General features: G+C 33.2%; 7 protein-coding genes and 5 long non-coding RNA genes across 25 annotated transcripts; 5 read left to right on the top strand and 7 right to left on the bottom strand.

Annotated features, from left to right (window-relative positions):
* Positions 1-1,270: 1,270 nt before the first annotated feature.
* Positions 1,271-47,679, bottom strand: LOC126738663 (ankycorbin). Of its 2 annotated transcripts, XM_050444096.1 has the most exons (13): positions 47,594-47,679; positions 41,034-41,256; positions 35,432-35,699; positions 31,482-31,594; positions 31,243-31,421; positions 31,048-31,187; positions 27,477-27,639; positions 27,262-27,418; positions 13,344-14,262; positions 7,516-8,479; positions 7,143-7,463; positions 6,738-7,087; positions 1,271-3,053 (listed from the first exon to the last, which is right to left on the bottom strand). In XM_050444096.1, the coding sequence occupies exons 1-13, from the start codon at positions 47,638-47,640 to the stop codon at positions 2,773-2,775; spliced, it is 4,125 nt and encodes a 1,374-aa protein (XP_050300053.1). In that variant the 5' UTR covers positions 47,641-47,679; the 3' UTR covers positions 1,271-2,772. The 2 variants fall into 2 exon arrangements, with proteins under 2 accessions (XP_050300053.1, XP_050300061.1); XM_050444104.1 differs by lacking the exons at positions 41,034-41,256; positions 47,594-47,679 and adding an exon at positions 35,923-36,011.
* On the top strand, positions 47,163-65,332 carry LOC126738677 (peripherin-2-like). Of its 2 annotated transcripts, XM_050444124.1 has the most exons (5): positions 47,163-47,303; positions 60,362-60,816; positions 60,875-61,092; positions 61,149-61,371; positions 65,023-65,332. In XM_050444124.1, the coding sequence occupies exons 2-5, from the start codon at positions 60,364-60,366 to the stop codon at positions 65,251-65,253; spliced, it is 1,125 nt and encodes a 374-aa protein (XP_050300081.1). In that variant the 5' UTR covers positions 47,163-47,303; positions 60,362-60,363; the 3' UTR covers positions 65,254-65,332. The 2 variants fall into 2 exon arrangements, with proteins under 2 accessions (XP_050300081.1, XP_050300072.1); XM_050444115.1 differs by lacking the exon at positions 47,163-47,303 and having other exon boundaries at positions 60,211-60,816.
* A 533-nt stretch (positions 65,333-65,865) lies between these two features.
* Positions 65,866-76,405, bottom strand: LOC126737024 (Bardet-Biedl syndrome 4 protein homolog). Its single transcript, XM_050441710.1, has 10 exons — positions 76,320-76,405; positions 76,095-76,267; positions 75,819-75,931; positions 75,663-75,757; positions 75,442-75,604; positions 72,046-72,199; positions 66,560-66,682; positions 66,336-66,507; positions 66,084-66,280; positions 65,866-66,031 (listed from the first exon to the last, which is right to left on the bottom strand). Exons 1-10 carry the CDS (start codon positions 76,360-76,362, stop codon positions 65,903-65,905), a joined length of 1,362 nt encoding a protein of 453 aa, XP_050297667.1. The 5' UTR covers positions 76,363-76,405; the 3' UTR covers positions 65,866-65,902.
* A 5,910-nt stretch (positions 76,406-82,315) lies between these two features.
* On the bottom strand, positions 82,316-157,593 carry LOC126737707 (otoferlin-like). The gene is made up of 35 exons (XM_050442709.1): positions 157,461-157,593; positions 152,415-152,476; positions 152,166-152,354; positions 138,292-138,567; positions 120,969-121,168; positions 120,703-120,898; positions 104,203-104,265; positions 103,877-103,961; positions 103,604-103,760; positions 103,359-103,545; positions 101,683-101,869; positions 101,506-101,610; positions 101,162-101,455; positions 100,915-101,105; positions 98,347-98,544; positions 98,175-98,291; positions 97,968-98,120; positions 97,661-97,861; positions 97,427-97,610; positions 97,077-97,372; positions 96,687-96,886; positions 96,510-96,623; positions 96,248-96,459; positions 90,974-91,148; positions 90,714-90,909; positions 90,522-90,656; positions 90,197-90,468; positions 89,976-90,146; positions 86,990-87,193; positions 86,845-86,939; positions 86,607-86,793; positions 86,311-86,549; positions 82,954-83,082; positions 82,746-82,896; positions 82,316-82,687 (listed from the first exon to the last, which is right to left on the bottom strand). The coding sequence occupies exons 1-35, from the start codon at positions 157,537-157,539 to the stop codon at positions 82,507-82,509; spliced, it is 6,081 nt and encodes a 2,026-aa protein (XP_050298666.1). The 5' UTR covers positions 157,540-157,593; the 3' UTR covers positions 82,316-82,506.
* An 8,421-nt stretch (positions 157,594-166,014) lies between these two features.
* On the bottom strand, positions 166,015-166,634 carry LOC126741302 (uncharacterized). The gene is made up of 2 exons (XR_007662161.1): positions 166,445-166,634; positions 166,015-166,163 (listed from the first exon to the last, which is right to left on the bottom strand). It is a non-coding gene; the product is annotated as an uncharacterized LOC126741302 (long non-coding RNA).
* A 633-nt stretch (positions 166,635-167,267) lies between these two features.
* On the top strand, positions 167,268-168,129 carry LOC126741317 (uncharacterized). Its single transcript, XR_007662163.1, has 2 exons — positions 167,268-167,925; positions 167,990-168,129. It is a non-coding gene; the product is annotated as an uncharacterized LOC126741317 (long non-coding RNA).
* Positions 168,130-168,547: 418 nt separating this feature from the next.
* Positions 168,548-171,575, top strand: LOC126741052 (uncharacterized). Its single transcript, XR_007662095.1, has 3 exons — positions 168,548-168,779; positions 171,235-171,342; positions 171,408-171,575. It is a non-coding gene; the product is annotated as an uncharacterized LOC126741052 (long non-coding RNA).
* On the bottom strand, positions 171,526-172,158 carry LOC126741057 (uncharacterized). The gene is made up of 2 exons (XR_007662096.1): positions 171,698-172,158; positions 171,526-171,642 (listed from the first exon to the last, which is right to left on the bottom strand). It is a non-coding gene; the product is annotated as an uncharacterized LOC126741057 (long non-coding RNA).
* Positions 172,159-172,508: 350 nt separating this feature from the next.
* On the top strand, positions 172,509-173,212 carry LOC126741059 (uncharacterized). Its single transcript, XR_007662097.1, has 2 exons — positions 172,509-172,975; positions 173,053-173,212. It is a non-coding gene; the product is annotated as an uncharacterized LOC126741059 (long non-coding RNA).
* A 6,400-nt stretch (positions 173,213-179,612) lies between these two features.
* On the bottom strand, positions 179,613-262,152 carry LOC126740942 (kinase D-interacting substrate of 220 kDa B). 8 transcript variants are annotated; one of them, XM_050447144.1, is made up of 29 exons: positions 261,966-262,152; positions 238,841-239,105; positions 238,256-238,387; positions 227,706-227,903; positions 227,503-227,649; positions 227,319-227,442; positions 223,777-223,994; positions 219,286-219,527; positions 218,990-219,228; positions 215,798-215,962; positions 215,512-215,740; positions 208,658-208,795; positions 208,455-208,603; positions 204,394-204,544; positions 204,131-204,338; positions 203,879-204,079; positions 203,604-203,825; positions 203,406-203,550; positions 202,777-202,878; positions 196,877-197,042; positions 196,642-196,820; positions 196,360-196,544; positions 191,535-191,699; positions 191,302-191,475; positions 191,111-191,249; positions 190,962-191,056; positions 190,591-190,750; positions 188,626-188,823; positions 179,613-180,506 (listed from the first exon to the last, which is right to left on the bottom strand). In XM_050447144.1, the coding sequence occupies exons 2-29, from the start codon at positions 239,084-239,086 to the stop codon at positions 179,731-179,733; spliced, it is 5,493 nt and encodes a 1,830-aa protein (XP_050303101.1). In that variant the 5' UTR covers positions 239,087-239,105; positions 261,966-262,152; the 3' UTR covers positions 179,613-179,730. The 8 variants fall into 8 exon arrangements, with proteins under 8 accessions (XP_050303101.1, XP_050303133.1, XP_050303156.1 ...); XM_050447176.1 differs by lacking the exon at positions 188,626-188,823; XM_050447199.1 differs by lacking the exon at positions 238,841-239,105 and having other exon boundaries at positions 261,966-262,151.
* LOC126741029 (cdc42 homolog) lies at positions 248,435-276,673 on the top strand. 4 transcript variants are annotated; one of them, XM_050447306.1, is made up of 5 exons: positions 248,435-248,582; positions 267,956-268,040; positions 268,097-268,209; positions 270,356-270,465; positions 275,657-276,673. In XM_050447306.1, exons 2-5 carry the CDS (start codon positions 267,976-267,978, stop codon positions 275,942-275,944), a joined length of 576 nt encoding a protein of 191 aa, XP_050303263.1. In that variant the 5' UTR covers positions 248,435-248,582; positions 267,956-267,975; the 3' UTR covers positions 275,945-276,673. The 4 variants fall into 4 exon arrangements, with proteins under 4 accessions (XP_050303263.1, XP_050303255.1, XP_050303271.1 ...); XM_050447298.1 differs by lacking the exon at positions 248,435-248,582 and adding an exon at positions 267,436-267,594; XM_050447314.1 differs by lacking the exon at positions 248,435-248,582 and adding an exon at positions 267,623-267,696.
* On the bottom strand, positions 276,580-286,466 carry LOC126741018 (syntaxin-18-like). 2 transcript variants are annotated; one of them, XM_050447286.1, is made up of 3 exons: positions 285,690-286,466; positions 276,934-277,116; positions 276,580-276,881 (listed from the first exon to the last, which is right to left on the bottom strand). In XM_050447286.1, the coding sequence occupies exons 1-3, from the start codon at positions 286,362-286,364 to the stop codon at positions 276,861-276,863; spliced, it is 879 nt and encodes a 292-aa protein (XP_050303243.1). In that variant the 5' UTR covers positions 286,365-286,466; the 3' UTR covers positions 276,580-276,860. The 2 variants fall into 2 exon arrangements, with proteins under 2 accessions (XP_050303243.1, XP_050303234.1); XM_050447277.1 differs by having other exon boundaries at positions 276,580-277,116; positions 285,690-286,465.
* Between the last annotated feature and the right edge of the window lie 1,892 nt (positions 286,467-288,358).

The raw sequence follows: 288,358 nt of genomic DNA, 5'->3' as shown, positions 1-288,358 counted from the left end.
CAAATGCAATAATAAAATCAATTAAAACGCGGGACAAACTTTGCAAACAACACCCCAATGATGAAAATCTTAAACAGCGGTACAGGAGATATAGGAACATAATTCACATATTATTACAAAAATCGAAACATAAATACTACAAAGAACAGCTATTGGAAAATAAAAATAACCCTTGTACATTTTGGAAAACGATAAGAAATGCACTAAATATAGAAAAGAATGAAAATCAAATAGGAGAAATAAAAAATTGCAGTGGGAATACTCTAATAAATAATCAAGACAAATCTGAATATTTTAATGAATTTTTTGCCAATGTAGGAAAATCTTTAGCCGAAAAAATAAAAATTCCAGAACAAAAAACATACTTAAAAAATTTTAATGCAAAATATACAGAAATACAAAAGAAATAAATATAGAAGAAAAAAATACAGAATACAAAATTCTGCTTTTCTAAAACCCATACATAAAACTGAGTTAAAAAGCAATATACTTAGCTTAAATACTAATAAAGCCCCAGGATTTGACAACATAACCCCTTTATTAATAAAAAAACATTGCTGACTATTCTGTCCGTTATTACATATTTTTAACCTCTGTTTTACAACCGGTATATGCCCAACTTATTTTAAGGTTTGTAATGTTAAACCAAAGTAGTTGAACAAACTTGAACAATTTCCTTAATTTCAGCATTTTCAAAAATTTTCGAAAAACTTCTTAAGTCAAGAATGGTAGACTTTATAAATAAAAACAAAATTCTACTTGAAAATCAATTCGGATTTCGGCAAAACCTAGGAACTGAAGAGGCACTCACGCATGTCACAACAACAATTTACTGAAATTTAAACGCACCAAGACATTTTTCTCGATCTGCGAAAATTATTTGATACCGTAGATCTGAATTTATTACTCTTTAAAATGGAAGTGTACGGTTTTCGAGGAGTAGTATTACAGCTGCTAGAGTTACCTTACAGGTCGTATCCAAAGAGTTACTATTGGTACTAGTGAAAGCTCACAAAGAATTGTGGAATGTGGAGTCCCCCAAGGAACTGTTTTAGGTCCGGTGCTGTGCATTCTGTACTTAAATAATTTTCTGGATCATCAGAAGGAATTTGAAATTCTCTCTTTTGCAGACGATAGTGTGTGTCTCATAAATGGTAACACTTGGGAAGAAAAATTTAAAATGGGTTAAAAATTGGCTAGACCTAAATGTCTTACCTGGGAAAAGACAAAAGTGCTACCATTCCACATAGATTCTCGATCAAAACCCCAGTTGGGAAACTTAATAATAGTACACGAAGATGATTGTATAAAAACGCTACCATGCAAATGCGTTAATAATGTTGAAATGCATTTCAAATATCACGCAGCAAAGTACCAAACTACAAAAAATCATATTTATTTTACGGAAATTAAGGTTTTATATGAATTAAAGTAATTTAAAGACTATATACTATGGATTATTTGAGTCTATTCTTCAATATGGCATAATAGTATGGGGAAGCAGTTATGAAACTGCATTAAGTAGCGTGGAAAAAGCACAGAAATGGTGTATAAAAACCATGTTATATAAAAACCGCATGTACCCAACATATTTGTTATTTCAAGAGTTTAGTGTTCTTAGGGTAAAGCAACTTTTTGCGACCAGAGTCTTATGCTAAGTACCCTCGAAAAATAAAATTGTTTGACAAGGAGATTTACGAAAATAGACAAATAAAACAGATAGTACCTGAAATATTAAAATAAAAACTAATAGGGTCTCTCAGAAGTGCATTTCTTATATGGCACCTAAAATATTTAATCTGCTTTCTACCGATGTAAAGAACATAATGCACTTCAGAGCAAAGTTTAAAAAAGCCGTAAAAGCCTTTATTTTGAACTTTGATTATAGAAAATTTAAATCGAGCTTTGCATAAAAAACTCTTTTGCCTGTATTCATACCAAATACTTACTTTAGTCGCGTTATGTATTTATGTCATATTATCTTACTCGTTTTATGTTCATTGAAGATTTTACGTTGCTCTTTAATAAGTACTATTTTAATTGTGTACATATGTTCTTCTTGTAGTTATTTTATTTATACTTGTTATAGTTTAGTTTTTGTCGATTTTATAATTTTATATTTTTAAAATTGATTAGTATAGGTTAATTAATGGAATTACTTAAGATAAAACTTACATAGCCCTAATTATTAGAGCAAAACTAAAGGACGAAGAAACGCTACGCGCTGACGCACTAGTTGCCTTAGTAGATGTCTTCTTTTCCATAGTTAAGCAATTTCGCAAGACTGTAAATGTGCTCTAACTGTTTATTTATTTAATAAATTTTTTACTTCGTTGTATTTTCAGCAATTATTGAATAAACTATTTTTGAATTTGAATTTTGAATAAAGATCATCAGCTACTGCCACTGCATTTTGATGCGTTTCTCCGTGAACCAAAACCATGTCGAGAAGTTCTACGTTTGTAAAAATGTGCGCCATACTTTTGAGGCTTTTATTTTGTTCGTGTGAAAAGAACGATCGAAAACGATCAGTTACTGCTAAAGATTCCAAACAACAAATTTCAAACATCATGTTTACTGTCAGTTATTAATAAACAAAATAAGTCCGTATGATACGCGTTTTATTAACATTGTTTGACTTTATTTCGAAAAACAAAAATATTTTACTAAATTTTTCCTCAGTATTACTCATCATTGATCTTCAGCTATCATTTCCCAAGTTTATGCGCATAGGTCGAAAATCACCCTCTATATTTCTACCTCGTATAGAACCTAATCACTTTTAGCATGTACGTGTCCATTTTCAACAGCATTTTTCTCCCCAGAACCTTCCTCTTGACCCTTAACCGTGAACGTGACGTAATAACGTTTATTTTGGTCCAGTTTGTCCGTTGGCAGTGATATGATTTGCTTGTCGGTCCCGTGACTCAGCTCCAAGGTCACGGCTCCTCGCTTCGACCCGATGCTGGGCAGAAAACCACCCGTACCTGGCTTACAAGCTGTCGACGAGTTAAATCCGATTTTTGGTATTGAATGGTGGTCCATCTTTGGCACTGAAAATTAAGAAGAATATGATGAAAAAGTGCAAGGAAATCATGAAGATGAAGCAGATAAAGAAGATATGGTAGGCGAAGAAGATGATGCAGTTACTCTTTCTAGAATTTCATCCTCTCTTTGCTTCTAGTTCGTTTTTCATTTTTTTTTCAAATTTATAAGCACTTCACGTTTTCATTTTTTTAATTTCTTATCAACTCTTCCCTAATTGACTCGATCAGATCTTCTTTTGATACTCTTTCTTTTCTTCTACTGGTTCTTCTCCTTATTCTTCATCTTTTCATTTTAATGCAGATGGGTATTTAGTAGATGAAGAATATCAAGAAAATGATGATGAAGAAGTTTTTCAGTGACTTGGTCCAGAATGTCATCCTCTGTTTGCTTCTAGCCCCTTTACCATTGCTTTTATGCTCCTTTTTCCCTTTCTTTCATCCTCCTGATCTTTTTACTTATTTTTCTTCTTTTATTTTTGAAGTAGGCGAAGAAAATGCTAAACAAGATGAAGAACATCTTTTTGTTCCTTTTCCATTTCTTTGTTAGTCCTTTTCCAGTTTTTTATGTACATTAATATATACTTACATACTATTAACTCCGCTTTCATTGCCTTGATTATCGTCTTAATGGCCTTCTTCTTTTTCTATTCTTCCTCTTGATTCTTATTCTTATTCATATTCTTCTTCTTTTAGTTTGAAAGTAGGTACGAAGTAGATAAAGATGATGAGGAAAATAAAGAAGTTCTTAAGTTACTTTTTCTAATATATCATCCTTTCTTTGCTTCTTGCTCCTTTTTCAGTTTTTTTTAAATTTATGAATACTTCAAGTTTTCATTTCTTGCTTTATTATTACCTCTTCTTTACTTATCTTGATTGGATCTTCTTGTGCTACTCTGCTTCTTTGTTGTCTTCTCCCGGCTCTTCTACTTATTTTTCTGCTTTTAAGTGAAGAGAATAATAAAGATAATGAAGAAGGTGTTCAGTTACTCTTTCCATAATGTCATTCTGTCTTTGCTTCTTATTTTTTTTCTTTCTTTCTCTTCTTTTACTTTTTTTTTGAATTTGCAAAAACCTTACCTTTTCTTTTCCTCTGTTAAGTATTCTTCTTTTTATTTTAAAGTATATATAAATTAGATGAAGAAGGTGAAGAAAATGAAGAACATAAATATGATGAAAAAGTTATTCAGTTACTTTTTTCAGAATAACATCCTATCTTTGCGTCTGCTCCTTTTTACTTTGCTCTCTTACTTCTTTTTCAGTTTTTTCTTAAATTTATAAAAACTTTATTATTAACTCACCTTGAATTACCTCTCAATTAGATTTTATTTTGCTACTTTTCTTTTGTCTTTTCTTCTCCTGGTTCTGCTGCATATTCTTCTTATAATTTGAAAGTAGATATGTAGTACATAAAGAAGAAGGAAAAGTGAAAGAAGTTACAGAAGGTGAAGAAGTTTTCTTACAAAGTTCCTCTTTCCAAAATGTCATCCTCACTTTGCTTCTTGCTCTTCTTTCTTTTTTAAATTTATAAACCCGTTTTCTTTTCTTGGTTTCTTAATAACTTTCATTTAATTGCATTGATTATCGTCTTATCCTTCTTCTTTTGCTTGTCTTCCTCTTTCTTTGTTTTCCTGATTCTTTTGCATATTCCTTTTCTTTTAATTTGAAAGTAGGTATGTAGTAGAATATGAAGATGATGATGTAGATTAAGAAGAACATAAAGAGGTCTTTCAGTTACTATTTCCAGAATTTCATCCTATCTTTGCTTCTAGCTCTTTTTCTATTGCTTTCTTGCTCCTTTTCTAGTTTTTTTTTTTAAATTTATAAATAATTTATCTTTTCTTTTCTCTTCTCCTAGTTCTTCTGCGTTCTTTTAATTTGACAGTAGGTATGAAGTAAGGTACTTTAATCTAAGAAGGGAGCAATAAAACAAGTCAAAACTTGACCTATGAATGAATCCCAGCACCTTCATTGTTCTATTAAGGTAGCTCTCACATGATAGCTTTGAGATCCCTTCTCCAAACTATTGTATATATTAACAGATATACATAAATAAATTGACATCAGCAGATCTGCACTCTATAACTCCAGATTGTTCCAGACTAAAAATACTTCTAAAACTTCAGCTTGTTTTCCTACTAAAAAGATAATCCAGCAATTTTGGAGGTGAAGAATCTGATGAAGATAAAGAAACTCAGTTAAGTTTTCGAGAATGTCATCATCTTTGTGTTCTTACTCTTTCCAGTATTTTTTTTAATTTATGAATACTTCAAGTCTTCATTTCTTGCTTTATTTATTAACTCTCTTTTACTTGACTTGATTACATCTTCTTTTGCTACTCTTCCTTTTTCTTTTCTTCTCTTAATTCTTCTCCTTATTCTTCTTCTTTTACTTATCTTAAATTAGATGTGAAGTAGTGAAGAAGATTAAGAAATGGAAAAAGGTGAAAAAGATGATATATAGAAACATCTCATCCAGTCTTTCTCTAAGAAGTCATACAAAAAACTGTCTTACACTCACGTTGTAATGGGATCTGTGTAGGTGTATGTCTAGGCCTGATGATGCTCCGATAGGAGCGAGAAACACGTGTAGCTTTTTAAGAATTATATATCAGTTTAATGAGACCCTGACTTGGAGTTTTTTACTATTGTTTTCAATAATAAGCTAATGATAAAGTTGTTCAGTAACTCTTTTCATAATGTCATTCTCTCTTTGCCTCTTGCTCTTTGTCCAGGTTTTTTTTTTAAATTTATAAACATTTCACGTTTTTCTTCATGGTTTCTTACTAACTCTCCTTTATTTGGCTTAATTATATTTTCTTTTGCTACTTTCTCTTTCTTATTTTGCTTCTGGTTCTTCTGTATAATCTTCATATAATTTGAATGTAGAAAAAAAAGATGATGAACAAGTTCTTCAGTTACGCTTTACAGAATGTCATCCTCAATTTAGTTCTTGCTTCTTTTTTTTTAAATTTATAAATACTTCATATTTTCTTTTCTTGCTTTCTTATTAACTCTTCTTTAATTGCCTTGATCATCGTCTTAATCATCTTCTTTTGCAATCCTTCCTCTTTCTTTTCTTATCCAGGTTCTTCTGCATATTCTTCTTCTTTTAATTTTAAAGTAGGTATGAACTAGATGAAGAAAGTGAGGTGGTTGAAAAAGAGAAAAAGATCTTCTTACTGTTTCTCAATGGCAGACTCTCTTTACTTCGTGCGCCTTTTCTATTGCTTTCTTATTCCTTCCTCATTTTTTTCTCTTATTTTACTGATTCTCCTTTAATTTTTCTTGTTTAGATCTTCTTTTGATACTTTTCATCGTTCTTTTCTTCTCCTGTCCTTCCTATTCTTTTTCTTATAATTTTAAAGTAGATATGACGAAAAATAAGAAGATGACTAAGAAGTTCTCTGTAAAAAAAATAAATTGTACTCTGTTATCTTGGTCTTCTCCTGATTTTTCCTCTTCTTTTAATTTTTCTCCAGTTTCTTAATCTTTAAATCGTCATTCTATTGAAAATTCTTGGATTTTGCTAAAACGTTCTCAGCTTTGTATTTGACTTAGACTCTTTAGAGGTAAATATCTTGTAAACATATTTCATTTTGATCGGCTAGTGCTTTTTCTTCAACCTCTTCTCTTTCTTCTTCTTATCAAAGAATAAAAATATCTTAGATTCACAAACCCGGAAGCTACTTACAGTAAGCCGCGCATGGCACTCCAGTATACGCATGCGTAGCGTGCATGCATCTGTGCGTACTCTTGGTGCAAAGTAAAGGATTCACGTGCTCCTGGACCTCCGGAAGCCCCCTTAAGTAAGCCACATCGATCTTCTGCAATTTCCTCAGCGACTCGTAAAGGAACCTCTCGAAACTCTTAAACGTGAAGTCTTCGGTGACGTAACGACCTGCGCCCACCGTAGATGCGCATGATTGATTGTACTGGTCTATAGCACGTTTCACCAGTACCGCTTCGTTGTGTTGACCTGCGCGAATTTGGCTGCGCTTAAGATCCAGTAGGTGCTGGAATATCTTTCTTTCCAGGTGGTACCTGTAGATCAAGTGAGTCAAATTACACTATTAACCGAGTCAGAAATATCAGTTACCTTCTTATGTTGCTTTGGATGCTTCTGGTGACGGAGGTCATGTTGACGCCGCGCTCGGACATGTTCTTCCACTTGGGGATCCTACTGCTCCTTGGACTCGGCTCGAATCCGGAATCAATTAAATTGCTGCTCTCGTAATCGCTGCCGGCACTTCTGGACTCTCTTCGCCTCGTCTTCTTTGGTTTCTTTTTCACTTTTTTCCTCCTGGTGAGTCCCGAATGCTCTACGTCGGATCCGCTAAGACCTTCGTGGTCGCTACGTACCGACGGTAAGATTGGTACTGAGAGGTTTGAGTCTGGACGGATCTCCTCTTTGAAAAATCTGAAAATTTAGTGAGGTTTAATAAAAAATACCCTCTAGTATGGCTGCTTACCTCTCTCTGCTACTTGTTTCATGAATGTTTGGCAAGGATGGAACTCTAGCATCTGCAGTAGTCTTTTCATGATCCAGTAGCTTATCTAGTTGCCTCTCGCTTTTGGATAATGGGGTGTGAAAAATTGGAGTGGGTATTTTACTTCCCTTTGATGCTTTCAGCTCTTGTTTACCGCGATTTGTGAACTTTGAATCGTCTGATTTTGATCTCGGTTGCTTTTGGAGTTCTCTTGCTTCTTTCTCGCTTAGCACCTTAAAGCTTTTATGGGTTTGTTTTGCAGAAAAACTTTGGTCATCAGAAGTGTACTCTTCATCGGATTTAGTCACATTGCTGTCATCGCCTGCCTCTGCATTTGATCTGAAAACTTTTACGATTGCCGATTGCTCTTTCTCTTTATCACGCTTTCTCGGAAGTTTTGTTGCTTCCTTTTGAGTTTCTTCTGCAACATGTTTTTTACTTCTAGGTTTTCCTACCACCTTAGATACTGGCGACTTTTTGTCTTTAACAGTTACTTCCTGGGGAGACTCTTCGGATTCTGCAGAAGCTGCTTTAGTCTCTTCTTTATCTTTTGCTGTACGCTTTTGGACTTCGTCTTTCATTACTACTGCAGCGGTAGTTAGAGAAGAAATCGTTTCTTTTACACTTTCATGTAAATCCTCTTCTACTGGAAGTGCTTTTAGATCTTCAGGACTTTTAAGTGATACTGAATCTACTGGCTTACTATCACTCGTAACAGTTTGCCTCGTCTTACCATCTTCGCAAATTTCCAACTTTCGCTCCTCTTGAAATACCGTGGTGTCCCCTTGTTCTACTTTTAGCTGTTGGGTGATTGTTGCGCTGGGCTTACGCTCAGTTTCCTCGTCTACACCTTCAGTTGGTTCTTTATCACTATCCACTTTACTAATGATTTCTTCTTCTGAAGGTTCTCTTGCAGCTGGAGAGCTCTCGGTTGTCTTTAAAATACCTTTAAAAAACAAATAATTTAGTATACTAAAGAAATATTTTAAGAGCTACTCAGGCAATCTCTTGCACCTTACTTGATAAGAAAACTGAGAAGAATGCTGAAGCACTAGAGAATAAGATTGTTACGGATTTTTCAAATTAAAAATATTATTACGTTTTGTGCCAATGTTACGTAATCCTAAATTCAGGTATCCTAATTCAATCTAAAGTCATTCAATCAGCCACCGCTTGTATATCTGATGCAATTTTTAGTTTCTCATTGCTGAACAAAATAAGGCAATTAAAGTTCACAATTTAAAATATTTAGCTAAAGAAATTGAGTTGAGGGTTGTGATTTACAAAGTGAATCTTAAGAACCGGAGGGTCGTTCTTTTGCATAACTAAATTAGATATACTAACCACTCAATATTCAACTCTACTCATGAGTGAGTTTGTTACGTCCAAAATATTACCAGTTAAAGAATCAGGTTGTGTGCATGTCGTTAGATGGTTGAAGCAATGTCCACAAAAAGCCCATTATATGCTGCAGTATTGTCGCGGCAAATGGAGAATCGATTTTAATCAATACTGTAGATCTTAGATCTTGCAGAAAAATATTTTCAAGTAAAAGTTAAAAGTTTTGTGATGGACAATGTTGCAAATGTAGAGTAAGGGCGACAAATATGAAATACTTTTTTTAAAACTGCAAAATTATAAGAACTTTTTTATTTTTTTAACACAAAAATATTAAAAGTAGTTAAAAAACATGTTATATTAAGCTATTATAACTTGTATTTGTAAAAAATAAAAACGTCTCAAAAATCGTAATAAAAAAACTAAAATATTAATATTTCCCTTTTTTAAAAATAGGGTCACAAATATGGAATACTAAGTAAACTAAACTAAATACTAAATCTATTGGTAGAAATCGCAAATATAAATGCCAGATACATATGAGGTACATTGCAAATGACACCATGAGTTGCAGGATTTGCACTGTATCCACTGTTTCTCGGATTTTTTGCTTTCCAAAAACTTTCCACCACAAAACAAGCACTCTGGATTATCAGAAACATCCGGAACTTTTTTACCATTTTCGGCAGTACATAATGAATCATTTGAGTCATCATCTGCCACAAAGTCTTCTTCAGAAGAGCTACTTGATTTTTCTGAACTGTATCCCAAATTTTTTGTCTTACGCTTAGCTTGACTTCTTGATGAGATGGCTATTGACGTGCTGGGAGTATCGGAATCAGTCAAGTTTGTTTTACTCTACCCAATTTGTTTTTTAACTTGAAGTTTTGATGTAGTTGAAACAATGTAGATGCTTTTGCGGATGATTCCAATTCTGTTTTGTCAGGTAACGCAGTTATTAGGGCAGCTTTCCCTGCTTTTCGTCCTTGGTTGCTGGTTTTTTTACAAATGATTGGGACAGGCGAGACTATCTCAGGAGTTACAATATTTGTTAGTGGCGTCGGATTTTCAGTATCTTGAGGTACTGGAAGAGGGACAACAGCATCAACTTCATATTTTTCGATAGTTTCGGAGGCAAGAAAGTCAGATTCACGAAAAACATTTGGATTAAGAGGAAAAATTTCGGTGGCTTTAAAACCATTAACAGCAATCTCACCACGCTGAACTCTTAAATAAGCCTTGCCGAAAATTTCCATCACATCAAATGCAGTTACGGGTCTGGCATTTTGTCGTACCCACGTTCTTATCTCCTCACTGTAATGAGCTTTGAATGGTTCCATAAAAGATTTATCATGGGGCTGTGTGTTGAATGTGGCGGTAAGCACACAATCGTAACATTATATTCTCTGGCCATATTAATGACATCAATATTGCGAGTATGCGAGTTATGACCGTCTAATACGAGCATAACTGGAGATTCAGGTGTAGGCTTTACTGTCGCTACAAAGTGTTCAAACCATTTTGTAAAAATGTTATTTTGTATCCACCCTGATGGATGACATTCCAACTTTGTCCCAGTTGGAGCCCCCTGTATAAGCTGCGGGCTTAAGTTTTTTCTGGGGAATATAACTAAGGGTGGAACAAAATTGCCCCCTGCACTCATACAAAATACTACTGTAATTAGTGTACCTCGTTCTGCGGAAGTCATGCTACCAATTTGTCGTTTACCTTTACGTGCAATTACTTCTGGTATCTTTGAAGGCACTCTAGAGAGACCACTCTCGTCAACGTTGAAAACGCGGTCTGCTGAATAGTTATGTTTTTCATATTCATTCGTTAAGATAGTAAAAAATTACTGAACGTTTTCTTTGGAAAAGCCCTTGGCTCTAGCAAAAGATGTACCTATAGGTCTTCTAAATGACAATGTATCTGAGTGCCGTCTCATAAACAGCCTAAGCCAGCCTTTTCCAGCTGTTTCTTTGCCAAAAGGATTTGGCAGATTATTTTTAACAGCAAGCTGATATGCCATATTCCTTATGTCGTTTCTGGTTAGACCAAAATACTTACTTTCCATATGAAGTAAGTACCTTATAAGTTCATCTTCTAGTTTTTTGTAAGCACTGTTGGTCGACCTAGTTTTGTTTCAGCAGAGATATCTGGATCTTCGTTTTTCTGACAGTGTCTAAAAAGGGTTGTTCTGGGAACATTGTTCCCAGAACAAGTTTTGGCTGCCTGCAGGTAACCCATTTTCTATTCCTTAACAGCACAAATTGCTTGTATCATATCATTTTTTTCGTAACATTTTCTTTTTCGACTATTTTTTGACGCCATACTGAAATAAAAAAAATCACATAGTTCTATTTCATCATATAAAAATTGAGGTTTCTAACGCAGAGTACAAGCATAAGATTTAATAGGTTTACAATGGCCTCTCTTCTGTTTATTGCTTTTTTTTGCTTTTTTAGTTACAATAATTGTTATTGATATATTATTTAGTATAAAAGCAAATTTAGAAATGCTTTTATAGCAACAAAATATCACTATTTTAGTATTCTTAATGGGCTCAAAAAATTCCATATTAGTGACCCTCATAACCTAATCTTATAATATTCTAAAAAAATATTTCTATGTTAAAAAACAAACTTGCCTAAAAACTATTGTAAACTATGATGTTTGAACTGTCACAAATGCACAACAGTTTGAATAAAAAATAAGTATTTTATCGCTAACACACGGAAACAGCTAGATCTGCAAAACTTTTATGATGCCGCAAAAAAAATGACTGTCCATGGTGAGCCAACAAAACAAACTAGAGACCGATCGAAAAAAAACCTTAGACGAATGCACTTCGACACTTTCAGCGTGCAATCAATAGAGGGCGCTTGCTACTTTTTCTGGTTTACAACTATTCCATATTTGTCGCCCTTACTCTACTCAAAAATGCGCAGTAGTCTTATGAGTGAAAGCAATATTCTTCAATATGGCGCATTTTCTTAATTTATTGGCAAAAGATCTTGCTCTTCCAGCAGTTACCCAGTCTATCATAAGGGTAATATAATGCTTCAGAAAAAAAGATATCTGGAGATATATCCAGCTGCTCTTTACAAAGAAGCCAGAGGAAAAAAATTGTGATACCCCAAGAAGCAAAAAAGAACATGATACTACCTAGATAGCAGAGGTATTCTCATCCAACTTTACTAAGATAACAAAGATACTATTGATAGTGAAATAATAAAAATCATTAATGATACTCATGTCATAATGAATGCTGTTGAATTGTTACAATGAAGCTCGTATGGCACCAATTGCTATAGCACTGCATCACATGCAATGTACAATTTCCATTGCTGTAGAAATATAGAATTCTTTGGAAATGGCATTAAAGGACCAGCCCACAGGACCATAGTTTCTTGGGAAGAGATTAAATGATATGCAACAAAAACAAGCTTGCCAGTTGATCAATGAGATACACCGAGAATTTTTACCTTTTGTTATGGCACTGATAACTCCAAATGCAGTCCAAACTGCGAAATAGGTTGAAATCCCCAAAAACAGCTAAACTTGTTTTCCTATTTAAATATTTCAATCAAAAGTCGGGTATCCAACAACATAATTTAGATTGGATTTGGGATCAGGCTCCTACATTAGAGACTAGCACACTGATTAATTCATACGGTTCTGATGATGAATCAATTAATTAATTTTCAAAAATAAATATGTTGTTTTTCTTATTAATGAGGCAATGTTTTAGAATGTTTCTTCTTTCATTTATTTTTATATGTTGTTAAAATTATTTCTAAGGATACATATTGTTTTGAGTAATAAAAATATAATTATAAACAATATCTTTGAATTATTTATTAAAGAGTGGAAAGTATAATAACAAAAATTCAATATAAATATCAAGATTTGGATATAATATCTGATATTTTGATATTTATATAAATATCATGATATTTTCGAACCCTGAGTAATACCATAGGATCCTAGGGGAATAATACGGCAAAATGGGGTAAGAATTTATTTTTTTTGAATGATTACTGGTAAATTGTTCTTCATACAACAAAGTTTTTAATTAAATTAAGTTTTAACTTAAATGTTTTAACAGGTATTCACAGCTGTAAATTTTTATTGTATAACTTGTGAATTTTTTGCTATAATCTCTTCTCGTAATATACAGTAATACATTTTGTGAATATTTCTTGTTTAATTTCTGAAACCCAGAGGTATGTATCTAGTAGGAAACGTATAGGTATTTCAGAAATTACAATACGCAAATAGAAAAAGTGACAAATCGAGGAATTTATTTAATATGGGTACAAAAAAGTCCCAATTTAACATTTTTTAAATCTGCCTAAAAAAGTGTAAAATTGGAACTTTTAGTAAAAAATTAAATAAGAATAAAAAAATTTAATTAATTTTAGTAAAAAATTAAGTAAGCTTATAGGTAAAAAACTATTTCAAATGATTACCTTTAAGTTGAACTTCCTCCTTTTCCTTCTCTCCTTCACATATGGTAACTCTTTTGGGTTCTGGATGTACACTGGCCTCAACGACGATCTCTTTAGGTTCATCCACTTCTTCACTGGTATTTGAAATATCTGGTAAGTCTTGCGTTTTCTCCTCGTTTTGCTTGAATGTGTCTATTACAGTATCCATGGTGTCATCGGAAGTTCCTGTACTTTGTCCTAAAAAAGACGTGGATTTTTCTGGAGTATCGAGTTTTTGTGTGGATGATGAGGTTTCGTGAGGAGTATCCTTCTCGCTCGACTTGTCTTTGGTGAGAGTGTTAAATTTGGCGCTTCTGGGTCTTTTTTCTTTTACTAAGGCGGCTCTGGTGTTCCCTAGAACTTGATCAGAAGCTGTCTCTTCAATGGTAACCTCGTTGCTGTGATGGATATTAATTTCAGTTTTCCCATTAACGATGATTTCGCTACTATAATCCAATCGACTAGAACCAACTTTCCTCGGGGATTCTTCTAATGCAGAAGTATTGGTGGCAGTGGTGGCGGTATCAACTTTCCTATCTTTCTTCACTACGTCACTTTCGCTCTCGGACATAGTCACTTTTTTCCTTCTGGTCTTGAAGCTGGATTTCCTCTTGTGGACCTTGCGGGCACTCCGGCCTTCTGGAGGTTTTTCTCGGTCGCTCTCGGAGGTGCTGTCGCCCCAAAAAGTGACGTCATCGCGGATTTGAACACTGAGCGAGCTGGTGACTTGGGCGTCTTGGGTTGGGGCGGTAAGGCGGCTCGCCGGGACGCCCCCGTGGAGTTGGAGGTACTTCGCGGTAGAGCGGAAACCTCTTTGTAGGGCGCAGTCGAGTGGGGTCATGAAGATGTTCTTGGAGGTGCGTAGGATTGGGTTTATGGATGCACCGGAGTCTAGGAGTATCTGAAAAACGGTTTAAAATCACTGTCGAGATAAGTATTTTATCGTCGTTTATACTAGTAAGTGGTAGATCTAGGTGGAAATAAAATACATTTTCATTTTCAAGGTCTTAAGGGAAACCTGATTATCGAAGGTTTAAAATCACTGCCGAGATAAATATTTTATTATTTCTTAACTGATTTTATGATCAAATTACTTTCTAAAAAAAATACACAGATCTTCAAAAGTCTTGACTTGCCTTCTTATCTTGGTGTAGAAATAAACAACAATATGTGTGTACAAATTGTCGACGATATATAGGCATTTATAAAATAAAGCATTCGATCGATTAAATTTTTGGTAAATCAGGCACTGAAAGGCAGAATCATCTGAACACTTCGTGAAACCAGAGGAGATCGCAACTGTCTACATTACTGAATATAAGCTGGTGTCCTACTGTGCCAGATGGGAAAGGAACCATGGTGGAGTAGCAATTTATATCAAGGATGACCTGAAAGCCGTTAGCCGTCCTGATTTGGTAGAAAAAACCTGTGAAATGGTATATGAAGTAGCTGCTGCTGAACTGAAGTCTTTGGACCTCATTATTTTGACTGTGTACCGTCCTCTAAGTGGTGTTTTTAATGTATTTTGTGAGAATCATAGAGTCAGCGCGTCCTTAGAAATTTCAAATGCAATTTTAGTAATAATACAAGTAGTAAATCAATATAGAAATATTGAAAAGAAACATCAACAAATATTTCAGCAGAGTTTTAATATAGCTGACGACATTCTATTAAACATAAACAAACCTCCTGTAACTCCTTCGCACTATCTCTAACTCTTAAATATTCAAATTCCTCGTCATGGTTTTTTACTTGGGGAAGTTAGATTTATCGAAATCAGAAATGCTATTGATAGTCTAAAATATAAATATTTTAGAGACATTTATAGCTTTTTAGTTATCTTAAAAAAAAATAAAAAACACCTTAATAAAACCACTTACCTATTTAATAAATTCCTGTATAAAAGAAGGGGTTTACCCATGTGTCTTAAAGATTTCTAAAGTCATACCAATCTCCAAGAAGGGAACTACGGAGGAATTGAGCAACTATACCCATTACATTAGTGCCTGCCATATCAAAAATCTTTAAGCTTTTGCTTGAAAACCAAATCTACTCGTATTTTGAGAACAACAAACTTTTTACCAACAAACAATTTGGGTTTAGGCAACAAAGGCCTATAGTTACAGCACTTCTCTCTATGATGGAGTATATAGTCGGGGGCTTAGAAGATGGTGACTGGCAATCCTAAAAATTTACTTTCAAACTTGAAGCACTACGGATTTGATGGGCTAAGCTTGAAATTGTTGAATATTTTCCTGAACCAAAATTGCTTTCTCTAAAGACAACAAATCTAGCCCCTTAACAGTCAAACATGGGGTCTATTCTAGGCCCTCTTATTATTTTAATATATATAAACGATATCGAAACATCTGTTGCCAATGAGTTAGTTCTCTTTGCTGAGGATATAACTGACCTGGCAAGAAGTCAAAATTTGAAATTTCTCGTTAATGAAATGAAAAATGGTCTCAATCAAATTCCATTGAGAAAATGAGGAAATGGTTTTTAATCTCAGGGAAGTTGATAAGGAATATGGGGCAGGTGATCTCGGTGCACAGTCTGCAGGGCTTTAGGGTGTGTATTTTGATAGTACATTAGTATTGGTTTACACGTTGACCAAATATCCCGCAAATAAAATTCATATCATAATCATTCATATCCAATTATATATTTCTTAAGAAGTATCAGAATGCATGTCGATCACAGCATCTTGTTGACTGTATATCATTCCCTGTTCAAATCGCATTGTGACTATGCAATATTTGCCTGTTGTATAATACTCAATAACATACTCAAAGTGAATGTCGTTACCATAACAGTCGACTTAAAACTGATCAGGCTAAGCTGTTTAAGACTAAACAGGCCATTTAAGCAATTTTTTTTAATAAATTACCTGGTAAAGTAAGAGAAATTTTTATCGTATACTACTGTTATTATTACTAACTGATTTTATAACATTTTATGCTAAAATTTATACAGGGTCGATTAAAATTAGTGGTCAGCAAAGATAAAAATGTCATAACTTTTTTTCTGGTTTCCTTTTAATTATTTGGATAGTAAAATTAAAAAGAACCAACATTTTTACATAAAAAAGGTACTCTTGACTTATTCCGTTAGAAGCCTCTGGTTTCAAGAAATTTTTTGTTTTTTTGTTATGTTTGGTATTTTCAGATTTTTTTTCTTAGCTAATAAGTTAATTGTTTTAATTTTTCTCAATTATTTACAATTTCGAAATAAAATATTAAACACAGAAAACAGTTCTTGATCATAAAATTAAGTATTTGTAATAGTCTTATTTCATATTTATACCTGGTGATTTGTGACATACCTTTTGATGTTATTAAACGTGATCAAAAATACTTTGAGTGTAGGTTGCAAAACATGTATGTCTTATTATTTCAAAAACGGGCGCTCCTATCGAAATAAGACAAGAGCACCTTTTTCATGTAAAAATGTTGGTTCTTTTTAATTTTACTATCCAAATAATTAAAAAGTAACCAAAAAAAAGGTTATGACATTTTTATCTTTGCTGACCACTAATTTTAATCGACCCTGTATAAATTTTAGCATAAAATGTTATAAAATCAGTTAGTAACAATAACAGTAGTATACGATAAAAATTTCGAAAAATAACGACCAGGCGTTTCGAAAATATTAACAAAAAACCATCTTCAATAGGAATTATAAAACACCCTGTAACATGAAAACGATTCACTTTTCGAGATTCCTGTATATGAAGTTTTTGTCTTATTTTTAGACAAAGATGCAGCTGGTAAAATATTGCGATGTAATTTCCGGACACCCTGTATAAGAAGCCTCATTGCCGACAGTAGTCAGTTGTTGTCAGTTCAGTGAAGTAAAGCTTGAATTATTGGCGCGATATTTAAATATTTATAAATACAGTAAAAATAAATATCTCTAATTGTCGTGACTTATTGTGTTTTCGAAGAAAAGTATGTAAATAAATTAGTTGATTTTAAGGTATATGGCTTTGCCCGCTCTGAAAATTACTAATTTGAACATATCTGGTTTTGACAATGGAAATATATTAGTATAGAAGCAACAGATGCATATACTGCTTTGCCACCTTAAAAACTCGGTTAAAATACTTACTTTCATGTCATTAGCACGAAAAGGCCAAAATCGAACATATATGGTTTTGCCATCTGTATACAGGAATATAGCACAGAAATAGATGTGGGACAAAAAGTGTAGGGAAATTAACACTTATATAGGCATAAAAAGGGGTCAGGATCTTGGAAATTCATGAAAAAGATAAGGGAAATGTCCAAACTATACCAACAAAGTAATGGACCGATCAATATCAAAACTGTTGACTGAAAATAGAGAGGAATATTTGTTAAACGGTCTGGCTGCAGGTCCAAAAGGAATTCCCGCTGAATTGATCTAATGTAAAAATATCAGAACAATTATTGTAACAACTGGATTACTGTTCATGCAGAATGAAAAGTGGCATATCCAGTAACCGCCTAAAGTTCCGCATAATTCGATAAAAATTAGAGACATGATTTTTTGAGAAAACGCTCGGACCCGTCGATTTTTATTTTAAGTTGCGCATTATTTCACATAAATTTTTGTATACAGAGCGGAACAAAAAAAAGATATGACGTCATCGGTCATTTTTTTAAATGAAATGCTATATTTTTTATTGCATTTATGAAATATAGGCAAAATTCCAAGCAAGTTTCGTATAACACACTTTATCTTAAAACTCAACTGTTTCCGAAATATTTACATTTAAATAACCAGAAAACAAATAAGTACGTATATTTACAAATTAAGGTAAAATTGAGGATAAAAAAATGTTATAAACACTGCCAATTGTTTCTATTTCCATGGATGCACTTGTAAAGAATCTCCATTTTCGAATGTCACTGTCAGTTCGAAAATTAATAGTTTTTATCAGAATAAATTATGGCTAATTTAACGGAAACCCAACGAATTGAAATTTTGATGATGCTAGGGTACGGGGATCGAGTGCGCACGCAAAAAGAAGTAAGTGAACTGTTTAATGCCAAATAGCCAAATCATCCTATTTCTCAGTCAACAGTTAGTAGAATAGAGCACAAAAAGTCAAAAAAACTTCAGGTCATGTTAGGGATTTGCCAAGATCAGGTCGTCCAAAAATTTCTGAAGAAACAAAATTAAACGTTCTGCTCTCCGTCGAAGAAAATCCAAATAATGCAACTTCACAAATTTCAGTTAATAATAATAATGCGGGAACGTCTGTAAGACGCATCTTAAAAGCAAATGAATACCACCCTTATAAAATTAGACTAATACACGAATTAAATGAGGATGATCCTAATCGAAGAAACCAATTTTGCGAGCAAATGATGAACATTTGCAATAATAACGAGTTTTGTTTTCGGATGAAACAACTTATTGTTTAAACGGTGTCGTAAATCGGCAAAATTGTCGGTACTGGTCAGTGTCAAATCCACACTGAGCAACTGAGGCTCATACACAGTACCGTAAAACTATTAATGTTTGGGCTGGTATCGTGGAAAATAAAGTAATAGGGCCATACTTTTTCGAAGAAAACTTAACAGGACAACGCTATTTGAATTTTCTTCAAGAAGATCTTATCCCTGCTTTGGGGCTACCCTATAGACGAACAAGACCCTGCTGTCCCGACAGATAATTTATGAATTCAGCAAGACGGCGCACCGCCACATTTCTTTCGAGATGTCCGTAATTACTTGGGTTCAGTGTTCCCAGGAAGATGGATAGTACGAAGAGGGCCAATAGAGTGGCCGGCCAGGTCACCAGACCTAAATCCCTGCGACTATTTTCTATGGGGGTACCTGAAAAGTAAAGATTATATTGAGAAGCCATACAACGTAGAAGATTTGAAAAATAGAATTAGATATGAAATTAGACGTATATCATCCGAAATAATTGATAGTGTTTTACATGAGTTTGTAAACCGTATTGCTTTCTTGAAGTAAATGGGGATCAGTTTGAACACTTGATACATTAATAAGAGTTTTCACAGTTTATAACATTTTATCCTGCATTTTATCTTAATTTGTAAATAGACGTACTTACTTGCTTTCTTGTTGGTTAAATGTAAATATTTCTGAAACAGTTGAGTTTTGAGATAAGGTGTGGTATACGAAACTCGCTTGGAATTTATTTGCCTATATTTCATAAATCCAATAAAAAACATAGCATTCCATTAAAAAAAATGACCGATGACGTCATATCTTTTTTTTGTTCCACCCTGTATACAAAAATTTATGTGAAATAATGCGCAAGTTAAAATAAAAATTGACGGGTCCGAGCGTTTTTTCAAAAAATCAAGTCTCTAATTTTTATGGAATTTATGCGGAACTTTAGGCTCTCTGTTTAGGCTCTCTGTAACAATGGCAGAGAAAGTGTAATATCACGGACATTGGCGACACTTGCTTTTATACTTCACGATAACGAAGACAATATATGGCGCGAAAATTGCAAGAATAGAATAATAACTGGAAACTGAAAATCAATACACAGAAAACGAAATATCTCCCACTAGGAGCAGAACCATCTAACATCCAATTAGATATAGACGAAGTAATTACTTGCAACATTAACATTTATCTTGGTGTGGAGTTTGACTCTTCTGTAAAAGACGATAGAAAAAATAAAGAAAAGAATTATACAAGCGAGAAGAATTATAAATTTAAAAAAAAATACAGTAAAATAAATATTTTACACTAAGACTTACGTCATAACTTTCACTACAAGTAAACCCACTTTTTCGCTTCTTCGAGCCCATCCTTCCCACCCAAACGACGAGTTTCCACTAGAAAACCAAGAAAATTACTATCGCCCTCCTAGGAACTGTTACAAACAACCCCTTATCCCTTTAAGTTTGCGTGCGCGTTAAATGTAGGTTAATATACGTTAACCCGGTTGGTATTTTTTCAGAAATCTATAGGACCTACTGACCATTTATCGTATAACCTTATTTAACCAAGATTTAATGATACTCTCTAAAATTTGGATTTGGGAATTAATCACGTAAGACCTTGACTAATTTAAATGGACATGATAGCCATCTTACTTATTATTACAAAACGATAAGGGTAGCCTAAAGGTCAAGGGAAATTATGTTCAAGCCGGACTATGAATAAGTTAACAAGGTTACGTGAATTATTACGGTAAACTTGCAAAGGTTAAATTTAGAAAAATGATAAATGGTGATTCGAGAGATTAGAATAAATTTTTTAAGTAACTTTTCTATTTTTATACAATAAAGAGTGAAAAGCTGCCGCCCTCTAAAGTAATCACGACTTTTCCCTTACCAATTCAAATGTTTATCACAGTAAAGATTTTTCAGCTGAAAGATTTATCTTTACAGTGTCCTATCTCCTTAGAAATGATAAAATATGTATATTTATTTGCGGAAATAAATCACAGAAATGATTCTCTTATAGACGTGGGCATGAAATTAAAAAAAAATAATCAGGGCTGTGATTTTAATACTGCGATCCCTGCTTATTAGTTAAGAAAAATTGTTTTTCTACTTATAGGCGAAAAAAAAACAGTTAAGTTATTTCAAAATTTCGATGCTTGGCTGAAAAAAAGATTTTTTTTTTAAATGTATGGAAATAATTTAAAAAAAAGCAGCAGAATGTTGGAAGAAGGTGAATTTTATCTAAATACTGTCAAAAAAACTTATTTAATCGGATTAACAGTTTAGGAATTTAAACACTCATTTTGAGCTTTGGGTGGCGCCATTGGTGCCTCAGAATGTTCATCTCAAACTTTTTGGCGACTAACTTTAGATCTATTGAACTTAGAATCACAGAACAACTTTCTCTTGAAAGATAATTATATTTTTAATAAATCTTGTAGATACCTTAAATTCTCTAAATGCATTAAAAGGGCAGTTATCAAGCCTCAAATGCCTCCAAGTACTGGCAAAGGGAGTATGATAACAAAAATTGGTCATAACTCACTTAATATTGTTTTCACGGCTCCTCCTTGAATCGTAACTAGTAAATAAATGTTTTTCATCTAAATTATATAAATGTGAAACTTATGTTCAATAACGTGTTATAATTTAAAATCAGAATTTCATTGAACTTATTTTTTTGTAACATTAGAACTTAAAAAAAATCACAGCTGTGATTTCATCTAAGGTGGTGAAATAATAGAATATTTATTTGGTTTTCGAATGTTCGAAAACTCAACGGCGTATAAACCAATTTAAAAAATATTACACAACAGTGATTTAAAAAATTAATTCCCTCAAACTCAATTAGGAAAAATTGTCTCAGCACTGCTTTGAAAGATTGATGAATACATCTTGTTTACGAAAAAAAAATTCTATATCCTCAAACTTATAAAAAATTTATTTTAGCAGTGATTTAAAAGGTTCACAGATTTAAAAGTAAAACAATGTTTTCTTTTATTTTTATGCAATTCATGAAATAAAGTTTCTCCAAGGACTTGAAAACTAGGGCGATTTACGGAACACTAAAAAGTTTATACTCCTCGACATTTAGATGGCGCTAAGAATGCAAAACTACTTAAATTAATTATTATTAAATTATATCATATAAAATACGACAACTTTTCATAGTTCTTTAGGTTACACAGAATTTCATTTTTACTTCTGCCAAAAAAATAACTTTCATTAATCAAATTTTGCGAAAACAAAATTGATCTGTACTCATATTTCGCACAAAAATTTTCCAGTTGTTTAGTTCAGTGTGTTGTGTGTCAGCTGTGATTAGTTTTTATTCGAGTGTATTGACACTGCGATATAGCAAAAAAATCTAAAAAAGCAGTGAATTATATTGTTGTAAAAGAATTGAGATATAAGCAGTAAAAACTTTGAATCGAATATAGACATTGGCGACATTGCATTTGAATAAATAGTTATTGCAATAAACTTTTTTGGTGAAAATGACAAGTGCAAATGTAAAAAAAAGCGAGAATTGAATTCTAAGAAGAAGCTGTTGTGTTAAATGTGTATAGCAAAAGTTCGAATGGTCTTCGTAACAAGTGACCCCATCAGAAGTGAAAGCTTAAGCATAATTTAATGATAAACTGCTTGGGTTAAACTAAGTTAATTAATAATTTAGCTTTATCATAGTATAAAAATATTAGTAATAAATATATAGGTATACAGATCGTGTCTTCGTTCGATACTTATATGAAATCGCATAGAGGCGAAATTTTGCGCGACGTTGCGCGTGTACGAGTGCCTGCGACAGAGCACCGCCCCGGCCGGCTCAAGGACGGGATTAGTAAACATCTGACTTTCGTAAGAGCTGCGTCGTTTGGCGAAAAAAATGTCCCAAAATATAACGCGAAAATCCAGTAATTTTTAAAATATTTATTCTAATACGGGTTTTACAGACATGACAATGTGTAAAACCCTCATAGAATTGTAATCTTAAAATGTTAAATATGCTGTGTTTTGCATAATGAAAATTAAAGCGTTATTCTAATAAAAAATAAAATATCTATAACTCTGATAAAGATATAATAAAAAATCAGAAATAAAACTCTAATAAACAAACTTAACAACATATCATTTTTTTAAATAAAAGGCTTAAATAAACCGCCTTCTTTCGCTAAACAAAAACTTAACCTATCGTAAAAGATATTTCGCACCTCCAAAAGAGTTTCAGGTAAAATGGAATTGGCACCTTCGAAAATTTTATTTCGCAACTCCTCTAAATTTGTTAGGAAAAGTATTCGTTAACAATTCTTTTACCTTAGCCGCGTTATGAGCAGGACAGCCATCTTGCTGAAAATAAACTTCCAGGTCTACATCAGATGGGATTTGAATGGCAGGAAGAACTTGCTTTTGCAGCAACTCAAGGTACTTTTGGCCGTGTAAAGTGTCATCAATAAAAAATGGCCCTATAACATTGTCGCCCAAAATACCTGCCCAAACATTCAATTTCTGAGGATACTGGGTACGAAACTGAAAACTTCTGTGCTCGTTTTCCTGAGACCAATAACGAACAATGGAAGGATTGTGTTTGCCATGTAATGGAAAAGAAGATTCATCAGAAAGCAAAATATTTTTTAAAAAATATTCGTTTTCATTTGCCTTTTCCATCATGGTTTCACAAAATTCCATTCTTCGCCACTGGTCTTCAGGAAATATTTCCTGAGTTTTTGAATACTTGAAACATTTGTACCCATATTTTTTCCAGATACGAGCAACAGCTTTTTTGCTCATTCCCAGTTCCTCTCCAACACTTCTAGTGGACCGTGTCGAATCAAGTTCTAGGGTACTGCAAACCATTTCTTCCCGCTGTTCTATATCCTGGACCACTTCAACAGGTGGTTCTTGACGTTTTGTGTGGCATTTTTTACAATCTTGAAGACAAAAAGATGTCTCAAAATTTGTAACCACATTTAAAACCGTTTTTGCACAAGGAATCGGTCTATTCTCAAATGTCATGGAAAACAAATCTCTACATTGTACTGCCCACTTGCCTCCATAAAACCATTTAATTGGACTTTTTCGGAAGGGGTATAAACAGCCATAGTGAAAAAACATGAAAATAACGCTCAAAAATTATTAATGCAATGTGCAGTAACACAGCAAAGTGAGGTCTGCTGACTCCCGGTTCAAAAAATAAAAACGAAAAATTCCGCCGCCTGCAAGCCGCAACCAAGCGGTGTTGAAATTATTTTTGGTAATACGTAGCTCACGATAACACGATCTGTATAACTTAGTAATGTATCTCTTAGACTGACACCACTATTGTATGGCCAAATCATATTTTGTATTATATTTTTGAAATCAATAAATTCTCTTTGTATTTCTTTCCATATGAGTCCAAGATGTATAGGACATTCATATAAAGAACTGATTATTTTTGATCGCATAGAGCAGCAGCCGCCAACACAATATGCTGATGGACTGAAAGTTAAAAACTACGCCCAGGTCTTTACTAATACCATAAGATTTAATTTTTTTAATGATTTTGAACATTAATACTTCAAAATATGCTCTCTATGTCTAGACATTGGATTCCAAAATAAATTACCCAGCAGTAAAGCTCAATACGGAGCAGAATTCATCTTGTTTCTGTATAGACTTTTTGACAGCCTCAATGTCAAAACTTACTCCAAATGCGACGACAAACATGAGAGAAGAGCAATTTCAGCAGATTCAAAGCATGAGTAATTTTACAAATCTTCGAGCTTGAAATTTTCAAAGGCAAATGGTAACCACTGTAAAGTTTACTTTTAACATATTTACTTATTACCTCTTTCATTACTAATTTGTTTGTAGTTATTTAATTAATAATATTTACTAAGGAACACTAGTGAATTGAGTAGGAAGTAATTTTATAAAAGTTTTATTGCCTTTATACATTGACTATAACCTTATGGCAAAAGTAAGTTTATACATTATGGAATGTGGAAGAATTTTTATATTATCTAATATTTTAACAAGCATGTATAACTGTTAATTTTAATTGTATATATTTTTTTAAATACAGTTAGTAATATATTTGTTAATTTTTTATTTTTTGTTTCTGCAGCTATACTGTTTACTTGTTGCCTCTTTCATTGCTGATTTGTTGATAGTTATATAATGTATAATATTTACTAGGGAACATTACTGGTGAGTTGAGTATGCAGCAATTTCTTGGTGATTTTATTGAATCCTTATTCACATTTAAACATTTACTATAACTTTTTGTAACACCCTGAATAAATCCTAACTTACAAAATTTGTTCTTCATATAAAAGAGCTTCAAATTAATTTAAGTTATAAGTTAATACATTATGGAAGAATTTTTATATTTTATTTAATGTTTTAACAAGTGAGTACAACCTGTTAATTTTTATTGTATAATTTGTGCATTTTTTGCTATAATCTCTTCTTATAATATAGTAATACATTTTTTGAATATTTCTTGCTTAATTTCTAAAACCCAAACCTATGTATCTAATAGGAAATGTATGGGTATTTCAGAAATTGTAGTACGCAAATAGAAAAAGTGACAAATCGAGGAGTTTATTTAATATGGGGACAAAAAAGTCCCGATTTAACACTTTTTCAATCTGGCTACTATAATTTCGAAAGAAACACTAGTTTCTCACTAGTTTAAAGTGCACGGTATAGTAGAGCAAAATTCAAATTTGGCGCCATAACCAAATTTTACATTAGCCGCTATTATGCGTCACACGCCCATTTTCACTTCCGGTTAAGAGTATTCCTCGACATTCAGAGGGCGCAACAGCCAAACGGCGTTCCAGTGTTCTACTGGCTCTTATGGGAGTTTCCTATTTAAAAAGTATTAATCTATGAATTCATTATGAATAGACTCACGCCGGAGCAACGTTTGCAAATTGTTCAAATTTATTATAAAAGACATGGTTCAATCCGAGAAACACATCGGGCATTACTTGAGTTTTATATCGCTCATAATCGTCCTTTAGAGCGATTAATTCGAGAAACTGTTGATCGTTTTCGCAATACTTTTACTCTAATCGACAATACGCGTCCCGTAAGACGACGTACAGCGTAGTGTTGATAATAATTGAAATGTGTCAATTCATCGTCGTTCTCAATAAGTGAACTTGTTTCCATCCACTTTATCGAAAATTTTGTGCAAAGATCTCAGGTTGCCAACATATAAAATTCGACTTGTCCAGGAGTTAAAACCCCAGGATCATCTTTTGCGCCGTACATTAGCTGAATGGGTGGAAGAAATTGAAGAACTGCTGTTCATTTGATATGAAAATTTTGTTCAGTGATGAGGCTAAATGGCTATGTGGCGATGAGAATCCACGAGCTATTGTCGGAACCTCTTTATATCCAGAAAAACTCACCGTCTGATACCGTTTATGGGCTGGTGAAATTATTGGTCTTTATGTCTGCAGAAATGCTGAATCAGCTGGTCAGAATATTACAGTAAACGGTGAGCGATACAGAGACATGATTACCAACTTTTTTGTGGCTCAATTGGAAGGCGTTGCAGAAATGTAGTTTCAGCAGGACGATGCCACATGCCATACAGCGCACCAAACAATTATTTTAAGGCAAGAAAAATTCGAACAACGAATAATTTCAAGAAATTGACCTCTAAACTGGTCACTTCGTTCGTGCGACTTGACGCCATTAGATTATTTTCTTTGGGGCTATGTTAAGTCACATGAGTTTGCTAATGAACCCGTTACACTTGAGCTCTTGGAAACCAACATTCGAAGCGTGATTGCAGAAATAGAGCCTGCAGTACTGGACAGAGTGTGTGAAAATTGGACCTCTAGATTATGCCATATACCATCATGTGCCGTGCGCCAGTCATGGGGGTCACATGCCCGAAATCATATTTAAATGTTAATGCCAAAAATGATCTTTAATAAAAAAGCAAATGCATTAATATCAATAAAATATTTTTTTGTTTAATTTCAATTTAAAATTTTCCGCCTCTAAAGAAAACATCCTTTATCTCTCCAGTCATTTTAAAAACGTATAAAGAATCATTTTTCTTTTATGTTCTGGAAACTAGTAAAATATTTTATCGCGTCAGTGATAATTGAAATATTATATAATTACTTAAAAAATTAAAAAAAATCATTTTTTTTTAATATAATAAATTCAAAAGTGATATCTTTGGGCAGAAAAACAATTATACTTCTTTTTGTATCTTTGCAGTGATATAAAAGTCTTTTTGGTTAATAAAACAAAAAAAAAATTATATCAAATGTGATTTAACAAATTCATAAAGCTGGGACTAGTAAAACAAATGTGTTTTTCCCTTACCCCTTCCGAATTGACAAATATCTTACCTCCTTAATGATTTTTTATAGCCTATAGAAATAATCACTGTAAAAGTAACATGAAAAACTCTATTATTAAAGGCTGCATTAAATCTAATGGAACAGGACTTAAGTATCGCTTTACCTTACACATATCAACATTATCATTGAGCGCCGCCATATGAAGCGGAGTTCTTCCATCATTGTTCCTCGAGTTCACTTGGCTGGGCCTCATATTCAACAACCACGCCACTAATTCTCTTCTACCAGACCCAGCTGCCTCATGAAGTGGAAAATCCCCACTAAAATCATATTGAAACAACAATTTGCCTGCGGTAATAAGTTGTAAAAGAGCATTACCGAGCATTTCTCAACCATAAGTTAGCACCTCTGGCCCCAATCAACTTGACGGTTTCAAATTGGCCCTTTGCGCATCCGCAGTGCGCAGGACTGCGCCCTTTACGGTCTTGCCTGTTCGGGTCCGCGCCGTGGGCCAAGAGTAGAGCAGTCGCGTCGGCATGACCTAAGAATATTCATAAATTAGCAATTTTTGAGGAAAATCTAGACTATTAAGTCGACATTTGGGAACTTTATGTTGAATATAATAAATATGTAAATGGTTTTATTTATTTATCAAGAAAATAGTACAATGCTTAAGAAGACAAATAGGGTGGCGGTGTCCAATCACCCTAAAACATTAGACATAAAAAAGTTGCTTAATGTAATGGTGTTAATATAAACAGATTAACCTGCCCTCATAAATTTTACCCTCGTAAGTTGTACAATGTCAAAGTTGTCATGTGTCTTTGTCTTTTCAATGATGTCAGCTGTCAGTGCAGCAGTAGTTTTTTTACTCTCTCTATATCACAAAGCAACTACTAATAGAGAGGTTTCCTAAAAGTTAAGCTTGGAAGAATGTTTAGCGCCGCTAATGGTTGGGCCGGTAACTACAACAATCGGCGGGAAATTTGAGTTGCTCATTTGCTTGCGTTTTAGCTATGGTCACGTTTTTAAACTCACCAATTCATTTCATCATTGTATCTTTTGACATAAAAATCTCTGTTTATGTCAAAAGACACATCAAAGATCACAGCGCAGTATCTCTCATGAGCCCTCATTTTCTGTATTGACTCCCTCAAAGGATCAAAAATTCGTTTATTAATTCCTGTTTTAAATGGAATTCTTTAAGTGAACCCTTGCTTGGTAAAGCAAACATTTTAGAAAGTAACTTGTAACCGCGTCTGCCATATTTTGGGATTGAAAGTGCAAGAACCTTCTCATCTGCTGTGAATCTTCTGGCTTGTGGCTTCTTAAGCTAATTCTTTACTTAACACATCATAAAAGCATAGGATGTAGGGTTTATATCTTTGCTTGAGTTAATAAAGGTTGCAGCAGAAGCAAGAGCTTTAACTTAAGTTAACTTTGACTTGTAAGTAATAATTGTTTTTGCATGTTGAGAAGTAGGGGAGAGATAGGTACAGTGAGACGACAGGAACATTGAGACAAACTCGGTAGAGCTTCGTACGTTCGGTTTTTTCCGATCAAACTAAAAGAACACACCTACTGTCACCTTAAATCAAAGCAAACAAGAAAAGGTTAAGATTCAACAAGAACATTTTCAGTTATCGCTGATCAGTCGAAGAAAGCGCGTCGGAGTAATTTCACCGTATCCACGAATATATAATCAACTGTTCCAAAATGTTTTATGGTCTGTCAAGAGACGATACCCGAAGATTGTCATATGAAGCTGCAGTTTATAATAATATAGTCGTTCCAGCAAACTGGTATGCATCAAAAAGTGCTTCACTTGCCTGGATAAAAGGATTTCAGAAGCGTTATTCCGACCTGTCTCTTCGAACCCCAGAAGGTTGTAGTCTTTCAAGGGCAACCAGTTTCAATAGATTTAACGTTGACATTTTTTTCATAAAACTTGAAACTGTTTTAAAGCGTTTACCGGCGTTTGGAGATGGTAGTCGTCTCTATAATTTAGATGAGACAGGAACCGTTACCGTTCAAAAGTCCCAAAAAGTGTTTGCACAAAGAGGTATACGACAGGTTAGTAGGACCATAAGTGCCGAACGTGGAACGCTCGTTACAACCTGTTGCATTGTTGGAGCATCGGGAGCAGCTATTCCTCCTGCTATGGTATTTCCGAGAGTGCACTTTAAAGACTTTATGATAAATGGGCCGCCCAACGGAACTTTAGGTCTGGCTTCGAATACAGGTTGGATGAATACGGAGTGCTTTGTGCAGGTTGTTAAACATTTCATTAAACACACTGGTAGCACCAAGGAAAACCCTTCTTTGTTACTAATGGATAATCACCAAAGTCATTTGTCAATTGAAGCAATCGATTTATGTAAAAATAATGGTGTCACGATCCTAACTATACCGCCGCACTGCACTAATAAGTTACAGCCATTGGACGTAGGCTTACTAAAACCATTTCAAACTTTCTATAATGCGGCAGTAGATGCATGGATGATGGATGAACCATCCCGGTCAGACATTTACAATTTATAACGTAGCTGCGTGTGTGGGCATAGCATATCCACGAGCAATGACGCCCATTAACATCACAAGTGTTTTTCGGAAAACCGGAATATTTCCATTCGATCGGCATATTTTTACGGAAGAAGATTTTTTGTCGAGTTCTGTGACGGATAAGCCGCTTATTGCAGATGAAGCTACTCCTGAAAATACAGATGAACCTCCAGTTGTAGAAAATGCAGGTCCCAGTAACAGTGATACCGCCACGAAAACTTTTGTTAGCCCAAGTGTTTTCAAAGGTTATCCTAAAGCTCCGCCAAGAAAATCAGGTGAGAGTAACAAAAAACGCAAAGGAAAGACGATGATTGCTACCGATACCCCGGAGAAAATGGAACTTATTAAATCTAGAGAAAAACCACCAAAAGAAAAAAAAATAAAAAAACGCGTATTAGATAGTGATTCTGATGAACAAGATGAAAATGAAAAGGAATTACAGGATTCTAGCGGAGGAGAAGATTATATTGGTGAAGATCCCGAGCCCCCAATTAGTTTCGAATATCTTGATCGCTGTCCTAATATCGGCGAATATGTGCTTGTTGAATTTAACTCTAAGCAAAAACATACTATGTGGGCAAAGTCCTATCTCAAATAAAAGAAAATGATTTTGAAATATCGTTTTTAAGGAAAAGCATTAAATGTCGAAACAGGTTCTTATTTCCAATGGTCCCAGATATCTCACATGTATTAAAAAAAGATATTAAAATTATTTTGCCGGCTCTTTTAACGCAAAGCTAACCAAGCGCCAAAAGTCGCTTTTGAAATTTGAGATAAACTTTGACAGTCTTAACCTAAAATAATAATAAGTGTTGAGTCTCAGTATTTCAACATGGATAAGTACAGTGAGACATCTGGTATTTTTTAGTTTTAATTTTTTTGAGATGTTACCTTTAGTTATCGTCAAAAAACAATGTCGTTTTTCAGTTCCTATTTATATGCCAAATTTAGAGATAAAATATGAGCTTAAAAAAGGATTTAATAAAAAAGTTATAAATATTAAAAGTTTTGCGTCTCAGTGTTCCTACCTCTCCCCTACTTCATTACATTTTTGCAAGGAGATTGAAGAAGAAGTTGGTAGTTCAGTTCCGAATATTAGCGGAATAATTAAATCAGACATAAATAGGATGTAAATAAATATTCCTAGTAGTCGTAAGTGATTTTGTTTAGTAGTGTAATTGTGTAAATCAATTAATGGACTATTTTTGGGCATCGAGTATTTTAATTCACACCTAACGAGTATGTCACCTTACGTGCCCTTATTTTCCACTTTATTAACGTCTTATTAAACATTTGTTAGCTTTATCAACTGTTATGTTTAATTTTTTTATTGTTTTTTTTGCTATAGATTATTTTTTTCAAGGCAGGATAAACTGACTGTTTTTACCTAAAGTGACGGCGTAATGCAAGGCTGTACAGCCGTTACTATCGATAATATCGGGCGAAGCTCCACAGAGGGTAAGGAGGGTGTCGATGCAATCTGTATGGCCACGTGAGGCTGCGCAGTGCAAAGCTGTAAGGCCATCTCTAAAATATTTTTTTAAATTTTTTCCATTTTTTTTTCTTAAATTTATTTAGGTACCTGTCAGATGACTCTACTATAGCGCCAGCCCGTACCAAAGCTAAAATAGCTTTGGCAGATCCAGCGCTAGCAGCCCATAGCAATGGCTGCCTCCTATCGCCATCCTCTACTGACACATTTATGTCTTTATGACCCAGTAAAGCGTGGAGGACTTGGAGGCCCAGCTCTGAGTCTTTATCCTGAAAAAAAAAATGTTTTTACGGATAACTAATTTTTTTTTTTTGTTTTAATAAACTTACGCCTCCGCACATTTGAGCGGCATAATGTAAAGGGTAGCCCCCATGTACGTCGGGGGTTGACACTGGGGCCCCGGCTGCTAAAACTGCCCTAAGAGCTGCCGTTTCTCCACAAACTAGAATTAATTAATTAAAAAGTTAATTTAATAAAGCAAATGTTTCGTGTGTTATTGACTGATGATATGTGAGTAATTAATAAGACATTTATTCCATGAATCATTGATTTCTGTGGTACATGTATGAGTATTTGGGTTAATGGTTATGAAAAAGGATATACGATGAATTTTTAATGAAAATCGACGATATCATGTCTGTTATATTATTTAAAAATAATAATTTTTTAATTAAAAACAAATATTCATTGATCAAAGCATTAAAGGGAGCAATCCTAACTATTTGATCCTGATAAAGTATTTGAGAAAAATTGTCATAATAGACGAATTATTGAGTCATTTAACGAGTTAATGTTTAATGCCACTTTTGATTAATTACATATTTTTAGGGAACTTCAAAATTTGTAGTTATTTACTGATTTGATAGAGATGCTAATTAAAATAAACCCAAACGTAGTAATCTTTGTCAGTTTCCAGTCCGACTCGAAGGACCAAAGATTTTTCTCAAATACGTAGTGAACTATGGGAGATACCTCAAGCAAACCTGCCTTATATAAAGACATCACAACAAGAATCAACAGCAATCATTACGGTTCTGGCAAGGGTCTATTCAGATACGTCACTCGAGTGATTTCCTAAAAGAATCATTCTGGACAAAATCGTAGCTGGCAAAGATCAGGCTACAAAACCTGCTTTTCTGGGCTGTACTTATAAGGCAGGCTACCTATTCCTGCATTGTAAGGATAGCGCATCAGTTGAATGCGTAAAAGTAAACATCACCGACCTGACATCATTGGTATCTCGCTGAATGCCATAGAGGAACTTAAGATTCCTTAATCTCGCGTTGCGGTAGGATACTTCCCAAACTCGACTGCGTTGGAGAAAAGCAAGATATTGGATGTGCTACAGGGGCAAAACCAAGCCTCTTCGTTGAAACGTGGCGATTGCTATAAAGAACTAAAAAGTTACATTAGTCCTTACGGTGGACCAAAAATCAGCAGCCAATGTGACGAAGTCAAACAGAAACCTACAATTATCCTCAGGCTCAAGGCTTAAGCGGAAAACCGCTGGTTCAGCAAATGGACGCGGTGGAGTTGAAGAAGAGGACAAAAATCCTCCTTCCAACTCAACAATCTAAATCGACTCTAAATAAGCAAAAGGCATAGACCACCTTTGAATATTAAGGGACTAATGGAATATTATAGAAGCCATGAAAAGATTCTGACTGTAATGCGAATGCCCACAATACATTATAGGAAAGCACGGACATAAACAAAAAAGTTGAGTCACTTCTAGTATATCTAATACTCACAAATAAGGAATTGCAACTAGGGGGGTAACAATCCAATATTTTACAACGTCCTAAGAGAACAGATTCTTTATCTAACTCTCATAACTAACAAATCCCTTAATATGAGAATCTCTCTATGTCGGATCATATTTGAAGTAAAGGGATCGATAAAGAGTCAACCGCTCTACCGAAAACCCAAAGGCAACAGATTGATTGAAATACTCGCAATTACTGCAGTCTAGAGTTACTAGAAACAAATTTTCCATTACATCACCTAAGGAATTGGATTCATTAGTAGACACTAACTGATACGATAATATCCTCTTTTTAAGACAACTGCTTGGTCAAGGTAAAATTCTCCACGAACAGAATTTAAGGAAGTGCAAAAGGAAATCATGGAATCTCTTCTGTGAGGATCTTAAGGACGTCTCAGCTACAGCCATGCTGCACAGTCTTTTCAAAAGTTGACACGAATCCGATAGACATACTGAAGGAGCCGAATAGCAGATACTTTCAATGGGATATTAGAGCTTTTTCTTAGAACTCACTTTCCTGACTACAGGTTTTGAGCTTCGAATACTCAAGTAAACACATGTGGTATGCGAAGACGTTCAGCGAAGGACAACGAACCAAGTGATTAGGAGGTGTGACCTTTGAGATAGTGGAATGGCTGTGAGTTTTTTAAGCATCATGTCACCAGATAGCATTTTTTCGGCACTGTTCTCATAAGGAAATGCTATCTTTTATGGGGAGATGGTCAACAGCAAGTCTATTATTGGAATGTTCCAAGTATTTGGGGGCGGTATGGTTGGCTCATATTCATACCGAAGGGTGAGAAATAACCCCCGGAATATCCTAAGTCCTACAGGCCAATTAGTCTATCCTCTTTTATGTTGAAGAAATTGGGCCAACTATCAGTACCGTAGGATGAAGGCACTGTCCATGAGACCGTTACATGGACTCCAATTCGCCAATTAGAAGGGTAAATCAACTATTGCGGCATTGCCCAAAATAGTTTAGGGTATCGAAAAGAGCTTGGAATCCAAGAAAATAGCCCGGTGTGCATTTATGGACATTGAGGGCGCCTTTCACTTTCTCGTACTGGAACAGCACCCTTCAATAGAGGAGCTGACCCGGTCATAGTAAGATTGCGTGTTGAACCAAAGGTCCCTAATCGACCTTTGGTTCGGTTTGGTTTAGGAACCCCGCGCAGATGGCCATTGTACCATTTACCGGGAAAAGGGTGATGAACGTCCCTAGTCTTTGGATGAGCGCCATGGAGATCGATCCCAGGGAGAGGGTGACATATCTGGGTTTCGTTTTGGATAGAAAACTCATTTGGGAATCGTACCTCGGAAAAGGACACGAGGAAAAGACAACGAGGAACAATTGGACGGCAAGATAACTACTTGGTAGATCCAGGGGTCTGAGCCCAGGACAGACATATTTGACGACTTAGGTACAAAAATCCGGCTCGAAGAACCAAATGTTTTTCTCAAATATCTCGAGGAACATAACTTCGTAAAAAAATCCATATACTGTGTTTCATGTCAACATAATCAGAGAAAAAATAGCTATTGGTCTAGTCAGTAATATCTTGGGGTCATTGATTTATTGGAATTTCACGCTGATTTACATTAAATCAAAGACTTTATAGTTATCTTCATCAGTTCTCAATATATGAGAACTTAAAAAATCCGGCTCAAAGGAACAAAAAATGTAATAAGGAAAAATATATATTGATCAGTTTACGTGAAAATAATCTTACTTATTGATTGAATAGAAAATTTCATGCTGAATAAAATTATTCCAACACCCTATCTTTATCACTTTCCAAGATATTAAAACTCAACCATAAAATCCGTTTCGAATGACCAAATGTTTTTCTCAATTATCTTGAATACTGTAGAAGATATCTATAGGGTATTTGGTATCAATGAAATAGGGAGAAAATTCCAGGCAATTAAAAAATAATCTTGGGTGCTATTCATTTATTGCATACTGAATAAAATGAACCCAAGAACCATATAGTTATCATGAGTAAGCATGATCAGTTTCTAAGATATTAAGACTTATAAAAGTTCGGCTCGAAGGACCAAATGTTTTGTTTTCGTTCATCTCGTAACCCATGGAAGATACATATAGAATCGCAAAAAAATCTCTAATCATCTGTCTAAGACAATGAATTTTTGTTAGTTTTAAAATTTTTTATTAAGCAAATTGCGTCAAGTTCGACCGACAAATCAGGTGAGTTTTTAGTGATAGTGATAGTATTAAGTAAAGTCAAAATTTAATTAAATAAAAAAGAAGTAAGCCAAGGGTAACAAAAAACTCCTTTACGCAGAGATCGTATCTTACTGGGTCACCCCCACCTGTTAGGGCTGATTGCTTTACTTTCGTGTTAAACTGGACATTGCAGGGAAAATTTTCGGAAATTTAGGTCAACGTACTACAAACACAGACCTACATTAGTAAATATTCACTTTAACGCTACACAGTAGAAACAGTTACAAACAAAATAATGATATTTTTTTAAGATACACGCTTACCGGTAGCCCAATGCACCACGGTATGTTTCTCATTATCCACCGCAGCGACATCAGCATTGTTAGCCAATAAAAATGTTACTAGCTGAGTATTTCCTGCGATCACTGCAAGATGAAGGGGCGTAAACCCGTCTTCATCCCTCGATTCCACCAAATCGGGGGCGGCCATGGTAAGTAAGTCAGCAGCTTGGGCAGCTTTGTTACTGTCGCTGGTGCAGCAATAGTGTAAGGCTGTTTTTCCAGTACGGTCCTGATCAAATAGATTGTAGGGCTGAAAAGAATGAGAAGAAAACACTTTTTTACTTTATTTGTACCAGGCAACAACGCTACCAAAATAGCCCGAATGAAAATAATATAATAAATAATATACTGCACATGCTATATGTCGATCAAAACTGTAAAATCTACCGAATAAAGCTTACTTAGATTTAGTTAAATATTATTCCTTGTTTTGCAGAGTGGTATATCCCATTTAATTTTTTACTGCTACTTACATTAATTCATAGAAGTTTCTCCTAGTTTTTCCCAAAAAGACACAACCTTCTAGCAACTCATTGAATAAAACTAACTCCGTTTGAGAAAGGTATAAAGCGACAAGACAGTTCGGAAGTAAAAGTGAAATTTATTTTATAAGTTGCTATGACAATCGAAAGTAAATGAATTGGGGAAACAACCCCGACGAACATTAACCCTGCTTGCGGTCGGACGATGCACTCCAGACATTCCATTAAAGCAATAAGGAAAATACTTTTTCACAGAAGAAAAGTTACTGGAACTTTTCAGAAAATGGTGATCTGTTGACAGCGTCGTGTTAAGGTTGCCAAGTTCTAACTAGATATCTCTCCTGCTCTCGCAGGTTTAATGCCAACAATGTATATCTTTTTTTATAATTTGCTTAAGACACGATATCACGGTTACAGTTAAATCCCAGAAAACTAAAAATAAAACTCATTAATTTTAAATGATAAGGAAAAGTTTGAACTTTAGTTGATTGTTGTGATTCACGAATTTTAAAATAACTTTAATTTTCTCAAGTACGAGTTTTAGTTGGTTTGCTTCAAGGTCATCAGAGACACCTTGATTATCAGGTGGATTTAAAAACTTGCGATGGTGTCAGTGATGATGAGTTCATATATCGGATAGCCGTTACGTTTCTTCCCTTTAACCCCTTGAGAAACCACATTATAAAATAGCGTAAATATCGACAAATGACAAGTTTATAATTCTTTTCGAGGCATGGCCTTATCACCTGTCTCATGCAGTACGCGCTGAAAGAAGTATATTTGTGTGTTGTTAAAGAAATGCCCAGAGTTGTTGCTGCTGTGGACATCAACTGGGAAGCGATTCTGAAAGAATTAGAAAAGCTAGTCGTCAGGCAGTGGTCTAGGGCCAGACCAGCAATTGGTCCACAAATATCGAACCGTTTTTAATACTGAGATGAAAGGGAGGACCAACATAGTCTAGCACAAATTCAATACAGGAAATGCCTGTTCCATCCGGCAAACAACTCAAAGACTACCAATGTTCAAGAGAAAGAAGTCTGATAAGATTATTGATTATGGCCAAGGAAGGCGACATAAAGAGGCTTTGACAAACGCACCTATCGTGAGCGATTCTCTACCTGAAGGTAAATTTGTACTAGATACCAATACTAGCAATGTAGGCGTAGGAGCTGTGCCATTGGCTATTTTAGTAAGAAGCTGTCCAAGTCAGAGCGCAACTATTGCGTCACTTCTACAAGTACCTCAGCGAGGAGCACTTCTACAAGTATAGGAATTGATCATGCTCTAAAGAAGCTCCTTCAGTTTAAATATCCGGAGGCTCAAGTGGCAAGATGGATAGAGATGCTACAGGAGTGTGACCTTGACACTGAACATCGAGCAGAATCCATGAAAATGCAAATACTCTATCAAGAAGCTTCTGTCCAACGACTTGCAAACATTGTCAGCGAGTAGAAGAGAAAGATGTGCAGTTGTTAAGAACTACCATTGTCGATAATACTTGACAAAATGGCAATCTGATAAAAGACCAATACGAAGATCCCGATATACAGATAGTCTTAACCTGGATGAAGAAAGAAGGGAAGAAGCAACTTGGGAAGAAGTTGCCAAGTGTTCTTCCAATGTCAAGTCATATTGGGAACAAAGAAACTCTCTAATTTTGGAAGATCGACTCTTTCAAAATTATTATTACTTATTATGGAGGCAAAGTAGAAAGAAAGCAAATTGTTATACCTAAAGGTCGGATTTCGGGGTTGCTAGTGGAAATGCATGCCGGAGTGTTATAAGGATTTCTTGGAGTAACAACGATCCTAGAAAAAGTAAGGGAAAAATTTTACTGGGTCAATAGCCAGATTAGCCAGGGTCCTATACCAAGAAGACAAGAAAACCAAGAAGTTCGTGGATTAATTGCCTGAAATTAAAAAATATGACTCTGAGCTCTATGAAATATTTACGACGATGTATAGGAATTAAAGAGCCAGGCATAAAATTAATTAAAAAATTAATCATAGTAAAAAACAGTATTATCAGCATAAAATAACAACTAAACTTTGAAAATGCAAGACATAGCTAATAGCAAAACAGTGTGGTCTATCGTGTCTGAGCTAAATAACAATAAAAAAAAAGTTTTTTTGAATTTAATATAGAGAATAATGGTTTATTAATTAGAAATTCTATAAAAATTCTTTTGCATGTTCTTTACATAGTATGAGCATTGACCCTTTCAGTGAGGGTGATGTCCTAAATATTCTAAAAAATAAAATTAAAAATAAAAAGTCCGTAGGACCTGATAAAATTCCGTTATCTGTATTTAAAAATATCGAGGAGGCATACGAGTACATCAGACCATTAATACAGGTCATTAATGCGTCATTTTAAAATGGAGTATTTCCAAATTCATAAAAAAATTGTAAAAAGGGGGATTCCAATTACGTTGAGAATTACGGACTAATAGCTTTAACTTTCTGTTTCTCCAAAATACTGGATTATGCAATGCTTGACAGGCTTTTAGCTTATGTAATAAAAAACAAAATATTTTAGCAAATCGGACATTCGGTTTTGAGACACTTGGGAGTATCTCAAGGTTCGCTGCTCGGACCTGTATTATTTCTTTTATATGTAAATTACTGCTGGAAAAGCATTGCATGAGTTAAACAACTGTTTTAGAATCAGATCAGACAGAGTCAAGTAGATCTTGAACATAATATATGCATGTAAGCAATAGTGATAGTTCCTTGCAATGTCAAAAATAAAGTTTCTTGGCTTCGTACTAGATGACACTCTTTCATGGGACGAAGATTGAAATGATTTGCCATTAAAATTAGCTTTTGTTACACCCTAAGAAATATTAGGTCCTTAATGAATACAAGTCCACTGGGTGCCATAAGGAAATCTAAAATTCCGTATGGGATCCAGGTATGGCGTTTTTCGGCGTATGCCATGCGTGTTGTCTATTTATTGGTCGAAAACAAGTTATTAGATGTATGGCAGGAGTACCACTCAAAACTTCTTGCAGATCGCTTTTTAGTCAGTTTGAGGTTTTATAGTTCCATCTATGTATAGGGTGGCCACTAAGAATGCAAGGTACTGTATCTCAAAACATACTCATCGCAGAGACTTGCGTTAAAAAATATTATTACCAAAACGGTCAAGAGATAAACCTGAAAAATATTTTTAAGTTTCTAACGTGACCGCTAGGGAGCGTAACTACGATCTTGAATCTAAAAAAGTTAAGTTTTTGTGAATTTCGATATATTAACCTAACAAAAAAATACTTGATCTTTAAAGTAGAGGACAATCTGAAACTTTTTTCTTCGACAGTTTTTGCTGTATTTCTAAAAATAATGTGGTGGGGGTCAGGTTGTATTCGAAACACCATGTATCTTAGAAATGGCTTAGACGACTTTAACACAATTGCGTTCATTAAAAAGAGTCATTCTTAGGCTTTAACTGTTTTAGTATTCGAAGTTTTGTTGATTTTACATGTCGCAACCAGAGGGTTTTTTTTGAACATTTCGACATTTTCATTCGAATTTTTACCGCAAGCCTCTGCAATGAGTACGTTCTGAGATATAGTACCTCGCATTGTTGGCCAATTTATTTGTGCCAAATGGTTTTTTTTCATAATTATCCAACTAGACCAAGAAATGTTTTACCTTTGCTGCGAACTAGATTAACTCTTTCAAAAAATTTTATCCTGAAAATATATCCAAAATGATTTAATAAATTACTAAATGACATAAAAAATTGCAATGGTTTGTCAACATTTAAAAAGAAATTGAAAGCTCGTTTGATTTTAAAGTGTTATTATGATATTGAGACTTTCCTTTCAGAATGATAAGTAGTTGTAACATATATATTTATTTTTGTTACTGTATTCATGTTTATTAATATTAAACTGGGTTTAATAATAGTGTATAATTAGGTGTATAGTATTTGAATTTGAATTGCATTTACGGGCCTAAGGCACAAAAGAAAATCATAAAAATGTTCCAAAGCTTAAAAGATTTCATGGATAAATGATCTAAAGTGTCTCTCAATTAATAACCTTGGATAATAACAATCATTAATCTGCCTGAAATTAAAAAAAAATCTGAACTGCCTGAAATCACAGCACTAGAAATCCCTTTAAGTGCCTAAAAATTGAAGAAATAAAATTAAATACCTAAAATTAAAATAGTCCAGGAATAATGAAAAATCGTTATGCTCAAATTAAGAAAAAAAGACGATTCTAAATTACCTGGAATCATACTATTAGAAACATATTCAAGTTCTGGAAACTCGAATAAAATCATAAATTAACTGAATAAAATTAACATAATTCATGGTTTAATTAAATGTCTGGAATCATGGTAAAATGTGAAGATTTCATGGCATTGCGTAAAATTGTGAGTCAACTGCCTGGAATAACAAAAAAAAAACAGCCCTTTTAAAAAACTCCACAAAAGTCATAGAAACAAACAACAAACTTCTAAGAATCACTCACTCACCTAAAAAAATTGATTTCCCTTGTTTGTTGCAAAGAATATATTTCCACGTTTCCCCTATATGCACCTTTCACATAATATCTAACGTTTTCTCTCACTCGTAGGAGACCAAATTTTCTTAATCAAAATCCCATTCAAAAAATGTGGTTTAATTTCAATAATATTTCCTTAATGTGTGATATCAACTCCCAATCATTATGAGGTATCTACATGAAGCTTTGGATTATCCTTAACCTAGTCTATTTCATGCTAATAAATATAGGTTTGTCGTTTACTCATTTTTAAGTTTTCATATATTTTTACCTTTAAAAACTTAGTTAAATTTTAAATTGTATTTATGTTAGTGTCAAAAAAATAAAATAGAATATTTCGTAGATGGGCAGATGCGTGTAAGAGATGTAGGATGGCCAAATAAATAATTAAAAAATATAAAAATCAAAGACAATTTTTTGAACAATATTTTTTTGATTGAAGAAACGCAAAATAAATAAAAAAATATATATTTATATTTAAATTGAAAGAAAAATTTTTAGTCTATATTTATTTTGAAAAAAAACTCACTAAAACCTTAGAAATCCACTAAAACGCGCTAAAAATGCACATAAAAACTGGACTGACCTGATGTTTAACGATGTGCCGCACGCGGTCAATTTCACCCTGTTGGGCCGCGTACATAAGCGAAGTGACGCCGTGCGACAACCGACGGCGACGCGGGCGACGCTCCGAACTCCTTCGCCGCCCTTTAAGGGCGACGCTGGCCGCCGTCGATGACGTGCTGCACATCACGGCGCCGCCCTCTGTCGGTGAAAACTTAAAGCTCTGAACGATCTCATTGTGGTATCTGAAAAGTAATGGAAATTCTTCATGTCGATGATGTTCGCCATAGGACCTATTAGAGCAAGGAGAAAACTAATAGCGAATTCTATTGGAAAAAAAATGTGGCATTAGGGCGGCACCGACACTGGTTCAGTATAGAGATGGGTTGTTATTTAATCATCTGTTATTTTTTAACTGTTATTCCTCAACAACATTACGCAACTGTTGTCGCTCGTCTAAAATAATAGGTATAAAATGACTATAGAAGTTGAGATATGCAATGCAACCGTTTTTAACCTTGTAAACATGGTTGTAGCATAGCAAAAACTGAATGGGAGTACATGCAGTTCGTAATGAAATTACGTTCTGCGCATGCAGCCGACCCGGGTTCAATCCCTAAACTTTTTAATAATTTTCTCGATAATTTTTAAATCCGATGGTGAACTTAAAGTTATTAAAATTGAAATAAAAAGCATAGTTGTAAAAAATTGTAACCAAATTTAATAACCTGTAAAATAAGGAGCAATTGGTTACACAAAATAAAAAACATAAACTCAAAAAACATTTTACATATAAGAAAAAAATAATATCTAACTATATAAATATAGAAACTTGAACTCAAAATATAAAAATAATCGGTATAAATTCGTATTAATCAGTCAGGATTACACTTAATCGTCATTTTGATTAATGAACATAATGTTTTTTACCTTTGTACTTGATATTCTATTTCGGCGATCGCTTATAATTTGCCCCGTTTTAAAAAACATTCTTTCACAAGGTACAGATGTGGCTACTGTACCAAATTTTAATTTTATTAATTCACTTAGAAAGGGGTAGTTATAACTATTGTTTTTCCACCACTTTAACGGATTTTCGGTACGTTCTAATAATGGCTCCTCCAAATATCTTTGAATTTCAATAATGGCACGTGCTTGTGACGAATGACTCGGATTTATATTTGCAGCTTTCTTGTCAAATGGATTCCAAATTGAAAACGGTTGTTGTGTTTCCGAAACCTGTTGCCTTTTTTCTTCCAAAGTGATGTTTTTTTCTAGATTTTTTTGTTCTATTATTGCAGTTATTGCATTTGTTGCGATCTTTTTTGCTTGGTCTCCAATTGACTCGCTACTGAATCCAATATTTTTATATCTCGGATCCAAAAACGTACTTAACAGAAGAGTGGAACTATTTTGCAGAGTCCTGAATCGAGTATCGATGCCTTGTACAAAACACCTTTTGTCATATCAGAAAACTGCCGTTTTCTAAGATCTTTGTACAAATCATATAATCTATTAGAAACCATGATAACGGATGAAAGCATTACTTGTTTTTCTGTGCTCATAAACACGGTCGTTGATTCAAAGGGTGAAAGTATTTGAATGAGTCCATCAATATACTCGAACTCCTGATTTGTGAGCATTGGCCAGTTTTCTTTTCCTAAAGCAGCTAATGTAGTTCTCACTTCTTCTTTAAGTTCCAGGAATCGTTGAAGCATATAAAATACAGAATTCCAACGAGTCACTACAGATTGGATTAACTTTTTCGGAGTTTTGCCATTTTGTTTTTGATAGGCATCCAACTTACACTTCTTTTAAAGTGTGAAACAATATTAGAAACTTTAGCAACAAGCGGATCGATAAGTTTTAATGCATCCTGAACAATTAAGTTTATTGTATGTGCTAAATAACCTAAATGTTTCCATTTCAATTCATCACTTATTGCCTTTTTAATATTAGCCGCGTTATCCGATATGACTAGTAAAATTTTACTTTCGATTTCCCATTCATTAGCGATCCGTTTGAGGTCCGTCGTGAGATTTTTGCTTGTATGGCTCTCACTACAAGGCCCAACCTCTAATAATACTGACTTTACTTCAAAATTTGCATCAATAAAATGTGATGTTACGGCTGTAAAGCCATCATTATTAGAGGACGTCCAACAATCGGTGGTAATTGTTACTGCCTGAGCTGTTTTAAGTTTTTCTTGTGTCTTAATTAACACTTCTTCGAACTTCGCTGGAAGTAATGTATTCGATAGAGTTTTTCTACTGGGAACACAATACGATGGGTTTAGGGCATTACAAAACTCTTTAAAACCTGCATCTTGAACTATCGAAAAAGGTTGAAAGTCCTTGATTATTAATGTTAGGAGTATATCATCAATGCTTTTTTTTTGCGAAAAACCTATCTTTTTTGGGACGCAAAGCACAGCTTGTCTAAACTTTTTTGTATGCTTTTCATTTATATTAGTGTTGACTGATGATGCAACAGATGAAATAGATGAGGCAGGTGAATCAGGGCGTGTTGAAGTAGTTGATGCGGTGGGTGAATGAACGGGTGCTGATGACGTAGATGGAATAGAAGCAAAAGCGGTAGATACCGTTGATTGTAAATTACTACTAGATGAATATGAAGGCGAATTATTTGAAGTTGTTGTAGACCCAATTTCCACTAACTTTATTGACGGATGTTTTCTTTGAAGATGTTGCCTTAAATTACTTATAGATGATTTGTAAGATAACACTTGACGAGAATAGTTACATCGGGCAACAATTTCATCCTTTGGTGTAAAAAAATTCCAGATGATTGATTTTTTTCCCCTTTAAAAGGTTTTTTGCCTCACTTGACCTGAAAGACAAAAAACCTAATTTTGAATTTTGTCTACAAAAATAAATAAACTAGTTTCTATAATTCTTGCAATCATTGCAAATCATTTTCCTGCAGCCCACAGAATCGTTAATAAATAGCGGAAAAAAAATTGCTCTTCTATGTTCTATATTCCATGGTCGAATTCAAGAGCAGTGAAATTAAAAAGCCTTTTAAAAATTTGTTTTTAATTTCTCTGGTACAGGCGTTAATTATTAGAAAACATAAATTTTCTTATACTATCTCTTACCTTACCATTTATTACAGGTGAGATATCTAATTGTTCTTAAATTGGACAAGTTTCTAATAATTGGTTCAAACAAATCATTTACTACACTCACACTAACACTCAAAACATTTACTATTACGAAATTTAACTAGCTTTTAGCTTTAGATCTCACAGCCCATATACATAATTCGTGTTTTGTTTTGAGTAGCTTGACGTTTGCCGGGGAATTACCGCGGTGGGACCCATTGATGAGGTTATGTGCGAAAACAATGATTTTAGATTTTATTGCTAAATAACGCTATTAAAATGGCGGTTTTTATTGAAAACCAGAACTTTTAAACTTTGTAAGTTCTAAATGTAATTTTATTAACTAAAAGAGGTATTAAAACAAAATTATGGGGCATTATATTCAAAAAGTATAGTATACATAACAAGTAAATATCAAAATAACAATATTAACAGAAACCTGTTATTTTAAACTGTTGTGAAAAAATAACAATAACAGTTACAACTGTTAAAAAAAAAATAACAGTTTTTGCCCATCTCTAGTTCAGTACAGGTAAAAAACCGCGCTGGTGCATTGCCAATGGTTTTTGGATTCAGCCTTGAGGGAAAAATTCAAAAATTAGCTGTTGTTAGTTGAGGTCTATATTTGTGTTCTGTGGTTGAGGTTATGTTTTACGTTACCTTCCCTCAAAATTTAGTTTTCCTTATAAGCAAATATTTATCAATTTCCCGAAATAATAATGTTTTCGTAACATGTAGGTAATGGAATGTGATGTTAATGTTTTCTACTTACGGGATAGGAACTAGAGCCACACGATCTGGGCTTGGTGTCGTAATGGATTACACAAACCTGCACTAAATACATCAGGAATTTGTACATTTTGCCCTGGTTCTGCCATAGAGAAATGAATATTAAACATATTATACATACTTTTAATTACTCTATGGGTTCTGCAGTCGTGCTACATTTTTTCCCCAATAGATATCGCTATAAATTCAAAGTCAAATTACCAAGTTATATAGGTATTATAAATATTTTTTAAAAGTTGACTTTAACTTTAACCATCAAGTTAACCTTAACAATAAAATGTCAGTTTTATAAACGTCCCATTTCTTCTTCTTCATCTTTGAGACGTTATTAGAGCCATGTGTACTACTGTCTGAAAAGATTTTTCGTGTTTTTGTTTTGGCTTGGCTTGGCCGTAGATATACTTCTGGAAAGAAAGCCTCTACATGCTAAAGAACTATGTGTCAAATGTAAAATGTCAGCATATAGATGTCAGACATGTCAGAAGCTTGATAATCCGATAGTCTCGAGAAGATAATTTCGTTTTTTTACCGCCATTTATATGTCGAGGAATAGAAGCTTTTTCAGCGTTACGTTATATTCAAAATTATTGACAGAATATATGTCAAATAGGGATGGACAAAAATAACCGGTTTTTGGAATAACCAATTTTTTCATTTCGAATAACCGATTATTAACCGGTTATTCTGGTCCTTAGGTTAAACCTGATAACCGACTAATTGAAGCAATAACCGGAAATCGGAAACCCAAGATTCAAAAAATTTAATTTGAGTTCTCCACTTAATGCTGCAAATGCCATTAGTCACATTAAATTACAGGTTGACAAAAATATTAAACTACAAGGTGTAAAATCATCAAATTAAAAAAATTAAAATTTAGGTGCAAAAGAGCAAGGAATAACAAAAAGTATTTGGCAAGTGCATGATGCTAAAATAGTAAGGTTTTCTATGGATGAGGATTATACAAGTGGAGTTTGCTAACAGAGTTTAAACTATACTTGACTCAGCCATTAATATCAAGAAATAGTGATCCAATCCGCTATTGGATAGAAAACAAAGGGGCGTTTTCTGAAACCAGCAGGATTGCACTGAGATTTCTGACTGTTTTAGGGGCATTAGTCCCATCTGAAAGGGTGGTTTCATTATTAAATAATATTTGCACAGACCATAGAAGCGATTGACACCCGAATACTCCAATCAATTAGTATTTTTAGGTTCTCTAGAATATAGTTTTTGGACAATTTAAGTATTAATAAAAATGATCCCAAAATTTAAAATTTTTTTTTTTATTGACATCGAGATTTTATGTGAGGTGTTATTTATGTGTTTTATTATGTGTAACCAAATATCAGATTGTTTTGTGCTTACCAATTTCAATACCCTCGAATTTGGTTACATAAATACAAAATTAATGTCCTGAACGTACGGTTAACCGTTCAAGGTTTAACCTAAGTCTCAAATTAACCGGTTAACTGATAACCGGTTATTTCTTAATAACCGCCCATCCCTAATGTCAAACACCAGAATTTTTTTATAAAGTTCACCCCATCCACCCGATAAAGTTAACTTCTACATTTTGAAGTTAACTGTGACATTATTCCACAAGTTAACTTTAAGTTATCTGTCAAAATAGTTATATAATACCGGCTCTAATGCGAATTAGACAGGGTCTTGAGAGCTTGGGTGATTTACGGAACACTAAAAAGCTTCTACTCCTCGAAATTTAGATGGCGCTAAAAATGCAAAACTAATTAGGCGCGATTCTCACTATATGTACCGTTGACGACACGGTTTACGTCCTCCTATTCGCACTAGAACGACCCAATAACGTACTATGAACGAAATCGCAGTTTGTTTAATTAAAAGCAGTAAGTTTTGTTTTGCTGTCTTGAGTATAGTTATATTGAGTTCAGAATGTATTTATTTTAGTTTAGAATGGCTATTAGCTGCTCACTGAAACCCATGTGTAAATAAAAATAAACAAATTACAAAACTAACTACAGCACTAACCTCAAATTCAGAACCAGAGAAAAACAAACCAGGACGGCTATTCTGTAAACGCGTGAAACAACATTCACACGAGAAGTGGGCGGAGCTCACTCGAAAATTACTAAAAGTTTATTCTGCAAACAGGGGAGCGCTCACATCGTGCGAAAAATGCGTGATCACACTTCTACTGCTAAATTGTGAGGGACAAGGGTATCCTAACCTAACTTCCCAGACAGGTGACAGAAAGACGCGTGGGCGATGAAAATCCAAAAAAAATAGCGTTGTTTTGTTTGGTTTGTTGGTTCTAATTATAAAATAATCCCTCCGATTATTATTATTGTGTATAATAATAACCATAATATGGATTTTGCTGAGCTGCTAATCGCTAATGAGGTAGGTATTAATAATAGGTAACATTATTGTTTATTATCTTGCAGAAAATCACTATTCTGACTATTCTTATGGAACTTTTCTGTAACTAAATTTAAGGTATTGGGGAACCTCCGTGATGCTGAAGAAGATTTGGAAGGAGAAAGGCAAGTTTTCCAAAGGATTGATCCCTTTGCATCATTAACTGACCAAGCTTTTATAAACAGATTCAGGGTAAACAAAGAACTTGCCCGTGATATAATTGAAGTGGTAACTCCATATATGCAAGCTTTTTACCCTAATGTTTCACCTACTTTTCGCTATTGCTTCCAAGTTTTACAGGATGCCCCAGGGAATGCATTTAGCATTACAGTGATGTTTTCCCACAAGTTTTGGGGATCTTTCTTTGAAAACTATTTGAAAATAGTCCACTTTGTAGCTGGGGGTGTTTTTCCATCCACTCAGAATTTTTTTTTGTCCATTGGTCATGGGGGTCGATCGATTACACTCTGCTATTTTAATACCACAGACTACTTCTATCTAATTTATAATTTATTAAAGTGGTAATACTAACACAGACAATTATTAATGTCTTTTAATCCGTTGTACAAAAAAATAAATAATAAATACCCGGCATCCGGTACGTCAAATGTCAAAATCCTTGTCAGGTCAGCGGCGCGTCGAACGTATGAGCGCACGTATTCTATTGGTCGAGAATCTGGCAACGCTGTAAGAACTACATGATCGTGATGATCGTTCACCACACGGTCACTGCTATTACAGAATACTGATTTTTATACCTAGGGAGAGGAACGTGATGTGAGATCCCTTCTCTCAGGAGGAGGTGTCCCTTCCTCCAAAATTACAGAATAGCCGCCCTGGGCGGCTATTCTGTAATTTTGGTATTTTAATAGGTATTTTAATAGTAGTACTGTAATTTCTGTATTCAGGTGGTTTGTTTTTCTCTGTCAGAACGGTCGCGGCTTCCGTTATCGGAACCGGCAGTCACCGACATGCACCGACACGTAAAAATAGTCAGTTTTCGAAACCATTAAGAAATATTACCGGTAACCACTAATTGATATGTATAACATTTGAAGTGTCATTTATCGTATATCCCTATCGGCACCCTCCGCTATCTTACGGACTATAATAGGCATAGCCAAAAAAATAGCGAGACGCATGCGCATTAATGTTGTTTAGATTATTGTCAAATAATAATAAGTAATTCAAATTTATTTAGTCTCCTTTTGTCTGAAACAGTAAAAAGATATTAATTTGTTTTTTATTTTGCATAACAATGACCACGAGTTACCCAAATCTAAATTCCAGTGTCTTGACAAAATTCAAGAGAATTAGGGTCAGATTTAATGATGAAGATGACCAAATACGTTTAATGGCCATCCTAGTAAATAATTCCTATGTTGATCCAGCAAAATAGTACATCATACACAATAATTTTTGTCTGATTCTAGAGCTGCAAATTCCTCAATCATACTGTAACTTTAGGTACTTTCCAATTTTTAAATACGGCTACCTAATTAAATAATTAGATATAATATTGTAGACCAAATATTAATAAAAATGAGGTTAGAAAATTTAAGGAATAATAATCACAAAAAAAACAATGAAAACGGCTTTCTTGGAAATAAAGCTTTCTGCTATCTAAGTAAGCGGTAAACGTATTACCTATTTCGAAAACACTTTTTGGAGAGCTGTCAAACAGCGGTTAAGGATAACATTTACGTCTATGTTAAGCGTCGAAACATATGCATCTTCGAAAACTGTCTAATATTCTTGGCGAGAAACCTTGACGGTGCGGAGGGTGTCGTGAAGATAATCACTGCGATTCTAAAATTACGATTCGACACGATTACTCGATATGACTGATTCTAAATAATTTTTTCAATCGTGAATGTCTTGCTGATTGCCTAGTTTTTAACGATTTGTCGACGATAGGCTTGGGTATATCGTATGCACCAGACGATATCGGATATAGCTTCTTCATTATTTAATACATGCATAATGTGCCACCATCCTTTTTTGAACATATTTGTTTCATTGATTGTTTAAGAATAGTCATACCAGGTATTCATTAATATATCAAGAAGCTTTCTTAAACACAGCAACTAATAGATCTAATTCGACCCTATTTTCCACAAACTTGAGTTAATAATAGAGGCAGAGGAAAGTAGAGTTATCATTTAATGGGCAGTTTTAGTATGTCAAGATTTTATGCTACATATCGTTACCAAAGAAGCATTGGACAAGATTTTAAACTGCAAGTCGTTGGATCCATAAAATTACTGAAATCATTGACTGATTCATTAATTTTCTAAATATAAGAGATAAGACACAAATTAATAAATTAATATTTATGGACAGATCCAATTTCCGTGGTGTTATAGGACCTATTTATTGCACTCATATTGCCATAATAAAATCAAAAGTAGATGAACACAACAAGTTTTTGTGCTTTTCCATAAATTCTTATTATTTCTATTTATTTCTTATTATACTTTATGGGTAGTGGTGGTTGTAAATGAATTTTTTAAAATTTTAAATGAATTATATAGGCAGATATTTAAATAAAAAAACACGGAGGCGAAAAAAATAAATGAAAATTCTTAGTGTTTATAAATAGAAAAGACAATTGACGTTTCCATCTGTCAAATATTAAGGAAAATAACAAATATATACTAAGAAACAATAAAATTCGAATAAAACGACGATTGAAATTTAGAATCACCCTTCTCGTCACGACTGAGTCGCGATCGAATTCGAAGTCGTGATCGTATCGAGATCAAGTCGTGATTTTAGAATCCCAGCCATGGTCTGAATAGGTCCATTACTTTCAACGTAACAATATTTTACGTGTCGTTGACGTGAAGGTGACGGTACATATAGTGAAAATCGCGCCTTAAAATGCCATAACCATATCCATACTCTAAGGTCAAGCATCAAATTATGTCATATAAAATGCGGCCACTTTTCATAGTTCTTTAGGCTTGCACAGACTTTCTTTTCACTTCTGCCGGGAAACTAAGTTTCATTAATCAAATTTTACGAAAAATCTTAACAAAAATGATCTGTTCTCATATTTCGCACAAAATTTTTTCAGTTTTTTAGTTCAGTGTGTTGTGTGTCAGCTGTGATTAATTTTCATTTGGGTATGCAGACACATGAGATACAGGAAAATTTCAAAAAAAAGCAGTGAATTACATTAGCTACGTTTACAACGCGCGGATCTATTAGGTCCATGGATCAAATGAAACTATTTTTATGCTTTTGAGAGGTAATTATTAGTGCAGGATTATTTCTAGGATCAAAATGTCAGTTGAAGGGAGTTTGTTGATTGAATCAGTTGAATCAGTTTAGACGAAGAATTATAGGACAGAATCTTTAAAAGTGTTATTGTTGTTTAAAAATAAACTAATATATTTTTTAAGGCTACGCTTGTCCTTCTCTTTCTCTTGTTCTTTATTTTTGTAGACCTCCTAAGCTAACATCAATAAAATGTCAAACTTGTCATTTTGGTACTTCAAAATAGATCTTAAGATGTTAACACCGAAGAAAAAAATTAGGCCCTAGTGCGTATAAAAGTGAAATTTAAAAAATTAAAAGAAAAGTGAAGGAGAAAAAGAAAGTGAAATTTAAAAAAGAAAAAGAAAAGTGTATTTTATTAACCTCGGGGAGGGTTAATAAAAAGAGGGTGCTTAAAGAAACTACTTTAAGCACGGTAGTAGAAAATTTGTATGTAACAAGTGTGTAAAAGTGTGTAAAATAATCATTTTTTTTATGAATGGGAAACTTGTCAATTCCCTAAATACCAAAAGAGGACTAAAATTAAATGTTATTAAATTAAATATTGAACATATATTTTCTGCCAAAACATTGTTTTTTATCTAAACAATCCTTAATAACAACACTAACGGGGGGTAATCGCGAACAGCGGATAATGGCGAACACTAATTTATGGCTTATGCTGCCATCTATTTATTCACAAGAATAACGGAGTATGTTAGGAAACTATATTTGAAGTTAAAAGATTAACCGAACATCAATCAGGGAGACCATTTGTAAAAGTTATGGCGACTGTTAGGTTTTCATGTGTTATGTGCTGTGTTATTGTTTTTCGTGCTTTAAGATTAAGGTAAATATATTACTAAAATTAATTATTTTAAAGATTTTTGCAACCAATATGATTGTTTAAGAATTATTTGCGTATTTACGTAGCAATTTTACAAATATTGTGTTTTTTATTAAAACTACAATATCCAAGATGCATTTCGGGTAACGGCGAACAGGTGTTCGGCGTTACCCCACCTGAAAAATAAGTGTTTAACATTACCCCACCTGTATTTTCTGGCTGTATAAAAGCCTTCTAATGTAGATAAATATTTAATACATTTATCTAATCATTACATAAATAGGTATATTGTTTTTGATGCCGAGAAAATATAAAAGAACAACTGAAATATGCTTTTGGACCGAAGAGAATATGCTGTCCGCAATAAGGGCTGTTTAAAATGGGAATGGGCTTAGAGTTTCTGCACGATGTTTTCAGGTACCTGTGAGAACGCTTCATGAAAGAGTGAAGAAGGGGGTATATTACAAAGAAAGATTGGGAGTTCGTACAATATTCTCCGAAGAACAAGAACAGGACATTTCTAATCACTTGTTACGATTGTCGCAGATGTTTTATGGTCTTACACCAATTCAGTTCAGAAGCGCTGTTTTTTCGTATGCTGAAAGTTTATCTATCCCTCGAAAATTTAATAGGGATAAAGAAGAGGCAGGAAAAGATTGGATGTATGGATTTATGAGAAGACATCCTGAACTCAGCTTTAAAAAGCCAGAAGCGACAAGGATAAACAGAATCCAAGCCTTCAACGAGAAAGAAATCAACAGATTTTTTAGGAATTTGCAGGACTGGAATGGAACAATTTAAATTTTCTCCAACTGACATCTTTAATGTTGACTAAATGGGAATAAGTACAGTTAACAGACTGCCTCGAATAATAGCCAAAAAAGGGCAAAAACAAATCGGTGCTATAACTAGTGGAGAAAGAGGAAAAAATATCACGGTGTGTGTGTTCATTTACATCCCCTTTATTTATTTATCCTGGGATTAGGATGGCACCCGCATTGGAACGAAATGGTCCACCAGGTTTTATTTATACATGTACTAAGAACGGTTGGATGACAGACAGTTGGAAGATGTGTTTCTGATTTGGTTGAAACATTTTTTCCAAAACAAATAACGTTACAACTGACGATCCCGTTCTTTTGATCCTTGACAATCATACAAATTCAAGTCACATATCTTTACTAATCTATGCATTTTGTAGGAGCAAATGAATTCATATGTTGTCAATTCCTTCACATACATCCCATCGTATTCAGCCATTGGATCTGACTTTTTTTGTTCGCTTAAAAAAGCCTAGGATAACGAGTGTGACGAAAATTAAGACCATATGAACGTATTTTGATGACCGATATCAACGGTATATTCACCAAAGCCTATATTGCAGTCGCTAATGCCGAAAAAGCCATAAAAGGTTTTGAAAAAGCGGGAATCTTTTCCATAAATCCAGATGTTTTCAATAAGGAGGAATTTTACGTTTCAAATTCAGCTACCCTAATAATCCAAGAAGCGGTAGTGGGTACAACTGTAATAAGTGACAATATGCTATCCAAAATATTTTCAGGCTCCTTTGAACCAAGGCCAGGTTGTTCACAAAATCCTGATGTCGGTGTGGGACCCATTGATGGTATTTCTAAAGACAATAAATAAGAAAGCGACGAAAATCATAAGAGCTCATTTGTTGACATACCTTTGCCAAAGAAGGCGGCCCCCAAAAATGCAAAACAATCAAAACGGTGCCGAAAACAAAAGTCAGAGATTCTCATATCCACCCCCTTGAAACCAGTATTAGAAGAAAAAGTGAGAGAAAAATATATAAAAGAAGAAAAAAAAATCTGCCACAAAAAAATCGGTCATCAGAAAGGTGTTTGACTCGTACAGTGAAGACGAAGATACTGTTAGGGCAAAAAACCTATGCGACGATGACGAAATGGATGATATACATATGGAAATTGAGCAAAATTAAGTTGAAGAGTGTCTTATATGCGGAGATGTTGGAAAATCGGAAGTTTGGTATCACTGTATTGATTGTGGATTGTGTCGCAAATAACTATATTTGCGACTTTTGTTCAAATTAAATTATTTTTTGATAATTTTTGTTTCTGTTTAGTATTACCCCATAGTACATGTACAGCATTACCCCCAATGGGTAATTTGCAATATATTTTTGATAAGATATTTTGACTTATTTTTTTTTAACCTTTAATGCCTTTGTTTCTATAGTATCCCTTCATATATATCCTTTCTAATACGTTTCTTGGCTATTCACATCAAATAGCATGCCTCTAACATGAATACTTTTGAAGTAACATTATTTTTTTTTGTGTTCAAATGTTCGCAGTTACTTCTCGCTCCTCTAAGATTAGGGTTAATAAAAAACGTTATTTTTTGCAGAAAATAATCGCCTGAGAAAAAATGCTTAAGTGATATAAGTGATAAAAAATCTATAGTTTTCGTCTCTATACTTATCTCATATAACCTTAAGGTTTTCGAGTAAAAAGTGAAAAATTATATTTTATTTCTGGAAAGCAAGGCGTCTCGCTAAAAAAATTGCAGTAGTTGTACCATTTCTTATCGCAAATAAGTAAAAAAAAAAATTGAAATAAGTCAATAAGATTTGAAAAAAAATTTGTTTTTGGTTCTAGACTACTTTTAATTATTTAGGTTCAAAAATACAGTTTTTAAAACTATTGCTTTATTTATCAACCGTATATAGTCAAAGTATATTTATTATACTGTAGAATATACGTATATCATATACGATTCTCTTTACAAAATGGAGAAAATTTCGGCATTTTAAAAATTGACAAGGGATTTACATAATATGTAGTAACTCGATCACTACACTTCAAATATGTGATAAAATGACCCCGATATCATATAAGTATATGGCATATCATATACTGTAGCATACGATATACTTTTCATACACGTATATATCTTATAGTGTAATAATGGAATATCATGCACAAAGAAATCTAGAAAAAAAATAGGAAATGCATTAAGGTGTATGAAACAATAATTATACCAACTAAGATATACAAATAAGAAAAACTCGAGAATACAAATTTCCTCAAAACTAAACAAGGGCTTAAAAAACAAAATTTATTTTAGAAAAATGTAGTGGTATACTGTTTTTTATTAAATAATATTTACGATAAACCATTTATGGGCACCATTGGTAAAAACAATTTTCTTTCTTTGTACGTCGAAAAATGCCCCCTGATGCATAAAACACATCTGCAAATTTAAAAAAATATCTTCATTGGTAGTAAAGTTGAAAGCATTTTATAAACGTCTTTATGTTTATTTAACTAATAAACTAATGTTTATTTAACTATTGTGTGTTGCTTGGGAGAGAAACTGTCTGGAATGAACAGTATTTAACTTTTTATTTTTTCTTTGATCCAAATAGTCTCTGTACTGCTATAGTAAAACCCCTTGTATGTGTTTTGTTATGTGAATAGGGTATACCTTTTTTTCCAGGAACAACTTCTAAGAAATACCACTTTTTTTATGATTCTGTAATATGTTTGTCGTGTACCTATAGGGGATAGTCCAAAGATGGACAAAGAAAACAACTATTTTCTACCATGTTCCAAATTAGACTATAATTTATTATATATTAAACGGTTACAGCAATTGTTATTACTCATATGTTTCCCTTATGTCATCAACCCACTTAAACTAATTACATTAATACATATAGTTGCTTAATACTCTTAAGAGTTTACAATACTTACACATTAACCCCACGTGCCTTATAAAATATTTAACCTACTTATACTATATGTTACAAATCGGATGCTCTCCGGTTTCCTTAAAGCATAATTGCCATATGAAGCAAAAACTACTGAAGCCCTTGAAATTTCAACTCATTTCTTAACTGAATAATTTATTCATAGAAAAAGCCGCCCCCTTTTCCAACTGACCTGACCTTTCACCTTCAAATCAAACATTAACACGAAAAGCTCGTCGTGCCATATAAACGACTTGTCAACTGACACTTGAAACTTTAAATTACCGTGAAATTCTTGTCGTTTTTTTCTTCCCTTTTTAGAGTGTCTCTCGTGACAAGGAGCATAAAGGCGAATAAACAGCTTAGTCTGACATGCCACCGTATTAAACAGGCGTCGATTCCAAAAAGGAGCGAGACAGCTCACGCGAAATGTAATTTTCCCCAATTTTATCCTTGCACCGGCTACATGTTAAAACGGATTAAGGGATTTTTTTTGAATATTTAACAATCTTTTACGTGCCTACACGGTTCTCGCTCCATTACATACAATCTCAAAATACCCTTTTTTTCCATACCTGGATAGGGCCAGGTTAAATGCTGTTTCTATATCACATTGGGTTTCATTCTCATGGTTTTCCTTTTCCAGCTGCTCAGATTGTGTTTCATCTTGCGAAACATCCGATTCTTGTTGAATGCTATCTTGGGTATTACTTATTGTGCTGGAATAAAAAAAATGTAATTGTTTCCCACTATCAAAGCAGAGGGATTTTAAGGATTTTAGAGTTTTGAGTAAATACCTTCTTTCATCCAATGATGTAGAATCCAAAAAGCGCAGGTGTTTAAATTTCTTCAGGAATGAGTTCTCAGTGTCATCTGTTCTTTGAGATCCTGTATCCGTGCCTTTGGTGTAGTCCTTTCTCTTTCTTTGGTAGTAATCTCTTATAGACTTCCATCTATTTTTACTGGATAGGGCCAGGTATGGAACCCGCCTATCATAATACGTAATGATACCTGATACGCCTACCATTACGTAAGCGTCACCAATAGCAGTTGAAGAAGGAGAGTGCTACACATGCATACCAGAAAAACTGTCTTGAAGAGGAAGTAGTCATTGTTATAACCACCTCACTCATAATCTCGCTTCTCTTTAGTAGGGTTATCTATATCTATATACTGTGTTTAAGATTTACTGAAGGCTGCCATATTAAAGGACCAATTAAATTTGAAAAACTGGAAAAAGGAGAGAACAAGCTAGAATTTATGCAACTTGATTGGTTTGGTAACAACTTGGTGCAACTACTTTGATTGGGAAACCAAAGTAGTCATATGAATCACATGCAAACCTTGTCTCATATATAATTTCATTCGTTTCTCTATAACAAGGTTTTCCATACCGGTATACAGTAAAAGCTCTTTATTCGCGAGGTATACAAACCAGTACATACATATATAAAAAATGAATTTAATTGAAGTTTTTGACCATATTGATTAATTATTACCTTCAGGCTTAGGCAATGGCTTAAAGAATTTTGTAATTTTTTCTTTTTGGCATTTTTTAAAAGCTCCTTCAATTTATACTGATATTCAGCAGTGGCATTAGCAATTTGCCTCTTAAAAATAAGACTTCGTTCTATAGATGTTCAATAAATGGATGGATTTTCATACGGATCAATTTTCATAAAAAAATCACAAGTATGTCTCAAGTTTATTTGATATTCTTAAACCTTCGCTAAGATTTTTTGAATTTTATGTCACGTTTCCAGTGCTTGTTGAAGCCTCTTCTTCAATAGGCTGTGAATTTAACATTTCCTCCAAATCCGTTTTAGTCAAATCTTTATCTTGCGATTCAAGCAACGTCTGAATGTCACTTTATTCTATCTGTTCGAACCCATCTCGCCCTATTTCATTCGCAATTTCGGCTATGTTTGTAGTCAAAGTTTGAATTTGCACAGATTCTTCGTAATTTTTTGCAGTCGGAGCAGGCCACAATTTTGTCCAGTATGATTTCAATTTGTATAGCTTCAGTTCTTCCAATGATTCTTTTATGTTTACAATGCCTTTTGCTATGTCAAATTTCTTCCAGCATTAATATCAGGATCACATTCCATATTATCCAATATGATTTTGAAGGTTCGTCTAATGTAATGGAGCTTAAAGGCATGGATTATTCCTTGATCAAAGTTGAAGCAAAGCAAAGGTAAAAATGTCACTTTTATATATGGATGCATGGTTTCAAGTTCGCGAGGATGACCTGGTGCATTGTCCAAAACTAGAACTGCTTAAAAGTCTAAATTCTTTTTTTTTTAAACAAGTTTCAACTTCAGAAACAAAACAATTCCGAAACCAGTCCCAAAAAATAGTGCTTGTAACCCATACTTTCTTATTAGCACGCCATAATACTGACAGGTCGTCCTTGTTTTGATTTTTTAAAGCACGAGGATTTAACGATCTGTACAGTATCAGTGGTTTAATGATACAATCACCAGATGCATTAGAACATAGCAGTGTAACACTATCCTTTGCTGCCTTAAATCCAGGGGCAGACTTTTCGCTTTTAGAAATAAATATTTTGTTTGGCATTCTCTTCCAAAACAGTGCAGTTTCGTCTGTATTAAATACTTGTATAGGTTTGTATCCTCCATCAGCTACTAGGTTTGCAAATTCTTCTGGATATCCTTCTACTGCAGCAGTGTCTGCAGATACAGCTTCTCCAATGATTTTAATGCTATGTAATGATTGTCTCACCCTTAAATTTATTGAACAAACCTTCCGATGCTTGAAATCCTCCATCTATACATTCACCACCACTACTACCGCCAGGTTCTTTAAAATGGGCGTTAAGATGCTTTGCATTCTCCCGGATTATTGGACCACTCAGAGGCACCCTTTTTTTGGTTGCGGTCTTCAATCCATAATCACAACACCACTTCTATTTTTTCTATTGCTGGATCACGAACAACTTTCGCTGACAGTGAAGTTGAAGCTACAGACGACCTTAATTTATCTTCGGATTTTTTTCATCGATCGTACAGTTAATTCATTGACATTGAATGAGCGTGATATCGATGCAAACGACTCTCCAAGGCGTAAACGATGAAGCATTTCTATTTTCACTTTAAGCGGTAGCACAGATTTTTTTCGCGTTAAAACTCGTTTTTCAAGTTTTTTTGTCGACATTATAAATTAGGAAGACAGTGTAGACACGTGTTACTCGGTCACAATTTTTGTAACGAATGGAATAACTATAATGGAAAAATGAATCATTAAAACAAGCAAAGCGACTCTTATAGCGATACCGCCCTAAAAAATATGTTTACATTGTATTTACATTCTCAGAAACGCTGGGTATAGTTGTAATAAGATCAATTTTACTTTTTTATTAGTCCAGTTGACGATGCGTTTACAAAGGATATTCCGTTAAATACCTATTTGAATTGAATCCTTTTTATTAATATATATGTACCAACGTACTGAATCGTTCCGCGAATTAAGAAATTTTTAGCCGTAAATATAGGAATTCGTTCGCATTTTTTTAGTCCGCGAATAGTGAAAACGCGAATAAAGACTTTTACTGTACTCTTTCGAAGACCCACTTTTGTGTACGTGATAATAGCGGAGCCCTATCGAAATCTTTAAAATCACTGCTAAGATTTAAATTTGTCTTGACGGTGATTTTAAAGGATATTACTTTAAATCAGTGAGAAGATGTGTAGGAAGGAAGACAATTTGCCATATAATTTCCAGGTTATTTAAGACATGTTAAGTTTAAGTTAGTTTTTTTACGGTATTTTATAAAGCTGATTTTAAATTTTGATTTAAAGCTAAATTTGAGATCCCGAATGAAAATTATCATAATTAGAACACTTTTTAGAAAATGTTCCCACTAGGCGTTCTGGTTTTTTAAGAATAACTTGAAAACTTGTTGAGGTACTTACATCAGGTTTTTACTTAAAGAAAATAATATTTTCATATATAAAGCATTTTTATCAGTAGAGTGCTTCTTGAGCTAGAATCAGTTTTGTCAGCGAAGACCCAACCCTCCTTTTTAAATTATTCTTCGACGTTGCTACATAACTTTCAAACTATTTAATTTATCTTTCTAGTTCTTTCATAATATGGTAGAGGAGCGCAAGTCTCCTTGTTTTAATATCTTTAATGCCCCTGACCAGTAAATGTGACCCAGATTTTGACCAAAACACGCAAGGTCTGGCACATAATGGCTGCTCCTTTTACCCTTATTTCCACATTTACTACTTTTAATACATCCACAAGGTTATTAGGTTTTAATGCTAAACATCTAAAAATAACATTCGCACTTCAGGTGACAACTTTCAAGAAGTGGAAACTATTTTTAGCAGTTACTGTTGGAAATATATTCCTGGAGGTTTTATGTTAAAGTGATTCATTATTTTTTAGAAATTGATTTTTTATTCAAATACTATTTTCATGGAGCCAATAAGTCTCTCGTTGAAGTTCAATGAAAACACGAAGATGTTGAAGATCGTACTCAAGCAACCCACGATAGTTAAATAAATGTTTATTTTTGGTTTACATCGGGTATACATTTTTGGATGAACTTCAATGAAAATCAAGATAAATATCGGATAATATGTCCGCGTGATATACGTTGAGGAATTTAATATTATTCACGTTTAACAAGAGGTTATTACACGTTAATACAGAAGTTTATTACACGTTAATAATATGCAATTATTATTTCATAAAAGTTTTTTTTTAATTTCAGGTACTGACGCCTCTCGAAAGATGAAATACGGATTCCTGATTGACCAAGACGCAGCGTGGTATAATTATTGTGTTTCATACACTTTAATGCATTTTCTATATTTCCCTGTGTATGATATGCCATTATTACGCCATAAGATATATACGCGTATGAAAAATATAATGTTAAAAAATGTTTAAAAACTAGATCCGAAAATTAAATCCCGTGTCAATTTTTTTAAATGTCAAAATTTTTCCCTTTGTTAAACAACATAGTATATGATATACATGTATTCTACAGATTAACAAATAAGAAAAACTTGACCATAAACGGTTGGTAAATAAATCAAAATTAAAAACTTACTCAAAATCGTTAAATAAACATATATTTAACGATAATAATATGTGAGGTGTTGCTTGGGTATTATCTAATTTCCGAACAAAATTAATTTTTACACCTGCTAAATATTGCAGAAATGTCACCAGTAAAATCAAACGGAGTGAAAGATGGCAAGTCGTCTGCAAAAAATAAAACTCCCAAGAAGGAACTCAAATCAAGAAATAATACTCCAAATGCAAAACCCAAGCTTAAATCTGAAAAGGGAGATAAACCAGTCAGCACTCAAGTCACTTACAAACGAATTAAATTATTCTCAATGATCTTCACCATCGTTGCTGCTATATTGATAATCTTATCCCTACACCTTCTATGGACCTCAATCAACATCCGTTCTAGATTTGGGTCATATTTGAACATGATCTCAAGTGGTGAGGGTGAGATTCTTCCTACTCTACTCGCCATACCTGTCGTCATATCACTCATATTAGACATCACCATAATCGTATTCGTTTATAAACTGTTTGCAGACAAGCGGGAACCATTGGCCAATAAAATAATATTTTATTTGGTTTTGGGCACCTTGGCAGTCGTAAGTCTTAGTTGTACTCAATTTACACCACAACAGACATCATTTTCCATAATTTAAGATGGTGCTGACTTTAGTTACGATCTTTGCTACTCTGGGTCACGTATTTGGTTCCTCCAAACACGTGGAAGATGGGATTCGAGTCGCAATGAGCAAATATGCCGTCAGTTCGTATCATAAGAAACAAATCGATCGATTGCAGATCGAATTCCAGTGTTGCGGTAGCACTAAATATGACGATTGGTATAATATAAGTTGGTCGGATCAAGCGATGTCTTCGTAAGTATGGTTTGACGGATCATAAGTTTCTTATGAGACACCCTCATACTTTTTAGGACGGATTCTATGCCCAGTAAAACGCCATTTAGCTGTTGTAAAATCAAAAGCAAATTTCCATGTATTCATTATGCGATCGATTGCATTGGCACCAGTTACCTCTACGTACCGGAATTTAATCTCAGTGTTTCAGCAACAGGTTGTCATGCGAAAATCATCAAAAAGAAACGGAAAATCGGCATGACCATTGTGGGATATTTGATTTTGTTTATATGTTTAGAGGTGAGTGTTTAGAGTAATTGTTTGTTATTCTTCTTCTTTGTCAAATGTTTCTCTTGTTCTGGTTGTGTTAATTTGATGGATTTTTTGCAAGGAAATTACTAGCACGATTTGGAGATTCAGGAAAACCGTCGGGCTAGTACCTTTCATACATGTATACTTTCACAATTTTGAAATGCACAGTGATACTTCTCCTACGTCGCATCCGTCATTATTCGTACGTTAAGCTACCACCGGCAAGGGGTAGGAAAAAAGGCATCCGAAAATTAGGAAAGGACAAAGAAGAGAGTGAAGAAGAGTGAAGGATGACGTGGAAGGGATTCTCTTATTCTGCTTCTAGATTCTCTTCTTATTGTTGTTGTTGTTTTTTGAGGTTATGTTGGTTTTCAGGTTAAGTTCGGAAAAAATTTAAAAAAAGTGCAAGCGTTGTAAAAAGATAGTGGTAGATTCATGAGATTGTGTTATCTATGTCACTCAAGCTTTTAGAGAAGTTGTATTTTTCAAGCAGGATTTGCAGATAATTGTGAAATTGTGACTTGTTGTAAAAGTGAGGTTAGCCAAAGTTAGTTAATTTATTATCGGGAAAGCCAAATGAACTAATAACAACACGTATTCAGCGTAAGAAACAACACTTATTCAACGTTTTTGTTACGCTGAGTACATGTTGTTATTATTCCATTTGACTTTCCCGTTAATAGTTGGCAACCATATTATTGTATACCGGCCCCTTATTGTTCACACGTACCCTCAACACTGCTGACGGTGCTAGTGTTCAACTCTTCTGGCCGTCGCGAGTAATAGACTATGACATATATTCCAAGTCCTAGAAGCACATCGTAAATACGATTCCCGGCGACAAATAAGTACGACAACCTGCGGCAAGCGCTAATCAAGAGATTCGGCATAAAAAATCGAGAAAAAAGTTCCAAAAACTGATCTCACACACTGCCAACCTTTAGTTGTCCTGAACGAGATGTTGCTGTTTATCCAGGGTAAGCTAGACGACGTCCGGAGATTACGGATGGGACGCTTGGAAATCATGGACTCAAGCCGCTGACAAAGCTTAAAAAAATTAATTTTTCTCATAATATCATCATAGACGTCGGGGATCCACCTATTTCTCAGAAAGACAAAACGGACTTAACGGACCAACAAGCGACTCGAAGCAGCAAGCCAAGGATCACCGCGAATAACAACAAACCGTCAAAAGATACGTGCTAACGACGGTATTAAAGACGGTAGATCAGCTTTGTTCTAGCAGACGTATTCTATGGTATGATAAGAGCGGACCTGTTGCATCAATATAAACTCGTCACGGACTTCAAATGAAGCACTGACCAAGATTCTAATCAGAAACAATCCGACACATCTGTTCTAATCTGGTCACCGGTCTCGCAATCATCGACAGAAGCACTCACGCAGAACTATTCTAAGAGAGTTTCTTAAAATTACAACCGAATTATAACCAAACCGAATTATAACCAAAATTATAAACACGCTGAAGTCTTGCACAACATCCTCCGCCCGTCCACGAACTAGCACGACGTCTGTCACCAGAACTACTGAAGCAAACAAAAGAAAATTTTTAAGATACGTTGGTTTAAGGCCACTGTCGTCTATCAAACAGTCCCCGGGCCAGTCCAATTTACATGGCCCAAAAGAAATCGGCCGATTGGAAATCGATGTTGTAAGAGCGTATTATCAAATACCGGTACACGAGGAGGACGTCGTCAAGACTGGTAACTTTGTTCGGCCTATTCAAACTCCTCGTGATGCCGTTCGGCCTATGCAACATCGCACAGATGTTCCAGCAATTTATCAACGTGGCTTGGACTTTGTATTCACCTACTTAGATGACATTCTTATTGCTTCCAGCAACTCGAAGAAGCATACCGAATCTCAAAGCGCTCTCATAGCCTTACGATCAAAGTCGACAGATTCGTATTCGCCTCTACTGTCAAATACCTTTATCTCCTGAGAGTACTTGTCCGTTCGGGGCACGTGTCAGACCAATCAGGATGTTCAGGAAGCCAAGGAACATCATGCAAATCCGTCAGTTCCTGGGAATGGTAAATTTCTACCGGCAATTCCTGCGCAGCACGACCACAAATAGCACAATGAGCCGAACTTTTTGCTGTGTCTAATAATTGACCTGTCAGACGCAGCAATGGACTCAGTCCTGGAGCAACGGACAATAAAGGGTCAATGGAAGTCAACTTTACTCGAGAAATTTGATCACGACCGCGAGCTTGGAGCGGTGTGCCACGCGCTGAATTTTTTTAAGAAATGGATTAAAGATTACGAGTTGACCATCCGCACGGATCAGAAACCGCTCACACATGCCTTCCAGGAGTTCTCCAATAAGGCATCACCTAGGCAGCGACGGTAGTTAAGCTTTATGAGCGAATACTCTACTGAGCTCATCACAGCCAAGGGAATAATTCAAGGGAACCGATAACGTGGTAGCAGATACGTTGTCACGTGCAGACGCGAGCACAAGCTGACGCAACATCTACGATTCCCAACTATTATCGGTCTCGAGGTGCTGGCAGCACAAATTAACGAGGACCCGCAGTCCTAATTGAGGAGCACTACTCTAAAACTGCAATGCCTCACCTTGATGAAGCATGTTCCTCGAACCCGACCAACGGTTTGAGCAAGTACACGTCGGAATTGTTGGCCAATATCAGCATCGAAAGGCTATCGTTACTGCCTCACCATGGTTGATCAATTCTTAAGATGGCCAGAGCCAGTCCACATCAAAGAGATTACTACTTTTTGCCACGCATCGCTATTTTTTGCCACGTCACAATTGAGCGACAGCAAAAAACTCCCGCTTTCACTCAGCAGTCAACGGGTTAGAGCACTTTCACACTGGCTGAAATGACAGCGATGCGATAATGATGCCGGTGGACACATATTATAATTTAATTAAACGAGAACGCTTTCACACTCGCCGATATATCGATATTGTGTCGTTACATGCACCGACATGTCGGCGAGGAGCAATATACGGTCTTTAGGTAAAAGATTCCAAATTAAACCGGATATTTGATATTGTGTTTTTTGTATGTACAAAAATAATTTAATTTCCGCGCTACTAAAATCACGGCTTAGCAATATTGGGATGGCGCATAACGCAAAGTGTGCAGCTACAAGCGATCGAGACCGGTACCTATGAAAAACGGGAACCGTTAACGTGTGCGATCTGATAGAATCGAAGCAAGCTTATCTTCGTTATCATTGAAATTGACGATCATCAGATCAACCAAATCATCTATCTATAATTCGAGTAGGTACTAGATTAGAAAAAATGAGGCAAAAAGAGCAGGATTACAAGAATGGTAAAAAACACCAGAAAGAAGAACAAGTAAACCGAGAAAGAAGAAGATTCTAAAAGAAGTAGTGATGCAAAATATTAATAAAATTTGCCATCTAGGCAGTTTTGATCGAATAATTGAGGGAGTCGGAGAAAGAAGGAACGCGAACAAGTAAGGGCAAAAGAACATCAGAAAGAAAATAAGAAGGCAAGAGTAGTTTAGTCAGGATATGGTCAGGATCTTCCGTTTTTATTGTATTAGGATTCATATGAACTGATGATTAATATTTATAATTCAAATATTATTATTTATAAAAATTCTTTATGGATTTTAGGTATTGATGCTGGTTCCAGTAAGATTCTTACAAACAGCTCATTCAACAGATTACAAATTTGATGATGCTGCTAAAACTTATACAGTATGGCTAATTGGTTCCAACCCCAATGGTCCTGCTTCAACGCCTCTGTTAAAAAAAGATGAAAAGGGTGGTAAGACGTCTCACTCCAAGGAGAGTGGCAAGGCGCCACCTCCGGTACCTCCTGTTCCTCCAGAATTAAGGGAGTAGATTTTAGATTTTTTTACCATATTAGAACTATATTTAGTAATAGTACTGACCTTCCGTAATATAGAATTGGTTTTAAACATTGCATATTTTACTGATTGTTATAGATATTCAAAAAGGCTGGTTGTACTCACCATTCGCCTTCAATCGATAACACCTGGTCAACACTAAAAAGATCTCGTTTTCTGGAAAATCCCTCCATAATAAACGCAAGAAAAAAAAGTCTGCAGGAAAAATATGGAAATACACACGCACGCGATATGGAAAAGAGCCGCAGGTCTACTAACGACTCACCTTATCCTCTCTCCCCCCAACACAAGAATTGAAAGTGCCGCCTTTGTTTTGGATTCGCTTTTATTCCGATCGTCATGGTAACGCGCTCAACAATCCAGTTAATAATTTCTGGAATTTCAGGAAGTGTTACGCGAATTCGTTGGGAGACAATTGATTGTGAACGTATTATTGCCATTCAAGGAAAAAGGGAGGCTTTTTGTTACCCTCTACTGACCTATTTTTGTATGTATGGGATGTTATTCTATAGTCGGCTTTTATCCTTTATTTTATAAGTTTATGGAATTCTTAATACATTTTTTGATAGGAAAAAATAATAATTGATTTACTCAATATCATATATATTTTAATTAAAAACAAGCTAGACTTCGTCATCATGAGCATATTCTCTTTTGCCTTCACCAGTTTCTGTCTCCTCGGAGTTAGTAGCTTCCACTTGAGCATTTTTGGCCTCTTGAATCTGAATCAGAGCTTCAACAAGCTTTTCAGCCTAAAATATTAACTTTCTGATCACATTATTAACATTTTAAGAAGCAATTTACCTCATCGTCTCTACTACGATTCTCTTCCCTTAACTTCTTAAATTCATCAATAAACTGCTGAGAATCTTGCACTGCTCCGGTCATTTCAGCTAATAAAGCTGCATTAGCCACCACAGTCATATCAGTTGGTGCCAAGCTGTAAGCTTGTCGAAGAGCTTTAAAAGCATTTTCTGTATCTTTCAGTTCATATAAAGTACCTGAAAAATCATGATGAATTGATCAAAAAATCTTTAAATATGGTTGATCACTCACATCCAAGTAATCCAAAACATTCCCCAACATTGGGTCTTAAGTTCACTGCAGCGCAGGCAAAGTTAAACCCAGATGCTGCCTGGTTTGTGGATAAATGCACCAGGGCAAGATTGTAGAGGAGTTTCCAGTTCAATGGTGATATCCATAATCCCCTTTTCAAACAACTGATGGCCTGCAGGAATTTCTGATTAATTAAGGGAAGATGTTTGTCTATTGTGACGTACCGCAATGTATTTCTGTTTAGAATAGAAACATAATCCGATATTGTTCCATAAAGCTACTGATTCCGGCTGGTAAAGGACAGCAATCTTATATTTACTGAGGGCAACATCAAACTCTTCGTGTTTCTGCAAAAAAGAAATTAGGAACTTAAGTGAAAAAGTTATGTAATTAATTAAGCGTGTTGGACTAGGTCCAGGTTGATCAGAGCAGAAACTTTGGACTCTAAAGATCTAGGTTGAGAAGTAAATATAGCAGATGGTGGTTCATTCTTTACAGGCTGATACTACATGATATATGTAGAAAGAAAGAACTAGAGTAAAAGAAAATGATATAAAGAATATTGAATCATTTACTATTACTTATTTTTGTATTTTTAGCTTATTCTTTCCACAGAGTCGCAGCCTGTATGTTACATGTGTTGCTCCAAAGTGTCATTACTTTCTGTTCCTTCAGCTCTTTATTCCTTTATCAGCAGTTGCACTTTATTTAATTGGATATTATAAGCTTATTTATTGTTTTATGGGTTATTGCCATTTTGTTAGAATTAATATGTCAAAAAAGACCAATCACTTATATGTAATTATTGCATATTGATAGGTTATTTTTCACATGGGTTTTTGTAGAAAAAAAGTGGATTTGAGATAAAGATCAGGGTCGAATAGTAATGGGACTTCTTTCATGCGATCTGAAGTATGATCAAGGACGCATATGATGTCAATGTCAAAGACCAAAGGTACAATAACGGTGACTTGGTTTGGCTTTATGACCCTAAGAGACGCAAGGGTCTATCACCGAAACTTCGATTCGTAACATGTTAGAAGTGGTCCGGTCTACAGGCGTGCAAATCTGGTTTAGTGTTATACTCCCTAACGTGGTTCTCTTGAGAAAAATCACTGATTGTTATTTCTACAAAAGGTCCCGTTGCCAGAGGGAAACCTTTGGCCGATATCGATATCGACATTCTTTGGAATCATTTCCGTAATACGAAATGAGTTTAGGGATGGGGCAGTTTAACGATATTTTAACACCGAGAAACCAGCTTATATACGCACACATTCCGGAATGATAGAAGTGTTACACCGCACGAAGTCTCTAAGGTTAGTGGGAATTTTCTGGAACATCGTTCTGCCGAGTATATAAGAAACCGCATCGCCGATAGTTGTCAGTTCAGTGCAGTAAAGTTCGGAATATTGGCGCGAGATTTAAAAAGTTGTAAATAAATGCAGTAAAAATAAATGTCTCTAGTAGTCGTGAGTGTTCGTGTTTTCGTAATGAAGTTTGTAAATAAACTGTTTGACTATTTTTTACAGTTTTAATTCACACTTAACGAACGGAAAATGCTACACTATTTTCTACCATCAATAAACAAAATTAAAAGTTGTCGAATTAGTCACATTTAATTGTTGTTTACCTATCAATACAAACAAAATGATTCATTGGCTTCCAAGGCCACGTAATTAACCGCACCTCGATAGTACGGTAAAGTAAAAAATATAAGTTAAATGATAAAGATAATAAGATTAATAAATGATTTGATATGGATGGCACTTCACACAGAAATCGTATATCATAGGCAAACCTTGGGCTAATATATTGATTTACGCACGTAAGACCTGCGTTGGCCAGACGTGTATAGTTCTCAGGACTCTTGCTATCAAAGGATTTATTCAGCGGTCGGGGTTTTAACTTCATCTATATGTCCAGTCACAATGGCTATCTCTTTACAAGTAGAAATTTTAAAGACAAGTTTTGCATATTCTCTTTTGCAGAACATTTAACGTGCTATATCATACTGATTAATATTAATTATTTTTATTAGACCTTATCTAGATTAATGTTCAGATATTTGTCAAAATTGAAGTCAGCTTTAGTTGTTGTTAGTTATGCCATCAACACAACTAACCGATCAAATATTTCTTGTATACCGGGTGGTGCGTCGCCGAACGGAACATAGGAAAACCCATGTAAATTTTAAGGGGGTCAATTATTGGCTTCCCTGTACATTTTATAGAAAAAATGTAAGATAACTTTTTGAAGAGACCAATCTGGCAAACCCTTGTGCAAAGTTTCAAAAAATTTTAATAAGCGAATCTTGAATTATTCAATTAAATGTAATTGCAAAATTACCAAATTTTCGGTTCAGGTAAAACCAAACGGGCACCAGTAAAATGAATATTGTCACTGACGTGAGGAAAAGTGTCAATAAATCAGTGACATTCAATATTTGAAAACACGTATGAATTATTGAATCGACGAAAAAATAGATATAAATATTTAATATAACTTCATCGTTATATTAAATTATAACTTCATCGTTATATTAAATAAAAGTTTAGATAAAAAAGTATGTTAATTAGTAATGTTAGTAATGTTAACGTGTCTTAATTTGAATGTATGATTGTGAGATTGATAAAACGAAAAAAAACATTTCTTGTATTTGGCTGTACGTCAGATTTGACAAAGCCTTGTTGGTTTTACCTGAACCGAAAATTTGGTAATTTTGCAATTACATTTAATTGAGTAATTCAAGATTCGCTTATTAAAATTTTTTGAAACTTTGCACGAGGGTTTGCCAGATTGGTCTCTTCAAAAGGTTATCTTACATTTTTTCTGTAAAATGTACAGGGAAGCCAATAATTGACCCCCTTAAAATTTACATGGGATTTCCTATGTTCCGCTCGGCGACGCACCACCCGGTATAATATATGTTGATATGTATCTCAATTAAACTCACCACAAGGGAGCAAGAGAAATCTCTTAGGAAGTGCTGTCTTTTTCTTTTATCCGAATACATCATATTTTTCATTCAGTCTTTGACACCCGGAATAACTTATATTTCTTTCAGGAAGTTAAGGTTTATTTTCCAAATTTTTGCAAGTAGATTAAGTAGTTTTTTATGTTTTTTAAGTTCTTGGCATAATTTTTCACTTCTTTCAGGCAGTTTTTCATATTATTCCAGGCAGTTGAAGGTCAATTTCCATTTTTTTCCAGGTTGCCTAGGTACTTTGCCGTAGCTTAATAGCATCTTACTTATCGTAGGTATTGTCTATTTATTTTCAGGGGTTTAATTTTTATTTTTTCTGCTATTAGAGGACATAGTTAAACTATATTTGGACAAAAATGTTGTTCATTTAACCAAATATATTGTTATGTTGATTGTTAATTGTTGAGGGTAAATAAACACTTGAAATCTTCACAGCCTTCAGCAAAGCCTTTGATCAATTGAACTTAAGTATATAGTGAGTACAGAATCTTGACATTACTTTGATGGATTACCTCATAGACACAATTTGAGCCCTGACTAAAATGTATCACAATCATTTTTCTCTCTCTCTTAATAGCACTGATTCGAAAAAGATGAAAGGATTTATGGGAGGAAACTTGAGGGAGACAACCAGGCATATGAAAATCTTATCTATCACTTTACATGTCACAAATAATTTGACGTCTGAGGTGAATTAATTGAATTAAAAATCTTTTTATGATTATTGCAGCTGTCCTAAGATTTTTATTGATCCTGCAGCTAATATGATGCATAGCATTTCATATTAATACCCCTTTATAATTTAGTTTCTTTTACTAATCCTATTTGCAAAAAAAATTAAAATTGTGAAATGTAATGATAATGATTAATTAAAGTGAACACACTAATCGGGACTTACTTCCGACCCACTTAACACTTACTATAATTATTTTTTGGTAATGAATTTAAACTTAATTAAAGCTCAGTGGGTAATTTACGTTCTGTTGAGTATATAAGTTTTCCAAAAAAAAAAAAAAGCCATTTGTGTAATGATGGTCTTCGGTTTTTCTGTATTTTCTTTTCAGTAAAGTCGTCCTTTAACGAGTATATAATTTGTAATTTCGTTCCATTTTGTAATTTTTACATTTGTCGAACCCCGTGTATTGCCGTAAAGATATAATCTGTAATTCTAAAGATTTTAAGCTGTTCACGTCTTTTCTAGGGTCGTAACTTGATGATGGCTTACGGCCGAAAGCGCTCGGCTATATCAACATATTTCTTAATCTAAATACATATTTTTAGTCCATATTCCATGACTTTCATGATATAAGTGAAACCCTTATTTCTTTAAGTGTCCTATCTCCTTTAAACTATAGGATAAATGAGACTGCACCAATCCAATAGTAAACCATTTATAAGTGTTATAATTTAATGTAAACTTTCAAAAACATTTTTCTCGAAAACTGCTAGATCTAGCCAGGTATACAAAGGTGCCGTATTTACTTAAAAAATTGTAGATTTTTTGAAATTACGAAATTTAAAAAAATCTACATTTTTTTAAAATGTAGCTCAAATTACGAAAAATCTACAAACAACGAATTTGGAAAAAACTTTTCCACGCTCCTCCTGTATTACCCATTTCTGAAGAAAATCCAATACTAAATTTTAGTTCGTTAAATAGAGCATATATTCGTTCGTTAGTATTTGAGAGTTCGTTAATTAAGTTTTGAAACTGTACGAAATTATGTTTAAAAATCTTTACGGTTTTCGCAAATATTTTTAAGAAACCGCTTTCATGACCTAAAAAATCACCTATTCATTTTTAATACTCCGTATCTTAAAAACTAAAACGTTTTGAACCCTTTTTTTTATAAAAGTTTAACGTTATTTTTGAGTCATAGTGCTTAAAATAGAGACGTCTAATTTCGAGACACCCTTTATATAATTATTGCATATTGATGAGTTTTGCATCATTTTATAGGAAATCTATCATTATTTATACTGTAACGATAACGGAAACCTCGAGAATATCAGCTGTTTTCCGTCTTTCCGGAATGACAAAAGTTAGACACCACACGACGTCCCTGGAGACGCATGGAAGGTCAGCGAATCTTCCGGAATCATGGTCAGCCGAGTATAGAAGGAGCCGCGTGGCCGTCGGGAGTTACTTAATAGTTCAGTCTAGTGAAGTTCGGAATATTGGCACTGATATTTAAATCGGACATATATTGTAGTAAATAAATTCGGTGAAAATAAGTATTTCTAGTATAAGTGATCGTGTGGTTTCATCCATTGATTGTTTTAATTTATACCTTGACGAACGCTAAACACGCTGTAATACGAAAGTTTCTTTGTGAAAGTTAATTGAAATAACGGGAAGTATATCTAGAAAAATAAATTTTGGTTTTAGTTTTTATATATTGGAAGAAGATCTCTCGAATTTAATAATTCGAAAAACGGAATTTTCTTAAAATGAATAATTTTTCATTTTTTATTAAATAGGTAGTTTTTTACAGGGATAAATCAAAAGTATTTTAATTATTTTCTCAAAATATGAACAAAAAAGTAATTATTGGAATTTTTTGGTTATTGGCTAAACTGTTAATATTCCCATAAGAACCCATGCAATAAAATTTATTTGACATTGAATTTTTCAACTGTATTTTTTTCAAAAACTAAACGACTATCCTAGATATTCATTCAAAAGTAAGAATTCAAGTAACGTATATAAGTTGGTGTTCTTACATGAGTTATACAGCCAATGCCCAACAATGCCTTCCAGGATGTCGGATTCAATGCCAACGCTTGGCTAAACCTTTCAAATGAGTGCTGAGTCTGTCCAGCTTTTAAATATAGAATTCCAGAATCTATTAACAGCTGTGCACTGTCCGGACAGGATCTAAAAATGATATTTTTAATAACTGGGAGGCACTTACAGTTATGGGTTATTCTTAAAAAATGACCGGATAATACTAGTACAATTGAAATTAAATAAATTCGTTTTAAAATGTGATTTTGATGAATAAATCCAATAAAAGTAAATTAGTTTATAGAATGACCATAGTGGTCGAGCTGAATAAAATATATTTTGGTCAAATTTTCAAAAAAATTATTGACCACGGACATGATCTATTTTCTTGCTAGTACAAAAATTTTAGTTTTAAATTATAAAATTAATGCATTTTAATAGATTTAGATAAAAAACATGATTCAAAATGAAACTTTATTCTTTTAGTGATTTTTATAACTGACAGTAAAAAAGTAAGTAATCTCATATAATTTATAAAAATGTTATAAACAACACTTATTAGCTAAAACAAGTTTGGGATGGAACTTAAATTTTTAAAAAGGTATTCGTCTTTCTTCTCAAGATACTCAGGAGGATCTAATACCATTTGAATTTCCTGTTCTTCAATGACAGCTATTTCTGGTACTTCTGGATATTCAAACATTTTAGTTTTTTTGAAAAAATTAACAGTATATTCTTTGTTCGAATCTACGGATAATATACACGCCACATAATGTCGACTCATTTTTTTTCCCAACAATTTCACAACAACAAACATATTTTTTTTAAACTGGTGAATCTGGTCTTTTTGAATTTTTGAAAGTGGTATATCATCACTTGTATCACTGTCAGATCCATAAATGTCATTGTATTGTAGGCGTTCGTGAACTGGTGACCAGAAATTATCGTCGTCACCATCATCCTTTCCATCTTCCAAAATATTATGAGATTTATACACCAATTTGTCCAAGTTGTAGTGACTGCAAGTTGTATGACAATTTTGGCAGCTCAGCCTTCTAACATAGATGGTGTTCGGTTCAGTGCGATGCCATACTAACTGGTGGGCTCGCAATGTTCCTTTAAAACTTGGAATGTCATTTGGAACCAGTTTGTCCATTTCGATAAAGTTTTGGTCATCAATCGGTATAATGTGGATCCCTTTGCAAGCTTGCTTAAGTTCTTGAATCAGTATTTCCAAAGTGGATATATCTTTTCCTCTTCCTACTAAGCTATCTGCAGTGCGCTTCAAGCACCCACCGACACCATCTGGCGCACCTTTTCCATGCCCAGCTTCACTAAAATGCCACACGATATTTTCAACGTTAAGTACTTTTGTTAGATGTGAAGACGCTAGGTTAAACATTGATTTATTGCGATATTGGGTCGACGGCCCATCGCTGCAAAAATGAATGGTTTTTAAATTTGGAACATTTTTTTTACTTCCTGTAATAGCGGGTCTAAATGTGCACAAATCGCAGCAGGGTCATTCATGTCTTAAAGAGTTAGAAAGGGTGCAATAAGACTCAGGTTTCATATCGCCACCATAATAGATAACACAGGTGTGCAAACTAATTTGCTGCTTTGACGCCCCAAAGTGAGAAGCCTGAACTTCAGAAGCATATTTTAGGACATAATTTTCTGAAAAGTCCATGTGGATTAGTACTGTTGTATCTAACAGTGACTTTTTAACTAAATCAATTACAGCGTACTGGTGATTTATGTTACAAATATGTTGCATAAATCCGTTTAACGTGGCTTTAAAAATATTCACTAGTTCTTCTTTGGTGCAAATTTTCGTTAACTTGACGGTCTTCGAATATATTTTTTGCTGACCCTTAATATCAACTTCATGTCTCTGAATAGCCCACGTTTGATAGGATATTTGTTCGTTTTTTTCATAATGATTAAAATTAACGTTTGTATCTTTGCACCGCTCACATGCCCGTTCCAAACATAATTCTTTGGGAAATTGATCACAGCAAATACGTTTTATTACCTCATTCATACTTGATTCGTTAATAATGGAATGTTTCTTAAGACTTTCCAATATAAGGCCCATATTTGCATGCTGTTTGCACAAACACGTCTCTCTATTCTTATAATTGGGAGAGAAAATCCAAAATGGATGAAACTTGCAAAATGCCGAATAACTCAACTTTTTAAAATTAGGGTATAAAGCTGTAAACTTTTTGTGAAGATTCAGAAGCGTATCATTTAACAGCCGCTTCTGTTTCTTAACTTTGTGTTTTGTAATTGTTTCCTTTTTTCCGGCTGTTATTCTGCTATTTTCATCTTTTTCTAAAAAATGTCTGACTTTCATTTTTGTCATTAAGATTCTTGCTTCTATATCTTCCTTGTGTATGTGCTTCTTTCTACCAGCTGATGTGAGCTTCACCAAATGTGTAAGAAATTTGTATTTTTTTACCACTTCACCATTAAGCATCGACAGAAAATAGACCTTATTTTTATTTTTGGCTTCCCGGGAATAGTTTTCTTTTACCTGCTCTTCAATCACTTCAGCAAATAAAAGTTTTTTTTTACAGCTGAGGGTACATATTTTTTTAACAAGTTGCTGACGTTTGATTTAGGACTTTGCATTTTAGAAAGGTGACGATGATTTGCTCTGCTTGCTTGGGTTTTATATTTGGGTTATACAAAACTTCTGTGCAACAATGTTTATTTGTGTTTTTCTTTATGATAATACGTATTTAACATTAATAAGATTATTATCTTTACTTTTTTGGCTGCTCACAGACGTGATCACAGTGCTTGAAACAACAGGTATCACTAAAAAGGGCACTAAATTTGCACAAAACGGTTTCACTTGCGACATCAACAAAACACTGAGGGCAAAGAAGTATAAAATTACTAGAGTGTCAACTGGGAGGCATACTTTTAAAAACATATCGCACGCAGATATTTTGATTTTTTGACTTTGTCCACGGACGTGGCGATTATTTGGTGACAGCAATAAAAAATAGTAACACTCTTAAAAGTTAAAACTAAATTTTTTTGAGTATACTTATACTTATTTTTAACCCAAACGTGGTTTTGAAAATGTACAAAAATTAAGTAAAATTTTTGTTCGTTTAGTTTAATGACACATGAAACTAAAATAAGTTTTTTGGTGACAGTCCACGGACGTGACATATCACGTTCTGTGGTTACAAAAAATAAGGAAATATATATTTTTTATTTTAATTTTGTTTTATAATTCTTTTTATTATAAAGTAATATAAATATTTATTACATAAAAAGAAGAAAATTTTTTTTGTATAAATAGTTTTTCTAAGGTTACGTAATTTCCGGCAGTTTCAGGAGAATGACCCTCTTATCAAAGAGTTGATACTTACTCTACAGCAGCATTGGCAACAGCCATAGCTGACGTAAAATCTCTTTCTGCCATCAGGATTTTCATGAGCAGAGTGTAAGACTCTTCTTGTTTTCCTACCTTGACGCTTTTATGAGCGTATTCTTTGGCTCGCTCCAGGTTGCCCAATTTCAAGTAGGTTTCAGCTTAAAGGACATTTATTGTGTAATTAAAGATACTTAATTAAAATGTATAATTAATTACCGATTAAGTGGCAGAGTTGCCAGTCGACATTTTTGGCTAATTGTTCCGCCTCCAGATATACGTTTAATGCCAGACGATAGCGTTGCATATCATATCTGGAAAAATATGAACAATGTAAAATTATTGTGATAAATTTTTTATCTTGAATTTACTTACAAGCAGCCAGCAATTTCTTTAATAATTGTGGTATTCTTTTCATTTAACTTCAAACATTTTTGGAAGGTTTCCAAAGCTTCTTGTATATTACCTTCTTCTTTTTGTATAATGCCCTAGAAATTATGCTTTTAAGTAATAAAATTTGCATTACGGAAAACACGAGAAACTGTACAAGTGAGACATAAACGAAAAAACGTTCCAGAATTAGTACATTTAGAGGAAGAGATAACGAAAAAGAAATATGTAGGAACTTGAACACATGAAGTAGACACTTACTTTTTTAAACAGTACATACTCATTCTTATCACCACTTCTGTGACTTTCAGCCGCGATAAGGTCCTTACAAAACGTTTTTTGATGACGAGTGTGTTGCAAATGTATGAGCCAATTAAACTTTTCCACTGATTCCGACTCTATAGTATTCGAAGCGTCACTTTGTGGAAGATTTGCTATAAGAACCTTTATTAAGGCCACTTGGAGTCCCATTAAGAATTAACTTACCTGGTTTGTAGTTTGAGTGTATATCTTTGCCATTTGAAAGCATTTTTTTGTATGAGATGATTGTAATATGGTGTATACAGAGTGGGTTACCATGGCATCGCTTTGTGAAATTTAAATCGTGTAGAAAGTATGAAAATCAATGGAGTTTCAGTTGATTTTTTTTATATAGATGGCGCTGCTATGATACTTTTTACAAGATATCTGATTTACTAGATGTGTGATTTTTTCACTAGATATGACATGATACACTTCCAGAATTACTATAGAAATAAAAAAAGTATTATGATTGTTTTTGTATAAAACATTGTATTTTGTAAAACATAGCTCCAAATAAATGTTTATTACTACGGCACTGGAGCGCAAAAAATTGAAATTATAAACGTAATTTGTGCAAGTATTATACATTAATTTTCACTATATAAATTTGTTCTACGTTATACAGGGTTGCTGAAAATTAGTGATTTTACCGCTAGATACAAAAATTGTGATATGTCCATTTTTTTTTAAATGGAACACACTGTATATTATAACATATTCTAAAAGGAAATTAAAATCCTTTTCTAACGAGGTATCATGTTCCTATATCTAAGTAGTTCGGTTTCTGAAATAAAAGCAATTTTCTGTAAAAGTCGAAATATTTTGACATATTATTATTTGCTTTAGGTGGCCATGAAAGATCATCCACATCATTCATATGCTATTGGAGTTTGACAGTTACATTTAGTTCATTAAAAGTAAATACGCTTTTTTAAAATAGTGACCTAAAAATTCATTAAAATGGAAAGAAATTGTTAAAATGAAGTTTTGATGAATCTATTTATTATTCATGGGCAATGTGACTAAATTGTAGCAAGAACATGCAAAAAGTTCAACGAAATGTAGCCCAATTTACAAAAAATGGATAAAAGAAAATTTGCGCGAATACAAAATAACTTTATACAATTTGGTTCACAACATAAAAATGATACAAGTTTACCCAAGCCTGTAACGTCTGATGATAACAACATCGTGAATGTTTTAGCCTACTTTTACGCATATACCAAAGCTTCCATCCGGAGTGCAGCAGATGATTTAGGCCTAACTTATTATTCTGGACGACAATAATATGCATCCCTTTAAATTTTCAAAAGAACATCAGCTGAAACTGGATGATTACCAACGTCGCGTTCGATATTGTGAGACACTTCTGACACACACTCAAGAGGATCCAAACTTTTTATAAAAAATAATACGGATAGATGAAGCAAAGTTTTCTAGAGAAGGTATTTTTAATAAAAGAAATAAAATTTTTGAGGTAATCAGAATCCACATGCGGTTAAGGAAATTGGATTTCAAGAAAAATTTTGTTTTAATGTTTTTTGCTTACTAAAAGACAATCAAATAGCTTTTTTCATTTACGACGGGTCATTAAACTCCCATAAATACCTTCAGATTTTGCGATCAGTAGTAGAAGATTTTCTGGAAAATTTAACGCTTGAAGATTATCGCACTTGCTGGTTCTAATTGGATGGGACACCCGCTCATTGCACTGAAGAGGTGACACGTGAGTTATTTGAGAAATTCGATGATCGCTGGTTTAGGCTTTTGGGACCATGAGATTGGCCTGAGAGATCTTACACCACTTGATTTTTATTTTTGGTGTAATTTGAAGCAAATGCTATACAATACACTGGTAAACAGTAAACAGAAACTACGTCAATGACTTATTAATTGCATTGGTCAACAAGATCCTTCTGAAATACAAGCAGCGATAACACATGCTGTACAACGCAGGATTTGGAAGTGCTTAGAAGTCAATGGCAATCATTTTGAAAATTTATTGTAAATTACTTATAATCTTAGGATAACTAATTAAATCATTCTTAAGTTATGAAAAGAATTGTATAAAGTTATTTTGTATTCGCACAAGTTTTCTTTTATCCATTTTTTTAAATTAAGATTTATTTCGTTGAACTTTCGGCATGATCTTGCTACAATTTTGTCACATTGTCCATGAATAATAAATAGATTCATCAAAACTTCAAATCTTTCAATTAATTTTAAGGTAACTATTTTAAAGAAACACCCACGTGCATTACTATTATTGATCAACTAAATGGAACTGTCAAACGTCAATAGTATAACATTGTTTGGTGATGACCTTTCATAGCCGCGTAAGGCAAATATGTCAAAATATTCCGATTTTTACAGAAACATGCTCTTACTTCAGGAACCGAACTACTTAGATATAGGAACATGATACCTCGTTAGAAAAGGATTTTTAGAATGTTTGGAGTGAGGTGTTCCTTCTTAAAAATGCATTTTTCACAATTTCTGTATTTAGCGGTAAAATCACCAATTTTGACCAACCCTGTATAATGTAGAACAAACTTTTATATGTAAAATACTTCCGTAAATTACGCTTATAATTTCAATTTTCTGTGCGTTTCAGTCCAGTAGTAATAAAAATTTATTTGGAGCAATGTTTTGATATAAAAATAACGAAACTAATTAATTTCTCGCAAACCACTAAAAATAGATATAGAAACACCTTATACAAAAACAATCATAAAGCGATGTCGGACCAGAAAAGAAAATAATATACAGGGTATTTCATTAAAAATAACAAAGTTGCTACTACTTTTTGGTACAAGCGGCAACGCTGCATCGCAAAAAATATTTTTAAAGCCGGGTTGATACGATCCAAGTATACTTGATATTATACAGTCTACTTGGATTGTCCGCGAGCAGCACTTGGACGTTACTTTAATCGTGTCACCAGTTCATCCAAGTGCGCTTGGATAAGTAGGTTACATCCAAGTTGAGTAGGACAGTACCCAACTTACTTGGATCCAAGTGGTATTTGTTTGTGAAAAAAAAAACTGGAAATAAGCAAAAGAAGAAAATGGTCCGAAAGGGAGAATATTAGATTCATGAAGTTATACGAAGCTGAGGAAAGTTTATGGAATGTGCGTTTAGCGGAATATAAAAACAAAGATGCTAGGAATTCGGCTCTTAAACGAATAAGAATAAATATGAATATTCCTGGTCTTAGTGAAAACATGGTATTGAAAAAAATCAATGCCATGCGGACCACCTATAAACAGGAAACAGGAAAAATTAAACCATCAAGTACAACAGGCGCGTCAACTGAAGACATTCATGCACCTAGTATTGCATGGTTTGAAATCGCAGATAGATTTCTACGTGATGTAATGAAGATCAGAAATAAATACACTAATCTGGTAAGTTGTTTTAATAATAATTGTTTATGCTGTATAATTGTTTATACTGTAACTAATTGCACAGCTTCCAATAAATACAGTTCCGCCATCTTTGTATGTTTAATTTGACATCCAAGTCATTTTGTCGTGGAAACCAACTTGGTCCAAGTCTACGTGTCCAAGCACACTTGGTACAAATTGGTATCCAAGTGTACTTAGATCGTGTCAACCCGGCTTAATCGTCATTTCTATAAATCACTGTTATGCGATAAATCTTTTTTTTATTTCGATCAATGTCATCTATTAATATAATAAATATCTGATTTTAGATCGAGTTTCTAGTCAATATGTACTTTTAAAATCAGTTTAGGTAATTGGCTTAAATTTCTATTAGTTCAATCTGTTATGAAGAGAGAGAAAATACGTCCAGTCTTGAATATCTAAAATTCCTGCAAATTGACGAGGCTTTGAGTAACCATTGATTTGATTGTAAGTTTGAAGCGAACAAAACAATTTAATGTACCCTTAAATTAATGTAAAAGTAAACGAGTCTTTAAAATTACTGCTGAGATATACGGTATACTTCTGAGGAATCCTATGATTACTATGAACACTGATGTGGCTTAAAATTCGGTGTTAAAATATTTAAATCATAAAAATCACTGCCGAGATAAATTAAGGAATCCCTAAATATTCATTGATGTGACTGTCACTTCTCATGATGGCTGAATAATTACTGTAAGCATCTACAATGTAGATTGTCCATTAAAATTTTATATTCAGTATTATGACTTTAGGAATGCCAACTATTTAGTCTTAAATGACTTTTTTGAATCTTATTATTGGAATGAACTTCTTGATGTACATAACGTAGATATATCTATATACAATTTATCATTTAGTTTATGCCATAATTTGGTTTTATAATTTAGTTTATGCTGGGCTTGGTACTTTCGTTCCAATTAAGTTATGTAAACATAACAACTTTTCTATCTAGTATAATTATGAACTTGTAGTCGACAAAAAAATTGTACATAAAAGGTTTAAGGAAACTGGGGGTTGTTTGAACTATATTACTTTTTCGGATCTCCGAGTTAGGTGTAAGGAACTTTACATAAAATTTACTTTATTAAAACTATGTTGCAAGAGTGGAGATTGATCTTCTAGCTTAGTAATGACCGTAATATCCTCAAAAAAATTACTCACCCATGGTAATGAACTATAGGAAAAACATGACCTCCAATACTTAAGAAACTGCTAATCTGTTCTTTCTTTAAAGCGATGAATATTGATAATGATTTATCAATATTCCACTCCAGAAATTTTCTATATGAACGCCACCTCGCTAACCTTAGGAGATATATTTACAGAGTTGACTCACTTAAACTACTCAATGTCCTCTGGACTAGTATTTAAACTTCTCTTCTTAAAGGACATTTTTCAGATTTTTGTAAACGAAGGTACATTCAACGAATTTCTAAGTCTGGAGCAAAGAAAAATATCGAGCGTTACAGGAGCGTAAGTATTCAATCCATTATGGCTAAGGTTTTTGATAAGCCTGTCACTGCACAGTTAGCCTTAAATCTCTTAGTGAAAATCAACATGGTTTTTATGTAAGTAAATCTGTCACAAATCTCACAGATTACATACAGGCGTAATCACTTGAATGGAAAATAATGAGCAGATGGACAGTTTATATACTTATTACAGTAAGGCCTTTGGCCAGGTCAACCACAAACTTTTAATTGCTAAATTGGAGTTGATGAGTATTAAAGAGTCTTTTCTTGCATAGACAACTTTTTGTCTCGGAAGTTGCAACGTGTGATAGTCGGTAGATCTTTATCGTCTAAGATAGTGGTCAATTCTGGAGTACCGCAAGGCTTCCACAGCGGCCTCTTGTTGTTTTTCATCTTTACTAATCAGCTATTTAAGGCATCAGCTATTTAATTCATTCTAATCATCTTTTATTTGCAGATGACATTAAACTTTTTAAACAATTTTATTTAAGCAAGACTCTCTTGCCCTTCAGTTAGGCTTGGACCATTTGTCTAAGCGGTTTTCAGATAATGGTCTGCATTTGCATAAAATAAATATTTCTAGCAGTCGTAAGTAATCGTGTTTAGATCGGGTTTAGTGTAAGAGTGTAAATAAATTAGTTGACTATTTTCTGTTGTTTTAATTTTCACTTAAAGAATTAACACAAAATTTAAAAAAATATTATGTTACTAAAAATCATTGCATAGATAAAAATATTAAATTACTTATCTGTTAAATAGAAGAAAATCCAAATTTAAAATCTTAAATATGTAAAATCACTGCTAAGATGAAATATGAAATTATTATTTTTTATATAATCACTGTTTAGTTATGCACTATAAAATAAAAAAAATTCTATGTGGCTTAAAAATACCTGAATTTCAAAAACCACGACTGAGATAAACATCTTAATAATATTTTGAAATTAAAAGTCAAGGAATCTTTTAATAACCACTGATGTGATAGTTCTTTCTAAGCGAATAAAACAATTTGATGTTCTTTAAAATGACTGAAATAAATATTCAAAACAAACATTGTTATACTTTTTTTTAAATTAATTTATTACGTATTACTATAATCATTTGATAAAATATTTAATTTGCATCTTAAACAGAAAAATAAACATTTGATTATTAGTATGATATGATCCATTCATTTTATTTTGTTATACTAAAAATATATATTTATTATAATGATTTAAATACATGAAAATCACAAATATGGTAAACACGATAAGCCTGCATAAAAAAAATAATGGATCATTGTAGAGATTTATTTTTGATATTTTTTTCAGGTACCGAATATTTTTATAGGTACGAGGGTTCTTACGAAAATTAATCAATTAAATTACAATATTTTGATATAGTTGAGCTAACTTAATTAATAAATTGCTTTTTTCATGCATATTCGATGATCTAATTATCTACTTATCACAACCAGAACAGTCCTTAAGCGCCAATTATTTTTTTAACAGTATAACCAGGAATCGAGTAGATCGTTAATAATAAAATGAGGGCCACGCCCAAAATAATAAGCAATTTTAAAATGGTCCATTTATAGTTGTGCCATAGGATATACCGGATTGACTTGATCGGGTTCATGAACCACATAAAAGAAGAATCTGGACGACTGTAAAAAATATACGTTTTATAATAAAACCCATATTTTACCCGGCAAAAATACGTACTTCGGTTTTTCCAGTGGATCAGGTTCGTTTCTCCCTAAGCCCACTGGCACCTTCTCCGCCTCATCCCTGGTCAATAAATGAATTTCCGCCTCGACTTTACCTGTCAACTCCATTTCCTCATTGTCCTTTTTTACGAAAAATGGCCACCAACCTGAAAGGATCAAAGTAATTGTGAATTAAATTAATTTGAAAAAAAATTAGTTATCACCTTTTACACGTTTTTGTTTAAAAATGTTCACCATTGGCACCGAATCGTCCGGTTTTAACATATCCAAGGTGCACAACTTTGAAGATTTGGCACCCCTGGGAAATCTGTTCAGATCCAAAGTGATTGCACCTAAAATAAAAGTTTTCCAAATTAAATAATAAAGCTATTAAGGTATTAGTTAAACCTTTAAGCTCTAATTGCACACAAATAATACTGACATAATATTACCCTTATTAGATTTCGAATTTTTCCTGTCTTAAATGTCTGTTTTTCTGACACTTTAAGGTTTATAGATCAATAATATGATTTTTGTCATTTGATTTGATCCTATTTACATTCAATTTATGGATTTAAATACCGTTGAACATATATCTGGAATTCTATTCTTAAAGACTTTATTAATTTAGTGCTCAATTATACCTATTCTAAGAATTAATTGATTAAGTTTCTTTATTTCACATTTTCTAATTCAATTCTTAATTAACAAAATTTTATGTTTTATTTTATAGACTTGAAAATTTCTTAATGAAAGTTATATTATTGATTTAATTCCTAATAAAATCATTAAGTTTATATATACATAAATGTATATGCTTGATTAATTAAGTTTGTGTTAAAATTCACAGGCTTTTCTTTTGATTTTTTTTAGCGTAAATCTAATTTCCTAAATTTCCTAATTAGTTAATTAAAATTCTTATATTAACTAATTAAATAAATTTGTGTGTAATTCCACAAGCTTGGATTTTGTCGTTTAGAGATTTTGACGTAACTAAACACGTCACTGAAATTATATTACTGTTTAAGCTCTAATTATATTTCTAATTAATTAAATTTTTAATTTCACTTGCTTCCTATTTAATTCTTTCTAGTTTCTAGTAGAATTTTTTCTAAATAAATAATTAATTAAATGCCTAATTTCACTTACATACCTAATTAATAAAGTTCTTACTTGTACCTAATTGAGTCCATTTATAATTAGTTTGTTATTTAAGGTCCTAATTGTACTTAGTTAACCAAATTTTATAAACTTGTCTTTTGAATTTTTTTGGTGTAATGTAATTTTTAAATCAGTTTATATCATTAAAACTCAATTCTAAAGAAATTAATAATTAAATGTTTAATTACACTTACAGGCCTCATTAATCAGTTCTTAACTGCACTTTATTAAGTAAATTTATTTTAAATTTTATAGGTTAGTTTTTTGATTTTTTTTCCCAGCAAATCATTAAAATTATATCCTTAAGTTTAGTCCCAAAATATTATATTTCTTATATATTTAAATGCCTAATTAATTAAATTCGTGTTTAAATTTACACGCTTGTCTTTTTAATTATGTTGTCCTGTCGTCTAAGATGATCTTTTAATTTTCCAATGATTAATTAAGTTTCTAATTGCGCATAAATTCCTAATTTCTAAAGTTTTTTATTTAATTTAACAGCCTAATAAATTAAATTTGTATTTAATTTTATACGCTCGTTTTTGAATTTTATCGTTTATATAATTTAATGTAATTAAATATGTGTCTAATGTAACCAATGTAGAAAGATTATCACTTGATTTCCAATTAATTAATTTTTATTTCAATTGTTTGTTCTTTAAATTATTTCGTCAATGAAACTATAATTCAGCATGTAATTAAAATTAATGATTTTTTAATTTCCAATACTTCTTTTATAAATTTCTCTCAATTTCTAAATAATTAAGTTGGAAATTGTATTTAAATTATTATTTCAGCTTTTAATTATCTATTTAAATTTCCTTGAGTTTTGTTATTTATTGATGTCAAAAATTCAATAAAATTTGAATAAATTGCAACGAAAATTGCTGTTTTTCATTTAATTAAATATGTTTTATTTCACACGCTCATTTTTAAATTTTTTTCCTTTAGAGATTGTGTTGTAAACAACCAAGTCTATGTTGAATTAATTTTTTTTATTAGAATTTTCTGAAAATATTAATTAAGTTCTTAATTACACTTAAATTCCTAATTAATTAATTTTCTTATTTATTTTCATACATACTAAGATTATATCGTCTGATTTCGAATTTTTCTATCATTTATTTTTTCTAATAAGTTAAATTATTACTATTAATACTAAGTAATAAATTCCTAATTAATCAGATTCCTATTTAATGTTTTAAATGAATGTTTTTAAAAATTTGTTTTGTATAAATTTTAACTTTACTTATATTATTGAAGCTCACTTTTAAAATATTTAATTAATAAGGGGCCTAGTTACACTCACATGAATTGTTTGAAAAGTTCTTTATTTTAATAATTAACTAAATTTCTATTTAATTTTATAAATTAAAAATTTCAGCAAATCATTGAAATCTGATCAATCATTCAATTTCTCATGAACTAATTAAGTTTTTTAAACATTTAAATGTCCAATTAAAAAAAAAATTATTCGAATATAATCAATTATATATATCCTTTATTAATTAATTTTATGTAATAAAATTGTCCTTTATTTTTATATATTTAATTAGTTTATTTATTTAGTTAAATTTATATGTAATTAGGCTACATCTAAATTTCTATTTAATCCCTATAACCACTTTAACCCTCCCCCTTAGTCTTCAGTATAACCAAATATATTATTGTAATTAATTATCGTTCAATTTCACTTTCAGTAATTAATTTTTTTTTAAATTTTCAATCATAGATTTCTTTCAATTTTTAATTAATTAAATTTTAAATTAACCAATTTTTAAATTTAATTTCTTTAGAGTTATGCTATTTATAGATTTCAGTATAATCAGCGTCACTGAAATTAAGTTTAATAATTATAATAATTAAAATATTTAATTAATTAAGTATTTTATTTCACTTAAATTTCTGATTAATTAATAAAGTTCTTAAGCGTATTTCAGTTCCTAAATGATTAAGACAGGTAAATAAGTGCAGTAAATTCCTAGTTTAACAGATTCCTTTTTGAGTCCACACGTTTATGTTTTTTTTTTAATTTTAGAGTGTAGATCACAACATGAAATCAAAATAGAATCATTTTCTTGAATTTGAAATTTTTCGGATATAAATTATTAATTACGTCAATAAATATACATTTTTAATATGAGTTATTGTGATTCATAATTAATTGATCGAATTTCTAATGACAATTAGATTAATTGAATTTAAAACCCCTTGTTTTGGATTTTAACATAATCCTAATCTATCAACATAATTCTATATTAGATATAGAGGTTAAATTTGTAATTAGTTTATTGGGAACAAGACATTATACTCGTCAGCATAGGCTCAATATCAAAAATAAGTTTCATTCTGCCCTTTGAAGGGATTATGGGAGACATATTCGTGTCAAGGGTGATATTTAATAATTAATTTATGATTACCTAAGAAATCATCAGCAGAAAAATGATCGGCATCCCAAACTTGCAGTTCAAGTCTCGCAGGTATTTTACTCTCAGTTTCGTCCCATGAGAAAAGCGACTCTTTTCTTGAAATGACAATTTTCTGCTCGGCCACTAAATACTCAAAAGGGAAAATGAATCTCCAGTTAAAGTTTCCCTCGCCGGTCAAAGAACGGTAGTGAATATCCGTGCACTGGCAGTCTTCTGGTCCTTTGAGCCATCTGAAAAACGACATTTTTCCGAAAAACAATTACAGCGATCCTGGAAAAATTTTTTACCCTTTGACGTAGATATCAGACATTTTCTCTCCGGTGAAAAACGCGTCGTCTTCCAGCACCACATCGTCAGTGTTCCAGATTATCACTCTCAGCTCATAACTCTTTGGTTTTCTGGATGATATGTTCAGTGGAGGTCCGGGAAGTGGCATATCCATAGGGAACATGTCCACCCACATTTCCAATTTACCTAATTACTTAAAAATAGTTAAGTTAATTAATTAAGTATGTAGTTAATTACCTTGTTCAATTCCAGGCTTTTCGGGATTGTACAGAGACCTAGTTTCAACGTGTTCTGGTACCAAATGGCATCCGAACTTTGAAAATTCACTCCACCTAAAATTAATTATTTACTTGTGAGATTCTAAGAAGGTTTTATTGCGAACCTATGTAGCACATTTAAAGCTAATTGTTCCTCATATTGCTTAAAATCACAAAAATCTACTTCTTCTTGCTGCAGGGTAATTATTTGATTACCAATTTTGACCTGCTCGCCACTGTAAAGGGGTGGGTCGACTTTTGCTTCTTTGCACAGTTTCGCCAAGATCTGGGTGGGTTTCAGGGCGTCTCTCCAGGCGTTATACCCCTGCCTAGCAAATCAGAAAACGCACTTAATTACCTAAATAAATTCCTAACTAATTTATATGTTAATGAAATCATATCATACTAAGAAACAAAAAATACCTAATTGCTTAATCTAAAGTTCCTAATTAATTAATGATGTATCTCTGGAATGACAACAAATCACTGGAATTATATGCTTGGATTTTAAGCCTTTTTGGTATAAATACTTCATTTGAAATTTTAATAATACCTTTGTTAATCCAAAAAAGTAAGTATATCTATCTTCCTAGTTAATAAATGATTGTATCACAACTATAAATAATTAAGAACTCCATTATAAAATAGTATTTGTACACATATTTTAAATTTTCTTGATGGAATCCAATATGTTATTGATTATTTTTTATATTAAATTCTTAATTAGAAAAATATTCCTAATTAATAAATTAAATACTTAACTGTACTTAAATTTTAATTAATTGATATTTAAGCTTATAATTGCACCGATTTTATGACATTCGACCATCAATGTGAAAATATTCCAATATTTTATTCGAGTAATATGGTAAGATTTAACTTTTCTTTTGAAAATTTCTCTCATAATAGATCGCGAATTGCACTTAATTATTTAATTTACTTTTTACTCCAGATTAAATTTCCAACTAATTAACTAGAGTTTTAGTTTAATTCATGTTTGCTCTTGCCATTGGAATGTAACCGTTGGAATCGAACACAACTTCAATTTTGAATTTTTCTGTCATATGAAATTCCTAATTGCAGTTAATTACTCATTGCAATTAATTAATTAGATACTTATTTAAATAAATGTTTGCACATTCATTTTAATTTTGCCGATAGAATCTTAAGCTTCTCTGTCGTTATAAACTACTAAATTATATTTAAATAATTAACTAAATTTTCCCTTCTGCTTAAATTGCTATTTAATTAATTAATTCCTAAAATAAAAACGTGGATTCCTCTTCTCGTTCCAATTTTGTTAATTGAGTACATTATGTTGAATTTTGAATTTTTCTTCCATAATAAATTACACGTTTGCGTTTTTCGTTTGACTATCGTGAATTACTAATTGCACTTAATTAATCAAAATTTCTGTCTTATTTAAATTTACATTTAATTAATTAAATCCTTAATCAAAAATATGTTTGCCCTTTTCGTCTAATTTTCATAATTAATTAGGTTTTTAATTAAGTGAGTTAGTTCTTGTCATTTGCAATTTTGTCCAAATCCTTATCCATTATATTAAATTATGATTTTTCTTCAAGTACCAAATTTCACCTAATTAATAAATTAAAATTTCCGTTCTGCCTAAATTTCCTTTTAATTAATTAGATCCTTAGTTGTAAATTAAATCTTACATGTTGAATGTTTCGATCAAAAAACTACTAAATAGCACTTAATACATTAAATTTGTCATATTGCTTAAATCTTTATTTAATTAAATATGTCCTTAGTTAAATACATTTTTCTTCTTCTCGATTTATTTTTGTTGATGGAGTGCAAAATTTTAAATTTTAAATATTTCTGTCATAATAAATTAGTAATTGCAGTAAATTAAATAACTAAATTATCTATTTTACTGGAATTTGCGTTAGATTGAGTAGTTAAATAGATGTTTGAATTTCTCATTTAACTTTTATTAACAAACTTTAAAATCTTCAATTTTTCTGCCACAATAAATTCCAATTTTAATTAACTAATTAATTAGATCATTAGTTAAATTGATAATAACTTTTATCTACCTTTAATTAATTAAAGTTCCTGTCCTCCCTACATTTTTATTTAATTAATTAAATTCTTAGTTGACAATTAAATTCGACATGTTAATATTTTGAATTTTTCGGTCATAATAAATTACTGAATTTTACTTAATTAAGGAATTTATATATTACTACTTACTAATTAAATTTCTTGACTAACATTTAATTAATTTGGTTGTTTAGATTGAATATATGTTTGCCCTTTTAATTTAGATTTGAACTCAAAAATTTAAAACTTTGAATTTTTCTTTTATAATTTATTAATATAATACTAAGTTCCCTTAATTGATTAATTAATTAAATTTCCTATTCTAATTATTATACTTACATTTAATTATTAAGATTCTTACTTAAATACAAGTTAGCTCTTTTTATTGAAATTTTATCAATGGAATGCACAATGTTAAATTTTGATTTTTTTGTTATAATAGATTAGTAAGCTTTCTTAATTAATTAGTCTGAATTTAAATTTTGTCAACGAGATCCAAGATTTTTGGTGAATTCTTATGTCATATTAAGTTTCTAATTTTAGTTAATTAATTAATTAAATCCTTAGTTCAGTTCATAATAACTTTGGTCATTCATATTTGTTTTTGTCATTGTTGAATTTTAACTTTTTTTAATAATCAATTAATAATTGCACTTAAATAATTAATTAAATTATTGTTAGTTTTTGTAGTATTGTTTACTTAATTTAAAATTCTTGTCAATATAAAAGCCATATAAAATATTTCGAATTTTTACTTAATTAATTAAACAATTAAATTTGTAATTAAATTATCAAATTTATAATTAAGACAGATTAAGAAAACCAAAAACCAAAGCCTTGTTGGATGATTATAAATCTAAATTCAAACGTAATTAGTTACGAATTTATTATAGCAAATTTAAAAATACATATGGAGAACTTTCACTAAATTAATTAGGAATATAATTTCAAAAACCTGCTGCTTTTGTGTTGCTTGACATGTTAAATTCTAATTAACTAAAATGTTGTCACCTTCATTTAATATTATTTGGCAATACTTACTCCTCATACTTCTTCGGTAATCCACAAGTGGCACGGTGTTTACTGTAAAACCGATTTTCCAGATCAATTTTGGTTTCGCCTATCATATCATCGGAACCTACTAAATCCCAATCGAAAACCTGGACAGTCAGTAAAGAATCTTGAGGAAAAGTCGCTTCTATTTCAAAACATCTAAAAGAGAAATCCTAGAACGGTCTTTTAAAAATTGCCTCGAAACTTACTTTCCAAACACCGGATTCAATTGTTTGGATATGTAGTTTTCCTTATCGCTTATCCTTTTTGCTCCCAGCTGTAAGACCACATAGGGATCAGCTTTTCCATTCAAATCCATGGGATGAAGGTCATTCGCTTTAACAATATATACTCGCACCAGCACTCGCATAGGATCATTCGATGGAATCCCTTGGAAGAGGCCATTTTGGGGGTCGAAGCCTCCATTTGATTTATCATCCAATTCCTTTGTTAGGGGCCATTTATACACTTTCACTGCACCCTAAAAAAATGAATTCCCTAAAGGTTTAGATAAGAAAACATTATGAAATTTACCTTAAAATAACCTACAATTCGATTGTCATCTTCAGACTCTTCTCCGGTCTTTTTTCCCCTGTAGAGCTCAAAGGTGTTGAGCCACTCTTTAAACTCGTGAAACTCCGGGCGAGTTTCTAACTCTGCTGGATAAATCTATAAAAAAACGAAGTTTTCTCCTAAAGTTTCGTTTTACTGTAAAAGTTCTCATACCTGACAGAGTGTCGTCTTGGAATCGCTGATTTTCCTTGTGCTCTTGGGGCTCATTTTGGCCGCCAGACGAGTTGCGGTCGCGGCTGTTCTAAATCCGAACTTTTTCTTGTATTCATTATTGGGACTTACCTCTGGAAATCCGAGCTGGGGACTACCATCCTCGGTGGTTAAGTAAATTTGCAGTTTTTCATTATGCCTGCAAAGAAACGTCTTATAAGTCATATTTATTGTAGTTCATTTTTTTCAGAATATCCAATTACGTGTAGTTTTTCTTTGCTTCCTTCGATTCGTGGATCATATACTCTACAGAAGCGAAATATTTCGTCCACCAATCTTTCCTTCCTTCTTCATCGTCAACTTCTTCGTTGGTGCTGAGTTTTCTGCTCTTATGCTTGCTTCTATTGCTTTTTGAGGACACTTCTTTTGTGCCATAACCTGGAATGATTAGTCAATAATTTATCCCACTTAAAATGCCAAGTGTATAACAAAAATTACAACTGCCTGAAAGAGATAAGAAAATTTACTTAAATGCATAAAAGGAAGTATAAGAGATAAACAGAACCATGAGGAAGAGTTATAGAAAAGCAAGTGTGGACATGCAGAGGTGCTTAAAATTATCGCAAACCCAGAAAGCAAATGCCCAGAGGTTATATTTAAATTATTCAACTCTACGGAGACAGAACTTCGGATGTTATGCTATAAGTATTTATAAGATACGCAAACGACAGCAGATCCTAGTAGGTAACAAATCAAACTTATAAAAAATAATGGACCAGTTCACACAATATAATGAAAGATTCGGACTGCACTTAAACACTTCCAAGATCAAATTAATCGCTTTTTCTGAGGTGCATATAAACAAAACGCTTTTGGTCAATGGCAGAAACATCGAACAGGTACCTATCATCCTTTAAATATCTTGACAACATAATCAAATCGCTGTTTGACCCAAAGCGGGAGATACGTTTTAGGATGGAGGAGGCCAGAAAAATTTTTACACCTTACCACTCTTGATTTGAGCTTAAAAATTAGAGTGCGCAAGGTGCTACATCTTTAGTGTATTACTTTACGGTTGTGAAGGATAGATTCTCGATCCGATAACTAAGAGAAGGATGTTTATCGGAGCATACCTCGTATTTCATGAATTTACTGTGTTACAAAACGCAAAATAGTAATTAAACATCATTAAAGAGAGAAAAACATGATACATAAGCCATATTATGAGAGGCGAAAACTACGAATTACTGAGAGTTGACAAAAAATTCAGGGAAGAAGATCTGTTGGAAGACGTTAGAACTCCTTTTTGATTGAGATGTTTAGAGTTGCTGTATCCAGGATAATATTAGCTAGATATGCATCGTCAACCTTTATGAGGAAAGGTCGTGAAAAGAAGAAGTAATACATATATCAATAAATTTATTCAACTTCCAGGCAATTGAGGCTTGTTTATGTTTTCTAGGAATTCAAAGTATTTTGTCCTAATACTGGCATATAAAATATTATTTAATTTTATCCAGGCTCTTGACAAATTCTCGTAAAATCCAGTATAAAGAGGTAGATATGGTAAACTCAAAAAACATTTTAAAATTTTTTTTTAATATCCTGGATAAGAACACCTGAACGTGATCCACAAGCGGGAGATAGTGAAATTATTATTCCTCGGTCATTGCCAGGGTTCTTAGGCTAGGTTAGATTCCTGCCGAGGATAATTGCTACCTTTTAGCATTGAAATGGAAATATTCTTGGAGATGAGCAAGTATATATGCGGACTAGATATAACCTACCTTATAATGTGAAACCGAAACAAGATTGAGGCCACTCGGGAGTCGGAATTCTTTTATAGGAAAGGTACACTAACATAATAGAGAACGTCTTGCATAGTTAAGTGACAGAATATTGAAAGTCACACCTACTTTCGCCAAAGGCTTACTTCATCATGTAAGTCTACGCTTTCGCAGACTTCATTGCTACAGTCCGTTAAGACGAAATTTCCAGAGTTAAGCAAAGATCTAACGCACAGATATTACATGAAAACGAAGACCAACTGAACAATTCCTGCGCAAGAAACGAACTGCGGATAAACAACACCTACTGCCCTCACAAAGCACAACATAAATACATTATTTATAATACCAGAGACCAGAAATCAACCATCGATCACTAAAATAGTCAACTGATTTATTTACTCACTTACACTACTAAACACGATCACTTATGACTACTAGAAATATTTATTTCCACTGTATTTATTTACTACTATTTATGCCCGATTTAAATATTGGGCCAATATTACGAACTTCCCTGAACTGTCAACTCACTCTCAGCCACGATGCGACTCCTGATATACTCGGCTGACCATAATTCCAGAAAATTCGCTGATCTCCCAGGCATTCCACTTGTGTCATTCCGGAATGACGGGGAATAGCTGATATTCTGAGCGTTTCCAATATCGTTACGATATAATAACAAATAGATATACCACACCAAATGAATTACAAGACATAAGAATACTAACCTCTGCTAACACCGGTATAGGTCACAATTTACTTTTCGGAACTCGCCATAAAAAGGCATCGAAGAATAAAGAACAATAATGATTGAAAAATAGAACATAGAACCATTGGCTAATGATTGCACTAAATATTTAATATATATGAAAGCAGAGCAAGTGGAAAACATACATTGGGAAACAATAGACAAAGAATGTGGAAGACATCTGGAATATAAATAAGAGATGCATACAAGAGGCAGCTAATGAATCATTAGGAAAAAGAACCATAAACTTAAACTCGCAAAACAAATCAAAACTTTGGTTTACACAAGAGATAAAGAGGCTAGGAAAAAAAAGGAAATCTACTTCTAATATTAAAGTACATCAATAGAGAAAAACTGCAATAACTATGAAGAAACAAAGAATAAAGCCAACGTGACAATCAAAAAAAAATATTAAGATTTTTCTACAGACACAGAACACGATCTTTATGGAGCTCAGAGGAAGTGTGTAAGATGAACAACAGAAAATCTCCGGAAGACGATATTCCCAATGAATGCATTAAATATGGAGGTAAAGAACTAGAACCATCCAACATACCAATTGAGTGGCACAAAAGTATCATTACTAACTGTGAACTACAGAGGCGTAATCCTATTTTGCACCACTATAAAACTACTCACCAACATTGTCAAAAGCATCCTAGAACTTACTATATAAAACAAAGATGAACAACAAGGATTTTGGATGAATATAGATTGTGAGAGAAGTAAAAGACTGGGCTTGTCTAGGTTTGTCTTATAGACCTAAAAAAAGTGTTGGACGAGATTATATACAGTGTGACAATAATGAACAGGGGATAAAGATAGTTCTAGGGTTCCAGAGTAAACAACAAACTAATCAGCATGTTGTGCTATGAGGACGATGTGGTAGTCCTGGCAGAAACAGATAACGATCTGCAAAGGCAAACATAAGTTTAATCAGACTAGTAAAAAATACAACATGACAATCTCCATTGATAAAACAAAATGTATGACTCCTTACTCCCTCTTTACTGGTTAGCAAACCAGTAAGGTATAAAGTCGTAATAGACAATAAACTAATAGCACAGATAATGAGCTGTATTTACCTAGGAGGGCATGGACATATCAAGGAGACCCAATAAATGACATAAAATCACAGATCAATAAAGCCGCAACAATCAGGATGTCTCTCAGACATCCTGGAAATATCACCTGGAAAAACAACTACATGCGCATTGATAGAAAAGTTCTGACATATAAGTCCTGTGTAAGACTAGTATCAAGACTAGAGCTGATACGAATGTAGAGCTGAAACAGCTGAGATGAAAACTTGCAATTAACTGACCATAAGGTCTTCTCAAAGTATAAGAAGAAGAGATAAGTGTCGTGTAGTGAACAGTGCGGCAAACGTACGAGGAGCCAGAGCGGCGCATCAGGCACTCCCGATATATAACTTTAACTTTAAGGCCACTAGTAGTTTTGAGTCGTAATTATAAATGATTTTTCTAGGATAGCAAAACGTACACAAGGTTTTGCTAATCCCGGCGCAATAAAGAATGATACGAAATCAAATAATTCGTGTTTAATTTATATTACATAGTAAAGATGTAACAATTGGCGACGAGGATTTTGGAACGGTGAAGGTAATGTCGGGACCAGACACCTGGATTTTACAACTTACATCCGTAAAAAGGCCAAGTGTTGTGAAAACTATGTTACGTAGCAGTTAATTTTTTAAATTCCCTTTTATTCACTACGGCGGGCCAGGAAGATCAGGCAGCATTAATCCATCAAAAAATAACTGACCACTACTATGTGGCCGCCACTTTGCGTGATTGTGTCCTTTCGATGTTGGTCACTTTGAAAAATTTAAGTGTTGCCAACTGTAGGGAAACAAAACAATTAAATTTTTTGGGAGGTTGGTATGTTTACGAAAACATAAAAAACTCCATTTAGTTAAGAATTTAGGATAGTTGCGATAGATCTGAGATTTTTCTTGTACTGGTTTAAAAATGAGTACAAGAAAAACAATAATACTAGACATATTTGCACTAGTTCTTACCACCTAGCCAGTAATGGCCAAGCTGAACGGGCGGTTCAGTCCTTTAAGAAAGCTCTGTTATTGAGTAAGTTTGATAGCGATAATACTGTACAGAGGCTTTTGTCTTGGTTGTTAAGTTATAGAAGAGCACCACATACATTAACAGAAGAGGCTCCTTGTGAACTAATGTTTAGATCATTAAGAACTCGGTTGTTTATAATCAAAGAATCTGTATCAATTCCGAAACAAACAGTTCAAAAATAGTGAAGCAGATGCCTGATGATAATGTGTAAGTTTCAATGTATCGTATGCAAAATTGGTTAAAAGGGAGAGTTTTGGAACCTATAGGCAATGTAATGTATTAAAGTGAAACTTCAAAAAGTGATCTTGTTAGAAATATTACACAGATGTTGCCGATTCGAAAAACAAATCTATCTAATAATAAAACCGCAATAAGCATAACATACATATAGAAAATAACGATAATTTCGAGTCGGCAGCAAATGATAGTAAATCGAGGAAGCCATTAATTATAAGACATAGTTCTAGGGATCCAATTACCATAGTTAAGATGTAGCAATAAGAAAACCAATTCAGATGCACGAATCAATAAATTTATTGCAACTTCCAGACATTTGAAATTGTTCTCCAAGCAATGCAGGCTTCTTTCAGATTTTCTAGACATTAAAAGAATTTTGTTTTTAAACAGGCATATAAAGCTATATTATATTTTTTCCAGGCTCCTTGGATAGCCTGGAAAATTCCTTTAAATTTTAAATGAAAAGGGGAAGAAATATTTCAGAAATATACCAAAGATTATCATAACTGCCTTGAAGAGACATGAAAATCCACTTAAATGGATGAACCAATGAATTTATTGGATCTTCCAGGCATTTGCAGTAACTATTAAACTTTTTTCCGTGATAATCTTTGAAAGTTTCGAAAGTGTCTTTTATATTTTACTATATTCTAATATTACCAATAGATTTCGTCATGTCTTTTGGCAGCAAAGGACTCTTCTCCCTCTCGCTCGTAGACATGTCGGACAAGAACGACGTCGATATGACGTTTCCATTGGCAATTTTGAACTGTGTGATTGATTCCTTCTTTTCTTGAGCTTCTTGGACAATTTTAGGGGTGTACATGAACTTATGAATTGAGCCAATTGTATGAGTTCCAACCAGTGTATATCTACAATAATAAAATGAACAAATTAATCAATTAAATAGATGCCACAATACCTTCCAAAGCTGCGACAATCTACAGCCCTAATGGTCAATGGTGGCCTATACAGTTCTTGCTCTGGCAGATCTACTTCCATGAACTTTACTCTGGTAGAAAAGTTTGGGTTCTTTCTGGAATAAATTTCGTTTGGTTGTTCAAGGATCCAATTAGCGTTGGATATGGAAATGGGTTACCTGAAGTCTGTTATTATGCTGGAGCAAAGAACGTTCCCAGCACATTCAATATCCACTCTGGGCTTATCCACTTTTAGTAAGTGTATTCGCTTTAAGTCTCTCAGGCCCCAAAAGAGCACTTCTATACGATATCTGGCTAAAGTGGGCCTTATTCCCCTGGGAACTGGTAGGATTGGCCCTCGATCTTTTGTATCAGTATCCTAAACAAAATGTAATCAAGAAGGTGAGTCTGTAAACTCTTTGTTGATCAAGGAAATGAAGAAACAGGAAAAACGAAGAAGTAGAAGATTCATTAGGGCAAATAGAAGCAATTGAAGGAAAGGACTTACTCGGGGAACTAAAGAAAACAGATTTTGGGGATAAACATGAAAAAATTTAAAACACTTGTACCTTATACATAGGAATATCCTTTGGTTGCGGCAGCAATGGTAAAGACTCATCAGTACCAGTAGGAATCTCCAATAACTCAAAAGTAGCCAAAAGCTCCCCAGCATGATCAGATCCCCTAGTAATGGTAAACCACTCCAAAGAGGGTGGAAAAAACGGTTTGGCGTATGCTTCCTCTCGAAGTCTAACGTGAGGTTTGGCGATCGCTCTCCCAATAAACTCCGACTTGCCTACCTTATCCTGATCGAAGATTTCAATCACGATTGACGGTGCGTCTTCTTTGATATCATCTGCTGAACCTGAAAATAGTGGTTTACTTTCCGAGGAACTTGATTAGCAGCGAGAGTCCTTACCAAAAAGTAAAATTTCATCAAACAGCAACAGTTCATCCCATGTGGGACTTAAAGTTTCATCGATCACCTGAGTGGTTCTTGAAAACTCCCCGGCGATCACTCGGGCAAATGGATCAGATAATCCGGAGGCATCGCTCCCTATTAAGGATCTGGCTTGATAAATGTGTGCCCTAAGTTGAAAAATCTACAAAAATAATTACAAAAAAGAAACCTCGACTTCTATTTGATACATACATGCTTCTCAACGTAATGAATAATTGACGGAGGAAGCGCTCTAGGCCTTTCGATATTCTTTATCTCCTGGGATAGCTCGTAACCTTTGGGAATTCCAGACATAAAATGCTTCTTGTGCTTGAGCATTCCTAACCAGAAGTAAATCCGTAGCTTTGCAGGAATTGACCAGCCGCTTGGTCCAGACGCCTTTTTGCCTGGAAGCTAAAATGCCACCTATAAATGCTCTGCAGAAACTATTCTTATATATTAGTAAAATATTCCAAGGTTATTTAAACAGATCCAGATTAGGTGTAGTAAGTGTGAATACCTTTAGAAATATGTTATTAACTCTTCCGCAATATTTTCCCTTTTCCTCGTCCACCATAGAATAAATTAAATCTCTGGCGCGTATTCGTTGGTACGCTTGTCGTTTTCCCCCGCAGATGATCCAAACAAATATATCTGGAAGAGCGTGTTGCGGCTGGAAAATTTTACCCTTTTTGCTAACATTAAGAGTTTCGTCATTTTTACTTACATCCTCAGTAAGAAATTTCAACTTGGCTAAGAAAGCTTGTGCGCTCTTGTGTCTCTCTTTGATGGAGTTCTTGGTTACCAGGGCTTTTAATGTGCGCGCGCCAGTTCCGATGTGTTCCTAAAAGTATATGTTTTTCGGATTTAAATTTTTAATTTTTTGGAAAAATACCCACTATTTCTTTTTGGCAAAGTTTCAGTCTCTCCTTATCCAGTTTCGTTTTACCTATTCCAGGACCTGTAAAGGAAGCTTTCGAAAGCGTTACGTATTTAGAGCAGGAAACCATTAAATTCTCCAGAACTTGTTTGAGTTTAACTTCTGCTTCTGGATCTTCGACCTCGAATGCTGAATATACTTCGTCTAGTCCGTCTTCCTTTAAATAAAATAATCTATAGATAGAGATAGGACGTTTGTTGATGACAGATGTTGTAGTTAGGATGAAGGATTTTGGTTTTATTTCCCATACGGTGGAAGAAAATCTCAAAAATCGTCTTAACTAAAATAGACGATTTCCTCAAAGTGTATGGGAAATTCTATATATCTTATTGTTGAATAATTAGCTGAGCTGTTCTGAGATCAGAACAAATTGTAAATGCAATTTAAAGTCAAAACCTATAATGCTATCGATGTGGGCGTTATCACAACCCAGCTATAGCCAACTGGAATTGTCGTAGCTGGGTAAGCAGGGTCACATTGATAGAGTATGCCGTAATAAAAACACCGTTAAGGTTATGACATCGTCCATTGAACCACAGTGTCCTGGAGATTGTGAAGATGGTACAGAGATTATTAATCTATCTAAACAGTATGTAAACCACTTTAATAATGCCTTGATTAAAACCATATACATAGAAGGCAAGTATTAGAATTTGAATATAAATCAAATTTTTCACATCTTGTGTTAAAAAAGTGTTGAATCTCAATTAAAACAGTTTCTGGTGATGTTCGATATGTAATTGGTAAAACTGTTGATTTGTAAGGTTAAATGAATGCTCTGATTTAACTCATAGTTTAGACGTTTTGTTCCCCAATTAGAGAATGTCTTTATGCTTTGTGATTGACAGTTCCAATAATTTATGTGATTACAATCCTTTAATTTCCAGATTAAGTAAAGAATTTCTAAATGCATTCAGCCAAAATAGAGTTCTTAAAGGTGTTAAAGGCCCAGTTGATGCTAAAGGAAGATGCTACACCAGTGTCCCATAAGACTTATTCTGTACCTTCCCAGTCATCACTTATTGTCCTGGGTCATATTATATTGGTCACAAATGTCCTGTGTGGGGTGGTCCAAATAAAAATACCGTTGGATGTCTTTTGGTTGTCCTGGGTGGGATTGTCAGATTTAGGATATTCATGGGAAGTCTCATGGATATTTATATTTATTTCACTATATATTAAATATATACTATTATATAATCTAAAAATTATTTTTTTAAGCAGTAATCGTAAATGTAGATATAGCTAGTTTTAATAGTTTCCCTAAAAAAAGAACATTCCCAACTAATTTTAAGCAGATGGTACTTTAGAATAAAATTCAAATTTCGCGCCTTATTATGCTGTTTCCATTTAGTTCTACTCCATGAGATGGAGAGGTCGCTGCTGTCGTCGATTCTCTCTGTTATTGCAATGTACATTGGGGATGGGACGTTCAATTTATTGCGATGTGTGACTGATATGTTCTGCATCCTCCATTTTCTTTTTATAGACGTCGAAAATTTGACTCTAGCGGCAATTTTTTGTTATAAATAAACGACTTTTGTTTTGCGAGTTTTCATTTCGTCGCTATATCGGTGTTTTGTGGTCGTGACCCTCAACTTTAGCTTCATTCTAAGGTGCCACACTATAGTGCTGCAAGAAGGTTAGTACCTGAATTTTATTTAAAATGCCTAAAGTTGCAAAATCTTTCCGTAAAAGAACGTCATTCAAAAATAAAAACTGACGCCCATGCAAGTAATAATTTTTTGTAAGAGTAGTTTTATCGTGTAAGACTATCCAAAAATAAATACATATTAAAGCCATTGTGTTGTTTGTTTGAAACATTACACGAAGAAAATAATAAAAATTTACAATATTGAATACTAATTGAAATTATAAAATATAAATAATGTAGCCATATTGGCAACGCCGCCAATACCACCTGTCTTCGTTATTTCGGAATGACACCAGCGGGCACGCAGCACGACATCTATGGAGACGCATGGAAGGTTAGCGAATCTTCCGGACAGACTCTATTACTGGTATCCTAGACATATTCTACATGTGTATTAGTAGACATATACTCGGTAGACCACTGCCGAGTATATAAGGCGCCGCGTCGCCACTGGAAAGCTTGGTGATAATAAGAGGTTCAGTTCAAAATATTGGCGCGATATTTAAATCAGGCATACATACTAATAAATAAATGCGGTGAAAATAAATATTTCTAGTACTTGTAAGTGATCATGTAAATATTTCAAAGTTTCTAATTATGTTAGAAATTTCAGCTTAAGGTACCTTCTTAAGCTGACATTTTCCGGAAAAATTTAGAATTAAATTATTGACCTTTTAATTACGCCCCCTAGTGTCTAAATTCCGAAATAAAAAATTACTTTCAGCATTTTCTCTTGGCCACTTTTATAATGTCAAAAAAAAATCCAAAGATTGGTTGAAAGATGGAAAGAAGGTTGACATATCTCAAGATATAGCAGCGATCCACGCTTAGTGAAACACTCTGTATTACCAATTTAATTATATACCTAATTACCAATTTATCGGCAATTTTCTCGATAATATTCGAATTATACATCCTCTTCCGATAGTCCGGCCATACCGATCTTATATGTATGCAGGGTTTGTTATCCCAATATGGCAAAAAGTAATAAATTTTATCATGGGTCATCGGCTTTGTGGGACTAGTGGTACTCTGCCACGAAGCTGTATCATGGGCTACACTTTCTAAAATAAAAATTAAAACGTTTTTTAGCTTTCCTGCATATTTCATCAAAACTTACCTAATTCATCACTATCAGAGTCATAATGGTCTTTTGCGGAAGTGTTATGGCCGTCAATGGCATTTCCTGCATTTCCCACACTAACTTCAAAATAAACCGGTTTATCACCCAATTTTTTATCGATCATGGAAGCTTCCAATATGGTGGCGAAAAGGAAAAATTCTTCATTTTTAGCATATGATTCCTCATTTATCGGTATAGTCGGCTCTAGTTCAACCGTAGATGGTGTAAGATCGATATTTTCGGTGATTTCTGTTCTGATGGAGATAAGCAGTCTGGCCCTATAAGATACTCCTAAAAAAGCATATTTTAAGGTGCAATATTATAACGCAAAAGGGTTGTACCTTCACCCAAGCCACTGTTAAGATTAGAATACTCGTCTATGATGCTGTAGTCTCTTATTGAGCCGTAAAGGTGGATGAAACTTGGACCAAAGGTCGGCATGAAACCTAAACATTTGAGGTGAAAAAATATATTTTTTTAGATTTTACATCACTATATGGAAAATAAATTAATATAACCTTTTTCTCCATCATTGGAAATGGTTTTTAGATCAACAAAATGCGTCCCTATTACCCTCGGCTTCACAGGATCATCATCCCTAAGTTGAATTTTCACCCTTTGGCATAAGGGAGGGAACATCTCCGTAAACACCAACTGTTCGTTCCAAACTGGGGCATAATTGTGCTTCTTTACACTCGTTTTACCCTGAAAATTAATTAAAAAAATACAAACAAATTTAAATTTAAACAAAAACACTGTTCTACCTCTATATTGGATACTTTTATTCAAAATAGATTGGAACGATAACTGATCCCAAAATTGCGGAAAAGACGTAAAGATGTATACACTTGTACTCAAAAACGTACTTTTTGTATTCCGTCTCAAATTTTCAATAAAACGTACGGTAAGTCCTAGCGTGTAAACCGGCCTTTAAATAAAATTGCTAAACCACTTTCAACCGGATTTTGATTCGATCTGTCTATTCACCGATGAGACCTATTTCATCAAGGATGGTTACTTTAAGAGTCGCAACAGCCACATATGAGATGCTGAAAATTCTCACGCAGTGTGAGTGAGAACTCACCACTAGCAATTTGCGATTAACTTGTGGGCCGATACTGTTGCCAACTTCTCAATTCAAATTTCAAATCAAATTAAATTATTTTATTTGCCCAATATATACATGTACAAATTATACACAATCAATTTTATAACTATATACTATATAACCCGAGGACAAAAAGGACTACAGCGCGACCAAAGTGGCCGATAACACAAAATACACAAATCATGTGCATTTGTGCGCAATTGGTCCGTACTTACTTCCACCTCAACTAACTGGTAACATCTACTTACATTTAGACTACAAGACTTACTTCAGATATTGGACAATACCCACGTTCTTCTAGGCCTATGAGCTAGAATGCGGTTCTAACATGCACCATTATTTTAAAACAGTTTTCTCGAATAGCACAGGATTATCTAAACTAACAACTTTCTGAGCGATGAATCGGAAAAGGAGGAGTTACCAAATGGCCGGCAAGAAGTCCGGACTTAACCCCATTGGATTTTTCTTTCTGGGGGTTACTTAAAGTCGTTGGTGTATGAAACTCCTGTAAACACCCAAGAAGAATTACTAGGAAGAGTGATGGCCGCCTGTCATCAAATACAGGAAGGCCCACACTTTTTCAACGGGTACGTGACTCTATGAGGTGAAGAATCGAGTTATGTAACCGGGTTGGAAGGTCATTTTGAAATGAAATTATAACTTTTATATTGTTATGTTAATAATCAAGAACTAAGATATTGAGGTTTTTTTAGATTCAAAAGGTAATAAACTTTTTAAGCGAAAGGTGACTGAAGCCAAAACGGTTCATTTTTGACTAGGAGTTTTTAGGCAAATATTGTTCATTATAATGTCCCAAACAATCCCCTTAAGTTTGGCACCCTTTTGGAACACTCGGTATATTAATATTTTTTACAACAATGTTCGCGTGGATCGATTAGCAGTTAACAGAGAAGCTAAGCGGCCTTGCCGTATATAAGCTTTCTTGTCGTTACATCATTTGTCACTCGTAGTTAATAGCAAGTATACGGCAAATTTAAATTTAATGGCCTTTCTGACGTTTGACGTTATGTTTGTTTTGACTTTGGTAGCCAAGTTTATAAATCATACATTTCATTTATTAATTACCGTTAATCCAGCAAAGGAAACTTGGACGTAGGGATCAACTAAATCATTAAGGCCGCCCGTAAAGGCTTTCTTGACGTTCGCCATTAATGACGAGTTCATTTTTGGTAAGCCGTCCGCCCTGTATATTTTCACTATGAACTTCGCCCTCTGTCGGTCGATCGGCACGCCATCTGGTAGCAATAAATTTCTATAAGAAAAGAAAAATGTTAATTTCTCCGATATGATTTTGTGGATTTTACACTTACGCCTCTATGTCATCCTCGTCTTTCTCGGTCTTGGACGGTACTTTGACGGCATCTCCTTTTCCTATGACGCTGATGTCGCATTTTAAAAACCCCTTTGGGCCGCCTGCGATGTCGTCAGGGTCGGTCAGCAAAGCCCATTTGTGGAAAAACTGATGATCTGAAAGGGTTTTTTCAGTAGAATTATATAGCAAGAAGGGAAATATTGTAATTCAGTGGAAATATGATCGAAATAAGTGAAAAAGTTTAAAAAGGGTCATGCGGTGTAAGTTGTACCTGGTTGTGCCCAGACAGTCGCAACGTCTAGTTTAAAACTTCCCAACATTTTGTTTGCCCGAAGTAAACTTCGGGATTGTAGTACCTGTTGGGAAACACTATTATAAGATTCCAAAAAAAAACGTATATATTTTTTTAGGTTCTGTGGTGAAAAATGTTTTATTTTCTGGATAAATGCTAATTGATATTATAAACAATTCCAATAAACTCGATTATTCATGTAGCATAATTAAATATTCTCGGTATTTAATCAAAACTGCTCCCTTAATAGAATAACAATAAATTAATTATTTTCATGTTTCAACCAATAAATTCAATTTACTTACCGACAAGTGGATTATTTTATCGAATAGCATCACCGGTGGCATGTGGAAATCGAAAACGAAATACTGAAAATAATTGTAACTGATTAGTAAAATTAATTCGTTAATTTGTTCTTAAGTTATAATTATGCACATCACTATTTTATTGAATTTTTACATCTGTTTTTATTAATTTCTTTCTTATTTTATGTATAAATTTTGCCTGTTCCAGAGATTTTAAATGTTTTGTTTTGAAAAATGGGTATTCATTATACAAATTTGGGGGTGTAGTAACTTAAAGAGAAAAAAAATGTTTTTTTTATTTATTTGGCAGTCTTTGTAATTTATTTAATCCAAACTTATCCAAAGTCCACACTGGTATTTTCTGTTATAGAATAAATATTTTGTATTTTTATTCAATTTATGTCGACATCTCTTACACCCAACATTGGTGAAGCCTGTCCAACATATATTGAATATGTGGATTCCATGATAATCCTTCATTAATCACTAGATATTCGTAGTCAGCTACTTTATTTAGGATTATATTATTGATCTTTATCACTGGTTTTATATTTTTTACTAATTTGATTTTTCACCATAAACTTAGTTGTTTCCATATTTAAACTTAATTTATACATAGCCAATGAAGTTATTGTTGTAGTTCATTGTTAAATAATAATGTTTCAAGTTGTTATCCACTTCTTCCAGAGAAAATAAGTACTGTATCGTGACAAATCACATATTTACTTTACATTTTTCTATCACGCAGTAAAGCCTGCAAATTGCAAGCCCTGTATTCAAAAGCAAGCAGAGGTATTCCAAAGGCCCAAGAGCCGAACCCTGGGCTACATCAACACTTACATTAGCTTTACTCCTCTGTTTACCATGCACACAGTACACTACTTTCCGCCCAGTGAGTATGAAGATAACAAATCATAACATTTATTTCGAAACCCCATTTTTTTAAGCTTTTGGAACATTATTTTATATCAACTATATCGAATGCCTTTTGTAAGTTTGTAAGTCGATAAAAACATATACAACATATTTGTTTTTATCGAGTTCACTTGTTATGTATTCTAAAATTTTAGTGCTTACTCCTAATGCACTACTCGGTTTTTGGAATCCATATTGGTTTTTGTTAAATTTAAACTTTTTTTAACGTGCTGCGTAAGACTAATTTTTAAGACTTTCTTAATTATTTTGCTAAATAAATTATGTAGGGCGGTAGTTGCTTATCACATGGGCATCTTATGTGCGCCTTTTGTGTGTATAGACACTATTTTGGCAAGTTCTTCCGGATATTGCCCACTTTCTTGCACACTGTTGGTTAAGTTCACAATCACAGTTCCAATTATGACAACTAGAGTGACAATTTGAAAGAAGTCGTCCATATACACACACTGATTGTGTGTGTATAATTGACCCAGTCGGGCGTGTTTTTAACCTTCTTAAGTTCTGATGATGCTCTTAGGAGCGAAACACGTGTCGTCACTTTAACCAATAAAATCATTTTTTGAGACCGAGACTCGTTGGTCTCTTTTGATTTAGAATGACAATGTCTTTTCTTGTTATACCGTCTATGCCAGGTACACAATTATTTTTAATGTCACTCACAATATATGTTTCTTGAAGCACAATGGTTTTTTGTTCCTCCTTCTATGGGAATGGCAGTCCTGATTTTTGGTTTATTTCTGAAGCCAATCTTTGTCCTATACTTGAAAACTATGCATTCAGTTCTTCCTTTTTTGCTTATTTGGTTACTTTTCATTAAGGATTTTCCAAGTTTTCCTTTCATCACCTTGTACTTCTTGTAATTTTTCGTATGTAAATTGTTTTTGAAGTCTTATTCTCAGTTTATTTAGTTCATTTTTTTGATTTCTTATATTCAATTTCAGTGTAATCATTGTGTATTTTAATCCATCTCATATATTAGTTGTTGTTATATTAGTTGTTATATCATTTCATATATTAGTTGTTCATATAATTATTATAGCTTGTCGCAACTTTGTTAGATTTAGTTAGTTAGATTTGTAACTAATTTTTTATTATTTGTTGCTTTAATGGTTAATGGTTTGTGCATTAATTGTTTATTCTATTGATCGCATTTGAGGGTTCTTGTCTGAATGTATTTATTTTATGATCACTTAAGTATTCTCTAACTTTTAACTGTACTATATCATGGTATCTTTTTAGTAATTTCTGTTCACTTCTCTTATAAATTACCCTTTTCACTGTAGCAAACACTATTTTATGATCTGACGCCTTATGATGTTGTAATGTGATGAAACACTGTATCTTGTTTGTTACTAAGTGATCCAATATTGAAGCTGTATTTTTTGTTAACGACTTATTGTATTTGCCAAATTAAAACCATTCAAAGGAAAAATAGAAAATGCAAGCACTTTTATGTGCTGTAACCCGTTTGTCTATGATAAATACATTACATTTATTCTTAAGTGCTCGGTCACACCGTAATATACTGTAAGGTTTTGTCATGTTAGATAACTTGATGTAATGTTACAGTCCGCATTAAATACAAATATTTTATTATTCACGGCATAATTAAGCTTATTAAATATGCTCCTCCCCCTTTCAAGTCTCGCGTAGGAAGTATGTACTGTAATAACTTTCTTCATTAGGATCGATCCATGTTTCTATGAGTAATATTATACTACTTTTTGCTCCCTTCAGTTTGGCTCATTTTGCCAAACTTCAAAATAGCGCCCCGCCGTCATTTAAAATTAAAATAAAAATAAAATTAAATAGAAAGGGGGTTATGCGATACATCGTTTGAATGCTCCCACTAAGTGCTTTACTTCTACCCATAGTAAAATTGCAGCCTTTCAAAATCTTATTTTTCGCATTTTTATTTATTTTTATATTCTTTACTACACCTGCTCAGATGTAATCTGTTTGTAGGTGTGTTGTTGTTTGTAGAGTTTCAATTAAAATTTGACAAGGCACCTTTACTTAAACATGTTGGAAAATGCAGTAGAACCACTGATCCTTGAGATTGAACACAATCCTCATTGGGATCCTCGAGTTGGAAACAGTTTTTCTACAAGACGGAGCACCGCCTCACTTTAGCAGCAGAAATGTTAGAGAATATTTGACTACTTACCCTAAGCGGTGGATTGGTCGTCGAGGACCTACCGAGTGGCCAGCCAACTCGCCCGATCTTACACCTCTGGACTTTTTTTTATGAGGCTACTTGAAACAAAAAGTCTACGTCACCCAACCAGAACCTATTTTTAATCTACGTCAAAGAATAATTGATGCATGTCGCAATATTGATGTTGCTACTTTCGAAAATGTTCGTGAAGAGTTCTCCAATAGATTATTGTACTGTCTTAAAGTTAATGGTGCACAGTTTCAATATTTTTTGTAATGAAATAGTTACATTTCTGTGTTACCTAAACTTGCATTATTTTAAAAATAAATAAAAATGCGAAAAATAAGATTTTGAAAAGCTACCATTTTGCTATGGGTAGAACTAATGACTTTATATTCTAGGAACATAAAGCATTCAGTGGGAGCTTTCAAACGATGTATCGCATTACCCCCTCTTTCTATTTAATGTTATTGTGCAAAATAAGCTAAAAGGTAGTATTTAGGGACCAAAAAGTAGTATTTAGGTTCCTAATGATGTGTGACTACCATTATTGAATATATTTGTACCAATTATCATTGTACGGTTGCTTGCTCAGTATTAAGAGCGGGACTATCTATCATGATTTACGTCAAGGAAATTTCAAGGCAAACTGATACTCGTAGTATACTGATACTCCTAGTATCTACCAAGATCTTCAATATGGCTAATTTTACAATAAGCATTTTCTTATTTAGTTAAATAAAAAAAAAATGCTAAAACACTCAGACTCACTAAAGGCCTTAAAGTGTCATACAAAGACTTACGCACCCTCAATTATATGAAGGAATTTATGATTAATGTTCATGGGTCTTTTATTATTAGTCAATTATTACAATAGAAACGTTAGAATGTATAGACAACTTCTAGAATCAACCAATCTCATTATTACACTAGTCAAATTTATCAGGTGAAAAATCAACAAAAAGAAACCTGAACCATAAATAATAATTTTCGCAGTTATAAATAATAAAATAATGAATATCTTAGTTAAACATAACCAAAATGGTGATCCAAAGTACTTTAACAAGTTCTTTTGTAATGTAGCAAGTGGTCTAACAGAGGACTTGTCTCCTAGAACTGATCCTATGTCTTATCCTCAGAATTTTAGATCATCATTAGCCGTCAGGTACCTAGTTATGCATTTTTTTCTTATGTACATTTATACGCTAATTCAGGTCTACCTCAGTTTTGAGGCATAGTGGTTTTGATTTTTTTTCCTTTTTTTAGGTAAATCTTTTCATTTGATGCGAAAATGGCTCATATTTATGCTAACTTAAAGAGTAGTTGGTTATGTAGTCTTCGTTGAAAAAAATGCTTTTTGCTCTTTCCATCAGGACAGACCACGAACTTAATAAATAAACGTGGACTGCTAATGCATACCCAAAAATGACCACTGCCTGGTGGCCGCCATTTTTATAGTGGTTGTGTCCTTTTGATGTTGGTCACTCTGAACATTTTCAGTGCTGCCAATAACAAATATATTAAATAAAGGTAATGAAGTTGACGAAGCTGACCTTTGACGTGTGACATTGTTTTTAAACCATCATTGGAATTCCAAAGCACTAAAATCTCGAAACGATCACTCAATATGACTGATTCTAAATAACATTGTCAATTGTAAGTATGGCGGATTGATTTTTGGCGATTTGTAAACGACATGCTTGGGTTGGGTTAGGTTGGTCTGCATCAGCGATATAGCTTCCTCCTTATTTAATACATGGATTATAATGTATCAGCATCCTTATTTAAACGTATTTGGTTTACTGTTTCTCAAAACCGCATTATTGTGAATTGTCTGCCAGCGTTGTTTATCATAGAATAATATCTAGTTTATTTTTACTATATAAACTGTTCCATATCCGTTGTTTATTTACATTACACCGCATAGCTGTATTATTATTTGTTACCTTTTTTTTGCCGGCTCGAAACCGACGGCATTTACGGCATTTATTGTATCTCCCGGTCAGTCGAAAATATACTCTCATAAATTAAGGTTGTGTATTATTTCAAATTAAATACATACACATCATTGGCGCAGTCGATCTTACGGACCTAAATTGTTAAAAGTAGTCGGTGAAAATGTCATCTTTTCTCGGAAATTTAAGTACGTTTGATCCGGAAAAGTCGGATTACGCGATATTTTCCGAGCGGCTAAAACAGTTTTTCGTGGCAAATGGTATAACGGAGGACGATAAAATGCGTGCGACTCTTCTAAATACATTAAATGAAGATTGTTACGTGTTGTTAAGAAATTTGTGTGTACCGAAAACGCCACCGGAAGTGAAATTCCAGGATTTGGATAAATTGTTATTAAAGCATTTTGCTCCAGTGCGGTCCTATTTTTCGGAGAGAAGTAAATTTTACTCTGCTCAAAGAGAGCCCGGTGAAAAAGTGTGTGATTGGGCAGCTCGTGTGAAAAATTTAGTGAGTAATTGCGGATTTGAGGCTACAATAACTCTCAGTACGCTAATGAGAGATATTTTTGCGATCGGTATTAATAACGTGCGTTTTTCCGATCGTTTGTTTGAAGAAAATGCCATCAGTAGGGACTGTACGTTTCAGTTTATGGAAAAAATTGCTTTGGCAAAGGAGTCTGCGGTCGCTGATCATGAAAAGCGCGTATCCAAGGAGTCTCAGGCCCCGATTAAAACAGAACTAGAGGAAATATATTATAATCAAAATCCAGGTACTTCTCGTCAAAATCGGGGTAAGTCAAAATCTAAATATACTGTTAAAAGAGACCATCAAGAAAAACCGGCTCTACCAAAATGTTCGGTGTGTGGGCGTGCAAATCACGTTTTTTCTAACTGTGCTTATCGTAGCTGTTTCTGTCACAAATGTGGAATCAAAGGCCATTTGGCACCTATGTGCAAGAAGCTATCAGGTCATAATTTTTTGCAAGAAAACCTTTTGCAAGACTCATCTGATGAGAATGACGAGATGTGCTTTAACATTAAGAGTAATTCTTCATCATATTATAATAAGTTGCGTTATAATTCTAAAGGTAACGAAAGGCCTATAATTATTAAGCTATTAATTGACGGTTTACAATTTGATTTTGAAATTGATTCTGGATTTGCTCATGCGGCTATTTCTGAAAATTTGTATAAACATTATTTTACAAAATATAATTTGATTCGTAATGATCTGTCTCTTAAAGATTATGTGGGTGTATCATTTAACCCCTTAGGTTATCTTAACCTAAATATTATCTATGACGACAACAATTACATTTTAAAAACATATGTCATTAAAAATGGAGGACCTCCATTAATAGGGCGTAACGGCTTAAAAATGTTGAACATTGGTTTATGTAAAATAGATAGTAACAATAGTAATAGGTTGTTATACGTAAATTCGGAGACCAAGCTTCAATATTTATTAAAACATTTTGGTCAAATTTTTGATGGTACTCTGGGCACTTTCAACAAGTTTAAAGTAACCCTTAAGTTAAAGGAAAATGCTATTCCGCGATTTTTTAAACCACGTCCTGTTCCAATCGCGCTTAAGCCAAAAATTGACGAAGAATTAGATCGTTTAATTAAAAATAAGGTATTAATTCCGACAGAATTTTCTAAATGGGCCACCCCTATTGTTCCCATATTGAAGAAAAATGGTGGTCTAAGAATTTGTGGAGATTTTAAGGTAACCTTGAATCCACAACTGGAATTTCAACAGTTTCCGCTTCCGCGAATAGAATATTTATTTAGTCGGCTGGAAGGGGGTTTAAAATTTTCAAAAATCGATTTGTCAGAGGCATACCAGCAAATTCTTCTGGATGAAAATTCTACAGAGTTGGTGACAATCTCTACACATAGAGGTTTATTTTCTTATCAGAGGCTACCCTTTGGCATTCATTGTGCACCCTCCATATTTCAAGTTATTATGGAACAACTATTTAACGGTATACCGGGCGTTATAGCGTTTCTTGATGATATTTTAATAACGGGAAAAAATGACCTTGAACATTTAGAGAGGTTAGAACGGGTTTTTACAAAATTAAGTGAATGCGGCCTTAAAGTAAAAAAAAACAAATGCAGCTTTATGCAAGACTCCTTGACGTACATGGGCCATCGAATCGATAAATTTGGGCTACATAAGACCCAAGAAAGAGTAGAAGCCGTCATTAAAACTAAAAATCCTTCAAATATTACAGAACTGAAATCATTTTTAGGGGGGGTAAATTATTATGTTAAATTTTTACCAAACGCATCAACAATACTCTTCCCCTTATATAATTTGTTAAAAAAAAACGTTCCTTGGGAATGGAGTACAGAATGTCAAAATAGTTTTTCTAAAATCAAGGAAATGTTAATTTCTCCATCGGTTCTGGCTCATTTTGATCCCAAAATACCCATTAAACTCTTGGTGGATGCTAGCAGTGTAGGGCTTGGAGCGATTATTAGTCATTTTTATCCAGACGGTTCTGAGAGGCCAATCGCTTTTGCTTCCAGATTATTAAGTAAAAGCGAATTAGGTTTTTCACAAATTGAGAAAGAGGCTCTAGCCATCATTTTTGGAGTAAAAAAATTTTTTCAATTTTTGTATGGGACAAAATTTACCTTGTATACCGATCACAAGCCCCTTTTAGCCATTTTTGGAGATAAAAAGGGGCTACCGGTTTTTGCAGCTAATCGCCTACAAAGGTGGGCGTATATTTTATCATCATTTAACTTTGAAATTAAATACGTCAACACAAAAAAGAATTACTCGGATTTTTTATCTCGACTAGGAACTAGTGTTGAAAATATTCACTATTATTATAATAGTAGTTCCATTGTGTTTTCATCAAGTGACAATGATAAAGTGTCATATTTAAATTATATTCAAAATTCCGATTTTCCAGTAAATTTTTTGAAAATTAAAGAGCAAACTGGTAAAGATCCAATCCTTAGCAAAGTTTTTTTTTATGTTAAAAATGGCTGGCCTAAAACTTGTCCTTCTGTAGACCTTAAGCCGTTTTTTATAAGAAAAAACGAAGTATCTATTGAACACGGTTGTTTAATGTGGGGGTATCGTTTAATTGTACCTTCAAGTTTTCAAACGAGTATTTTGGAAGAGCTACACTTAACCCACATTGGCATTGTCAAAATGAAGGCTTTGGCTCGCTCATACGTATGGTGGCCAAAAATCGACGAGGCTATAGAAAATATTGCTCGGCGATGTAAAATTTGTTCAATGTATGCGGATAAGTCACCTAAACCTTCTTTGATAATGTGGGATTGCCCTAAAAATGCATGGACTCGTTTGCATGTAGATTTTTTTGGCCCTTTGTTTAATAAAACATTTTTAGTTGTTGAAGACGCCACATCCAAATGGTTGGAATGTTTTATTGTGCAAAATATGTCTTCTTCTAAAACAATACAAATTCTAAGAAAGTTATTTTCTCAGTTTGGATTGCCCAAAGAAATAGCTACAGATAATGCACAAACTTTTATGTCTGTTGAATTTAGTTCTTTTCTAGAGAGTTTGGGTATTATCCACAAGACGGGTGCTCCTTTTCATCCAGAGACTAATGGATTGGCGGAGTCCGGTGTTAAAATTTTAAAAAGAGCGCTTATTAAAGGTTACAAAGATCATAAAACTGATCTGCAACTTATTTTAGATACGTTTCTTTTTCAATATCGCAATACGCCTCAAACAACCACTCAAGAATGTCCATCCAAAATTATTTTTGGTCGCTCTTTACGCACTAGATTTGACTTATTGCTTCCTTCCACCGAAAATGTAATTAAAAATAAACAGCATAAAATGGAGAAAAATTTTAAAAAGGTTCGAGACATATCATTTTGTATTGGAGAAAAAGTGTGGGCTCAAGATTATCGTCCAAATGCAGACAAAAGTAGGTGGTGTCAAGGGGTTGTTCAAGATATTCTTGGTCGAAGAACTTACGTAATAGAGGTAGATAATGGAATAAAATGGAAGAGGCATCTCAGCCAGTTAAAAAAAAATTATGTAACATTTCAGCCTGAACATAATAAGACAAATACAACCATAATTCCAAGATCTACCTCGATTGATAATAATAGTTTTAGCTCTAGTGAAGATGAAGTGGTGGTTTTATCAGATAGTGATAAATCTGATTTAGAAAGTGATTCGGGTACACGTGTGTTGCGTAGACGTAGCAAAATTAAAATGCCGGATCGTTTGCAAGTGTCTTAGTTTAGAAGACAGTTAGGTTTGATGTTTGACTGGTTGATTTTTTTTTCTTTTTGTTATTGGGGGAGGGTGTTCCATATCCTTTGCTAATTTTTCACAAACATCTACATGTTTTACAAACCCTCATAAAATCATCTATATTTTGATTTTTATAGATGGTTGTACCTATTAATGTGGAAACGAAATTCTTAAAGGACAAGGAAAATACTCAGATCTAATACGGTAACTATCTAATCGCATCTATTCTTAACTAAATGTAACTTTTTATTTTGTTTTTAAGCATTTTATTTTTTATTTCCCTACAATTGGCATACCTGAAATTTGTCAGAGTAACCAACATCACGAAATCACGGCAAATGGCGACCCCCTAGTAGTGGTCATTTACTTTTCTTTGAAATGGCAGTCCAGGTATATTTATTGTTGTGGAACAGACTTATTCAGTTCGATGCCCTTTATTTCTTTCTTCAACATTGTACATTTTATCTCATTGCTTTTTAGTTTCATCAGTGTTGGAGCGTTATCTTCGTTGTTGATTTGAATAATTTCCTATGCATCGGCCACTTTCCTTTATTGCTTCCGTACGCTTTGGTACACCAACTATAGTCAAGTGTTATAGTCCTTTTTTCGCTGTTTCAGTAGATTCATTCTATCTTCCATATTTTTTTTTGCTATTATTTCAAGCCTTGAAATTTTCGTTTCTGTCCTTCGAGGCTGTCAGTCATGCCCCGTTCCTTCTTGGTCTTAAATGAGCCTAGGTGCTGATTGAAAATGCCCTCCAGACGAGTTTTTATCCGTTTTTCACTAATTTGACCACACAAAATCTCAATTTTTTCACGCGGATCATAACATATAAATCTATTTTCGGAATTCACTACTCCCGCTTGAATTACACAACTAGGGTGGCAGCTGCCTTGCAGTTTATACAGCGAAGTGCCAAAACTACAATTTTTTGGACATGTTTTAAGTCAGTGTTTATTTTGTCACTTTTCTCACTTTTTCATGTGCTAAGACCACAAAATACTTACTAAAGGACTTATTACTTCTTCTTTATTTTTTGTGTACTGAATATAGATTAATACTTCTTAAAGACTGACTGGCGATGAAAATGCACGCCGTCGTAAGGCTCTGCATATTTAAGGCTCTGCTCTGCCTATTTGTAGGAATATATTAACCAATAAAGACTATAGTATTTTGTAGGTAGCAAATTATTATCCCATAAATACCTAAAGCGATAATTAATTGAACAGTGATTGTGTTACCGGTTATTGTAATGTTTGTGATATTACAATTACAAACTTATAGGTCTAAACGTCGGCAATATTAATACTCAAATCCTGAGTTTTATTTGACACCACATTTAATTGACTTCAAAAATCATAGAAAATTTCGTGAAATGACGTCATAGAATAAAATACAGTCAAATATATAAAGTAAATGAAAATTGCCTATAAGACTTAAAACTTTTCTTTAATCTAATTCTTAAACTTTATTCTTAATTATTTAAACTTATTTATTCTTAATTTTTAAAACTTAATTCTTAAACTTTTAATTCCTGGAAGGTACCTATATAAAATCACGTCAAAAAAAGGAATATAAATATTTCCTTTAAAATCCTGGAAGACATGAAAAGTTATTTTAAACACTTTTAAAATATAGTTAGATGTCGAGAAATTCCTAAAAAATATAAAAATCTGCCAAAAACTAGAAAAAGAGAACCGAAAAATTATTACAAATTCTTGGAAAATATTTAAAAAAAACGTTAAAAAATAATATTTAAAATTCCTTAGAAAATAAAAAAAAATTACATTTTCTTATTTTTCTTTTTTTCTTTAAAGTTCCTAATTATTTCCTTAAAGTTCCTAAGAAATTTTTAATATTATTTTTAACGTTTTTTTTTTAATATTTTCTAAGAATTTGTAATAATTTTTTTGGTTAAAAAAGGAATAAGTAATTGGTAAATATATATTTTTTGAATAGGTCTAAAAAAATGAGTTATTAAATATTAGTATAAGAAAATGAAGAAGTAAGTGAAAGTTATTTTAATTTATTAAAGTCATAGGAAATGACGCTAAAGATCTGGATTAAATTGAAAAATTTCTTCTAAAAATCAGATCGGATTACAGATACTCAATTATTAAAACAAAATAAAAAAACACCCAATTATGAGAAAATTATCAGTTATGCGTTTAGAGTACTTAACTTTTCACCAACGGACTTACTGACTCTCGATCGCCAGTTAAGAACAACGCTTACGAAATATCGAATGTTCCATACAAATTTGGTAATAGAAAGGATGTATCTCACTATCACCTTGAGAGCGAGACACGCGAGGACAAGGACTTCTAAATCTTGAAATCTTTAAAAAAGAAGAGGCTAAACTATCTAAATAGTTAGAAGCCTCTTGTGCCGCTGATGCCAGGTACTGTGCCTTGAACATTGTAGCACCTTCTCCTCTATTAGAAAACTACCACGAAACGCTTAAAACGCAATGGAAAAGCAAATGCATTGACGCTTATTTTGCAAGTTTGCATCACGATGTCGTCGACGTAAATGCTAGCAATGGGCAAATCTGCAAACCTGACGAGTGGCTACCTTTTTTTAAACGGAAAGTGCAATGATAGCACTAAGTGGTACCCACAACCAAATAAAGCTAAGTTGAGGAGCCCGCAAGCAAAAGCAAACAAATGCCTGAAATAAGAAACTGAGTTAAAGCGTAAAATGTTTTTATTTGAATTGTAGAATGTTAAAAGATGCAAACAAATAAAAAAAACCTATTCTGTACCATTTAGCAACAAAATTTTTGAGTTCAAATTATATTTTATTTTTAAAAGATTTATTTACATTTTTATTATCCATTTATTTGGTTTTGATTGCGTTTAACATAATATGTTTGGTTTTGATCAGACTATAGAATGAGATATTTGCTTTTGTTTAAACCATTTAATTTGCACACCAAGATCATCGTCTAAGCAGTTCCATTCTGCGGTATCTTCTTCTGAACTTGCCGATACTTCTGGCAGGGTTGCTCCATCATCAAGGATGTTTGAATACCAGTTTCTAGCAGAAAAAACTTTCACATTCTCTCCATGTTTCACCATAAAGTTGAGTTAGAAGGGAATCCACATCTTTCTTTTTCGGGCCTGCTATTGCGTGTTGTAAAGGAATCTGATTCATAACATAAGAGCAAGTTTTCTGAGGCGACACTCCTCTTTTTAATAGTGTAGCAGGCGATGAATCTTCATCAAATCTGTAGTACATATGACCATTTACTAAAACAGAAAAACGTTTTCCTTTTTTTTCTTTGAGGATCTTAGTTGCTTTAAGTTGCTAATATTGTCTAAATTACGATATATTACGGAAAGTGCCTTAGTATCTTGTAAAACCTAGTCCTCGCCGAGAGCACGAACAGTTCCAAACATTTCATAAACTTCAAAATACTCCTTCTTGGAAACTAGTGGTCAGTTTCTTCAATTTTTGTTCCACCCTTCCAAACACTCTGTCGACAGGCAAAAAACTGTGGCCTCGAACTGGAAAATATAAAGTTATATTCTGGACAGAACTTTCACTATTTTTGGACAACCAGGCCATCAGAGCATGAAACACAATATTGTTTTTGTTCTGTCCTGCGCATCCGTCACAAAACAATCTAACGTTTTTTTACCACAAATTCGAATATTTTTTTCAAGAAAGTCTAATAAGGCTAAAGATATTTCAAGTGATCCCCTACCAGCCTGATCTTCTGTCCATGTATAAAAAAATGGTTCTTTGGAGGATTAGTCAACAACACAGAAGCAGTAAAAACTAATTTGACGAGAATAAAACGCTTGCTAGATCGGTGTCTTTGGTAAGGGCTGTACTTGTTGCAAATCAAAACAATACGTTATCGTATCCTCGTTATCACCTTTACGTAGCAGAGAATAGAATGCAGCTGCTCTCATTTTATGCACGCTTTTCTCCAGCTGCAATTTATTTTTGTTTGCAACATCTTTTTCACTTTTTATTTGCAGTGATAGCCTCGTGCAGTATGTAATACAAACATACAAACAAAGTATGTATACAAACATCGCAAGCAGGCGATTTAAAACCAATGTTAAATTGTAAAAAAATTCTCTGAAACATTGTCCTAGACACCTGAAATTCAGGAGCAATAGATGCGTTATAGATTGCACGCAGCTTATTTTGCGTCAGTTCACTATGCAAATAAATTCGTACAGACTTTTTTCTATTATAATCTGATTCGCTACCTTTTACATTTCTTATGAACTCTTGCACTTTTTCCTTTTTTTTAAATGATCTATTTAACACGATCACCTCCTCTCCTTTCTGCAATGGACTCTCCAGATTTCATTAATTTGCAAAGGTTATTTAATCTATTATTTTTTAAACAAGTCAAATGCATAAATAATTTTTTACACACAGTAACAGTTTTTCCTGTCTGCGTTGGCACAGAATATTTAACGTTAAACGAGTGAGGTTTAACTCGACAATTTTCTTGATGTCTATGTTTCGTTTTAATATCTGAGACACTTATCCAATTCGCAACTTTCTTATCTTGAGCAACTTTACTCCCACACGATTGCAACTTTCCACGAATTAACAAGGCATCACCAGGACGAACTTTACTGCATGAAAAGCGTGCTGAATTATGAGTACATCCCACAAGAACCTTGGAACCCAGAGGTCTACAAATCCGCGCTTTTTTTGCTTGTTCTTGCTTAGATTCTTTCTTTTGCTTCTTTCTGCTACCTTTTGCTGCTTCCCTTATTATCACTGAAGCCTCGTCAATCTCCTCCATGCCAAAAAACTTAACACTCACACTTTTATTTACTTAAAGAGGTACTTTAGAAAAACGTACTAAATACCCCGTACTGACTACTGTTTCAAAACAAAAACACGTGAAAAATAAAAACATCAAACGAACCTCTAGCCCCAAAGCGCGTAAATCACACTTCCGTCACCTGATCAATTTTATCGGATTCTGATTGGCTGGTAACATATGTTTGCTTTTGATCGGGCGCTACTTGAGCATTTGTTCGTTTTTGCTCAGGCCAGCAATGTTTAACATATGAAATGGTCCGGATTTATTTGCTTTTGGTTAGGTTACTTTTAAGTTTTGTGCATGTGGCTCATGGGCGGAGTTAGGGGGGGGCTTGGGGGGGCTTAGCCCCCTTTAAAATGAAATTAGCCCCCCCAAAAAAATTGTTCAAAACGTAAAAAAACAGAAAGTATAAGACTTAAAGAATATGTGGTTGAAGCTTCCACTTCCGCAGTACACGAAGAAACGTTCTTAAATTCACCTTTGATAAAAAATGAGGCACAAAAGTTTTGGCTAATTTCAATTTATTATAGGTCTCTCGACAATATAACAAATCATCTAAAAATAAGATTTTCTTCCGAAAGTCAGAAATTAGCTACAGAAACAGAGCCACAACATTACCATTTCTGATATTAAAGATGTATTAAGAAAAGAGACTTTTCCAAATGCATATACCCTTATGCAAATAGCATTTTGCATTTATGCATTTAGCATTAGTTTTGCCAATTTCTTCAGCGTCCTGCGAACGCTCTTTCTCAACAATGAGAAGAATTAAAAATTGGTTTAGGTCAACGATGGTCAGGATCGATTTAGTTCTTTAGCACTAACCACTCTTAGTATTGAAAGTGGTCTAACAAAGTCATTGTCACCAGATGAAATTTTAAAAAAAGTTTTTAAAAGAGTTTTTAAAAAAAGGAAATCGAAAACTTTTATTAGAGTAGTTTATTTTTTTTATAATTTTATTGGATTTCATTTTATTTAAGGACATTTTAAATAAATTTTGCGTTTACTATTTTTGAAGAATTATTGCGTTTTATTAAAATGATATTGGTTTTGAAGGTGGCAGACAATGGAGAAGTAATATCTAATTGTCGGATTTGCATTGTCTTAATTAATTTAAACAAAGTTACACACGACGTTTTGGTTGGTAAGTATCTCCAACCGTTACCAAGTGTAAACTGCTAGTTTACACTTAATATAACATTTTAATATAATAATGGTTGGAGATACTTACCAACCGAAACGTCGTGTTTAACTTTGTCTAAATTAATTAAGTCCGACAATTAGATATTAAAATGATATTATTTTGAACTTTGAAATTTTTCTTGAAAGTTTAAATTTTTTTTAAAAACTAGCAACTTTTGACTCTTGCTGTGTATGCAATTTACTCCAATACATATACAGAATGGTTCATACATTATGGATATTGCAATAAAATTCAGAAACGTGTTCCTTGGATGAAACCTAATATGAAAATAAAAGTAAAACAAATTCATGATATTATGTATATAGTACAGCAAATTAGAATAGAAGCTGTTTAAGACTATTCTTTTTTTTTAATAATTTTAACGGCTTATAAGTGAAAATGAAGGTGCCCACCAAAAAATTTGTTACCTCCGGCGGCGCCTGCGGCGGACTTTTCTTTGATGGCCACCCCCTCACCTCTTTGTGTAACTCTGCCCCTGGATGGGGGCTTTAGCCCCCCCATTTTTGGGGCTCTAACTTCGCCCATGAGTGGCTACCATTACTAACCGATCCAATATTTAACTCATTTTTTAAAATTTGATCATATGTTTGCTTTTGCTTGGGCGCTCCTCAATTATGTCATTTGTACCATTGAGAACAAGAGTCGATCCCATATCTTATCTTAGCTTGCACTAATCTAGCACCCACAGCGTACATAAGCCGGTATATTAAAATGAGAAAAGTATTGCAGAAAACAAACCAGGTATGCAACGAAACCTTTACGCACAATCACTACTTACTGGAAAACACTTAAAAGATCTTCTGAAATACTACAATACACACCGATCGGGAGGTACTTCAGAATAAACCTTATAGGATAATTATTATATATAAAACACAAAAAATGCATTAATACCGACTTTTGCATACATTTAAATGACATTAGTTCAAAAGTGTACAAAACGAAGATCCTTAATTTTTCAACTGAAAACCGGTAAGAAAAATTATCGTTTGTTCTTTATCGCCTTGATTCCGTAAATAAACATTTACCTTATCAGTAATTTTTCAACCCAAAATCATTTTTATGCGCATATTAATCTGGTCACTGATTTAAAAAGGTTTTCTCTGCTTTTTTTAATTAAAAACGTTAACAGCTCGTATTACATTTTTAATTATAGGACTACCTCATTAAGACTAACAGCCTTACCTCATTGTAATAAGGGCAATTCGTGCTCTCTTTCACGCTCGTGTACTTCTTCTGATCTCCAATTTGAATGCAAACGACGGGATCCATATTGAGGCCGGCCAGTTGCCGTGCCTCAATTATCGTTATACAAACTCGGAAATCTTGAGCTTTAAGAGCCAGGTCAATTGTCGCGTTGCTGATCTTCAGATCCTTTACCCTTATAAAAAGAAAAAAAGAAACAGCCTTATTTTATTGTACACGTACAAACACTAGACTTTATTAAATACTTTGATAGTCGTCTCTTTTCCAACATGCACAGTTGGTTTTCCTCGTTGGAATCAATCGAACTGTCACTTCCTGCCCTGGACATTGGACAAGATTCCGTTTCCGAATTTCGTTCTGACCCTGTGGCCCTCAAAAGTTGCTCCGTTTCGTCTTCAGTGTCACTGGTTTTCGGCGGTCGTTGTTTTCCCAGCCTTATCAAGCTCTAAAATAACAGAAAATTTTTTTTGAAAATTAAAAATCAATCTTGCAGGAAAACGACTACAATCGGCCGGATATTTCGAATTAAAAATAGATTAAAAATTCCCTCCGGCTAGCAATTGATATTTTCCCGGATTTTTAGCGCAACTATGTAAAAGAATCGGGATATAAATTGCGTGTCTGGATGAAAAGGGATTGTATTGGTTTTTCCGATATTCCAAAATGTCGTGTCTGGAATAAAGTCTGATTTATTTATTTCGAATTGGTTTGGGGAGAAAAATAACGTTATTTTTTGGTTCCATATGCGTATCAATAATAAAAGAAATACTTGAAAAAATATTGAAGTTACGCTCCGAATACGAAGTAATTATGCCGCGGGTATAATTTGTTTAAAGTAGAAATAAAAAATGTTCTTGATGACAAAGTTTCAAGGACATCTTCGGGCTGCATTTTCATAGTTTTCACAGTTTTTCCATATTTTCATTCCTCTGTATGCTTAAATATCCTTCAAATTGTATCTTAAGGTATTAAGGCATTCAAATTCGACTATTTTGATCTGGGTCAAAAAGTAAGTTTAAGTTTAAAGAAAATCAATAAGAATATTAGAGAGGACTAGGCTATAGGAAAGATTGCAAGGAGCTTTTCAATAATCTTCGAGTTCTTACATTACCATCTTTATCAACATCTCAGAAAAATTATTACATTTAAAAAAAAATGAAAATATTTATGGCTCTCAAATTTCGGTTGTTTTAAAAGAATACAAGATGGAACTCATTACCTAGGATCCAAATTTTTTGCCAATTGGTGTCAGACGGGTTCTATTGAAAAATGGTAAAAAATTTAATTTTTGCGAATTTTTAAAACGCTTAAATTCTTACAAATCTACTTATATCCCATCAGAACCCATTTTTTTCAATAAATTAAAGGACCTTTGGTGTTCTTTAGTACCTCTTTTCTATGATATTTCTTGTAACCCTTGAAATCTATCTATTTGCTGATTTTTTCATCTTTTCGATTTTCTTACATGTCTTTTGGTATATATTTTATTAGATTCTATTTTCTTTTCGTCTTTTTTTTATTTTGAGGCCTATTATTGAAGTGTTTTCACTGTAGTATTCGCTTTGGTCATCATTGATTATTCATACTTTGATCATTGCAGCCTTTTGCATTCTATATTTTCCTGTATATCAATGTCTCTGATTTCAGTATTCCTTATTCCGCTCTCTTGTGGTTAATTAGTAACACCTATGCCAGCAGTTCATTTCCAATACTTTTTATCTCGGCGGCGTCTTTTTTCTTATTATTCAAACCTGTAAACCATAAGTAGCAATACTTTCTACAATATTTTTTGTATATTATAATTTTTGTGTTTCTAGCATAGAAATAGGGACAGGGTAGAATGGGTCAAGACCTGCGCCAATTGTCTAATAACCATGGCCGGCATTTGTATAGTCTAGTGCTGGGACATCGCAATGGAACATCGATGGTGACGTCGAAAGGTAACATCGATACCTTAAACATATCGGTGTTTTCCTACATCGATGTCAGGAAAACATCGAAGACCGACTTAATCAAAATTAAATAAATAAACACTTCACTTATAAAATAAAACTTAGTATTGGTCTGGATAGTGCATAGAAATGAAACATCTCCCAGCACTAGTATGGTCTTCTTTCGCGAGAATATAGCTGCATTGCACGTATTTTTCCTTTCACATATAAATTTTATAAAATATAAAAAACTAACATGCACCCAATACAAACAAATATATTAAAATTTCGATTTATAAACAGAAACAACAAAATAAATAACCTCAACTTCTCTTATATAACTTTATCATATTTCTATGGTTTCGAGTGATAAAATCCAGAGTATATTATTTAGTTGATGTATTATATTGCTGAAGTACCTTGTCCAATTCTAATTGCTATTTCCTTTGTATTCTGACCATCATTTGTAATGCTTACACCGAGATATTTATAGCTCTCAGTATTTTCGATTTGAGAGTCTCTTAGTTCTAAGTACCTTCCTTCACTTCTCATCACTACATACTCTTAATTGATACACTCAACTCACTGGTTTTATGTTAAATTATTACATCAATGAAATTAAGTTAACTTGGCATTACTGGAAATGATTTGAACAAGACATTTAGATTAGGGAAGGAAGGAAATAAAATTTGGGTCAGTTAGTTGTTGATCTTTTTTGTTCCCCACGAACCACGTTTTTACTGTAGTTAAAATGCCGTTTAATTTTTTAATTTTTTTTAGACAACAATATAACTCTAAATATACTATTTTATTATCTTATAACTATATCTCTATCAAATATTATGCAATAACAACATTTTAGTTAGAAAATCGATGTTCTATCAAGTATACATTACGGTATCAAGTATACAGACGCTATACTCAAAAGTAATTTTATATGTCAAAGCCGCTTTAGGCTTCTCGTTTCTTTACGTATGTGTTTCACGACGGAAACAAAGAAACCAGAGTTTCCTTTGTAGGTCAAAAACTCCAGAGTTAAATTAGAGGCTGGTGCGTTTTTTTATGACACGATATAATCTTAATGCGAACTACTGAAAAAACGGTTTTATTTAGCAAATATTCGCTATTTTGTTAACTGAAAGCGTATATTTTATGGTTTAGATAAGCTTTTATGTAATATAAATGCGGATTTGTTGTGGGAAAATGTGAGGTGAAAATCGTATACATTTAGGTTATGCTATTCATGCATAACTTAAGTAGAATTTATAGTTTTTATTTATTATGGCTGCATAAAGTTTGATAGAGATTAAAAGGATAATATAGGGTTATTCACGACATATAATACAGAATATTAAATTTAAAAAATTGGGATTATCAGAGGCGTTCCAGAAGATCTTTTAATATTATTTTCATTACATACAGGGTGTTTCAAAATGCAAAAACATATTTCACTAATCTAATTCGCCTTGACTGTCGTTTAATTGTTTCCAAGGTAAAAACTGACAAACAATTAAAACTGAATGAATTGTCACTAAGCGCGTCCTTTTTAAAACTCGATGGAACAGTTTCGAAATATTTAGAATTATCTTCATTGTTTTTGCCCAAAGAGACCAATAATTTTAGGAGAATACTGACAGTCAAAGCAAGCAAGTATAAAAATTCTAGAAAATTAGAACTACAGGGATTTACAATAATATAACCTAAATAACCTAAATTGGGGCCAAAATGGGGCTCTCGAACAAGATGAACTACTTAAAAACTAAACACTATAGATGAAAATAATAAACCAAACGTAAGTAGAACCCTTAAAAAACCCTACGAATCAACTTTAACTACAGAATACTAATAAAATTGTACAAAAACTAGGAGAATAATTAACGTATTTACATTTTCATAATACTGCTCCCCTCTCAAGTTTAATCGTCCCGATCAAACATGGGACCACCTGAGCCATGATAGGGCGCTAGCCGGACGATGTTTACAATTTTCATCTTCGCTGTCGGATGTCGCTGGATACGGTACACCACGTCGTTGATTCTGATGACCACATTGAATGGACCTTCCCAATCCTTCTGGAGCTTTGAGGACTTGCCCTTCGTCCTCCGCGGATTGTATAACCAGACTTTATCCCCAGGATTAAAACCGGTAGAATTTGCCTTTATGTCATAATGTGATTTCATTCTGTTACTTTCTAGATGAAGTTTATCCCGTGCTTGTTCGTGAACAATTTGTAAACGCTCTTGTAAATGGTCGACGTACTCCTCAAGGGTTTCAGATGTGCGGTTAAATCTTTCAACCATTCCATCAGACTGAGGGTGTAGTGGGGTTGTACGAGTCTTATTGATTCCCAGCAACTGGCATACTTGTTGGAATATTTGTGACTCAAAGTTCCTTCCTTGGTCTGAATGTATCTCTCTGGGTACACCAAATCGACAAATCCAGTTCTGGAACAGCACTTCAGCTACTGTCGTTGCTTCTTGGTTTGGAATCGGATAAACCTCGGGCCACTTACTAAAGTAATCCATAGCAACAAGAGCATATCGGTTTCCGGAGCAACTAGTAGGAAAGGGTCCTGCTACGTCTATGGCAATTTGTTCAAAGGGTGCACCAACAAGATACTGCACCATCTTTCCTCTTGTCTGGGTTCTTGGGCCCTTGCTTGACGAACACTGCTCACACTGTCGGCACCAGCGTTCAACATCTTGATGACTGTTCAGCCAGTAAAACCGTTCTCTTACTTTTGCCAAGGTCTTACTAACTCCAAAATGTCCCCCGCCGAAGAAGTTTTCGAAGAAGGACTGTCAGATATGTCTTTTCTTTTCCATCTACGCTCTCCCAGACTCTTTTTAACAATCCATCTTTTATAACCAATGAATTCCATTGAGACCAATAAGCTTTAAGTTCTGGAGATTTGTCAGAAATGTCTTTCCATTCTGGTTTTGAAATTTCTCGAGATTTCAGTTCGTAAATAAGACCAAATACTGGGTCATCACACTGATCTTGGATTAAACTAGCTACATCCCACTCTTTAGAACTGTGAAGGCCAATATGATTACAAGTAAATATCTCTGGATGCTGTTTTGATTCCTTTTTAAAACAATGTTGACATGTTTCAATACAGGGTCTTCTCGCTAAAGCATCGGCATTTTGGTGATATGCGTCTTTCCTATGTTCTATTGTAAAGTCATACTCTTGTAATCGTTGAAGCCACCTTGCTATTTGTCCTTCGGGGTTTTTAAACTGAAACAGCCATTTCAACGAAGCATGGTCGGTTCTAAAGATAAATCGTTGACCATACAAATATTTATGGAAATGTTCAATAGCTTTTACTGCTGCCAATAGCTCTCCTCTGATGACACAATAGTTTCTTTCTGGTTTAGATAACGTTTTACTGAAATAAGCTATCACTTGCTCGCCATCTTCATATTTTTGTCATAGAACGGCCCCAATTCCAACATTACTCGCATCCGCATCCAAAATAAAAGTTTGTCCAAGAATCGGATATGTTAAAATTGGAGATGTGCATAGTGCTCTTTTTAACCGTTGAAATGCTTCTTCACAGTCTGTTGACCAACTAAATACCATTTTGTCCTCCGTGAGCTTATGTAGAGGCTTTGCAAGATTAGCGAAAGTTCTTACAAATCTCTGTAATAGGTACAAAGGCCCAGAAAGCTTCTTAACTGGTGTTTATCAGTGGGTCGTGGCCATTTTTCGATTGCCTCTACTTTATCTGGATCAGTCTTGACACCTTTTTCTGATATTACACGGCCAAGGTATCGAACTTCTTTTTGAAATAAGCAACATTTTTTAGGACTTAGCTTCAGGTTGGCCTCTCGCAGTTTAACAAATACCTTTTGAATATTCTTCAAATGATCTTCAAATATTTTCCCCAGTATGATAACGTCATCCAGATAAACTAAACATGATTCCCAAGTCATTCCACGTAAAACTGTGTCCATAAGTCTCTCAAAGGTAGCTGGAGCATTGCAGGATCGGGATGAAGAGAAGTCCGTTTTACTTTCATCTCTAGTTCTTGGATCTTTTTTTGTACTTGCCCCAATTCTTCTTCTACCGTTGCTTCAAAGTTAGTCATTAATTGTTTCTGATTCTTCTCCAGATCTTCTTTAAGTTGTAAAACTCGTTCCTCTTCTTTTCTGTCTCGTTCCTCCTGCTCCTTTTTAAGATTATCTTTTAAATTAAGTCATCTTTCATGGTTCGAATCAGGTCTTTATTTTCTTTCTTTATGTCATCTTTCATGGTCCTTATCAGGTCTTCATTTTCCTTCTTCAGGTCAGATTTAATTGTCTTTAGTAAGTCTTCCTGTTTCTTGTCTCGCTCTTCTTGTTTGCGGTCTCGTTCTTCTTATTCTTCCTTCTGTTTACGGTCTCGTTCTTCTTGTTCTACTTTTTGCTCTTCAAACTTCCTTAATAGCAGCTCCATGAATTTCTCGGACTTCTTGTTAAAGGCATCCACTAAAATGAGCTTCCAGATATCCCACTTCTGACACCAATTGTAACAAAATTCGGGAACACACTTTTATTGTCAACGTCAAAAGCACTAACCTAACTCGCCTTGACTGTCGTTTAATTGTTTCCAAGGTAAAAACTGACTAAACAATTAAAACTGAATGAATTGTTACGAAGCGCGTCCTTTTTAAAACCCGATGGAACAGTTTCAAAATATTTAGAATTATTTTCATTGTTTTTGCCCAAAGAGACCAATAATTTTAGGAGAATACTGACAGTCAAAGCAAGCAAGTATACAAATTCTAGAAAATTAGAACTACAGGGATTTACAATAATATAACCAAAATATCTAAATTGGGGCCAAAATGGGGCTCTCGAACAAGATGAACTACTTAAAAACTAAACACTATAGATGAAAATAATAAGCCAAACGTAAGTAGAACCCTAAAGAAAACCTACGAATCAACTTTAACTACAGAATACTAATAAAATTGCACAAAAACTAGGAGAATAATTAACGTATTTACATTTTCATAATAATATCAAAGTTATGTTTTTTTTTTAATGGACCATTCTTTATTTTATTTGACTTTTGGGTTCTACACCGTAAATAAAGGTAGATTTTATTAAGATCTACCGAGCCTAAATATTAAATTTCGGATTATTTTGCGTCTTGTGAAAATACTGAGACAGTTTCAATAAAAAATTCCTTAACAGATAAGGAGCACTAAACTATAAAATTTTACATATCATTTGTAAAAACGTTACTATTTTATACAGGCCGTTCAAAAATTAGGCTTACATTATTACAGATTTCACAAGGCAATAATAATAATAATAATAAAAACAATAAGTTACATAAAATAAGAATGCAATAAATAAACAAAAGCCCACAAAAGGTTACCTTTGTTCGTGGAAGACTTAGCACAATCTAAAAACTAGGAAAATTAATAAAATAAAACAGTGAGAAATAACAAAATCAATAAAAGAAACAATGGAAAAAAAGTTACTACCACTAAGATATTTACAATCGATATATGTATATGTACTTATAAAACCTTATCATAATAAATTTAAAAATATTTGGAATAACAGAGACTGGTTACAATTATAAGAATGTATAGCGGCAAGAACTGCTAGATTGATTATATTGCCTTTTATTCTTGTTTCTCGTGATTTTAAGCGGCTTTTAATTTATTTTAAAGCTTCATTTAGAAATTTTACATGTATATATGTTACGGGTAAAGTTAGAATAACGGTTAAACTTAGGTTTACCCGGATAAACTGCACAATACCCAGAAAACATGGGTAAAGTCCAAAATATTAATAAAATTGTACACGTTTCGAGCTTTACCCGGGTAAACCGCATTCTATCCGCCTTGGCGTGGTTAATGTTAAAAAATAACGCCATAAATATTTGGAGAAATTTATTTAATAAAAAAAACAGATTTTACAAATCAAAGGTTACACTAAAACTGTATCCTAACAAAGTAAAAGATAATATAATCTATTTGTTCAAACAAGACAAGCTACTGTGACATTTCGAGTTACAAAGATTTCCAATAGCTTTACATTTACATTTATTGGTCATGCATTTAGTTTTACAGTTGCATCATTTATTGACTTCCTAAAAGTGACTGTTCGTTTGCAAGTTGTCTTAAATTTTTCTTTTCCGGTGATACACTTTCCATCTTAATAAGCTTCTCACTTCACACAGAAAATTGGTTCCTGGAAAACATTTCTTCGGTAGTTCCTCTCTTGTTCGCTAGCTTATACAAATCGTCGTCAGTTTTCTCGATAACTGTCATGAGCATGTTTCTAAAATCACCCTTTCCTCGATCAACGTCTGGAATTTTTACTCTCACCGTATCTCCAACAGAACACGGGGAAACTTTGAATTAGATAAAGCTTTCATCTTCTTTGCTTGATTTTCTAAATTTCCTTTTGCGTCTAGTCTGTTTGACTATATATTCCTTTGGTACAAGCAAAGTTCACACCGTATATTCCCTGATGTATTTAAATTGTCACACTCTACACACTTGCTCTGATTTTCTGAAGTTTCTGTATTACTAGCGTTTTCTCGATAATTATTGTTGCGATTTTCCTTATTGCCACCTTCAGTAAATCTTCTTGCAAATTCTCTGGTTCTGGGTCACTATCCATAGACTGGTTTATATTTATTTCTTGTTAAGGCTGTTCACCTAAACCAAATTCCCTTACCACTTTCTCGAGCTCTTCTTCGGTTCGTAGATTTTCAATAGCTTCTTTTGGAAAAGCTGATGTGGATAGGCCGACTTTAATATCATGCCCAAACATGGCGGCATAAGGAGCTTGTTTTATCCCATATTTTTCATTAACTGAACAAATCTTAGACCTTCTGACCATCGCGTCCAGATTTCATCATCCATCCACGTCTCTTCTTTTCTCTTTCCATGCTGCCTTGTGACTGACTCTGACGTGGTTTCCCATGGACTATTATTAAGGCCACTCCACATCGTACATAACTCTTCAATGACATGGTTGGCGAACTCCCGGCCGTTGTCCGATTGTAGTATAGATGGGGCGCCGAAAATACAAAATATGTCTACCAGGCTCTTAGCTACTTCCTCAGCCCTTTTCGACGTTAATGGACGTATTTGAACAAACTTAGTTAAGTGGTCCTGATACACCATAATAAATCTGTATTCTCTATCGGGATGGGATTGCATGTCAATTAGATCCAGTTGACAACGGCTGTTCATCTCCGAAAAAACCATTGGTTTAACCACAAGTCCTTTTTTGGCAGATTTCAGTTTCTTTTGGCACCCTTCACATAAGAGTTATATTCTTGTACTTTTTTTTACATTCGCTTTCCATACGGTGCTTACCGCCATGTCCTATAGCTAAATGTGCATCATGCAAAATGTCAAACATTTCGTCGTTTGTAACGTAATATTTAATGCTGGATGCACCTGACGATACACGAGTAATAAGCTTTTCAACGCCTCTAACAGAACATATATCAAACCTCTTTAACCGCCGATATTGTAGCGTAGTCTTAGTTTTAGAGTTTTTTGCCAACTTGACTGATTCTAACATTTCTTGATATTGTTCATTATTAAAATAAAAACTATTTGCACTTTTCGTAGACACCAACTCGTTAAAAACTTCATAAAAACGCTGTGCTAAACGCACACGTCCACTCTCTTCGGTTGCCATTTTAGAACTGAACTGAACGTGGTGAAAGATGATGCAATAATAATTCCTACATCCAACTTTACCCACCCAAAGGCGGATAGAACGCGGTTTACCCTGGTAAAATCCGAAATATGTGTAATTTCAATATTATTTCGGACTTTACCCATGTTTTCTGGGTATTGTACAGTTTATCCGGGTAAACCTAAGTTTAATCGTTATTCTAACTTTACCCGTAACATATACACTAAATTGGCTTGCATAAGAATATTACGGGGAATATGGGTTTAAAATGTTTCGGTTTTTGGAGTAATATCCAGGGTTCTTATTCTCTGAAATAAATATTAATTAATTTATTTTTTATGTTTATAATATTAACTATAATATTTCGAAAATGTCCAAATATCCTTTTTTTAAGTTTTGCCTTTAATAAATAAATTGAATTTATTTTTAGGAAATCTGGGGAAGTGTGGATAAACTTTTGGGCTTATATACATATTATAACGTTGGCCTAATGTAGTTTTAACTTTTGGTAAGCGGCTAGTCAACTTTTTAATTCGTGTTGCATGTGTATGGGCTATGGTATTTAATGTATCATGTTTTTTAAACTGCCTTAATATTACGTTTTAAAAATATATTTGCCTTAAATCCATAACTTTACATTCTATAAAAACATAGTCAGCAGCATACCTATAATATCCACTTTTGCATAATTTCTAATACTCTAATATGCGTTCTTAGAGTTCTTCCCCAAACGAAGATGCCATTTGTTAGATATGGCTGAATTAGGGCAGTGTACAGTTGCTTAAGAAATGGAATATACTCAATACTCAATACTCAAATATTTATTTCCATAGACTCATAGAAATAAGTATGGGATGATGTCAAACAATAAAATTATAAGACCTAAACATACAACTTTTAAAAAGGCCTTAAGAAAAAACAATAAAAAATCTACAATTAACTAAAGACTAAGAATATAGGAAAACTACAGCTTTTAACAAACAAACAAATACGAATTATGGGAGTAAGGATGAGACGCTGCAATTTAAATATGCTGTTACCGTATAAAAGGAATTTTTAAATAAAATTCTTTTTAATGAAGCTTTGAAATTATTAACCTTCTCAATTTTTTTTATTTCAATAGGAATATTATTGTATAATTTAATTGGTAAAGCTACTGGGCTGTTTGCCACTTTGGTTAATTTATGTTTAGGTAAATCCAAATTTAAGTTAACCCTGAGTTCATAGTGGATACCTCTAGACAAAGACTAATCAGACAGGTTACGCTTTATATACATGACCGAGTTGAAAATAAATAGGCAAGGAATGGCATAATTTTCAAGTCCGGAAAGAGTGTTTTACAAGAAAATGTATAAGGCTTAAATAAAATAGTTCTAATTATTTTTTTCTGGGCCGTATGAACCTCACCACTTCTAGAACAGTTACCCCAACACATTATGCCATGTGACAAACATGACTGGACATAACCATAGTAATAAAGAAGTATCAGGCCAATATCGATTTTATTACGTAACTGCCAGATCACATAGACAAAAATTGATAATTTCTTTAAAACCATATCTACATGATAAGACCAACTAAGATGTTTATCGATTAATATTCCTAAGTACTTGACAACCTTATTTTGTTCTATGGTTTTATTATGCATTTTAACAAGCAAGCTTTTATTCAAATCGGTAAGACTAAAAATATCATTTCAGTTGTTGACTCATTAAGCACTAGGCTGTTCCTGCTACTGATACTTATCATTCGGTCAACTACCCCGGTTGAACCTCTAGATAGTTCTTCTAAGTCACCACTTGACGTTGATATAACATCATCTGCAAACGCAGCTATAATATGGTTGCCAGGAAATTCGTCCAAGATGCTATCAAAAAATATAACAAATAACACTGGCCCCAAAATGCTACCCTGTGGGTAGGGACTCAGACGCAACTGAAACATTTGCATTCTTTAATATCGTTTTTTGATATCTACCGGTCAGGTAGGATTTAATCCATTTATGGGCAAGACCACGCATACCACAGTCATTAAATCTATTCAACATTAGGTTAATATTTATTACATCAAACCCCCTTTTTAAGTCCAAAAATAGGCTTATACATTTATTGTTTAATTCCAAATTAGACAAAACATATAAATATAGGGACAAAGTTGCATCTTGTGTAGAGCGACCCGTCCTGAATCCAAACTGGTATTTACTAAAAAAAATTTCTTTGAGTAGAAAAGACTCCAAACGTTTAGAGAAACACTTTTCAAAAACTTTCGAAAACACCGATAAGAGTGAAATTCCTCGATAATTGGATATCAGATGCTTATCACCTCCTTTATGGATAGGGACAACAAGAGAGTTCTTCAGAGCCGATGGAAATGACCCCTCCTGAAATGACAGATTAACAAGATATGTAATCGGTGTCACCAAAAATTCAAGGACGTGTTTAATAAGAGAGCAAGGAATTCCATCATCACCAGCCGAGTGTTTGTTAGTGACAGATAAGATAATTTCACGTATTTCATCTTCATCATACGAACATAAAAATAATGAATTTAAAATTATTTTATTATTTAATGTTTTTGGCGATTTATTTGTTAAGGCTAAATTCCTATTATTTACAATTTTGTTCACAGACTCAATAAAAAAATGGTTAAAAAGTTCAGTGGCTTCCTGCATATCGCTAAAATTAGAACCGTTTTCGTTAATAAAATATTCCGGTTGTTTGGAATATTCCGAATTGTTGGTATTATTCTTAATCACTTGCCATGCTGTCTTCGAGATATTATTAGACTTAGCAAAAAGATCATTATAATAGGTACGTTTGGCTATTTTGGTTTTTAAAAAATGTTGTTTTTTCAATATATTATATTCCTTTAAAATATTTTCATTATGTGTGTTATATTTATAGCTCTTAAACAAATCTCTTAAAAATTGACCTTCATTAATCAAATCTTCTGTCATCCACGACCTGCGGGTGGTTCGACTTTTAGGATAGCACCGTTCCAAAGGAAATGAATCATATACAGCAAACTGAAAAGTGTTAAAAAAACTGTCAAACTCAGAATCTAAGGAGGATCCACTACAAAAAATTGAATTCCAATTAATATTTGACACCATAGAATAAAACTTTTTAATATTATATTCCTGTGTAAAGAACCTTTTTTCATAAGAAAATGATATATTAATAGCTATAGTAAGGGCACTGAAATAAGCTGCATGAAGTGATCGGAAGGATCACAGTGTACAATGCGAGCGCAAATGTCATCGTTATTAACAGATGTAAATATATTGTCACTAGTAAAATGATTTGAAATAAAAAAAAATAAAATTTGAAATCAAATGCATTGTCGTAATTGATTTATTACATGCTGAATATGCTTATCCCATTTTAGATGTGGATCGAGTATTACACCTAAATATTTGACTTTAGACGATGATTGAATACATATATGTTTGTCTAGCAAGACGATGGTTAATTTAGCAAATTGTAGTAATGAGTCAGCCTAACATCCGAATGGTATAAAAAAAGTCTTGTCGCAGTTTTTGATTATTAAACCATTTAAATATATTACATAAGTTATTTTCAACTTTTAGTTTTAAAACCTCCCAAGACTTATCTTTATAGATAACCACTGAATTATCAACAAAACTGAGGAACTCCCATATTTACAGATAATTCCATGCTAAAAACATCACCAAATTAATACCATACCATATCGTTCTAGAGATGTAAGCAGAATTCCATGGTCCACCGTATCAAAGGCTTTGGCCAAGTCACCCATTTTATATCACCAATAAATGTGACTGTTGATTATTGAATTATTTTTCGAATTTAATATGATCTTCCTATATCTAAACTGGGACATTTTTATGAAAATTATTTTTTTTTTAAATATACAGGGTGTTTCCTAACTACGGTACGAAACTATACAGGGTGAATCGTTAGGTCGTTTTATGAAAAAAAGTTCCTATGAACGTATGTCGGGAGTTGCTTTGTTTCTGAGTTACAGGGCGATGAAGGTTCAAAAAAATAACGGTATTTTAAAAATACTCTAACTATCCTTAAACCGATTTGGTTGAAATTTGGTGCAGTTATTTGAAGTTACAAGACGCTTATTTAGCTGTAACTAGATTGAAATTATTAGGTCCAGTGGCGTGTCACTGGGCACAACATGCTTATTGTTGAGAAAAAAACAAGGCCAATAATTAATTGTTTTGCAGCTTTTTATTTTAAGCAACTAAAAATACAACTTTTTCATATCTTATCTTATTATCTTCATATCTGGCTTTGTTTTCGAGAAAAAAAATTTAAAGTATCTTTAACTCATTCTAAAAATTATCCATGGACGACAACATGAAATAAAAACCAATTAATTCGATAAACAATTTCGACCTTAAAGTACATGAGCAAAATGTCCACCGTCCAATGCACGACTTTTTGGTCTCTTGTGTCTTGTTTACTATGATAATAAACATTCAACTTCTACCATTCACTTTCTACTTTTTATTATTAGATTTTTGAAATACAACAAAATAACAAATACATTGCTTCTTATAACAAATAATTGGCAAGTCCATTCAAGTACCTCCTTTGTACCTAACTGCTTTGGAGACCAGCTGACAGTGATAGAATTGCTATAAGTAAAATTCAGCTGTCAATTAGCAGTGATTCATTACTCCATCATGAATAATTTTACTAACCATGAAATGACTGACATGCACTTTATTTATGGATTAGCAAATGGAAATGCGGAAGAAGCACGAAGAATTTACCAGGACAGATATTCTAACAGAGTAATTCCATGTGCAAAAACATTTAGAAAACTACATGCAAGATTATGTGAAACTGGGAGTTTTAAAAAAAATATGGGTGGTGGAAGACCAGAAACTATAACAACGCCTGAACTGGAAGAAGCTATACTTGATGCGATAGAAGAAGATCCTTCCAATAGTATCAGGAAGATTGCACTGCAGCTTGAAGTCAGTTCAAAAACCGTTTGGAAAGTTCTAAAAAGAAACCTCCTGCATCCATATCACATACAGCGTGTACAGGCTCTACTGCCTCGGGATTTTCATCCAAGATTAATGTGTTGCAGGTGGTTGATTCATACGATGGCACACAATAATAATTTCCTACCAAATATTTTATTTACGGACGAGGCAAATTTTTCAAGAGATGCTATTATGAACTTCCACAATGATCATTTTTGAGCCGACGAAAATCCCCACGTTATTATTAGAGAAACTCATTTTCAGCAACAATTTTCGCTGAACGTTTGGATAGGAATTATTGGTGACTACCTAATTGGCCTATTTTTTTTACCGGCAAGATTAACAGGTGAATCCTACACGGATTTCTTGCAACACCATTTACCCACTTTATTAGAAGAAGTACCCCTACAAGTAAGAGTCAACATGTGGTTTATGCGCGACGGCTCATTTCAGTGTTCTTGCTCGTCAGCATCTCGACGTCATCTACCCTAATTGCTGGATTGGACGTGCAGGACCTCAAAATTGGCCGGCTCGCAGTCCTGAGATGAATCCCCTGGATTACTATTTATGGGGCCATCTGAAGGCTCTTGTTTATAAAACTCCTGTTCTAGGTGTGAATGACTTGAGGAATCGGATAATTGTCAATTGCAATATCATAAGGAATACTCCAGGTATTTTTGAGCGCGTCAGACACTCAATGACAAATCGTTTGCAGTCGTGTATTTTATCAGAAGGTGGGCATTTTGCTCATTTACTTTAAGGTCGAAATTGTTTATCGAATTAATTGGTTTTTATTTCATCTTATCGTCCATGGATAATTTTTAGAATGAGTTAAAGATACTTTAATTTTTTTTTCTTGAAAACAAAGTCAGATATGAAGATAATAAGATAAGATACGAAAAAGTTGTACTTTTAGCTGCTTAAATACAAAAATAAATAAAAAGCTGCAAAACAATTAATTATTGGCCTTGTTTTTTTCTCAACAATAAGCATGTGGTGCCCACTGACACGCCACTGGACCTAATAATTTAAATCTAGTTATAGCTAAACAAGCATCTTATAACTTCAAATAACTGCACCAAATTTCAACCAAATCGGTTTAAGGATAGTTAAGCTTATTTTTTTGAATCTTCATCGCCCTGTATCTCAGAAACAAATCAACTCCCGACATACGTTCATAGGAACTTTTTTTCATAAAACGACCTAACGATTCACCCTGTATAGTTTCGTACCGTAGTCAGGAAACACCCTGTATATTGATTTTTTGCTATTTATTCTATGCTCACTGAGTAGCCAATGACAGGTTGGCAGGTCATGTTGTTTATAATTTATTTGTTAGTTACTTAAATGCGTTTTTCTACTAGCTTTTTTCCGGTGCGTAAAGTGTGCATAAGTGCGTAAAGTAAAGTGATCACTTTACACACTTCCTAGGGTGTGTAAGTTTCACTAAATTTCAAATTACTTTTTACGCACTAGCGTGTAAAAAGTAATTTGACGATTATTCGAGAGCGTAAAAATTTATTTGACGTTTATTTGACAATTAATTTATAATTTGTGAACAAAAGTTTTGACGTTTTTTACCGTAAAGTCGTGTAAGTGCGTAAAGTAATTTGATATTTTTAATTTTTTAGGTTTTCTTCGGTAGTAGAAAAACATTTGTATGTTACACGTTTGTAACATTCCCTTTTTTTATTCATGCGAATTGTCCAGTCTTGCACACATCATTTTACACACTTGTTACATAAATAACTATTTTAATTTTCTCGTTTAATAACTAAAGCTTTTACCTAGCAGTCCTTTTTTTTATTAAATTAAATAATATATGGGGTGTTCTTTTAAAAAAACATATCTTTGATATGCTTCTGCACTTTGAAACACCCTGTAGGCTATAAAAATTATTTTAAAATATATTCTAGAACGCTATCAGAGGCATTTCCCAATTTTTAAAATTTTTTTTGCTCTATAGTTTAGCCAAAATATTCCGTATCTTATGTCGTTAATAACCCTGTATAAGTATGTTCGAGGAAATTGAAGTATTAGCCTTGATGTTTAACCCTTATATAAAGAAAAATAACATTATTTCAAAATCTTAACTTAAAAAAGATACATGATAATTTTATGAAAGTTCAATCATATATGTCTCTGACGGAAGTAAGAAATTGTAGGAGCTTTTTTTAATATATAAGTGTCTTTAAAACCTTAAAAGACACTTATGAAATTTAATTTGTTTCAGTAGAGGATTTTCTCAAGCACAAATTAGAAGCTATTTTATAAAATTTTTCTAAAAAGCAATAATAAGGCATTTTTATTGACATTAGGTTTTGACCAAAATTATGCCTTGTACACAGACTTCTCTAAGACTTTCGACAAATTTTACTATATACAATATAAGGAATGGGTGTTGATGGAGTCTTGTTGCAGTGGATTGAACTCAGGTTGTTTGTATCCAAGGTTATTTATCTAGAGAATCCTGTGCTATCTGGTGTGCTACAGGGATCAACTTAGGACTTTTGTTCAAAAATAAACTGATGATTGTGCTTAGCTGCAAAGTGACTGAAATAGGTTAGCTGGTTGGTTCCATGGATTTAAATGTCAAAAAACGTCACACAATATACATCGAGTCAGTATATTATTAATCATTCTTACTATATCAACAACGATATCCTTGAATCTATTTCACATAAAAAAACCTGGGATTTACATTTACCCTACATGTTTTCTGATGAATGAATATTTGTCATTAATAAACTTATGGAAAATCATTGTTTCTTTAAGTCAATTTTTTCCCAATTTCTTCCAAAACAATATTTCGAATCTTTCAAAACAGCAAACATACATAGCTTCTATTTTCCAAACTTTGACGCCTTAAACCACTCGATGTATATAACTTTAAACGTACACGACTGTCACTTAAACCTATAAGCCAAACACGTGTATTGTTTTTAATAAAAAATTCATTAATTTAATACAAATTTAATACACTTACCCGAACACTTTTAAGGGTCGACCGTTTTCTCTCAATTAAAGATTTTTCCGGGGGGGTGCTGATGGTGTTTCCCCGTTTAAAAAACTTCCTTTTTTCAGTAGCCGATTCGACCGACTGTTCGGATAACATTTTCCTCTCGATATTTGCGATGTTTTGCTCGATATCGATGAGCATTTGTTGATCGTCGTCCAGCATGCGGTCCAACATCGAACTTCCGGTAAAAGATGCCAATGATTCGTCCGGAAGTGAGTATATGATGCGGAATTCTACTGTGGACTAAAAGGAAAAAAATCGATAGTTTAATGAACCATTTTGAAAAGGTGTTTTTAAATTTACTTCCTATGCCTATCTCTTATAGAATATGGACACATTTCGTGTAGTTTTATGGATATAAAATGGCTTTAAGTGGAAATGGAATTGCGAAATTGAATACGTGGTCGTATTCGCAATAAAAGCTCGCTTTATCTGGAATACGCTTTAGGATTTTAAGGCTTAAAAGGCTTTTGAAAGTTTTTATGAAATATATATATTTTATAAAAAGAAATATTTTTTATTAAACAGACTTGAATATTGGCTTTTTTAAAATTATTTTTATACTTATTTCGGCTAAACATAACAGCAGAGCATAAGATTAATAAATATATTACAGACGGATTGAGATTGAGAGAATTATGAAGAATATTGAGTTTGATATTTGAATACGTGCCTGGAATCGATCTTTTTCTAAATTAATAAATTGACGTAGTGAAGTTTTCAATTTAAAAAAAATATCAATTTCTCAAAAAGGTTTTGGAACAGGCCTAATAATCTTGGACGATCTTAATAAAATAAAGTCTATCTTTTATAAGACAAATAATACAGTAACGATATTGTAAACACCAAGAAATCTGTTCTCCACCTGATTCTCCATCATATGGAATGACAGAACAAGACCTTGAAAGTTTGGGCGATTTACGGAACACTAAAAAGCTTCTACTCCTGGAAATTTAGATGGCGCTAAGAAACTGCAAAACTACTTAAACTAATGCTTTTACCGAGGGTGCACGGACTGTCAAGGATCGAATTACGTCAAAAAATGCAGCCATTTTGCATAGTTTTTTAGCCTGCGCAGACTTTCTTTTTACTTCTGGCGAAAAACATCTTTCATCGATCTAATTTTCAGAAAATTCTTAACAAAATTGATCTGTTCTCATGTTTCGCACAAAATTTATCCAGTTATTTAGTTCAATGTTTTGTATGTCAGCTGTGATTAGTTTTCGTTTGGGTGTGCTAACACCTGGAATACAGGAAAGTTCTAAAAAAGTTTTGTAAAAGTTTTTATTGTATAACTTGTGAATTGTTTGCTATAATCTCTTTTTATAATGTAGGAAATGAATATATAGAAAATAAAATAATAAGGAAATGGTCTTTCAAAAATTATAGTACGCAGATAACAAAAGTGATAAACGGAGAACTTTGTTTAATATGGAGTTAAAAAAAAAGTTCCAATTTCACGCTTTTTCAATCTGCTTATTATAGTTTCCAAAAGAATCATACATTTGCCATTAACTTTAGTGCACGGTAAAATAAAGTGACATTCAAAATTGGCGCCATAATCAATTTTTTTCCCGCCATTATGACGTCACAAATTTATATTCGGTTCCTGCTAGTTCTACTCTTCGACCTTCAGAGGGCGCGACATTTCAGTGCTCTATTGGCTCTTATGGGAGTTTCCTATCTAAGTAGTATTTAATCTATGATAACTCAAGTGCACAGACAGCGCAAACAGTTCAGCGCACGACGTCTCGAAGGTTAAGGGCGGTTTTTCTAGCCAGCGTGTTTAGTGCGCCGCGTATGACGTAATACGCCCAGCGCAACACGTTTAAACTGCTTAGTAGGAATACGGTGTTACCATTCTCCTAGAGGGCGCAATACAGTCCACGCCAGCGTTGTACGCCGGACGTGATCACAAAAAATAACCTTCAAGTTTTAGAATCAAACTTCAAGAAGGTTATTTTTTGTGGACCCGGCGTTAGTGTTAATACGCACTTCCTATGTAACCTTAGTGGTAGGGGAGCTGTACGTCCAGCTATTCTCCTATTAGTTAGTGCTTCTCTAGGAGACGTGGCAGGTGGTTTTGTTGATTTTGCCAAATTCGAAATAATTACGTAGTTGGGTCTCCGTGACCCGTCTGTAGTACTTACGTAAACAAAGTGTTATCTTATTACACAGGTATCTACTCGTTTTTGCTATTATTTTTTGTGTAAACTTTTGTTAATTGTTTAGGCAATTTTTAGATTTAAATTCAAATATGTTATTTTACTGATAGACTTTTTTTTCTAGATAAAATAGCTTCTACAAGCAAGCAGCTAACTTCAGCGGAGCTGGAAGACATTCTAAATAGCGAAGAGTTTTGGGAAGAGTTGAAAGATGTAAATGAGGCGGCAGAAACTCTTCAAGAAGTAGAAAATGGATCGCAAGCCGCACAAACATTATTTGATCATGCAGGCGAAAGTGATTACGATGAAGTTGACGACGAAATTTACAGTAAACACGATACGGATAGTGAATTTGAGACTGAATCTGTCCAAGAAAATACCTCGTCTAGTGACATCGAAATTGAAAATGCTTCGAGTAACCAGACAGCCACTTTCAACATGTCAAAGTCAGCTTGGTACGGAAAAGGTTCCACAAAATGGGACAAAGAACCTCCACAAAGATCTAAGGTAAAATCCCATAACATTATTAGGGTTTTATCCGGACTGAAAGGTCCTGCTCGACAGAAGGAACCATTGAGCCCCTTAGAAGCTTGGAAATTGTTAATAACTGATGAAATGTTGAAAATTATAGTTGAGCATACAAATACAAGAATTGACATAATGGCATCAAAATACGCCACTTTCAAACGACGTAAAAACTCTCGCCAAAAATTTGCTCCAACTTTCATTGGTAAGACAGATAAAATTGAGATAGAAGCTTTCATCGGTCTTTTATTGATGCAGGGTATATTTAAGTCAGGCCATGAGGATTTAAAATCATTATGGGCAACAGATGGAACTGGGAGAGATTTATTTAGATGTACAATGTCCCTTGCACGATTCCTCATTTTGTTAAGCTGTTTAGGTTTGACAATCATCTTACAAGGTCCGAGAGAGTAAAACTAATAAGCTAGCTGCAATATCCGATCTTTTTGAAGCTTTTGTGAAAAACTCTCAGCAGAACTATATTCCAGGACCTCACGTAACTATAGATGAAATGCTGGTTCCATTCCGGGGAAGATGTGCATTAAGAATGTAGATACCTAATAAGCCTGCAAAATACGGGCTAAAAGTGCAGATCTTGGCCGATTCGCAAACACACTATATGTATAACCTGAAGGTTATTTTTTGTGGGCGTGATAAGACCGACTGGTTTCAGAGGAGTCAATTGCGTCGTTCGCGGCGTGCCAGTGTTTAATCTGCCGTAGAAATATTAATATTATACCTATTATAATTATGTTACCAAAGAAAAAAACATCGTTTTCTGCTGAAGAAGACGAAATGTTAATTGAGCATGTCAGTTTCTTTGAATATACATATATGGAATATGAATCTTGCTGACTACAAAAGCGGCTACAAAAAAGACAAGGTTTGGCAAGATATAGCGGACAAATTAGGAAGAAAAAGTAAGTATGCCTTCAATTATGAATAATATAAAAAATAAAAATGTTATTAACTTATTTATTCATTCCTTTAAACATTTTCATTTTTCGCTCTTTTGTTATTCGACCTTTTATTGTACTTTTTGCTCTTTTGTATTTCGACATTTTGTATTCGACCTTTTCTTTTTCGATCTTTTTTCTGTGACCCACATAATATTATTAAGGCATATTATTATTAATATATTAAGTTAAGGGGAGTGGTAAAATATAGTGAATGATCCTGTGAACCTTTGTGATCTTTGAAAAATTTGAAACAACGATTTTTTCTAATAATTTATTATATTTTTTGACGGCTATAAAAATATATGCTACTGTTTAAGAACTTTATAACTATAACTATCTTCGTATTGTGAGTTTTTCATTTTATATTAAAATAGTCCGTAAATCGACTTCTAACTTGAAGACCTGCAGATTTTGCAAATCCGCCTCTACCTGCTAAAGGTATATTTTCTGTAGGAAACGTAAGATCGTCTATGTGTTGTTCTGCACTATTGACAGGCGCAGATGAATATTCTTTTCTCAGCATGTTATGTAAACAGCAGCAGACGGTTATAATCAAATCTACAGTTTCCGGCCTCATGTTTATAGGTGTAAAAAAGACTCTAAAAGTAGTACACAATATACCAAATGCATTTTCTGAGACTCTTCTCGCTCTGCTCAAATGATAGTTAAACCTTCGCTTCTTCGAGTCACCTAATGCTTGGTTTTTGCAGTATGGTTTCATCATATGTTCGCTCAGAGAAAAGGCTTCATCACCAAGTACTACGTAAGGTAAAATTATATCTAATTTTGGAACAATTGCAGGTGGAGGAAATATAGCTTCACTTTCTACCAAATGCCGCATACGTGACTTTTTTAAAATTCCGGAATCGCCTTCCTTACCATAGGAACCAACGTCAATAAGTAAAAACTTGTAAGACGCATCAACCATTGCAAGAAGTACAACTAAAATATCTTTTGTAGTTGTAATATAGGCTTCCTGAATTGCCTGGTGCCATTATTCTGACGTGTTTTCCATCAATTGCTGAAACACAATTGGGAAAGTCCCAGCGATTTAAAAATTGGTCAGCTTTCTCTTTCCAGTCAATTTGATGGTGTTGAGGCAGGAATCTTTTCACTAACTTCTCTTTCAAAGCTTTCAAAACTTGTGGAAAGATCTTACACAGGGCAGAAGGAGATATGCGAAAACTAAATGACAAAGATCTATGTGATTCACCCGTGGCAAGAAATCTGAAACAAAGATCTATTTTTTATTGTTGCACCACCAAAATCTTATCCAGACAAGTTATTATAGGTACAGGTTCATTTACTATATTTTACTACCCTTGTTAAATTTTGTGGCCAACCTGTAAAAAAAATACCAAAGATAAAAGTTGTGTGGTTTGGTATGTCAAACCACACAGTGGCTCAAAAAAGTTAAGGGGGGTGGTAAAATATAAAAATAACCCGGTACAAGACTAGGAAAAAGTGTAAGACTGGATATAAAAATTGTAGGGCTATTTCAAATGCACAGATCTATAAAATATATCTCTCTTTTAAATATACAGGGCTTTACACAAAATTATGACAAATGATTGGTTATATATTTTTTAATATCTTATACCATTTTTTATTTACTTAGTACATTTAACTAATCTTTTTGACAGATTTTTTTTATCTTTAGATTTAAGGCCACTACTAAGAACGGAAATATTAAATTGATTTATTTTTCTTTGTTTCGGGAGATGAATGCCAGGCACGTTGGAAAAGTATCAGGGATCATTATAAAAGGCAAAAGAAAAGAAGACATAGGCATAACAGGATCTGCTGCAAAGAAAAAGAGGACAAGCTACTGGGACAGATTGTCCTTTTTAGACACAATTGAGGACGAAAGAAAAACGTTTTCTAACATTTCTGCTGATACTTCCGAAATTTTAGAAAACAATGACGAACTGCTACAAGACATCGAGAATCACCCGCCTTCATCAAAGAACGAACTTAAAATACCTCCTGTTATGCCTACTGAAACTTATGAACCTGTGGTAATCATCCGCTCAAAACGCAAAACTAGAGTGGAAAATTCAGCACTATCTAACTACTTAAAGGAAAAGAAAATTGAAAACATACAGTTGAATCATACCATTAGTCAGCTAATTAAATGCGAGAAAGAAGATGAGATCGACTTTTTTTTTTAAAGCATCGCCAAGACAGTGAAGAAGTTTTCACCAAATCTTGTGAGAAAAACAAAATTTAAAAGTTTTAGAAGTTGTATCTGATATGGAACAACTTCATGAACAAGTGCATGTGTCCACCGACTACACATCAAGCTCAAATACATTCCGAAATTATCAATTGCAGCTTCCCATCCATTCCTCCCACGATACATCAAACTTGACTTCCTTCCCAAATTATCAATCACCGCTTTCCGTTCCTTCGCCCCACCACACATCAAATTTGACTTCTCAGGATTGCCAATCAGAACTTTCCAACCATTCCTCCCACTACACCTTGACTTCTCCAAATTATCAATCGGAGCTTTCCAACCACTCCTCTCATCACACATCAAACGCGACTTCTCCTAATTTCCAATCACAAGATCTCACCCCTTCCTCCCAGAACACATCAACCTTCACTTCTTCAAATTATCAACTTCTCAATCAGCCCCCATCCACCCACCGTTTATCAGCCGTACGTTCTGAAATTTTGGCTACCTCTGACGTGCTGACGGTTGCATATAACTTATTAGCCCAAGAGGATAATACTAAATAAGTAATATTAAACTGTAAAATTTTAACTATGTTTAATTTTAATGAATAAAATGGATTAAATAAATTATAAAATATTTTAATTAATTTTTCGTACCTCAAAGTAACAGCCAACTTTTCAGCAGGACTTATTGGTGCCATGACTCGATTACAGGGAGAAATATACAGATCATCTTTTATGTCGTTGAAAATTATATTAAATTGCTCACGGGTAAGTCTAAAATACCTTTTAAACTTTTCTTCTTCGTCACGCAAATGCTTGTTGATTAATATATTGTAAGCACCTTCCTTTTGTCTGTTTAATTTTCTTAACATGTATCAACTTAACTTTGTAGTAAACAGTAGGAATACTCTTTTAGATTTAGTTTTTTCGGATATAAAAGATATAGATGTGTCAGAAGCTATTGACACATTACTGCCAAATAGTATTCATCATACTGCCATAACTTTTGGAGTTCCTATTAATTGTGATAATATATCCAGTAACTATGGAGAGTATTTTTATGACTATAATAATTGTAACTATTTTCCATTAACTGTTTAAATTTTTTTGCAGGAATTGATTGGCAAACTTATTTTGCAAACTTAAATGTAAATGATTATGTGTCATTATTTTACGACATTTTATTTCGGGGTATTCAGCATTTTGTACCTTTAGAAAATTTAAAACCTCATCCTTTCCAAAGTGGTTTAGCGCTGAACTACGTAGGATGGTCATAGAAAAAAAGAAAACCCATAAATTGTACATGGAGTCAGGTAAAATTTATGATTATGAAACATTTGTAACACTTAGAAGAAAGTGCAAAGAACTTACAAAAAATTGCTATGATGCTTTTATAAATAATATAGAGTACAATATTAATGATAATCCTCAATCTTTTTGGTCATTCATTAATGAAAAAAGAAAGCATTTTATGCTGCCTCAAACAGTTGAATTTAATCGCATTAATAGTCATAATAATCAGGAACTTGTTAATCTATTTTCTGACTTTTTTCTAGTGTATATAAAATGCCGATAAAAGATCATTCCAATAATTATGTTTTTCAAAATTGTATAAATGTAAATTATTATCATTTTAGTTTAATTGATATAATAGATGGAATAAATTCAATGCCATTTAAACTAAGTATTGGGCCAGATGGAATACCATGTTACTTTTTAAAGAAATGTGTTTACACTTTGGCTATTCCTCTAGCAATGATTTTTAACAAATCAATGGAATCAGGAATTTTTCCAGATTTCTGGAAGGTGAGCAATATAAAACCCATATTTAAATCAGGGAATAGATCGGCTATTGATAATTATAGGGGAGTCTGCATTCAGAGTGAAATACCTAAACTGTTTGACTCCCTTGTTGCTAAAAAACTGTACATCAGTGATTGTCGTGGTATACTTAATAGTGAGCAACATGGTTTCATAAAAAATAGATCTACCAATACAAATCTTTTAATGTACATAAATTTTATTTCAAGCAATATGGAGCAAGGGTGTCAAGTCGACTCTGTTTATACTGACTTTTCCAAGGCCTTTGATAGAGTGGACCATAATTTCTTGATTGCAAAGTTAAGGGCCTTGGGAATTAGCGGTACGGTAGCTGATTGGTTAAATAGTTTTCTAACTAATAGAATGCAGAGAGTCAAATATGGTAGTTCGGTGTCTAGACCTATAATTGTTTCATCAGGGGTACCTCAAGGGTCACACTGCGGTCCCCTTCTGTTCAATTTGTTCCTATTAGATTTACCTCAAAATATAAAAAATAGCTCGGTACTAATGTTTGCAGATGATGTAAAGATATTTCGGCCTATTAGAACAATGACTGATGTTAAGCTTCTTCAGGAAGACATTGATCATTTTTATGGCTGGTGTCAAGCAAATCATATGGACCTTAACGTAAAAAAATGCTATAAAATATCATTTTCAAGAGTAAAAAGTCCTATTTCTTACAATTATTTCATCAACCATACTAACTTAAAGGTTACCGATGAAATGAAGGATCTTGGTGTTGTATTGGACAGCAAATAATCATTTGATATTCATATATCGGGTATTATCTCTCGGGCTCATAGAATGTTAGGTTTCATCATACGGTCTAGTAAGGACTTTTCAATTTTTACGATAAAGAAACTATATTGCTCGCTAGTTAGAAGTGTTCTGGAGTATTGCTCACCTATTTGGAACCCTTGTTATGTAATCTGGAACCCTTGTAACACATGTAACTGCAATTGAGCGAGTGCAGAATAAGTTTCTTCGTTATATTGGTTACAGGTGTGGTTATATCAGAGATGATTATTCTTATAGTGAATTAAGATCGCTACTTAATATTGATACTTTGGAAGGGAGGAGACTAAATCTTGAAATTCGTTTACTTCACAAGATTATTAATGGTGTAATTGATTGTCCAGATCTTTTAAATCTAGTATGTCTGAATGTACCTATAAGAAGGAATCGGCATACTAATGTTTTTTATGTTCCTTACCATTCTACAAATTATGGCAAAAATAGCCCTATTACAAGAATGTTAAATAATGCAAACTCTATGCAACAATCTGTAGATTTTTTTGGAACTTCAGAGGCAAGATTTAGAGGATCTTTAAGGCATATATTGTGATATATACTTTCATTATTTTTTTTTTGTATAGCAATGTATATCTATACTGTATTTAGTAATTAGTTCTATTTATTGTAAAATGGCAAGTCCGTAAATAAATAAATAAAAAACACATTGCCAATACTTTTCCTCCTATTACTGTTAATTTTTAAAATGTCTTTATCATCATCGGCCAAGTGTTTTTCCAGCAATAACAAAGCTAATACCCGTTTTTTATTCTTTCCTAAACGGACCATTTTAATTAAAAGTTTCTAATAAACTAAAGCGTGACTAAAGCTAATACGTTGCCTAGGAAAACAAAGTTGCGCGGCGTACAAAATAGTACGCTCCTGCCGACGCGAAATTTTTTATTCGGTTCACGCCGTGTAATAGATACGCTGGCTAGGAATACCGCCCTTTAGCCAGAATCTTCGGGAACAGCGTTCTGCGGAGTATATTCTAAGGAGACGCATCGTCATCAGTTGTCAGATCAGTGAAGTAGTAAAGCTCAGAATATTTGCGTGAGATTTAAATAATTGTAAATAAATATCTCTAGTAGTGATATCCTGAGTGATCGTGTTTTCGTCGTTAAGGAGTGTAAATAAATTAGATGACTATTTTCGATTGTTGTTAATTCACACCTAACAAACGGGAAACGCGCTACAATATTTTAAGTCAATTAACAATTTAATAAAACCATTAACTGCAATACAAAGTACAAAAACTTTCTAAGAATCTTAAAAGTCTAAGGATCTTAGGTGATTGTACTGAAATGATATTGATGATTTAATGGAAACATGTAATGCCGTAAAAAGAAAAGAAACTCAGTTTTTACTAATTTTTCGTCATTAAGACCCCATCTGAGATTCAAGTATGTAAAGAATTAATAAAATGGCATCCTTTTTTATTTTTGTTATTTATTCAATTCTTCATCACAAAGGTTCAAAAGAACATAGTATGCTATGTACAGTGTCTATAGGCCCAAATATTATCTACAATTTTTTTATTTCCGTTATGTTGCTAGAATATATTCTACCAAACTATATTTTACCAAATTAATACGGAAGAATTAAAAAATTAGAAAAAAAAAGATTTTATTGGCAAAAACTGAAAATTTCTGTTTTTTCAGAAATGAATAATTCGTAAAATACTGAATACCATAGGAATATATAATAATACAATAGGAATTATAATTTTATTTTTAGTTTTTATACACTGGGAAAAATCTTTAAAAAATCTTCGACATTTCTCTTATAGTATAAATTTAAAAACTAATTTAAAATTTTTTTGTTCTTCAAATCATTAAAAATAAAATTATTGGTCAAAAATGGTTGGAAAATTGAAAAAATAAATAAGAAAAAATTGAAACTCTTGTTTTAGAATGTCTGTAATTTTAATTACAATATTCTGCATAATATATATCTTAGATACAAATGAAGAGTGAAAATTCCAAACGTTATAAGTGCCATTTTTTTTCAAAATAGAGATATTGCCTTAAAAATGTTCTGTAAAAATGTGCCATCGCCAACAACCCTGAAAACGTTCCAAGTGCCAAACCCCTTTAAACGTGGTATTTTGCCTACCTAAAGAATGACAATGTTCTAAGTACGCGACCTATAATTTTTCCAAACGTTCCATCAGATGTGCCATCAGCAAATTTTATTGAAATTAGCCGTCCATTTAACGGACTCGAGTCACTGCCTTGTATTTATTTTTTGTTTATATTTTTGTTTTGGAGACTTTCAGGTTAGGAAGCGTTTCGCTTAATTCTTAGAAAATACCCAATACAAAATGGAAAATAAAACAGATAAGCATGTGTGTGAACTCAGTAAAACTTCAAAGCGTGCAGAACAGTATAAAAATCGAAAGAATAAAAGTGTTCCAGCGCTGCTACCTCCTCAAGAAAACGTGAGTATTTTGTTTTAATGCACTTAAGTTTTATATAAAAAATGTCAATAAATTGATTAATTTGTGTTATAAGTTATAACAAGGGAGGCTCTTTGAAATTTTTAATCAAAACATTTTCGTAAGTACCTGCAGTAATAAAAACTTACATATTTTTGTTACTTACTAAAATCATTATCGCAAATTTAATCACTTTTTATTGTTACAGGCAACTTGCAAATGCAAATACGGCTGCAAAAATATCTTGCTCGATTTGAAACTCAAATTACGTGAGGATTTTATGAAGATGGAAAATTGCAGAAAAACTTGCAGAACACTTTTTTGCTCTGTCACAAATAAAGCGGAGGCGCCGTGGGACCTATGATACCCCGACTAACAGTCGCAGGAAATGTACTATTTGTTATTCTGTTCCTAATAATACAGGTAGCTCCTTCCAAGTGTGCAAGCAACCTTTCCAGGATATTTTTGCAGTATCGCACAGACGTCTACAAACTCTACAAAGTCGGTGTCAAGAAGGACTTATCACTTATACAGAAAAAAGAAAGGGAAACGCACATCACCAAAAGTATACAAACGAAGATTGGGAGCAAATCAAACACCACGTTAACTCGTTTCCATGCGATGAAAGTCACTATGGTCGCGCTAAAAGTAACAAAGTGTATTTTAGTAGTGATCTTAATATTAGTCGTCTTTACAGAAGTTTTACCAGCAAAAATTCAGGAAGCAAAATTACTTACAGATTCTATCGAAAAGTATTTCTGAAATGTTTTCGACATGTTTCATTTTGCCGTCCCAGGACCGATACTTGCAGGACCTGCGATTTGCTTGCTTGTAAGATTTTATGTTCCAGTGGATCTGGATTAGTAACTGCTAAACGAGAGCAATTACTTCATCACAGCAAGTATAAGAGAGCCCTTAAATGTATAAATAAGGACTTTTACGATTCACGTTTTCGCAATTGTGACTTTTGTATGATATCTGTGGATCTTCAGCAAGTTTTACTGGCACCAAATTTTACTCATAGTAATATGTACTATAGTAGACAACTGAGTTGTTATAATCTGGGCATCCATGTATCTCATCTAAATAAAGCTTTTATGTGTATGTGGGATGAAACAAAAGCTTGTCGTGGAAGCAATGAAGTTGGATCCTGCATTTTACGTTTAGTGAATTCTTATGAAATTTTTGATAAAAAGTAACTCGTTCTATGGTCAGACAATCGTGCAGGACAATAGAACAACAATAAGAACCGCAATCTTATTTTTTTAATGATGTTTTTGGTGCAAATTGAACATTTTGAAGAGATTGTTAAAAAATTTCTATTAAGCGGGCATAGCTTCTTATCGTGTGATCGGGACTTCGCGATTATTGAAAAAAGGAAAAAAATGTCTCAAAGTGTTTTTCCCCGATGGATTTACAGAAAGTGGTTGCTTCAGCTAAAGTTACAGGGGAACCATTCACTGTAGTTGACATGGAAAATTTATACTTTTTAGACCTAAAAAGCCCCTGCGATTCCGTACTAAAAGTAAATTTTCCAATATCAAAAGCTACTATGATAAAAGTTTCTGAAGATTATCTAGGTATTATTTAGTATAAGACCACATACAGTGACATATAGAAACTTGGAAATGTATCAATGTACTAAAAAAAGGTGCTAAACCTAAAGATATTGGAAAAGCTTGCATGTCATTAATTTCTAAGCCACTTTTGCCGGAAGGCAAGAAAAAAGATTTGTCAGCCATCTTGGATTTTTTGCCAGAAACTGCTAAAGGTTATTACCAAAATATTCTAAAATAAAAATTTGTAATAACTTAGTATGTCATTAATAACTCTTTGGTTAGTTATGTTTTATGTAATAATACATTTTCCGTTCAAATGGTTCTAAGTACATAGAACGTTCTTTAAATACAGTTTTTTTAGCACATATGGAGTTTTTTTTTCTTTTTAATTACAGAGGTTAAGAGCGAATATACCCCAAAGTTACAAGTAAAATACATTTTAATAAAGCTTTTAACTTAACATTTGACTTAGACAGTTTTTTCCTTTCCTGAAAAAAATAGCTAAAGGCACTTAGAACGTTTGGAATTTCTACTCTTGAAATATCAGATAGAATTTTAATTAAATTAGGCTAATTGTAAGCAGTGTGGTAAATAATTGGGAAAAAAAACAGTGTCATGAAAATTTAAGTTGCAATAAAGAGGAAAAATGCGGTAGAGACGAGGAAAAATAAAAAAAAATAATACTTTTTATTTATGTCATGATAACCCAATTTCAAAGAAAATATCCGGGAGAATTGTAATTAAATTATGCTTGTCGAGTGAAGTTGGTTAAAGTACGCAAGAAAAATATAATTTTGCGATTATTTGAGTTGAAGTAGAGAAGAGAGATCTGGCAGAGACAAGGAAAAGTGAAAAAATTGATAATATTTAGCAATTATATTCTATCTTAGACCCAAATACAATTTGGAATTTTATTTGAATATTAAAATGAGAATGCCGAAATTATTTTAATTTTATTTTTGAATATAGGGGCAAAAAATATTCGAAAAATTAAATATCTGTTAAAAATTGTACCAGAATTGACTTTTCTTCAATTTAAAATAGTAACAAAACGTTTTTTATGGAAAAAGTGAATTTTTTTTTTGAAAATTAAATATTTCATATAAAATAGTGAAAATTATGATAAGAGTTTCTAATTTTATTTTTACTTCCCAAACAGCGGGAGAAAAATATTAGAGAATAAAAAAAAACATCGAAATTCATTGTTCATACTAATTTTGTGACTTTTTCGAACCAAATTTAAATTGTCTTACAATATAATTCAAGAATGTAAAAGGCCTGAAAAGTTTATTAAAAAAGCATTGTATAGGTAATTTAAGTTACAATGCTTAACAATTGAGTTACCAAACAAAAACCCTGTCATGTACTGCTTAGTAAGACTTAGTAAGAGTTTACATACCTCCAAAGTCTTATTATTTCCATCAACTAAGTAGTCACAAACGCTAAGTTTCCCTTCTTGCACGACCTTTTGTAACATCATGCGGTAAGTTCCCAACAGTTTGTCGGCGAACAGTCGGTTTCTTGAGTAAAGCTCGATTATAATGATCTCGTCTTCTTCGGCCGGTCGGGCAATGGGCCATTCAAAGTCCTTATTAATATCGATTAAAATTACAATTTTTTAAGAAATATGTTGTTGCCTTTTTCTTACCTGATCCACAGCTATCAGCTCGGTTCCATTATCTTCTAGATTTTTTGTCAGATGAGACACTCCTATAACATTTATTTTTTTATATAATTTCTATTTTATTAGGAATGGGTTTTATTATTAGTGCCAATAACAATTGAGAGCTGATGATGTATTACTGTGATGAAACGTCACATTGAAGTATTTAGTAAACTAACGCCATGTTGTGCTTGTGCCAGTATCATAAGAAATAGTATGAAATGCGTTTTCTTTTGTTTTATTTAATCGTAGACTTGCGTAACTTAACCCATTACCCTCGCTTCTTTAAGATATCGGCGCGATATTTAAATCGAATAATAAATAAATAGGGTGAAAACAAGTATTTCTAGTAGTTATAAGGGATCGTGTTTAGTAGTTTAAGGGTGTAAATAAATAAGTTGATTATTTTTGTGCATCGAGTAATTTAATTTAGTGTTTAACGAACGAGTAAAAGCCCTACATTGGTAAATTAGACGTCAATCAACTCTACATTGGTGAAAAATAAAATAATAGTGGATTAAAATAAATCGTACTAAAGTGTATGAAAATGCTGCTGGATTTAAAAGTTGCTGAGCGAAAAGGGGAGAAAAGTGTAGTGCCATACGACGGGAAATAAAGCGGACTTGCGGGAGCGGCGCAAAGTTTGAAAGTTACACACTGCCACACTCACGAATTTAAAAAATGAGCTTGGAATTCGGATTCTTTCATTGGACAGAATCTAGGAACACTATCAATGAGCTGCTCTGCTAGACCTTCAGCAGTGGACAACAAGAATGAAGTTTATTCCAATACAGAATCCGGTGGACTGATGCGCCTTAAACCGCCTCAACTTGATGGTACTTCATTATGGAATATTCATCATCGTCAGTTTAAAGCAGCTGAAAAAGCAAACAATTGGTCAACCAAGGAGAAGACGATTGTCCTTACATTGCCTTTGAAAGGAGATGCTGCAAAGAGTGTCCCCTAAACAAAGAAGAAGTGTACGATCACCTAGTGAGGCATTTGTAGATGCATTATGGCTACCCGCTGTTGAAAAATCGGTACCAAAAGTAAGAAACTCCTTGCATGATTTTGAACCTCACATTGTTCTTGAACTAATATGGGCCTTTAAATTGGAAGCTGCCAAGAACACGAACAAGGGCTAGGCTTGTGACCGATAAGTGATTCCAGAAGAGGAAGGCTTTAGGGAATCGGTTAAGCGGATGATTAAGGAGGCGAATGGAGGACGTGGCCACTAGGAATGTTGGAAACGTGACAAATCCAGAAGCTAGCGCCTTCTGGATTTATCATTTCCATTCCCGTCAAACTAAGGACGGTTGATGTGAGTTGACGATCGTCGACTTGTTTTCACCAGCACCTAGTAAAAAGATCTTGTCCCGAGGACTTTAAGCATTATCAACGGGCAGAGAAGAAAGGTGCTTAATTGTTCAGAGTCACCATTGTTGCTGACAATTAGCGTAATGGGAATTTAATAAAAGACCAGAAGGAGGATTCCGATATCCGGGAAGTCTTAACTTGGATATAGGATGGGAGGAACCCAACTTGGGAAGAAATTGCCAAGTATTCTCCCAATGTCAAGTCATAATGGCCACTGAGGAACTCCCAATGTTGGACGATGGACTCTTGAGGCGGAAAATTGTTTACCAGATTAGCAAAGAGGAAAGAAGGCATATCGTTGTGTCTAAGTGTCGGATTTTAAAGTTGCTAAAGAGGAAATCTACTCTAGTGTGTTGGAATAAAGGAGTGGGGCAATAAAGGACCTGGGAAAAAATTAGAGAAAGATTTTACGGGGTTAAGAGCAAGGCAGACGTAAAGGACTGGTGCAAGAAATGCGTTGTATGTTCAGAAAGTAATGGGCTACAGAGAAAGCAGAAGGCTTTAATGCGTCAGTACAACGTGGGAAGTCCCTTTGAAAGGATTGACGTTGACATTGCTGATCCGTTTTCCGATACAAATGCAGGGAATAAAGTACACCGTGATCGAGATGAATTACTTCAGCACATGGGTTGAAACATAACCTCATCAAACCTCATGACTATCGAATAATCGATGATGAATCATCGACTATCGCCGACCCCTTAATAAAAGAATTGTCCTTTGTCAAAATTATTTATCGGTTTTGGACAAAATAGCCACCAAACAGCCTGGGATAGGTTTTTCATTTGTTTCTGCTAGCTTATAGATCGGCCATTAATGAAAGCACAGGCAAGCCTTTGGTTCGAATAGTAATAAATAGAGAACCAAAAACCGATGTTGCTGGGGGCAACTACATCAGTGAGCTGCGTAGATGAATGAATGCCATTTATAACTAAGTGCGCTTTTCCATTCAAAATATCAGCGATTGGATGAGGTATGCATATAATCTAAATGCCTAAAACCAAAGGTACAACAACTGTGGTTTGTCTTGTCTCTATACCCTTCAGAGACAGCAGGGTCTGTCACCGGGAGTTCAAACATCCTGCGATTGGCCATAGAAAGTACTGAAATCCATAAACGATGTTGTTTACATGCAGAATACAAAAGCCGCTGAGGGGTAAATCACGAGTAATTAGCTTTTAACCGATCGGCTCCTTATTATGGGTAAGTTCCGTAATCTAACCTTGGTGAGTCGCCGGTTAGAAGCGGTATTTTTACGGTTCCTAAAAATATCGGTTTGAAATGGAACGCTCTGGTTTCTTGTTGGTTTGGTCCTGTTTTCGTTTGTTGATATTAGGTTATAAATTCCCTTTTTGTGTTAATATTATGTATACCAATGTAATATCAATATTGAATGCAAATGCAAAAGTTGATATATTGGTTGGTATATTTGAGCTCCTGCTCCTAAGCAGTGATGAAAGCTCTACTAGTAGCGGTGATGAAGAAATGGGTTCTGTGCGTAAAAGTGTCAAAAATGAGGGTTTGTACCTTTTAAAAAATATATATAAATACATAGCTCCATTATATCAAGATCAAGTCCTGGATTTGAATTGCAGTCAAGTGTATTTAATGCAATGAATTCAATGAAACAATCAAATGATCAAATTTCATAAACAGGAAAAAAACACGAAAAAATCAAACCAAAACTTCGTAACATAACTTACAAACACAGGATTTCCGGATGTCGTAGATTGAATTCAGAAATAAGTACGTTTAATCCATGACATCCGTAGGAATAACCGAAGGTACCGAAAAAAATTATCGGTCGTTTCGGTTGACATTTGCAACAATTTTTCAGGAACCGCGTTTCATAACCGAACCAAATTTCAGAAATTGTATAGTTATGGAACGGTAACCAACCAAAAGCACAACCGGAAGAGCCGGTTAAGGTACGTAACTTGAAAACCACGAAGAGGTTGAGCTGTGGGAAATCTAACCAGAGTCGGATTTGACATTCGATAAATTCACGGTCCGTGAAGAATGACGGAAATTTAGAAAATGGCTAAAAGAGTCGGTACCGCATGACCTGTGAAGTGCAGCAAGACCTGTTTACTAGATCTCACTTTGCTCTGGCAGATTGTGTGCTTAAGAATTTACACATGTCTCGAGAAATACCTGGACTGAAAGATGATTCGCAGGTATTAGAAGTGGTTTTCAGGTCTACAGGCGTGCAATTTTTCGAGTGCCTCTCCATCGTGTTTGTCTGGAGAAAGCCGCTGATTGTTATTTTGTTACATTCATTTGTATATATTTAGCATTTTTAGTGTAAAAAAATATCTTGTAATTAATTTTATTTAAGTAAATTTGAATACATAAATTGGTGTTGTGGGTGATAATAAATAATATTTTAAATTTTGCATTGAGGATTCCGATTTATTTTAGCCCGCTAAAGTAAAGTGTTATTTTTCAACAATAGAATATAGTTAGACCTACATCGATCTTGTAAATTTCTATTATGCGCGGAATAATGTTTAAACCACTTTTGCAAATTTCTGCTGCCGCTAATTTGGGAACAATGTATTTTTAACATAAGCAAATTTAGATATAAATAGCACATATTTGATCTATAGGGATGCTCAACAGGTGTCGTACTGTGTCAATTGTATGTTAGAAATCTATTGTCTAATTAATTTTTCCTAATCATAGACTTGAAAGGGTTTTGGCCCGATTGCTATTGATTATATGGTAGTCTAGTGTTCATTATTGGAGGGCCGATCTGTCGTCTATGCAAATCTCTTGGGAGGAAACGAAAAAGGTAAGCAGCCATATTGAGCTAGATCTCTGTTTTGCGATTTAAAGACAGGTTTAGACAAAAATAGTCTTCGGTGCTCTGGTTAAGTATTTATTGTGTGATACGGCTGTTCGCACGACTATATATCGAGTTTATCTCGAAAAATAGCGAAGTTAACATTAAAGTTCTGGAACCTTTTTGTGTGCAGCTGAACATTCAAAGTCATAGTATACACAATCTTTTGCTTTTCCTTTTATATTGTAACTTTTAATATGTTACGGTGGAGGAGCTGAGTTGCCACACCAAGACGAGCATGGTATACATGGATACTACATGGTACTTAGAACTTTTAGGAGTTTCTTAGTGAAGCATTAGCCTCTGGCCACGCATAAGATGGATTTAGTAAAATTTTAAAAGTAAGCTCTTGGACTATAGAAAAATTATACAAATCTGTACGTGGCCAGAGGAAAAACCAGATAATTTTTCTTCCCTCGAAATCCCTTTGTTAGGGCCTTTATAGTTTATGGCACTGTTTTCTTTTTCAAATGCGACATATTAACTGTTGGATCTTATCATACGACGTTTTGTATTTTCGAATCCCATCATCAACGTATAACCTTGATTTGAGAAACTCATAAGCCGTAAAATGCAGTACATTTTCTTAAAATACTTATATAATAATTACCATTAGGGCTATTAATAGCCACCGCAAAAACAAATCAATAAACCAGATTTAATGACCACAAGTAATTATAAAACGTTATTTATAAGGCCTTATGAAAACTTCCCTTAAATATCCTTATACATATGTACATAAATTTAAATATATAACAAAAAACAATTGCCAAACACATTATTTAAATAAAAAAATAAAAAACACCCACCTCTGAACTCAATTTTGGCAATTTTTTCACCCTTACACCTGGGCACTTGAAATTGTTTAATTCGGACCGCGATCGACATGACTGCGTCAACTTTTACCCCCACAGCGGGAAACTGATGAAACTTTCACGTCCGTGTTGCCCCGAATAAGCAGGAAAACTTGTTGATAGCGTCGTTACGTCTGCATCCCCCATCGGAGATAGTTACACAGCATGCGCAGAATCCTTCACCTTTCTAGAGGGAGGAAGGGGGTTAATTATGAATTTTGTAATGGGCAAAAGGGCGGCATTTCGGAGTCTGATGCGGGTCGCTACTCAATTAGTTTTATACGTGTGCACAGCATTCTTGGCTTTTAAGGGAATTGTTGACAAAGGGTGTGGGAGGAGTGTTTAATTAGAGGGAAAATATGCAGTTTAAAATGGCCCAAAAAAATTATCAAATCAAAAAAATAATTATGTTTTTGTTTAATGATGGCTGTTTTGCAACGGATTTAAGGCCCACCAAGTAATAATTTGTAGTCATCTAAGTTAAGATTACTTTTATTTCCATCAGTTGCAACGTTGTTTTCTGTGCAAAATCTAGTTGGTTTTGAAAGAAAACGTTTATTTTCGACTAAACTTCGACGTACTGCACCTATGTGGCAACTGTTGTAAAGCTCTGCTGTTTTTATAATGTATTTTTTTACTATTATAGATGGTAGCAGTAGTAATTTACACTTAAAACAATGACGTGCAGACGTGCACAATTTTTCGAATTAAAAACCCAGTAACAACGTTATCTCATCGTTTGCGAATGGGTATTACATTGCTTGATCGTCCGTGAAGATGAAAAACAAAGTTAGAGAAAATAAGAGGAAGAAAAAATATTTAATTCAACATAACATACTTAATCTATTTTTATAATTAATTTTTTGCTTGGAATTATTGGCATTTATTATTTTCGTTTTGCTTTAAAAATTAAGAGATATAAAGACTTTAAATATTTTGCAACAACCAACCCAACCCAACCCAACTTTCTTTTTTTTTTCGAAATCTGCTATAAATTCAGAACGCGCGTGTTATTTAGAGCTAAAATTAAAAAAAATTCATGTTCTGCGTTCATCTGTTCAAAAATCAGTAACTCTAAAATGTTGCAAAAGCGTTTAGGTAGTCACTGCGTAACGTTAAGACAACCAAAAAAATCTCTTTTAAAAATTGGTATAAAACGCGGTTGTCTCTACGGTTAAGACAACGTAACAATGCAACGTTGCGTTACAATTTGCAACGTTGTCGCGTCAAAAAATTTCTAATTTGGCCGCTAGTTATATGGCATAAAGCAGTAGCACAGAAGAAACGAACAAATTTGTTCGTCTCTTCTGTGGTATATCTGCTAGTAAAGTGAAATCCGTTGCTAAATTTGGTTTAATCAGAGCTGAATTTTCCGAAATTAAAATAGAGTATTTAGAATCTTGAACAAGGTGATGGAAGCCATCATGATCCATATTTAACTACTAGCTGTTGTCTGCAACTACATCGAAGTACCCATCATATTAACAATAATCAATTATTTTGCTTAGAAATTTCGTATTTCCCAAATATCACCGAAAGTAAAATTTTATTCAATGCTCGAGAGGATACTGATGAAGTCGATTTAAAAAAAATATATTAACGTTTAGCCAACGACCAACTGATACCTAAAGGTATAACCTAAATGTTTCAATAACTCAGAAATGATTGACCAAATTGGTGCAAAATAGGGTTGTAAAAACGTCGGTTTAAGGTTATTTAAGCCATTTGTGTCTAGTTGCACAACTTTTTTGAACAAACGTTAAATTGCTGCTTGGGTAAAGTGAGTGTCTCAGGCGCACTGGATTTTTACTAAATATATAAAACTATTGATTCAAGCAAGGAGTAGTCTACACTATAAATACCATGTGCTTCTGCAATTGATAAAATCGCTTTTGTGATGAACTCTACTGAATCGGGGCCTCGCTTTGAAGATTTATAAGGAATAAGTGTAATAATTATAGTTTTATTCGAACAACTGGTGGCTGTTTTAAAATAATTTATTTGACATTCTTTTCACTATAATTTATTATAAAGTTCACTTATTACCCAAATATTTTAATCTTTTGAAGCTGAATCATTGTTAACGACTGTCAGAGTTAATAGCACCCGAAATATTCACTAATGTGAGAGATTTAATAAAATAGGTGTTAGATACTTTTTATTTTGTTCATTGAAAATAAGTTTTATTTTTATATCCCCATTTATTCATATTTTTTGAGAACGACTTAATAAGAAAATAAAAAAGAGTTTTTTATTCAAGATATCACTCGATCGCTATTCTCATTTTAAAAAAATTCACATAGGGCTCTGGGGGTGAGGAAAAGACATCAGAGAAACGCAATTTCTGTCAATAAATGTCCCCCTCAATTTTAAATTCGATGTGTTCGTCCATTTTTGGCTAAACAGTTTATTTTCAGGGTGAACTATTTTGTCTCGGCAGCCTCTATAATATAAGAATTTCTGAAAGGACACATAAGGAAACGTCTTTAAACTTAAAAAGAAGTCTATTAAACGTCTTTTAATAAATGGATAATATTTTGTTTTAATTTAAAGTGCTAAATATTTCTAAGTTTAACAATTCAATAATCTAAAACATAAAATGTCACTCAATCATGAAATGATTCAAACAAAAAATATTATAGTAAAGGTCAAAAATCAAAAAAAATTAATGATTGTAACGATCGAACAATAATTAAATTTTATTCGGGAATCATTTCGTCCGTCTAAATGCAGCAGGAACCTCGCGACATCTCGGAACATTCGTAGAAAGTTGGCGAATGTTCTGAAACAGTAGTCTACCTAAATTCTCGCGTGTCAATTTAAAAACGTTCCACCGTTGATTGAATATTTGGGTACTTGGTACCCAAATAAAAATAAAATATTTGAATATTTGGTACCCAAATATTCAATCAACGGTTCCACCCTTAATATTTATCTTGCAGTTAAAAATACGAAAAATCGGAAAGACACGTCAATTTAATTTGTAGTTTGTCAATTTAAAGGGGAACGCTTTAAATGAATATTTTTAACCTTCTTGTTTCAATACCCTAGAATTATATAATACCTAGTAGATGTTACCTTTAGAATCTTAAATAGAACTGGGGGTCAATCACATCGCTTTAAGAAGTGTTAAATTCTCTTTTTAGTGCTATCCTGCTTTATTGCTTTTCATCCAGAAGTTTCTGAACAATCGCATTTCAAAGTTGCAGGAATAATTAAACTTGCCTGCATTGAGATTTTGGTTTTCAGGATAATGTTTAAACAAAAACTATTGAATTGGCTCTAAAATCCTTTTTCTATCAATTTATCAAGCATGTTAAGTTAATTTAAAATAAGTATCTATAAAGTTCGCTTTTGCTTGTTAAGTTGTTCAGTGATAACTTTTAAGTTTATAAGGAAACCGAAATCGTCTAGTAAGTCACAGATATATGCTGAAATTAATGGCAAAGTTCACTGAAACTGATTGAATCCATTTGCTGAAGTAGTTCTCCATACTGCCGCATCAAAATATTTCGTTTTCTCTACTAGCCAATACTTGCCACACATACAACGCATTTTAAGCACCAGTACCTTACGTTTGCCTTACTATTGATTGAGTAAAATAATTCTCTTACTTTTTCTAGAGTCTTTGTTACTCCAAGATGTCCACCTGACTCCGGCATAGATTTTCTCCAGCAACTCCAAAATCAATAATAGCCGTCTTCTGGACAGTGCCTTCTCATTTGACCTGTATTGCTATATTTTGAATACTCCAACAACCGATCTTTGTGGCAACGACCCTCATTAACGTTCATAAGAGTCCAATTCCCTATAGTCTTCCTCTCTTGAAATCACTTGTAGGACACGAGCCTGATCTTTCTTTGTATTCTTGACAGCATCGAATCCAAAGCCTCGTATTAATGCATCTTCTAGATTCGACTAATATGCTAGTTATAAGGCCTGGCTCACCATATCATCAAGGAATCCATCCAGGAACCACTAAACGTTCCATGATCCCCTCCCAGACATCTGGTTAAGACAATCAAACCAAACGTGTAATATCAGCTTCAAATTCTTGCAAGGACTCCAGTGACTTCTGCCATCAATTTTTCAACTGCGGGTGGTAGACATATTCGAGGTGTGAAGGGCCATGATGCAACCCAAAATTGTTTACAAGGCGATTGTAGACTATTGCAGCAACTTTGCTTCCAAGTTGGCGGAATAAGTAATGCGCTACGAAACCGCTCCATGCCAGTAGGGATTCTTTCCTATTATATCGCAGTCCCTTTCCTCCAGGTCCCTTTTCAGCTTCGTAACTTTTAAGCCCACCAGCTTTACCACTTTTTTACTATTTCAGTTCACTAAAATTTATTTTTTGTCTGGTTGGCTGACACCTGACACCAATGTACGGATTTTACTGTTCATTATTATACATACAGTGCTTTCATTTCAAAACGATCCACCCTTAATAACTTTCTTAAAAAAAAAAAAAAAAATACCACGTCAAATTAGATATACAGGGGACGTTTAATTATGCATTTACTGAAGTTCTGTCAATCACCTCCTCACCTCCAGCTAACCTCACTTTAATATGTCAAATGGGAACCCCATCGTGTCATCCATCATAGTAAGGAGCGTAAAAGTCTCTATTCAACGGTACCAAAAAAAAAATGAAATCGGTAAATGTGTAAGCAAATAGTTATAGCAAATAGCGAAAATGTCTAGAAATAATGAATATTTTATTTACGCCAAACTTTGGTAAGTCTGATACCATCGTCGATCTGGGCAATGACAGACTACACGTTTTTAAATTTTTATTTATCAATTTTTTGAATGGCAAATATGCCCCTGATCTTCCAACACTTGAACTAAGGTTTAGTTTTTCCATTTTAAAGTATTCAAAAACTATTCAACAGCCAACAAAATTCAACTTTTGATAAAAACTGCTGAGCGATAAAACAGACGCGCTCTGTTGTCGTTGAAACGAATTCAGAGTTGAAAGAAAACTTGCGACAAAAAATCATATGATTTTTGCTATTTTAACGCAAGCTAAAGTTAATGCCACACAGCACAACTTTTCCAATGGATATCCTGTATTGGTTCAAACTAAACCGAAATGTCTGTGAATTAATAATGGACAATCTATGGATAATAATGTTGAGCCGCTGGACTTCAAATAATTTTTCATAAATTTAAAGCGTCGTAAATGGCCCTCAGTGACTAAAATATATTAAAAAATTACGTTAAAGTCTTTCAAATGCTTGGTGTAATTGCAACACACACATTGTAATTATTACAAATGTAATAAATGTGACTGAAATGAAAAGAAAAACGAAAAATTTTATTTGCAAAATATCATTTATTCTCTCGTCGTTTATTAAGAAATAGCAAATATTTTGTAATTAATTTTATTATAAGTAATTATAATAATTTTGTTATAATTAATATTTCATACACATTTACGAAGTACTAATAATTAATACATTTGCTCGACTTTAACTATACAGGGTGTTTCAGGACTATAGGATCAAACTTCTGGGGGTTGTTCAGTGCAACAGTAGAATCCATTTGAGTATAGGAACCCATGTCCGGAAATGTGTCACTACGCCAACGGCCCTAAGATGCGTTTGAATTTAGAAAAAATATTAATTACCTAAATAGGATCTGATGCATTTATTTTTACCTTTTGTATATGATACCATCACAACAATTGTTCAAAATGTCTTTCTCTAACCTCAATACACCGATTTAAATGCTGCACATGATTTCGGCGGACTACACTAAAAATTTGATCCTCGTTTTGAATGATTTCAAATGCTGCTGTTATTCGTCCAATTAAGTCTCGCTCTGATTCTACTAGAGTTTCGTAGACTAAAGACTTTACATGTCCCCACAAGAAAAAATCGAGCGACGTTAAATCGGGTGACCTAGGAGGCCAAGAAACTGCTCCACCTCTGGCAATCCAACGGTGCCCAAACCGCTGAGCCAAATACTCGCGTACTTGTACAGCAAAGTGAGCCGGCGCTCCATCATGCTGAAACCACATTTGCTGTCTAACGTTTAGTGGAACATTTTCAAGGAGTTCTAGGAGAACTTCCTCCAAGAAACGTAGATAAATAGGTCCTGTTAACCGTTCCGGTAGAAGGTATGGCCCAATTAAATAATCATCAACAATGCCTGCCCATACGTTGACAGACTAACTATTCTGATGTTTTCTTGGAAAAATTGTATAAGGATTTTCTTCGTCCCAAACATGGCTATTCCTACTATTAAAACTACCGTCTCTTGTGAAAGAGGCTTGATCGGTCTACAAAACATATCGTAAAAAATTTGGTTGGGCAATGATGTGATCCAGAAGCCATCGACAAAATTGAACTCTAGGATGATAATTGGCTGCAGTCATACCTTGAACTTTCTGGAAGTGGTAAGGATAAAGTTGTTGCTCGTGTAGTACCCGCCAGACAGAAGCGTTACTCGTATTCATAATCTTAGCGACGTCACGTGTGCTATTTGATGGTTCATCGGCAACTTGCTGAAGCACCTTTTCTTCAAATTCGACCGTTCTTACGGTTTGAGCAACACCAGTATCATGGATCTTGGTCTTAAACATGCCTGTCTCAGCGAGCCGCCGATGAACCGCAATAAACTTTTTGTATCCATGATGCTGTCGTTCGGGCTAACGTCGTTCATGATACAACCGCGATGCTGCTCGTGCATTGCAGTTCGTTGCTCCGTATGCCAAATGCATATCCGCCAATTCTTGATTGGTAAAGTTTTCCATCAGCAATAAATGTTTAAAAATTGTAAGCTATAAAATTGCTAAACATGACATTGAGAACTGACATTGATAAGCGTTGATTTTAAACAATTGTTGTTATGGTATCATGTACCAAAGTTATTTAGGTAATTAATATTTTTTATAAATTTTAACGCGTCTTTTTTTAGTGACGCATTTCTGGACATGGGTTCCTATACTCAAATGGATTCTGATTCCCAGAAGTTTGATCCCATAGTTCTAAAACACCCTGTATTTTTATTTAACTATTTTTTTCACTATATTGTAATTTCAGAAACTTGAATTAATTTTAACTTCCTTTCAGATACCTGAAGTTTTCAGTCCAGGTATTTGATGTAATTGTTTTGTATTCGCCAGACAGTGGAAATAATTCTTTATATCTTTCCAGGTATATATTTAAGACATTTTATACAATTGTTTATGACTCCAAGGTACTGGTGGTGACTTTTCAGGAACTTTAAGTTTTATTTTATTTCAGGCATTTGGATTTTTTTCAGGTTCCCGGGTAATTTTTAAGTCTTTTACGTCAAATGGAATGAAATTAGAAGTTAATCCAAAAATCTGAAATACATAAGACATAAAAAAATATCTTTCTTCCATTTTATTCCAGAAATGTTATATCAGTATTTATGTCTCTGGATAATGTAAATATTTTTTTATGCCTTTTAGGTATTTTAAGTAATTCTCTTCATATTTTTTACTTTCCAGACCTTTGGATAAATTTTAAATTTTATTTTAGAAATCATTCATTTACAATGCCTGAAAGGTATCAAATTTGAAGGAATCAAAGGCTTGAGATAAAATAAAAAAGACCTTTTAGCCGTTTTTCATTATGTTCCAGGCATTTTTATGTCTCTGGGGTCTTACAAATGGGTTTTCATGCCTTTTAGGTCTTTTTAAGAAAGTTGTTATTTTATTCCAATCATATGAAAGAATTATAAGAAAAGAATAATATTGTGCAATGGAATTACATTGGCCTTTTAAAATATGCTTTTAAAAGTATAATTAGTTTACTTGACTCCAAAGGATATGTTTTATTATGAACCCATTGGAATCTTATAGATACATAAAATGTCTATCGCCCGTAGAAAAATGTTTTTTAAATATACAGGACGTACGATGGATTTACTAAGTTAAAAACATAATTTGAATTAAGGATTTTTTTTTCCTTTTTAATAGAAGTGTTTTGTAATTTGTTTCTTTTTGTGTTAATATTCCTTTAATTATAATGTGTATTGGTAAATATTAAGTACCTAATAAAAATTTAAGATAATAGGTCTTAACATTCTGAATGTTTAGTTATAGGTATCTATTAAAGTTACAAAAACGTTTTTGGTATTTTTTTGTATAAACACTAAAAATTGCAAAAAAGTCTTTAAGATATTCATGTCATAAATAAGACGTCCTTAAGACTTTTTAAATTTATCTCTCTATCTAGAAGACCTCTATCCATTTTTTGTTTCATAATTATTTAGATCAGACAACCTGTATTATAGAGGACACAAAGTTTGGTCCATTCACTGGATGACTTTATCTAGAAGGTCTTTGGACATGGTATTTTATATATCCCTTTGCATTGACACATTATTCGTTCAATGGACAATTTTATTCAATGTCCTATGACGGTGTATGGATGCTTCTATTGACATCAGTTATATTTTTTGAAAAAATTAACACCAGACACACTTATGCTGCCTGGAATGAATTTGAACGCTTATAACCCAATAAACTTGATATTTTTACATACATCTTTATTAGATTAACACATGTATTTTATATAAATTAGCAGGTCGTATTACACACTTCATCCTCGCAGCATTCAAGGCTTGATCCGCAGGTTAGTGAGCTGCCATCAGCTGACTCGTAGCAGGAATCTCCAGCCTCTAAGGGTTTAAAAACGAGCTTAGCAGAAGATCAAATAGATTAAAATATTTTAACACTGATTGATTATCTTATGAATTTGGAGGGAATGCGTCATAGGTCTATGTGAATTAATGTAAATTTTTTTGACTTTTCCATAGGTGTGTGAAAAATTAAGTAAGCAAGAAAAACTTAATTTTTCGGAGAAAGAGATTTTGTTTGAGAAATCACCGTCTCTCGTCGGTTATAATAATAATAATTCAATCAACATTCAGAAATGTTTAAATTATCTTCTGATACTTACGTGGAAGAACACAGCTTGGACAACAGCCACAAAGTGTATTAGGGACCAAAATTGACCCACTTATGCACCTAAATTGCGGGCAATTATTACAAATGTCCTCGGTACATTCTTGTGAATAAACCGAGTTTATTATACATGCTGTAAAGCATGTTAACAAAAAAATTTGTACAAAAGCTTGAGACATTTTTAAAATAATGACTCCATCACAATGAATGTATTCCTTTAAATGGGGTTTTTTGGTTTAGGTAGTGACGTCATGGGTTTTTATAATTTCTGTTTGTAAATTATTTAAGCAATACTTTGCGACTAAGGGATTAACATTCATTTTTTTGAAAAAAAAAATTATTGTTTAACTTGAGCTTAAAAAAGCTCTAAGTGGATTTCAATTTTACTTTTATGTAAATTGAAATAACACTTGCTGGAGAGAGCATTATTTGCAGTTAACAATTTTTTTATTTATTAAATTTATTGAACGTTATAAATATCCTTTTATTTATAAAATTTTCATTTTGACTATGTACTATTATTATATTTTGTATGTTATAGAATGAATATATGTGTATTATTTTATGTTTTTCTGTATTTTCTATTTTTTTTAAATGTATTTTTTAATATTTTACTAGATTTGCCTACAAAATTTCTTTGACAATAAAGCATGCATATATAAGCAGAATAATAATTTATTTAATTTCAGTGTAATATATGAATTCTATTAACACACATGTATTGAACACTATCCCAAAGGATTAAAATTAATGATTTTTGCATTTATATTTCGGACTAAAAGAAACGTAAATCCCCAAGTCGACCATCACCATGACGATCCTCAGCGAGGTCATCATGCGAATTTAACGATTTTTTTTTAAAGCAACATCTGTTTTATGTGAAGTACAGTGTTATCGGAAAAATGGTGTCAAAAATTTATATATTTCTGGAACGTGTCTAAGAGAGAAAAGAGTCTATACGGTTTCGGATACAAACATGATAGAAATATAAAAACTAAATATTATTTTTTAAAGTTGTGTAATTTCAGTTTTTTACTTGGAGGACGAAGTATCATGCCAATTAATATAGTAAAAAATGTATATACATCTCGGTTAAATCTGCACAAATGTTATTTTAAACAAAAACAAGACTCTTACAGGACCTTGATTTAAAAATAACCTCTTATATATATCAAATTCTGAAACATTTATCAATAATAATGATATTTATGAATAATTCATCATTATTTTGACGTCTTTTCTCGCATATAAAAAGAGCATAACTATTAAATCGTTAAGCTGATCAGTTAAAATAAACTATAATGGCACGAGCTATTCTATTTTCATGTATCTCTGCATTGTTATTAATTAGTTCTGTTTTTGCCCAAGAATGCACCGAAGATCGTTGCGATAATTGTCCAGTCTTCAGGTGCGTCAGTGGATCTATTTTGGTTCCAAATAGGATTTGTGGATGTTGTCCAGGTTGTGTTTTACCACGTAAGTATTTTAGTTTTCCCGCCTTTAAATAGTGATAATTTAAATTTAAAAAAAATTATTATAGGAGCTGCAGATTTGTGCTATGCCTCAACTCATGGTAACTCTCCGACTTGCGGAGGAAGCCTTAAGTGCTGCAAAGGAATATGCAAAAATGAATGTTAAAAAGAATTTGTAATTGTTAATAAAAAATTACTTATAAAGAAATCCTGTTTAGTTCATGTTATTTTTTAATTTACAAATGCACAGTATTGAATTTTTGCGAAATCAGTAGTATTTGGCATGTGTGCATGTCGTCCTAATTCCGAATTTCAATTTTTGGGAATTTAATTTTTAAAAAAGTAAATATTAGTCAAAACTATCAAATTTTGACATATGAAGGCAAAATTGCCAGAAATTTTTTTATGCCTAATGAAAAACAATTCGGAGACTTATTGTTCTTTTTTTTATATACTTGTTGACTTTAAATACATAAAGAAAGCGATAAACCTTTATGTACAGCCCAACCTCGAAAAAACCACACACCGTAAATATAATTTAAAGATAATAAAAGCATATGAACTTGTACAATATTTACGTAAAAAAGCATGTTTTCAGCATATAAATAAACGTTCGATGTACGTAGTTAGTACATAACAACAATTTCGTTAACAATAGCAACATGAAATTCGTAATTTTTTCCTTTTTGATTTGTATAATCGTAACTGTTAATGGAAGTCATAAAAAGACAATGTGTCCCACGCCATCTGACGACGAACCAGTAATCAACTGTTTGTTGTGTCTTCAAGATTGTCCGCAGAATCAAACTTTAGTTATTGACCCATGTAATTGTTGTTTTAACAAATGTGTACCACAAAGTAAGTTTTCTTGAATTATAATTAATTAGGTATTAAATTTAATCAAAATATTAATACGCACGCTATATAAACGTCCCAAGATTACTCTGATGATGTAAATATAATCTTAAAGTTCTAAGAATAACTCATTAGGAATATGTTTTTAAAACCATAGAATATCGCAACAGGTCGTGTTTCTGGGATAACCTTCCTAAATATTCCTAGAGTTTCCCTTATGAATGCTTAGAGTATTGGACCCAAAAAAGTTTTTTTTTTATTAGAATAATTTTTATAACATTTTCGTTTATTAAATTGATTTTCAAATTGATAATTTATTACTATTTTTTTAATGAAATAATTTTAATTTTCTAACTGACATGTTCCTTAAGTGGCTTAAGAGCCAGTTTATTCCAAATAAGCCATATGGTTGGCTGCAGGGTCCAGCTCGTCTGGATACCTGGCCACGCAGGCCATGCAGGTAATGAGGAAGCAGACTCTCTTGACAGACTGGGATCCGCGAATGTGCCAATGGGGCCGGAACCCATATCTGCTGGACAAGTGGACCCACCGAAGATGGACTGAGTCCCCTGGTATGAGACAGGCCAAAGCGTACATAGGTGGGCCCTCTGCCTGTCTCACCAAAAATCTACTATGCCTAAAAAGACGCGAAATTCAGCTAGTGACAGGTCTTTTAACCGGTCACCGGCACTTAAGAAGCCATCTCCATACTATCGGTATTCCGGACAACCCGGAATGCCGATGGTGCTGTGAGGAGGATGAAACCGTTGACCATGTAGTCGGGGAGTGCCCAGCACTCACGCGCGCCAGGTTCAAATACTTGGGTAACACCACAGATATAACTAGCTAACGCAAGCGTTAGTACGCTTGCGTTAGCTAGTTATATCTGTGGTAACACTTTCAGTGTACCGAGTGACTTTAAGTCCTTCAAACCAGAGAGCCTTATCGGTTTCTCTAATGCCGTTGGGCTCTGGTAACCCCCGTTGGGGCATGACGGGTCCATTAGGAGACCTATATGCATAACTGCCTTGGCAGCCCACCGTTTCGACAATTCAAGTCATATGGAAAATTTATTTAATATTGGATGGTCACACAACGCATAGCCAGAGTATTGAGTACTGGAAACAGCCTTTGAAAACGACATCATCGTTTTGTGCTTACCAAGCCGTTGTACACAGGATCTGCAACCTCTTGATAGAAGCTTTTTCGGACCCCTCAAAACATATTTCAAACAGGAGTCACCTTCTTGGATGAAAAATCATCCATTAGGATGATTAATAAGTTCTATTAAGAACAATAAGCCGATTACAAGCAAGAGAGTTAATAAGTCGCGCTTGGGAAATAGACGCTACGCTAGACACCGCTGTTTCCGGATTGGAAGCATGTGTAATTTATCCATTGAATCCACATCGCATTCCAGATCATTTTTTTAGTATTTCTGATCAGGTTGAAATTGGAGATAAACGGACAAGTGCGTTTTCAAGTTCTAAAGTTTCCAAACCAATAACCAGTTCTTTTACCACCTTCGCCGTTAATTGTGAATCTAGAAGATATCCAAGAGATATCCAATCTCTGAGCCTGGCTCATCTACCAGAGACTCTAATTTAGAAGAAAACACATCGAACAAGGTAATAAACAGTTCATCACATGATCTCTCGGAAATAACTCCTTCTAAATACTTATAACAGAAATTTCTCCACTACCAAAGATTCCGCAAGAAGCAAAGTGCTCATATTCTTACGTCGGATGAGAATCTCAAAAATAGTAAAGCCACTAAAATTCAAAAAAAAAAAACACTTGGGAAGAAAAAAGTTTAAAGGAAAACAGAGAAGATTCTACCATAAATATGAAGAAAAAGATCATTTCGGGGGCAAGGAGAGAAATGGAATGAGCTGAAAGCGATAAAGAGCCACTGATTTTAAAGATTAAAGTTCAATCAAATCAAACCTACTGTATTGAATGTTTTGAAGCACATGCAAAAATCACCAAAACTGTGATTGTATACAGTGTGTAATTTGTCATTTATGGTTACATGAAACTTGTCCGGTTTATTCGAATGCGTGCGATATTTGCGGAACAGCAAATATGAAAGCGCTGGCCAAAATTTGAGTCGAAGTTTTGCAACAAAACATGTTCCTTTGCTACTTGTATGTTTTCATAAAGTTACAGACCATGTTTTTTTTAGTGGTTTAGAGAAAAATATTTCATTTTATATATTAGTTGTATTTTTTATAATTAGATTCACTCTTGTTCATCTAGTGATAGATGTTTTTATTATTTCTTGCAAATATGCGGCATCTATCCCGGACTTACCCTATAGGTAAAAGGAAAACTTAGGATCCAAAACATTTCTAATTTTTTGATTTAGTAAGCCTGATTTTCTTTTATGTATTTTTCTTCTACATATGTAAGTATATGTATATATATATACAAAAAATAATTTTTCTTCAATTAATAGCGTGTCCATCCGACGTATGTAGCAACTGTCCACTCGTAAACTGTATAAGTGGCTCGATATTAGTTCCAAATAGATTTTGCGGTTGTTGCCCCAGCTGCGTTATACCCAGTAAGTAAATAATATATCAAAAGATAATTTTATAAATCAATTTATACTACTATTGTAATTTTCAGAACGTGGAGATCCTTGCTACCCTACAACATACGACTCCCTTCTCACATGCGGGGAAAACCTTGTGTGCTCCAACGGCATATGCCAAACTCCAATTTGAGAAATAAATTAAATATCAGATTAATTCAACTAGTAAACAATTACTTTATTCTAATAAAATGAACATTTTATATTGGTGTAGTTATGTGAAGATTCCTTTTATCCCTCTTGATCCACCTATTGGTTTCTATTTAGACTCTGAAATCGAAAAAACAATATTAAACAATTAATACACTGAAAAACATAAGCTTACCTGAATCTGTAACCGAGACACACTCATTAAGACAGCAATTGCATTCGTTGGCCACAAGAGTTTTACCTTCGGAACAGGTGTAAAAGCACCACAAACAATTAATCTTCAGATCATCTTCGGTACATTTAGCTGATTGACCATTGACTGAGTACGAGAGAGACATAACCGCTATGACCACAATTAAGGAAAAAGTTAAAAATTTCATATTGTTCTATGAACGTACTTGTAAGTAAGATGTGTTTGATATTAAATAAAAATACCGTAGCGCTTCGCGTTATATATACGACTGAAAAAGTTTCTTATCGACTTTAAATGTACCTTTTTAATTTTTTGTGTAAATATTTATCACAGCAGGTAATTAAAACAGGCATTAATAGTAAATAAGATTAAAGTATATTGAGGACAAATTATTTTTTTATCAAACATATTAAGTAAAGCCCGATGTAAATGAATTCGAAGGAAAGCAGTAAAACGTGCAAATAATTAACGCTTATTTAATTTAATATTATTGCACCATGTGCCTATTATTTATCAGAAACAGCCAAAAAATGGTGATTTCATCGTCATCAATAATTCTACTAAACAAAATGATGCTCTAAAAATCATAGGGAAAATATATTTAAAGAAGAAAAGTTTTTATAATAAGCCATGTGATTCATCAGAGATTAATATATTCACTCTCAGTGATATGAATTTAGGACCTTCTGAGCATTTTAATGTAGCAGATTACTAGTGCTTGAAGTTAAAATTTAAAGAACAATATGTATAATGCCTCTTTTGCATTGCTAATTAGTATTTTTACTGTTTCAAATTCTATATTTTTATTCTATTTATAGGTATATATTATTCATTCTATAAAACAATAATTTACATAATTTATTTGTTGTACTTCACATTTTACCACATTTATTTTTAAAAATACAATAATGACCTCGATGATTATTATGACGCCGTTAACCTGGGGATTTACTTTTGATTTGTACTATCAACTATAAATAGAAAAACGTTAACTTTAATCCTTTATACCAGTTTAAACTAAGAGCCAATTTTTCATCATGCGGGTAACAATCGTACTGTGTATGTTCTGTGTGATTTTGCTGGGAGGTTTCGGTTATGCTAAGGCAGATGGTTCAACGGAAAAATGCCCAGAGGTGCACATCAAGTGTATTTGGTGTCGCAACAGTTGCCCGGAAGATTTGAAACTGATTAAGAGCCCGTGCGGATGTTGTTACAACAAATGTGTGTCGATTTATCCAAGGAGTTAGAGGGATTTATAAGGTAAACGCAATATCCTTTTTTTAAAGATTTTTCGCATATGTGAGTTTTAACTATAAAATTTGGTTATTTATTTTCAGATGATCCAAGAAAAGGCATTTTTGGTTCCAAGGACCTTATATTTTTATAAGAGTTTATAGAATAGAAGTAAAATTATATATAATTTTTTTTTTTTATATTTATATTATTAATGTGCATTCATATATTTTTCAATGGAATATAAATTATATTTTGGTCGTACTTACCTTATTTATTTTATGTCCCAAATTGTCTTTGTTGAGTGTAAAAAGAAAAGGTATTTTTAAACTTTCATTAAATTGGATTCTTATTCGAAATATTTCTAAAATTTGGAGAATAACTTCAAATATAAGAAATACAATAAAAAACGTTCTCAAATGCTTGGAATAAAATGTAAATTTTGTCCAAAGTCATCACAAATGTAGAAAATGACCTCGAATCATAGAAAATAATGTTTAAAAAGCTTTAAATTTCTTAGATAAAATTAACAAATAGTCCAAAAATATAAAGCATATAAGAACTCATATACTAGAAATAAATTTTAAATTGCCTGAAATGCCAAGAATAAAATTTTAAATTTATCCAAACACCTGAAAAATTAAATTAATGGCTTCAAATACCAGAAAAGGGGTTAAAATACCTTTAAATGCATGAACTAAAATTAAAAATTATTTCAGAAATGTGAATTCTATAAGAAGCGGCTTTAAATACCAGTCAGAAGTTAAACATGGCGACAAATGCTTGAAACAAGATTTTATTTATTCAAAAATTTAGGCTATGTAATAAGTGGATTCAGATGGTAGCGTGGTAAACAAAGGCGTAAAATAAAACAACGTTTTGTATATCAGTGTAAGTTTTATTAAAAAAAAGCGTGGTAGTCCGTAGCCTCTTACCGCGCACAAAACTAGTCCCACAAAAGTTGTTTTATTAACAATTTTTACTAAACACTTTATTAAAAAGGGTTCATTAAAAATTCTACTAAAACCAAAGTTATGCGTGGGCATGGCCAGGAGCTGCGTATTAGTATAAATTAGTGTTTTTAGATATAAAAAACTTGTTAATGGAAAGAAATGCGTTCCTAATTCGCATTATTTTAAAACGTTTTAAATATGTGAATGATCTCACTCCAAGTTTATATGAGCACCTTTGAGTGCTTTAGTGGATGTCCTTTTAAAATAATTCGCGTGTATAAAAACCCGGTTACTGATCGTAAACCGGATTACCTTAAATCGATTTAAATTAGTAGCCTAGTAATAAATTTTAATAATAAAATAATAATAAATTTTGGGTTTGCAATAATTCAGAGAAAGCTGAAAATTTACATAGATGTTAAAAATAGTATTGCTAATAAAATGTCAAAAATCCCCATCGATCCTCCTTGTGCTATAAATTTTATTCAAGGTCAAACGTCAAAAATATTGGTTTTTCGCGTTTATCTCGTAAACGGTAAATTTTATCATAAAAATAGGTTAGATAAGATTTGTAGATCAGAAAATTACCTACACAAAATGTCTCTACACTTTTTTTCGTGAGAGTCACCATTCTTGAAATATTGCTGTTCTAAAAGTTGAAAAAATCGTATTACACATAATATGCACATTTCAGCACCACCTGTACTATACGAGGTAGTGCTCAGCGCGTTTTTTTTAACGTGGTTTCTCCAGTAGGCGTAGTCCACAATCTATTTCAAGTAAGGAAGTTTCATGAAATAGCGTTTAATAGCGTTTTTTTAGTTGTATTAATTTAAATAAAAGAATTATTGTTATGGGTTATATCGTTTAAAAAATTATTGTATATCTATATAAAAATGTTATATATGTTAAATAATTTTATTATAATGTAAAAATATATTTTATTCTAACTCATAATCTTCGAAAAAATCTTCATCTTCGCTTTCTTCTTCCTCCTCTTCTATTTCTATAGATTCTGATTAATATAAAGATAAATCAATTGTCTCTTTTATCTCATACGGATCCTCATCTGCTATTGCTAAATTTTTGTCAGCATTGGAGCAAGATTGTCCTTGACAATGCGTACACACTGCTGAGCTGATTGCAAAACAATCCTACTCTTTTACAGCCACAACTATTACTACAACCCTTTTTAAAATTACAGAAAATAGTGTTAAGGAGTTTTTCTGGAGCAGGTGGAAGTACAGTTTGAATTGGCTGCAAACTATTATCTTTCAACTTCCAACCCCAATCTTGTGGGTCCAGTTCGTTACCAAGCCAGACTTGAACTTGGTAGTATACTCGATATAAGTGTTGACAAGCAGAAGCAGATGTCGGAGGAAGGCAAGATAACTCTACTCTTTTAATATTTCGTGTGTTTTTTATAAAACTTAAATATCGATACTTGTCTAAATAATCAATCTTTTTTGAAGCTCCGTACACGGCAAGAAGAAAATGGATTCCATTTGCAATGATGGCTTGTGGGGAAGAATCGTCTTTTTTAAACACTTCTGCGCAATCAATTAAATCGGTACGTTTTTCAAATAATTTAAAAACTTTTGTTTTACCTCTTTTATAGAGTGCATATGTAGTGTCACAACCAGATATTGCATGCAAGAACAAAACATGAGATTGACATTTTGGGTACTTTGCAGTTAAACATTGAGACGAATATATTTTTGTTTGTACTTAAGCTTTTCCTGGTTTAAAAAAGTAAATAATTTGATCAATTGGTGTTCGTGCAGTCAATAGTATTAATAAATCGATGTCTTCGCCCACAATGATCGTTGTATTTATGCCATTGAATTTTTCTATTGCCGTCTCAACTATGAGGACATCAGCATCATTGTCCGCTTGTTTTACAGAAATATTCGCAGCGATTAATTTTTCAGAGAGCATTTCAATAAAGCGAGACAATAAAGTGATTATTTGCTAGGGATTTTTGTTGATTTGTTGAAACTTTCATAAATTCATCAAAAACGACATCAGCAGATAAAGATGTTTTTGTAGTTCGACGAAGTTGCTCTGCAGCTTTAATATTTTTTTATGATCATTGTATCCATCGAATATAATGATCACATTATTACCAAAATGTCTATGTACATATTGAACGTACTTTTCAAAAAGAACATTAAATGTTTCTTCTCGATCCCACACAACACGATGTAACAGATATAAATAAATAAATAACGCCTTTATTCAAGTATTTCTTTGCACATACAATGCAAAAACATATGAAAATGTACACTCACACCCTCCGTCTATGATATAGGTAGCGTTTGTTTTATCAATTTCAATATTGATACATTCAAAGCAACCATAAATTGCTGACTTCTGTGTTTTACGCATTCCAGCATCATCGAAAAGAGATAACGGGTAAGGGGATAATTCGTATTCGAAGAATTTTTCAAGTTCATCCTGAAATGCCTTGGTAACACTCATGCGTTGAAATAACAACACAGGGTCTACAGGTACCTTTTCGTCATGTATTTTTATGGTACTACTCATAGTTAAAAGAGGAAGTACTTTGTCACTGCGTTTTAATTGAATATTATTAAATGTTTGACCAGTCATTTTAGTTATAGAAGCAACTCCAGCTTCATAAGCGTTATGGCAATTTATTGTATCATCGCCGACGACTCGAATGGACGTGATTTTGTCAACCTTAGGAAAAGGGTCATGTAATAGTAACCAGTCAACAAGTTTTTTAACGTCTTCAATATCTCTTTTCACTCGCGAATCACTTGCGTCAACATGCTGATCTGTTGAATCCATTCTGACATTAGCGAGATTTTCCAATCCTTCACATACAGCATTTAGTGCATGCATACTCAACACAAATTTACTCATATCTTGAGTGCTCCTTCCTCGAGAAAGACCTCCATCTGTCTTCATGCATCTCATCATTGATTGTTCAATCATTATATCTGTCGAAGTCCCACAGAAAAGTATACAATACTGTATACTGTTCTTTGAAAAAAGCATGTATACGACCGACGACTCTTCAACAATCAGGTAGACAGTTACTTTTTGTATTGAATGTTTCATAAGATACACGGTGGAGTAAGAACGTATGTCAGTATTTTTGAAGAAAGAGCATATATCAGTATTTATATATCTCAAGAATGGTGACTCGCACGAAAAAAAGTTTAAAAACATTTTTTGTAGATAATTTTATGATCTACAATTTTTGTCTGACCTATTTTTATGATAAAACTTACCGTTTACGAGATAAATGCGAAAAACCAATATTTTTGACGTTTGACCTTGAATAAAATTTTTAGCACAAGGAGGATCGATGGAGATTTTTGCCATTTTATTTGTAATACTATTTTTAACATCTATGTAAATTTTCAGCTTTCCCTGAATTATTGTAAACTTTCATTTTTTTTTCTACTTATTTTGACTGGACTATAAGTGGATGATTCAGTTTTAAATCGCTTTAAACTACCGTGTATCGTGTAACCCTGTATTATACCGTGTATGTGTACCGCGTAGGTAGGTACCTGTACCCGATTTAACTCTCAGTGCTACCAATACAAATGTACAAATGATATAAAAAAATAAATAAACAGTTATTTTAAGGTTAGATGTTAATTTTTTCCAAATCATTTTGTTATCACTTGTTATACTAGTTAACTTTCTAAGTAATAAACTAACTAGTTAGCTCAACCAATTCATTTATTTTTTTAATTCCTAGATTGGCAATGGTAAGCAGTTGTTTAATCTTATGTAATTTATCAATAAATTATTTAGATTGGCCATAAACAATAGCTGACTAACGTCAAGGTTAAAATCCTTTCTTAAAAAATCGTGCAAAATAACCACGAACCTAATAAATATACCGGGACTGCTAATGCATAAGGCCACCATACCCAAAGATGACCGCTGCCTGGTGGCCGCCATTTTTATAGTGGTTGTGTCCTTTTGACGTTGGTCACTATGAACAATTTCAGTGTTGCCAACAAAAAATATATTAAATAACGGTAATGAAGATGACGACGCTGACGTATGACCTGCCACGAACTAAATTTATTTTTTTTCATTCACATTCTTTTTAAACCGGTCGAAATAAATATGGCGACGTCGAAATGCGACTTTGCGGATTTCGGCTGAACTATGGATATGACGTCATTGAATCTCGACTAATCGAAATTAAATTTCAACTTAAAGAAAGTGGATGAAATTTTAATTTCGACTTTCGAGTCGAAATTATGGAATAGAATTAGTCAGACGTCTATTATTATTGTTTGTGTTTTATGGGTAAAAGTAATATTTTTTTCAAACCTTTCATCAAAATAACTTAAAAGTTATTGTTGTGGTTAGACATAAATATATTTTATAGACCTAACTTTTCTATTCCTTTCTTGTGTTATTAATAAATTTAATATTTCTTTGTACAGTGTCTTGCAGGCACTTAATAAACAATATTAGTTACAAATAATGGCATTACTTTATCCATATTTACTTGTTTTGGGGGAGGTGGAAGAGAATAGACGTGCCCAACGACTTATTAAAAAAATGCTCCGAGATACCGAAAACCCATTCTTATGGAGCAATACTCGATTTAGATTACATCTAGGTTCCACAAGGTTTATCAAGAAATAAATGTCAAATAATGATGTTTATACTTAGGACATTGAAAGGCCTTTCAATGTTCTAAGTGTTTATAATGTTAACATTTACGATCACTAAACTACAATCAGAAAACAGATAAAATTATATAAAATACAATCATGTAGTAATAAATTATGGTTGGGCGCCTTTTATTTGTATTAAGCAAAATTTAATTATATTCAAAAAAAAGTCATCAAGTAGTAAATATTCCTCTGTGGGAAACGTTCACCTTTTATATTGAATACTGGCAAGAGATTCAAATAAAATACCACACAATACAAACCTTACCTGCACTTATTGGAAGTTACTGAGAAACTGAACAAAACCCTTTAAAGTAACTTAAAATAATCTTTTATAAGCGTTTGGTGTAATTGACTTTTCTCATTAGTGTTACCATTTAAAAAAATAAACCAAATCTTATTACTGAGACCTCGGCATATCTAACTTAAATCGTCATAACAAAAAAATGTGGTCGATTCTCAATAGCCTTTTTATGCAAGTGCAGATATGACAAAGTGCAGCCAACATTATTGACTGAATAACGCTAGATGTAACTAAAATCGAAATTATTAAGAATCGCTAACAAATGCAACTGTCAGAGTCGCATTGAAATTTCGACATCGACATGAAATAGAATCAGCGCTATCGTTTTTATACAAGATGATGCTTCTGCGCATTTTGCTAGATCGGTGAGAGTAACGGTAATTTTAACTGGATAGGACGTGAAAGTTGAAGACCTTGGCCAAACTAAGCTCAGACTTCAACCCATTATAGATTTTTACTTGTAGGGATACGTGAAATCAATTACGAAAATACAATTAACACAAGAGAGCAATTATTATTCGACGATCTTTTGGTAATAAAAGTATAAAATGTATTGAAAGAAATAGATGGCATGTCGAACATTGACTTTCGGACTGGGAAAATTTTATTTAATACTCATTATTTATAAATCTCTGCTCTTAAATTATTCATGAGGCACTGTATAATATAGACTTTTCTGTCTTGATATTATCATACCTACCTATCTGTTTGATGAAATAAAAAAACAGGACTATCCTAGAAATGAACTTTACTATAACCTTACATTCTATAACTAAAACAACTATATTGAAAATATCATATTTGCCAAGGAACTACCTGGATTTTATCCTAATTAAACAAACAGTTCAATTAGTTCGACGACCTCGCCGGATCGCAATAAACATCCGGAAGTTTTTCTTGAGATTCCATAACGTGTTCCGCGGAGGTATCACTTAATGCCGGGGACAATCGTTGCAAACTGTCGCAGCTCCCCGAAATATGCTTTTCAACGTCAAACTCTTTGGAACAGTTCAGTAGGGAACTTTCCAGATTACCTGAGAACGTTCTGGACCGTTCCCTGCCGCACGATTCTCCCGCTTTATCAGCGTAATTATCACCAAAGTGGGACAAATAAGTTGTTCCCGATCCATTTTGGTCGCCCCTGGCTGGTTTATCCACTATTAACGGTAGTGGGGACAAAGGATCATTATCTGAGATAGAAGTTTTTGCCTCAGAACAAGATTTAATTGAGGGTGAAGACACTTCCGATACAAGTGGGGTACTTTCGTTGTCGCTATGCTCGTTAAGATCCGAGTTAGATTGAAACAACTTCCCAGTTAAACGCTGTAGAGTCTCGATGTTAGTGACTTTTTCTTTATAACGGTCCTTCTTATGGCTGTTATCGATACTTTTTGAGCGGTGTCTCGCAGGGACGAATCGCTGTTTGGTTTCTTTTTGTATTAGAGTGATATGGGTGGGCCTGTCTTTCTTGGTGGGACGCTTGTGGCTGTAGTTTTCATATACCGCCGAGTTGCTGCTGGACGAAATGCTTACTGTATGGGCCTCATTGTCAGTTTTTATCACCACGTGACGACCTTTGGGTTCTTGAGTGGGTTTACTGTCCACGGAGTAACGACGTTCTTGCACTGAAATGAAATAGGGAATATAAAGTCCAAGTATAAATAAACAAATAAATTTATCTGGCTTTTATTAAGTAACACTAAAAAAAATATCGATAAGGCGAAGACTAGCACATTTTGCAATTTTACCTGACCATCACATTACATGGGAAAATTGGTTTTCTTTAATAAAACACAATAATTGTGTTATTACAGTAGTATAGGTTCATGAGACTCTTAACAATTATAATAATTTATGAGACAAAACTGTGTACAAAATTCTAACACCAAAATTAGCTTTAAGATTAATAAAGATAATTATATTAAGAGTTACAGTGCGGTGATCATGGCACACATTAAATTATAAATAATTAAGAATATTTAACAAATACTACAAATTGTAGTGTAAAACTGAAGGAGACATAAATACACGAAATTGACATAAAAGCAAGATATTTATGAAAACCGTAACTTCTAAATTTAGGAAGATTGTACAATTTATGCCTGGTATAAACACTGTACAGTCTTCACCTTGTAACAAAAATACTATCTAATTGCGTATTTCCGGCAAAAAAGTTAGTAATCTAATGCAGAAAGGCACCCAGATAAAGCGGTGTTCCATTCTTAGCCATCGAAGCAAACCGAATTTTTGAAATATGTGGTCGCGTCTGTTTAAACCAAAAATAAGCCTACAACCTGCATTTTGCATTAGTTGAACCTTATTTCGTTTAAGGAAACTAAGGAACGTTTTTATATAAAGTCGCAATAGTTGACCAAAGGACCAAGGCTTCAGATAATAACTTTCTTAAGTTCAAATTAAGATAATAACGATTACAATACAAGTTTAAACTATCAACTGCTTTCTTCCTAACTTTAGCAACACGACGATGAAATTTTAGTTCTGAATCCAATAATAGACCCCATTCGCGAGCCATGTCCATATACTCAAGCGGAATATGATCAATACAAATCTTTATATTATCTTTCAAAAAGTCAACCTCACTCTTAATTGCAAAAAAAAGGTGGGACGTTTTGGAAAATATAGGCAATATATCAGTAGTCCACCTGTAAGAATTCAAGTAAAGAATTCTGTAAAGATTCAATCAATTCTGTCTCTAAGGTCTTGACATTATGGGGACATTAATATAAATAAATTCTCTGAACATAAATCACAGTCCGTAGAAACCTCTTGTAGCTTAGAAGAAATGGATAATGTATTAAACAAAATATTAATAGAAGAGTGTAATACTAAAGCTATTACATCAGAATTGCCAGTAATAACCTATTTGATAAGATATTGTTGCTATATACTTTTAAACAAAAACGATTGTGCATGTTGTAGAAAAAATTTAACTTTGGATGAACCCTGTATGTAGCGGATTCTTATAATTTAATAGAATCCTTAAATATTGGTTCCCTCTTATATCCCAGTGAACAGGTGGTAAATGTAGTTTCAACAGCTTATTTATTATTACCTGTTTTATACTCTACTAGCTGAATGCCCGCGGCGTTGCTCGCGTGAAAATAAAAGAAAAGTCGAAGAAAGCCTCCAATAATAGTAAATGCAACCCACAATACACAAAAATAAAATCCGAAGCCTCGCCTCATTGATAGTACATGCAACCCACAATTGCCACGCCGTCTTTCTTGAGGTCAAGGGGCGCGATTAATATAATATAATTATTATAAAACCAAGACACAAATAATCTTAAAAATGATTCGTTAGATGCAGAGCGAGCGGTAAGACTGAGTCGAGTCACCTCTCGGGTATCAGTATCGCATGGACCCGCCTTGTTATGTCTACCAAAATATAAATAATACAGAGGCACGGTTTTTCAATGGTATTTATTAATCAGTTTTATGCCGCTTTGCGATATTTATCATATCGCTAACATCCCTTATCGGTGGAATTTCAAAAAGTTCGTTCGTATCCGGGGCTTACATTATAAAAAAACATTGTTGCAGTTATTTTTTTTTCTTAAGTTGATGCCTGCGACTTGTTGGTACGGGCAGTCTCCGTTCAAACTCCGAAGCCACGCCATCTTAGTTCTCGAGGTCACGGGTAACAATTTTCCCATTTTTTACCCCTTATCGATGGAATTTCGAAAAATCCGTTCTTATCCGGTGCCTACATAATAAAAGGAACTCGTTGGCAAAATTTCACGTTTCTAGCTATTGTAGTTTGGGCTCTGCGATGATGAGTCAGTCAAATACAAAATTAAATAATGGCCTTTATCCTACTTAATTGTAAATGTGGTGAAAATTTGAGATGTCTGAACCTGGGTAATCTGAGGCATTATGTTTTCTCATAATATACCGGGTGACACAGGAGAAAGGGAACAATAACTTTTTTACTTTTCAAGATAAACAGATGAAATTTCGCATATCGATAGTATAGTCACAAGAGCATTCCCGATTCAACAGTGACACTAACTTTTTTATTTTAAATGGGACAATTGGTATATTATTACGTATTTTGATAGGAAATAATATTCTGAGAATAATGATACCGCATTTGCTACTTTTTATTTTACTCATAGAAAAAATCAATCTTTTAAATTGTGAAATAACGTGCCATTAATGCATTGAAAATTTTAATTTTTTATCAAGTAATCACGGAAAAATAATATTTATGGTGTGTTATTACTTAACTCAGTTTTTCAGAAATATAGTCAGAAATTCTTTCAAAAAACTGTAGCCAATTTATTTGAATGAACAACTTTGAAATAATAACTGAACTTGACAAGATGTCATGCATTATGTCAATTGAAAAATAATTCAAAAACGTGTCAAAACGCAGCCTCCTTCCTAATCATGAAATCAAAGCCTTCTATGCTATTTCTATTAATTAAATGCATTTATTTATACGACTTATTTTTTTCCTTCTTATGGGCTCATTTATCCACCGATTTAAAAAATAATCATACCAAACTATTGGAAAAAAAAACCCTGTTTTAAACGTGGCTGTTCCCAATAACGTGCTATTTAAAAAAATAAAGTAAATGCCAATATAATTGGTTTGGACATTTTAAATAGGCGTGTAAAAGATTCAAGTCATAAAATGCAATGAAAACTATTTTTCCGTGATTACTTGATTAAAAATTAGAACTTTCAACGCATTTATGGCATCCTATTTAAAAGTTTAAAAAATTTATATAAAAAAAAGTAGCAGATGCAGTATCACTGTTACTCAGAATATCATTTGAAGACCACAGGGGAAAAAGAGGGAATGTCACAATATATCAAAAATTGAGTTAGCGTCGCCCTCTACTAGAGAAACATCTATATTTTATTATAAACACATATCCTGTAGAAGATCACGGCATAGTCCGTTAGTAGCCGCATCTAAAATACCAGATACAGGGGAAAAACAAGAAATGTCCAGTGGCAAAATGATAACAATAAGGAATGTCCACAGATCGCTACGATGCAGATTACCGGTTCTAATTTTAGTTATGTTTTGCTTTCTAAGGGTAAACAAGTGAATATTTTTCGTGCATATTTTTGCGGTTTACAGCGTTAAGGTTATGTTTTAATGTACAAAATATAAAAGTAAAAAGTGCATCATGGAAGAAAATGAAAATAGTGAGCAGCAGGAGCAGCAGCAACACAGTGAAAAGTTTAAGAAAAGAAAGATACATGGACGGATTACGGATGTAAACAAGAAAATAAAGGTAAGCAGTCATGAACTAGGAAGTGACGAAGGAAATCATGATGAGAAAATGGATGAAAAGTCATGAACTAGGAAATGAAGTGTAAAAGACAGATGTTTCGAGAAAACCAGTAGTGAAGAAAGGCAGACACTTTTGAAGAACTTTAATCTATTAGCATCAAACAATGAACAAAATTTGCATTTATGTGGTTTGATAAGATGTAAATCTATTAAAAGAAGACGTCCTCGAAAAGATGAAAATGTAGCTCTATTACATGATAATTCATATACATATAGTGTCAAAGTGGTAGGAGAAAATGCAATTTTAGAAGTCGATGTGTGCTACGAGGCATTTTTGGCAATACATGGGATTACAAAAAACAAATTAGAATATTTGCAAAAATCCCTAAAAACATCGGGTAAGGCCCCTGTTGATTTGAGAGGTAAGCATTTAAATCCACCTAGAAAAATTTCTGACCAGATGAATGAAAATGTGATTACCCATATTAAATCATTTCAGGGAAACAAAAGCCATTATGGCCTCAAAAAATCAGAACGTCTTTATTTAAGTGAAGATCTTAATATTGCAAAAATGTATAAACTATATCAAAACAAATTTCCTAATCATCCTGTTTCATACGAGTTCTATAGAAATGTTTTTAATACAAAATTCATATCGTTCGGGTACCCTCGTAAAGACACCTGTAGTGTTTGTGATCAATATACTGCAACAAAAAAAGATTTAACATTAAAACTTGAAAATAATAAGAATATGCCAACTTTTACATCAGTTCTTACAGAAATCTTTGCTAACACTGGAGAATGAAAATAAGCTCCACAAAATAAAGGCCCAAGTATTTTACGACCGAAACATTTTTTCAAGAATCAGGTGCCAGAAAGATAAAGATCGTGAAGCTATCTGTCTCGATTTCCAAAAGAATGTACCCGTTCCAAACATACCTGTTCAACATTCACATCTTAGCAAGTTCTTTCAATGCTAAATCATTTTGTTGAAAATTACCTTGACCCCCAGATAAAACACCTTGAAGTATTTTGCGACTCGTGTGGGGGTCAAAATAAAAACTATAACATGATCAAATACATGCAATATGTTGTTAATATCAAAAAAAGACTGGAGTCTTTCAAAATAACTTTTCCAATTAGGGGGCACTCTTATTTAGAGTGCGACCGAAACATGGCCCTTCTGAACCAAAAACACCCTGCTGAGCTGCCGAGCCACTGAGTCAAAGAAATGGAAAGGTCCAGAGTTAAGCCAGCACCATTTCATGTCGAAAACCTGGAAGAGTGCCACGATATAATAAGAAACTGGGTTTTTTTTTTGTGAAGCTGAATTATAAGAAAAATTGTCCGTTCGCAATCCGCTCTGTGAGGGAAATGGAAGTCACAATTAGGCACCCCCGACTTGTTTCACATAGATGGGTGTTGGGAACAGAGCTCAGTACTACCACCTATACAGACAAGAATTTATCCTGTATTGCGAAATGATGAATTTTTATATCCTGACCGAAAGTATGAAGGTAATTTTTTTTAAATATAAAACTTTTACTCATAGAATACGATTTTCAGGTCTGATCCCAATAAGCGAGGAAAAATTTAAAGATTTGCAAGCTCTGAAAGTGTTCTGTTCTCAAGAAGCTCAAAAATATTATGATAAGTTACCTCATGCCGCTAAAAACAAAAAGAAAAAGCAGCAATAAAACTACGGAGGTAAGATATTTTCTTTGATTAGTTTATTGCTATTACTCATAGAATATTATCTACTTTTAGGTCTTAAATCAATATGGAACAAATACTATAACTATGATAGATGAACCCTCGAAATAATGGACATTACCCCTTTTTACTTTGGAAATTGATTTTTTTTGGACATTTCTCATTTTTGCTATGGAGAATTGCAAGTTTTTTAGTTTTTTGTATATTTTTTGTATTGAAATGTGTTTTGAAATACAATGCTTTTGAATACGTGTAGCAGACAGTTAAATAAATAATATTTGACATATCTCAACCATCTCATTTTTAAGTCAAAAAATCTTAGAAGTTCCAAACTTTAAAATCGATATATCTCAGTATTTTTATTTTGTGACTTCTTTTTCCCCTGTGGTCTTCATTTTCTATTAAAATATATCTTAATATACTAAGTGTCTCATTTAAACGGAAAACCACTGAATATGTCAAAAGATGCTCTTATAGCAAATCCATCAATATACCAAATTTTATTTGTTTATCTTAAAGAGTAATATAGTTAAGTGTTCCCTTTTTCCTGTGTCACCCGGTATATGATTTTTTCCTTTCTTTTCTTTTTGCGGTAGTAAGTAATTAAAATTGTTACCTATTTAGCTGGGCATTTAATATTATAAGTATAATAATTGACATGCACGGTTGATGGACTGTAAGTATAGATTAAGATAGATAACCGGTAAAGCATAGATTCGGTGAAAGATGCTAGTTTTGTAACTGTTTTAAAATGGTCGTTTTTGGGCGAGATTTTTTTATATATATTAAAATGTATCATTGCTTTGTTTTTTTTCTCTCTCTTAATTGGAATTTTTCTTAAAATGAATTGCTTTGCAGGTAGGTTATATGTAAGATTAGTTATATAGCTAAATATCGCCTATTTGTATAAGTTTATAATAATTTTTTTTATTTTTAATAAAAGACTATTATTGTTATTATTTTTAACATATAATATAAGCAGGTTAAATATTTTAAAAGGCACGTGGGCTTAATGTGTAAGTATTGTAAACTATTAAGAGTATTAAACAACTGTATGTATTGATGTAATTAGTTTTAGTGGGTTGATGACTTAAGGGAAATATGTAAGTAATAACAATAATTGGTGCAACCGTCATAATAAAATATAGTCCAATTTGGAACATGGTCCAAAATGGTTGTTTTATTTGTCCATCTTTGGACTATTATTTTATTTATTTTTAGCAGTACAGCCCAACAGTATAAACCATTTACAGAGCTAAAGGCTACAATAATGTTTTAATTATTTTTTACATATAATAAAAACATACATAAACCAATATATTCTCCGCAACATCATAGTATTTCAAGTATTTATAGTAATAATCCTAAGCTTATATAAAAATAAGCAACCACAAATCAATAACATTAAAATATATATATATATTTGTATACCTAAATCTCAAGGAGAGAAAAAAAAACAAAAATAATACAAACAGCGAAGTTAATTGGATAATCCCAAAAAGGCTCTTACAACTTCAGCATCAGAGCATACAAATGAATCACAAGATTGTGTGATTCTATTAGCGTTATTACACATTTCATAGATGTGAATATAAGACAATATTTGTATTTGTCTTGGTACGAAAAAAGGTTTTAGTATTCCTACAATTTAATTGTGGTACACAAAAATTTAATTTTTCTAGCAATTCAGAACAGTGAATATCCCCACGCAGAATTCTATGCAACAACACAACTGAAGCTTTATTTCTTCTGAATTCAAAAGATGCCACGGAGAATCGAGTTAAAAGCAGATTATATGAAATGCCCTGTGGAGGGTAAAAACCATCAACTTGAAAGGATAAATACTGAAGAAACTTTCGTTTCATTTTTTCCATCCAATACTTATGACTTTCATAGTAAGGCTTGGAATATTGAAAGGCCTTTCAATGTTCTATGTAGTAAGGGCTCCATATAACGGAAGCGTATTCAAGTTTATATATTATATTTATAATTGCCTATATGTATATATATTGTTTATATATATAATTGCGTTCTATAAAGCCCAATGCCGCACTAGCGCGATGAGAGACATTAATGGAATTATCCACAAAGGTCAAAAAGTACACCCAAATACGAAATGGATTCACACCGATTTAGATTTGTTGATAGACCATATTTAAACTCAAATGGATTTTTTTCCGTGAAAAAGTAAGCACTTTACATTCTGAGACATTAGGATTTCGTTTGTTATTAGTGCACCACAAATCAACCCAATTCAAGTCGCTCTGCAAGGAATAACAATCATTTATGTTTACGATAGTGGAAAATATGTTGAGATCATCGGCAAATAGGAGTTTCTTTTTTATAAGGATAGTAATTAAATCATTTATAAATATTTATATACATTCTATGTGGTCCTCTCCTGATTCAACCCCGTCGCTTGCCCCTGCAGGCCTGTATGCCACCTATTTTTAAATTGTCTAATAAATATTTTGTTTTATAGTAAACGTTTTTAAGTAGGATTTATTAATATTTGCATTGTTTTATTTTATTTTTTTAAGGATGAATTACTTAAAAATACCTTTTACAGATATATTTAGAGAACCAATATTTATACAACTCGAAATGCATCTGATTTATAAATAAACGTTTTGACTTTAAATTTGAATTATGCGTGGCCAGAAGGTCCTTCGATCTAATCTATAAAAACTATATTAAGAGCGCTTTGTTACAAACATAAATAGTACATGAAGAGAACATTTTTAGTACATAGTAACTTACCAGGAGATTCTTCTTGGGAATTACTGCTTTTAGAACTAATATCGCTGACGGTATCGGTGTTACCCGAAATGCAAATGCTAACGGGATGCCAATGCGCGTGGCCTGATGATTGCAAAAGCACGAAATCCGTTTCGCCAACGCTCGAATTGCTGCTTTTGCGGGTTCTGGCGCCCCGGTTTAACAGGGTTTGTTGGATATCTATAAAGAAAGCTTATAGGCGTGAAAGCGACAAAAAAACACTATGTGGAATTAGGCGTGGTAGTAGCAAATGTTCATTATCGTCGTTTCGACCATTAATGAGGCTTAATGTGAAAAGCCGTTAATGGGAACACCGAGTTCAATGTTGCCAAATAACAAGTGGAGCAACATTTGAATTGGTATTCGTCGGGCACATGATTATTTATCTAAATAAACTGGTTTGCTTGACTGACCACTAGCACCAAAAGCATTAAATCGACATAGAAATTGCACAAAACTACAGCAGTTACTGAATTCACAAAATTCATTACAAAAGAACAAAACACTGGGGTCACATCACAAACATTTAGTACAAAAACAAACATAAAAGAAATAATACTCTGAACGTGCGTTACGTATAGTACTTTATTTTCAGACAATATTTTCCCTAAATTAATACGTTTATGTATAAATTATTTATATTTATAAATATATAATCATATAGTATTTATTTATGCCCACGAACTGGCTCAGGCTGAAGTAAAAAACAAAAATCACATTAAAATTATCACAGAAAATGGGTTTTTTATTTTATGAACTTGTGTGAATTCAATAACTGAGCACTTAGCATGCTCTCTAATTCAGCTATGAAATGTTTACGTTCACTGGCTTGTTGAGCAGTTCAGTGAAAAAACAATATACAGGGTGAACCAGGCCACATAAAAATCAAACAGTTTCTCACTATACCACGTTTTTAAACCTTTAAAATTGCTGCCTAGATAAATATTGTCACGTCAAGGCGACTTACATACACACACCACTGGGCCAATCGGGAAGGTAAGGATTGTTACATAAGGTAAAACGTATAGAACTCAATGAAAGCTTTCGTCCCACCATTTGTATAAAATTAACTATGTAATAAATGGTTAATTCTACTGTTCTCCTTCGATAGATTTCCTAAATTACATGCATTCGTTGGTAGCAAATTCAGTTTTGCCAGTTCTTGGTTCAAAAAAGGGAACGCCCGTTGGTTTGACTGACATCCAAAGAGCCAATGGCTTAGATCGTCAACAGTAGTTGTATTATTGCCTATTAAACAATATGAATTTTTGAAATTATTAATTTTGTGTCCTTTTCAATGGCAATCGCTGCTACTCACTCAATAAATCATTTATTTATTTGCAGGCTGTGATTTATATCACAAAATTTCTAATTCCAGTAAATAAATCTTTAATATTGTCGGGCAGGTCAACCAACCTAAAAAATCACTATTGTGATATTATAGGTTAAAAAATATTTATTGACTGATTCCAGGACATCGAATATAATTCAAAAATTACTCTTGAGATAAAAATTGTCCATGAAAACGAACTTCTAAGATCAGTATTGAGCCAAAAATAGTTTTTGTGTATATTAAACCACCATGTACAAAACTCTGGTGGAGTTTCACCCTGGTGCACCCTGTATATGGCGTATAAAAGCTAAATCTACGTAAAAAGCTTCCCTTATTACCACAAATCTACAATCCCTGTAAAAACAATTTTGAAACGTTTAGTGCAAAATTATGGTTGCATTCGTGGGCAAATTCCACTACTACTATTACTACTATCAGATCTATTTAATAGTAAATGACCCAACTAATGTTTTTTTAAAATTAAATCGGGGGACAACCGAGTTTACTATCCTCAGTAACGCTCGCGTCGTCATAAGTGACTTTTTTGATGGTTTTTTCGATAAAAGTGATACTGGGTCTCCTAAACTGGACGGACTGTAAAAGTAAAGATTCACCTTGAGGAAAGTCAGGGCTTGGAGGAATGACGGAGGTTTGAGGGAGCTCTTGCTCTACTGTCACTTTGGTTTCATCGGCGGTTTCTTCTAGAACGTCCTCGCACGCTTCCTCGTTTAGGGTTTGGAGGGCACCGCAGATCATTTGTTCCTCCAACGTTACCTTAAAGTTCATTTTCTTCTTAATTTAAGTAGTTCAAATTTGTTAACTTATGGTCGTAGAGCTGATTTAGTTCATGGATAAAGGATGTGAGAAAATCATTAAAATATAACAAAATAATAGTTCTCGTTTACGTAAGCCGATAAACTATAGTTGAAAAAGTGTAACTTTTATACTGTTGTCGCCCTCTCAGTCTGAGGTATTGAACTATTACCTGCTTTTCAATTACACTTTGTTTGCGTTCCCTCTCCGGTTGCAATTTGCTGCTATCGGTCTTATCGAATCCATTATTGCTCGATTTAACGCTACCTAAAAATATTATTAACTTACTTAAAAAGAAACAGAAAATTGATAAAACTTTACTTTTCCTCTCCGGTTTCCTCGTCGCGGAAAATGTTGCAGGTTCCTCATCCTGCCGGAAAATGCTGGCAATCTCGTATTCCCTCAACTGAATCAGTTTAACTTTAAACATTTCCCAATCGCCGAAAGACATATGCAACAGCTAAAATAAGATTTATTAATGCATTTTTGAGATTCCAATTCATATTTTAAACCTTTTTTAGGTCGTCCAAGTCACAGTGCAGCAACACTTTTCCGTTAATGTTATTTTCCCATATAAGTCGCACGTAGTCTGGCACTGAATTCTGGTTCAAATCCTCCATAGAGGATAATAGTTTGCACACTCCCTCCACGTTTAAACTGGACAGTTTTGTTTTTATTGGTTCAGACTGAAAAGACACAATTGTTAAAAAAATACAGTTTTGTAAGGCTAAAATTTCAGTTTTACCTCTAACATGGCAGCTGGAGGGTATGTTGGGAGAGCTCTACCCATAAAACTAGATCCAACCCCGTCTATATGCTCAAATTGGCTCCAAGGGGCGATCATTTGCTGTGCTGCCTGAGCATAAGGCATACTTGTCGATGGAATGTTGTGGGGCATATTTACCACACCCTAAAAACCTCAGTTGTTGTAATGAGTTAGTCTCTACGTTCTGCCAGGAAAAATTATATTTATAATATTTTATTTATAATTTTTATTAAGGAATACATTGTTAGAGAATTTCTATAGAACTGCTAAAGAGTTTAATACAGTTACAGTACTTGAGCACCTGATAAAGGTTCTTTTACAATATTGTATAATTGGAGTTTCACTTTGCAGAGTTTGGGTGACGGGAGTATATTTAACTTGGAAAGTTTATGAGGTACAGAACTTTTTGTACGAAACTATTTATTACGAATTTCCCTATTATTCCGTGAAAGTATTCTGAAAAACATAATTATTCCAATTCCAACCCTGGACGCCACGACTGTAAATAAGAAAGTAACTTTAATTGCCTGTTAACTTTAATTACACTGACTGAAGTTTTATTCTATTAACCATAAGTTTGTAAATTGTGTGGTAAATTTGTATTTACTTTAATCATTTTGTTTTTACTTTAATCATATAAAACTTTTAGACTTGCAGGATAGGTTTGATTATACATGTTGTTATAGAAATGGCAATTATCAATGCCAGGGTAAGCGCTTGTTGTCTTTATTTATGTTGTATTTATTATACAAAAGAGTGCAAAATTTTTTTAATTTTGAAACTTTCAGAACATTACGCCAGGTTTAAACGAGGATGGCGTCAGAGGGCAGGTCTTTTCGGAATCTTCAAATAATTCTGACGAGATTTTTTTTTTTAGAAAAACCAAGACAGGCAGATCTATTAAACATGGATCTTTGAACAGTGTGGCATGTCTTTTAAACATGCAATCGGTATGAAACATGATATTGATGATTGTATTTTTACATAATCATAACATGCCCGCAAACTTGTTTATGACCGAATACTGACTAAGGCCTAGTGAGCCTTTCTCTATATGTGCTTACTTGATGCTAGCCTCTTTCTGGAGAAGTGGTTCGATGGGGAGCGGTACACGGGAAGATTTGTATGAATGGGTAAATTCTAGTGATGCTACTGATTACATAGATTTGCTACTGGAAAATGGAATTTTTCATTTTAGATATTTTCATTTGTATTTAACAAAGAGATAAATATTTAAATCTTATGTATTTATAGGTCTCCTCGCTGTAATGTCATAGATTTTTTAAATAGTTTAGAGACTTTACTCTCTTGTTTGCCAATTAAAGCAAAGATAATGGTTACTGGGGGGTTTTTCAATATAAATTATTTAGATGGAGGATTTTAGGCATACAGTTGCCTACCCAGAGTTTACATGCACTTTTTTTATAATTTAACTTACAAAAGTAGAAAATCTATCCCGTATAACAATTATGTCAAGAACTTTAATAAATTATTTCTGTATAAACTTCAATGATCTATGTATCTCTTGAGATACTAGGGTTGTGTCGTCGGCTCTGTCAGACCATGAAGCCGTATTATCTACAATTAATTTAAAAATTGCAAATTCTAAATACGTAAGAAAGGGAATATAAGGATATATAACAAATCAAGTTTTTTAGGATTAAGAAATGATTGCAATAAAATGAATTGGAATAAAATGTATAGGTCATCTAATCCTATAAATGAATTTAATGCTAAACTAGCATTTCCATTGAAAATTATAAAACAAAAAAGAAAGAAGACATGGGTGACAAATAGAATCAAGGTTTTTTTCGACGAATATCAGGTTTTTGCATACTTTTAGGAAATACAACACCTCAGAATTTGTGATAAATTTTCTTAATAAATATAAAGCCATATACCGCAAAGTTATAAAAAATTCAAAAAAAGATTATTATTGTTAATGTAAAAGATTATTATTATTGTTATGTAATTCTAATATCCTTCCTAGATCCTTCTAAGATCCTTCGTCATTTTTAAGGAATGTGTTTGTTACGAGATTCATTTTGTTTGTATAATACTGACGTAATTAAAAAAATATTAGTTTATTGAAACTGTGGATATGTTGGAGTTAAAATAAAACTTCTTTTTCCTATAAATATGTGTTCTAAAATGCACTCCCTCAGAGCTATAGTCCACGCAAGTTTCTTGAAACAAATCGATTATTTGAAACACTGACTACAGTTATGCGTCAAATATTCTAAAAATTTCCTTTTTAGCTGCTTTTATCACTTTCCGTCCCAGAAATTGTATAAATCCAATTTTAGGGGAGGGTTCAGAAGGGCTTACCCTTCTGATGGCAACATCAACTGAACAACTATCAGGAAAAGTTACTTTTATTAAATAAAAACTCTCGTACGGTAAAATACTTTTAGTTAAATGATACAAGTCTTTTTTGATTGATATTTTTATTAAGCTAATCGTTTTGGACAAAAATCACTGACCCCACAACTACTTCTAAATAATGTAAAAAACGCATTTTATTGCTTAAAATGCTTAAATGTCAAAATGTAAACCACCTGCCCTAATACACATTCGGATTGACGGATAAAATTTTTTATGCGCTAGAAAGTTCTTTCATTGATGAAAGTAAGGTATTAATATATCCCCATAGAAAAAAGTCTACGAGGTTCGAGTCACGTGAGCGCGCCGGCGATTAGATAGTTCGTCCCCTTTCAATCCCTTAATTATTAAAATAATTATCGAGATATGCCGTATGGTCAGAATAAGGAGTAAGTAAGCTTCTTCGTGTTGTAGCCACAGGTCTTGGCGTGTTGCTAAAGATACATCTTTAAGTAAATCATTCGTGTTGCAAGAAATGCAAATAATCCTCACCGTTGAGACTTCTTGGTAGCTCGAATGGTCCAACTAATTTGACTTCGATAATCCCCGCACGTAGATTGACTGGAAACCGATGCTGAAAATGATCATTTCTCACCATTATAGGATTAACATAGTCTCATGAATGTAAATAGTGTATATTAAATATCCTCGTTCTTTTAAAACTGCTTTCGTCACTCCACAATTTTTTTTGATGGTCTCATCACGACTTATTACGATGCAACATTTTCCGATAAAACTTTAACAGATTCCTTTGTAAAATTCGATGAACTTGGGATTGAGGAAGTCCCGAACGTCTTGATTTGCAATGAAAACTTGTTGAATTCTCGGTTGCAACGTCTACAATATCTTCTTTATCTTTATCATTCCTAAGCCTTCCTATTTTTCGTGGCTGTCCAGGAATGTTGCTTTCTGAATGCATATTTATGAACACTTTATGGTGAGGATAGCGATGTTCCACCGAAAAACAAGCAACAGCTCAAGCATTGAAAACATCTTGTCGGACTTGCTTTGTCTTATTTATTTAATGTAACACGACGTTTCGGTTGGTAAGTATCTCCAACCGTTATCAAGTGTAAACTGTTTGCTAACTGTTGCAGTTTACACTTGATAACGGTTGGAGATACTTACCAACCGAAACGTCGTGTTACATTAAATAAATAAGACAATGCAAGTCCGACAAGATGTTTTCACTGTACCATTGTCTACCACCTTCAAAAAAAGCTCAAGCATTTCCATCACAAATCCCATACACATAGTGCATTTGTACATATTCGCCGGTAGTATAACCCATTTGTTAAGGTTACTTATAATAGCAGCAAAGGACAGATAACACCACAAGTTCTAAAAAGAGAAACAACTTAAAGTGTAAGAAATCTGACAAAAGGTACATAAACAAGCCTAGCTTGTTGACAAGATATAATAATAATAATATTAATAATAATAATAATAATAATAATAATAATAATAATAATAATAATAATAATAATAATAATAATAATAATAATATATATAAGTTGAAAAAGCGTGTTTATTTTTTTTATTATATTGACTTGAGTATTTGACCGTATGAGAATCTGTATTAGATAAAGTAACCTTTTCTGATAGCTGTTATTTTTTGGTCGTATGTACATATGTAAAACTTAAATACATTGAACAATTATCTTTTTCTACGTGGTGAAAGCATCAATTATGCATACAATTAATAGTAACGAAAAGGTACACTCTTCAAGGCAACATTTGTAGCAAATGCCAAGCAAATACGTGAGAATATTCTTTCTATAATTGTTTAACAGAATGCATGACACTTTATTCATAAAAAACACAAAAACGGTAATAACTCTTAAACCATCAACAATCGAATAATAATAAATACGGTTGTTTTGAGTGCACGTGACATTTTCTATCGCCTCTTCTCGTTTGGACGTCTACTTTTGGGACACTCTACATATAGCAAAAGAGAGTGGACTTATATATAACACATTATATCCAGAAAAGTGCAAAATTTAGTAATCAAAAGTAATGATGGAAGAAAAATAACATTTTTAAATGTATTAATAACTTCTCTTACCTAACCGATTATGTAGCAAATCTTTCAGTACAACAGTAAAACCACAAAATATACAAGAAAAGATGTCGTGAAAAGCACAACAAACACACAAAAATGTTTTATTTGTTTTTGTTATTGTAGAATGCGCGTGATCGGGGACATACCCGAAACCCAAAAACTTGAACGTCAACGAACATCTGGGTATTGGATATTGGATTTTTGCCTCATTCACGTGACCTTCTCTCGAATACTCAATAAGAGTATTCGCAAAATTACCCGTACCAAGAAACCTACCTTAAGAGACGCACGCTCTTTGACAAATTTTTGTTTGATTCTCGCTCAACCTATCAAGTTGGATACATATAAGAAACTTACATGTCTTCGTTCCTTATGGCCCGTAGGTGTCATATAAGGCTTATTAGACGTAACGGAGGACCAATCGGGAACCGGCGTTTGTCCGTGCCACAATTTTATTGGCGGAGGATGAATCATGGGCGCGTAAGGCGACTGGCGGATCAATGGCATTACTAGTCCGTCTTCCTCGATGTTTTGAGTTTCTTCTGTAAACGGTTATAAAAATCGTGTATAATTTGCCAAAGACTGAATATGTTCAGTAAATGTAAGAGATGGGCAATCAAGTACTACGTATTTACGAACCTTTTATGACTTTTTTCAAATAAGGATCCAAATTAATGGTGAAAGGTAGAAATATCTTTAAATCGCTTATTAACAGACTCGACCGGTGAAACGACAGAAAAATCTCAAATTTCTTTTCATCCCTGTCCAGTTCCAGTAAAGGTTCCGACTCCTTCATAGACGGGATCATTGGCCTTATCCTGAAATATTACAAGTAAATTAAAAGGTTAATTAATTAATCTCAAATAAAACATACTTATCGTATATTGATTTTAACGGTGTATTGTCCTCCAGTTGTTCCTCGAATAAATCGTAATGGTAAATGATCCAGGAGGTTCTGAAGGGCCATTGTTCCGTTATGTTTATCCATGAGGCGAGACGGTACCAGTTGAAATCTATTTGGAAGGCTTTTAAGAGGCGCCCTGAAAGCCATCTCAGTCTTAATGATTGGTAATAAAATCACGTTGATCCAAACTAATTTATCCCTTATAGAATACTTCCTAAATGTTAAATAACCAGTGCAACCTGATTTTTGGCTATTAGCCAAAAATCAATAAGAACCTACACAGTATTTAGAGACAAATTTTTACTACTATATAAGTAGTTTATTCACCATTTACAAAAGTTGCAATAAAAATGTAAGATTATTTTTAAATACACAATACTCATAGAAGCATCTGTAAGATCGCTTGTTCGTGATAAAAAAATAGAATACAATTATTAGGATTTTCGAATTGCAATGATTTATAAATTAAAACGTGTATAAATATAAGAATAAAATTTAAAATAAACTCTAAAATATACCATAATAGGCTTAAAGTAAAAATAAAATATATCACAATAGAGTTTGAATGGACAGAATCAGGATGAAAATGTCAAAATCGGTATACATATTACTTCTTCATGTTGATTTATTTGTTTTCCTGATAGTTTATCTATTTTTGATCTAGTTGTTTAATATACTGAATACAGTTTCTATTTCTTTTTAGTTTTAGTTATCTTTAATTCTCTTATTTTTAAGACTTTTTATTATTTATGGAATTTAAAAAATTTAAACAATACAATTGACGTAAATTAAGCATTTCTAAAGAGTTGTTCTGATGAGAATAACAACTTCAAGTGAATTAAACCTTCCTTTAATTAACCTTCCGATTCCTTGACTGTCATTGCCCAAATGATAAGTAAAAAGTTTTTAGGTGTTTCTTTACTCAACAATTAAAGATACCAAAGCAAATTTAATTGGTTTTTGGAATAACTATAACTGAATAAATTTGTAAGTTCTCTATATTTTGCGATGTTTTTATATAGAGTGTAAAACTGATTACGTTCATAGAAAGTTTATTTAATTTAAACCAATTTACAAGAATATTTTTAAAGAAAATCTGTCTCTGCTATCTCATTTAAGACAAGCTCTTTATATACTCGGTCCAGTTGATTTTGTTTACGAGGGAGGCATCTAGTATTCACAAAATCACCTTCAACCCTACAACCACCTAAGAGGAGGCAGCATCCCTAAAATCCAAAATAAGTCCAGTAATACGTCATTAAAAAGGATACTTAATAAAAGTACTGGAGGGCCTAAATATAATAGACAAATATAATAGACAAACAATCATCAATAACAGACAAAATATCATCAGGTTGAAATAGTTACTATCACAGACCACGTTAGTATTAATACTAACTTATTTAGGGAGATAATTTTATTAGTAAAAAAAACGGATCAACTAATCTAATATTATTGATTTTAAATATACCGAAACGACGAAACCTTGTTCTTTTTAATACATACTTTTGTGCTAATAAAACGACGGAATTATTTAACAAACTACATGAGAATGTAGAGTGTAACAAACCAGATACCAAATCCAGTACATACGGAACTTGCGTCTAAATTTCTAAAAACTGGATCAGCGACGAATCGCAGACGCAATATTAAAAATCTTGTAAGGAATGAAGGTATAAAAGTGGCTATTCTAGGGCATGTTAATCTAGGTCCTACGTTAAGTACCCGTCAATTGGAAACTGTAACAGCTGTTAGACTAGTCAAAGAAGGCTAAAGGCTAAGTCCATAACTTCCATCCGTACAAAATACATCCTGGAGAAAAACTGAATGAAGACGATTTTGATTCAATATTAAATTTGTGAAATTATGCCTGAACGAACTATTAACGATGCAAACGTTTTGTTTACATTATATACATCTTTACAACATATACATCTTTCTCTGATAAGTGCTCTTTTTTTTTTAAATAGCGTGGTAAATCGCCATAACTGCCGATATTGATCCGTTTCTTTCTGAGAATCTGACAGGTTAAATCTACTTAACAACAAGAGATCATTGACTGGCATTAATAGCTAAAATTGAAAATTAAAATGATAGATATGTTTTGGATGTTCAGCAGGATGGTGCTCCACCACATTATGCGTCGTTTGATAATATTTGGATCAGATGTTTCCAGGAGGATAGAAGAAGAAGTGCTACTGAATGGCCTCCACGATCGCCAGATTTATTACCTCTTGAGTTTTTTCTTAGAGGCTCCTTAAAAAGCAAAAGCTCTGAGATTAAACCTACTTCATTAGAAGATCACAGAACAGTAATGTAAATGAGTTACATGCACTTTAAGCCATAAGCCATTACGCCTAAAGCATGGCAGAACATGCGGCAACGTTTTGAGCAAAATCTATATTATTGTATGGAGAAGGAAGGTGTGGCCAGCAAACTCTTGAAAGCCTAGAAAATTATTACAAATTAGAAAGAATTAAATATATATTTATAAAAACTAAAATGTTTTGTAGTAGGTATGTTAAGCTTATCTCATTTTGGGTCTCACTTTTAGCAAAATCTGATATTTTTACGCCACTTCCTAACATTTTTTTTTAGAAGCCGTAATAATCTGTATAAAGTTATTATTTTAAATTACTGTTTAAAGTTCGAATGCGACAATCTTAAAAAGTACTATCTTAAACTACTTCATACTAAGAATCATTGTAAAGAAAATGGAAAGACCTTTCCAACGACATGTCACTCAACTGCCCGTAATTATCTCTGTTAAGTCAAATAACTGCTTAAAAAGGTGAATATTTCTAAAGATTTTCCTGGGACTGGTTTAACCTTAAAGCGTTATTTTTACAATACCGTTCTGAATATCCTAAATTATATTTCATAAGAATACTTCTATTATTTTTTTTTTGGTATAGGACTTCCCACTCATCTTGATGTTAAGACATGCTCTTTACCACTGCTTAAAAAGGTTGATATATCTAAAAATTCTATAAGATTGCTTCAAAGTTTTTTTTTCGAAGCATTTTTTTTTTGAAAGAATTCTCTTCTGAATATCCATAACTTTATTCAATTAGAATAAATTGATTTGTATATATTTAATTTATTAACTGCGCCTTATATGCAAGAGGTAAGTCTTAAAATAGCTTGCTTTTTTAGCATATTTCATGAAAACCATACTAACATTCAGAAAAAATAAAAAAATCGGGTTTTAAATTGCTTTTCGATGATTTTACCTATATTAGAAATAAGTGAAATAGGTTCATAATAATCATCATGTTCTGTTGATCCATGTTTATGTAAAGGAGTTATCACTCCGGTCTTTAAAATATTAGGAAAGGTACCTCTACTAAAACCCAAGTTTGTATAGTATACTGAAGGTTCTGTTATTTACAACTATAATGTTCAACTATGTTTTAAAGAATTCCTGACTTGTTATCATTAATTTACTTGACATTTGTTGTTAGATAGAAAAAAATTGTATCTTCCACGTGCGGTTCATCTTGGCCATCTGGAAATATATAACATTTGCTAAATTTTGTCAGATACATCTAAAAAAAAACATTCAATTTTCCAGCGATATTATTTGTGTTATCTAAAATAATGCCAAAATCGAGTTTAAACCCATTAACCCTTGCTTACCGTCTTCTTGTCACATATATTATTAATGCAGTTCTATAAAGATCTGATTGAGTTCTTACTTTTTTTTAACTCTCTTTGTTGTTTTATTTACCAGACCTTTATTCTTTGTATATTCATCATTATGGGGTTGTTTATAATCATTATTTATAAGTAAAGATTTTCAATATTTATAAGCAAATATTTTTATAGTTTATGTAAAAACTTCAAGTAACTCTTCGTAATCCATTTTTGTTTACCAGATATTTAATTACTTCTTTCTACAAAAGTTGTAGAAAATAATATTTGTAAAATTATTCGCTGCTTCATTGCATCCTGTAGTATTATAAACTGAACCCAGTTTTGCAACTGTATCTCGGTTTTTAAATTTTGCTGTTTAAACTAGGCAATTTAATTTTCTGTTTTTTTATACCTATTATTAAAGCAATTGAGAAATGGTATAAAATTTTGAATCTTCATCCAAAAATGATCCAGGCAAGTTTTCGAATGATATTGTGTTATAACGTTAATGAATGACACAAAACCAAAAGGGTCTAAAATATTTTTACATTCGTCATTATCTGGTTTTACTTACAGTAAATCTATATTGATATCCCCCGTAATTATATGATTTTTAATAAAAGTTTTGTTTTGTAAAGTAATTTATCAAATGTTGCTTAAATTCATTTTTATTTATTATGCCTGCGACTACCACTATATTACTTAACGTATTTGTGAATTTAATTTGGATCGTTTTAATTGGGACTATGAATACGAAATTATATTTATATTATAAATAGTCTTTAACTTTTTAAGAAATTATCCCATCCCATTTATTTTATCAGAACCATTGTTATACAGGGTGCGGCATAACTGTCTCCCTATTTTTAACCTTCCCTCGTAATGCCGTGCGGCGTCGCAGAATAGTGGGGGTACCGCCACTAAGAGCCGTATGGGAAACAGTTTTGTTTAAACATGTTTTAGTCTGAAGCATCATGTGGACCAACGCACAGCGCGCATTCGCCGTGGAAGTCCGCGAAAATCGGTCAGTTATTGCTGCGCAACGAGCGTTCCGGATAAGGAAAACATCGAGACTGTGAGACGCTCATTTTTGCGGTCACCTAGATGTTGTCACCTGCACAGAGACACGCAGCTGCTCTTCATTTATCTGACCGCACTGTGCGAAGAATTCTTCACAAGGATCTTCGTTTTCATCCATACAAGATGGTTCTGGCACAGGAATTATCAGAACGTGATTGGAACAATCGACGTGCTGCATGTGAAATTATGCTTCAAAATTTACCTCAGGGCGCAGTTTTTTTTAGTGACAAGGCACATTTTTACTTGTCTGGCTGGGTAAACAAGCAAAACTTTCGGTATTGGGCCGCTGATAATCCGAGAGAGATACACGAGAAGCCTCTACATAGTGAGAAAGTGACAGTTTGGTGCGCCGTATCTGAAATGAGGATAATCGGCCCTTACTTCTTTGAACAAGAAAATCACGCTGTTACTGTCAATTCGGAACGCTATATAGCGATGATTCACAATTCTTTCGCCCCAGCCTTTGCAGAACTCAATGTGCCAGATGCCTGGTTTCAGCAAGGTGGGGCAACAGCTCACACATCTCGAGCTTCAATGCAAGTATTGAGAGAAATGTCCCCCGGACGTTTGCTCTCCCTAAGAGCTTTTCTTGGCCTGCACGCTCGCCCGACCTAACGCCCTGCGACTTCTTTCCGTGGGGTTACCTAAAAGCTGAAGTCTTCAAACATCGTCCAACGAGTATTAGACAACTAAAGGATGCAATCCGCCTGGAAATTCGCAGAATACCCCAAGAAATGCTTGTAAGAGTTATGCGAAACTTCAGAAGTCGCTTGCACCAGTGCTTCGATAATGGTGGACGGCACTTGCCAGATATTCTCTTCAAAACCACATAGGACAAAAATGTTTTAGTTGTACTTTAAAAATAAAATCTTTGTATTTCAAATAACATTTCTTTTATTATGCCTTAAAAACAGGGAGACAATTATGCCGCACCCTGTAGATAGGATTATAACCCTTCAGAGAATAGAGCTGTTTGTTGATTACCTAATATGATTTTGTCAAATAATAATATTATCAAATTAAGAGCCGAGTTGTTCCAACAAATAGATAAACCTATCACAGCTTTTAAAAAATAGTTAAATGATTAAATAAAAATAATAATATACTACAAGAACTATAAAAGAAAATTAAAATGTCATTTATTAAAAAAGTACCTGTGACGTAAACGACGTTCATTAACCTCCTCATGGATCGGGGATTCACGTCGCTAAAGTAGTCATCTGTGAGGAGCATTTTGGTTAAATCTTGAGCGCCACCTGTAGTTAGAGAATAAAGTTAAAGTTATAACTTAAGAGTTAAAATATAATAAATTATTTTTGGGGTTAGGGTCTGGAAATTGCCCCTATATAGTGTCGTCTCGGTTATTTAAGTAGTTTTCTCAACATCTTCAAATTTTCCCTTATCAGACAGTTTAAATAATGTTTTATTTATTCCACGCAGTTGAAAAAAAAATAAAAATGTAACCTCATTTTAATAAAACTTGGTTTCTACAGCTTGAAAACCAGATTAGTATTCTTCCAAGCGATTCTACTTAGCCAAATTTCATATATTTTTAAGGCTATTAAGAAATATACTATAAAAAACTATTTAAACAACTTGGAAAAGCCCCGATTTCTTATTCCAGGCTCTAGGGCTTCTGTTGGACAGTCAAAGGAAAAAACCTAACATGTTTCTTCCTACCTTACCTTCCTATACAAGACGGACAAACTAAGTTACTGCCGAGAAATTGGCCTCCAATAAATTATAAAAAAAACATTAAATATTTTAAAGCGTAATAACGTACCTATTCGATTTAAGTTTGATCCAATCGAACTGGCCACCGACTCAGACAATTTCAATTTCCTGGACCCTTTTCTTCCTGCATATTTTAAATTCTCCCTGCTGGCCGACACTAAATTGTTCTCATTCGACAATCGACGACTTGACGACTAAAAACGCAATCAGTAACACCTCAATCGTACTATTTCCTTTATAAACTTACAGATCTGGCGAGGAAAGTATTTAAATTCTCCTCGTTCTCGCTCCAATTATTAGAATTCGCTTGAGTGGCCTTCTTATGGGATGAAGCGGTTTGCTGAGCGACTTTCACCTTCCTAAGACCCGAGTTCTGAAGATAAAACGGCAAATGCACCATATTATTCAAATAACTGAACCCTCCGATGTTACTTTCGGTGAGTACACGTCGGTCATTTAATTCAACCGCCTAAAATCAAGAACATTATTGAGTATCCAATGGGGTATTACCATAAAGCGTACCTTTGCAATTACGTGCGGATCAATGGCTAAAATGATGATAAACTGCGAATTTGCATCTGAAAATAACACGTGAACTGTATCGAGAATCAATAAGACTTTTTGCTGTTCGCAACTGTCCAGGCCATCCACGATTATCACCAAGCGAGTTTGTTGGGTATTAAGTCCATCCAAGCATTTCACCATGTCTTTCATTAGATTTACCTGAAAATATTTACTGGAATTCTCGGCAATTTGAGTTTAAATGAAACTTACTTCTTGCCTAAGGGTTTGCAAGAATCCCTCACTTTTTAACGTGTCCAACTTTGAAATTGACCGCTGTAAATGTCGCCTTTGGGAGAACAACAGTGAAATGAATAATTTACTCCAAGTATATGCGTTGGCGACGGTGGCCACCGCCAATAAAAGTGCGGCCAGGATAAGAATCACTTCTAAAGTTGCTTTGGCCATATTTGCAGAAGATCTTTGATTAAAAATTTTATTATTTTATAATCATTTGTATATATATTTATACGTACGAGTCCTCGGAACTGTTAATACTCTTGATACGCCGTATATAGTAGGTTAATGCGCTAAAGCCAATGGCCACCATGAAGAATATTATTTCGAATATGACGACGTATGGTAGGCAGCACATTTTCCTCCAGGTCCAGGTAGAAGCAGATTTTACTAAAATTATTGTAACAATATAGTTGAGAGAAGTAAAGTAAGCACTGAGATTGGAACTATTTATGCATATCGTTCTACTGGAAATCACAATTTTTAGGTTGTGCCTATGAAACAGTTTACGTAAATTTGATGTAAGTTAAGTTAAGACGAGTTGGTTGTGTCGTTTTTATAATTATTCCTCAGAGAGGTTGATTTTTAACAATTTTCTTGCTTCAAATGTTTTGTTGCAAAATGTCCAAAAATTGTTTTTTAAGATCATTCATAGTCAATCACTGAAAAATTGAATAGGCTGCTTCGTAGACACAATTTTTTTACATAAAAAAACCAATTAAATATGTTTCATCTATAAGTGATATAATACTTATTAAACCACAAAATGCATTTCATGCCACATAAATTGCTGTTTTTGTTAATAGATTACCTTCTCTCCCAAGGTCTAGTTATAAGAAAAAAAAATATGTAAAAGCGTAATAATAACACTTTTTTTAATAGATTTTGGTGCTTTGATAGTGTCTATGTACTCTAAGAGGAATTTTAGAGAACTTCTGAAAAGAAGAAGCACAATAATAATTTTTTACAATTTTCTCACTAGTACATACACTAAATGTAATTCCCATAAACGTATCATACAAAACTTAAAGGATTTTTTACGCCTGTTAAAGCCAATAAGTTACAAACAGTTACAGTTACAGATCAGTTTGTCTAGGAATTAATGTTATGAATCATGTTATTAAAATTAAAGAAATATCAGCCTTTTTAAGTAGTTTTGTCCAAGGACTACTCACTTCAAAATCCAAAATTTCAGAAACTAATAGGAATATTCTCATCAACCAAAAAGACTAATATTCAAAAGAATATTTTTAACAAAAATTGTTTAAGGTTTATGACAATCTAAGCAAGAGTTTCAGAAACATCGACCATTTTAAGCAGTGGCGTCCAAGAAATGTGATTACTCATTTCAAAGTCGAAAAACTCAGAAACCAATAGCAATATTCTTATACCATAAAAAGCTTAATGTTCAGACGAATATTCTTAATAAATATTATTTAAGGTTCATTACACTCCAAGAAAGAGTTTTAAAAATATTAGACTATTTTAAGCAGTGGTATCCAAGAACTGTGAGTAGTTACTTCAAAGACCAAAATCTCAGAAACCAATAGGAATATTATCATAAACCAAAAAGCTTGATATTCATAAGAATACTCTTTACAAAAATTGTTTAAGGTTCATTGACAATCTAAGCAAGACTTTCAGAAACATCGACGTTTATAAGCAATGGCTAGGTGCCATTGCTTCAAAGTCCAAAAACTCAGAAACTAATTGGAATATTCTTATACAATAAGAAGCTTAAAAAAACAAAAACAAAGGTAAGGACACAAAGTCACGGTCTCATCCAATCTATATAATTTCTTAAAAAAGCTTAAAAGCTACACGTGTTTCGCTCCTGTCGGAGCATCATCAGGCCTAAAAAATACATTAAGATATTTTTCTAAAAGAACGCTTATAAAACTCATTACCTAGACCTACACAGATCACATTACAACTAACAACAAAAGAAAAACTAGGTTAAGTTAACAATTCCCACCATAGATAAAAATGTATGCTTAAAAAATAAAAAAGTAAAAATTTAAAGTGTCACCAGTGGGGAACGATCCCGCAACCTTTAGATTCACAGGCGCGCGTCTAACCCATAGGCCACCAAGTAACATGATAAAACATGGGGAACACTCCGAACTATACTATTAAGTGTGAATATAAGTAAACATCTTAACAATAAAAATCAAAAATATCTAAAAACGAAAAAGAAAAGACTTTTTAAACTGTTTGTAGTTTTAAAAGCAATTGTAAGATTTGTAGACTTAAAAAACTTTGCAAGCTGAAAAGAAATATTACCAAAAAAGGACATTGATCTAAAAAGGTGACTATTTTCATTATTAAGATGGATTAAGTTGTAAGTAAGTTTGTATTTATTAAAGAATTTAGAATAAAGGCGATTAATTATATCAAGTGAAAAACCATTGTTAAAAGCAATATGCTTAATTATATTTAGTTCATCAAGAAAAGCTTCTCTAGAAAGGGGGATGTTGAAAAGGCGATAGAAAAGGGAATTAAAAGAGGCAAATTTGTAGGAATAAGGGGAGTTTGAGAGTATTGGATGACATTGTCCGTAGTGGTGGGTTTGCGGTAGATCTCAAATTCAAGTTTGTTGGTATTTTTTGAAATAAGAACATCAAGAAAAGGTAACTTTCCATCTCTTTCTTCTTCAATGGTAAATGAGATATTTGCGTGAAGAGAGTTTATAGAAATGAGGAAATCCGCCAATTCCAGATCATTTCCATTCCATACCACAAAAATATCATCCACGCATCTCCTATATACAGTGAGAAAAGCACCAAACTTCCCATTGACAATCTTTTTCTCCAAATGGTGCATAAAAATCTCACTGAGAAGAGGAGAGAGGCAAGACCCCATTGCTAGTCCAGTAACTTGTCTAAAAAACTTGTTGTCGAAAACGAAAAAATTCTGATCAAGTACTAGTTTAAGGAGTGTTAAAAGATCATCAACAATAAATCTGTCAAGCGGTGACTTAAGCAAAAGGGACCTGACTAGATCAAGGCAATCACCAGGTGGAATACTTGGAAATAAGTTCTTAACGACAAGAGAAATTAGTTTTGAACCCTCTGGTATGCAGATATTTTTCAAAAAACTTGTCAACTCTACTGAATTTTTTGTGGAATAAGTACTTCTGAAACCAGTTACATCTCTGAGTGTGGTATTTAACCAGGCTGACAAGTTGTAACAAGGTGAGTTTACAAACGATACTACTGGCCTAATAGGGAGATTGGGTTTATGGATTTTAGGAAGGTCGTAGAGGAGAGGAGTTCTGGCATTCATAGGGTATAATTTTTCTTTCCTAGTATGAAAAAATTCTAAAGTCAGATTACACCTATCAAGGGTTTGTTTTACCTTGGAGAAAAAAGAGCTAGTAGGATCTTTGTTTACATTAACAAAGTCACCCGAACCCAAAAAATCCAAAACCTTCCCTATGTAATCATCCCTCTTAAGTATAATCAGGCAGTTACCCTTGTCAGCTTTCGAAAGGATTAAATCGTGAAATAAAAAGCTTGATATTCATAATAGAAACGTATCATCCATTTTTCTCTAAGAGACCAAACGAAAACAAAACAAAGGTAAGAACACAAAGTCAGGGTCTCATCAAATCCATATAATTTTTTAAAAGTTACACGTGTTTCGCTCCTATCGGAGCATCATCAGGCTTAGACATTACTGTAACAACTGTTACATTACTAACAGTTGTTACAGTAATATAACTGTAATGTGATCTGTGTAGGTCTAGGCCTGATGATGCTCCGACAGGAGCGAAAAACGTGTAGCTTTTAAAAAAATATAATTATGGATTTGATGAGACCGTGACTTTGTGTTCTTAACTTTGTTTTGTTGATATTCATAAGAATATTCTTTACAAAAATTATTTAAGGTTCATAGCAATCTAAGCAAGAATTTCAGAAATATCAGTGGTGTCCAGAGATGTGTTTTTTTAACCTATGTTCTATGCAAAGTTTTACAACATTTTATTATGTTTGATAGATGTTTTTAAGAACCTTTGTGTACAGGACAATAAAGCTTTCTTTAATAAAATAAACTAAACAAGTTTGAAATCTAAATTTCGCACCCTCAGGCCCTTCCTAACCCAACTCCTCCAATATAAGACATAATTTCAGGCACCTAGACTCTATAAAAGCACCAAAACCTCCTATAGACCCTAAGTTTCAACCCCAAAATGTCTATTTTAATTACTCCCTTTAACATATATATATATATATATATATATATATATATATATATATATATATATATATATATATACTTAATATTCAATAAAACTCACCAGGCTTAGGTCTAAAAGCTCTGTATAACCTGGTGGCCAAAGTACCATAATGGCTCTCAATAGAATCGTATAAGGAACCGATCATTTGTACCACCGAATTTTCGCCGCCAGTTGTACTGCTCAACCTCGTCTGATCCGTAAAAAAGAACCTTAAAACATATTTAACTGCACTGCTAATTATTTTATGAAATTAAATAATAAACCTTATTGGTTGCGCTGAGATTCCATCCTCCCTAGAGGCCCCTGGCGGATGGCAAAACAATATTTGCAATATTAACTTTAAATTGTTCATTTTCCTGGTGAGTCTCACGTTGAAATTGTAGGGCCAGTCCCAGTCGTAGCTATAAAAGAATATATTAATTAAAATTGGATACGTGCAAAAATCCATTTAGTATAATATTCGTGAGCAAAAAAAACTCTGATGATATTCTACTGACTATTGTATCATAGAAACTAAAAGAATGTGACATAAGTTTTAGGTGAATGATCCGAAGAAGATTATAACTTTACTGATTCATATGTATATTCATTATGAATGAAATGTCAATTAGAAGTGTTTAAAATATGCTGTTATGGACATATGATTGTTCTATTGAAGTTAAGCCAGCAACCATTTTGTGGATCCTCCACCTCTTTGTATCAATTTGAATGCTGTGGCAGCCAATACCAGGGTTAGTCTTGTATATAATGGATTCTACATAATTTTTAAATCAGTTAATGCATATATGTTACGCTCAATAGTCGAATAGTCGACTTCGGGCATTGCCCGAAAAATATACGCAATTTTAGTTTTGAGCAAGAAATATTTCCCAAACCCGAACAAATTATTTTATACGACTTTTGAGCATTACGAAATAAGCAAAACTAGTTTTGCGCAATATGAAATGAACAGAACTAGTTTTGTATATTTCTGTATTATCAGCACTAGTTTTTCTTATTTTGCAGCCTCCCAAACCCAGGTAAAAAGTGGGGTTATGTTTATGTTAATTAAAAAACGCAAAGAAGATTCTGATGCCATACTATATTTTGTTAAAAATATCGGATAAAGTGTTTCTATCGTTCACCAGGCACATATTTCTACGGGTCATAAACGGCATAAAGGTATGTCTCGAAACAACACTAATTATTTACTAAATCTAATGTTAATATTGTATAATGCAAGTACCACCCCATTGGCTAGACGAGCCGTTAAAAACAGCTACATATTACAAGATCCTATTGGCTGGTTTAGTTTACAAATTAGTTTGGGTTAGTTCAGGTTGGTTTGATTACCTTAAGTTGGTTTGATCTGGTTTGTTTTGATTTAGCGTGTCGAATAATCAAAAAAACTAACTCAAGCTAATCAAAACCTGGACTAACACAAACTAATTTGTAAACTAAATCACCCAATGGAATTTTCTGAAATATGTAGCTGTTTTTAACAGCTAGGCCAATGGAACGGCACGCTATGGTGCGTCCGGGCGGTACTGGAGTTGTACAATATTAAATTAATTTAGTAAATATGCCTCCCGCTACCGGTATCCAAACAAATGCCAGGAAGTTGTAGGATAACGACAAGAATTAAAAATAACCTATAAGGTTAGTTAAAATTATTAGCAACCAATAAACTAATATTTAGGTTATTGGTTGCCTATAACGTCTTATTACCGGAATTTATTCGGATAAAGAAAAAATACGCAAACATTACTAGAGAAACTATTAAAATATACCTAAAACTGTGTGAAATATGTCAACTGAAAAAACGGCACCTAGAAAGGGAATCGTTGTTAAGCCTATTTTAAGTAAGCTAATGAATTCTCGGTGCCAAGTTGATTTTATTGATATGCAGACCGACCCAGATGGAGACTACAAATTCATCTTGAACTATCAAGACCATTTGACTAAGTTTTGTGTTCTACGCCCAATGAAAGGTAAAACTGCTGTAGAAACTGCCAGAAACCTAATAGAAATTTTTTGTTTATTTGGAGCTGCGTCAATACTTCATTCTGATAATGGCCGCCAATCAGGTCATTATTAATTTAAAATGCCAGTGGCCACATTTGAAAATCGTTCGTGGAAAACCGCGCCACTCACAGAGTCAAGGTTCTGTGGAACGGTGTAACAGAGATGTGCGAGATGCTCTTATATGTTGGATGTCCGATGAAAATACAAAACACTGGGCCGATGGACTGTGTTTCGTCCAGTCCAAAAAAAATAGAAGCTACCACAGTGCAATTAAGCGATCCCCATACGAGGCTATGTTTGGGTGCGCTCAGAGAAATGGTTTAAAGGATACTGACTTGGCCCAAGATTTAGTTGCTTCTTTGGAAACTGAAGACGATCTCGAAAAACTCTTAAATGAAAGCAACGAACTTCAAAATACTATAGGATCTATAGATGAAACCGAAACAGTTGAAGATGACGTGCAAGTTTCTATGATTCATAGGGCAAATAGTAAAGTGCAAGTTCTTATAGTCAACAAGGATAATATGGATGATACCGAAGCGCAACTTTCTATTATCGATTTAAAAAATATGGCGGATAGTGAAGTGCAGGATTTTATGCAAGATAGAGAAAAAGGAGAAGAAGAAACTTCTAAAGTTAATATAGCCATTGAAAACACGAGAAACGAAAATGAACTTTCGTTATGTACTGTGTGTCAAAAGCCTAACACCGTCGTAGAAAACTGCTCAAAGTGCAAAGGAAAAATTCATGCTGCCTGCAGCATTTTAAAAGTTAACAACGAATTGGAATCAGAGTTTCAATGTTTTCTTTGCCAACGTTCCTACGATATAATTATGAATCATGAAAACGCTAAAAGTACAAGCCAATTTAATGCTCGCACAATCAAATAAAAAATTTAAACCAGCCTCAGTTGGCGACAATGTCCTTGTATGCATACCAGACGTGGATCGTGGCAGATTAGCACCACGAAATGTAATGGCAGTTGTTCAATCAATTGATGATGGGTTTTACAAATTAGCAACAAAGTCTGGAATTTTACAAAAACATTTTTGTAGAAACGAGTTTCAGTTGGCTGATAATAATATTTTTATAGAGAACAACAATTTTGGCGACAAGAACGACAAAGAAATATCACTTAGAACAGCATTATCCAATATATCAGGGTCTAAGCAAGGATTTATTTAATGTGTGTGCATTAAAAAGTGTATTAGCAGATCATGCTCTTGTCAAAAGAAAAATGTCCTCTGTAATTCTAAATGTCATCATTCAAGCTCTTGTTTAACTAAATTATATTTTTAAATTAACTGGATACTTACCAAAGAATAATTATTTATTTGATTTTGTATTTGTTAAAATATTTTTAATTTAAATAAAATAAATTTAAATACCATTTCCAACTTTATATCTAATTTATTCCGATGCTGGCGCTAACTGAATAAAAAAAGCAGAATTAGAGCTGGTGATTTAGAAATATTCAAAAGTTCTGTGCATTTTAAATTGCGCAAAACTAGTTTTGTTTATTTTGTAATGCTCAAAAGTCGTACAAAATATTTTTTTCGGGTTTGGGAAATATTTCTTGCTCAAAACTAGAATTGCGTATTTTTTTCGGGCGATGCCCGAATTCGACTATTGAGCGTAACATATATACTTACGTAAAGCACTAGGTAGGGGGTAAGGGGTCAGGGGTCAACAATGTTCTCTAATACATTGCTAGCTAACAAAAAGTTCATGAAGCATGTTTGTGAACAATCATTATTTTAAATTGTCTGCTAACATTAACGTCCACATATAGATTGATTTGGATGAAATATGGATTTTACGGCTTTGTAATTAATCACTTACTGCCGCACTACACAAATTGAGCTCAGAATGTTGGACCCAAATTAATCTTTATGTGGACGTTAGAATTAGCAAAACAATTTAAAATAACGATTGTTTACAAATATACTTCGTGAACTTTTTGTTAGCTAGCGTGTTAGAGAATGTTGTTCACGCCAGCGTGGAACCGACGTTATAAGGAGAGACAGAGGAGTCAAAAATCCCTAAAAAGTGAGTCATGTAATACCTGAACGCTTCCTAAAATTGGTGAAAATATTCTGTAAAACATACAGTTATTGGCACGGAATATTAACAATTATTGCCACCGTGTCAACAACTGTCCGAGTTAAAACTTCGTTTCACAGTATCATTCAAGGTAGAAATCAAAATATTAAATTTATGGAAAGGATCTTCTTACATCAGAGATATTAATAACTATAAGTCAATGTGTTGTAAGACCCCTGGCATATCTTATGAATAAATTTATACAGGAAGGTATTTACCCTGATATTTTAAAGGAGGCAGTAGTAAAACCATTATTTAAGGCGGGTGATATTTGTAACTTAGAAAACTATAGGCCATTGATTATATGTCAAAAGTTTTTGAAAAAATAATAAAAGTACGCATTGTTAATCACTTGGAAAGCAATAACATCTTGTCGGATTGCCAATATAGATTTCGAAAAAGGGGATCAACGAAGGATGCCATAACGGATTTGATATCAAAAATATATGATTCAGTGGATAAAAGCAACCCAACCAACACTATATCACATAAAATTTTACTGAAGAAATTACGAAATATTGGTTTTTATGATAATTCCCTAAATTTAATACAAAGTTATTTGGAAAACAGATTACAATGGGTTGAAGTTAATGATGCTCTTATGGTGTTCCTCAGGAAACAATTTTGCTTGCTTAATAATGCTAATAATGCTTTAGGTCCAATTTTGTTTAACATTTATGTAAACGATCTATACAGAGTTGGATATAGGGCAAAATTTACCAGCTTCGCTGACGATACAAGCATCCTCTAGGGCTCAATCTTTACGGCTTATCTAATTCTTATACGGCTGAATCATGGGAAGCAATTAAAAACCTAATTCAACAAGATTTCCCAAAATATATTCATTGGTTTAATAATAATCAGTTGAATATTAACTTTTCCAAAACATTTTTTATCCCTTTTTGTAGCTATTCTAGCTAACCTCAATATACTAGAATTTTATAATTATTTCCAAGAAGTTAAAATAAGTCGATGCACAAAATGTAAATATTTGGGAATTTTTATTAATAGTCATCTTAAATGGTGTCATCATATAGAGTACGTAAATGGAAAGCTTAGGTCCGTATTACCACTATTTAAATTTTATCGTAGTGTATTTAATTTGCAACAACTTAAATGTCTTTACTACGCTTTGGCTCAGCCATATTTAACCTATGGTTTTATTGCATGGGGAGGAGTTCTACAGTCACACCTAAACTCTAAAGCGGTTATTCAAAAATGGTTCCTAAAGATCATTTTAAGAAAGGATAGGATGTACCCTTCAGACTTGTTGTTTGCTGATGTGGATATTTTTGATGTAAGATTGTTATTTTTTAAAACAATGGCTATAAGATTTTTTATGAAAGAAAACTGTCGTACAAGATATAAGTCATCACCAGAATATAGAAAAAATGCAGTGTTAAATCCTCGAGTTAAAAAATTGATTGGACAAAGATGCTTTGAATATTTAAGCGCTAACATTTATCAGAGAGTTACTCATATCATTGGAACTGCGCAGTCAATTTTTACTTTTAAAAAGGCAATTCAATTCTTCTTAAAAAGCGAAATCACTAGGAATGAAGAATATTCCCTTTTAGACAAGAAGAATACCTCAAACTACTGACAACTATGATCTCGAAATGTATTCATCCTGATTTTAATTTGTTTGTTGTGGTTGATTAGGTATATTTTTTAAGAGTTAGCTTATTACCGTCCTAGTATAGTATAGTGAGTAAAACTTTGATCATTGGGATAGATACTTAGTATATGTTTATCCTTTCACGCGCGATCAATATTGGGGTGCCAACAAATGTAGCGCTTACCCTACTTTCATGAACCAATTTATAAATCTACAGATGAAAATTTGCATCCTATTGGTCTGTATACAGGGTGTCCCAACTCTTTTTACACAGAATTTTTTTTCGCCCCTGTAGTTAAGATAAAAAGTGTTTGTTTGGAAATACCAATTTTGTTACCAGTATTGGTAAATGTCCAGGGTGTCTCAAAAGCAAAGTTTTCATTGTCAAATAGGTTTTTTTTTAGTGGAACGCCCTGTATATTTTAACAAATTTTTACTCTTTATTTAATTATCAAATCAAAAATGTATCTAACAATAATACACTATACATCAAATATATGATTTTTGGGATGGCTTTTCAGATAATTGCTTATTATGATGATATTATTTAATTCTTATTCAATATACTATTAAAACAGTTAAAAGCGATTATGAAACTAGAATAATTTTAAGAAACTTATAGGAAATGTTCAAACTGACTACTCTCAGTTTGACAGAGTTCGTACCTTTCTATTAGCTCCGTGGTACAGACGCTTCCTATTACTTCTTCCGAAATTGCTCTATAGCCACGTGTAATTTTGTTTTCTAAATTCTCCAAAGTTCTTAGCTCCTCCCCACAAGAAAAAATCTAGCGGTGTTAAGACTAGCAGGTGACCGGGCTGGCCACCTGACAGGACCTCTATTTCCGATCCAGTACCTTCTAAATCGACTGTCAAAGAGATCTGATACAATCTGCGAGTTGTCAAGCACCATCTTGTTGAAGCCACATATTACGTCTGCTTCTTCTGCTAGAGGAACTTATCTCGAAAACCATCAATATTTGACGTATAGTGTATTATACATTTTTGATATAGCATTAAATAAAGAGTAAAAATCTGGTAAAATATAAAGGGCGTTCCATTTGGAAAAATTTACTTGACAATGAGAACTTTGCTTTTGAGACCCTCTATACATTTGCCAATACTATCAACAACATTAGAATTTCCAAACAAACATTTTTTAATGTAACTTTTTTTCATTTCATATACAGGGGTGAAAAAAATCGTATGTAAATAGAGTTGGGACACCCTGTATTTTTATTTATTTAGTTGTTGAAAAACATTTTATTTAATATAATGCATAATGCCCAAATCAAGGGTTCACTTACATGTCCTATTTTATTTTTTGTTTGTTTATTATTATACCTGAGATGCATGTCACTTAAATTGTATCACTAGGTGTTTTATTTATTACCTTTTGCTGGCAAACCAGATAAAACCCAAAAACAGAAAACACAAGAGGAAAAATACGGCAGCAACACCCGCGGCCCAAATTTCCGCTTTTACATCCGTGGTAGTGGCTTCTGTTGCTATATAAACGACAGTAGCGACCACTATGGCCATATGGAATATAACCAGGAACAGTAGGGTGTTAAACTGGAATACCGGATCGACCCATTCTTTAGCGAAGTTTTTCATTTCATCTGCAATAGAGTCACTTTATTGATGGAATATTTAAATGAACGAAAGTGGTTGATTACCTCTTAGTTTGGTTAATAAAAAGCTTTTTCCGCTTCCCCATTTTGCGTAGAGACCGACGGTTATTGGCATGGAAAGGCTCGGCTCGCTTAAAAAGTCCGCCAATGCGCTGCTGTATAAATCGTAACCCAGCATGTTTTCGTTGTCCTCGTTGGTGTTTAATCGCCCTTAAAATTTAATTCTTTTTAAATAAGTAATAAAAAAAAATATTTATTTTAGAGTATATAAGTTCATAATGGTTCAAAAGTACAATGTACAAGTACTCTATTTTGATACGTAATACAAATGAAAATACAGTATCGGAGAAAATTAGAGCAACTTTTAAAATATTTGCATAAACTGTTCATATTGAATTTCTTACAAAATGTTTTATAAAAATATGTTTGTTTGCCAGGCAAGAATATTGTTTATTTACTGTACAGTTTTTCTTGGGCTTCAAAGTCGAGATAAAAAAAAGGATTATAAAAACAACTGCCACAACATTAGAGCAACTTAGAAACAAACTGGTTTTAAGGTAAAATGAAAATTCTGCAGTCTCCCTCCACTTATTTATTAAACATGATTAAGCTTTTTAAAATTCCCGCCATTTTTCGGACACAGCGGTGTCCATCATCAGGGTATACTAGACTTGTTGGCAAAACGAGAATTGAAATTATGGAAAATACGGCAGCTTCTGAATGAAACGTGGCATGGTATATGGATTGGAAGAAAAAATGCTATCAAATTGCCCGCGAGATCACCCGATTTGTCTGGTCTGATCACTTAGACCTTCCTTGGCAATTTAGATCGACTCCAAGGCATCCAATTTTCTACTATTTGGATCAGAATGTCACATTTAAATATAATATAACATTATAATACAATAATACATATATAATTCTTAATTTTTTTTATTTATCTTTTATTTTACAGCTACATTTGGAAAGGAAGTGTTTCCCTGACCTGCAAGCTCGCATAACGTGTGTAATGCGAAATATGGCGAGGAAGATACGCCACATTTCACTGTGCGTAGGTGATATTGCTGAAGACGATCAGAAGGAAAGAAACGCCATAAAATTCGTTGATGGTCCCAATAATCCGAGATTACAATTAATTTGTCTATACATTTGCTTAATGTCACACAAACGAAAACATAAGCATACAATTTGAATTTGAGCACAAGAGAAGCTATGTCCTTTTGAATCTTGCGACCTACCAACAGAGTATCATTTAAAGATAAACCCTGAATGTCGCCTAAACTAGAATTAAAAACGACTCGTAATTTAGATATCACCACGGAATTTGAATTTTTTTCTTTAAAAACAATATGATGACCTATATAATAGGCTGAAGCGGAATGCTCTGTAATGTTCTGTAGGTACCATAACCTTTGTCCAAATAATCTCCCATGAAGTCACAATACTTAATACGCAAATCAGAATTTTTTCTGAGGCGATTTTCAAGCATAGAAAAACGTCTGTAGGCTTGAGAGTAGGTATCAGGAAACATAGAATTTTTGTGTCGAAAAAGCAAAGGAACAGAAAAGCGATCTGTAGAATTTCTTACGGTTATTCGTATATAAGTTTCCTTGCATTTATTACTTTCAGAGGATAAATGAAAGGGTTTCGATATTTCTTAAGTTCCCAAAATTTCCGCAAATGCATATCAACACTTGTTCCCAATGAGATATGACAGGATAGGATTTTGAGAAATAAGGTTAGAACCGCAGCTTATTGTGATAAGTAGACCAATTATGACCGACTAACACTATTTCCAGACGATCCAGGCACTATTATATAGAAAATAGGGGAAAAAGTTGAATTCTCAATATATCCCTATCTCATTCTAAAAATTAGAGGTGGATGGGAATAAAGTTATATTTTTCTTATATAACTAGATCAGTTAGGTTCTTCTCCTTACAGCTTGGGCACCACAGAATACATTTGTGCGATTCTGTAACAACATGACACGCGACTCTGTAGTGGTTTGGATTTCACAGCATGTTCTACAAATTGGTTGCGAGCACCAATCACAACGATATCCGAATAGCTTTATCCTCTTTCGCAACACACTTCAACTGAACGACCAAAATAATACAGTTCGAAAATAGACCAAGGAATTTAGCAGAAACACATGCGTACCGTATTTAGGGTTGTGGTTTTAATTTTAAACCCGAAATTAAAAGAAAATCGACTTATCTGTAAGAGAATATTGATACTTAACATCGATATCAACGTTCCGATATCCATCCTTTGAAGAAAATATCGCATCGGCAAAGATAATAAAGTAAATAAAAATGTTCAGAGGCGATGACAACGAAGCGAAACGAACAATGCGCTGTTCTTTGTTTTTAATCAAATTTATTAAGTAAAGTTAACTTTACTTATTAAATTACATGTTTCTGTGATTCTACTCTACTTCTAATTAATAGCCGTATAAATTCTGTTGACGAATAAAATACGTGACATCTTAAAAATTGATTAAAAAGGCCTGGAACAAAAAGTAACCTTTTTAGAGATTAAAACATCTAGCAATACTAGAAATATGGCTAAACATTTAAAATTATATAAACATCTCAAAAATGGAGGATCAAAAGGTAGTTTGTTAAAAACTACAATAAGGTAAGTATGTTCGACATTAGAATTGGTAGAAAAACTGAACTTTAGTCAAAAAGATGGCAAGAAATAGGATACAGTCGCGTATAATTTAAATAAACTTTCGTATCGATTTCGATTTAAGTGATTTAAATGTATGTAACTTATTATCTACAGGTCTATAGCACAGGTGGGATGGGAGTATCACTATCAAGAATCGATTCTTAAATATGTCGATACTTACAAGCTGAATATCAAAGAGAATCGATACTGTTTTCAAAAATTGTCAAACGATGCTAGTATCAATACCCTCCATTAGATACCAATCCTTAACCATATTTATCTGAGCAATGGGGTCAACAATAGAAAAGAATTTTAGCACAATATATACTTTAATTATTTATGAAGCTTCTTCTGTGAATATTATGAAGCACAAAAGCATAATTTGTTAATCAACGCATCCACTAGAACTGCCGACCTTCAAATTTTCCAGTGATCTAAGACTCAGGCGTTAAAACTAACTATGACTGCAGGAAAAGCGCAAAATATGGAGAGCAAAATATAGCTGTTTTTTACACTATCTTACTTAATAAATAACTTAAGAAGGAAGAAAATGCTTACTGGCTCCAAAAATTTGCCCCAAAATAGTCTTGGGGTGGCTCATGTCGATATTATAAGGAGTTTCCCCAGCTCTATTCGGCCTATAAAGCAACTGGCTATGCTTCGGGTTTCGTAGCAGTATTTCAACGATATGCTTCGATCTTGCTCTCATGGCGATATGCAGGGCCGTATCACCCTTTTTATCAGCCGCAGACACTTTCGCTTTCTTTTCCAGAAGTAAATTAACAATTTCCGAATTCCTGCAATTAAAATTCACTTAATTTGAAAGTAGCTTATCATTAAATGATGATTTTTACCGATTTCGGACGGCTTTTAACAGCGGAGTGTCGCCATCTTTGGTGGCATTTTCTAAGTCCGGATTAAAATTGAGTAGCAGTTTGACTATGGAGAGGTTTCCCTTTTCGACCGCTACGTAAATGGCGGTTTTCCGGTCTTTGCCCAGGGTGTCCACGTCCGCGTATTTCTTTAAAAGGGCTTCGACAACGTTCTTATGGCCTCCTTTCACCGCGTGGATTAAGTTGGTATCGCCTGCTCTATCCTGGAAATCGAGGTACGTTATCGATTGGTGGAACTTGGTTCGCTTTACAACTATTTATATCATTTTTCTAAAAATGGCCAAAGATTCCGCAAATTCTGGTGAGTAAAAAAACAAAATATCAAAGTAACATCAAAGAATATATTATATTTTGAATATATTTTGAAAATGAAAATCAGGATAAAGATAACCATAATAATTTTAAAAACATTTTACAAAATTCTTAGTTATAAAAAGAAACTATTTTAATGGCTTATATAAAAGTGCTGGTATAATTGAAAAAGACTCAAAATGTTTACTAGCCCATGTAAAAAAATATCAGTGAGGATGACATATATAATTTTAAACATTATAAAATCCTCTCAAAATAAAAAAAGGATTAGATGATCTAAGTTACGAGTTTTATAAATCCTTTTATATAGAAGTATAAATCAAATTTTAAAAAAATTACATTAAATTTATCATCTGGCTTGACTTTCCGACTAGAAAAATTTAACTTAAACTAATTTTTTTTAAAGGAATCTGCTGTTAATTAATTTATTATTATTTATGGAATACCCTGTATAATCAATTATTATTGTTATAATTTAACGGGATCACATTTTACAATGTGTCGATCTATAACAATTGTTTGCAATTTGCAAAAAAATCTTACTTTAACTGCCTGGATATATAGAATGCATCTGACTAGAGCTATCAATTTCTAAAAATATAGTATTACTAGTTGTTATACTAAATATACTAAATAGTATAACTAAATTGTTCTCGATGACATATTGTCAAATATATTCAAAATACGTCAATATTATATGTTTGGGGGATTTTAACGTTAACATGATTGAACCAAAACGTGATTCCGGTAATTCAACAAGTTTAGAAGCGATTTTCTCCTGTTATAAAATGTCTCAATTAATAAAGGAATCCACTCGTATAACTCCATTTGACAAGTCTCTCATTGACTTGTATAAACAACAAGGTACTTGAACTAGAGACACTGTTAGAAGAACTGAAACCTAGTATACTATGCATATCTGAGCATTGGCTTCAAAATGAAGATATCAAATCTCTATGTATAAATAACTACAACTTACAAGCATACATCTCCAGAAGGACGTTTCGTGGTGGTGGAACGGTAATTTTCAGCAGGAATGACTTAGAGATAGACCACTGGAGATAGAAAATGCGGAAACCAAAACACTCCCATTAGAGAAGCATTTTGAATATTCAGTCACCAAATTTATTGTTAATCAAAAAACCTTTTATGTTGTCAGCTTTTACAGATCACCTACTGGTGACCCTGATGTTTTTCTTCATAAAATTCAAGAACTATTGTATGAGTTATATACATGTATTAAGTCTTTTATATTCTGTGGTGACTATAATTTTAATTTTGCAGGTCCTGACTTGGTTGCAGACTCGTTGTGTTTCTGAGTTATGGTTTGGATGATCGTGTGCAGGGCATTACAAGACCGGGCATTCAAGACGGTAGCCTGATCGATAATGTATTTACAAATATACAGAAAAATCATTCAAACTGCAGTAACTATACTACCAGTTTCTCGGATCATACATATTTAAATTTAAAACGGTGAGTACCCATCCAAACGTGACCTACACGAAGCGACGTTTTTTTTACCTCTGAAAACATATCAAATTTTATCAACTTACTACAGAATGAATTATGGGAGGGAGTTCAGAATGCCAAGACAGTTGATTTAAAATATGATGCTTTTTCAAGTACTTTCCAATATTATTTTCATCAAGCATTTCCTCTGTGTTCTTCAAGAGTTAAAAATCATTCACAGCAATGGGTCAATTCTGACATAAAAGGGTTCAAAAATTATATTAATTATTTGTATATTTGGGCAAAACGAACTAAATCAGAAGTTGCTTATCATCATTATAAAAGTGAAAGAAAGAATTACCGGAGGTTTTTATCTAATTATATAAAGTCAATAAACAACAGCAGGATTACAAACTCAAAAAATAAGAATAAAACAGCTTGGTCAATCATAAATTGTTAATCAAATAAAAGTAAAAAAATCGCAACCAATCAAACTAAAATCAGAATCGGGTGAATTGGTAGTTGAACCGGAAAGGATTGCGGAGGCTTTCTCTCAGCATTTTAAATTAAACCCAGATCCCGGCAACAAGGTTCGTGGGCAAATACTGGATGATGTGCTATGTCCGGACACTTTATACCTGTTTCCTACAAGTGAACAAAAAATCTTCAATATTATTATGCATTTACCCAATAAATATTCATCAGGACTGGATGAAGTACCTGTTTTCTTACTAAAAAAAGTTGCTAGCCTTATCAAAAAGCCATTAAATGTAATAATAAACTGTTGTTTTGAAACAGGCATATTCCCTGACCAACTTTAAAAGGCAAAAATAGTACCAGTACTTAAAGGGTAGCCCTCAAGAAATAAAAAACTACAGACCGGTATCACTACTTCCGTCGGTCTCGAAGATCTTTGAGAGATCGATCTACGGTAGGCTTGTTGAGTTCTTATAACAAAAAAGAGTTTTTTCTGCGAGTCAGCATGGTTTTAGGAAATCAAAATCTACAGAATTAGCAATCTTTAAAACAATAGAATTTATTGCAAATCAAATTGATAAAAACGAACAGGTAGTTGGCCTGTATTTCGATCTTTCAAGGGCCTTTGACACTATTGATCATGAAATTCTTTTCCTTACATTAGAAAAATATGGCATTAGAGGTCAGGGTTTACAACTCTTAAAATCTTATTTAAATAACAGAGAGCAAATTGTTGGTGTCACAGATGGGGGGGAAAACGACATACTCTCTTCCAGCAAAGCTAACACAGGGAGTACCCCAGGGTTCTATTTTGGGCCCTGTGTTATTCCTTTTGTATGTTAATAACTTAAACGCAAGTATATTAGCTGATCTAGTTAGTCAGTTCGCTGATGACTCATCGGTGCTGGAAAGCGGTTCCACCCAGAACGTGATCTCAATAAAATGCTCTCAAGCAGCTGAACAAATGAAAAAATGGTGTGAAGAAAAAAAACTTAAATTAAATACTGAAAAAACTGGCCTGCTTACATTTTCTAAATTCAAAAAAGACACATCACTCAATGTAAAACTTAATGGAAGGTCTATAGAGTGTTTGAGCAGTATTAAATTCTTGGGTATACACTTGGATGGATGTCTTAGTTACGAAAAACACATAAATTACTTAACATCAAAACTGAGCAGCCTCTGTGGTCTTATTCGTAGACTCAGGGATCAACTATCAATAGAAACCATTAAGATTTTTTACTTTTCAAACATTCAGTCAGTGCTGAATTATGGCATCATGTTTTGGGGTAGTGGAAGGGATGCCCAAAATATTTTTAAGGCGAAAAACGAATAATTCGGTGCATATTTGGACTCGCTCCCAGAACATCATGTGGGGAGTATTTTGATGGTTTCGGTGTACTTACTGCCCCATCACTATACTTCTTATCACTTGTGATGTTCATTAAGAAGCATCCTCAGTTATTTCCAACAAATCAGGATGGGTACTCACGAGACATGACGACCATAACAAGAAACAGAGAAGCTCTTGGAATACCTGCACACGGGTCAGCTTTCTTTGAAATAAGCCCAACTTATCCAGCAGTAAAGGCATACCACATGTTACCTGCGGGTCTGCGACAGATTCAGAGCCGTAATTTATTTAAACAGAGTGTTAAGCGATTTCTTATTGAAAAAAGGTTCTACTATTTTAAATTCAAGAAATAAAAATGTATCTTTATGAATTACAGATTTTTAAGTTTTTGTGTTTATACGGGGTATTTGTTGATTTTAACGTATTACTTTATAATTTTATTTATTTTGAAAAAAAATGTTTTAGATCTTTTTAACTTAGGTCATAAGATTTTAATTCGAGTCAAAATATGTTGACGTTGCTTCGTCTTTTTATTAAGGATTTGGATGGCAATAAAGGAATTTATTATTATTTACAAGTATAGAAAGCATAATAAACGCAGGGATTGTCGAAAATGTCGAAAATAATTGGTGAAGCAATTTCATACAGATCTATTACAAATATCAATATAGAGCAATTCGAACTCGATTTAGGTAGCTTGGAATAAAATTTTTGAGAAAATAGAGTATTTGAACATGACATAATTAATTTGCACGTTTCAATGTAAAAAAATTAAAAATGATAATAATTATGCTCCGTGTATTAATAAACGTAAAACATGTTGTGGAGAATTTGACGTAGATAATGCATTATTTTACCTGTATATTAATATAAGCTCCGGCAGCTAATAGGGCCGTAGCAATTTCATAATACCCTTCCTTACAAGCGATAGTTAAAGGGCTACAGCCGTCTTTATCTAAAGCGTTCACGTTGGGTTTGTGCTCCAACAGGAGATTCACCACGTCTACGTGGTTACCATAAGTGGCTACAATCAGAGGTGTCCAAGAGTACATTCCGGCCGTATCTACATTCGCACCTAAAAATATACAAAAAATTGCAATTTTATGAGTTAGATTCAGAGCCAGAACAGGAGTTTTATTTAATATTTAATATTTAACAGGATAACATTGAAGATACAAAACAAAGGGGCTTTTACATCATAGAATCTATTATGACTATCTATGATCACAGAAAGTAATTAACACAGATTGTTTTATTAATTACTAGGTGATCAGTTTCACTCTGGAGGCTGCCAGGTCGGATGCTTTTCTTGTTACTTTGTTTAAAATTGAATCAAATAAACATTAGTTAATTGGGGCGGTATTAGTCGCATTTTATGATTAATTTTTACAGGCTGATTAAAATCTATTTATTTGATTACGGTTAGCGGCAAATATAGGGATGTTATCTGCTTGATACCTAATTTTAACATAATTTGATTGGAATTTTTAAAAAATTTATATCAATAAAAGTAATTAATAAAAGAAATAGAATAATATATGTAAAATCGATTAAAAATTCCAAATAATTAAACTGCAATAAATATGCGCCAATTAACGATTAAATATTCAAAATAATAATAATTCTTCAGTCAATATCTTGTACTTACAGTAACAATAAGAATAGCTTCTCTATTGAAAACAATAGGGAAACTTAGTGAATAACAATAAAAATATATTGCCTATTGAAAATGCATCACAAACACAACTAGAATAGACAGTCTAGTTTTACTTGATTTGATAGTACCCATAAAAATACAAAAGGAAATAGCTTGACAGGATATATGATTTTGCCAATAGTTGCGGGCATGAGTTAGAGGACTGGAGAATATCATAAAAAACTGACATGTTTCTCAGATTTCTTCTAGTTTTCAAGGTTGAACTGGCTCGAAATTCTGGATATGAATATTGTAAGAAGGGGACTACACACATAAATCATATTCCAAGTAACTACGTACAAGGGAACAATACAGCAGCCTAATGAAGTCAGTCATCTGAAAATCTCCATACATCTCTTGATAATTCGATTGTTAGGCTAATCGAAGTGGTTTCAGATATGTACGGGGTATAAAACTATCAACATCAAGTCTGATACCCAGGTCTATTATTAGGTGGATTATATTCAAGGATGTGACTGATATAGAAAGAATGATCAATAAATTACCACAGAATTTAAGCAGCCACAGTATTAACCTTGAACCCGAGCATAATTATCAAGCGATTTTACTTTCAGGAACATCTTCAAATTGAGAGATCTCGTTGATATAAATATTCAATAACAAAGATTCAAGTGTGATCCTAGTGGCACACCAAATATTACAAGAATTCCTTTTCCCAATAACCTTGAATTCAAACAGCCTGAGTTCTATCAATCAAATACGATTAAATCCATTGCAGAAGGAATCCATCATCACTTATCATCTTTATTTTATATAGTAACATTTGGCGAATGACTCCGTCGAAGGCCATAAAGAAGTGTCTTTAGAAATCATGTACAGGGTATCTCAAATTAGAGCCTCACCATTGGGATCTCGTAAACTAGAAGATATACGAGGTCGGTTAAATTGAGACAAAGTTGCGCAATTTGGTGCTCATTAAAATTTATTTCAGCTGTCATCAACAAGTTTGTTTTCTTAAATACGGCGCTGGATTTTAAGAGCTCCTTATGTTCCTAAACCAACGATGTATCGCGCTTATTCAAAAATTTTATATTAATGTCAATTTAATTTTGTCTTTTAACAAAAAATATATTTTTAATGGGATTAAAAACAAAAACCTTTTTTTATAATAACGCATTAATAAAAAAAGGTTAAACACTAACATAAGAAGAGGTTCAAAAAGAACACAATTAAGGCAAATATTCAAATAGTAATCCGCCTGCTTGGATGCATTTTCGTGTCAGTCTATGAATTTTATGGAACGCACGCTGTCCTTGCGGGGATAGCCCTGATCTGCCTTGTTAGATCTTGACGTAAGGCTTCAAGATTTTGTGGTGTATTTTAATAAAGACGGTTTTGAAGAAATCCCCAAAGAAAGTAATGTAAAGGGTTTAGGTGGGGGCTTCTAGCGGAGCAACGTATGGGTCCTTGGTTTCCAATCCATTTGTTAGGAAACAATTCATCTAATAAATTGGTGACATCCATTATGTGTGGTGCACCGTCCTGTTGCCACCATAGTTGAACCAATTCATCCAAAAGTTCTTCCATTAAGAAATCCATTATATTGGTCCTTATTAATTCTGCATATCTTGCCAAAGTTAGATTTCCTTCAAGAAAAAACGGGCCGATAATTTTATTGTGCCACATACCGACCTATACATTAAATGGATTTTACATTTTGTAAGGTTTATATCCATGATTGTGTAAAATTCTTAAAACTGTCATTCGCGATAGTGCCACCTCGTTTGACAAATGATTGTCGTCCCTGAGGACTTATTTCTTGATTCTGCCTTGGGTTTTCTATTGACCAATAGTGTTCGTTATGTCTATTAAATAGTCCATTTGTTGAAAAACTGCATTCACCTGTCACTATAATTTTATTTAGGAAGTCGGCATTTTCATTAAATTTATCTTGCAACTAGTAAGAAAATCCTCAGCGTCTCTCGGCATCGCCAGGTCTTAGTATTTGGCTAATATAAATTTTGTAATTTATATCCATGATTATGTAAAGTTCTTCAAACTGTCATTCGCAGTACTGCCACTTCGTTTGAGAAAAATCTAATTAAAGCTCACGGATTATTATTTATCTTAAAAATTATTTAAAATTATTCATTTTACTATCTACTTTGTTTTAAAACTTAGTGTCTAAAATAATTTGTTCGTCTTCGAAATCGATTCGTCTTCCATAGTTAATCCTTGGTTTAACAAAACTTTCGTATTGAGCTAAGTTATTATCAATTTTAGCAAAATAAGTGTAATGCGGCTGCCGACTTTATGGATATTTCAACAAAGAGCGCTATTTGTGAAAGCAACAAGCCATTTTTAAAATTCGATGCGACATATAATAAATCCTTATCATGTTTCTTTTTTCTTCAGAAGAAAAAGGCATTTTGGTTAAATACGCATTAACGATTAGTGAGCAAACAATGAACTGTCAAAATATTTAATAGTTTAAAAGTAAACAAATAAACAATGATTGTCCGCGTGCACCGCCACTTTGATAAATAATTGCTAAAATTTCTACATATTTATCTCAGGGCCTAAGATTTGAAGAATGCTATAGCAATGAGAATAAGTAATTTATTTTGGTACATCTATTTAAATAGAGTCGTAAAAAAATCATTTAATATTTAACTCTTTTAATAAACAATCAAATATGAAAAAAAACTATAATTTGACATGAAAAATAAAAAAACCTCTTACCAGCCTTAAGAAGAACTTCCACGATTTCCGTATAGCCTTTCCTGCTGGCCCACACGAGTGCCGTGGTGCCATACTTATCCCCCACATTCACCTTGGCACCATGGTTAATTAACGCCTTTAAAATCTAAAATACTCATATATAAGTAAACAGCAATCATATTTTAAAACAAATATAAATGTTTACCTCCAAATGCCCCCTACCGGCAGCCCAAAGCAATGAAGACACGTGATAGTTGCCGTGGGCGTTCACCTCGGCCCCACGATCGAGCAAATGGACGGCGACGTTGGTGTGACCTTTATAAGTGGCCCACATCAGACCACTCCATCCACCCTAAGAAGGAGAACCTGTTACTTAATACTGTACGAGTAAAGAATTGGTTCAATTACCATGTCTCTGTGGTCGATGTCAGCATTATGCTCAAGCAACTGCAAAACGATATCGTAATGTCCCTCCTTGGAGGCGCAAAGTAACGCGGTCCAGCCGTCGTTATCTTCGGCATTCGGGTCGGCACCATGGGCCAAGAGTTCACGTACGAATGCCCCTTTACCTTTGGTCGCAGCCACCATAAGGGCTGTAGTGCCATTCTGGAATATTATTGAATAGATATACGTAGAATATGCGCTACTTAAGTATATAATTTAGTATACTTAATTAATAAATGAATATTTTTATAATAACAATAGTGTTTATTTTCAAATGGAATATAACAAAAGAAATAAATTCGGCAATAAATACATAATGCCTCAAGCCCTCAGGACCTAGTACGCTCTGTGAGGATTTACTGGTATTTTTACTATCGCCTTAATATAAATCTAAATTGTAAAACAAAACAAATAAACTAAACTATGAACCTATTGCATGATAAAAAATAGAAAAATAAAACCCTATTTTTATTTTCTATACCAACATAATTAAAACCAAAAAAAAATCAAACAATTCAACAAAATATTTTTATAACAGGAATACTAAAGACCTACTATATTTTTTTAAAAATCTGTGTTTACCGTACTGCACCAAAGCAAGACACAGATTAAGATTAAGGACCATATAAGTGAACATGTTAATTTCTAATATTTACCAAACCATCAATAAGCTGCCTATTTTGAAGGATAATAAATTTTTTGATCCTACTTTTAACCAATCCCAATGAGTTGCTACCTAGAATAATACGTCTCATTTCTACTGGAAAAAAATTATAACACCTGGGAAAAAGAAAGGTAAAAGAATATTAGTCTATTGTCTTCCTACCTGTAGTGGTTTGTGAGGAATTCTTTTGACGATTTCTTGTATTATTCTGATTGTTGAATCAGTAGATGAAATACATGAAAGTTGGATTAATGAACAGGGTATTTAATTTAGAACAAAAAGTGTATGTCTAAAAAATTAAACAACTGGATATTTTCAGAGTAAAAATTTAATTAAATATGAAAAAAAAATTGTAAAATTAATAGGACTCCCAAGTAGAAAAACAGGTAATTAATGAAATGTTTAATTTATATTTGTGTAAATATGTAAAAATATTATTAAAAAAAATATATTTCACGGATATTAAGATTTTTCTTTCACTATACAGTAGATCTGAGAAATAGGCTTTTTATGAATTATTTTAATGATACTCTTCTGAACAATTTCTAGGTATTTTGAAAATACGACTCTAGCGCCTCCCCATCCTAAAATTCCGTATTGAAGACGAAATTCTATCAAGACATAACAAATTATTTTTAAATGCGAAATGCTTAATATTCCAGCTAAGAGCTTAAATCTACCTAATAAAGATCTTAAGGTATATTATGCAATATTTGCAATGCACATGAATATTCCACTTAAGTTGTTCATCTATGGTAATTCCTTAATTAATTTTTTGTACGAAAGCCAATTAAAAACATCTTTTAAAACCTCTTCTAAAATTCTTTTTACAATTTCCCAGTTTTTTTCTGTAAAAATAAAACTGTATTATCCGCAAAGCTAATGTCTGCTGAAAAATTTGTTTTCAATAAAGGATTTAAGTAAATTATAAAAAACAAAGGTCCTAGTATAGTATGGCAACCCTTAGATAAATAATTTGTAAATAATTTATGCGGTATTCCCTGTATTCCAATATTATTCAAATTATGTAAATGCATTAGCTATACAGGGTGTCACAAAATTCGATTCAAATATTTTAAGAGAGTTGGAGTATATATATATAGAGTATATATATATATATAGAGTATATATATAGGGTGTTACTTAAAGGTATGTCATAATTTAAAAGGGACATTCCTGTACCGATTTTAAGTCGAAAAGTTCATATAAACATGGGTCCTAAAATGCTTAGTTTTTAAGATACAGGGTGTTAAAGTTTTATTTTTTTTTCGTTTTTAATAAATTTTTCAAATACGGTTTAAAATATTGAACTGAATTTTGGCACAGGATATTATGGCATAAAAACACATTTTTTAGATGTTTACCTACTTTTTTTTAGCAACCAGTGGCGTAGCTATGATAAATTTTTAATACAATTTTACAAAAAAAAATACTACGCCATTGACTTACGAAAAAAATTATGATTTTATCTTAATTATCAATCAATTATAAACAAAAAATTCCTCCATGACTTTTGCCGTAAATATTACCGTTTGGGTGTAATCGTTAATTAATAAAACGTCTTTTATGCATAAAATGCATCCTTAAAAATTATGGAAATAAATCAAGTTAGCTTTGCTCGTTGCCAGAAATTGTTTTTTGTTGTTTTAAACATTATGACACTTGCGTTAGTGATTATTCTTGGCAGTTTGTTTTTAGTACCCTTTGGATCTTAAAACGTGAATTGTACTAGTTAAAAAATGGTAGATTATTCTAATTTGGAAATGATGCAGATGCATTTCCTTTATAGACTTGCCAATGGTAATGCTATGGAGGCACGGCGTTTGTATCAAGAAAGGTATCCTAATCGCGTTGTCCCAGATAAAAGAATATTTATAAACATTCATCGTCGTCTGGCTGAATCTGGGAGTTTTAAGGTTAATTCTGCCGAGGGAAGGCCCCGTACAGTTAGGACACCGGCAGTTGAAAAGGCTGTCCTACATGCAGTCGAAGAGGATCCGACCACAAGTACACGAAAAATTGGTATGGTATTGAACATCTGCTACAAGACGGTATGGGAAATTTTAGGGGATTCTTTGTTATATCCTTTTCATATACAAAGGGTTCAGGCATTGCTTCTTAGAGATTATGAACCGCGTACGCAATTTTGTAGATGGTATTTCCAACAAGTAACACAAAATCCTCAATTTGGTGCGAACATCTTGTTTACGGACGAAGCTAATTTCTCCAGAAATGCCATAATCAATTTCTATAACAATCATTACTGGGCTCAAGAAAACCCTCATGCGATTATAGAGACACATTTTCAGGAACAATTTTCAATAAACGTTTGGATCGGTATCGTATCCGATCATTTAATTGGACCATCTTTTTTACCAGGACGCCTTAACGGACAGAATTATTGTAATTTTCTCCAAAATGAATTGCCTTTGCTTCTCGAAGATATTCCTTTTCAGTTACGGCAACAACTTTGGTTTATGCGTGATGGTGCTCCAGCCTACTTTAACATATTGGCTCGTGAGCATTTAAATAGAGTCTACCGAAATAAATAGATAGGCCGTGGAGGACCACAGTTTTGGCCACCTAGATCACCTGACTTAAATAGGCTAGATTTTTTTTAAAATAATAAATCATTAATGTCAGTGTCATAATATTTACAACAACAAAAAAAAAATGCTGGCAACGAGCAAAGCTAACTTGATTTATTTCCATAATTTTTAAAGATGCATTTTATGCATAAAAGACGTTTTTTTAATTAACGATTACACCCAAGTCAATAGCGTAGTATTTTTTTTGTAAAATTGTATTAAAAATTCATTATAGCTACGCCACTGGTTGCTAAAAAAAAGTAGGTGAATATCCAAAAAATGTGTTTTTATGCCATAATATCCTGTGCCAAAATTCAGTTCAATATTTTAAACCGTATTTGAAAAATTTATTAAAAACGAAAAAAAAACTTTAACACCCTGTATCTTAAAAACTAATCATTTTAGGACCCATGTTTATATAAACTTTTTGACTTAAAATCGGTCCAGGAATGTCCCTTTTAAATTATGACATACCTTTAAGTAACACCCTGTATAGTAAGTTTGGTATTGTTGGGGTCAAAATAAGACTTTTTCCCTGCAAACATGTGTCCTAAAATGCACCCTCTCAGAGCTGCAGTGCAAATTGCTTGAAAAAAGTCGTTTATTTAGAACCGTGATTAAAGTTATGCGTCAAATGTCTTGAAAATCTGCAAGTCCCTGTTTTTTGAGTGCTCTTTTCATTTTTTAATTTAGGGGATAGGGGGCATACCCTTTTGATGGTTATATTTGCATTAAGAAAATTAAAAACTTTATCTCAGTAGCCAGGAAAAAGTCTTAAATATTTGTCTTTTGCACTTTTTCAATACAATTTTTTAATCGAATTCGAGAAAATCGCTGGAGCATTATTACATTACACCCGATTAAACTATCAAATTAGAAAGACGAAGTAGGTTGTGACTTCTTTCATTTTTGTAAAATCAAATTAATTGTATCGAAAAAAATGCAAGAAACTCTAATTTTAGATGTTTTGATGGCAAACTATAAGCAACATTTTATAATTCTCTTCTAGAAACTCTAAAGCTAATAAGGTAATGAGAGATCCTTTAATAGAAAATTAAAAGACTGGATTTTTGAAAAAGATAGATGTGTTTGTAATGTATGTAATACATGTTTTGTGTCAATAAAATGTTGTTAGCTCTAGTTACTTATTTAGGTAAATTGGCCCTCACTTGTGTCGAACCCCGAAATGAACCAGAAATATCGTTTGTGACATGTGAAAGCTGTGAAAAATATGAACGCTAAACCGAATGTGATCTATATATAATATATATTTTTATATACCCTATATGGACTTTTCATGGATTTTGTTTTTTTGTTTGTCCTAAAAAGCTTTACAGCTTCAGGGCGTATTTATATTTATGTATTTGGCTGTATATAGATTTGAAATTATCGTAACTAAACATTATTATTATTATTATTATTATTATTATTATTATTATTATTATTATTATTATTATTATTATTATTATTTACAGCCAGTTAAGGCTCGCACTCCCTCTAAGGGGGGGGATCATTTACTTATCCCAGATACCTGCGATATCAAAAGGATTAAGCTCTGTGGTCTGTGGGGGCCTTTTCGGTGTCCTTAAGTGACCTGAAATGTAGCGTTATTCCCTAGAAATTTCCGGGTGCTGCGAGCAGTTGCCAGTAGTACTGCCTTTTGCATGTGCTTATATAGATGTTCGCCTGTTCCTAGTTGTTTAAGGTATTCCAGTAGACTTTTCGGTACTACACCCGTTGTCGATATAACAATTGGGATGGTCTGAACATTATCCATTCTCCATTGCCTTCCGATTTGAATTTCTAGATCTCTGTATTTGGCGATTTTCTCAGTGTGTTTCTCTTGCAGATTATTGTTGTTCGGTATGGCTACGTCAATTAGAGTTGTTTTCCTGGAAATTTTATCTATTAAAATAAGATCTGGTCTATTATGCCTTACATGTTGATCGGTAAGTACACTGCGGTCCCAATATAACTTATATCGGTCATTTTCCACTACGGGTTCTGGAGTATATTTATAATACGGAACCTTCTCTGTTGTAATAAGTTCCAACTTCATTGCCAACTCTTGATGTAAAATTTTCCCAACTGAGTCGTGCCGTTCTTTGTATTCTGTCGCTGCAAAGGCCTGACATCCTCCTATTATGTGCTGGATTGTCTCTGATGTTTGGCATCCATACCGGCATTTGTCGTTTTGTACGGACGGATCTCTGACGATGTGCTTGAGATAATTTCTTGTTGGTATAACCTGATCCAACCAATAGTTAGTACCAACCAATAGTGATACCAACCAATAGTTCGACGAAGCAGTGTCGACATGATTTTGGCTGATCTCATTAGGATGCCGCCCATGAAGGGGCTTTTCCATCCAGATGCGGAGTTTTTCCTGGTCCGTATGATGGTAGCTGCACGCTTCCTCGCTCTTAAGTTGTAGAGGAGTGGAATCGTCTATTTGATTTATTGCGCGATGCAGCGTGGAATTTTCTCCTTGCCTGTAAAAATAGGATCTTAGATTAGTGATTTGTTTTTCAAGTTGTTTACCCAGATCTATTAATCCTCTTCCTCCAAGGTGGCGGGGAAGCATTGTTCTTTCAGTGGCACTTCGAGGGTGGTGGTTGTGCGTTTTAGTAAGTAGGGTCCTCACTTTTCTTTGTAGCCTTTCTATGTCTGTCCTACTCCAATTAATTACCCCAAAAGAATAACTAAGAGCTGAACATGCGTAGGAGTTAAGTGCCTTAAACATATTTTTGCTGTTGAGATTGGTCCTCAAAACTTGTCTTACCCTTTTCACAAACTCGTTAGTCAGTTCGCATTTCATTGTTTGTTGTTCAATCGTTTGTGATTGTTTCATCCCCAAGTATTTGTAAATTTCGTGTTCGCCCATGGCCTCGATGGTCTGGACATTCTGCATCTGATATTCTCCTGGCTGAATTTTTCCTCGGATTATATTGAGAGTACGGCATTTATCTAGTCCAAATTGCATGCCGATGTCATTGGAGAACTCTTCTACTATATGCAGCATTTGGTTTAGTTGGTTCCTAGTTGCAGCCATTATTTTTAAATCATCCATATACAGTAAGTGATTTAACTTTGCAATCTCGGTGTTATTATCTCGGATGCTAAACCCATAGTTGGTAGAGTTAAGACGGTTCGAAAGAGGATTCATAGCAAGGCAGAACCATAATGGGCTCAGTGAGTCCCCTTGGAAGATTCCTGTTCGAATTGGAATGTTGTTTGTACTTACTGTGCTTTTACCCTGTACTTCGAGCTGGATCGTTGTTCTCCAACTTGTCATAGCGCTCTCTAGAAAAGACAAAGTATTACTATCAACTTTATACACTTTTAATATGTTTATAAGCCATTCATGTGGTACTGAGTCGAAGGCTTTCTTATAGTCGACGTAGGCAGTAAAAATATTTCTCTTGTTGTGATATGCCTGGTTGTTGATGACAGAGTCGATAATAAGTTGTTCTTTACAGCCCATAGACCCTTTAGCGCATCCTTTTTGTTGTGCGGATATGATGTTGTTTTTCTCACAGTGTTGGTAAATGCGCTGTGTTAAACATGAAGTGATAATTTTATACAAAGTAGGTAGGCACGTTACCGGTCGGTACTTAGACGGATCTTGCGTGTTGTTCTGGTCTTTAGGCAGTAGATAGGTTACTCCTTGCGTTAGGAACGCTGGCATTTCCTGTGGGTTAAGAATAACGTGGTTAATTAATTCTGAGAGTTTAGGATGCACACTCCGTAGTTTCTTTAGCCAAAAGTTATGAACTCCATCTGGGCCAGGTGATTTCCAATTATGCAGTTTTTGGATAATCTGGTTGACTTCCTCGATAGTGAATGGTCGATGTTCCATCTGGTTATATTTATTACTATTTTGTTTCTCTTCAGTAACCCAGCTTGCGTTGATATTGCATGTTGTTTGAGTTGCAAGTTGATTGGCCCAAAAATCTTGAATTTGTTCTTTCGTGGGGTATTGCTTATCTGGGTGATCTGATTTTGAATTTAGCTCTCTATAAAATTGTTTTTCGCCTTTTTCAAAACGAAGATTGTCACGTTTTCGGTTATTACTGGTCTTGTATCTTCGTAGGCGCCCTGAAAATAAGGAAAGTTTCTGTTTTAGAGTATCCAGGCATTGTTGAGCTGTATTATTTTCTGGTTCATGCCGAGTGTGGATGTTGTTTCTCTGCAAAATTTCATCAACTTTCTGTTTTAGTCTATTTGTTCGTGTACCCCTCAGATATTCTGTTAGTTGGCCGATATCTTTTCGAAACCTCTGAATTTTTCGTTGAAGTCTGGTCTCCCATGGCGGTATCGGGAGCTCGGTTCTTGCAGAGTCATTGTGGATCCTTATCTTAATCTTCATGGTTTTAGCAACGGCAGTTGCTGCGCTATAAACTAAAAGGTGAAGAGATTGCATGTTATTAATATTTAAAAGATAAGGTGGAAGAATTTTGGTGTTTAAAAGTTCCATAATTTGACCTAGTTTTTTTGAAGAGTTTACTTTTGGAAGTTTGGGTCTTATCAGTGGGTTGGTTCCCTCAAATTCTAGCATCGCACGTGCCATTTCTGCAGATAGTTCGTGATATAGCTCAGAATTGTCCTCTTGGGTGTTTTCGGTAGTGTTAATTTCCTGTGTGTTATTTAATACGTTTTCTATTACAGGTTGCTCCTCAGCTGGTTCATTGTTAGCGGGGTCTTGTTCGTTATTAGTTTGCGCTTGTATTTCTTCTTTAATGGTATTGAGTCTTGTCTCTGGAATTAGGTGATTACGCATTATTACCCGATACTGGTCTGCTACTCTCTGTTCGGTAACTTGGAGATGTGGATAGATTTTCCTAAATTCGGCATGTAAAGGTTGTCTGTATCCGATCATTTCTCGTCCCAGGTTGGTCACTTTATAAAAGCTGCGCATGACGGTTTCATTCATCGCAGATGTCCATTTCATGCGCTGTCTTTGTAGTCCTGCCTGGGTGAGCGCTGGCTGAATTTCCTGCGCAGCACCTTCAGCGAGAGGGGCTCGTGATGGTGTTGGGCCCTCCTGGTCGTTTTGTTGTTGAAGAGGAGGAGGTGTAGTTTCTTGAATGACAGGTTGCCGCCTCCTTAACTCCCTGCCACCGACGGTCCGCATACTGTCATGTCCAGCGCCGGCTTATTATTATTATTATTATTATTATTATTATTATTATTATTATTATTATTATTATTATGATAAAAGCTCTACTATTATTATACGTCGGGCACCAAAATGTTGAATTTAGCGCTTGAGCCTAAATTCAAATTCAAATTCAAATGCTTTATTTGCCCATATATAAAATTATAAAATACAGTTATAAATCTAATTTAAATTTTGACAAAAAGGATTAATTTTCGATTATAAAAACCGTTAATCTGTTGATACAGATGAAATAACCCTTAAAAATAATTAATTTATATCAAATAAATTAAAAAGAAACAAACAATAATAATAATAATATTAATAAAGAAAATTAATCCAGAACGGGAGAGCGGCAGATGCGGCAGCGGATAAAAGAACCAAGGAGGGTTACGCCCAATATTTAAGACCATAGAAAAAAGCAAAAATGCAAAATGTCGATGTCGATGTCCACAAGGGGTAAAGACAATTTTAAACTGCTTTTAAGATGCTTTCGTCTGTTTGTCATATTTAATACATTTTTGTCATTAAGATATGGCGTTACATGGTTTCTATATGGATTATAGGGAAATCGCATACAGGAATTTTGAATTTTTTGAATTGTGTTTTTGGTACTTGAACGTAAAGAGCCACCATATACCACATCACCGTAATCGAATAAAGATAAAACAAGGCTTTCACAAAGTAAATATTTTTGTTTTGTGGACAAGTTCCGTTTACATTTAAAAAGGTTTTTCAGGCGTAAATAGGCTGCTTTAATTTTGTTTTTTACATGGGGTTCAAAAGAGAGAGAATTGTCAAATATGATGAAATTTTTTGCCTCTGGGACAATTGGAACTGGAGTCTTAAATTATTATTCGAACACGTCAAAAGAATTTTAGATTTTTCAGCATTTAATTTGAGGTTGTGATTTTTTGCGTAGTTTTCTAGATTCATTAAACCAAACTGAAACTTTGCTGAAATGAATTATCATTCATATCTTCAATAGAAACAGGAATATACAGTTGTGAGTCGTCAGCATACTGCTGTAATGTGGAATGTTTTACAGTTTTATACATGTCTGCCACGTAGAGTGAAAAAAGTAGGGATGATAGTATAGAACCCTGAGGTACGCCTTGATTCGTTTGCCTAAACTCTGAACTAACCGTTGGACTGTCATAACACAACTTTCACGATTATATAGATATTCTTTAAAGAAGTTAATACCATATTCAGAGATTCCAAAATACCTTGGTTTAGCTAACAACATTTCGTGGTTAAGTGTGTCGAAAGCTTTACTAAAATCGAGTAGGGCCACACATGTCGCTTGATTTTGCTCTTCATTCACTCTTACATCATTTAATATTTTAACTAAACATGTTGACGTGCTAAAATTCTTTCTAAATCCTGACTGGCAATCGGGAATTAAATTATAAGCTTCAACAAAATTAGAAATTTGGTTATAAATATGTTTTTCAAACACTTTGGACACTGCAGGCAATATACTGATTGGTCTTAAATCCTTGTATTATTTAGGTACTGAATTTTTTGCAATAGGTTTGATTATTGCTTTTTTCCATAGATTTGGATATTTTTGCTTAAGTATGCACTCATTAATTATATGTAATAACAGGTTTAAGCAAAATCGAGAACAAAGTTTAATGTCCTTAATTGAGATACCATCAATTCCCACACGCATTAGATTTTATTGAAGAGATTATTTTAGTTAAATTAGAGTATTCAAGAAGCTGAAAGGCTAACATTTCATTACAAGCTAGATTATTTTTATAGTAATCTATTGCTTCTCTACTTACTGTATCCGGAAGGGCATTAATACTATTAAAAAATTTATGAACTTCGGTTGGATTTAATAGATTAGTTGGTATAATATTTTGATTTTTATTTCTTGTTAGATGAAGTTTGTCTGCTACTCTCCAAAAATCCTTTCCTTTTTTATCTTAGACAGTTGATTAAAAAAAGTAATTTTTTCTAAGATTTAAGATTTAAATGAATACGAATATATTAAGAAGGGCTAAATTGGATAAAAATATTGATCAAATCCCTGGCATTCTGCCATTGCTTTCAGCACTCAACCTAACTAATGGAAAAAGGATGCAAAACTTACCTCATCTCTGTCATCGATCTGTACTTGTTTAGTTTCCAAAAATGACTGGAGCCCTTGTAAGTTATCATTGTTAACGAATGCGGTTAGTGATTGGAAACATAGTGAGACCATCGAATCTGTCTTATGTAGGGTCTGAAAAATTACAATTTATTAATACTAATATTCTAGGTTCCTATTGAGACACCCTGCATAAACCACAGGGTGTAGAGTGCACACAAAATTTTATACCTGTAGAACAGGCAACTTATGAGCCATCTCACACTCCAAAAAAAAAACACACTTTCAACACATTATGTTAATAATAGGATGCCCATGAATCTACTGAATGTTATGGTTTAAAATCAATCATTACTCTGGTTATCAGTTATCACATATTAACTAATAAAATAACACAATAGAAACAGGTTTTGTTAGCGTTTTCTGTTATGGTGTAACGAAGCCAAACAGGGGTACAATTAGACCCAGTGGTTGCATATTTGTTATGAATTTTTATTAGCAAATGGGCGTGTCGCAGCAGAAATCCTAAATTGAGTTTTATTTTGAAATTACGTCAAAGCAAGCACAAAAGCACACCGTTAAACTAACGTTATGGGAATGTCGTCTAAACCCAAAACTGAACTTCTTCGCGGTGTCTCCATCGGGCGAAGTGAGGCTGAAACTCGGTAAACCCAAGTGAGTCAAAGATCCTCTCCAACTAGAAGAAGCCGAAGAGCTATTTGAGTGATTAAAGTTGGGTATAGTCAGTCTTAACGGTTTATTGTTATTACTCATAGGGAATTCAGCTGCTACACTGTGTCTGCTACGTTTTGGAGATAATCCATTTGGGTCCATTGAAACAATATGATTGAACCTTGTAATAATACGATAAAAATTAGGCTAAACTTACGTATACATAAGAATTTAGGCCTTTTCTTTTCGCCATATTTACAGGTAATATTAACAATAAAAGCACTTATGAGTATGTGAACAAGGAACAAATAAGTACTATCTCAAAACGGTTGCGTTCATGTGGAGAAATAGTGTAGAAGTAAAAGAAATTTTATCTGGAGATAATTTAAAGTGGCACCACAAGGGGTTTTCAAGGAAAACGTAAAAACACAATTACAAATATGACGACGGTTATTTATTGAGTGAGTTTCTCAATTGGCCACTGCAATCTTACTCGTAATACACTAGAGGGGCTGGATCTGGTGAGCCAGCTTGTTAAACAATTCATATTGAAACTTTATGATTTTTTTTCTTCTTTCAAGCAGTTTAAGTTGAAAGTCCCAGATTTAAATTTCAAGTTTTTTTCTTCTTTCAGGCAGTTCTTTAAATTTTCCTCGTTTTTTTGAGTTTAGACGTTAATTGTTAAGACAGTTTCAAATTCCAAGATTTCCTTTCAAGTTTTTTCCCTTAGTCCCAAGTCTTATTTTCAAAAAATTTAAAGTTTCAAGATTTTAATTTTCTTTCAAGCACATTCAACATTTTTTCAAATAATTGTTTGTTTTCATGTTATTTATTCAGGCTTAAGTAAAGATGTTTTATTCCTTTCAGTCTCAACTTTTTTTATCGGGAGTAAGTCAAATGGAAAAATAACACAATCAATTAACTTTTTTTGCATGTTCAAGGTTTAAAAGTGTTGTATTTCAAGTTGAAAGTCTGAGATTTAAATTTAAAGATTTTTTTCTTCTTTAAAAAGTTTAATGTTGAAAATCTCAAATTTCAAAAAAAGAAAGTAACTTGAGTACTTTTTTGACAACTTTCAAGTTGAAGGTTTCAAATTTTCAAATCAATTTCAAGTTTTTTCTTCTTCCAAGCAGTTTCAAATTAAAGTCACAAATTTAAATTTCAATTTTGTCTTCTTTCAAAAAGTTTCATGTTCAAAGTTTTAAATTTGAAATTCAAGTTTTATTCTTCTTTTAAACAGTTTCAAGTTGAATATCTCAGATTTAAGTTTCACGTTTCTTTCTTCTTTTAAGCAGTTTCAAGTTAAAAGACCGAAATTTAAATTTTAAGGTTTTTTCTTCTTTCTGGCAGTTTCAAGTTGAAAGACTGAAATTAAAATTTTAAGTTTTTTTTAAGGCTCAGATTTAAGTTTCAATTTTTTCATTTTTCCAAGCAGTTTCAAGGATGAAAGTCTCAGATTTAAATTTCTTTCTATTCTTTCAAGTTTAAAATCTGAAATTTAAATTACAAGGTTCTTTTATTCTTTCCAGTAGTATCAAGATACATGTCCCAGATTTAAACATTAATTTTCTTTCTTCTCTCAAGCAGTTTCAAAGTGAAAGTCAAGGATTCAAATTTTAAGTTTTTTTGTTCCTTCTTTCAGTTTTAAGTTGAAAGTCTTAGATTTAAATTTGAAGTCCTTCTTTTAAAAAAAAAGTTTCATGCTGAAACTTTTAAATTCAAAATTCAGGTTTTATTCTTCTTTTAAGCAGTTTTAAGGATGAAAGTCTTTAAATTAATTTTTTTTTATTCTTTCAAGCAGTTTCAAGTTGAAAGTTTGAAATTTAAATTTCAAGTTTTTTTTCTTCTTTCCAGTAGTTTCAAATTAAACGTCCCAGATTTAAAAAAAGTTTTTTTCTTCTTTCAAGTAGTTTCAAGTTGAAAATCTGAAATTTAAATATCAAGTTTTTTTCTTCTTTCAATCAGTTCCAAGTTAATAGTCTCAGATTTAAATTTCAAGTTTATTATCTTATAAACAATTTCAAGTTGAAAGTTACAGATTTAAATCTCAATTTTTTACCTTAATTGCTAAAGCGGTTTCAAATTCCACGATGTTTCCCATCATTATTTCAAGCACTTTCGACTTTTTTTTTCAAGCCATTGTTTGGTTTCATATGTTATCCATGTTATCCATTCAACTTTAAAGTAAAGATGTTTTTATTTCTTTCTAAAAACAAATACAAACATTACTTTTAAGCAGTCTTTCCAAGTTTCTTCTTCAAGTTTTTTTCCCTTCTTTGCTTGAACAAGTTGTAGCAGATTTAAATTTTTTTTCTTCTTTCAGCTTTACCTCAAGCAGTTTTAAGTTCAACAATTATACCATTGTCAAGTATTTTTCCTTCTTCGTTCTCCCTTGTTTCAAGTTTTCTCAAATGAGTTATGTCTTTCAAGCAGTATCCAGTTATCATATTTTCAACCAGTTCCACAATTTCTACCTCTTCCTCTTTCAAAAAGTGTCAAAAAGTTGTAACTTTCTTTCAAGATTCTTGATATACCAATGTTGACTGTTTCCTAATGTTAAATTTACATTCAGGTGAGGCAGTCTTAAACACTACAGTATTAAACTTTGATATTGTTGGATAAACAGTTCTATAATAACTTCTATAAGTTGAATAAAAAGTCACTCGCTTCATAACTCATAGTAATGAGTACCTATATACCTCAATTGGTAGAAAGTTTTATAGTTATAAAGTTACATACCTGACCATCAGAAGACGACGAATGATAACCGGGAAAAATTTTAATTTTTATCGCTCGACCCGCCATTGTGCAGCAAATCACAATTCAAGAGTGTACCGCGCCTAATACCGAATCGGTAATACTAAACAATTGAATCTCTAATTAAGCGTAATCAACGGAATTACAAATATTTGAGTGCAATAAAACTGCTTAATTCTAAATAAGTTAATATTGACTGAAATGGGTCGTAGCATCTTCAATGTTGATAAGCTATATATACCTATCGGGAGCTTATACCGAGAGGCAAGTAATGCATAAATAAACATATAGTAAATTACAATTAAGTAGCTATTTCATTATGTATGAATTTTTTTTTAAATATGCTAAAACACGAAATTCCCTTGTTCTTGTTGCCAAAGTTCCTTAAGCCCCACTGTGGAAAAAGTGCAACACTGCATAAATGTTCTATTTTTTTACATTTTTTATTTCTTATAATCCACAATATTTCATAATGATATTGATATAATATAGGATCCAATACAATATTCAATAATGTTACTCTTAACAATAAAAGGTACGTTATAATACTTACCGGCTGAGTTTACTTAAATAGCACCTAACTGAACTATATGAACATTGTGTTCAATATAGAAAAAATAAAATCAATATTTTCAAGAAATTTTTTTTTTCTCAAAATCTTGTACTAATTTGTAAAAACGCTTAAATAGGTGTGCAAGTAAATTGTCGAGGGAATATGTGTACAAATTGTCAAAATGGGATCTGGTCAGTTTTTTGAGTCATGGACATTGTGTCGAATATATAGAAAAAAAAATCAATATTTTCAATGTTTTTACAAATCTTGTATTAATTTGTAAAAACGCCGAAATAGGTGTCGAACCAAATTGTCCGGGGAATATGTGTACAAATTTTCAAAATGGTATCTGGTAATTTTTTGAGTTATGAATATTGTGTCGAATATATAGAAAAAACAAATCAATATTTTTCAAAAATATTTTTTTTTCTCAAAATCTTGTACTAATTTGTGAAAACGCTGAAATAGGTGTCCAACTAAATTGCCCAGGGAATTTGTGTACAAATTTGCAAAATAGCATCTTTTCAAAATCTTGTATTAATTTGTAAAAACGCTGAAATAGGTGTCCAACCTAATTGTCCAGGGAATATGTGTAGAAAATTTTAAAATGGCATCTTGCCAGTTTTTTGAGTTATGAACGTTGTGTCGAATATATAGAGAAAATAAATCAATATTTTCAAGATTTTTTTTTGCAAAAACGCTGAAATAGGTGTCCAACCAAATTGTCCAGGGAATATGTGTATAAATTTTCAAAATGACATCTTTTCAGTTTTTTGAGTTATGAACAATGTGTCGAATATATAGAAAAAAATCAATACAGTACAAGCTCGGTAACATGAACACAAAAAAACCAACCCTAGTTCATACTACCGATTGTTCACATTATGGGATGAGGATGATTATTATGTTTTTTTTTGTAAAGAGACTAAATTATAAGTTTCAAGCCTTTGTTTATTTACTTAGTATGTATTATTTATAAAACTTATGTATTAAAAAATACCTACAAAATTTATTTAAAAAAAGAAGTAATTTTTAATTGCTTCGTTTTAGATATTGTATTTATAATTACAGCTTTTTCATAAAGTTTTTTAAGGCATAAAATGTCGTCAATATTAACAAAGTTTTCTTGTGCCCATTGCATGCATAGCTTTAATGCTTCAATGGCTTCAGAATATTTTATTTTAGGCTTTGGATCTTCAATGACCTGACAGTCGTCTTCTTCTTCCGAAACAGCATTATCATTTGGATCATCATTAAGGTTAATGCCAGCATCATCCTTATTCCATTCGGTGATATCATTTGTCGTATATTCAGCCTATAACAAAATTGTATTTATAGTAAAGAATACAGTAGCCTATTGTAAAAAAATACCTCGTGAACCACCCTTAGTAAACTCAGAGTCTCCGAAACAACTTGATCAGCCTCTTCGTCTTTCCAAATTTTTTTAAGTTCGCTTAATGATATGGAATCTTCATCTGTATATTCTGTATTTTTTGACAGTACAGGATACCAACATTTAGATAAGGTGCTCGATGTAATTTTTTGCCAAGCACTATGCAAATGCAACATGGCGTCTTTTAGTGTAAGTTTTTTTAATGAATCGATTACATGTTCATCAGTTGCCACTATTGAAGTTACCAAACTCTTCCTATAATATAGTTTTGTGAGTCTCTGAGCGTTTTGATCCATCGGCTGGATTAGCGGGGTCACATGAGGAGGCATAAACATAGCAAATATGTTTCCGTCATCTGTTTTTAATGTGTCTGCTGGAGGATGGGAAGGAGCGTTATCTAAGAGTAGAATAGCTTTCAGTGGAAGATGTTGTTCTTTTAGATACTGCTTCACCTAGAATCATTCAAAAATGGAAAATAGATTTAATGGTTATGATTAAAATCACTTACTTCTGGAACAAAGTGGTAAAAAAACCAATCCTTAAATATCTCTGCAGTCATCCATGCGTTTTTGGAATTTTTATAAATGACCGGATTTCTAAAGTGCCTAAAACAGCGGGGATTTTTTGATTTTCCAAGCACCAGCGGTTTTAATTTGAAACAACCTGTAGCATTTGCACATCCTAAGAAGGTCACCCGTTGTTTTGCAATTTTCATTCCTGGAGCCGTTTTTTCAGCAATCGAAACATATGTTTTATCTGGGAGAAGTTTCCAATACAACCCCGTTTCATCGGCATTAAAAAGTAGATTTTCCGTTATTCCAAGCTCATCAATAACTTTCTTTAATTGTTCTTTAAACGGCCCAACCAGTTCCGGCTGAGATTATAACTTCTCACCGGATATTTTTAGAAATCTTATTCCATGACGGACTTTAAAACGTTGCAGCCATCCATCATTTGCACTAAACTTCATTGTCGCAGGATATACATTTCCAAAAATTCTGATTGCTTTTTGCTTTAATATATTGCTGCTTATTGAAAGATTTTTTCTCTTTGAGTAAGGAACCATTTGTACAACTGTTTTTCCATTTCTGGGTACTCATAAGATTTTAACGTACACTTTTTGTTTGGTCCTAATGAGTTGGTTACCCTTTCAAGAATCTTCTCCCTTTTCTTCTTGATCGAACAAATTGTTGATTTAGCAACTCCGTATTTTCTTGCCAGTATAGTAACTGACACACCTTTTCGATGTTCTTGAATAATATTTGCTTTTTGTTGTAGAGTAAGGGCCTTGTTTTTGACAGTTTTGCCCATTTTGAGAATCATGCAAAGAAAGGTTGTTACTGAATTTATTACTCAAGCGTTTAAAGTCAACTGAAAACTGAAGAATAAAAGCCATATAAACGCCGTGAACCATGCAAATATGCTAAGTCAAAAACCAGCGAGACAGTCAAAATATTACTGGCATATTGGCTCAAAAATCGGTTAAAAACGTATTGTTTAATTGTTCACATTACCGAGCAGACTTCTGTTTACACTATAGAGTACCTAATACAAAAAATATTTTATTCACAAAACCGAGTTGTTCGTATATACGAGTTGTTCGTATATACGAGTGTTTACGCCACCGAGCTTATACTGTATTTTCAAGGAATATATTTTTTTCTGAAAAACTTATATACCAGCATAGTAAATTTTTTTTTCTCAAAACCTTGTACAAATTTGCAAAAACGCTGAAATAGGTTTCCAACCAAATTGCCCAGGGAATATGTGTACAAATTTTCAAAATTACATCTTTTCAGTTTTTTGAGTTATGGACATTGTGTCGAATATATAGAAAAAAATCAATATTTTCAAGAAATATTTTTTTTTCTCAAAATTTTGTACGAATTTGGAAAAACGCTGAAATAGGTGTCCAACCAAATTGTCCAGGGAATATGTGTACAAAATTTGAAAATGGCTTCTAGTCAGTTTTTTGAGTTATGAACATGGTGTCGAATATATAGAAAAAAAAATTCATATTTTCAAGAAATTTTTTTTTCTCAAAATTTTGTACGAATTTGGAAAAACGCTGAAATAGGTGTCCAACCAAATTGTCCAGGGAATATGTGTACAAACTTTTAAAATGGCACCTGGTCATTTTTTTGAGTTATGGACATTGTGTCGAATATATAGAAAAAAAAATCAATATTTTCAAGTAATATTTTTTTTTCAAGACATTGTGTCAAATATGTATACAGAAAAAAAATCAATATTTTCAAGAAATATATTTTTTTCTCAAAATCTTGTACTAATTTGTAAAAATGCTGAAATAGGTGTCCAACCTAACTGTCCAGGGAATATGTGTACAAAATTTTAAAATGGCATCTTGCCAGTTTTTTGAGTTATGAACGTTGTGTCGAATATATAGAAAAAAAAATCAATATTTTCAAGGAATATATTTTTTCTCAAAATCTTGTATTAATTTGTAAAAACGCTGAAATAAGTGTCCAACCAAATTGTCCAGGGAATATGTGTACAAACTTTCAAAATGGCACCTGGTCAGTTTTTTGAGTTATTGACATTGTGTCGAATATATTTAAAAAAAAATCAAAAATTTCAAGAAATATTTTTTTTCTCAAAATCTTGTATTAATTTGTAAAAACGCTGAAACAGGTGTCCAACTAAATTGTCCAAAGAATATGTGCACAAATTTTCGAAATGGCAACTAGTCAATTTTTTGAGTTATGGACATTGTGCCGAATATATAGAAGAAAAAATCTATATTTTCCTATACTGTCTATACGTAAGATCTAGGTCTTAAATAGTTTTCTAATCATGAATAATATGATTTATTGTTTTTTTGTAGCAGGTGCTCAAATTTCTCATAAATATAAATTTAAAAACTTTACTCTATGCTAAAAAACAAACAAACCTACTAGTCCTAAGTCCTAACTAAAATAAATTTCCTCACAAGCTATACCTATATGCATATATATAAGCATTTGACTAGTATTACATCTATCTGCTAGTATGAAGTCTGTACTGTCTATATGTAAGTCTGTTAAGTAATTATGAACATCTCCAAAGACTCTCAACTTATCATAGATATAGTAGGGTGGCAAATAACATTATACGTTGATCTACAGACATTATACTAAGTACGTGACTGACTTTGACTAAATTAAGATACATATTGTAATCTTACCAGAATAGTAAGTTGCATACCTGGCTACTAGCATATCGACTAGCACTACTCCTAAGGAACTGTCCATATGGTAATAAAGATCCATAACTAGTGGGTCTATTGAAGACAAGTGGTAAAATTTCACTATTAACAGTTGCCCTGGATCGGCGACCAGATGAGTGACCGTCACTGGACGAGCTACTTATGTTGTGCTTTCTCGACATTTTAAGGTACAATTTACTTATTTTTCGGAAAAAGAGTTTTTTTTTTAATAGTAAATATACATATTTACCTTATTACAAAGTATATAAGACTGAAATCATTTTGTGAACACTATGCTTGATCTTTTGTATTATTGTATTTAGTGAGCTTACTAAGACTTTAGATTAAAGAAAACTAAATAGTAATTGTTTTTAAATGAATTAATTAGAATGGTATTTGCTTTGTGTTTAAGGTCATAGAGTACATTTACGGAAATTTAGGAAAAAATTGACATTGTATCTAAGTAAATTTTCTATAAGGTGGAGTAAGGTAGTATATCCTGTAGTATAAAATATTGTACTTTTAATTAACCCTGTATTTGTATTTCATAAAGATTTAACAGATCAGGAAAGGATTTAACAGGTTTAACAGATAGATCCCAAACACAGATATTGCAGTTTCAAATTTTGGAATGTGCTCCCGATAAATCTATTTAAAATTTAAAACACAGGGATCTGTTTGTTGTGTCACAGGTTTTAAAATCTTAGCCCAATTATGACTTTTATTATATTTGATTAATTAAACCCAGATTTTATTGTGTATGTATTTAAGTTAGTTATTTAAGTACCAACATTAAAATGAATAAACAATTTGAATTTAAACATTTTAAGAGAATAGATTGAATACCTTTATCTTGTTTACCCAAGAACCAGAAGTTCTTATAAGTCCACATTGAATATTCAATTTTTCTACCAAGCTCACTAGACACATTTAACTAGGCATTTAAGTAAATATGCATATTAACAAATATATTATTATTACGATCCAGGGCCAAAATACTGATTTCACTTGAATTTGTTACCTTACTACATATATAAAATTGTGTACACTACACTACAGTCGTTTGAAATGTCTTGATATGATAACATATTGAATTATTTCTGCTTATCTGGCTCCAACATCGAGATGTTTATTTTAATCCTTGGAAGTTTTTACTTTTAATTGAACAAAAATCGATGCTGCGTATAAGAACTTGTTGACAAACAATTACTTTATTTATTATCTTTCTTATATTAACAATAATAATAAAATTGATTACTTATTATTGTTACCTCGCTATTCCTACTTGTTCTGCTTTTAAAAGGCATATCCTTCCACTTTGAAATTTGCCTATAAGCAACATTTTGATGTTCACTCCTGGTACTTTTGTGCGACATTTGATGTATTAAAAACTACTTTTAAAGGTACATACAAATGTAGTGATTTTTTCATAGATAACAAGTCGAGCTTCAACTAGACAATACTTATTAAAATAACCAACTGAGTGGTATTGATAATTAGATAAGAAATGGTGGACTTTTATCACTATGCACTCATAAAAAAAAGCCTGTCAGTGAAAATTGCTAACATTTAGCCGGGATAGGTGGTACTATTGTGTGCCAAAACAGATAAGAGACCATAATCATTTTTATAAACCTCTAATTGAAATGATATAAAGTCATTATTTGATAACACACAAATGTGCCATATATTTCTATGTGTCTGTGTTATAAAGATAATAGTCACAAAGCTTGGATTTACTAAATTAAAGGTATGTACAATATTCATTAATATTTGAACGCTGATTATGTGAAATTACTGAGAAATAATAAAATTATTTTAATTAATAAAATTATCGCCTGCAGAGAAAATTTTCTTCATGGTGACCCTTTATTATTAATAAAAAAAAGTCTTCTCTTTTAACTGACTGCTTTATTGCCATTGATAAATTGAATTATCTCATGGAAGAGCTAAAAATTCCAAAGCCTGGCTTACTAAAGATCTAAAATCATCATCAAGAAACCTCCGTTCATTAAATTATATTAGGAAATTTAGTAATAGTTATTCTTTAATTTTTTATTGCAGTAAATATCGGAGGTTTTACATAGAAAGCTTATTAAATTAACCAAAAATAATTATTATAATAGACTCTCTAAGGCAACTAACAAGCAAAGGGCAGGCTGGTCCACAGTTAATGAATTTCCAATAGTAAATTTTCAAGAATAATAACTCTGATATTAATCCAGTAGAACTAAATAGTTTTAATTATAATATAGCAAACAATCTTACTAAAAGTCTCACCTACAACTAGCCCTCTATCATATCTCCCAATTATTTCTACTAAAATAGATAGTCGATCTTTTATTTTTATAGTTGATCTCTTGATTTTTTTTTATACAAACAGGTAAGAGATTAAAAGAATCATTTCAGAGTTAAAAAAGTCGAAAAATCTAATAGAGAATGCTTTCGTGACTCCCTGATGAAGCTCTAGATATGCTTATAGTCTCTACAAATGAATCATGATCCTGCAGGGTGTTTTCTCGGCTTTTCTGAAGCATGCTTTAGTGATTCCCCTATGTAAAGGTGATGATCGTAGTGACCCTTCAAATTAGTGATCGACCGATATGACTTTTTTAGCCGATACCGATAGAGTCTCGGCCGATAACGATATATATCGGCATATCGGCCTTTTTTAATAGATAACATTATTAATGTCTAAAATCTGAATATTCTGTAACATAATTTATAGTTCTTTAACGATCAATTTAAAATCATAAAAATAAAAACAAAAAATGCACTTTGGCAACACAGCAACAGGCGGTAATTATGCGGCTCAGCTCAGTCGTTGGTAAATTCCCTTAATTTTTCGGTGAATCCCGTGTCCCGTGCGTTTAGTGCCGACGCCGTGCATTCAGTATTTACATTCTTAAAGCAGATCGTTTATTTTTTGGCGTAATTTAGTTATTCTTTAACAAAGACATATTATTAATTGGAATTTGGTGAAGTGCAAAGTAGCGAAATGGATGGAAAAAGTATTTATTGGAAATATTTCATCAAGAATAAATTATCCCCAGCAGTCAAGAAATCCACCGCAAAATGTAAATTGTGTGACATAACCATTTCATTGGGGTGAGTGGGAAAATTGGCGAATACCTCAAACAAGAAATACCATTTAGAGAAAAAACACCCTCAAGAATATTATAAATTGAAAGGGACTGATTCAAGCTCAGGTTAGTACTATAAATTTTTATTTTCCAGTTCAAGTTATAAAAATATTTACAAACACCTACTTATTCAGAATTATATTAGAATTGAAATGAGGGGCAAACCACCCAGTAAATGTTTGCTAATAATCTAGGGATTTATTAGGAATTTAAGGAATTAGGGAATTTCCATGAAAAAATTAACCCCAGGGGCAAATCACCTAAAGATTTTTTGCTAAAAATGTGAATAATTTAGTATATTGTTGGGAATTTGGGAAAATTAAAGAAATTTGTGTAGGAGGGGGAAAATGTTTCTTTTTCATCACTTTAAATCGTTTATTAACACCTACGATCTGATTTTATTTAAAAACAAATAATATTCCCGTTTATTTCAACGTTTTGATTTTTTGATCACCCCGAGTCTATTGTTTTTTTTTTAGAAACGGCTGGACCTTCTAGAAGTACTTCTACTTCTAACTCTAAGCTATTGCAAGTCTCACTGGCTGACTCTTTCAAGCAAATGCAAAAGTGGGACATCAATTCATCCAAAGCGAAGGAGTTTAACTACCTTATAGGTGAAATGATATGTTTAGATAATCAGCCATTCAGCATTGTATCAGATGGTGGCTTTACTCGGTTACCGAAGACAGCAATTCCAAATTATCAAATTCCTTCTGACAGATACTTCAGAGAAAAAGTTGTACCAGATATTTACTCAAGATGTAAAGCACAAGTGACTCAAAAAATTTCAAATATGTTGGGAAAAGCATGTTTTATTACAGATATTTGGACGTGCAAATATACAATCAGTTCTTTTTTGTCTCTCACAATCCATTTTTTTTAAAAAACATGTTTAAGTTTAAACCAGAGATCCCATTTTTCACTTGCCTGCAAGAAGTTTTCAGGATCTCATACAGGAGACGCCATAGCTGAAGCATTTCATTATTTGTTACAAGAATGGAATATAAAAAGGGAACATATTCACTTAGTATTAGCAGACAATGCTGCCAATATGAGGAATGGTTTTGTTAAGGCAAAAGTAAATTATGAAGCATGCTTCATTCATTCTTTACAACTTGTAATACAGGATGCAATAGGAAGTCAACGTGCAGTCAGTGATTTAATAGCAAAATCAAGAAAAATCGTTTTGCATTTTAATCACTCTCAAACTGCTTGCGATAAACTAAGTAAACTTCAAGAACAACTAAACCTTCCCAAACACAACCTTTTCCAGGATGTACAAACACGTTAGAATTCCTCATTTTATCTACTCTCTCGCCTACTTGAACAAAAACAAGCGGTAAATTTATATATTTTGGATCATGGGACTCTTACAGACTTGACATTTTCCGAATGGGAATTAGTTGGAAGCGTTTTAAATTTGTTAAAGCCATTTGAAGACATTACAAAAATTACAAGTTCCTCAGACTGCTGCATATCTGAAGTCATTCTATTTGTTTCGACTATCACTGCCTATCTTAACAAAGAAAACGCTAATTTTGCAGGAGTAGGTACAATGAAAGAAGAATTGAAAAGCAGCTTAAATAAACGATTTCAGAATATATTTCTAAAAAAATATTATACCATCGCGACTTTCTTGGATCCTCGCTTCAAAGACAATTTTTTTACAACAAAAGACCGTGATTTTATATGCGAATACATAACTACAAATCTAAAGTCGCTAATAAAAGAAACCAATACATCTGTAGAACATTCTAGTTCCCCTGTCATTTCAGATACAATAAATGAAACTATAGAAATTGATAGTGATGACGACAAACTACTTGCTAAGTATGCTCGAACTTCTGAACCTGAGTCTAGATCTGGCCAAAATCTGTTTTGGGAAGTGTATGAAGAATTTGCCGGAGAAGGGATGAGCTCCACAACAACAAAAACCATTCCAACAACATCGTGTGACACAAAATCATCTTCTAGAGCATCCATTTGTGAAGAAGTGAATGCTGAAATTGCAGAATATAAAAAACATCTTCTTCTTGAAAGAAAAGCGAATCCTATTTCTTGGTGGCAAGAAAAACGAGAAGTTCTACCATTCAAGCTCTTATATATTTATCTGCACCAGTTGGCAGTGTTGCAAGTGAGCGAATGTTTTCAGAAGCTGGAACCGTAAATTCGGCGAAAAGGAATCGGCTGAATCCAGAAACAACCGAGACACTAATATTTTTACATGATAATTTGCCTAAACTCCCTAAACTACATTATTCATATTAAATGCCTCTATTTCATATTATATCTACCATAATTTCTTAAGATTAAGTTGTTTGAATTATACTTTAAATTTAAAAATAAAAAAATAAAATGTTTTAAACTGCTATGGTTGTTTTTTTACACATCGGCCGATATAGCCGATATATCGGTATCGGTATCGGTCGATCACTACTTCAAATTTCTGTCCAATATCCTTATGGTCTACACTGTCCAAAGTAATTGAAAAAATCACAAAAGCAGGAATAGGGAACTTCAATCATTCAATTTAATATTGCGAAGGGTTGTTGGGCGGGGTCAGAAATAAAACAGAAACCTGTTTACTTAAATGTCGACGTTTCGACTTATATTAAGTTATCCTCAGGACACACAAAATGGATATTGTTTTTTTCAACAAAAAAAAAAAAACATTCAAGTAATCACAGAGATGAAACGAAATAATATCAAGTACATAAAAAATATTATTAAAACAAATGTTCCTCCTTACGTGTACAAAAATTAAAACAAAAATCACGCCACAATTAAATTTACATACAGGTACAATCCATTAAAAAAAAATTTTAATGAAAAAAATATAAAATTTATTTTTTTTTATATACATTACACACCTCTTACCTAAGTCTAGGTTTCTTTAGTTATAATTAAAATACATTTATAAGGAGCGTAGAATTATTTTTAACATGGGTTAAATTGCAGGTGTTATTGTGGGCAAACTAGAATCAACAATAACCCAAGAAACAAATGTTTTTATTCTTCCGAGCGTTTATTTATTTAATTTTTCTGATTCGATGTTATGTTTATAAGCTAAGGCTTAGTAGATAAGGAAGATGTATGTACCTATACATTCAAAACCAGAAAATAATTTTTTTAAACTGTGAGATCTAAATTTGGGACATACACTCTTTGACAAAAATAAAATTTTGTGTTTTAGTTTTATCTTTTTGGTAATAAATTAATTAAATTATTGTAACTTGCACTCAGATCATCGGTGTCTTGTCTTTTGTTTATACTTTCTTTGTACTTTTTTATATTAACCATTTCTAGTAAAATTCTTTTTTTGTAATTTGATTCTCTGCCAATGATCTGAGTGCTGTTAAAATCAAATTGGTGTTGTTGATTGAAGGAGTGTTGAGTGAGAAGTGAGGACTGCTAGAGCAGTCTTCCCAGATGCTGCGAAGTTCGTTGCTTTTACGCTTCTTTCGTGTTTGCTAATTCTGGTTTTTAAGTACCTACCCGTTTGACCAAAGTTTACAGAATAGAATACTCTATAGAATTTCTATTCTGTAAACTTTGGTTTGACCCACATACAGACCTTGACAATCAGAACAGGGTATTTTATAAACCACGCCACTTTGTAACTCATTTGGTTATCCTTGAGTTTTGAGAAGTATTTGTTGATGGTATAATATAAGTCGAAATGTCGACATTTAAGTAAACAGGTTTCTGTTTTATTTCTGACCCCACCCAACAACCCTCCGCAATATTTATTTATTAATGATTCTCTTTACAAACACTGAGCAGACAGTAACTACATGTAAAGGCAGCAACAAAAATTAAATTAAAACCTTAAAATGCTACAAAATACAACGAAAAACAAAATTAAAATAAATAAAAATATAACATGGTTTGTAATAAAAAACCATAAAAAAAAATATATGGGATACCACTGTATCTATAAATCTATATTATACCTATATCTATTTCTAAGAGTCAGCCTTAGATCTGCAGAAGACATATTAAATAAATCCACATGAACTTGATTCAGGAACTGGTTCGTAATTGCCATCACATTATTCATTGGAGACACACTATCAGAAATAACACAAAATAAGTTGTGTGGATTCCAAATCCTTAAATTGACTTTTGGTACATTTATTTTGATGAAGTTTATCAGATTACAGTTACAATATTTAATGTTATTTATAATAAAGAACAAATATATCACCGCTTAATGTTTTCTCCTATCCAGAAGAGATTCCATCATAAAAGTCTTGAGCATACTCGTATAATATGAGATCATATAAGGATATTCATTGTGCTTTCTAACATAGAGATACCTGGCAAATCTTTTTTGAACTTTTTCAATTTGATTAATATGTGTTATTGTCATAGGCATCCAGATATGTGACACATATTCCAGGTGCGGTCTCACCAAGGCATTATACAATAATGTATAATCTTATTATAGTTGGTATTTCAAAATTCTTGCTGTTTCTAATTATAAAACCCCTACCCCAAAGATTTAAGAGCCTTTTGTATAATGTACATGCAACGATTATTAAACTTAAAATTCGAGTTAAAAACAACACCCAAGTCTCTGGTTTCAATGGAACGGTTTAATTTAATCCCGCTAATATGATAGTTATACTCTACTGGATTGATTTTTCTTGTATATGATACTACAGAACATTTATTAACATTCAATGACATTCCATAGGTTTTCTTCAACCAGTTACTACTCTCAATATCCAACTGGAGGCTGTCGGGTAATGAGTTAATAAAGCTTATAAAAAATAAAGGCCCTAGATTGCTACCCTGGGGCACTCCCGAGGTGGGGACAAAGCTCTCAGACACACATCCTCCCACTCTCACCAGCTGTACCCTGTCCGACAGATAAGATCGTTGTCTAATTTAACCAATTCATTCAGCAGCAGATCATGTTTAACCTTATCGAATGCATTCTCACAGTCTGTATAAATAACATCTAATTGGTTCTTATTTAATATGGCTTCAGCTCTATTGTCTGAAAGTACTGTAAGATTTGTTACTGTGGACTTCTGTTATAAAACCATGTTGAAATTTGGAGATTTTAGAAATTCAGACATTTCATTGAACAATATTATCTCAAAGACTTTTGCAATGACATTAATCAAGCTAATAGGCCGATAGTTCCTGATGTCTCCTTGGTCACCACTCTTGTATATAGGGGTATACTTCAAAGCTTCAAAGGAAACTCGCTGGTTTTTTATAGATACATTAAAAATATATGCCAGAGGTTTTACCAAGAACTCCGCCAACCCTTTATAAATATATGCGGGGATATTATCAACCCCTGTAGACTTTTGTGGCTTAAGTTTTTTAATATTATTCAGTTACCTCCAAAAATTCAAACATCTGCCCCCCCCCAAGTATGAAACCCTTTTACTGTCATTCCCTCGTGATTCAAAGACTGATTTAAAATATTGTGCAAAGGCATTCGCGATGTCATCAGGACTACTACATATTTGGCCATCCCGACTCATCCTTCCCGGCAGACCTCCCTGTCTTGTTTTGGTGAGCAAAAATTGCCAAAAGGAACTAGTATAGATATTTATGTTATTTTCTAGAGTTTTTTTGTATTCATAATATTCTCGATTTATTTGTGTCTTAATACTTTTTTTTTGAAAATATTGGGTCACAAACACGAAACTGAAAATATTCAATTTAATAACTGCAAATCAATTTGAATTCCAATCATCATAGGATACTCGTGATCCTGTTCATAGCGTTGTTTCTGATGATAGCAGCTTTCTTTTGCATGCAAAAAACTATGAGAATTTGATGGAACAAGCGGGTGAGTGCACAGAGGTAACGAATGACTGACTGAGGGCTAACATGTTAAATTTGGTCGTGGAAAAAACTGTACATATGACCGTCTCCCTAAAAAGGTATGAGAGCACTACAATTCCAGAAAAAATTAAGTTCCTGGGAATTTTCTTGACCTTAAACTGACTTTCAAACAACATGTGAACTCGATCTCTAAGAAAATCACATCTGGGATATTTGTTTTGACAAATCTAATCAGAAAAGTGTAATGGCATATAACTCTCTTAGTCATTTAGTCTATGTATATTGTCTTATAGTATGGGCTCACTCCACACATGCTACAAGAGTCTTTGGGTTGCAGTGCAGAGCAGTTAGGGTTCTCTCTGGCCTTGGATATCAGGATGATATCAGGCGTTGCTGCGCAGAGCTCTGTATACTTACATTGCCTTCTCAGTACATTCTTGAGTGCCTTCTGTATGCCCAGATATATGGATAAAAAAAATATAAAAATGCGCAGATATATAGAACCTTCAGATCCATGTGAATGTGATCCAGAATGAGATTTCTTCAATTGAGAACATCATGGAGCACAATTCTCCACTATGCACCAGTATTTTTTAACAAGCTACACCCAGAATTGGCGGAATTCTACCACTATTGTTTTAAAAAATATTTAAATCGACCTAATAAATAAAAGTTTTTATAGCATAAATGAATTCTTAACCTGCAAGATAAGAAACAGTGACTTTCCAAATTACTTTGATTCATGTACTAAATAAAATTTTATGGAAATTGTTTATCTTAGGGTAGTTTAGTCTAATTGGTATAGTTTTGTATTTTTATGTAATTTATATGTAAGACTTTCAATGCCATTTTTTTCCATTTAATGATGATTGTTGAAATTGTACTGTTTTTATCATGAATAAATCTGTTGTTTATTGTCTTTACCTTTCTTAAAAGAAAGTATTAGTGTGAATGATGGGAAGACTATTGGGGCAATGTTCTGTGATATTTCCAAAGCTTTTGACTGAGTGGATTGCAGGGTACTGCTGTTGAAGATTGAGAAATGTTTTTTGAGGTTTGAGTAATTTCTTGAGGATCGTCATCCATCTGTGGTGTACATGGAACAACATCAACTTCACAAAAAATTAATTGTGATGTCCCTTAGGGCTCGGTTTTAGAATGCATTTTAGTCCTACTGTATATTAATGACTGCCCTCTTAAACGACGAAAGAAACGAAACAAACGAAACTTAAGAAACGAAATAGAAAACCTTGGTATACTAAGGGTTTACGAGTATCTGGGAAAAAATATGCAAAGGAGGATAAATAATTCCTCCAATAGAGCAAAAGAGTCTTGGAAGATTTTAAATGAGCTAAGGGGCAAAAATAATGTCTTGGTTATTCCAAGTACCTTAGATTTCAATGTCCTCAATTCCTTCTACTGTGATATTGCTAGTAACCTTGCAGCCAATCTCTCACAAAAAATAGATCCCAGGAGCTATCTCAGCAATGTGGTAGTAGCCGAATCTTTCTTTTTTGCCCCCACAAGTGTAGAAGAGCTTAAACAGTTAATGGTTAATATTAAGAATAAGAGTTCATCAGGTTGGGATGGACTTTCTCTTAAAATATTTTCTGCTTTACCTCTTGTTGCTTTGCAAGTCTTGGCCAAGTCAATTAACTTTTCATTTATGTCTGGAGTTTTCCCAGAGTGGTTAAAAAGAGCAATGATTGTTCCTCTTTACAAGGGTGGCGATCGCGACTGTCCTTCTAACTTTAGACCTATAGCGTTATTGCCTACTTTAGCCAAGATAGTGGAACGGCTCGTTAAGGTGAGGATGGTTTCATTTTTAAATAGGTTTGGCCTATTGAGTCTTCAGCAGTTTGGCTTTCATGAGTCTGTGAGCACAAATGATGCTATCTTTAGCTTTCTAGAGCACCTGTACAACCGACTGAATGTTGGTGAAGTTGCAGCAGCGGTATTCTGTGTCCAAGGCATTTGACTGCATGAGTCACAGAGTGCTGCTGATGAAACTGGAGCTCTATGGTTTCAGAGGAACCGCCCTTGAGTGGTTTCGTTCCTACTTATCAAATCGTGTCCAGGCTGTCAAATTTAATGGTAATATCTCTAAGGAACTTAATATAAATGTGGGTGTTCCGCAAGGATCAGTACTTGGTTCTTTACTTTTTCTCATTTATGTGAACGATCTGCCACAACTGCAGGTAACTGGCAAATTTACATTGTTTGCCGATGATACCACCATCCTCTGGCACGACTCTGATGTTTCTCAAATGGAGGCCAATATACATTTTAGCAGTCTTTTATTTTTAACAAATAGCAGATTTGTTAAAAATAAAAGACTGGTGTGATGCAAATTTTTTGACATTTAATGTTTCCAAAACAAATATCCTTAATTTTAAATGTAATACAAATGATATATGTTTAAATAATGAAGCCATTACCATGCCACCGTTCAGTAAGTTTTTGGGTCTTTCCATAGACAAGTTCCTTAAATTTGAAGACCATATTGTGAATGTATGTACAAAAGTCTCATCAGGCTGCTACGCCCTAAGGGTTATTGCCACCAGTCTTAATTTCTCCATCGCCAGATCTGCATACTTCGCGATTATCGAGTCGCACCTTCGATATGGAATTTGCTTTTGGGCTTCATGTTCAAATTCACTTTTTAGTTCAGTGTTTGTACTCCAGAAAAGGGCCATTAGATATCTATGTGGGGCCAAGCCTCGTGACTCATGTCGCCCGCTTTTTGTAAGTCAGAATATTTTAACCCTGTGTTGTATCTTTATTTTGAAAACAGTTTGCTTAGTTTTTAGAAAATATAAACAGGAACTCCACTTAGGAAGCCACTATAATACGCGACAAAATTATTTGTTGACGCTACCCATTCCTCATTTTGAACTTGTCCGTAGCTCTATCATATATGGAGGTAGAAAGCTGTTTAATAAACTTCCACTAGAAATAAGACAACTTAAGACTGAAAAAAGCCTACGTACAAGGACGAAAATATTTCATGCTAGTAAAGCGTACTATAGTTTAAGTGAATTTTTTAATGATTAGCATTTAAGTATTTTTCAAAGTTTTATATAATTTTATTTTATTTTAAATTAGTTTCTCGTTTTTATTCCTTTAATGTACAGTCTATTGGCTTTGTCTACAACTTCTATGTTTATATTGACAATAAAGCATTTTTGAGTTTTGAGTTTTAAACATTTCTGGAAAACTCAATCTTTCTGCAGATGATACATCTACATTATCGGACAAGAGAGATGTGGTTGGGCATAAATAATTTATAGAAACCAACCTCAGGATTGTCAAAGAATAGTTTGACTCTAATAGGCTTTGTTTTTACTAAGCTTCTAATCTAAGCAAAACTCATATCAATGATTTTATGATGATGTGATGAGGAATATTTTTATAATTTTGGTAAGAGAGTTGGGATAAACTGGGATCAATTGTTTTTGGGAGAGACATCTATTGATGTTATAGTTGCAATTTTCTATCAACTTTCTATATCATCTACTCCTTGATGGAAAGGTTTATTCCTCTAAAGAAGTACAAAAGTTCTTCTATAAGAATATCTTGGATACTGTGGCTATATTTGAAGAATACTTTTTTAAGATGAGCAGGTCAATGACATATCCTCTTTTGATTTTGATAAATCAATTTGTCTGAGCACTTTAATTCTGTCAATGCAGGATGTTTATAAGGTTATTATGTCTTCTAAGAATAAGCTCTGACCTGGACAAGATGGGATTCCAGCATTCCTCCTAAAGATATGTGTTTGTATTCTTATAAAACTGATACTGTTCAGTTTTAATAAATCTCTGGGTACTGGTTCTTTTCCCACTCTCTGAAAAATAATTTTTCTAAAACCCATTTTTAAATCTGGTAGTAGAAATTAAATTTCCAATAATCAGACTGTGTGTAACCAATCTGAGTTGTCAAAGCTGGTTGACTGCCTGGTCAGTCATAGGATTGCCTGGAGTTTTAAATCTTTATTTAATCCTGAGCAAATTGGATTCATAAAAAGGAGATCTACTGATGCTAATTTGGTGCTGTATATCAACTACCTCTACAGCTGCTTGGAAAAGGGACTTCAGGCTGACTCAATACATACAGATTTTTCCAAAGCTTTTAATTGGATTAGCCATAGGGTACTCTTGCAGAAGCTTAGGGCTTTAGGTATTGTGGGGCCTCTTCTTCATTGGATCTCAGGTTTTATCAGAGGTAGGCCCTGTTTGGGGTTTGTTATTCTTGCTGTTTTTGTTAATCTTGTTGTGGTTATTTGTTAATCTTGGAGACACATATTCCACTGAAATTTTGGTGCCATCTGGGGTACCACAAGGCTTCCTCCTTGGCCCTGTTTTGTTTGGCCTCTTTTTGATTGATTTAGTTTGGTGCTATGCTTTGTCATGTGCTAATGTTCACTGATGATGTGAAGCTGTTTAGGCTTATCACATCATAGCAATTGGTGTCAAAACAGAGGTTTCTGACTTAGGAATATTTATTGACTCCAGGTTATCTTTTAAAGTCACATCAATCAGATGACCAGTAGGGCAATGAAAATCCTGGATTTTATTCAGTGTTTTACAGCTAATTTGTCTTTGTTTACTTTTAGACTACTTTATTGCTCTCTTGTTAGGCACATCTTGGAGTATGGTTCAATTGTGTGGTCTTCTTCATATAACTGAAAAGGCTCAAAATAAATTTTTAAGGGTGGCTGCTTTTAGATGTCGTTACAAAAGACAAATGTATTACTATCAGTGGGTCAGGGATAATGTGGACTTACCCACATTAGAATCACGAAGAACATTACTTGACTTATGTTTAATGCATAAGGTTTTAATTGCTATTATAGATTGTCCTGAATTATTGTCTCTTTTTAAACTTAGGGTGTCTTCCAGATTGAGTAGACAATCAGAAAAATTTTCGGTCTCATAAGAAAACTTGCATCAAACTGCTTTGCAATTAAGATATTCTCCATTGAGTTAGATAAAGGTACAACTAAACAGGCATATTTTGCATTATTTCAATCCCATTTATGGTATGGCATATGTTTTCGGGCTTCCTGTTCTAAACACTTGATGCATACATTATTTGTATTACATAAAACGGTAATTAGGTACATGAATAAAGCCAAAGCTACAGATTCATGTAAGACTTTCTTTGTTGGGGACAAAATTTTAACAGTGCCCTGCCTGTATATACTTGAAACAGTATCATTAATACACATTTTACTCCACAAGGCAGACACATAGGGTGCCATTGCCAATTCCCAGAATGGCTCTGGTGCATGACTCCATAAACATAAACCATTTGCCTATCAGAATAAGACAGATTTCTCAGGATCATAGATTTAAAAAGGAATTCAGAAAATTGCATGTTGTAAGCCTCTATAATGATACTGAAGAATATTATAATGATACCTTTTAATGTATTTAGTAGTCTTCTTGTACAAAAACAAAAACAGGATCAATTGCTAGTAAAAACTGGAGAGATCTTGCAGGCCCTCATTCTTAAATCAACGGTTTTCAACTTTCTATTTATATATATTTTTTTAAATTTTTTTTATATATTTTTATCTATCACTTCAAGATTTACAACTGAAAATTCGTTTTAAATTTTTTTTATATATTTTTATCTATCACATCAAGATTTACAACTGAAAATTCGTCTTTCGTCACTTACTTAAAAGATTACTTTTAGGTAAGGCATAATTATAGTATGGATCAATTCTACCAGGACATCCTTGAGACTATTTAAAATGTAATTAATATTCTAACAACTATTTTGGTCTTTTATTACATGTTGTCTATGTTAGAGTTTTCAGTGATGGTTAAAATTGTAGGTATACTTAGGACATATTTTAACCATCATTATTGTACTTTGGTATTATGTACAAATTGTATTGTAATTTTTGAACATTAATAAATTGTCTAAATTATAACAAAATGTATATATTTTTTTTACCAATAAAGTACTTTTTGAATTTGAATACAAACTACTTATAATATTCTTTATATGAGACTGACAACCTAGTTTTTTTAACTGTTTGTGCTTAATGATTTTCCAAATAATCAAATAAAAAAGTGATATTTTAATAATAATTGTTGCACATGAACTTTTCTATTATACTAAAAAATTGTTATTGTAATAACATTTTGTATCCTTCTAAAACTTACCTGTTTTTCACAGTTGAAAATATCGCTCTTGTAGCGCTATATACAGTTTTTAAACAGGCGATTGTTTACGGAATAAACATTTATGTATCCCAATAAACATTTAGGCAATTGTGAACAGTTAACTATCAAATAAATATATTCACAATAAATACTTGAAAAATTAAATACAAAACAAAACAAACTTGTGTCACTTGTCAACTGTCGATCAGCTGATTTGAATGTTTTCCAAAATAATGGAGATCTTAGTTCAGAGCAAGGAGACTAGAGATAAGGAGACTGATCTGTAAGCTGATGTGTGTACCCAAAAATGAACGAAAACTAGTTTCAGAAAGTTGCCACATCGGCGCTGTTAGTCACAAGTGTACCTCATTCTGATTAGCGGGACACACCTTTTGATAATGTTATGGAAATAAATTTTTAGCATATACCTATTATATTGAATTATTTTCTTATTGGTTTTAATTAATAACTATTTTTTTAATGAAACTTTTTTCTGTTAATTTAGTTTTCTTTTATTGCCTAATTAAAATAATTTCTTGCTCCAACTTATATTGTGCGATGATGATTTGTAATTGTTTGTCTGAACAACAACGAAAGAAAGCCAAATTAGGTTCAGAAAGTAAAGATCTTTGGTTGAATATTTTAGAGATTCAAATAAAATTGAAATGTTCGTGAACAAAAATATCTGTTGTAATTTAATATAGTAAATAAGTGTTGAATTAAAATTATTATGTATTATTTACAGTAAATTAACATATTCCTTTAATAATATAATTTATTTGAGACACTTTCTCATCACTTAACATTGTCTGTGTAATTAAAATGATTATTTAAAGAAATTTATAATATTTTGATAATATGAATAATTTTCTCATCAATTATTCATATCTATTTATTTATTAGTCTTGATTTTAAAATTCTCTCGTAGATTGAATGTGACGTATTAATGAAATCCTAAAATATATCCAGATCTACAAAATAAATCATTTCATGTAAACTATTTTGTTTTTTATTAGTTTTGTCCTGTATGACCAGATTACTTAAAACTCTGGGGAAATGATGATGCCTTGTGTCCGTCATGCAATTCTCTGGAGCTTCGGTTAAATTCTCGATGACACTCAGACATAAGAATATTAATTTTCTATTTTCAAAAGATAATACTTAATTTAATTTTTCTGATATTTCATACACAGATAAAAAAAACATATTTAGTGCATTTTTTCCACGCCGCCACTTTACTTTTTTTATTGTTATAAGAAAATTTTGCAGTAAACAACTGTGTTGCCAAATTTTATATTTACAATTATTTCTAGCTGCCTAATTATTATTAGGTGTATACGGGGTGTATTAGGTGTATTAGGGTATTAGGTATACACGGTAACTTTGCCAAAAATTGTAGGGTAGGTAGGGACGCCATAGGCAAGTATTTTGAGCATAGGAATCCATGTCCGGAAAAGCCCCCATTCCAAGAATCCCCATTCGGAGATGGGGCTGTTTTAAAATTGGACCCTTTGCGGCAGGTGGGTAGGCAACCCAACGTACACGAAAAGTTTCTTTTTACTTTTTCTGAATACCATGTATAGTTTGTCAAATGTCAGGTTGTGTCAGGTTCAAATGTTGTGAATTGAGCGGTTGTTTTAAAATTGAAATTTTTGCGCCAGATGGGAAAGCAATAAGGCAATCCTGGCAACCTATCGTACACGAGCCACAAATTAAACGCTTTAGTTTAAAAACAAAAAGATGTAATAATTGCAATAAAGCTCTTTACAAAACATACCGGAGATAACTCATAAAACTAAAATTATTAAAGTAAAAGTAGTCTTAAATTAACAGGATTAAAATAAAACGAAGAAAATAAAACAAAAACAAAGTGATGGACAGGGGCACTACAACAGATGCTCGAAGTGCTGCCCGTTCTCCTGGATGCATTTATCGATCCATTGGTGCCATGAAGTTCGCATTCGAGCGAAAACACCCTGCTGCTCTCGAATGAACTCTGCGGCTATTACCATTCGCGCAATTAAGTCCTCCTCCGAATCCAGTGGTGTTTGATACACCATTTGTTCCATGGTGCCCCACAGAAAGAAATCTGGTGGCGTAAGATCAGGAGACCTTGGTGGCCACGCTATAGGACCCCCACATCCTATCCAACGATTGGGGAAAATTTCATCTAAATAGTCCCGGATGCATATTTATATCTATCACACGCTATCGCTCATCCCGAGAGCCGAACTTAGTTTCTTATCTATCACATGTTATGTCAAACGCGCCTTCATAACTATCACCTGTAATCGCTAAATAAACTGTATTTTAATTTCCTAGCGAAAACAAGACAAGCGCTCTCCACTACGTGACTTTTCAACTCGACGTTCAGTCTAATCACAGGTATATGTATCTCTCTCGATGGCATCGTATGTGCACAATATTTATTATTGATTGATAATTCAGTCTATCGTTAGCTTTGTGTTCTTGCGCACAGGGGTCAGTATAGGACAACAGTTTGAAAAAAAAACTTGTTTATTCAGGATTTCTTCGAGGAAAATAGTAAACAAGGAAAATAAAAACTGTTGTGGTCTTACTGCCAGTACTGCCAATTGATGAAGGGCATAACAGCACGTTTTACTTTTATTTTTGGGCCTGGTTTTTAAGTTAAAATCAAAAACAAGAAAAAAACAAACAAGTGGCGATGTTATGCCCTAGATATAGAAAAATGCTTTAAGATTTATTAATATCATATTTTTGAATTTTGCACTTAAAACGAGTAATCTTGCATGAAAGATTCTAATATAGGTAGACAGCAGCCTTGCCAGCAACCAGGTGTTCTCACCTCCAGATTAAAAGAGGCACCTTTTTTATGAATATTATGAATGATGACATTTTATTGGAAATTTGGTATTCCAAACTCAATTTTTGTATCCTATTATACAGGGTGTAAATAAATAAGTGCGAAAAAAATCAGGGGGTGATTCTTGGGTAAATTTAAAGAAAACAATTTTAGATGAACGCATATGAATGTCCTAAAAGTCTTAACTTTTGAGATACAGGGTGGTAAATATTTAAGAATAACATATGTTTTTTTCTTAAAATTAACCCAAGAGTCACACCCTGAATTTTTTCGTACTTATTTATTTACACCCTGTATAGTACCACAGTATAAAAGTACACTTGTAGTACTATATAGATCAAAATAATAACGACAATAATCTCTCAAGTTTTATTTGACATGAATAGTACATGAAACTATCAAATGAAATAATAAAAAACAACAAAACTTTTTAAACATTTAGAAACATCTGAATACAAACAGCAAAATAATGGTAAAACTTATACAGGTTGTCTCAAAATAAGTACAAAAAACTTAAGGGGGTTATTCTTTGTTCAAATAAAGGGTAATTTGTTGTATAAACATTAGGGAGATATCGGATTAATAAAGGTTAGTTACTTTTAATTACGTTGACTTTTGACACAACATTTATACAACAAACTACCCTTTCCTTTGAACAAAAAATTACCTCTTAAATTGTTCGCATTTTTTTTTAATAACCTACAGACTACTCGTATATTATACAAATATAAGAACCTGACATTATTTGGCTATTTTTCTAGCTCCTAGAGCTCGATTTTGCGTGACACAACTTTTAAGGCTATGAGGAGCTAGATTCTCGTTATTGGTTGATTTGTTCGGTTTTCTTCCAGACTGAAATCGTCTTCTTCCTGTAAATTTGGCCTTTCTCCTTGCTACACTTGCGGGTTGGACAGAAATTTTGGTACCTTTTTTAGTTGTGTGTACCACTTTCCTATTTAAAGATGAACAGCAGGGTTTAAAGGCTGTGTGCAATCTACTCAAAAGAGACGACGAACTGTTAATTTTTTTTTGTAGTTTTGCATGAATGCCTTCACCCCTACAAAGTTCTTAGGATCATCTAAAAGATTTTGTTGAACGTTAAGATCCAATTCGTGTACAAATGTTTTCCATTCGGCTGAAACGCCTGTGACCTCAGTTTTTTCAATATCTTGTTCCCCTGGGTGCCCAATATTAAAAACAAAATCGTTACTGGGCTTTACATTCCGGCTTTCTTTTATGGGTGAAGGTACACTCTGTTCTACATCAGTTACATGTTTTTTTAGTAGAAGGGGTTTAAGCAAATTAGGTTGGTTTGATTTCCCAGTCGCTATTTTATAGATAATGTGTTTTTGTTGTTCCGAAAGAACATTGCAGGCATTCGAAATATTATATTTTTTAATGACCGCCGATTAATGCATTTAATCGGAAAGACAACATTTTTGGCGATCGCATGTGCTAGTTAAGGAGGCGCGTTTGCAAAACATGTGATAGATAAGAACTGCGTTCGGGCATCGCTCGCTTTGCAATAGCGTGTGAAAGATATAAATATGCGTCCCGGATCGGCCTTGGCCAGTGCGCAGGACAACCATCGTGCTGCCACCACATGTTATAATCTGTAGGGGCAAATCTTCAAAACATTCCTGTAACTGGCTTTGAAGAAATATCAAATAATTTTCTGCATTCAGCGGGCGGGTAGAACGTATGGACCAAGCAAGTGGTGGCCGACAATGCCAGCCCAAACATTAACAAAAAACTTCTTTTGATATCCTCGGACATGCATAGCATGCGGGTTCTCTTCCGACCAGAAGTGGTTGTTGTGGGCGTTGAACATACCTTCTCTAGAAAAGCCCTTTTCGTCGGTGGAACAAACATACCGCAGGAAATCAGGATTTTCCCCAATGCGTTGGTTTAACCACTGGCAGTAGTGAAGACGCCGAGGGGGATTGTCAGGAAAGAGTTGAACTTTCTTCAATTTAAATGGGTGTAAATTGTTGTCGTGAAAGATATTCCACACGTCTCACGCGCTTACAAGCGCTGAGCCGTCAATGCATTGCTGCTTGTAGCTCCATAAACTAGATGCACATCAGCAAGCTCGCGGAAAGTTAGCCGGTTCATCGTCTACTTTTTCTCATACAAACGTGCAAGAAACAAGTTTTTTTTTCCTGTCAGTCAGGTGGAAGTTTCCGTCAAAAATGTATCGTTGTCATTGAGAAAAAAAATACATGGTATTCAGAAAAAGTAAAAAAAAAACTTTTTGTGTACATTGGATTGCCTACCCACCTGCCGCGAAGGATCCAATTTTTAAACAGCCCCATCTCCGAATGGGGGCTTTTCCGGACATGGGTTCCTATGCTCAAAATACTTGCCTATGGAGCCCCTACCTACCCTACAATTTTTGCCAAAGTTACCGTGGTCACCCTGTATAACAATAATATTACCAAAAGGTGGGTTCAGCCATTCTGTGAGTGAGGTTGAGGTTTACTTCTGACCAATAACACCGATGTGGCAACTTTCTGAAACTAGTTTTTCGTCATTTTTGGGTACACACGTTTAGCATACCGATTAGTCTCCTTACTTTAACCTTACTCTGCGCCTTTGACAGTTGTTGACGTTGACAGTGACAAATCGCCAGCGCACAACTGAAAGATGACAGGTGTCATGTTCGTGATGTGACGTGCGTGCTTCGGTTCGTGCATTGAATAAAAATTAAAATAAAAATCAAAAGGGGATTGGGAAACCAAGCCCAAAAATTGTGGAATTCCGAGTTTTTCACTTTATAGCCAGGTGAGTGCGTCTTATTAGTATTCGGGACAATCTAAACTACCGTTAGAGTTGCTTTGGTTATTCGTAAAGTGCTGCGTTATCTAGGAACTAAGTGCTATTCTGGTAATAATTCTTTTAAAAATGGCGTTAGGATAATACTCGAAACCCACCTTGGTTTTGCTTTATGTTATCAATTAGGTGGTTTTAATTATTATTTGTTCCGTAAACAATATTTCTGTGTAATATTGCCCTTTTCTATTTCAGATTTGTATTGAAATTCTTGTTTAATTAGTCACACAAATTATTGTATTATTAATTAGTGAGTGATAAACCAAACAATCAGCAAAATTCCTAATTATTATGATAAAATATATTCATACAGGTACTAAATAGGCTGACAAGATGCAAACGATCAAATGTGTGGTGGTAGGAGATGGGGCAGTTGGTAAAACCTGTTTACTTATCAGGTAAATTTATTTATATTGAAAATAGACTAAATACAATGACACTATTTGATTTGTAGCTACACAACCAATAAGTTTCCCTCCGAGTATGTCCCTACAGTGTTTGACAACTATGCTGTTACTGTTATGATTGGTGGTGAACCTTATACATTAGGCCTATTTGATACAGCAGGTAAGTAATTCTGTTATTGTATAATAACAATAATAAGAAAATTTCTATGAAAGAATATTCAGCAAATGTTACAATAATGCCTATTTGCTGACAAAGGTAAAGATTAGTTACAAGCTATTCTTAAACTCTTAACCTTTATTTAAAAAAATAGATTAATTAATGAAATAAATAATAATTGGAACTCTACTTATATATTATTATAGTTCACCATAATTACAACAACCAACACCCATAAATTATTTAATTTTTTAAATTTCTTTTAAATGTATACAAATGATTTTGACTATTAAAAGAACAGTATTGTATGTAAGAGAACAGGTAAACAGAGCAGTTGAATGGTGCCGCTTAGTGAGGGTATTAAGTCTAATAGTTTCGACCATGTACTCAATGTCTAGGTAAAAGTTTTTTATACAGATATTTGGAGCTTCAGGTATTATAGAAATGTGGACAAAAAAAACTTAAATAAATACAGCAATATGATCCATTATACAGTGAGGGACAAAAGTATTGGCACACCATAATTTTATAAAGTAATTTATTAATGTTTACTATATTTATGTAACCCAATAATAACTATCTAACTAAAAACATATAAAAGATTTAGTACAATAATAATAATGAAAAATAAAACAGATTTCCTTAAGCATAACAAGAGCATAACAAAAAAATAAAAATTGCATTCTATTTAAAATGGACATAACTATTGGCACACCAAATAAAAATAAAATTTAATCCCAGTTCTAATATTTTGTAGGACCTCCTTTTCTTTTTATAATATGAGTAAGCCTCCTTTTCATTGAATGGAACAGCTTTTGCGCATAGGAAGACTCAAAACTATTCCATTCTTGCAGCAAAACACATTTAAGCTCTTCCTTACTGGAAATATGGTGTTTCCTTATTCATTTTCCTAGCTCACTTCAAAAATTTTTGATCAGGTTGACATCTGGAGATTGAGGAGGTGTATTTAAAGTATGAGGGACATTAAACACAATCCACTGCTTGACTATATAGGCTGTATGTTTCGGATCTTTGTCCTGTTGAAAGTAATAATCATTTGCCAAATGAATTTTTTCTGCACTAGCTCTTAAGTTTTTTTTTAGAATATTTAAATATACATTTTTGTCCATAATACCATCTATAAAAACCAGATTTCCGACCCCTCCCGATGACATACAGCCCCACACTGGTACACTACCACCACCATGTTTCACAGTCTTATGCAGATTTTGTGCATCTAGTTCACAATTGGGCTTCCTCCACACAGTCAATTTCCCATCTGAATGAAAAATGTTGAATTTACTTTCATCAGAGAATATTACTTTGTCCCAAAATATATTATCTTGATGAAAGTGTGCATTCGCAAATTCAAGACGTTTTTTTTGGTTAACCCTATTAATAAATGGTTTATTCCAAGCTACTCTGGCACTATCCAGCCATATGAAGAACTCTTCGTACTGTTTTTGAGCTCACGTTGATGCTATTTTCTTCTATCAATATAGCCGCAATTTCAGAAGCGCTAGTTCGAGGATTTTGCTTAATTTTATTTACAATTTTTCTTTCTTGCCTCTCCGTTAACTTTGGCGGAACTCTAGATCAAGGCTTATTTTTGAAATTTTCTGCAGTTTCAAACCTTTTTAAGACATTATGCACAGTAAATCAACTTTTCTTCAAAATTTGGGCAATCGCTGAATCGCTGACTGAACAATTATTTTTCGCTCGGATTCCGTCGTTTCTTGGCCTTTGCGACCCATATTTGCAATGTATGCACTTAAAATAAACACTAAACCTAAAGAAATATTTCACTTCATATAAATATTCTGTTAAAGAATGCAAAAAAACAGCTTCAAAATTCTCACATACAAGGCACCTATTTTTAAACACTAAGAGGACAGATATGAATTTTAATAAAAATCAATATGTGCCAATACTTTTGTCCCTCACTGTAAATGCCCTGAGAGACATGATCAAACCTTTTTAAATTAAAAATAAATTGCCAACGTGTGTTTTGAACATGTTGTAAACAGGACTGTGCCTGGTGATCTAAACAGGCAAAATAAATGAGAAAACAATATTGGATAATGGATAAAACAAATAAAATATGGATAAAATATTAATTTTTCTAACAGATTTGAATTGTGATTTTCAGGACAAGAAGATTATGACCGTTTGAGACCACTCAGTTATCCCCAAACAGATGTTTTCCTTGTGTGTTTTTCTGTGGTTAGTCCATCATCATTTGAAAATGTAAAAGAAAAGGTAAGAAGTATTTTAATTTTTCTGATTAATAAATTAGTAGAGTATTATAAGTCCTAACTATTTATTTATTTTTCATTTTATTTATTCCAATCAATAATATTTAAGAATGGTATATTAATTGTACATCATTTGGCTTAAAAACTGAAAAACTTAACTTATTAATAATCTTTACAAAACCTTACTATTTCACAAATTTCCCTATAGAATAAATTCTCGTTGACACCACCAAATAGGAATTTTCCTTAAATGTAGTAAGGTTTGTAAATTTTTTCTTATTTGGTGGCAAGGTTTTATACATTTTGAGACCAATCATATTTGGAGACTTAAAATCCATCAACAAGTTACTTCTAAATATTATAACTGACTGGATTTTCTTTAGTAGATACTATTAAGATATTTAAATCACTAATGAGCAACAATAATGTCTTGTTTAAATATATAAGTAAACCTCAATAGATCTTTTTCTTTCATTAAATAGGAGAAATTTTCTGATTGATGCTATTCTAGGTTTGCCATTACACCATACTTTCAGGCTCTTTACCCAAACACAAATTTGCTGTTGAAGTCTAGTTTGTTTCTCCATTGGCTGTGTCTGCTTAATCCTTAAATACTAAGATTCTTCCGATTATAAGTTTTATTTATATTTTAACTAGGCACCCCCAGCAAAGGATCAGTAATTCATACACGCAACAAGAAAGAACAACCAGTTTCTGTGGCAACACATTGCATTTAATAAATAAACAGTCCTTGAAAAATAATACAATCTGAATTACGAAAACCATACTAATATTCCCAAAAGGGGGGGGAAAAAGAAGAACAAATTTATTGGCCATTATTTTAGACTTTAATTGAAACTTTGTTAAAAAACATCCATTTTGTTTCAATGTCCATCTTTTGTAACAATTTTGCCACTATCCTTTTGACAGAACCCAGCAAGTTTTTGTTATTGTGCGATCTGGCGGCCAAATACTGGCGCTTGGTTTAGTAACTATGTTGTGGTTCCCCACCTATGATGTTCATGCTAACAGACTGGAGTATGTACAGCGCAGATTCTTAAAGTTACTTTCTGTTAAGTTGGATGGAGTATATCCAGTAAGAGGTGTGGAACAGGAGTACCTGCTGAATAGATTCAACTATTTGTCACTAAAGCAAAATACTATTCTCTCTAATCAGATATTTTTATATAAACTTTGCAATAATAAAATTGATTGTTCTGAGCTCTTAGAGAGGCTACCTCTATTTGTTCCTCCTGCCATTACAAGGAGGCACCATATATTTTATCCCTCTCTTAACTTAACAAATCTGTCCAGCAAAGCTCCACTGTGCCATGCTTGTACATGGTATAATCAGATGAATGCTATAGATGTCGACATCTTTAGAAGCACTGAATATGTTTTTAAAAAAAGGATGTGTTCCTCTCTTAATTTGAATGATACCTGATTATTTTTCTGTGATTGTTATCATTTGGTTAGTGTGTCTTATATTCTTACAATTATGCTATTGTTTTAAATTTTAAATTTTGTTATCACTCTGTATTGGATCTTATATTATTTTTTTTGTACTACTTATTTAAGGTGCTTATAACTTGTACGGTTTTAATTTTAATTATTTCGATTGTCTTGTAATTGGGAATTTTCCTGTTGGACAATAAACTATTTGAATTGAATTAAAAAATTGAATTAATGCAAATAGCAGCTAAGTTCTGTAATTGCATCTGCGAGTAAAATGAGCAAAACTTGACAGATGTGATGTTTTTTAAAAGTCTGGAAAATGGTTCATACTTGAATAAAATTTTAAAAAAGAGGTGAGGGAGTAAAAGATATAAGAGGAATTATTAGCGGCGGTAAAAACAAAGTATCAAAAGACAGCTTTCAAGAAGTTATTTGACTTATTGAACAATTTCCAAAGTAAAAGTCACATTACGCAAGAGAACAGAAAAGTTGCATGTATCTACATTCGGATACTACATTAAGTGTTATGCATAACCCGTATAATAATAATAAGCTTTATTTCCAACAGGTTACATATACCCAGTTACAGGAGAATCAATTAAATATATAAATGTATAAGTACAAATGCATGAACTGTATTAGATTCATGCAACTAAACTATAAAAGAATTGCTATATAATAAAAAAAATATAATAAAAAAAAGTAGTGAGTTTGAGAAAATAAATAATAAAAAATCAACACTAGGGATAAGACTAAATTAGGATAAGAATCAAGAATTAATTTAAATCAGAAGAGCAGAAAAAAATTAGTAAATAAATGTATTCAAACTAAATAACTAAAAACTAAATAACCTAGCCTCCCCCACCGACCATACGCAGGTGACTCAAAATAAGTGCCATATTGTCATGGTGAATGTCACAGGAATCAGCAATAGTGTTAAAGTTTTGACACATAAAGTGAATAGGACTCTGGTACAGAATGTTGGACCTGGCTGTGTCTTACACTTAGCTGGACACTGTCTAGATCCTGGGCGTGGTATATGAAAGCAAATCCTTTGCAAAAGGGATGGGCAGTCAATTTTATGGTTAAGTAAATTAAACAAGAATTTCACCGAATGCATTTCTCTCCTCTTCGCAAGTGACCGTTCAGTATATCTAGAGAGCAGCAGGTTATGGTCAAAACCCCTTGGAGGATAGACTCCATCATCCTTAAATGCCAAACATTTAAGGAATCGCCGTTGGACTGATTCTAATAGGTGAATGTGCTGGTTGTAAATGGGAGGCGAAATGAGGGAGCTGTAGTCCAGCCTGGATCTAACAAATGCATAGTAGAGAGTTTTGGCAGTGTTCGAAAAAAGTTTGCAATTTCTAATAATAAAGCCCAGCATGTGAGTAGCTCTAGAAACAGTATCTTCGATGTGAGGGATAAAAGAAAATTTTTGTTCAAAGGTGACTCCAAGATCCTTAAAACAGCTAGACCTTGCCAGAGATTCTCGATTAACTGAGTAATTAAAGACAACTGGACTTTTGATTCGAAAGTAGCTGGCCACATTACACTTAGAAACATTAAGGTTAAGCCGGTTCAAAGTGCACCAATGGTGTACAGTATTGATGTTCTCTTGCAGTTGACCACAATCTGCTATAGAGTCAATCCTATGGAAAAGCTTTAGGTCATCAGCATATGCTAACCAAGAGCAATTGTGGGTGGAGATCAAGTCATTAGCGAAAACGTTAAAGAGAAGGGGGCCCAAGTTAGAGCCCTGAGGAACTCCAGAGGTGGGTGAAAAACAAGCAGATCTAAAGCCTTCGTCCACTACAAACTGAGAGCGGTCAACTAAATAGGAGTTTAGCTTTATCAAGCGATCGGAGAATCCAAACTGGCGTTCAAGTTTATTTAATAGGATGAAGTGGTCAATCTGGTCAAAAGCCTTTTGAAAGTCTGTGTATATAACATTGATTTGACCTCTATCATTAAGTGCTTCGCACACAAACTGAGAGAAGAATGCTAGGTTTGTAGTACATGAGCGGCCAGAAACAAAGCCATGTTGATCGTTGGCCAGCATGGACTTAACCTTGGGAAAAATTAATTTATAAAGAGCCAACTCGAATAACTTTGAGAAATTGCACAGAATGGATATAGGGCGGTAATTCTCTATTGTTCCAGCATCGCCCTTTTTAAATATAGGGCAAACTTTGGCTTGCTTCCAGATATTGGGAAAAATACCTGTGTTAAGGATCAGATTAAAAATGTGGAGCAGACCCTCTGCTCCAACTGTAAGTGCAACAGAGCAGTCCTTAGCTAAAAACTAGAAATTAGATCTGGGCCAGAGGTCATTTTGTTTTTGAGACACTTGCTCGCCATTATAATGTCGGTAGCCGTGAGCGCGTTTATTACGTTTGCTTCGAATAAAAGACCAAAATTCACTCGGATCGGAGGTTATTTTGTTCTCAATACTATGGATGTACATTTTGTAGGCTTGTGCAGTTAGAGCTTTAATTGTCTGCACAGAGATCTAAATATCTCTAGATGATGGTTAGACTTGGAAATCTTAAAATCACGAAATGCTCTTTCCTTTTTATATATATTACGAATTATGTCCCCCGAAAACCAGGGAGGGAAACGTCTTTTACGTTTTACCTTGAAGGGTACCGCTCTAGCGAAAGTGTTGTTCAGCATATCATAAAAAACATCACATGCAGAGTTGACGTCCTGCTGCACCATGACAGGCGACCAATCAGTATCTAGCAGCAGCTGATACAAAAGCGGAAAGTTAGCCTTTCTAAAATTAAATTCCTTTATTTCAGCTTTATTAAGGGTTAGGTTATTGAGAGAGATAAGGCCTGCATGGAATTCAAATGACAGAGAAGGATGGTAGGGATCCTCCGGGACAAGAGATGCACCGCTGTTAAGTACAGAGATATTAAAACTTGCAAAGATTAAATCCAAACAGCGAAGATTGTTATTTACCACGTTATTGAATCAAAAAAATTACTTAGAAGTTGACGTTTACTATTGGGAGATACCGAGTGTTCAATATAAGTGGAAAGATAGCTGAGACCCCAGTCCCAATTTCAAAATATAAAGGAATTTTTTTGAGTAAGTTAAATCTAAAAAGAAAACTATTAAAGAAAGACACCTGTAATACCTGCTATAACAAACTAGAAATTTTGAAAAATACGGCAAATCTTGGAAGAACAAAATAAGAACAAGCTATTTACAATAAGTACAAGGCATTTCTACACAAGCATTTGACATCATTGCATCAGAGATGTTGCAAACAAACTGCCCATAGTTTCATGGCAATGCTAATTCTAGCCTTTCAATGTTCTAAGGTCTTCCTAAGAAAATTTTCAGATGTTCATAAACTACCTTAATGAAAGGCTGTTAGTCGAAATATACAGTTTAAAAAGATAATACATGGCTTTGCATAGTAAAGTAAAAAGCAGACTAGGCAACATTTTTTATCATAACTTCTAAAATTTATTATTTTTTGCTAAAAGCTTACATCGTATAACTTGAAATAGTGCCTTGGATATAGCTTGTAAAAATTAGATCTGTATTCTAATTTATCGATATTTAAGGTCATTCTAAACTTAATGGTGTTTTCCCACAATTGTTTTGGCGCTTGGCCGCGTTATGCATAACTACGTCCAATTGTAAATGTTTGTATAGAAATAATTAGTTATTTCAGCTCTTAGCAGCATAAAAAAGCTATAAATATTCTCTTTTTCCTTACATAGTGGGTACCAGAGATAACACATCACTGTCAGAAGACGCCGTTCCTGTTAGTGGGGACCCAAGTGGATCTACGTGACGACGGTGCAACCATTGAAAAATTGGCCAAAAACAAGCAAAAGCCCATCTCCATTGAGCAGGGGGAAAAGTTAGCCAAGGAACTGAAAGCTGTAAAATACGTCGAGTGTTCCGCACTAACACAGAAAGGCCTTAAAAACGTCTTCGACGAGGCGATTTTGGCCGCTTTGGAGCCGCCCGAGCCGGTTAAGCGTAAAAAGTGCGTTATTTTGTAAGGCGCATTTGAAATTAAAAAAAAAATTACAGCTAGATGGGAGGTAAAGGCATTGTTGCTAGCTCCTAAAGCTACGGGGGCAGCAACCTTTTTATACTAAATTGGTGTTTTTTCTATCAAATGACGTTAATATCATTATTATTAAGTGGAAATAATTGCGTAATAAGTCCAAAAACTAGCACAATCAATAATTCCTTTAAAAGCCACACTAAAATATATTGTAACGCAGCGTGTCTCAGTATTGTTTTGGTGCTTTCAATTGGAGACATACTGTATATAGGGTTTCTTCCTGAACAAATAAATTGAATTAATAATAGTTGACCCTGTATATTCAAATAAAGAAAACAATTTTTTTAAACTTAAAATTGTTTTCTTTAAATAATGTAAATAATTTTATATTACCTTTATTATTTGTAAGAATATAATATATAAGTGCATTTAATTAAAAAAGAAAACACATTGTCATCTCGTTCATTTACAAATTATGGTCTGAGGTGTATTTGAAGAGTTATTTTATTTTATTATTAAGTGTGAATGTTCTAATAAAGTAAGGCTTATTAATGACCCTTTGAATGCCAATTTACTACTTGTGACACGCCTTCAAATGGTCATTAAAGTAGAAAACTATAATCCAAATGGTTTCTGTAATAATAATTTTATTTATAAAATATTTAACAAGGCATATATACATATTATAATTTAATACTAATAAATAAAGTAATGCTTTCAATTTTATGTTTTTCAATTAACCATAACCATATAAAAACAGATAAGAATAAATAATAATTCACTGGTACAAGGAATGTTGAAATAAAACTGATAATTCCAGTCATGGACTCGTCAAGCCAGTTATATTTATTATTACCTAGCTGTCAATGATATAAATCAACAAGCCAGTTTGACATCGTAAGGAGCATTTAATTAATCATTATACCAATCTAGAAATAAAAGACTAAAGGACATAACCAAAAGGAAGAAGAGAATCCACACCCTTAAGCCGGCATTACGTTGTATGGCCTGTCTAATCTGGTCGTTGGCGTCTCGCACGTTTTCTGTGGCTCCCACCACAGTCTCGGCGATTCTTTCGATTTCTTTTTCCTGTTGCAGAACTTTTTCCGTAAATAATTCTTGCAGTTCGGATATGTGAACCACTTTGCTTTCCATTTGTTTTACCTAAAAATTAATGTTGAGTCAGATGTAAACCTGCATGTTTTGCGAGTCAATCCAAATACTCATCATTATAATCTATGTTTTTTTTTATTTATAAAACAATAAAATTTAAAAGTCCGTCCTACTTGTATAATAAGATTAGATTTCGGACGGATGTTCATAATCTAAATATTCGACGACAATACCTACATTTTAACAGTGTCAAATCATAAAAAACAACTTTTTAAGAAGTTCTATTTATATTTGATCTCATCAACCATAAACAGATTTAAAATACATGATTTTACTGGATCTGCATGGTGTTTTAAAAACTATATGAAACAAAACCTTCTCTCTGGTCCCTGAGAAGTAGTTTAGATTTATGATTATTATTTTCTTTATAATTTCGTTTAGTCCTTACTATATATTAATAGTATCTATTGCTTAAAATTTTATAGTGCTAATTTCCGTAAAATATTATTAAATATTCTATAGACTTTTTTTGTCCCAATATTTGATCAGCAGAGCCAATGTGTATATACCATTATTTATAGAATCTTTCTCAAACTGTAATCCTAAGCATAATTCAAACTTAAAAATGCTTTATTGTCAATATAAACATAGAAGTTATAGACAAAGCCAATAGACTGTACATTAAAGGAATAAAAACGAGAAACTAATTTAAAATAAAATTATATAAAACTTTGAAAAATACTTAAATGCTAATCATTAAAAAATTCACCTAAACTATAGTACGCTTTACTAGCAAGAAATATTTTCGTCCTTGTACGCAGGCTTTTTTCAGTCTTAAGTGGTCTTATTTCTTATTATAGAGCTACGGACAAGTTTAAAATGAGGAATGGGTAGCCTCAACAAATAATTTTTTCACGTATTATAGTGGCTTCCTAAGAGGAGTTTATATTTTCTAAAAAATAAGCAAACTGTTTCTAAAATAAAAATACAATACACAGGGTTAAAATATTATGATATACAAAAAGCGGGCGACATGAGTCACGAGGCTTGGCCCCACATAGATATCTAATGGCCCTTTTCTGGAGTACAAACACTGAACTAAAAAGTGAATTTGAACATGAACCCCAAAAGCAAATTCCATATCGAAGGTGCGACTCGATAATCGCGAAGTATGCAGATCTGGCGATGGAGAAACTAAGACTGGTGGCAATAACCCTTAGGGCGTAGCAGCCTGATGAGACTTTTCTACATACATTCACAATATGGTCTTCAAATTTAAGGAACTTGTCTATGGAAAGACCCAAAAACTTACTGAACGATGGCATGGTGATGGCTTCATTATTTAAACATATATCATTTGTATTATAAGGATATTTGTTTTGGAAACATTAAATGTCAAAAAATTTGCATCACACCAGTCTTTTATTTTTAACAAATCTGCACGTATATTGGCCTCCATTTGAGAAACATCAGAGTCGTGCCAGAGGATGGTGGTATCATCGGCAAACAATGTAAATTTGCCAGTTACCTGCAGTTGTGGCAGATCGTTCACATAAATGAGAAAAAGTAAAGGACCAAGTACTGATCCTTGCGGAACACCCACATTTATATTAAGTTCCTTAGAGATACCACCATTAAATTTGACAGCCTGGACACGATTTGATAAGTAGGAACGAAACCACTCAAGGGCAGTTCCTCTGAAACCATAGAGCTCCAGTTTCACCAGCAGCACTCTATGACTCACACGGTCAAATGCCTTGGACAAGTCACAGAATACCGCTGCTGCAACTTCACCAACATTCAGTCGGTTGTACAGGTGCTCTAGAAAGCTAAAGATAGCATCATTTGTGCTCACAGACTCACGAAAGCCAAACTGCTGAAGACTCAATAGGCCAAACCTATTTAAAAATGAAACCATCCTCACCTTAACGAGCCGTTCCACTATCTTGGCTAAAGCAGGCAATAACGCTATAGGTCTGAAGTTAGAAGGACAGTCGCGATCGCCACCCTTGTAAAGAGCTTTTAAAGCACTCTGGGAAAACTCCAGACATAAATGAAAAGTTAATTGACTCGGCCAAGACTTGCAAAGCAACAAGAGGTAAAACAGAAAATATTTTAAGAGAAAGCCCATCCCAACCTGATGAACTCTTATTCTTAATATTAACCATTAACTGTTTGAGCTCTTCTACAATTGTGGGGGCAAAAAAGAAAGATTCGGCTACTACCACATTGCTGAGATAACTCCTGGGATCTATTTTTTGTGAGAGATTGGCTGCAAGGTTACTAGCAATATCACAGTAGAAGGAATTGAGGACATTGGAATCTAAGGTATTTGGAATAACCAAGACATTATTTTTGCCCCTTAGCTCATTTAAAATCTTCCAAGACTCTTTTGCTCTGTTGGAGAAATTATTTATCCTCCTTTGAAAGTAGGTCCACTTAGCCATTCTGATTGAGTTTCTGTAAATCTTGCGGTATCTGTTATAATAATTTAAAAATGTTTCATTGTTCATAGCGTATTTCCTAATGTAAAAAAGGGAGAGCATATATTTCCAGATACTCGTAAATCCTTAGTATACCAAGGTTTTCTATTTCGTTTCTTAATATTGACAACAGGAAAAGCAGTGTTAAAATTGTTTAATACTATTTGATGAAAGCTATGCAGTGGGTTAACAGTAGTCAATACATTATTCCAACTTGACATATTGCACAGCAAAGAGAATTTGCGGAAATTAGCTCTAGTATAAAGTCTATCGCGTCCAAACTTATTCTAATTAGCTGCACTATTAAGCTTTACTAATCCCACTATTGCTTCATGGTCAGACAAACCGCCATTGATTGTTGTACATTGATTTTTTTTTGGTGTTGGTTAAAATTCGTACAGAAATAATCTAAAAGAAAATGCTAAAATCCGGGTTGGCTGATCCACGTGCATCTTAAAATTAAATGAGTTTAACAGATTAAAAAGCATGCGATTTGATCCATTAGATTTGTCTAAAAAATTTACATTAAGATCGCCAGTCAGAATCAACATCGCATTAACCGAAATTTCACTTAAGAGGATCTCCAAGTTTTCTAAAAACAAATCTAAATTACCAGATGGAGATCGATACAATCCTAAAATATACAAATTTAACTTACTGCTAAATACAATAGAAAACTCGCACACCTTTTCAATCAATAGATGATCAAATCTGTCAATAGTAATAAACACAAATTTAGTTAAAAAAGCTTTCTCTAACATAATAAGAGTACCACCATGTGTATATTGCTTGCATGAAAATTTGGAAATTAGTACATAACCAGGGATATCAATAGGATCGTCAGACCTCAACCAGTGTTCAACAAGAATTAACACACTAGAAATGCTAGGGCAACTTGATTATGGTGGGAGTTTTTATTAAAAAAGAAGATCCAATAGCAAGGGTGTCTATAGATTGGTCTAGTTGAGGCGTAACCGAAGACCTACCTTCGATCAAGGGTGTATCGCTGATTATCCCACTATTGCTAATACCTAAAGATGCTAATACTATAATTTGGATGACAGAAAAGTATTTTTAACATATAAAGATAAAAGTTTGCACATAGGTTTGGCAGAGTGACGGTACCTAAAATTTTGTCTGACATCAGTAATTATTCTCACAGAAAAGTTACGGTTACAGATGAAAGAATTCATAAAGTGAATTGTATTGCAATATCTGCTTTTTGACCCCTTTTTAAAATCGCATATAATACAAACAATTACATTAGTTATCCTGCCCATTGATAGCAAGGATTTTATTTAGGCTTTATTGCTTTAGATTACCTGTACACATAGGTATATCTACCCTATTCTACTTAATTTTAGAGATGCAGAGTGTACTCCTTAGAACATACACATTCAATGTTCTAAGGTGTACCCTAATTATACTAAAGACTTTTTCCATATAACTAATTGAACTTTATACAAGTTATATGTGAAAAAAATTTATGAATATAATGAAAGCATATATAGTTTTACAATTTAATGAAACATTACAAAAAAACAGAATAGAAGCGGACATATTTAAATTAAAGTTTTATTATAATGATATTTTGTATTTACTTTTTTTTAATTCAACTCTCCCGCTGGAAATTATAATCAGAATTTATGTTTTATGATTCATGGCTCCAAAACTTTCAAACAAAAGATGTTCGATGTAGAGGAGGTGTTATCAATCCTTCAAATCTAATATTTTTATTATATACATGGGATCTATAAATAATTTTATTGTAAAGATATATATGTGTCTTATCATAATCTATTATAAAAAGATGCACAGTGCACATTATGCCTAGTTCTCATTTGAAGCTAATTTATAAGAAATTCTATATATTGATTGCGGCTAAAAAGAGTTGTATGTACACATAGAATTGGTATCCCACTTGTTGATGTGGATATTTATCAGATCTATTTGACTTTTACAATAGACAATCAAAGCTTTGTTGTTGGTTGCATTTATATACCATCTCCATCTCCACTTCAAGCCTATTTAAGCCATTGTGAATCCGTTGAATATGTATATAGTAGATATTCAAGTAGTTTGTTTGTCTTCGCAGGTGATTACAATTTACCACATGCTAGATGGGAGAATGATGATCTTGGTTTGGTGGTTGGTGGTTGTCTGGAGAATGACAGAGAGTCTGTGCTTTCTCTGGCCAACTGCTTTAGCTTCTATAACTTTTTTCAGGTAAATGGGGTTTGAAATACCAACGGGGTTGCCTTGGATCTCGTATTGAGTAGCTCAGGTTTAATTAGTGTTGAACATGCAATAGACAAGATTTTTGAGAATAGCTTACACCATACAGCAATTAGTTTTGACCTTTGTTGTGCAGAAAATTCTGATGATATGATATATGAGGAATATTTTTATGATTTTGGTAAGGGAGATTACATAGCAATTAACGATTGTCTTGCTGGGATAGACTGGAATCAATTGTTTTTGGGAGAGACATCTATTGATGTCATAGTTTCAATTTTCTATAATGTGATCTACTCCTCAAAAACTGTGATCTACTCTGGAAAGGTTTATTCCTCTAAAGAGATACAAAAGTTCTTCAATTCCATCTTGGTTTTCTTCAGAGCTTCGCAGTTTGATCATAAGAAAGAAACAAATTCACAAAAAGTTTAAAATTAGTGGTCAACAGCAGGATTATGATGAATTTGTATTGTTGAGACAACAATGTGAGTACTTAAGAGAGTTGTGCTATTAACAATACATTAATAAGATGGAAATGAATCTCACTGGCAATCCAAGGTACTTCTGGTCATATATTCAAAATAAAAGAACTGGTTTTAGTCTTCCCTCCAGAAAGACATACAATATACAATAACAGGATTAGTATGAATATCTCGGATACTGCGGATATGTTTGCAGAATACTTTTCATCCGTCTATTCGGATGAGCAAGTCAATGACATACCATCTTTTGATTTTGATAAATCAATTTGTCTGAGCACTTTAACTCTGTCAACGCAGGATGTTTATGAGGTTATTACTTCCTCTAAGAATAAGCTCTGCGCTGGACCAGATGGGATTCCGGCATTCTTCCTAAAGAAATGTGTTTGTGTTCTTATGAAACCAATACTGTTCATTTTTAACAAATCTCTAGGTACTGGTTCTCATCCTACTCTCTGGAAGAGAAGTTTTCTAAAACCCATTTTTAAATCTAGTAGTAGAAATGAAATTTCCAATTATTGGGCTGTGTGTAACCAATTTGAGTTGCCAAAGCTGCTTGACTGCCTGGTCAGTCATAGGATTGCCTGGAGTTTTAAATCTTTATTTAATCCTGAGCAATTTGGATTTATAAAAATCAGATCTACTGATGCTAATTTGGTGCTGTATGTCAACTACCTCTACCGCTGCTTGGTGAAGGGACTTCAGGTTGACTCAATATATACAGATTTTTCCAAAGCTTTTGATCGGGTTAACCATGGAGTACTCTTGCAGAAGCTTAGGGCTTTAGGTATTGTGGGGCCTCTTCTTCAGTGGATCTCGGGATTCATCAGAGGTAGAACCCAGATTGTTAATCTTGGAGGCACATGTTCCTCTGAAATTTTGGTGCCATCTGGGGTGCCACAGGGCTCTCACTTGGGACCTGTTTTGTTTTGCTTTTTTTTTGATTGATTTAGTTTGGAAACTTGTCGTGTGCTAATGTTTGCTGATGATGTGAAGCTATATAGGCTTATCACATCCCTTTCTGATGCTGTGCTCCTGCAAAAAGACCTCAATTTGTTCTTTGATTGGTGCCACTTGAATAGAATGTCCCTACAATATCAATAAGTGCCATAAGATTATTTTTTATAAGCAAAGACACCCTATTGCTTTTCTTTATAAAATAAATAATGTAGCAATTGGTGTCAAAACAGAGGTTTCTGACTTAGGAATATTTATTGACTCCAGGTTGTCTTTTAAAAGTCACATCAATCAGGTGACTGGTAGGGCCATGAAAATGCTGGGTTTTATCCAACGGTCTACAACTGTATTGTCTTTGTTTACTTTTAGATTACTTTATTGCTCTCTTGTTAGGCCCATCTTGGAGTATGGCTCAATTGTGTGGTCCCCATCATATAACTGCTACATTGAGCAGATTGAAAAAACTCAAAATAAATTTTTAAGGGTGGCGGCTTTTAGATGTGGTGACAGGAGACAAGAGTATTACTATCAGTGGGTCAGGGATAACCTGAACTTACCCACATTAGAGTCACAAAGAACATTACTCGACTTATGTTTTATGCATAAGGTTTTAAATGCTACTATAGATTTCCCGAGTTATTGTCTCTTTATAAACTTAGGATGCCTTCCAGATTGAATAGACAATCAGAAATATTTTCAGTCCCATTCCACCATACCAATTATGGCATTAATGAGCCAATTACACGAATGGCTCGAAGTGCTAATGGTCTGTCAGGACAGATAAGCTTTTTTGACTCTAGGATTACATCTTTTAGGGGGCAGTTAAAGAATATTATTTCATAGGGGCTTTAATTAATTAACTCACATCTACACCTTTCATTGATTTATAGATAGTTTTGTATCTGAATATAAAATATGTCTGTATGGGTATGCTATGTAACACTTTTGTAAATGGATTCCGTAAATAAATAAATAAATAAATTCTTTCATATTTACGGATTCCATAGATATACTTCAAACAGGTGTTTTGCATTGTTTATATACGATTTTTTGAATTTGTTCTTTTCTTTGTTTGAACTCATCTTCATAGTCAAATACTGATAAAACGAGAAATATATAAAAAAAATGTTTCATGTTTGCACCAATGTTTAACACTTTTAAGTCTAAGATAGGCTTTCTGGGTTGAATGAGATATGTGCTGGTCAAATCACAATTCACTGTCAAATTTTTTAAGACTAAATTTTTTACATTTTCCTTTATTTCTAAAGATATGTCACCCACCTTAATGTTTATTTGATTTTTATAATTTGAACATCATGTTTACTATAAAGTTTTAACATCAATACTTGCTTAGATATAGATAAAGAGAATACTCTTATGAAATACCTATGTAGTTCAGAAGTTTTCTAAATCTGTATCAATAAATTAAAGTGACTTGTGAGCAAAACAATTAAAATGGTAGTGTAGTAGTGAACTTTACATGCTTTTATTCATTAATATGTTTGATGTATTTATCGCGTACTATACTGAACTCATGAATCCTGACACCCTGACTTCTTCTTGTCAAATAATGTTAAAAAAAATTGAATACCAACTCTTAAATCCCACATAAGATCAACTTGTCATTAATAAATTATGATCTATAGTATTACAAGGCTTTGGTATAATCTAAAAGTGTTGAAAAGTAATTGTTCCTATATTGATGGCTCTCAGAATATCATCTGTTATATGTACCAAAGTCATGAACCTATTGAATGTCTGGTAAGATTTTAATATGTTGAACATGTTTAGTCATTTATAGATGAATAATTTTTTCTTTTGCCAAGCAAGGTTTTGAAAACAACACTAACTGCTCTTAGATCCTTATATTTTTTGAGTCACTACACTTGGACAGAGAGGACATTTCCATCGATTTGGAAAAATTGAATTTATTAACCAATAATTAATAATTTGTGCTATATAAGGTAAACGGGCAACACTTATATAAATAATCCAACTCATCAGATACTATCTTTAAAACCCCAGTACAACCATTACTCTCCTATGGAATAATAGTATGGGCTGGTGTCTGCAATATAAAAGGACATAGTAAGAGTTATTCTGTAAAAACTGAGATTATACTTGACTCTGTAAAAAGCAGACTGTATAATGCAGAAATAACAAATATTAGAACTATATATATTTTGTGTCCACTATTTGTAACTATCTTCATAAAATCTAGTTAAACAAACAGTAATATGTTAATCAGATACAGCAACATTACAAATATTCTTTTAAGTATACCAATGACCAACAAAAACATTAAACAAAGACTTTTAGATTAATTTGGCTTCAAAAAATATAAAAGGGAGAGACTTAACACAAATAATATAGAAATAGTTGCAAACAATTTGTTGTACACAATTTGAAGAGATTTAATTTTATTGACTTTAAAATTTTTATTTTAAACTAAAAAAAATAAGTCACTCACCTCATCAGAAATACTATTTAACTCATTATAAAGCAGCTCATTTTCTTCTTCAAACATCTGCATATCTTCTGCACTTAACTCATTTTCATACTTTTCTGGCAGTGGGCATTGGGAAGGACTCCTAAGTTCAAAATCCCCTGAGCCATCTTTTGAAATTCCTTTTTGCATACCCTCATCTTGCGGTTTGGGCTGTGTTTCCAGTTTTGAAAGTTTGTGTGTATCTATCACCCTTTTGACCCTCACCGCCTTTGCCTCGGTATAGATTTTGGAAACATCTTTGAGGTGAGTTTGTAGCGAATGTAATACGTTCTCATAATGTTCCTGTAACTGTCTTGATTTTATACTTAAAGTGTTGATTTCTTGCTTGTACTCGCTGATGAGGGTCGAACAGCTTGACACTATACTTTCTGCTATATGATCGACTTGTTCCCTGTCTAATTCGTTCATGGTTTTATTGGTTGATAAATAATTTATTACATTTAGATAAGCGGCTTTGTTTTTAAGCAAGAATTGCTCTAATTCACTAATATGCTTCAGGATCTCTTTGGGTTTAACAAGATGAGGATCGCGGTTTCTTGCCTTTAAAAGTTGACTTTTTTGTTCGACTAGGCCCATGTTCCGGTTTTTAGTTTTCACCGTATTCACGCAGGCCTTAAATAAAGTGGTCACGTCCATTATTTTTTACTAATTTTATTATTTATTTTTAAATATTCCGGAATGTCCATTAATTAATTCATGGTTTTGTTTACATCACAGCCAGCGAATCCGAAAATGTCAATGTCACTTTGACAAGTGACAGAAATGAGGAGGTTTAACAAGGTTGCCACGTTAACTCTATAGGCAACCCACGATACAGCTGTGTCCCATTGATGTCCTTGAAACGTAACAAGAATATGAAAAATTTGTAAATATACAAAGAAATGTTTGCGTATCAAAATTAACTAGAGGAAAATAAATACATTTATAAACTGCGTAACAAGTAATTAATCAGGGTCTTTTAAAATTAACAAAAGTGTGCCATTATCATTAATAACGTCCTGGCGTCCCATTAAATAACTTTCCATTGTCTTTCCGCGTTGTTTCCGTTCTTTTTTTCCTGACTGACAGTTGCTCTGCTTTCGGATCCGCTATTCAGGTCACAAAAAGATTCCAATCTTACGTCTTTTCTCTTTCTTAAATTAAAACTCCCCCGGGGGGTAACATCAGTTCACCTTTAAAAGCATCAAAAACCCTTGTCTAGAAACGGCTTTTAATAATTCCTCTACAATTTGCTCCGTAGAACTTTCTCGGATGTAACTCTCGCACTTTTAAAAGGGATATTTTGTTTTCAGCACAGCTGGGGATTTTCGGTTTACTCTTTTTTATTGCTTGATGGACGGCTAAGAAAAGTTGTATTTTTTGTTTGCTTTGGCAATAAAATATTTACTTTTATATAGGTATTTCACAAATTACGTTTTAAAATATACTTTTATGGTAACGGTCATCTTTCGGTTTCGCTGCGTATTAATAATTCACCTTTCAAACTTATCCATATTTAAAACAAAACTTAAAAGTTATCTCAGTGTCTTAATCTAAGGTTAGTCTAACCTCGCAGCTGTTGTGGAATTGGCCCGTACGAATAAAAGTAGAGCTTTTGCTTATAAGCAAAAGGTAGAAGCAAAAGGTAATGCTCTGAGCAAAAGGTAGAAGCATAAGGATTTACTTCTTTACATATGAATAACGATAACCTTTTACTCACGAGCAAATGCATCATAATAATGAGCAAAAGGTGGCGAAAACCTCAGGTCGAGACTTGTTTAATTTCATGTGATTACGTTTGGCTCAGACTAATAAGCTGGTTCCTTTGTGTCTGTGGTTTCATCTATATTTCTTGTTACTCAAGTAGTAAAAAAAAGCAAAATGACTTCTAGTATAGAGGAAGTTGAACCACAGAGTAATATTAGTAAATTGAATTTTATTGCAAAGGAGATAGCCTTATACCCTGAAATTTTGATGAAATCACAAATTCCAAGCGCAAAGAAAAAGAAAGACCTAGCTGTCGAAAGAATTACAGCTAAATATGAAGCTTTTTTTGGAAAGAAAATCGAAATCAACAAGTTAATGAAGAAAGTTAATAACATGAAAAGACTAAAGAAAAAAACAGATATTAATAAGACCGGAAATCGAAAAATAAAGTTATTGGACTGGGAAAAATTGTTGTTCAAAGCAATGGAAGGTGATACAAATCCGACAGTTAGTAGAATTGCAGGTAAGAGTTTTAATTTTGTTGATTTTTTTTCTTAAATGTGAAAAACTACTGTGTTTGCGTATTCGATTTTTGAGCTAAAGTCAGTTTATTGATCTTCTTTATGAAAACGAAGGACGGATTATTAAAACTGAGTGTCATGCCATGTCAAAAGTCAATTGTAATTTGATTTCTAGCCACTAGTTTTTAATTCAACAATACTTCTCAATTTAATCTTCTGTGCTTGACTTTTTTCTTTTGTGCCATTTCGACGTCTTTACAGGGGTTTTCACCTAAAACTCCGACCTCCGATTTTCCATAAATGAACAGAGATAATTTAGTTAGGTAAAAAGTAGTTGATAACATGATAACGGTCAAATACAATTTTTGCAAGGACAATTTATTAATCGATATCAGGGACCTCGTAATTACGAAATTTTATAAG

Source organism: Anthonomus grandis, chromosome 1 (genome assembly GCF_022605725.1).
Source record: "Anthonomus grandis grandis chromosome 1, icAntGran1.3, whole genome shotgun sequence".
Classification (NCBI taxonomy): domain Eukaryota; kingdom Metazoa; phylum Arthropoda; class Insecta; order Coleoptera; family Curculionidae; genus Anthonomus; species Anthonomus grandis.
This window is presented reverse-complemented; position numbering and strand designations above follow the sequence as displayed.

Excerpts from the sequence above, each read along its gene's own strand:
- LOC126738663 (XM_050444096.1), bottom strand. The coding sequence starts at position 47,640 with ATGCATTCCCTGGGGCATCCTGTAAAACTTGGAAGCAATAGCGAAAA. Across the intron at positions 27,640-31,047 it reads GCATTACGCCGTCACTTTAG|GTCATGCCGACGCGACTGCT; the intron begins GTAAAAACAGTC and ends GAATATTCTTAG. Across the intron at positions 3,054-6,737 it reads AGTGCCATGCGCGGCTTACT|TGCCAAAGATGGACCACCAT; the intron begins GTAAGTAGCTTC and ends CTTAATTTTCAG.
- LOC126738677 (XM_050444124.1), top strand. The coding sequence starts at position 60,364 with ATGTCACCAGTAAAATCAAACGGAGTGAAAGATGGCAAGTCGTCTGCA. Across the intron at positions 60,817-60,874 it reads TTTTGGGCACCTTGGCAGTC|ATGGTGCTGACTTTAGTTAC; the intron begins GTAAGTCTTAGT and ends CCATAATTTAAG. Across the intron at positions 61,093-61,148 it reads TCGGATCAAGCGATGTCTTC|GACGGATTCTATGCCCAGTA; the intron begins GTAAGTATGGTT and ends CATACTTTTTAG.
- LOC126737024 (XM_050441710.1), bottom strand. The coding sequence starts at position 76,362 with ATGCTTTCAAATGGCAAAGATATACACTCAAACTACAAACCAG. Across the intron at positions 72,200-75,441 it reads GTTGCCAATGCTGCTGTAGA|ATCCTGTCCGGACAGTGCAC; the intron begins GTAAGTATCAAC and ends TATCATTTTTAG. Across the intron at positions 66,032-66,083 it reads ATCGTAGTAGAGACGATGAG|GCTGAAAAGCTTGTTGAAGC; the intron begins GTAAATTGCTTC and ends TTAATATTTTAG.
- LOC126737707 (XM_050442709.1), bottom strand. The coding sequence starts at position 157,539 with ATGTCGATCGCGGTCCGAATTAAACAATTTCAAGTGCCCAGGTGTAAG. Across the intron at positions 97,373-97,426 it reads TGATGAAATTTTACTTTTTG|GTTCAGCAGATGATATCAAA; the intron begins GTAAGGACTCTC and ends CACTATTTTCAG. Across the intron at positions 86,940-86,989 it reads GCTTTAAATGTGCTACATAG|GTGGAGTGAATTTTCAAAGT; the intron begins GTTCGCAATAAA and ends AATTAATTTTAG.
- LOC126740942 (XM_050447144.1), bottom strand. The coding sequence starts at position 239,086 with ATGGACCCAAATGGATTATCTCCAAAACGTAGCAGACACAGTGTAGCA. Across the intron at positions 197,043-202,776 it reads GAACGTCGTTTACGTCACAG|GGCGCCTCTTAAAAGCCTTC; the intron begins GTACTTTTTTAA and ends GATGGCTTTCAG. Across the intron at positions 190,751-190,961 it reads AAAGTGTAATTGAAAAGCAG|GTAACGTTGGAGGAACAAAT; the intron begins GTAATAGTTCAA and ends ATGAACTTTAAG.
- LOC126741029 (XM_050447306.1), top strand. The coding sequence starts at position 267,976 with ATGCAAACGATCAAATGTGTGGTGGTAGGAGATGGGGCAGTTGGTAAA. Across the intron at positions 268,210-270,355 it reads AGGCCTATTTGATACAGCAG|GACAAGAAGATTATGACCGT; the intron begins GTAAGTAATTCT and ends TGTGATTTTCAG. Across the intron at positions 270,466-275,656 it reads TTGAAAATGTAAAAGAAAAG|TGGGTACCAGAGATAACACA; the intron begins GTAAGAAGTATT and ends TTCCTTACATAG.
- LOC126741018 (XM_050447277.1), bottom strand. The coding sequence starts at position 286,364 with ATGGACGTGACCACTTTATTTAAGGCCTGCGTGAATACGGTGAAAACT. Across the intron at positions 277,117-285,689 it reads TAAATAGTATTTCTGATGAG|GTAAAACAAATGGAAAGCAA; the intron begins GTGAGTGACTTA and ends ATTAATTTTTAG.